At 51.7% G+C, this 256,603-nt stretch overlaps 1 protein-coding gene and 14 non-coding genes across 16 annotated transcripts; all 15 read right to left on the reverse strand.

The window, feature by feature from the left end:
• Positions 1–5,370: 5,370 nt before the first annotated feature.
• TRNAH-GUG (transfer RNA histidin (anticodon GUG)) lies at positions 5,371–5,442 on the reverse strand. Its single transcript has one exon. It is a non-coding gene; the product is annotated as a tRNA-His (tRNA).
• A 551-nt stretch (positions 5,443–5,993) lies between these two features.
• Positions 5,994–6,067, reverse strand: TRNAN-GUU (transfer RNA asparagine (anticodon GUU)). Its single transcript has one exon. It is a non-coding gene; the product is annotated as a tRNA-Asn (tRNA).
• Positions 6,068–17,584: 11,517 nt separating this feature from the next.
• Positions 17,585–17,656, reverse strand: TRNAH-GUG (transfer RNA histidin (anticodon GUG)). The gene has a single exon. It is a non-coding gene; the product is annotated as a tRNA-His (tRNA).
• Positions 17,657–18,207: 551 nt separating this feature from the next.
• TRNAN-GUU (transfer RNA asparagine (anticodon GUU)) lies at positions 18,208–18,281 on the reverse strand. The gene has a single exon. It is a non-coding gene; the product is annotated as a tRNA-Asn (tRNA).
• A 12,146-nt stretch (positions 18,282–30,427) lies between these two features.
• TRNAN-GUU (transfer RNA asparagine (anticodon GUU)) lies at positions 30,428–30,501 on the reverse strand. The gene has a single exon. It is a non-coding gene; the product is annotated as a tRNA-Asn (tRNA).
• Positions 30,502–42,005: 11,504 nt separating this feature from the next.
• Positions 42,006–42,077, reverse strand: TRNAH-GUG (transfer RNA histidin (anticodon GUG)). The gene has a single exon. It is a non-coding gene; the product is annotated as a tRNA-His (tRNA).
• Positions 42,078–42,628: 551 nt separating this feature from the next.
• Positions 42,629–42,702, reverse strand: TRNAN-GUU (transfer RNA asparagine (anticodon GUU)). Its single transcript has one exon. It is a non-coding gene; the product is annotated as a tRNA-Asn (tRNA).
• Positions 42,703–54,495: 11,793 nt separating this feature from the next.
• Positions 54,496–54,569, reverse strand: TRNAN-GUU (transfer RNA asparagine (anticodon GUU)). Its single transcript has one exon. It is a non-coding gene; the product is annotated as a tRNA-Asn (tRNA).
• Positions 54,570–65,776: 11,207 nt separating this feature from the next.
• TRNAN-GUU (transfer RNA asparagine (anticodon GUU)) lies at positions 65,777–65,850 on the reverse strand. Its single transcript has one exon. It is a non-coding gene; the product is annotated as a tRNA-Asn (tRNA).
• A 10,861-nt stretch (positions 65,851–76,711) lies between these two features.
• TRNAH-GUG (transfer RNA histidin (anticodon GUG)) lies at positions 76,712–76,783 on the reverse strand. Its single transcript has one exon. It is a non-coding gene; the product is annotated as a tRNA-His (tRNA).
• A 590-nt stretch (positions 76,784–77,373) lies between these two features.
• On the reverse strand, positions 77,374–77,447 carry TRNAN-GUU (transfer RNA asparagine (anticodon GUU)). Its single transcript has one exon. It is a non-coding gene; the product is annotated as a tRNA-Asn (tRNA).
• Positions 77,448–89,201: 11,754 nt separating this feature from the next.
• On the reverse strand, positions 89,202–89,275 carry TRNAN-GUU (transfer RNA asparagine (anticodon GUU)). The gene has a single exon. It is a non-coding gene; the product is annotated as a tRNA-Asn (tRNA).
• Positions 89,276–100,123: 10,848 nt separating this feature from the next.
• TRNAH-GUG (transfer RNA histidin (anticodon GUG)) lies at positions 100,124–100,195 on the reverse strand. The gene has a single exon. It is a non-coding gene; the product is annotated as a tRNA-His (tRNA).
• A 551-nt stretch (positions 100,196–100,746) lies between these two features.
• TRNAN-GUU (transfer RNA asparagine (anticodon GUU)) lies at positions 100,747–100,820 on the reverse strand. Its single transcript has one exon. It is a non-coding gene; the product is annotated as a tRNA-Asn (tRNA).
• Positions 100,821–107,773: 6,953 nt separating this feature from the next.
• Positions 107,774–211,262, reverse strand: GNAO1 (G protein subunit alpha o1). 2 transcript variants are annotated; one of them, XM_088534591.1, is made up of 8 exons: positions 210,667–211,246; positions 210,484–210,526; positions 179,792–179,933; positions 147,892–148,052; positions 129,827–129,955; positions 128,983–129,112; positions 109,725–109,878; positions 107,774–107,996 (listed from the first exon to the last, which is right to left on the reverse strand). In XM_088534591.1, exons 1-8 carry the CDS (start codon positions 210,782–210,784, stop codon positions 107,809–107,811), a joined length of 1,065 nt encoding a protein of 354 aa, XP_088390717.1. In that variant the 5' UTR covers positions 210,785–211,246; the 3' UTR covers positions 107,774–107,808. The 2 variants fall into 2 exon arrangements, with proteins under 2 accessions (XP_088390717.1, XP_088390718.1); XM_088534592.1 differs by lacking the exons at positions 107,774–107,996; positions 109,725–109,878 and adding exons at positions 118,803–119,153; positions 122,075–122,228 and having other exon boundaries at positions 210,667–211,262.
• Positions 211,263–256,603: the final 45,341 nt, after the last annotated feature.

Genomic DNA, 256,603 nt, shown 5'->3' on the forward strand with positions numbered 1-256,603 from the left:
TGCCCCTTTGCTCAGATCTACCACCCTCCTTCCTGGCTTGCTTTAGAGCTGCTGGAGATCAGTCCCTCCCTGGTTCTCCTGACAAAAGGCCCCTTGGGCCCCTCACTGGAGAGCCGTGTGCGGCCCCGGCCTTCGGAGGGGAAATGCTGCCTGTGCCCTGCACAGCTGCCCAGGATGGCAGCCCCCACAGCCCTCTGCCTCCATTGGCTGTCCCAGCACTGGTGCAGTGGAGCGGAGCAGAGCAGATTTTGCAGAGCAGGGGCTGGAGTAGGTGCCTCTTCCAGGAGCACTGAGGCTACTGAGCCCCTTTGTGAGGTTCTGCGCTGTCTCCGGTCGCTCCTCGCTCTGCTATGCAGGGGAGTGAAACATGCCTGGATTTGAACATCATGAGGAAGGCTCATACTTGGGGAGTTTGCTTTGCAGCTGTAGCAAAAGGGGGCTGAGGAAGAGCCGGGGAGACCTGTGTGATCCGTGCTGCTGCCTGGCTCCCCTGCCCCTTGCTCTGTGCCATCACCGTGCAGGTGAGCAGTTCTGTGGCACAGGTCTTCAAATGTCCCAAAGAAAAGGGTCCTGGATTAAACTACAGCTTCTTCCAGCTGAGGGGGAAAATGTTAATGTGTTTGTTTCTTATGTCCATACCAACTATTTAAGGTCTTCTTATCCTTGGTGAGGGCTTTGGGAGGCGGAAGCTCCCTCCTTGGGAAGTCCAATCTGTGTTCTGGTGCTTTGAAAAAAGCTTAAGGTTTTAAAGGGAGAGGAAGCACTGGAACAGAGTCCTTTTGGCCTCCTTGTCCTTTGTAGTGAGCTAGTGTCAAGGCTCCTTTGCTGAGGTGCCTCCCTGCCATCAGTATGGGACCTTGTAACGTGTGGCACTAAATGCTGAGGTGCAGCTGCCTAGTGGCCCTTCAAGCTACCACTCCTTAACTCCCCAGGGGAAGGCTGTTGTGTGTGTGTTTGTGTGTAGGACTCAAAGGGCATGTCCTGCCTGCCTGGTCCTTGAAGGGGTTAGCATTTGTCCTTGATGAACTGCCTTGTCTTCTCCTGCTTTTCCTGATTGGTGCCTGCGGCCTGCTCCTCGCAAGGGTCCTTCAGTCTGCTCCTGGGCAACACTTTGTTGCCGGGGGCAGGAGGGAGCCTGGGTGGTTGGCTCTCAGCTTCCTGTTAGGCCTGGGAGGGACAAGGGGTGAGGGGAAGCACAGGAAGTGTGGGGTAGGTGGGTAGACTGTGAGGTGGATGGAGGACTGGCTGGATGGCAGAGCTCTGAGGGTTGTGATAAATGGGGCTGAGTGTAGTTGGAGGCCTGTAGCCAGTGGTGTCCCCCAAGGGTCAGTACTGGGCCGGTGCTGTTCAAAGTATTTATCAATGACTTGGATGAGGGGACAGAGGGGCACCCTCAGCAAGTCTGCAGATGACACCAAACTGGGCAGAGTGGCTGACACTGTAGAGGCCTGTGCTGCCCTTCTGAGGGACCTAGACAGGTTGGAGAGTTGGGCAGTGAGGAACCTCATGGGGTTCAACAAAGGCAAGTGCAGCGGGGGAGGCATGACTCCAGGTACCAGGAAGGATTAGGCACAGCAAAAGGGGGCTGAGGAAGAGCCTGGCAGGCCTGTGTGATCCCTGCTGCTGCCTGGCTCTTCTGCATGGGCTGCTCTTGCCTGGCTGCCCTGCCCCTTGCTGTGTGCCATGACCGTGCAGGTGAGCAGTACTGTGGCACGGGTCTTCAAGTGACCCAAAGGGCCCTGGATTAAAATATAGCTTCTTCCAGCTGAGGGGGAAAATGTTAATGTGCGTGTGTTGGTTGTGCCACGAGATCTTCCTCATCAAGTGGAAGGCTTTTTTCCCCTATTTTTTTAGATTGCACTCAATTAAGCAGAAGCCTGTCCTTTCCTCCTAATCTTGATGGTGGAGGGAAGGGCAGCTGCTGTCCAGTACAGGAGGAGGGGCAGAGAGAGCTAAAAGCTGGGACTGCTTTCCTGCCTCATACCCTTCCTCCTCTCCAACACTGTGTCCCCTACTATTAGTCCAGTTTCTCCCAAAAAACGGATGCTCTCGCATCACCTCATGGCCTTTAGTACCTGTGGCAGGAGGTGGCCAATGGACTCTGCAGGCTTGGACAGTTGTAAAGGTGGCCCTGGGTTTCTTGTGGTGCCATCCAGAGCAGGTTCACACCTGGGCACCCGGAGCCTTCCTTTGGGCCTCACGTGAGTGCTACAGCTCCAGGGCTTCTCCCTGCACTGTTCATGTCATCACAGGGACTCAACTGTGCCAATGCTCCCACTGAGATCCCTCTGTTGAGGAGGCCTTCACCCAGCTGCCAGGGAGCAGCACATGGAGAAGAGTCTCCTTCGGAATTCACATCTCACTCGGCTTGTGTCTTTTAGCCTGCTGAAAACAACTGCAGAGAGGTCTGCCAAGGCGGAAGAGGCTGGCGAGCAGGAGGCCCCTCTTCAAACCACCTATCGAGCTGCTCGTCGTGTGTGCAGACACCTGACAAGGGCAGACCAGGTAAGCAGGGGAGCTGGGTTGTGCAGTCTCCCTGCCTGGTGCAGTGGTTCTCATGATGTGGTGTAGGCTCAGCAAGTGGCAAGTGTTCTGGAGGACGCGCAGGCCCTGCACTTGATGGCTTCTCCAGTGCTGAGGGTTGACAGCAACTGAGGGTGGTTAATAGTGGCCTCCAATATGTCCTCTGGTGCCAATGCAGGTGTGGCAGCATCTTAGCTCCCTGCCCGAGCAACACAGGCCACATCCGCCAGTGCCCTCGCCTGGGGAAGAAGGGAGGATGGCTGCCCGCCTGCGCAGAGCGGAGAAGATCCTCAGCAAGCCGCAGAGCAGGCCGCGGCTGCACAAAGAGTAAGTGAGCACCCGCCCTGGCCCTGGCCTGGAAATCTTGACCCCCAGCAGCGGTGTGAGCTGTGAGGAAGCCCAGACTGAGCTCTGGGGCTGGCTATGCCCAATGGTATCCCCCCCATTTACATGGCATGGCAATGACCTGTATGCCAGGCAGCCCCAAGGTGCATGGCAAGTCCGGGGCTCTGGGTACCATTAGGAGCGTGTGCGCAGCGGCTTTTCCTTGCTCTTGCAGGCAGCTCTCTGTACAAGCCACCCACACCCTGCAGCTCCTAGAAACTTACCAGCTGCATCGGGACAAGTGGAAACGCAGGGTAGAGTTGAATCGGTGGCTGAATTCTGAAGAGAAGCACTTCCTCTGGTAAATTGCTTCCCCTTCCCCTCTGCTAGGCTTCCCTCCACACCCAGCAGCACCCACTGGAAGGGGCCTTTGCATGGCAGTCCTCGTGGGAGCGCAACAGCCTGTGGAGGCTGCGGCCTGTGGCCTGGCACGTTCCAGGGCAGGGCTAGTTCTTGGGCACCCTGGGGTAGAGTTTCCACCTGTCCCCAGACCCGTGGAGCTGCCAGAGATGAAAGGACACCGCAGGCTTTTGGCTCTCCCTTTTTTCTGCCAGACACCTCAGCCTTTTCTAACCCAGCCTGCTCACCCATCCCTCTTGCCCTGTGACTCTGTGTCAGTTGGGGCCACAGCCTGCAGCCTTTCTGTGCCCTTCCCCCTATGCCTACAGCCAAGCGGTTCCTTTTTCATGTCCTAGCCATGGGCAGCAGATGACCCTGTGGGCTCAAAGGGAGAGGTACCAGGACTTGCTGGCTGCGCAGAAGAAACGTGAGCTCCATGGCGCAGTCAGGAACGATGACGCTGAGCTGCCTCCCTTGAAGCCACAAACATCTTAAACTGTTTATTAAAATCGATTGAAATGGCTAAATAGTAGTGATGTGTGCTCATAGCCCGAGTAACCATCGTGTGCCTCACGAAAGATGGTGCTGCAGGAAAGAGGAAGGGTGGAGCTGTTAAGCCCCATGTGCTCCACTGCAGATATTCCTAGAGCCAGGAGAGGAAAAGGGCCAGGCACAGACCACAGCACAGGAACATGTGTGCCACAGAGTGGGTGTGCATGCACAGCACCTCCTGACCTGCTGTCAGGCCAGTGCCACTCACACATACACATGCACGTGTCCCTTGGTCATTCCCCTCCATAGGGGGCACTCGCATAAGGGTGAGACACGCTGGCTGCTCTTTTTTGCACAAGGCGAGAGGAAAGCGCTTGAGGGGCCAGGCTCCTGCTGATGAGCCCTGGTGGTCACAGGCCAAGAGGTTTGCTTGTGGGCTCCATGCCACCTGTCCAGGAGTGCTCCAGTGGTGCAGTGGACCTGGGCACACTACATAGAGAGCAGTGAGGAAGCAGGGAAGGGGTGCAGAGTGGGTGAGTTCAAGCCTCAGCTGCAGCAGGGGCTTTGGGACAAACAGGGATTTTCCTACCCTTGGGCAGGGCAGCTTTCTAGTAGTAAGATCTGTTGCCATACAGCCCTGCTGGGAACTGTCAAGCCACATGCCATAGAGTGGAAGCAGCAGCACTCAAGACTGTGGCAGTCTTGAGCTGGGCTCTGCTCCCATAGCACTCAGTTCAGGACCCCAAAGACATAGCTGGACTCTTCTCCCCTCTCTGCAGCAGACACACTGATTCCCCCAGAAGGTCTATAGCTCACTGTGAGCTCAGAAGCTCTCATTTTCCCATTTTCTTGTGGCTTTTCCACGTTTTTCCATCAGGCAGATGCTGCCCGAGCACCACCTGCCCCAGCCTTCCTGGGGCAGATACTTCCTAGACAGCCTTGCCTCCTCCAGGCAGCCCCGCACAAGGCGCTCACCACAGCTGTGCACAGTGGGGCAGCTGCTGGCAAAACCTGCTGCCTCACAGCTCCTCTCACTCTGCAGGCAAGTTGGAAAGGCAGCTTCCCCCTGCCATGGAGCGTGTCCTTCCCACTATGAGCCTACAGCTAGGCCAGAAGAGCAATAAAGAGGTCAAGCGTGGGGCCTCAGGGAAGTCACGTGCTCCCGGTGAAGCAAAGGACATCCTCTTTCTCCCTGCAAAGAGCTGGTGCTCCTGGGTCCCTAGGGAGTGGGATGGCAGTTGCTGTTTGGCTGGGCTCGCAGGGTGCTTTGAGGTGGAGCTGAGAGTCCTCTTCTTGCAACATGGGGAGCAGGGACAAGAGAAAGGGGCTCTGAAAAGCTGGCTGCTTTGCAGGCAGACTCATCAGTATCCAAGCTCTGTCTTGAATGCTTTCCCAGAGCCCGGCACAGCTCCCACAGCAGACCCCCAGGAGACGCCCTGCACAATCATGAGACACCAGGAAGTCATTTGAGGCACGAGCCCCTTGAATGGTAGGAGCAGACAGCGCAGCACAGCTCGTACCTCCTTCCCAGGCCACAGCATTTTGGAAACAGACGGCACTGGCCCATCTCTGCACATGCCTCCCTTGTCTTTTGAAACTCTCCTCTCCTCCCAGTGGCTTGTGCAAAACCTTTGCCGTGACTCGGATTCGAACCGAGGTTGCTGCGGCCACAACGCAGAGTACTAACCACTATACGATCACAGCTGCCCATGTGCTTGCCTTTCCTCCTTGGGTGCCATTTCCTTCCTGACCTTGCAGAAATACCAGTTCCATCATGTTCCCTTGGAACCACCCTCAACTGCCAGGACAGCACCGCATGCCAGGAGAAGGAGCACAACAGGAGTCCTGTCTCTTGGAGGATGCCTCTTACCTAAGGGAGGCTCAAAATCTTATCGCAAGGCACAAAGATGACCAAGAGAAGTGCTTCCTTCTCTGGGAGACTCTTCCTCCCCCTCCTCCACAGCCTGCTCTCAGCATCCTCAGCATCTGGTGGCCCCCACAAGTCCTCGGCAGCAGAGTATCATGTCTCTTGTGGGCAAGTCTAGTCCACACGTGCACAAACTGTAGGCATTGACGTGAACAAGAAAATCACCTTGGGATTAACTGACTAGGGAAATGTTCGGGTAGCAGAGTGGGACTGTACGGGAGGGGTCCAGTTTCAGGTCCTTTAGCACGCAGAGGCAGGCTCACTGCAAAGAGCCCCAAGAGCAGCAGCCCTTTTGTGGCAGAAAGAGAAGGGTCCACGAAAAGCAGGTCGTCCCTGGGTGGGCTCGAACCACCAGCCTCCCGGTTAACAGCCGAGCGCGCTCCCCCATTGCGCCACAGAGACCCCAGCAGTGCTGCCTGCGAGGCCATCCCAGCCCCGGGAGCTGAGGGACAGGCAGTCCCCGTGTTGTGCGGCCCTACCCCGAGAGGCAGGGAAAGGCCGAGCCAGAGCCGCGCTCTCACTGCTGTGCCCCGGGGATCAAATCCCAGCCTTTTCCAGGGCCGAGGGACCACCCTGGGAAGGATGAGACCATGTCGGTCCTGGACACCCTGCTGGCCACAGCTGCCTTGCACAGCTGCTTGGGTCACAGTGGCACATGCCACATCACAGCCACAGATGCCACCTCACAAATGTCATCATCCTGGCCCTTTCATGGGGAGTGCAGCTACAAAGGGCAGGCCAAAGGAATGCTAGCGCTATATTCACATTGATTCTAGGACATTTCTGCAAATGTGGCGCTTTCTTTACCCGCTCCCTGCAGAAGTTACCAACGATCACGGTGAAGGCCACGGGCAGTCAAGCTGCTGGCTGCTGGGTGAAGAGGCAGGGCGCAGGACCGGCTTCCAGCAGGGGCAGCCAGCCAGCGGCCTGCACATCCGGGCGCTTGCAGCCCAGCCCAGTAGCCAGAGCTGCACAGAACCTCTGCTCAGGCACCTCAGCAAGGACCCATTGCAGGGGCCATCTTCTCTCCAAGTTCCCTGCTCTCCCCAGAACTGCAGCCATCCTCACCACCAGGTCCCTAGAGGGGATGCAGCCAACCTCCTGTGCTTAGGAAACCCCTGAGCCCTGGGCCCACACTAACCATAAGGCCCAGCCACACAGCTGAGGACGATCAAACCTCCCAGCTGCTGAGCAGGCTCTCCTACTTAAAGCCCCTTCAACTCAGGCATCCCCATGATTTGTTTCTGGTGCTCTCACTCTGTGCCTTTGCTCAGATCTACCACCCTCCTTCCTGGCTTGCTTTAGAACTGCTGGATCCCCTCCTTCCTTGCTTCTCCTGACAAGAGGCCCCTTGGGCCCCTCACTGGAGAGCTGTGTGCAGCCCTGGCCTTCAGAGGGGAAATGCTGCCTGTGCCCTGCAGAGCTACCCAGGATGGCAGCTCACACAGCCCTCTGCCTCCATTGGCTGTCCCTGCCACAGAGGAGTGGAGCAGAGCAGATTTTATAAAGCAGGGACTGGAGTAGGTGTCTCTTCCGGGAGCACTGAGGCTACTGAGCCCCTTTGTGAGGTTCTGCGCTGTCTCCGGTCTCTCCTCGCCCTGCTATGCAGGGGAGTGAAACATGCCTGGGCTTGAGCATCATGAGGAAGGCTCACACTTGGGGAGTTTGCTTTGCAGCTGTAGCAAAAGGGGGCTGAGGAAGAGCCTGGCAGGCCTGTGTGATCCCTGCTGCTGCCTGGCTCTTCTGCATGGGCTGCTCTTGCCTGGCTGCCGTGGCCCTTGCTGTGTGCCATGACCGTGCAGGTGAGCAGTACTGTGGCACGGGTCTTCAAGTGACCCAAAGGGCCCTGGATTAAAATATAGCTTCTTCCAGCTGAGGGGGAAAATGTTAATGTGCGTGTGTTGGTTGTGTTTTTGTTTGTTTGTTTGTTTGTTTGTTTGTTTTATGTCCACCTCAACTTTTTAAGGTTGTCTCATCCTTGGTGAGGGCTTTGGGGGCCAGAAACTCCCTCCTTGGGAAGTCCAATCTGTGTTCCAGTGGTTGGAAAAAAGCTTGCGGTTTTAAGGGAGAGGAAGCACTGGAACAGAGAGTCCTTTTGGCCTCCTTGTCCTTTGTAGTGAGCTAGTGTCAAGGCTCCTTTGCTGAGGTGCCTCCCTGCCTTCAGTATGGGACCTCGTAGCGGGTGGCACTAAATGCTGAGGTACAGCTGCCTAGTGGCCCTTAAAGCTACCACTCCTTAACTCCCCAGGGGAAGCCTGGTGTGTGTGTTTGTGTGTAGGACTCAGAGGCCATGTACTGCCTGCCTGGTCCTTGAAGGGGTTAGCATCTGCCCCTGATGAACTGCCTTGTCTTCTCCTGCTTTTCCTGATTGGTGCCTGTGGTCTTCCCCTTGCAAGGGTCCTGCAGTCTGCTCCTGGGCCACGCTCTGTTGCTGGAGGCAGGAGGGAGCCTGGGTGGCTGGCTCTCAGCCTTACTGCTAGGCCTGGGAGGGACAAGGGGTGAGGGGAAGCTCAGAAGTGTGGGGTAGGTGGGTAGACTGTGAGGTGGATGGAGGACTGGCTGGATGGCAGAGCTCTGAGGGTTGTGATAAATGGGGCTGAGTGTAGTTGGAGGCCTGTGGCCAGTGGTGTCCCCCAAGGTTCAGTACTGGGCCCAATGCTGTTCAAAGTATTCATCAATGACTTGGATGAGGGGACAGAGGGGCACCCTCAGCAAGTCTGCGGATGATACCAAACTGGGCGGAGTGGCCGACACTTTGGAGGATGCTTTTGCTGCCCTTCTGAGGGACCTGGACAGGTTGGAGAGCTGGGCACATAGGAACCTCATGATGTTCAACAAGGGCAAGCGCAGCTGGAGGAGGAATGACCTCGGGGTAGCAGGACGGTTTAGGGGTCGGCCTGCTGGAAAGCAGCCTTGTGCAAAGGGATTTGGGATTTCTGGTAGGCAACAAGTTAACCATGAGGCAGCAATGTGCCCTTGTGACCAAGAAGGCCAATGGGATTGTGGCCTCCAGGAGGAGGAGTTTTGGCAGCAGGCTGAGGGAAGTGATCTTATTCCTGGCCCTCTCCAGAGCTCTGATGAGGCGGCACCTGGAATATCGTGTGCAGGTCTGGGCTCCCCAGTACAGAGGGATGTGGAATTTGTAGCTGGCTAAGTGCCAGCAACGTATCGTGATGGCCTAGCAGTTCCAGGGTGTCCTTGGATAAGGAATGCTTCCTGTTTTAATGGCCCGCCCAGGTCAGTGAAGTGACCTGCCCCAGTCAGGGTACCTCAGGGCCGTGGCGCTCACCACAGCATAGCGTGACGTGGTAGCAGGAGCCCCAAACAGCCCCTGCACGTGGCCTTGGCTGAGGATGGCAGAGCCTGGCAGGGTGGGTGGCAGGGGTGGCGGGATGCCTGGCAGCCCCTTGGTGACACGGGCTGGGGTCACAGTGGCACATGCTGCATCACAGCTACAGCTGCCACCCTATAAATGCGGCTGCCTCGGCCCCTCCGCGCACTTCCCTGTGAGGCCAGGGCTAGCCCAGCTACTGGGACTGCTCTTGCCACTGCTCTTCTCCAGAGGAGCTGCTTTGCAGTGCAGAGGAGAGGACGAAGGGAGGCTGCGCGACAGCGCTACCGCCTGCCTAGGGGAGTGCGAGGAGGAGGAGGCGGCCACTGAGAGCACCACTTGGCTGCTCACACTCCTGCTCCAGGGCCTCACTGAGCGTGAGGGGCCACCAGCATGGACTTCCTGTGGCCAAGCATGTTTCCAACGCTCCGCAATCTCACCCGACATGGTAAGGCTTGGTCATGGTAATGGCAATTCCAGAAAACTTGAGACCATGTCAGCTGGGAGAGAGTCAGGGAAATGCTGGGATCCGGGGATGGGGTTTGGACAGGGGAAGGTGGGTGCTGTCTGCTCCTCCCTTGCTGGCCCGTGGCACATTGGGCAGCTGGGACTCCTGCAGGGGAGACACCTGCGGCTTCCCTCGGCCTGTCCCACTCCTGTGGGCTGTGCCCCATCCTCTTGCTGCTCTGCAGAGCTATTGCCCATTTCCCCATGGGCTGGCTCAGCCTTGGCCAGCCACACCTCAACCAGGGGGGATAGGAGCCCTGCTTAGAGAGGGCCCAAGCGGTCCTTGTGGTGTCTGCACAGCCCAGCCCTGCGGCTCCCGTGCCATGGAGCACTTGGCCTGTGGTGAACCGGGGTAATGGAATGGTTCATCTCACCTCCTTGGTGAGCAGGGTGCGGACCGCTTGTGAGCCTGCCCACCTGGAGTGTGACACCTCTTTGCCTTGCTTTCCAGAGATTGTCACCATTTGGAGTAGCGTATGCGACTTCATTCAAGAGTACTTGGTACCCAACAAGGTGGGTCTTGTGTCCTCTTTGTCCCCTGAGGAATCCCTCAAGCTTTGCCTTGTCCACACATCTGTGGCTGTGGAGTGGCCGTCCTTGATTCCCTGCCCTGAGAAGAGCAACTGTCCCCTCGCAGGGCACTGCCCTTGACAAGTGTTCCACAGAGCAACGTCTCTGGTACGGGAGCTAACCAGGGAAGTCTCCATAAGGGAGAAAAGTGTGTTCTGCCCTTTCTGGGTCCTCTCTAACCTCCAGGCCCGGCATGGGAGGACTAAGGTGTGGACCCTTGGCCTTTGCATGCGAGGGCTGGGCACGGCACCCCATGACATGTTCTGGCACGTCATGGGTCAGTTTCCTCTTCTCCGGGGTGATGATGCTTGTTCCTTTTCTTCTTCTGCCCTTCCCAGGGTGTCCGGATCCTAGGGGTGGGGACATTCTATGTCCTCGAAGGCTCCCAATGCACTGTGAACGGTGAGGTTTTCACTGTACACCGACCCATGTTTCGGTTCTCTGACGTTTTGGCCAAGGAATGTTATCTCAGCGGTGCTCAGGAAGATATTCCGGGTAAGAAGACAGACTAAAACCTTTGCCTGCCCTTGCGCCGAGCTTGAGGGGCATGCACTTCCCCAAGACCTGCACCTGTTGGCCCCTCTCATCCTGCCCTCTTTGTAAAAAGATCCTTTCAGATGCTTTGTTTCCTCTTTTTGTTCCTTTGCTGGTAAAATAACAGATGCCCTGTGAGCGCCTCCATTTGCTGAGTGCTCTGAGCCTTCCAAGAATGGACTCCATAAGGCGCTCCTAAGAGCACTTTAGCAGATCACTCGACACTGCTGGTCCACAGCAGGCTCTTTTGAGAGAAGGTGCCCTGACCATGTTAGGGGAGCCCTCTGCCACGCTGCAGAGCTGACTTTGTTGCTCTTTTGCTGCTCCCTAGGTGACGTGAGGATCGTATCGCTGAGAAATGACGATCTAGCCGCGTGCATCCGCATGCCTTTTGCAGTGGTGCAAGGGTGCTTGCAGGAGACGGCAGTAGCCTTCTTCCAGGCCATTTGCAAAGGAAAGCCCGTGGACTTTGTCTTTAACACGATTGGCATTCTGTCCATCCGAAACATGGAGGTGATAATGAGATTTTATGATGACTTCCTGCTCAGTGTGGACCGCACCGGAAAGCTGCTGCAAGCTCTTTGTGCAGTAAGTCGCTCACTTCCCGGTGCTACACCATGGTTTCTTGCCCCCTGTCAAAAGATGACTGGGGTGATCTCCGTGGACCTGCCAGGACCTTCCTGGCCAGTGGGACAGTCCTGCTCTCCAGCCAGGCCAGCTGTCTCTGGCATCCTTCTCTCCTACACAGTGGTACAGGAGACGTAGGGGAGCATAGGCAGAGCTGCCCTGGGTTAGGAAAAGGCTCTGCTAGACCAGCAGCTGGTCTTGTTTCTGGGGAAAGAGTCTATGATGCAGGGAGGTGGAGGTGCCATTACCCAAATGTTTGCCCCGAGCAGCCCTTTGCAGAGTCCCTGCAGGTGTGGCAGCAGGAATGGGGCTTTTCAGTCCCTTGCCTGCATCCACGCACTGCTTGGCATGGTCACCTTGTCCCGGCCAGCCTCCTCCTGCCAGCCCAGTCTCCTGCCCCAACTCTCCCGTGGGGCCATGCCTGAGCGCAGCGTGCAGAAACCCTGGCTGGCTGATGCCTTTCCTCTCCCGAGCCCGACTTCTGCAGTAACAAGGAAGGGGTTGCCTCATGGGCTGCCCTGCCCTTGCAAAACACCTGGCAATGTTGCTCCTGGTTCTCAAGTCTGAGCTTTGCAGCTTCTGCATGTTCCGCTGAGGGCTCACCTTCCTCTGTGTCTGTTTCAGAGCCCAGAGACAAGACACCTGGTGGTGCCAGCAAGCGGAGGTGCAGCTTTTCGCCTGGGTACCGACAGTGTCTTCGTGTTGCCACAGTACGTTTGCTTCTTGGCTCCTACTGCCTCTTGCGAGATGGTCTCTGGGGGAGGAGAGGAGGAGGCCAGCAGGAGGCCTCCATGGAGGCCAGGAGGGCACTTCCTCCCCATTAGGATGGGGACCCATTGGCAGCCACTGCTGGGGCTTCTTGTGTGCTCGCAGGCTGTGCACGTGTGCACCGTGTCTCTCTGGTTCCTCACAGGGTTCTCCAGGGAGTTGCGTACTGTGCTTTGGAAAGCTATGGCCTTGACAGGCCTCCCCAAATATCTCTGTGCGCAGACTGGGACTGCAAGTGGCAAAGGGCAAGTGGTGCCTTTTCTCCAGCCCATCTTCCTTTCCTTTCCAGACTGGACTTGAAGCTCCCCTCGGATTATCCAGATATGGACTCTCCCTCCAAGAGATCCCTGGAAGTCCCTGAAGAAGAAGAGAGGGACAGAAAAGGTAATGTCACAGCTGACTTGTGAGAGAGAGCGGGGGTGCACATGGGAGCAGGTGTTCGTGCGGGAGATCCCTTTGTCCTCAGCAGGAGGTGGTTGGTGCCCTGGTCACCACGTGGTGCCTGGGAGAGTAGATGGCCTCTTGTTGCTTCAATGTACCCCTCGCTGCACGTCTCAAGTGACTCTCCCTCTTGATCAAATGCTCACAAAGACACTTGCTGAAGACTCTTCCCTTCTCGCTTCCAGACAGTGCGGATGTCCCTGCTCCAGAAAAGCCTTCACCACCCGCTGGCCAGAAAAAGAAGAAGGGGCGGAAAAGCAAGCGCAGCAAGTCATTGGGCAGGTGAGCCTCTTGGAGAAAAGGCTGAGGTGCCTGGAGTTCTTGGGAGGAGCGCTTTCTTCTGTTCACTCTCAGAATGAAATCTGAAGGGTGGCCAACACGTCTTTGCGTGACTTCATGTCTGCACGCTGGCCGCAAGCACGTGGCCGGCTTCTGCCAGGCTCTTGTGTCAGCTTCTCTCTGGTGCCTTTTTTGTTTCCTGGACTGAGAGGCCAGCCTCTTGGCAGGTCTTGATGATCTTAAAGCTTGGACTGGATAACCTTGGAGGTCTCTTGCAAGCATACTGATTCTATGTATCTATGGTCCTCTTCCTCCAGAGGCTCTCGGAAGGCCCCCAAAGTCCAGGAGGTGAAGGACAGAGGAAAGCAAACTGAGGGAAAAGGTAATGCCACAGCTCAGCGGTGAGGCAGGGGTTTTGCTCTTCCTTTGGGCCTCTGCAGTAGCTGACTGGAGCCAAGCTTAAAATGCAGTCATAGCCTGCATCACTTGTGCCTCTGCACGGGCATGAGAGGAGATCTCAAGGCACTGTTCCTGGAAGCTGCCTCAGGGCAGTCCAGCAGCACCAAGTGCAACTGCCCCTGCTGAGGAGAACTTTGCCTGGGATGTCTGTGCCCAGCTCTAGCTTGCAAGCTGCTGCTTTGTCACAGGAGTGTGTGTGCTGTGTGTGTGCTGTGCAGGGGCAGTATGAATTTAAGGGGATGCCCCAGGAGGCTGCATGGGGTCCAAAGGCTGCCTCGAGCGGCCAGCAGCAGCAGGTTCTACCTTTTACTGGGAACCAGCTGGACAGGATCGCGTGTGAGCAAGGCCCTAAGACTTCCTTGGAGCAGCGCTCTAAGGCCACGGGAACCCTTGAGCCAGCACTGGAACACAGCAACATGTCCTCCTTGTTCATATGCTCCCAAGGATGCTTGCTGAAGGGTCTTCTGCCTTCTTACTTGCAGGGAATGCTCCTGCTGGGCGCCTGCTCTCTCGGCAAAGGGTTCCTTTGCCCATGCTACCTGGGGCCTGCTCGAAGGCAGACAAAGAAGGGAAAGCTTGGGGAAGCAAGACCCCTTCCAGGTGAGGCTCTAGGAGAAAATGACAGGGTGACCTTGTGCTCTTGGGATTCTGTGAGGATGTTGTTTCCATCCTACACGCTGTTGGTGTGAGCTCCCAAAGGTTGTCAGCCTTTGTCCCAAAGACTGAGGTGTATGCCAGAGGGATTCCAGAAGTGGAGGGCATTCTTCTGCTCCCCTCCGGAACTCTGGCAGCAGTGTACATGAGACCAGTTTCCAGAGTCATGTGAAAGCCAGGAGATCTTCCTCATCAAGTGGAAGGCTTTTTTCCCCTATTTTTTTAGGTTGCACTTAATTAAGCAGAAGCCTGTCCTTTCCTCCTAATCTTGATGGTGGAGGGAAGGGCAGCTGCTGTCCAGTACAGGAGGAGGGGCAGAGAGAGCTAAAAGCTGGGACTGCTTTCCTGCCTCATACCCTTCCTCCTCTCCAACACTGTGTCCCCTACTATTAGTCCAGTTTCTCCCAAAAAACGGATGCTCTCGCATCACCTCATGGCCTTTAGTACCTGTGGCAGGAGGTGGCCAATGGACTCTGCAGGCTTGGACAGTTGTAAAGGTGGCCCTGGGTTTCTTGTGGTGCCATCCAGAGCAGGTTCACACCTGGGCACCCGGAGCCTTCCTTTGGGCCTCACGTGAGTGCTACAGCTCCAGGGCTTCTCCCTGCACTGTTCATGTCATCACAGGGACTCAACTGTGCCAATGCTCCCACTGAGATCCCTCTGTTGAGGAGGCCTGGGCTGGGTGAACCAGCTGCCAGGGAGCAGCACATGGAGAAGAGTCTCCTCCGGAACTCACATCTCACTCGGCTTGTGTGTTTTAGCCTGCTGAAAACAACTGCAGAGAGGTCTGCCAAGGCGGAAGAGGCTGGCGAGCAGGAGGCCCCTCTTCAAACCACCTATCGAGCTGCTCGTCGTGTGTGCAGACACCTGACAAGGGCAGACCAGGTAAGCAGGGGAGCTGAGTTGTGCAGTCTCCCTGCCTGGTGCAGTGGTTCTCATGGTGTGGTGTAGGCTCAGCAAGTGGCAAGTGTTCTGGAGGATGCGCAGGCCCTGCACTTGATGGCTTCTCCAGTGCTGAGGGTTGACAGCAACTGAGGGTTGTTAATAGTGGCCTCCAATATGTCCTCTGGTGCCAATGCAGGTGTGGCAGCATCTTAGCTCCCTGCCCGAGCAACACAGGCCACATCCGCCAGTGCCCTCGCCTGGGGAAGAAGGGAGGATGGCTGCCCGCCTGCGCAGAGCGGAGGAGATCCTCAGCAAGCCGCAGAGCAGGCCGCGGCTGCACAAAGAGTAAGTGAGCACCAGCCCTGGCCCTGGCCTGGAAATCTTGACCCCCAGCAGCGGTGTGAGCTGTGAGGAAGCCCAGACTGAGCTCTGGGGCTGGCTATGCCCAATGGTATCCCCCCCATTTACATGGCATGGCAATGACCTGTATGCCAGGCAGCCCCAAGGTGCATGGCAAGTCCGGGGCTCTGGGTACCATTAGGAGCGTGTGCGCAGCGGCTTTTCCTTGCTCTTGCAGGCAGCTCTCCGTACAAGCCACCCACACCCTGCAGCTCCTAGAAACTTACCAGCTGCATCGGGACAAGTGGAAACGCAGGGTAGAGTTGAATCGGTGGCTGAATTCTGAAGAGAAGCACTTCCTCTGGTAAATTGCTTCCCCTTCCCCTCTGCTAGGCTTCCCTCCACACCCGGCAGCACCCACCGGAAGGGGCCTTTGCATGGCAGTCCTCGTGGGAGCGCAACAGCCTGTGGAGGCTGCGGCCTGTGGCCTGGCACGTTCCAGCGCAAGGCCAGTTCTTGGGCACCCCGGGGTAGAGTTTCCACCTGTCCCCAGACCCGTGGAGCTGCCAGAGATGAAAGGACACCGCAGGCTTTTGGCTCTCCCTTTTTCTGCCAGACACCTCAGCCTTTTCTAACCCAGCCTGCTCACCCATCCCTCTTGCCCTATGAGTCTGTGTCAGTTGGGGCCACAGCCTGCAGCCTTTCTGTGCCCTTCCCCCTATGCCTACAGCCAAGCGGTTCCTTTTTCATGTCCTAGCCATGGGCAGCAGATGACCCTGCGGGCTCAAAGGGAGAGGTACCAGGACTTGCTGGCTGCGCAGAAGAAACGTGAGCTCCATGGCGCAGTCAGGAACGATGACGCTGAGCTGCCTCCCTTGAAGCCACAAATATCTTAAACTGTTTATTAAAATCGATTGAAATGGTTAAATAGTAGTGATGTGTGCTCATAGCCCAAGTAACCATCGTGTGCCTCACGAAAGATCGTGCTGCAGGAAAGAGGAAGGGTGGAGCTGTTAAGCCCCATGTGCTCCACTGCAGATATTCCTAGAGCCAGGAGAGGAAAAGGGCCAGGCACGGACCACAGCACAGGAACATGTGTGCCACAGAGTGGGTGTGCATGCAGAGCACCTCCTGACCTGCTGTCAGGTCAGTGCCACTCAAAAATACACATGTACATGTCCCTTGGTCATTCCCCTCCATAGGGGGCACTCGTATAAGGGTGACACATGCTGGCTGCTCTTTTTTGCACAAGGCGAGAGGAAGGTGCTTGAGGGGCCAGGCTCCTGCTGATGAGCCCTGGTGGTCACAGGCCAAGAGGTTTGCTTGTGGGCTCCATGCCACCTGTCCAGGAGTGCTCCAGTGGTGCAGTGGATCTGGGCACACTACATAGAGAGCAGTGAGGAAGCAGGGAAGGGGTGCAGAGTGGGTGAGTTCAAGCCTCAGCTGCAGCAGGGGCTTTGGGACAAACAGGGATTTTCCTACCCTTGGGCAGGGCAGCTTTCTAGTAGCAAGATCTGTTGCCATACAGCCCTGCTGGGAACTGTCAAGCCACATGCCATAGAGTGGAAGCAGCAGCACTCAAGACTGTGGCAGTCTTGAGCTGGGCTCTGCTCCCATAGCACTCAGTTCAGGCCCCCAAAGACATAGCTGGACTCTTCTGCCCTCTGTGCAGCAGACACACTGATTCCCCCAGAAGGTCTACAGCTCACTGTGAGCTCAGAAGCTCTCATTTTCCCATTTTCTTGTGGCTTTTCCATGTTTTTCCATCAGGCAGATGCTGCCCGAGCACCAGCTGCCCCAGCCTTCCTGGGGCAGATACTTCCTAGACAGCCTTGCCTCCTCCAGGCAGTCCCGCACAAGGCGCTCACCACAGCTGTGCACAGTGGGGCAGCTGCTGGCAAAACCTGCTGCCTCACAGCTCCTCTCACTCTGCAGGCAAGTTGGAAAGGCAGCTTCCCCCTGCCATGGAGCGTGTCCTTCCCACTATGAGCCTACAGCTAGGCCAGAAGAGCAATAAAGAGGTCAAGCGTGGGGCCTCAGGGAAGTCACGTGCTCCCGGTGAAGCAAAGGACATCCTCTTTCTCCCTGCAAAGAGCTGGTGCTCCTGGGTCCCTAGGGAGTGGGATGGCAGTTGCTGTTTGGCTGGGCTCGCAGGGTGCTTTGAGGTGGAGCTGAGAGTCCTCTTCTTGCAACATGGGGAGCAGGGACAAGAGAAAGGGGCTCTGAAAAGCTGGCTGCTTTGCAGGCAGACTCATCAGTATTCAAGCTTTGTCTTGAATGCTTTCCCAGAGCCCGGCACAGCTCCCACAGCAGACCCCCAGGAGACGCCCTGCACAATCATGAGACACCAGGAAGTCATTTGAGGCACGAGCCCCTTGAATGGTAGGAGCAGACAGCGCAGCACAGCTCGTACCTCCTTCCCAGGCCACAGCATTTTGGAAACAGACGGCACTGGCCCATCTCTGCACATGCCTCCCTTGTCTTTTGAAACTCTCCTCTCCTCCCAGTGGCTTGTGCAAAACCTTTGCCGTGACTCGGATTCGAACCGAGGTTGCTGCGGCCACAACGCAGAGTACTAACCACTATACGATCACAGCTGCCCATGTGCTTGCCTTTCCTCCTTGGGTGCCATTTCCTTCCTGACCTTGCAGAAATACCAGTTCCATCATGTTCCCTTGGAACCACCCTCAACTGCCAGGACAGCACCGCATGCCAGGAGAAGGAGCACAACAGGAGTCCTGTCTCTTGGAGGATGCCTCTTACCTAAGGGAGGCTCAAAATCTTATCGCAAGGCACAAAGATGACCAAGAGAAGTGCTTCCTTCTCTGGGAGACTCTTCCTCCCCCTCCTCCACAGCCTGCTCTCAGCATCCTCAGCATCTGGTGGCCCCCACAAGTCCTCGGCAGCAGAGTATCATGTCTCTTGTGGGCAAGTCTAGTCCACACGTGCACAAACTGTAGGCATTGACGTGAACAAGAAAATCACCTTGGGATTAACTGACTAGGGAAATGTTCGGGTAGCAGAGTGGGACTGTACGGGAGGGGTCCAGTTTCAGGTCCTTTAGCACGCAGAGGCAGGCTCACTGCAAAGAGCCCCAAGAGCAGCAGCCCTTTTGTGGCAGAAAGAGAAGGGTCCACGAAAAGCAGGTCGTCCCTGGGTGGGCTCGAACCACCAGCCTCCCGGTTAACAGCCGAGCGCGCTCCCCCATTGCGCCACAGAGACCCCAGCAGTGCTGCCTGCGAGGCCATCCCAGCCCCGGGAGCTGAGGGACAGGCAGTCCCCGTGTTGTGCGGCCCTACCCCGAGAGGCAGGGAAAGGCCGAGCCAGAGCCGCACTCTCACTGCTGTGCCCCGGGGATCAAATCCCAGCCTTTTCCAGGGCCGAGGGACCACCCTGGGAAGGATGAGACCATGTCGGTCCTGGACACCCTGCTGGCCACAGCTGCCTTGCACAGCTGCTTGGGTCACAGTGGCACATGCCACATCACAGCCACAGATGCCACCTCACAAATGTCATCATCCTGGCCCTTTCATGGGGAGTGCAGCTACAAAGGGCAGGCCAAAGGAATGCTAGCGCTATATTCACATTGATTCTAGGACATTTCTGCAAATGTGGCGCTTTCTTTACCCGCTCCCTGCAGAAGTTACCAACGATCACGGTGAAGGCCACGGGCAGTCAAGCTGCTGGCTGCTGGGTGAAGAGGCAGGGCGCAGGACCGGCTTCCAGCAGGGGCAGCCAGCCAGCGGCCTGCACATCCGGGCGCTTGCAGCCCAGCCCAGTAGCCAGAGCTGCACAGAACCTCTGCTCAGGCACCTCAGCAAGGACCCATTGCAGGGGCCATCTTCTCTCCAAGTTCCCTGCTCTCCCCAGAACTGCAGCCATCCTCACCACCAGGTCCCTAGAGGGGATGCAGCCAACCTCCTGTGCTTAGGAAACCCCTGAGCCCTGGGCCCACACTAACCATAAGGCCCAGCCACACAGCTGAGGACGATCAAACCTCCCAGCTGCTGAGCAGGCTCTCCTACTTAAAGCCCCTTCAACTCAGGCATCCCCATGATTTGTTTCTGGTGCTCTCACTCTGTGCCTTTGCTCAGATCTACCACCCTCCTTCCTGGCTTGCTTTAGAACTGCTGGATCCCCTCCTTCCTTGCTTCTCCTGACAAGAGGCCCCTTGGGCCCCTCACTGGAGAGCTGTGTGCAGCCCTGGCCTTCAGAGGGGAAATGCTGCCTGTGCCCTGCAGAGCTACCCAGGATGGCAGCTCACACAGCCCTCTGCCTCCATTGGCTGTCCCTGCCACAGAGGAGTGGAGCAGAGCAGATTTTATAAAGCAGGGACTGGAGTAGGTGTCTCTTCCGGGAGCACTGAGGCTACTGAGCCCCTTTGTGAGGTTCTGCGCTGTCTCCGGTCTCTCCTCGCCCTGCTATGCAGGGGAGTGAAACATGCCTGGGCTTGAGCATCATGAGGAAGGCTCACACTTGGGGAGTTTGCTTTGCAGCTGTAGCAAAAGGGGGCTGAGGAAGAGCCTGGCAGGCCTGTGTGATCCCTGCTGCTGCCTGGCTCTTCTGCATGGGCTGCTCTTGCCTGGCTGCCGCGGCCCTTGCTGTGTGCCATGACCGTGCAGGTGAGCAGTACTGTGGCACGGGTCTTCAAGTGACCCAAAGGGCCCTGGATTAAAATATAGCTTCTTCCAGCTGAGGGGGAAAATGTTAATGTGCGTGTGTTGGTTGTGTGTTTTTTGTTTGTTTGTTTGTTTGTTTGTTTTATGTCCACCTCAACTTTTTAAAGTCTTCTCATCCTTGGTGAGGGTTTTGGGAGCCAGAAACTCCCTCCTTGGGAAGTCTGATCTGTGTTCCAGTGCTTTGAAAAAGCTCAAGGTTTTAAAGGGAGAGGAAGCACTGGAACAGAGAGTCCTTTTGGCCTCCTTGTCCTTTGTAGCGAGCTAGTGTCAAGGCTCCTTTGCTGAGGTGCCTCCCTGCCTTCAGTATGGGACCTCGTAGCGGGTGGCACTAAATGCTGAGGTGCAGCTGCCTGGTGGCCCTTAAAGCTACCACTCCTTAACTCCCCAGGGGAAGCCTGGTGTGTGTGTTTGTGTGTAGGACTCAGAGGCCATGTACTGCCTGCCTGGTCCTTGAAGGGGTTAGCATCTGCCCCTGATGAACTGCCTTGTCTTCTCCTGCTTTTCCTGATTGGTGCCTGCGGTCTTCCCCTTGCAAGGGTCCTGCAGTGTGCTCCTGGGCCACGCTCTGTTGCTGGGGACAGGAGGGAGCCTGGGTGGTTGGCTCTCAGCCTTACCGCTAGGCCTGGGAGGGACAAGGGGTGAGGGGAAGCACAGGAAGTGTGGGATAGGTGGGTAGACTGTGAGGTGGATGGAGGACTGGCTGGATGGCAGAGCTCTGAGGGTTGTGATAAATGGGGCTGAGTGTAGTTGGAGGCCTGTGACCAGTGGTGTCCCCCAAGGGTCAGTACTGGGCCCGGTGCTGTTCAAAGTATTCATCAATGACTTAGATGAGGGGACAGAGGGGCACTCTCAGCAAGTCTGCGGATGACACCAAACTGGGCGGAGTGGCCGACACTTTGGAGGCCTGTGCTGCCCTTCTGAGGGACCTGGACAGGTTGGAGAGCTGAGCACATAGGAACCTCATGATGTTCAACAAGGGCAAGTGCAGCTGCAGGAGGAATGACCTCGGGGTAGCAGGACGGTTTAGGGGTCGGCCTGCTGGAAAGCAGCCCTGTGCAAAGGGATTTGGGATTTCTGGTAGGCAACAAGTTTACCATGAGGCAGCAATGTGCCCCTGTGACCAAGAAGGCCAATGGGATTGTGGCCTCCAGGAGGAGGAGTTTTGGCAGCAGGCTGAGGGAAGTGATCCTATTCCTGGCCCTCTCCAGAGCTCTGATGAGGCGGCACCTGCAATATCGTGTGCAGGTCTGGGCTCCCCAGTACAGAGGGATGTGGAATTTGTAGCTGGCTAAGTGCCAGCAACGTATTGTGATGGCCTAGCAGTTCCAGGGTGTCCTTGGATAAGGAATGCTTCCTGTTTTAATGGCCCGCCCAGGTCAGTGAAGTGACCTGCCCCAGTCAGGGTACCTCAGGGCCATGGCGCTCGCCGCAGCATAGCGTGACGTGGTAGCAGAAGCCTCAAACAGCCCCTGCGTGTGGCCTTGGCCGAGGATGGCAGAGCCTGGCAGGGTGGGTGGCAGGGGTGGCGGGATGCCTGGCAGCCCCTTGGTGACACGGGCTGGGGTCACAGTGGCACATGCTGCATCACAGCCACAGCTGCCACCCTATAAATGCAGCTTCCTCGGCCCCTCCGTGCACTTCCCTGTGAGGCCAGGGCTAGCCCAGCTACTGGGACTGCTCTTGCCACTGCTCTTCTCCAGAGGAGCTGCTTTGCAGTGCAGAGGAGAGGACGAAGGGAGGCTGCGCGACAGCGCTACCGCCTGCCTAGGGGAGTGCGAGGAGGAGGAGGAGGCGGCCACTGAGAGCACCACTTGGCTGCTCACCCTCCTGCTCCAGGGCCTCACTGAGTGTGAGGGGCCACCAGCATGGACTTCCTGTGGCCAAGCATGTTTCCAACGCTCCGCAATCTCACCCGACATGGTAAGGCTTGGTCATGGTAATGGCAATTCCAGAAAACTTGAGACCATGTCAGCTGGGAGAGAGTCAGGGAAATGCTGGGATCCGGGGATGGGGTTTGGACAGGGGAAGGTGGGTGCTGTCTGCTCCTCCCTTGCTGGCCTGTGGCACATTGGGCAGCCGGGACTCCTGCAGGGGAGACACCTGCGGCTTCCCTCGGCCTGTCCCACTCCTGTGGGCTGTGCCCCATCCTCTTGCTGCTCTGCAGAGCTATTGCCCATTTCCCCATGGGCTGGCTCAGCCTTGGCCAGCCACACTTCAACCAGGGGGGATAGGAGCCCTGCTTAGAAAGGGCCCAAGCGGTCCTTGTGGTGTCTGCGCAGCCCAGCCCTGCGGCTCCCGTGCCGTGGAGCACTTGTCCTGTGGTGAACCGGGGTAATGGAATGGTTCATCTCACCTCCTTGGTGAGCAGGGTGCGGACCGCTTGTGAGCCTGCCCACCTGGAGTGTGACACCTCTTTGCCTTGCTTTCCAGAGATTGTCACCATTTGGAGTAGCGTATGCGACTTCATTCAAGAGTACTTGGTACCCAACAAGGTGGGTCTTGTGTCCTCTTTGTCCCCTGAGGAATCCCTCAAGCTTTGCCTTGTCCACACATCTGTGGCCGTGGAGTGGCTGTCCTTGATTCCCTGCCATGAGAAGAGCAACTGTCCCCTCGCAGGGCACTGCCCTTGACAAGTGTTCCACAGAGCAATGTCTCTGGTATGGGAGCTAACCAGGGAAGTCTCCATAAGGGAGAAAATTGTGTTCTGCCCTTTCTGGGTCCTCTCTAACCTCCAGGCCCGGCATGGAAGGACTAAGGTCTGGGACCCTTGGCCTTTGCATGCGAAGGCTGGGCACGGCACCCTGTGACATGTTCTGGCACGTCATGGGTCAGTTTCCTCTTCTCTGGGGTGCTGATGCTTGTTCCTTTTCTTCTTCTGCCCTTCCCAGGGTGTCCGGCTGCTAGGAGTGGGGACATTCTATGTCCTCGAAGGCTCCCAATGCACTGTGAACGGCGAGGTTTTCACTGTACACCGACCCATGTTTCGGTTCTCTGATGTTTTGGCCAAGGAATGTTATCTCAGCGGTGCTCAGGAAGATATTCCGAGTAAGAAGACAGACTAAAACCTTTGCCTGCTCTTGCACCGAGCTTGAGGGGCATGCACTTCCCCAAGACCTGCACCTGTTGGCCCCTCTCTTTCTGCCCTCTTTGTAAAGAGATCCTTTCAGATGCTTCGTTTCCTCTTTTTGTTCCTATGCTGGCAAAATCACAGATGCCCTGTGAGCACCTCCATTTGCTGAGTGCTCTGAGCCTTCCAAGAATGGACTCCATAAGGCGCTCCTAAGAGCACTTTAGCAGATCACTCGACACTGCTGGTCCACAGCAGGCTCTTTTGAGAGAAGGTGCCCTGACCATGTTAGGGGAGCCTTCCACCGTGCTGCAGAGCTGACTTTGTTGCTCTTTTGCTGCTCCCTAGGTGACGTGAGGATCGTATCGCTGAGAAATGACGATCTAGCCGCGTGCATCCGCATGCCTTTTGCAGTGGTGCAAGGGTGCTTGCAGGAGACGGCAGTAGCCTTCTTCCAGGCCATTTGCAAAGGAAAGCCCGTGGACTTTGTCTTTAACACGATTGGCATTCTGTCCATCCGAAACATGGAGGTGATAATGAGATTTTATGATGACTTCCTGCTCAGTGTGGACCGCACCGGAAAGCTGCTGCAAGCTCTTTGTGCAGTAAGTCGCTCACTTCCCGGTGCTACACGACGGTTTCTTGCCCCCTGTCAAAAGATGACTGGGGTGATCTCTGTGGACCTGCCAGGACCTTCCTGGCCAATGGGACATTCCTGCTCTCCAGCCAGGCCAGCTGTCTCTGGCATCCTTCTCTCATACACAGTGGTGCTGGAGACGTAGGGGAGCATAGACAGAGCTGCCCTGGGTTAGGAAAAGGCTCTGCTAGACCAGCAGCTGGTCTTGTTTCTGGGGAAAGAGTCTATGATGCAGGGAGGTGGAGGTGCCATTACCCAAATGTTTGCCCCGAGCAGCCCTTTGCAGAGTCCCTGCAGGTGTGGCAGCAGGAATGGGGCTTTTCAGTCCCTTGCCTGCATCCATGCACTGCTTGGCATGGTCACCTTGTCCCGGCCAGCCTCCTCCTGCCAGCCCAGTCTCCTGCCCCAGCTCTCCCGTGGGGCCGTGCCTGAGCGCAGCGTGCAGAAACCCTGTCTGGCTGATGCCTTTCCTCTCCCGAGCCTGACTTCTGCAGTAACAAAGAAGGGGCTGCCTCATGGGCTGCCCTGCCCTTGCAAAACACCTGGCAATGTTGCTCCTGGTTCTCAAGTCTGAGCTTTGCAGCTTCTGCTTGTCCCGCTGAGGGCTCACCTACCTCTGTGTCTGTTTCAGAGCCCAGAGACAAGACACCTGGTGGTGCCAGCAAGCGGAGGTGCGGCTTTTCGCCTGGGTACCGACAGTGTCTTCGTGTTGCCACAGTACGTTTGCTTCTTGGCTCCTACTGCCTCTTGCGAGATGGTCTCCGGGGGAGGAGAGGAGGAGGCCAGCAGGAGGCCTCCATGGAGGCCAGGCGGGCACTTCCTCCCCATTAGGATGGGGACCCCTTGGCAGCCACTGCTGGGGCCTCTTGTGTGCTCGCAGGCTGTGCACGTCTGCACCGTGTCTCTCTGGTTCCTCACAGGGTTCTCCAGGGAGTTGCGTACTGTGCTTTGGAAAGCTATGGCCTTGACAGGCCTCCCCAAATATCTCTGTGCGCAGACTGGGACTGCAAGTGGCAAAGGGCAAGTGGTGCCTTTTCTCCAGCCCATCTTCCTTTCCTTTCCAGACTGGACTTGAAGCTTCCCTCGGATTATCCAGACATGGACTCTCCCTCCAAGAGATCCCTGGAAGTCCCTGAAGAAGAGAGGGACAGAAAAGGTCATGTCACAGCTGACTTGTGAGAGAGAGCGGGGGTGCACATGGGAGCAGGTGTTCGTGCGGGAGATCCCTTTGTCCTCAGCAGGAGGTGGTTGGTGCCCTGGTCACAATGTGGTGCCTGGGGGAGTAGATGGCCTCTTGGTGCTTCAATGTACCCCTTGCTGCACATCTCAAGTGACTCTCCCTCTTGATCAAATGCTCACAAAGACACTTGCTGAAAGACTCTTCCCTTCTTGCTTCCAGACAGTGCTTCACTTGCGGATGTCCCTGCTCCGGAAAAGCCTTCACCACCCGCTGGCCGGAAAAAGAAGAAGGGGCGGAAAAGCAAGCGGAGCAAGTCATTGGGCAGGTGAGCCTCTTGGAGAAAAGGCTGAGGTGCCTGGAGTTCTTGGGAGGAGCGCTTTCTTCTGTTCACTCTCAGAATGAAATCTGAAGGGTGGCCAACACGTCTTTGCGTGACTTCATCTCTGCCCGCTGGCCGCAAGCACGTGGCCGGCTTCTGCCAGGCTCTTGTGTCAGCTTCTCTCTGGTGCCTTTTTGGTTTCCCGGACTGAGAGGCCAGCCTCTTGGCAGGTCTTGATGATGTTAAAGCTTGGACTTGTTGAACTTGGAGGTCTCTTGCAAGCATACTGATTCTATGTATCTATGGTCCTCTTCCTCCAGAGGCTCTCGGAAGGCCCCCAAAGTCCAGGAGGTGAAGGACAGAGGAAAGCAAACTGAGGGAAAAGGTAATGCCACAGCTCAGCGGTGAGGCAGGGGTGTTGCTCTTCCTTTGGGCCTCCGCAGTAGCTGACTGGAGCCAAGCTTAAAATGCAGTCGTAGCCTGCATCACTTGTGCCTCTGTGTGGGCATGAGAGGAGAACTCAGGGTAGTCTAGCAGCGCCAAGTGCAACTGCCCCTGCTGAGGAGAACTTTGCCTGGGATGTCTGTGCCCAGCTCTAGCTTGCAAGCTGCTGCTTTGCCACAGGAGTGTGTGTGCTGTGTGTGTGCTGTGCAGGGGCAGTACGAATTCAGGGGAATGCCCCAGGAGGCTGCATGGGGTCCAAAGGCTGCCTCGAGCGGCCAGCAGCAGCAGGTACTACCTTTTCCTGGGAACCAGTCGGACAGGATCGCGTGTGAGCAAGGCCCTAAGACTTCCTTGGAGCAGAGCTCTAAGGCCACGGGAACCCTTGAGCCAGCACTGGAACACAGTAACATGTCCTCCTTGTTCATACGAACCCAAGGATGCTTGCTGAAGGGTCTTCTGCCTTCCTACTTGCAGGGAATGCTCCTGCTGGGCGCCTGCTCTCTCGGCAAAGGGTTCCTTTGCCCATGCTACCTGGGGCCTGCTCGAAGGCAGACAAAGAAGGGAAAGCTTGGGGAAGCAAGACCCCTTCCAGGTGAGGCTCTAGGAGAAAATGACAGGGTGACCTTTTGCTCTTGGGATTCTGTGAGGATGTTGTTTCCATCCTACACGCTGTTGGTGTGAGCTCCCAAAGGTTGTCAGCCTTTGTCCCAAAGACTGAGGTGTATGCCAGAGGGATTCCAGAAGTGGAGGGCATTCTTCTGCTCCTCTCCGGAACTCTGGCAGCAGTGTACATGAGACCAGTTTCCAGAGTCATGTGAAAGCCAGGAGATCTTCCTCATCAAGTGGAAGGCTTTTTTTCCCCTATTTTTTCAGGTTGCACTTAATTAAGCAGAAGCCTGTCCTTTCCTCCTAATCTTGATGGTGGAGGGAAGGGCAGCTGCTGTCCAGTACAGGAGGAGGGGCAGAGAGAGCTAAAAGCTGGGACTGCTTTCCTGCCTCATACCCTTCCTCCTCTCCAACACTGTGTCCCCTACTATTAGTCCAGTTTCTCCCAAAAAACAGATGCTCTTGCACCACCTCATGGCCTTTAGTACCTGTGGCAGGAGGTGGCCAATGGACTCTGCAGGCTTGGACAGTTGTAAAGGTGGCCCTGGGTTTCTTGTGGTGCCATCCAGAGCAGGTTCACACCTGGGCACCCGGAGCCTTCCTTTGGGCCTCACGTGAGTGCTACAGCTCCAGGGCTTCTCCCTGCACTGTTCATGTCATCACAGGGACTCAACTGTGCCAATGCTCCCACTGAGATCCCTCTGTTGAGGAGGCCTTCACCCAGCTGCCAGGGAGCAGCACATGGAGAAGAGTCGCCTCCGGAACTCGCATCTCACTCGGCTTGTGTGTTTTAGCCTGCTGAAAACAACTGCAGAGAGGTCTGCCAAGGCGGAAGAGGCTGGCGAGCAGGAGGCCCCTCTTCAAACCACCTATCGAGCTGCTCGTCGTGTGTGCAGACACCTGACAAGGGCAGACCAGGTAAGCAGGGGAGCTGAGTTGTGCAGTCTCCCTGCCTGGTGCAGTGGTTCTCATGATGTGGTGTAGGCTCAGCAAGTGGCAAGTGTTCTGGAGGACGCGCAGGCCCTGCACTTGATGGCTTCTCCAGTGCTGAGGGTTGACAGCAACTGAGGGTGGTTAATAGTGGCCTCCAATATGTCCTCTGGTACCAATGCAGGTGTGGCAGCATCTTAGCTCCCTGCCCGAGCAACACAGGCCACATCCGCCAGTGCCCTCGCCTGGGGAAGAAGGGAGGATGGCTGCCCGCCTGCGCAGAGCGGAGGAGATCCTCAGCAAGCCGCAGAGCAGGCCGCGGCTGCACAAAGAGTAAGTGAGCACCAGCCCTGGCCCCGGCCTGGAAATATTGACCCAGCAGCGGTGTGAGCTGTGAGGAAGCCCAGACTGAGCTCTGGGGCTGGCTGTGCCCAATAGTATCCCCCCCATTTACATGGCATGGCAATGACCTGTATGCCAGGCAGCCCCAAGGTGCATGGCAAGTCCGGGGCTCTGGGTACCATTAGGAGCGTGTGCGCAGCGGCTTTTCCATGCTCTTGCAGGCAGCTCTCCGTACAAGCCACCCACACCCTGCAGCTCCTAGAAACTTACCAGCTGCATCGGGACAAGTGGAAACGCAGGGTAGAGTTGAATCGGTGGCTGAATTCTGAAGAGAAGCACTTCCTCTGGTAAGTTGCTTCCCCTTCCCCTCTGCCAGGCTTCCCTCCACACCCGGGGCACCCAAGGGAAGGGGCCTTTGCATGGCAGCCCTTGTGGCAGCGCAACAGCCTGTGGAGGCTGCGGCCTGTGGCCTGGCACGTTCCAGGGCAGGGCCAGTTCTTGGGCACCCTGGGGTAGAGTTTCCACCTGTCCCCAGACCCATGTGGCTGCCAGAGATGAAAGGACACCGCAGGCTTTTGGCTCTCCCTTTTTCTGCCAGACACCCCAGCCTTTTCTAACCCAGCCTGCTCACCCATCCCTCTTGCCCTGTGACTCTGTGTCAGTTGGGGCCACAGCCTGCAGCCTTTCTGTGCCCTTCCCCCTATGCCTACAGCCAAGCGGTTCCTTTTTCATGTCCTAGCCATGGGCAGCAGATGACCCTGTGGGCTCAAAGGGAGAGGTACCAGGACTTGCTGGCTGCGCAGAAGAAACGTGAGCTCCATGGCGCAGTCAGGAACGATGACGCTGAGCTGCCTCCCTTGAAGCCACAAACATCTTAAACTGTTTATTAAAATCGATTGAAATGGTTAAATAGTAGTGATGTGTGCTCATAGCCCAAGTAACCATCGTGTGCCTCACGAAAGATGGTGCTGCAGGAAAGAGGAAGGGTGGAGCTGTTAAGCCCCATGTGCTCCACTGCAGATATTCCTAGAGCCAGGAGAGGAAAAGGGCCAGGCACAGACTACAGCACAGGAACATGTGTGCCACAGAGTGGGTGTGCATGCAGAGCACCTCCTGACCTGCTGTCAGGTCAGTGCCACTCAAAAATACACATGTACATGTCCCTTGGTCATTCCCCTCCATAGGGGGCACTCGTATAAGGGTGACACATGCTGGCTGCTCTTTTTTGCACAAGGCGAGAGGAAAGCGCTTGAGGGGCCAGGCTCCTGCTGATGAGCCCTGGTGGTCACAGGCCAAGAGGTTTGCTTGTGGGCTCCATGCCACGTGTCCAGGAGTGCTCCAGTGGTGCAGTGGACCTGGGCACACTACATAGAGAGCAGTGAGGAAGCAGGGAAGGGGTGCAGAGTGGGTGAGTTCAAGCCTCAGCTGCAGCAGGGGCTTTGGGACAAACAGGGATTTTCCTACCCTTGGGCAGGGCAGCTTTCTAGTAGTAAGATCTGTTGCAATACAGCCCTACTGGGAACTGTCAAGCCACATGCCATAGAGTGGAAGCAGAAGCACTCAAGGCTGTGCCAGTCTTGAGCTGGGCTCTGCTCCCATAGCACTCAGTTCAGGCCCCCAAAGACATAGCTGGACTCTTCTCCCCTCTCTGCAGCAGACACACTGATTCCCCCAGAAGGTCTATAGCTCACTGTGAGCTCAGAAGCTCTCATTTTCCCATTTTCCTTTGGCTTTTCCACGTTTTTCCATCAGGCAGATGCTGCCCGAGCACCAGCTGCCCCAGCCTTCCTGGAGCAGATACTTCCTAGACAGCCTTGCCTCCTCCAGGCAGCCCCGCACAAGGCGCTCACCACAGCTGTGCACAGTGGGGCAGCTGCTGGCAAAACCTGCTGCCTCACAGCTCCTCTCACTCTGCAGGCAAGTTGGAAAGGCAGCTTCCCCCTGCCATGGAGCGTGTCCTTCCCACTATGAGCCTACAGCTAGGCCAGAAGAGCAATAAAGAGGTCAAGCGTGGGGCCTCAGGGAAGTCACGTGCTCCCGGTGAAGCAAAGGACATCCTCTTTCTCCCTGCAAAGAGCTGGTGCTCCTGGGTCCCTAGGGAGTGGGATGGCAGTTGCTGTTTGGCTGGGCTCGCAGGGTGCTTTGAGGTGGAGCTGAGAGTCCTCCTCTTGCAACATGGGGAGCAGGGACAAGAGAAAGGGGATCTGAAAAGCTGGCTGCTTTGCAGGCAGACTCATCAGTATTCAAGCTTTGTCTTGAATGCTTTCCCAGAGCCCGGCACAGCTCCCACAGCAGACCCCCAGGAGACGCCCCTGCACAATCATGAGACACCAGGAAGTCATTTGAGGCATGAGCCCCTTGAATGGTAGGAGCAGACAGCGCAGCACAGCTCGTACCTCCTTCCCAGGCCACAGCTTTTTTGAAACAGACGGCACTGGCCCATCTCTGCACATGCCTCCCTTGTCTTTTGAAACTCTCCTCTCCTCCCAGTGGCTTGTGCAAAACCTTTGCCGTGACTCAGATTCGAACCGAGGTTGCTGCGGCCACAACGCAGAGTACTAACCACTATACGATCACAGCTGCCCATGTGCTTGCCTTTCCTCCTTGGGCGCCATTTCCTTCCTGACCTTGCAGAAATACCAGTTCCATCATGTTCCCTTGGAACCACCCTCAACTGCCAGGACAGCACCGCATGCCAGGAGAAGGAGCACAACAGGAGTCCTGTCTCTTGGAGGATGCCTCTTACCTAAGAGAGGCTCAAAATCTTATCGCAAGGCACAAAGATGACCAAGTGCTTCCTTCTCTGGGAAACTCCTCCTCCTCCACAGCCTGCTCTCAGCATCCTCAGCATCTGGTGGCCCCCACAAGTCCTCAGCAGCAGAGTATCATGTCTCTTGTGGGCAAGTCTAGTCCACTCAGACAACATCAGTTCTCGGGACCTCTCTCTCTTGTGTCCAGCACATGCACAAACTGTAGGCATTGACGTGGACAAGGATATCACGTTTTGATTAACTGACTAGGGAAATGTTCCGGAAGCAGAGTGGGACTGTACGGGAGGGGTCCAGTTTCAGGTCCTTTAGCATGCAGAGGCAGGCTCACTGCAAAGTGCCCCAAGAGCAGCAGCCCTTTTGTGGCAGAAAGAGAAGGGTCCACGAAAAGCAGGTCGTCCCTGGGTGGGCTCGAACCACCAGCCTCCCGGTTAACAGCCGAGCGCGCTCTCCCATTGCGCCACAGAGACCCCAGCAGTGCTGTCTGCGAGGCCATCCCAGCCCCGGGAGCTGAGGGACAGGCAGTGCCCGTGATGTGCGACCCTACCCCGAGAGGCAGGGAAAGGCCGAGCCAGAGCCGCACTCTCACTGCTGTGCCCCGGGGATCAAATCCCAGCCTTTTCCAGGGTCGAGGGACCACCCTGGGAAGGATGAGACCATGTCGGTCCTGGACACCCTGCTGGCCACAGCTGCCTTGCACAGCTGCTTGGGTCACAGTGGCACATGCCACATCACAGCCACAGATGCCACTTCACAAATGTCATCGCCCTTGCCCTTTCATGGGGAGCGCAGCTACAAAGGGCAGGCCAAAGGAATGCTAGCCCTATATTCACATTGATTCTAGGACCTTTCTGCCAATGTGGCGCTTTCTTTACCCGCTCCCTGCAGAAGTTACCAATGATCACAGGCCAGGCCATGGGCAGTCAAGCTGCTGGCTGCTGGGTGAAGAGGCAGGGCGCAGGACCGCTTCCAGCAGGAGTAGCCAGCTAGCGGCCTGCACGTCCGGGCGCTTGCAGCCCAGCCCGGTAGCCAGAGCTGCACAGAACCTCTGCTAGGCACCTCAGCAAGGACATCTACATGGACCCATGGCAGGGGCCATCTTCTCTCCAAGTTCCCTGCTCTCCCCAGAACTGCAGCCATCCTCACCACCAGGTCCCTAGAGGGGATGCAGCCAACCTCCTGTGCTTAGGAAACCCCTGAGCCCTGGGTGCACACTAACCACAAGGCCCAGCCACACAGCTGAGGACAATCAAACCTCCCAGCTGCTGAGCAGGCTCTCCTACTTAAAGCCCCTTCAAGCTCAGGCATCCCCATGATTTGTCTCTGGTGTCCTGGCTCTGCCCCTTGCTCAGAGATGCCACCCTTCTTCCTGACTTGTTTTAGAGCTGCTGGATCCCCTCCTTCCTTGCTTCTCCTGACAAAAGGCCCCTTGGGCCCCTCACTGGAGAGCTGCGCGCAGCCCTGGCCTTCAGAGGGGAAATGCTGCCTGTTCCCTGCACAGCTGCCCACGATGGCAGCCCTCGCAGCCGTGTGCCTCTATGGGCTGTCCCAGCACTGGTGCAGTGGAGTGGACCAGAGCGGGTTTTGTAGATCAAGGGCTGGGGGAGCTGCCTCTTTCACGAGCACTGAGGCTGCTGCGTCCCTTTGAGAGGTTCTGCGCTGTCTTCTGTTGCTCCTCACCCTGCTTTGTCAGGGAGTGAAACTTGCCTAGGCTTGAGCATCATGAGGAAGGCTCACACTTGGGGAGTTTGCTTTGCAGCTGTAGCAAAAGGGGGCTGAGGAAGAGCCTGGCAGGCCTGTGTGACCCCTGCTGCTGCCTGGCTCTTCTGCATGGGCTGCTCTTGCCTGGCTGCCGTGGCCCTTGCTGTGTGCCATGGCCGTGCAGGTGAGGAGCTCTGTGGCACGGGTCTTCAAGTGGCCCAAAGAAAAGGGTCCTGGATTAAACTACAGCTTCTTCCAGCTGAGGGGGAAAATGTTAATGTGTTTTCTTTTTATGTTCCACCCCCCCCCCCACAACTTTTTAAATTCTTCTCATCCTTGGTGAGGGTTTTGGGAGCCAGAAACTCACTCCTTGGGAAGTCTGATCTGTGTTCCAGTGCTTTGAAAAAGCTCAAGGTTTTAAAAGGAGAGCAAGCACTGGAACAGAGAGTCCTTTTGGCCTCCTTGTCCTTTGCAGCGAGCTAGTGTCAAGGCTCCTTTGCTGAGGTGCCTCCCTGCCTTCAGTATGGGACCTCGTAGCGGGTGGCGCTAAATGCTGAGGTACAGCTGCCTAGTGGCCCTTAAAGCTACCACTCCTTAACTCCCCAGGGGAAGCCTGGTGTGTGTGTTTGTGTGTAGGACTCAGAGGCCATGTACTGCCTGCCTGGTCCTTGAAGGGGTTAGCATCTGCCCCTGATGAACTGCCTTGTCTTCTCCTGCTTTTCCTGATTGGTGCCTGCGGTCTTCCCCTCGCAAGGGTCCTGCAGTGTGTTCCTGGGCCACGCTCTGTTGCTGGGGGCAGGAGGGAGCCTGGGTGGTTGGCTCTCAGCCTTACCGCTAGGCCTGGGAGGGACAAGGGGTGAGGGGAAGCACAGGAAGTGTGGGATAGGTGGGTAGACTGTGAGGTGGATGGAGGACTGGCTGGATGGCAGAGCTCTGAGGGTTGTGATAAATGGGGCTGAGTGTAGTTGGAGGCCTGTGGCCAGTGGTGTCCCCCAAGGGTCAGTACTGGGCCCGGTGCTGTTCAAAGTATTCATCAATGACTTGGATGAGGGGACAGAGGGGCACCCTCAGCAAGTCTGCGGATGATACCAAACTGGGCGGAGTGGCTGACACTGTAGAGGCCTGTGCTGCCCTTCTGAGGGACCTGGACAGGTTGGAGAGCTGGGCACATAGGAACCTCATGATGTTCAACAAGGGCAAGCGCAGCTGCAGGAGGAATGACCTCGGGGTAGCAGGACGGTTTAGGGGTCGGCCTGCTGGAAAGCAGCCCTGTGCAAAGGGATTTGGGATTTCTGGTAGGCAAAAAGTTAACCATGAGGCAGCAATGTGCCCTTGTGACCAAGAAGGCCAATGGGATTGTGGCCTCCAGGAGGAGGAGTTTTGGCAGCAGGCTGAGGGAAGTGATCCTATTCCTGGCCCTCTCCAGAGCTCTGATGAGGCGGCACCTGCAATATCGTGTGCAGGTCTGGGTTCCCCAGTACAGAGGGATGTGGAATTTGTAGCTGGCTAAGTGCCAGCAACGTATCGTGATGGCCTAGCAGTTCCAGGGTGTCCTTGGATAAGGAATGCTTCCTGTTTTAATGGCCCGCCCAGGTCAGTGAAGTGACCTGCCCCAGTCAGGGTACCTCAGGGCCATGGCGCTCGCCGCAGCATAGCGTGACGTGGTAGCAGGAGCCCCAAACAGCCCCTGCACGTGGCCTTGGCCGAGGATGGCAGAGCCTGGCAGGGTGGGTGGCAGGGGTGGCGGGATGCCTGGCAGCCCCTTGGTGACACGGGCTGGGGTCACAGTGGCACATGCTGCATCACAGCCACAGCTGCCACCCTATAAATGCGGCTGCCTCGGCCCCTCCGCGCACTTCCCTGTGAGGCCAGGGCTAGCCCAGCTACTGGGACTGCTCTTGCCACTGCTCTTCTCCAGAGGAGCTGCTTTGCAGTGCAGAGGAGAGGACGAAGGGAGGCTGCGCGACAGCGCTACCGCCTGCCTAGGGGAGTGCGAGGAGGAGGAGGCGGCCACTGAGAGCACCACTTGGCTGCTCACACTCCTGCTCCAGGGCCTCACTGAGCGTGAGGGGCCACCAGCATGGACTTCCTGTGGCCAAGCATGTTTCCAACGCTCCGCAATCTCACCCGACATGGTAAGGCTTGGTCATGGTAATGGCAATTCCAGAAAACTTGAGACCATGTCAGCTGGGAGAGAGTCAGGGAAATGCTGGCATCCGGGGATGGGGTTTGGACAGGGGAAGGTGGGTGCTGTCTGCTCCTCCCTTGCTGGCCCGTGGCACATTGGGCAGCCGGGACTCCTGCAGGGGAGACACCTGCGGCTTCCCTCGGCCTGTCCCACTCCTGTGGGCTGTGCCCCATCCTCTTGCTGCTCTGCAGAGCTATTGCCCGTTTCCCCATGGGCTGGCTCAGCCTTGGCCAGCCACACTTCAACCAGGGGGGATAGGAGCCCTGCTTAGAAAGGGCCCAAGCGGTCCTTGTGGTGTCTGCGCAGCCCAGCCCTGCGGCTCCCGTGCCGTGGAGCACTTGTCCTGTGGTGAACCGGGGTAATGGAATGGTTCATCTCACCTCCTTGGTGAGCAGGGTGCGGACCGCTTGTGAGCCTGCCCACCTGGAGTGTGACACCTCTTTGCCTTGCTTTCCAGAGATTGTCACCATTTGGAGTAGCGTATGCGACTTCATTCAAGAGTACTTGGTACCCAACAAGGTGGGTCTTGTGTCCTCTTTGTCCCCTGAGGAATCCCGCAAGCTTTGCCTTGTCCACACATCTGTGGCCGTGGAGTGGCCATCCTTGATTCCCTGCCCTGAGAAGAGCAACTGTCCCCTCGCAGGGCACTGCCCTTGACAAGTGTTCCACAGAGCAACGTCTCTGGTATGGGAGCTAACCAGGGAAGTCTCCATAAGGGAGAAAAGTGTGTTTCTGCCCTTTCTGGGTCCTCTCTAACCTCCAGGCCCGGCATGGAAGGACTAAGGTCTGAGACCCTTGGCCTTTGCATGCGAAGGCTGGGCACGGCACCCCGTGACATGTTCTGGCACGTCATGGGTCAGTTTCCTCTTCTCCGGGTTGCTGATGCTTGTTCCTTTTCTTCTGCACTTCCCAGGGTGTCCGGCTGCTAGGAGTGGGGACATTCTATGTCCTCGAAGGCTCCCAATGCACTGTGAATGGCGAGGTTTTCACTGTACACCGACCCATGTTTCGGTTCTCTGACGTTTTGGCCAAGGAATGTTATCTCAGCGGTGCTCAGGAAGATATTCCGAGTAAGAAGACAAACTAAAACCTTTGCCTGCCCTTGCGCCGAGCTTGAGGAGCATGCACTTCCCCAAGACCTGCACCTGTTGGCCCCTGTCTTTCTGCCCTCTTTGTAAAGAGATCCTTTCAGATGCTTCGTTTCCTCTTTTTGTTCCTGTGCTGGCAAAATCACAGATGCCCTGTGAGCACCTCCATTTGCTAAGTGCTCTGAGCCTTCCAAGAATGGACTCCATAAGGCGCTCCTAAGAGCACTTTAGCAGATCACTCGACACTGCTGGTCCACAGCAGGCTCTTTTGAGAGAAGGTGCCCTGACCATGTTAGGGGAGCCTTCCACCACGCTGCAGAGCTGACTTTGTTGCTCTTTTGCTGCTCCCTAGGTGATGTGAGGATCGTATCTCTGAGAAATGACGATCTAGCCGCGTGCATCCGCATGCCTTTTGCAGTGGTGCAAGGGTGCTTGCAGGAGACGGCAATAGCCTTCTTCCAGGCCATTTGCAAAGGAAAGCCCGTGGACTTTGTCTTTAGCACGATTGGCATTCTGTCCATCCGAAACATGGAGGTGATAATGAGATTTTATGATGACTTCCTGCTCAGTGTGGACCGCACCGGAAAGCTGCTGCAAGCTCTTTGTGCAGTAAGTCGCTCACTTCCCGGTGCTACACCATGGTTTCTTGCCCCCTGTCAAAAGATGACTGGGGTGATCTCTGTGGACCTGCCAGGACCTTCCTGGCCAGTGGGACAGTCCTGCTCTCCAGCCAGGCCAGCTGTCTCTGGCATCCTTCTCTCCTACACAGTGGTACAGGAGACGTAGGGGAGCATAGGCAGAGCTGCCCTGGGTTAGGAAAAGGCTCTGCTAGACCAGCAGCTGGTCTCGTTTCTGGGGAAAGAGTCTATGATGCAGGGAGGTGGAGGTGCCATTACCCAAATGTTTGCCCCGAGCAGCCCTTTGCAGAGTCCTTGCAGGTGTGGCAGCAGGAATGGGGCTTTTCAGTCCCTTGCCTGCATCCACGCACTGCTTGGCGTGGTCACCTTGTCCCGGCCAGCCTCCTCCTGCCAGCCCAGTCTCCTGCCCCAGCTCTCCCGTGGGGCCGTGCCTGAGCGCAGCGTGCAGAAACCCTGGCTGGCTGATGCCTTTCCTCTCCCGAGCCCGACTTCTGCAGTAACAAAGAAGGGGCTGCCTCATGGGCTGCCCTGCCCTTGCAAAACACCTGGCAATGTTGCTCCTGGTTCTCAAGTCTGAGCTTTGCAGCTTCTGCTTGTCCCGCTGAGGGCTCACCTTCCTCTGTGTCTGTTTCAGAGCCCAGAGACAAGACACCTGGTGGTGCCAGCAAGCGGAGGTGCGGCTTTTCGCCTGGGTACCAACAGTGTCTTCGTGTTGCCACAGTACGTTTGCTTCTCAGCTCCTACTGCCTCTTGCGAGATGGTCTCCGGGGGAGGAGAGGAGGAGGCCAGCAGGAGGCCTCCATGCAGGCCAGGAGGGCACTTCCTCCCGATTAGGATGGGGACCCCTTGGCAGCCACTGCTGGGGCTTCTTGTGTGCTCGCAGGCTGTGCACGTGTGCACCGTGTCTCTCTGGTTCCTCACAGGGTTCTCCAGGGAGTTGCGTACTGTGCTTTGGAAAGCTATGGCCTTGACAGGCCTCCCCAAATATCTCTGTGCACAGACTGGGAATGCAAGTGGCAAAGGGCAAGTGGTGCCTTTTCTCCAGCCCATCTTCCTTTCCTTTCCAGACTGGACTTGAAGCTTCCATCGGATTATCCAGATATGGACTCTCCCTCCAAGAGATCCCTGGAAGTCCCTGAAGAAGAAGAGAGGGACAGAAAAGGTAATGTCACAGCTGACTTGAGAGAGAGCGGGGGTGCACATGGGAGCAGGTGTTCGTGCGGGAGATCCCTTTGTCCTCAGCAGGAGGTGGTTGGTGCCCTGGTCACCACGTGGTGCCTGGGAGAGTAGATGGCCTCTTGTTGCTTCAATGTACCCCTCGCTGCACGTCTCAAGTGACTCTCCCTCTTGATCAAATGCTCACAAAGACACTTGCTGAAGACTCTTCCCTTCTCGCTTCCAGACAGTGCGGATGTCCCTGCTCCAGAAAAGCCTTCACCACCCGCTGGCCGGAAAAAGAAGAAGGGGCGGAAAAGCAAGCGCAGCAAGTCATTGGGCAGGTGAGCCTCTTGGAGAAAAGGCTGAGGTGCCTGGAGTTCTTGGGAGGAGCGCTTTCTTCTGTTCACTCTCAGAATGAAATCTGAAGGGTGGCCAACACGTCTTTGCGTGACTTCATGTCTGCACGCTGGCCGCAAGCACGTGGCCGGCTTCTGCCAGGCTCTTGTGTCAGCTTCTCTCTGGTGCCTTTTTTGTTTCCTGGACTGAGAGGCCAGCCTCTTGGCAGGTCTTGATGATCTTAAAGCTTGGACTGGATAACCTTGGAGGTCTCTTGCAAGCATACTGATTCTATGTATCTATGGTCCTCTTCCTCCAGAGGCTCTCGGAAGGCCCCCAAAGTCCAGGAGGTGAAGGACAGAGGAAAGCAAACTGAGGGAAAAGGTAATGCCACAGCTCAGCGGTGAGGCAGGGGTGTTGCTCTTCCTTTGGGCCTCCGCAGTAGCTGACTGGAGCCAAGCTTAAAATGCAGTCGTAGCCTGCATCACTTGTGCCTCTGCACGGGCATGAGAGGAGATCTCAAGGCACTGTTCCTGGAAGCTGCCTCAGGGCAGTCCAGCAGCACCAAGTGCAACTGCCCCTGCTGAGGAGAACTTTGCCTGGGATGTCTGTGCCCAGCTCTAGCTTGCAAGCTGCTGCTTTGTCACAGGAGTGTGTGTGCTGTGTGTGTGCTGTGCAGGGGCAGTATGAATTCAGGGGGATGCCCCAGGAGGCTGCATGGGGTCCAAAGGCTGCCTCGAGCGGCCAGCAGCAGCAGGTTCTACCTTTTACTGGGAACCAGCTGGACAGGATCGCGTGTGAGCAAGGCCCTAAGACTTCCTTGGAGCAGAGCTCTAAGGCCACGGGAACACTTGAGCCAGCACTGGAACACAGCAACATGTCCTCCTTGTTCATATGCTCCCAAGGATGCTTGCTGAAGGGTCTTCTGCCTTCCTACTTGCAGGGAATGCTCCTGCTGGGCGCCTGCTCTCTCGGCAAAGGGTTCCTTTGCCCGTGCTACCTGGGGCCTGCTCGAAGGCAGACAAAGAAGGGAAAGCTTGGGGAAGCAAGACCCCTTCCAGGTGAGGCTCTAGGAGAAAATGACAGGGTGACCTTGTGCTCTTGGGATTCTGTGAGGATGTTGTTTCCATCCTACACGCTGTTGGTGTGAGCTCCCAAAGGTTGTCAGCCTGTGTCCCAAAGACTGAGGTATATTCCAGAGGGATTCCAGAAGTGGAGGGCATTCTTCTGCTCCTCTCCGGAACTCTGGCAGCAGTGTTATATGAAAGAGTTTCCAGAGTTATGTGAAAGCCAGGAGATCTTCCTCATCAAGTGGAAGGCTTTTTTCCCCTATTTTTTTAGATTGCACTCAATTAAGCAGAAGCCTGTCCTTTCCTCCTAATCTTGATGGTGGAGGGAAGGGCAGCTGCTGTCCAGTACAGGAGGAGGGGCAGAGAGAGCTAAAAGCTGGGACTGCTTTCCTGCCTCATACCCTTCCTCCTCTCCAACACTGTGTCCCCTACTATTAGTCCAGTTTCTCCCAAAAAACGGATGCTCTCGCATCACCTCATGGCCTTTAGTACCTGTGGCAGGAGGTGGCCAATGGACTCTGCAGGGTTGGACAGTTGTAAAGGTGGCCCTGGGTTTCTTGTGGTGCCATCCAGAGCAGGTTCACACCTGGGCACCCGGAGCCTTCCTTTGGGCCTCACGTGAGTGCTACAGCTCCAGGGCTTCTCCCTGCACTGTTCATGTCATCACAGGGACTCAACTGTGCCAATGCTCCCACTGAGATCCCTCTGTTGAGGAGGCCTGGGCTGGGTGAACCAGCTGCCAGGGAGCAGCACATGGAGAAGAGTCTCCTCCGGAACTCACATCTCACTCGGCTTGTGTGTTTTAGCCTGCTGAAAACAACTGCAGAGAGGTCTGCCAAGGCGGAAGAGGCTGGCGAGCAGGAGGCCCCTCTTCAAACCACCTATCGAGCTGCTCGTCGTGTGTGCAGACACCTGACAAGGGCAGACCAGGTAAGCAGGGGAGCTGAGTTGTGCAGTCTCCCTGCCTGGTGCAGTGGTTCTCATGGTGTGGTGTAGGCTCAGCAAGTGGCAAGTGTTCTGGAGGACACGCAGGCCCTGCACTTGATGGCTTCTCCAGTGCTGAGGGTTGACAGCAACTGAGGGTGGTTAATAGTGGCCTCCAATATGTCCTCTGGTGCCAATGCAGGTGTGGCAGCATCTTAGCTCCCTGCCCGAGCAACACAAGCCACATCCGCCAGTGCCCTCGCCTGGGGAAGAAGGGAGGATGGCTGCCCGCCTGCGCAGAGCGGAGAAGATCCTCAGCAAGCCGCAGAGCAGGCCGCGGCTGCACAAAGAGTAAGTGAGCACCCGCCCTGGCCCTGGCCTGGAAATCTTGACCCCCAGCAGCGGTGTGAGCTGTGAGGAAGCCCAGACTGAGCTCTGGGGCTGGCTATGCCCAATGGTATCCCCCCCATTTACATGGCATGGCAATGACCTGTATGCCAGGCATCCCCAAGGTGCATGGCAAGTCCGGGGCTCTGGGTACCATTAGGAGCGTGTGCGCAGCGGCTTTTCCTTGCTCTTGCAGGCAGCTCTCTGTACAAGCCACCCACACCCTGCAGCTCCTAGAAACTTACCAGCTGCATCGGGACAAGTGGAAACGCAGGGTAGAGTTGAATCGGTGGCTGAATTCTGAAGAGAAGCACTTCCTCTGGTAAATTGCTTCCCCTTCCCCTCTGCTAGGCTTCCCTCCACACCCAGCAGCACCCACCGGAAGGGGCCTTTGCATGGCAGTCCTCGTGGGAGCGCAACAGCCTGTGGAGGCTGCGGCCTGTGGCCTGGCACGTTCCAGGGCAGGGCTAGTTCTTGGGCACCCCGGGGTAGAGTTTCCACCTGTCCCCAGACCCATGTGGCTGCCAGAGATGAAAGGACACCGCAGGCTTTTGGCTCTCCCTTTTTTCTGCCAGACACCTCAGCCTTTTCTAACCCAGCCTGCTCACCCATCCCTCTTGCCCTGTGACTCTGTGTCAGTTGGGGCCACAGCCTGCAGCCTTTCTGTGCCCTTCCCCCTATGCCTACAGCCAAGCGGTTCCTTTTTCATGTCCTAGCCATGGGCAGCAGATGACCCTGTGGGCTCAAAGGGAGAGGTACCAGGACTTGCTGGCTGCGCAGAAGAAACGTGAGCTCCATGGCGCAGTCAGGAACGATGACGCTGAGCTGCCTCCCTTGAAGCCACAAACATCTTAAACTGTTTATTAAAATCGATTGAAATGGTTAAATAGTAGTGATGTGTGCTCATAGCCCGAGTAACCATCGTGTGCCTCACGAAAGATGGTGCTGCAGGAAAGAGGAAGGGTGGAGCTGTTAAGCCCCATGTGCTCCACTGCAGATATTCCTAGAGCCAGGAGAGGAAAAGGGCCAGGCACAGACCACAGCACAGGAACATGTGTGCCACAGAGTGGGTGTGCATGCACAGCACCTCCTGACCTGCTGTCAGGCCAGTGCCACTCACACATACACATGCACGTGTCCCTTGGTCATTCCCCTCCATAGGGGGCACTCGCATAAGGGTGAGACACGCTGGCTGCTCTTTTTTGCACAAGGCGAGAGGAAAGCGCTTGAGGGGCCAGGCTCCTGCTGATGAGCCCTGGTGGTCACAGGCCAAGAGGTTTGCTTGTGGGCTCCATGCCACCTGTCCAGGAGTGCTCCAGTGGTGCAGTGGACCTGGGCACACTACATAGAGAGCAGTGAGGAAGCAGGGAAGGGGTGCAGAGTGGGTGAGTTCAAGCCTCAGCTGCAGCAGGGGCTTTGGGACAAACAGGGATTTTCCTACCCTTGGGCAGGGCAGCTTTCTAGTAGTAAGATCTGTTGCCATACAGCCCTGCTGGGAACTGTCAAGCCACATGCCATAGAGTGGAAGCAGCAGCACTCAAGACTGTGGCAGTCTTGAGCTGGGCTCTGCTCCCATAGCACTCAGTTCAGGACCCCAAAGACATAGCTGGACTCTTCTCCCCTCTCTGCAGCAGACACACTGATTCCCCCAGAAGGTCTATAGCTCACTGTGAGCTCAGAAGCTCTCATTTTCCCATTTTCTTGTGGCTTTTCCACGTTTTTCCATCAGGCAGATGCTGCCCGAGCACCACCTGCCCCAGCCTTCCTGGGGCAGATACTTCCTAGACAGCCTTGCCTCCTCCAGGCAGCCCCGCACAAGGCGCTCACCACAGCTGTGCACAGTGGGGCAGCTGCTGGCAAAACCTGCTGCCTCACAGCTCCTCTCACTCTGCAGGCAAGTTGGAAAGGCAGCTTCCCCCTGCCATGGAGCGTGTCCTTCCCACTATGAGCCTACAGCTAGGCCAGAAGAGCAATAAAGAGGTCAAGCGTGGGGCCTCAGGGAAGTCACGTGCTCCCGGTGAAGCAAAGGACATCCTCTTTCTCCCTGCAAAGAGCTGGTGCTCCTGGGTCCCTAGGGAGTGGGATGGCAGTTGCTGTTTGGCTGGGCTCGCAGGGTGCTTTGAGGTGGAGCTGAGAGTCCTCCTCTTGCAACATGGGGAGCAGGGACAAGAGAAAGGGGATCTGAAAAGCTGGCTGCTTTGCAGGCAGACTCATCAGTATTCAAGCTTTGTCTTGAATGCTTTCCCAGAGCCCGGCACAGCTCCCACAGCAGACCCCCAGGAGACGCCCTGCACAATCATGAGACACCAGGAAGTCATTTGAGGCATGAGCCCCTTGAATGGTAGGAGCAGACAGCGCAGCACAGCTCGTACCTCCTTCCCAGGCCACAGCATTTTGGAAACAGACGGCACTGGCCCATCTCTGCACATGCCTCCCTTGTCTTTTGAAACTCTCCTCTCCTCCCAGTGGCTTGTGCAAAACCTTTGCCGTGACTCGGATTCGAACCGAGGTTGCTGCGGCCACAACGCAGAGTACTAACCACTATACGATCACAGCTGCCCATGTGCTTGCCTTTCCTCCTTGGGCGCCATTTCCTTCCTGACCTTGCAGAAATACCAGTTCCATCATGTTCCCTTGGAACCACCCTCAACTGCCAGGACAGCACCGCATGCCAGGAGAAGGAGCACAACAGGAGTCCTGTCTCTTGGAGGATGCCTCTTACCTAAGGGAGGCTCAAAATCTTATCGCAAGGCACAAAGATGACCAAGAGAAGTGCTTCCTTCTCTGGGAGACTCTTCCTCCCCCTCCTCCACAGCCTGCTCTCAGCATCCTCAGCATCTGGTGGCCCCCACAAGTCCTCGGCAGCAGAGTATCATGTCTCTTGTGGGCAAGTCTAGTCCACACGTGCACAAACTGTAGGCATTGACGTGAACAAGAAAATCACCTTGGGATTAACTGACTAGGGAAATGTTCGGGTAGCAGAGTGGGACTGTACGGGAGGGGTCCAGTTTCAGGTCCTTTAGCACGCAGAGGCAGGCTCACTGCAAAGAGCCCCAAGAGCAGCAACCCTTTTGTGGCAGAAAGAGAAGGGTCCACGAAAAGCAGGTCGTCCCTGGGTGGGCTCGAACCACCAGCCTCCCGGTTAACAGCCGAGCGCGCTCTCCCATTGCGCCACAGAGACCCCAGCAGTGCTGCCTGCGAGGCCATCCCAGCCCCGGGAGCTGAGGGACAGGCAGTGCCCGTGATGTGCGGCCCTACCCCGAGAGGCAGGGAAAGGCCGAGCCAGAGCCGCACTCTCACTGCTGTGCCCCGGGGATCAAATCCCAGCCTTTTCCAGGGCCGAGGGACCACCCTGGGAAGGATGAGACCATGTCGGTCCTGGACACCCTGCTGGCCACAGCTGCCTTGCACAGCTGCTTGGGTCACAGTGGCACATGCCACATCACAGCCACAGATGCCACCTCACAAATGTCATCATCCTGGCCCTTTCATGGGGAGTGCAGCTACAAAGGGCAGGCCAAAGGAATGCTAGCGCTATATTCACATTGATTCTAGGACATTTCTGCAAATGTGGCGCTTTCTTTACCCGCTCCCTGCAGAAGTTACCAACGATCACGGTGAAGGCCACGGGCAGTCAGGCTGCTGGCTGCTGGGTGAAGAGGCAGGGCGCAGGACCGGCTTCCAGCAGGGGCAGCCAGCCAGCGGCCTGCACATCCGGGCGCTTGCAGCCCAGCCCAGTAGCCAGAGCTGCACAGAACCTCTGCTCAGGCACCTCAGCAAGGACCCATTGCAGGGGCCATCTTCTCTCCAAGTTCCCTGCTCTCCCCAGAACTGCAGCCATCCTCACCACCAGGTCCCTAGAGGGGATGCAGCCAACCTCCTGTGCTTAGGAAACCCCTGAGCCCTGGGCCCACACTAACCATAAGGCCCAGCCACACAGCTGAGGACGATCAAACCTCCCAGCTGCTGAGCAGGCTCTCCTACTTAAAGCCCCTTCAACTCAGGCATCCCCATGATTTGTTTCTGGTGCTCTCACTCTGCGCCTTTGCTCAGATCTACCACCCTCCTTCCTGGCTTGCTTTAGAACTGCTGGATCCCCTCCTTCCTTGCTTCTCCTGACAAGAGGCCCCTTGGGCCCCTCACTGGAGAGCTGTGTGCAGCCCTGGCCTTCAGAGGGGAAATGCTGCCTGTGCCCTGCAGAGCTACCCAGGATGGCAGCTCACACAGCCCTCTGCCTCCATTAGCTGTCCCTGCCACAGAGGAGTGGAGCAGAGCAGATTTTATAAAGCAGGGACTGGAGTAGGTGTCTCTTCCGGGAGCACTGAGGCTACTGAGCCCCTTTGTGAGGTTCTGCGCTGTCTCTGGTCTCTCCTCGCCCTGCTATGCAGGGGAGTGAAACATGCCTGGGCTTGAGCATCATGAGGAAGGCTCACACTTGGGGAGTTTGCTTTGCAGCTGTAGCAAAAGGGGGCTGAGGAAGAGCCTGGCAGGCCTGTGTGATCCCTGCTGCTGCCTGGCTCTTCTGCATGGGCTGCTCTTGCCTGGCTGCCGTGGCCCTTGCTGTGTGCCATGACCGTGCAGGTGAGCAGTACTGTGGCATGGGTCTTCAAGTGACCCAAAGGGCCCTGGATTAAAATATAGCTTCTTCCAGCTGAGGGGGAAAATGTTAATGTGCGTGTGTTGGTTGTGTTTTTTTTTGTTTGTGTGTTTGTTTGTTTGTTTGTTTTATGTCCACCTCAACTTTTTAAGGTTGTCTCATCCTTGGTGAGGGCTTTGGGGGCCAGAAACTCCCTCCTTGGGAAGTCCAATCTGTGTTCCAGTGGTTGGAAAAAAGCTTGCGGTTTTAAGGGAGAGGAAGCACTGGAACAGAGAGTCCTTTTGACCTCCTTGTCCTTTGTAGTGAGCTAGTGTCAAGGCTCCTTTGCTGAGGTGCCTCCCTGCCTTCAGTATGGGACCTCGTAGCGGGTGGCACTAAATGCTGAGGTACAGCTGCCTAGTGGCCCTTAAAGCTACCACTCCTTAACTCCCCAGGGGAAGCCTGGTGTGTGTGTTTGTGTGTAGGACTCAGAGGCCATGTACTGCCTGCCTGGTCCTTGAAGGGGTTAGCATCTGCCCCTGATGAACTGCCTTGTCTTCTCCTGCTTTTCCTGATTGGTGCCTGTGGTCTTCCCCTCGCAAGGGTCCTGCAGTGTGCTCCTGGGCCACGCTCTGTTGCTGGGGGCAGGAGGGAGCCTGGGTGGCTGGCTCTCAGCCTTACCGCTAGGCCTGGGAGGGACAAGGGGTGAGGGGAAGCTCAGAAGTGTGGGGTAGGTGGGTAGACTGTGAGGTGGATGGAGGACTGGCTGGATGGCAGAGCTCTGAGGGTTGTGATAAATGGGGCTGAGTGTAGTTGGAGGCCTGTGGCCAGTGGTGTCCCCCAAGGTTCAGTACTGGGCCCAATGCTGTTCAAAGTATTCATCAATGACTTGGATGAGGGGACAGAGGGGCACCCTCAGCAAGTCTGCGGATGATACCAAACTGGGCGGAGTGGCCGACACTTTGGAGGATGCTTTTGCTGCCCTTCTGAGGGACCTGGACAGGTTGGAGAGCTGGGCACATAGGAACCTCATGATGTTCAACAAGGGCAAGCGCAGCTGGAGGAGGAATGACCTCGGGGTAGCAGGACGGTTTAGGGGTCGGCCTGCTGGAAAGCAGCCTTGTGCAAAGGGATTTGGGATTTCTGGTAGGCAACAAGTTAACCATGAGGCAGCAATGTGCCCTTGTGACCAAGAAGGCCAATGGGATTGTGGCCTCCAGGAGGAGGAGTTTTGGCAGCAGGCTGAGGGAAGTGATCTTATTCCTGGCCCTCTCCAGAGCTCTGATGAGGCGGCACCTGGAATATCATGTGCAGGTCTGGGCTCCCCAGTACAGAGGGATGTGGAATTTGTAGCTGGCTAAGTGCCAGCAACGTATCGTGATGGCCTAGCAGTTCCAGGGTGTCCTTGGATAAGGAATGCTTCCTGTTTTAATGGCCCGCCCAGGTCAGTGAAGTGACCTGCCCCAGTCAGGGTACCTCAGGGCCGTGGCGCTCACCACAGCATAGCGTGACGTGGTAGCAGGAGCCCCAAACAGCCCCTGCACGTGGCCTTGGCTGAGGATGGCAGAGCCTGGCAGGGTGGGTGGCAGGGGTGGCGGGATGCCTGGCAGCCCCTTGGTGACACGGGCTGGGGTTACAGTGGCACATGCTGCATCACAGCTACAGCTGCCACCCTATAAATGCGGCTGCCTCGGCCCCTCCGCGCACTTCCCTGTGAGGCCAGGGCTAGCCCAGCTACTGGGACTGCTCTTGCCACTGCTCTTCTCCAGAGGAGCTGCTTTGCAGTGCAGAGGAGAGGACGAAGGGAGGCTGCGCGACAGCGCTACCGCCTGCCTAGGGGAGTGCGAGGAGGAGGAGGCGGCCACTGAGAGCACCACTTGGCTGCTCACACTCCTGCTCCAGGGCCTCACTGAGCGTGAGGGGCCACCAGCATGGACTTCCTGTGGCCAAGCATGTTTCCAACGCTCCGCAATCTCACCCGACATGGTAAGGCTTGGTCATGGTAATGGCAATTCCAGAAAACTTGAGACCATGTCAGCTGGGAGAGAGTCAGGGAAATGCTGGGATCCGGGGATGGGGTTTGGACAGGGGAAGGTGGGTGCTGTCTGCTCCTCCCTTGCTGGCCCGTGGCACATTGGGCAGCTGGGACTCCTGCAGGGGAGACACCTGCGGCTTCCCTCGGCCTGTCCCACTCCTGTGGGCTGTGCCCCATCCTCTTGCTGCTCTGCAGAGCTATTGCCCATTTCCCCATGGGCTGGCTCAGCCTTGGCCAGCCACACCTCAACCAGGGGGGATAGGAGCCCTGCTTAGAGAGGGCCCAAGCGGTCCTTGTGGTGTCTGCACAGCCCAGCCCTGCGGCTCCCGTGCCGTGGAGCACTTGGCCTGTGGTGAACCGGGGTAATGGAATGGTTCATCTCACCTCCTTGGTGAGCAGGGTGCGGACCGCTTGTGAGCCTGCCCACCTGGAGTGTGACACCTCTTTGCCTTGCTTTCCAGAGATTGTCACCATTTGGAGTAGCGTATGTGACTTCATTCAAGAGTACTTGGTACCCAACAAGGTGGGTCTTGTGTCCTCTTTGTCCCCTGAGGAATCCCTCAAGCTTTGCCTTGTCCACACATCTGTGGCTGTGGAGTGGCCGTCCTTGATTCCCTGCCCTGAGAAGAGCAACTGTCCCCTCGCAGGGCACTGCCCTTGACAAGTGTTCCACAGAGCAACGTCTCTGGTACGGGAGCTAACCAGGGAAGTCTCCATAAGGGAGAAAAGTGTGTTCTGCCCTTTCTGGGTCCTCTCTAACCTCCAGGCCCGGCATGGAAGGACTAAGGTGTGGACCCTTGGCCTTTGCATGCGAGGGCTGGGCACGGCACCCCATGACATGTTCTGGCACGTCATGGGTCAGTTTCCTCTTCTCCGGGGTGCTGATGCTTGTTCCTTTTCTTCTTCTGCCCTTCCCAGGGTGTCCGGATCCTAGGGGTGGGGACATTCTATGTCCTCGAAGGCTCCCAATGCACTGTGAACGGTGAGGTTTTCACTGTACACCGACCCATGTTTCGGTTCTCTGACGTTTTGGCCAAGGAATGTTATCTCAGCGGTGCTCAGGAAGATATTCCGGGTAAGAAGACAGACTAAAACCTTTGCCTGCCCTTGCGCCGAGCTTGAGGGGCATGCACTTCCCCAAGACCTGCACCTGTTGGCCCCTCTCATTCTGCCCTCTTTGTAAAAAGATCCTTTCAGATGCTTCGTTTCCTCTTTTTGTTCCTTTGCTGGTAAAATAACAGATGCCCTGTGAGCGCCTCCATTTGCTGAGTGCTCTGAGCCTTCCAAGAATGGACTCCATAAGGCGCTCCTAAGAGCACTTTAGCAGATCACTCGACACTGCTGGTCCACAGCAGGCTCTTTTGAGAGAAGGTGCCCTGACCATGTTAGGGGAGCCCTCTGCCACGCTGCAGAGCTGACTTTGTTGCTCTTTTGCTGCTCCCTAGGTGATGTGAGGATCGTATCGCTGAGAAATGACGATCTAGCCGCGTGCATCCGCATGCCTTTTGCAGTGGTGCAAGGGTGCTTGCAGGAGACGGCAATAGCCTTCTTCCAGGCCATTTGCAAAGGAAAGCCCGTGGACTTTGTCTTTAACACGATTGGCATTCTGTCCATCCGAAACATGGAGGTGATAATGAGATTTTATGATGACTTCCTGCTCAGTGTGGACCGCACCGGAAAGCTGCTGCAAGCTCTTTGTGCAGTAAGTCGCTCACTTCCCGGTGCTACACCATGGTTTCTTGCCCCCTGTCAAAAGATGACTGGGGTGATCTCTGTGGACCTGCCAGGACCTTCCTGGCCAGTGGGACAGTCCTGCTCTCCAGCCAGGCCAGCTGTCTCTGGCATCCTTCTCTCCTACACAGTGGTACAGGAGACGTAGGGGAGCATAGGCAGAGCTGCCCTGGGTTAGGAAAAGGCTCTGCTAGACCAGCAGCTGGTCTTGTTTCTGGGGAAAGAGTCTATGATGCAGGGAGGTGGAGGTGCCATTACCCAAATGTTTGCCCCGAGCAGCCCTTTGCAGAGTCCCTGCAGGTGTGGCAGCAGGAATGGGGCTTTTCAGTCCCTTGCCTGCATCCACGCACTGCTTGGCATGGTCACCTTGTCCCGGCCAGCCTCCTCCTGCCAGCCCAGTCTCCTGCCCCAGCTCTCCCGTGGGGCCGTGCCTGAGCGCAGCGTGCAGAAACCCTGGCTGGCTGATGCCTTTCCTCTCCCGAGCCCGACTTCTGCAGTAACAAGGAAGGGGTTGCCTCATGGGCTGCCCTGCCCTTGCAAAACACCTGGCAATGTTGCTCCTGGTTCTCAAGTCTGAGCTTTGCAGCTTCTGCATGTTCCGCTGAGGGCTCACCTTCCTCTGTGTCTGTTTCAGAGCCCAGAGACAAGACACCTGGTGGTGCCAGCAAGCGGAGGTGCAGCTTTTCGCCTGGGTACCGACAGTGTCTTCGTGTTGCCACAGTACGTTTGCTTCTTGGCTCCTACTGCCTCTTGCGAGATGGTCTCTGGGGGAGGAGAGGAGGAGGCCAGCAGGAGGCCTCCATGGAGGCCAGGAGGGCACTTCCTCCCCATTAGGATGGGGACCCATTGGCAGCCACTGCTGGGGCTTCTTGTGTGCTCGCAGGCTGTGCACGTGTGCACCGTGTCTCTCTGGTTCCTCACAGGGTTCTCCAGGGAGTTGCGTACTGTGCTTTGGAAAGCTATGGCCTTGACAGGCCTCCCCAAATATCTCTGTGCGCAGACTGGGACTGCAAGTGGCAAAGGGCAAGTGGTGCCTTTTCTCCAGCCCATCTTCCTTTCCTTTCCAGACTGGACTTGAAGCTTCCATCGGATTATCCAGATATGGACTCTCCCTCCAAGAGATCCCTGGAAGTCCCTGAAGAAGAAGAGAGGGACAGAAAAGGTAATGTCACAGCTGACTTGAGAGAGAGCGGGGGTGCACATGGGAGCAGGTGTTCGTGCGGGAGATCCCTTTGTCCTCAGCAGGAGGTGGTTGGTGCCCTGGTCACCACGTGGTGCCTGGGAGAGTAGATGGCCTCTTGTTGCTTCAATGTACCCCTCGCTGCACGTCTCAAGTGACTCTCCCTCTTGATCAAATGCTCACAAAGACACTTGCTGAAGACTCTTCCCTTCTCGCTTCCAGACAGTGCGGATGTCCCTGCTCCAGAAAAGCCTTCACCACCCGCTGGCCGGAAAAAGAAGAAGGGGCGGAAAAGCAAGCGCAGCAAGTCATTGGGCAGGTGAGCCTCTTGGAGAAAAGGCTGAGGTGCCTGGAGTTCTTGGGAGGAGCGCTTTCTTCTGTTCACTCTCAGAATGAAATCTGAAGGGTGGCCAACACGTCTTTGCGTGACTTCATGTCTGCACGCTGGCCGCAAGCACGTGGCCGGCTTCTGCCAGGCTCTTGTGTCAGCTTCTCTCTGGTGCCTTTTTTGTTTCCTGGACTGAGAGGCCAGCCTCTTGGCAGGTCTTGATGATCTTAAAGCTTGGACTGGATAACCTTGGAGGTCTCTTGCAAGCATACTGATTCTATGTATCTATGGTCCTCTTCCTCCAGAGGCTCTCGGAAGGCCCCCAAAGTCCAGGAGGTGAAGGACAGAGGAAAGCAAACTGAGGGAAAAGGTAATGCCACAGCTCAGCGGTGAGGCAGGGGTGTTGCTCTTCCTTTGGGCCTCCGCAGTAGCTGACTGGAGCCAAGCTTAAAATGCAGTCGTAGCCTGCATCACTTGTGCCTCTGCACGGGCATGAGAGGAGATCTCAAGGCACTGTTCCTGGAAGCTGCCTCAGGGCAGTCCAGCAGCACCAAGTGCAACTGCCCCTGCTGAGGAGAACTTTGCCTGGGATGTCTGTGCCCAGCTCTAGCTTGCAAGCTGCTGCTTTGTCACAGGAGTGTGTGTGCTGTGTGTGTGCTGTGCAGGGGCAGTATGAATTTAAGGGGATGCCCCAGGAGGCTGCATGGGGTCCAAAGGCTGCCTCGAGCGGCCAGCAGCAGCAGGTTCTACCTTTTACTGGGAACCAGCTGGACAGGATCGCGTGTGAGCAAGGCCCTAAGACTTCCTTGGAGCAGCGCTCTAAGGCCACGGGAACCCTTGAGCCAGCACTGGAACACAGCAACATGTCCTCCTTGTTCATATGCTCCCAAGGATGCTTGCTGAAGGGTCTTCTGCCTTCCTACTTGCAGGGAATGCTCCTGCTGGGCGCCTGCTCTCTCGGCAAAGGGTTCCTTTGCCCATGCTACCTGGGGCCTGCTCAAAGGCAGACAAAGAAGGGAAAGCTTGGGGAAGCAAGACCCCTTCCAGGTGAGGCTCTAGGAGAAAATGACAGGGTGACCTTGTGCTCTTGGGATTCTGTGAGGATGTTGTTTCCATCCTACACGCTGTTGGTGTGAGCTCCCAAAGGTTGTCAGCCTTTGTCCCAAAGACTGAGGTGTATGCCAGAGGGATTCCAGAAGTGGAGGGCATTCTTCTGCTCCCCTCCGGAACTCTGGCAGCAGTGTACATGAGACCAGTTTCCAGAGTCATGTGAAAGCCAGGAGATCTTCCTCATCAAGTGGAAGGCTTTTTTCCCCTATTTTTTTAGGTTGCACTTAATTAAGCAGAAGCCTGTCCTTTCCTCCTAATCTTGATGGTGGAGGGAAGGGCAGCTGCTGTCCAGTACAGGAGGAGGGGCAGAGAGAGCTAAAAGCTGGGACTGCTTTCCTGCCTCATACCCTTCCTCCTCTCCAACACTGTGTCCCCTACTATTAGTCCAGTTTCTCCCAAAAAACGGATGCTCTCGCATCACCTCATGGCCTTTAGTACCTGTGGCAGGAGGTGGCCAATGGACTCTGCAGGCTTGGACAGTTGTAAAGGTGGCCCTGGGTTTCTTGTGGTGCCATCCAGAGCAGGTTCACACCTGGGCACCCGGAGCCTTCCTTTGGGCCTCACGTGAGTGCTACAGCTCCAGGGCTTCTCCCTGCACTGTTCATGTCATCACAGGGACTCAACTGTGCCAATGCTCCCACTGAGATCCCTCTGTTGAGGAGGCCTGGGCTGGGTGAACCAGCTGCCAGGGAGCAGCACATGGAGAAGAGTCTCCTCCGGAACTCGCATCTCACTCGGCTTGTGTGTTTTAGCCTGCTGAAAACAACTGCAGAGAGGTCTGCCAAGGCGGAAGAGGCTGGCGAGCAGGAGGCCCCTCTTCAAACCACCTATCGAGCTGCTCGTCGTGTGTGCAGACACCTGACAAGGGCAGACCAGGTAAGCAGGGGAGCTGAGTTGTGCAGTCTCCCTGCCTGGTGCAGTGGTTCTCATGGTGTGGTGTAGGCTCAGCAAGTGGCAAGTGTTCTGGAGGATGCGCAGGCCCTGCACTTGATGGCTTCTCCAGTGCTGAGGGTTGACAGCAACTGAGGGTTGTTAATAGTGGCCTCCAATATGTCCTCTGGTGCCAATGCAGGTGTGGCAGCATCTTAGCTCCCTGCCCGAGCAACACAGGCCACATCCTCCGGTGCCCTCGCCTGGGGAAGAAGGGAGGATGGCTGCCCGCCTGCGCAGAGCGGAGAAGATCCTCAGCAAGCCGCAGAGCAGGCCGCGGCTGCACAAAGAGTAAGTGAGCACCAGCCCTGGCCCTGGCCTGGAAATCTTGACCCCCAGCAGCGGTGTGAGCTGTGAGGAAGCCCAGACTGAGCTCTGGGGCTGGCTATGCCCAATGGTATCCCCCCCATTTACATGGCATGGCAATGACCTGTATGCCAGGCAGCCCCAAGGTGCATGGCAAGTCCGGGGCTCTGGGTACCATTAGGAGCGTGTGCGCAGCGGCTTTTCCTTGCTCTTGCAGGCAGCTCTCCGTACAAGCCACCCACACCCTGCAGCTCCTAGAAACTTACCAGCTGCATCGGGACAAGTGGAAACGCAGGGTAGAGTTGAATCGGTGGCTGAATTCTGAAGAGAAGCACTTCCTCTGGTAAATTGCTTCCCCTTCCCCTCTGCCAGGCTTCCCTCCACACCCGGCAGCACCCACCGGAAGGGGCCTTTGCATGGCAGTCCTCGTGGGAGCGCAACAGCCTGTGGAGGCTGCGGCCTGTGGCCTGGCACGTTCCAGCGCAAGGCCAGTTCTTGGGCACCCCGGGGTAGAGATTCCACCTGTCCCCAGACCCGTGGAGCTGCCAGAGATGAAAGGACACCGCAGGCTTTTGGCTCTCCCTTTTTCTGCCAGACACCTCAGCCTTTTCTAACCCAGCCTGCTCACCCATCCCTCTTGCCCTATGAGTCTGTGTCAGTTGGGGCCACAGCCTGCAGCCTTTCTGTGCCCTTCCCCCTATGCCTACAGCCAAGCGGTTCCTTTTTCATGTCCTAGCCATGGGCAGCAGATGACCCTGCGGGCTCAAAGGGAGAGGTACCAGGACTTGCTGGCTGCGCAGAAGAAACGTGAGCTCCATGGCGCAGTCAGGAACGATGACGCTGAGCTGCCTCCCTTGAAGCCACAAATATCTTAAACTGTTTATTAAAATCGATTGAAATGGTTAAATAGTAGTGATGTGTGCTCATAGCCCAAGTAACCATCGTGTGCCTCACGAAAGATGGTGCTGCAGGAAAGAGGAAGGGTGGAGCTGTTAAGCCCCATGTGCTCCACTGCAGATATTCCTAGAGCCAGGAGAGGAAAAGGGCCAGGCACGGACCACAGCACAGGAACATGTGTGCCACAGAGTGGGTGTGCATGCAGAGCACCTCCTGACCTGCTGTCAGGTCAGTGCCACTCAAAAATACACATGTACATGTCCCTTGGTCATTCCCCTCCATAGGGGGCACTCGTATAAGGGTGACACACGCTGGCTGCTCTTTTTTGCACAAGGCGAGAGGAAGGTGCTTGAGGGGCCAGGCTCCTGCTGATGAGCCCTGGTGGTCACAGGCCAAGAGGTTTGCTTGTGGGCTCCATGCCACCTGTCCAGGAGTGCTCCAGTGGTGCAGTGGACCTGGGCACACTACATAGAGAGCAGTGAGGAAGCAGGGAAGGGGTGCAGAGTGGGTGAGTTCAAGCCTCAGCTGCAGCAGGGGCTTTGGGACAAACAGGGATTTTCCTACCCTTGGGCAGGGCAGCTTTCTAGTAGCAAGATCTGTTGCCATACAGCCCTGCTGGGAACTGTCAAGCCACATGCCATAGAGTGGAAGCAGCAGCACTCAAGACTGTGGCAGTCTTGAGCTGGGCTCTGCTCCCATAGCACTCAGTTCAGGCCCACAAAGACATAGCTGGACTCTTCTCCCCTCTCTGCAGCAGACACACTGATTCCCCCAGAAGGTCTACAGCTCACTGTGAGCTCAGAAGCTCTCATTTTCCCCTTTTCTTGTGGCTTTTCCATGTTTTTCCATCAGGCAGATGCTGCCCGAGCACCAGCTGCCCCAGCCTTCCTGGGGCAGATACTTCCTAGACAGCCTTGCCTCCTCCAGGCAGCCCCGCACAAGGCGCTCACCACAGCTGTGCACAGTGGGGCAGCTGCTGGCAAAACCTGCCTCCAAAGCTTTGTCTTGAATGCTTTCCCAGAGCCCGGCACAGCTCCCACAGCAGCCCCCCAGGAGAAGCCCCTGCACAATCACGAAACACCAGGAAATCATTTGAGGCACGAGCCCCTTGAATGGTAGGAGCAGACAGCGCAGAACAGCTCGTACCTCCTTCCCAGGCCACAGCATTTTGAAAACAGACGGCACTGGCCCATCTCTGCACATGCCTCCCTTGTCTGTTGAAACTCTCCACTCCTCCCAGTGGCTTGTGCAAAACCTTTGCCGTGACTCGGATTCGAACCGAGGTTGTTGCGGCCACAACACAGAGTACTAACCACTATACGATCACAGCTGCCCATGTGCTTGCCTTTCCTCCTTGGGTGCCATTTCCCTCCTGACCTTGCAGAAATACCAGCTCCATCATGTTCCCTTGGAACCACCCTCAACTGCCAGGACAGCACCGCATGCCAGGAGAAGGAGCACAACAGGAGTCCTGTCTCTTGGAGGATGCCTCTTACCTAAGGGAGGCTCAAAATCTTATCGCAAGGCACAAAGATGACCAAGAGAAGTGCTTCCTTCTCTGGGAGACTCTTCCTCCCCCTCCTCCACAGCCTGCTCTCAGCATCCTCAGCATCTGGTGGCCCCCACAAGTCCTCGGCAGCAGAGTATCATGTCTCTTGTGGGCAAGTCTAGTCCACACGTGCACAAACTGTAGGCATTGACGTGAACAAGAAAATCACCTTGGGATTAACTGACTAGGGAAATGTTCGGGAAGCAGAGTTGGGCTGTATGGGAGGGGTCCAGTTTCAGGTCCTTTAGCACGCAGAGGCAGGCTCACTGCAAAGAGCCCCAAGAGCAGCAGCCCTTTTGTGGCAGAAAGAGAAGGGTCCACGAAAAGCAGGTCGTCCCTGGGTGGGCTTTAACCACCAGCCTCCCGGTTAACAGCCGAGCGCGCTCTCCCACTGCGCCACAGAGACCCCAGCAGTGCTGTCTGCGAGGCCATCCCAGCCCCGGGAGCTGAGGGACAGGCAGTGCCCGTGATGTGCGACCCTACCCCGAGAGGCAGGGAAAGGCCGAGCCAGAGCCGCACTCTCACTGCTGTGCCCCGGGGATCAAATCCCAGCCTTTTCCAGGGCCGAGGGACCACCCTGGGAAGGATGAGACCATGTCGGTCCTGGACACCCTGCTGGCCACAGCTGCCTTGCACAGCTGCTTGGGTCACAGTGGCACATGCCACATCACAGCCACAGATGCCACCTCACAAATGTCATCATCCTGGCCCTTTCATGGGGAGTGCAGCTACAAAGGGCAGGCCAAAGGAATGCTAGCGCTATATTCACATTGATTCTAGGACATTTCTGCAAATGTGGCGCTTTCTTTACCCGCTCCCTGCAGAAGTTACCAACGATCACGGTGAAGGCCACGGGCAGTCAAGCTGCTGGCTGCGGGGTGAAGAGGCAGGGCGCAGGACCGGCTTCCAGCAGGGGCAGCCAGCCAGCGGCCTGCACATCCGGGCGCTTGCAGCCCAGCCCAGTAGCCAGAGCTGCACAGAACCTCTGCTCAGGCACCTCAGCAAGGACCCATTGCAGGGGCCATCTTCTCTCCAAGTTCCCTGCTCTCCCCAGAACTGCAGCCATCCTCACCACCAGGTCCCTAGAGGGGATGCAGCCAACCTCCTGTGCTTAGGAAACCCCTGAGCCCTGGGCCCACACTAACCATAAGGCCCAGCCACACAGCTGAGGACGATCAAACCTCCCAGCTGCTGAGCAGGCTCTCCTACTTAAAGCCCCTTCAACTCAGGCATCCCCATGATTTGTTTCTGGTGCTCTCACTCTGCGCCTTTGCTCAGATCTACCACCCTCCTTCCTGGCTTGCTTTAGAACTGCTGGATCCCCTCCTTCCTTGCTTCTCCTGACAAGAGGCCCCTTGGGCCCCTCACTGGAGAGCTGTGTGCAGCCCTGGCCTTCAGAGGGGAAATGCTGCCTGTGCCCTGCAGAGCTACCCAGGATGGCAGCTCACACAGCCCTCTGACTCCATTGGCTGTCCCTGCCACAGAGGAGTGGAGCAGAGCAGATTTTATAAAGCAGGGACTGGAGTAGGTGTCTCTTCCGGGAGCACTGAGGCTACTGAGCCCCTTTGTGAGGTTCTGCGCTGTCTCCGGTCTCTCCTCGCCCTGCTATGCAGGGGAGTGAAACATGCCTGGGCTTGAGCATCATGAGGAAGGCTCACACTTGGGGAGTTTGCTTTGCAGCTGTAGCAAAAGGGGGCTGAGGAAGAGCCTGGCAGGCCTGTGTGATCCCTGCTGCTGCCTGGCTCTTCTGCATGGGCTGCTCTTGCCTGGCTGCCGTGGCCCTTGCTGTGTGCCATGACCGTGCAGGTGAGCAGTACTGTGGCACGGGTCTTCAAGTGACCCAAAGGGCCCTGGATTAAAATATAGCTTCTTCCAGCTGAGGGGGAAAATGTTAATGTGCGTGTGTTGGTTGTGTTTTTGTTTGTTTGTTTGTTTGTTTTATGTCCACCTCAACTTTTTAAGGTTGTCTCATCCTTGGTGAGGGCTTTGGGGGCCAGAAACTCCCTCCTTGGGAAGTCCAATCTGTGTTCCAGTGGTTGGAAAAAAGCTTGCGGTTTTAAGGGAGAGGAAGCACTGGAACAGAGAGTCCTTTTGGCCTCCTTGTCCTTTGTAGTGAGCTAGTGTCAAGGCTCCTTTGCTGAGGTGCCTCCCTGCCTTCAGTATGGGACCTCGTAGCGGGTGGCACTAAATGCTGAGGTACAGCTGCCTAGTGGCCCTTAAAGCTACCACTCCTTAACTCCCCAGGGGAAGCCTGGTGTGTGTGTTTGTGTGTAGGACTCAGAGGCCATGTACTGCCTGCCTGGTCCTTGAAGGGGTTAGCATCTGCCCCTGATGAACTGCCTTGTCTTCTCCTGCTTTTCCTGATTGGTGCCTGTGGTCTTCCCCTTGCAAGGGTCCTGCAGTCTGCTCCTGGGCCACGCTCTGTTGCTGGGGGCAGGAGGGAGCCTGGGTGGCTGGCTCTCAGCCTTACCGCTAGGCCTGGGAGGGACAAGGGGTGAGGGGAAGCTCAGAAGTGTGGGGTAGGTGGGTAGACTGTGAGGTGGATGGAGGACTGGCTGGATGGCAGAGCTCTGAGGGTTGTGATAAATGGGGCTGAGTGTAGTTGGAGGCCTGTGGCCAGTGGTGTCCCCCAAGGTTCAGTACTGGGCCCAATGCTGTTCAAAGTATTCATCAATGACTTGGATGAGGGGACAGAGGGGCACCCTCAGCAAGTCTGCGGATGATACCAAACTGGGCGGAGTGGCCGACACTTTGGAGGATGCTTTTGCTGCCCTTCTGAGGGACCTGGACAGGTTGGAGAGCTGGGCACATAGGAACCTCATGATGTTCAACAAGGGCAAGCGCAGCTGGAGGAGGAATGACCTCGGGGTAGCAGGACGGTTTAGGGGTCGGCCTGCTGGAAAGCAGCCTTGTGCAAAGGGATTTGGGATTTCTGGTAGGCAACAAGTTAACCATGAGGCAGCAATGTGCCCTTGTGACCAAGAAGGCCAATGGGATTGTGGCCTCCAGGAGGAGGAGTTTTGGCAGCAGGCTGAGGGAAGTGATCTTATTCCTGGCCCTCTCCAGAGCTCTGATGAGGCGGCACCTGGAATATCATGTGCAGGTCTGGGCTCCCCAGTACAGAGGGATGTGGAATTTGTAGCTGGCTAAGTGCCAGCAACGTATCGTTATGGCCTAGCAGTTCCAGGGTGTCCTTGGATAAGGAATGCTTCCTGTTTTAATGGCCCGCCCAGGTCAGTGAAGTGACCTGCCCCAGTCAGGGTACCTCAGGGCCGTGGCGCTCACCACAGCATAGCGTGACGTGGTAGCAGGAGCCCCAAACAGCCCCTGCACGTGGCCTTGGCTGAGGATGGCAGAGCCTGGCAGGGTGGGTGGCAGGGGTGGCGGGATGCCTGGCAGCCCCTTGGTGACACGGGCTGGGGTCACAGTGGCACATGCTGCATCACAGCTACAGCTGCCACCCTATAAATGCGGCTGCCTCGGCCCCTCCGCGCACTTCCCTGTGAGGCCAGGGCTAGCCCAGCTACTGGGACTGCTCTTGCCACTGCTCTTCTCCAGAGGAGCTGCTTTGCAGTGCAGAGGAGAGGACGAAGGGAGGCTGCGCGACAGCGCTACCGCCTGCCTAGGGGAGTGCGAGGAGGAGGAGGCGGCCACTGAGAGCACCACTTGGCTGCTCACACTCCTGCTCCAGGGCCTCACTGAGCGTGAGGGGCCACCAGCATGGACTTCCTGTGGCCAAGCATGTTTCCAACGCTCCGCAATCTCACCCGACATGGTAAGGCTTGGTCATGGTAATGGCAATTCCAGAAAACTTGAGACCATGTCAGCTGGGAGAGAGTCAGGGAAATGCTGGCATCCGGGGATGGGGTTTGGACAGGGGAAGGTGGGTGCTGTCTGCTCCTCCCTTGCTGGCCCGTGGCACATTGGGCAGCTGGGACTCCTGCAGGGGAGACACCTGCGGCTTCCCTCGGCCTGTCCCACTCCTGTGGGCTGTGCCCCATCCTCTTGCTGCTCTGCAGAGCTATTGCCCGTTTCCCCATGGGCTGGCTCAGCCTTGGCCAGCCACACCTCAACCAGGGGGGATAGGAGCCCTGCTTAGAGAGGGCCCAAGCGGTCCTTGTGGTGTCTGCACAGCCCAGCCCTGCGGCTCCCGTGCCGTGGAGCACTTGGCCTGTGGTGAACCGGGGTAATGGAATGGTTCATCTCACCTCCTTGGTGAGCAGGGTGCGGACCGCTTGTGAGCCTGCCCACCTGGAGTGTGACACCTCTTTGCCTTGCTTTCCAGAGATTGTCACCATTTGGAGTAGCGTATGCGACTTCATTCAAGAGTACTTGGTACCCAACAAGGTGGGTCTTGTGTCCTCTTTGTCCCCTGAGGAATCCCTCAAGCTTTGCCTTGTCCACACATCTGTGGCTGTGGAGTGGCCGTCCTTGATTCCCTGCCCTGAGAAGAGCAACTGTCCCCTCGCAGGGCACTGCCCTTGACAAGTGTTCCACAGAGCAACGTCTCTGGTACGGGAGCTAACCAGGGAAGTCTCCATAAGGGAGAAAAGTGTGTTCTGCCCTTTCTGGGTCCTCTCTAACCTCCAGGCCCGGCATGGAAGGACTAAGGTGTGGACCCTTGGCCTTTGCATGCGAGGGCTGGGCACGGCACCCCATGACATGTTCTGGCACGTCATGGGTCAGTTTCCTCTTCTCCGGGGTGCTGATGCTTGTTCCTTTTCTTCTTCTGCCCTTCCCAGGGTGTCCGGATCCTAGGGGTGGGGACATTCTATGTCCTCGAAGGCTCCCAATGCACTGTGAACGGTGAGGTTTTCACTGTACACCGACCCATGTTTCGGTTCTCTGACGTTTTGGCCAAGGAATGTTATCTCAGCGGTGCTCAGGAAGATATTCCGGGTAAGAAGACAGACTAAAACCTTTGCCTGCCCTTGCGCCGAGCTTGAGGGGCATGCACTTCCCCAAGACCTGCACCTGTTGGCCCCTCTCATTCTGCCCTCTTTGTAAAAAGATCCTTTCAGATGCTTCGTTTCCTCTTTTTGTTCCTTTGCTGGTAAAATAACAGATGCCCTGTGAGCGCCTCCATTTGCTGAGTGCTCTGAGCCTTCCAAGAATGGACTCCATAAGGCGCTCCTAAGAGCACTTTAGCAGATCACTCGACACTGCTGGTCCACAGCAGGCTCTCTTGAGAGAAGGTGCCCTGACCATGTTAGGGGAGCCCTCTGCCACGCTGCAGAGCTGACTTTGTTGCTCTTTTGCTGCTCCCTAGGTGATGTGAGGATCGTATCGCTGAGAAATGACGATCTAGCCGCGTGCATCCGCATGCCTTTTGCAGTGGTGCAAGGGTGCTTGCAGGAGACGGCAATAGCCTTCTTCCAGGCCATTTGCAAAGGAAAGCCCGTGGACTTTGTCTTTAACACGATTGGCATTCTGTCCATCCGAAACATGGAGGTGATAATGAGATTTTATGATGACTTCCTGCTCAGTGTGGACCGCACCGGAAAGCTGCTGCAAGCTCTTTGTGCAGTAAGTCGCTCACTTCCCGGTGCTACACCATGGTTTCTTGCCCCCTGTCAAAAGATGACTGGGGTGATCTCCGTGGACCTGCCAGGACCTTCCTGGCCAGTGGGACAGTCCTGCTCTCCAGCCAGGCCAGCTGTCTCTGGCATCCTTCTCTCCTACACAGTGGTACAGGAGATGTAGGGGAGCATAGGCAGAGCTGCCCTGGGTTAGGAAAAGGCTCTGCTAGACCAGCAGCTGGTCTTGTTTCTGGGGAAAGAGTCTATGATGCAGGGAGGTGGAGGTGCCATTACCCAAATGTTTGCCCCGAGCAGCCCTTTGCAGAGTCCCTGCAGGTGTGGCAGCAGGAATGGGGCTTTTCAGTCCCTTGCCTGCATCCACACACTGCTTGGCATGGTCACCTTGTCCCGGCCAGCCTCCTCCTGCCAGCCCAGTCTCCTGCCCCAGCTCTCCCGTGGGGCCGTGCCTGAGCGCAGCGTGCAGAAACCCTGGCTGGCTGATGCCTTTCCTCTCCCGAGCCCGACTTCTGCAGTAACAAGGAAGGGGTTGCCTCATGGGCTGCCCTGCCCTTGCAAAACACCTGGCAATGTTGCTCCTGGTTCTCAAGTCTGAGCTTTGCAGCTTCTGCATGTTCCGCTGAGGGCTCACCTTCCTCTGTGTCTGTTTCAGAGCCCAGAGACAAGACACCTGGTGGTGCCAGCAAGCGGAGGTGCAGCTTTTCGCCTGGGTACCGACAGTGTCTTCGTGTTGCCACAGTACGTTTGCTTCTTGGCTCCTACTGCCTCTTGCGAGATGGTCTCCGGGGGAGGAGAGGAGGAGGCCAGCAGGAGGCCTCCATGGAGGCCAGGAGGGCACTTCCTCCCCATTAGGATGGGGACCCATTGGCAGCCACTGCTGGGGCTTCTTGTGTGCTCGCAGGCTGTGCACGTGTGCACCGTGTCTCTCTGGTTCCTCACAGGGTTCTCCAGGGAGTTGCGTACTGTGCTTTGGAAAGCTATGGCCTTGACAGGCCTCCCCAAATATCTCTGTGCGCAGACTGGGACTGCAAGTGGCAAAGGGCAAGTGGTGCCTTTTCTCCAGCCCATCTTCCTTTCCTTTCCAGACTGGACTTGAAGCTCCCCTCGGATTATCCAGATATGGACTCTCCCTCCAAGAGATCCCTGGAAGTCCCTGAAGAAGAAGAGAGGGACAGAAAAGGTCATGTCACAGCTGACTTGTGAGAGAGAGCGGGGGTGCACATGGGAGCAGGTGTTCGTGCGGGAGATCCCTTTGTCCTCAGCAGGAGGTGGTTGGTGCCCTGGTCACCACGTGGTGCCTGGGAGAGTAGATGGCCTCTTGTTGCTTCAATGTACCCCTCGCTGCACGTCTCAAGTGACTCTCCCTCTTGATCAAATGCTCACAAAGACACTTGCTGAAGACTCTTCCCTTCTCGCTTCCAGACAGTGCGGATGTCCCTGCTCCAGAAAAGCCTTCACCACCCGCTGGCCAGAAAAAGAAGAAGGGGCGGAAAAGCAAGCGCAGCAAGTCATTGGGCAGGTGAGCCTCTTGGAGAAAAGGCTGAGGTGCCTGGAGTTCTTGGGAGGAGCGCTTTCTTCTGTTCACTCTCAGAATGAAATCTGAAGGGTGGCCAACACGTCTTTGCGTGACTTCATGTCTGCACACTGGCCGCAAGCACGTGGCCGGCTTCTGCCAGGCTCTTGTGTCAGCTTCTCTCTGGTGCCTTTTTTGTTTCCTGGACTGAGAGGCCAGCCTCTTGGCAGGTCTTGATGATCTTAAAGCTTGGACTGGATAACCTTGGAGGTCTCTTGCAAGCATACTGATTCTATGTATCTATGGTCCTCTTCCTCCAGAGGCTCTCGGAAGGCCCCCAAAGTCCAGGAGGTGAAGGACAGAGGAAAGCAAACTGAGGGAAAAGGTAATGCCACAGCTCAGCGGTGAGGCAGGGGTTTTGCTCTTCCTTTGGGCCTCTGCAGTAGCTGACTGGAGCCAAGCTTAAAATGCAGTCATAGCCTGCATCACTTGTGCCTCTGCACGGGCATGAGAGGAGATCTCAAGGCACTGTTCCTGGAAGCTGCCTCAGGGCAGTCCAGCAGCACCAAGTGCAACTGCCCCTGCTGAGGAGAACTTTGCCTGGGATGTCTGTGCCCAGCTCTAGCTTGCAAGCTGCTGCTTTGTCACAGGAGTGTGTGTGCTGTGCAGGGGCAGTATGAATTCAGGGGGATGCCCCAGGAGGCTGCATGGGGTCCAAAGGCTGCCTCGAGCGGCCAGCAGCAGCAGGTTCTACCTTTTACTGGGAACCAGCTGGACAGGATCGCGTGTGAGCAAGGCCCTAAGACTTCCTTGGAGCAGCGCTCTAAGGCCACGGGAACCCTTGAGCCAGCACTGGAACACAGCAACATGTCCTCCTTGTTCATATGCTCCCAAGGATGCTTGCTGAAGGGTCTTCTGCCTTCCTACTTGCAGGGAATGCTCCTGCTGGGCGCCTGCTCTCTCGGCAAAGGGTTCCTTTGCCCATGCTACCTGGGGCCTGCTCGAAGGCAGACAAAGAAGGGAAAGCTTGGGGAAGCAAGACCCCTTCCAGGTGAGGCTCTAGGAGAAAATGACAGGGTGACCTTTTGCTCTTGGGATTCTGTGAGGATGTTGTTTCCATCCTACACGCTGTTGGTGTGAGCTCCCAAAGGTTGTCAGCCTTTGTCCCAAAGACTGAGGTGTATGCCAGAGGGATTCCAGAAGTGGAGGGCATTCTTCTGCTCCTCTCCGGAATTCTGGCAGCAGTGTACATGAGACCAGTTTCCAGAGTCATGTGAAAGCCAGGAGATCTTCCTCATCAAGTGGAAGGCTTTTTTCCCCTATTTTTTTAGGTTGCACTTAATTAAGCAGAAGCCTGTCCTTTCCTCCTAATCTTGATGGTGGAGGGAAGGGCAGCTGCTGTCCAGTACAGGAGGAGGGGCAGAGAGAGCTAAAAGCTGGGACTGCTTTCCTGCCTCATACCCTTCCTCCTCTCCAACACTGTGTCCCCTACTATTAGTCCAGTTTCTCCCAAAAAACGGATGCTCTCGCATCACCTCATGGCCTTTAGTACCTGTGGCAGGAGGTGGCCAATGGACTCTGCAGGGTTGGACAGTTGTAAAGGTGGCCCTGGGTTTCTTGTGGTGCCATCCAGAGCAGGTTCACACCTGGGCACCCGGAGCCTTCCTTTGGGCCTCACGTGAGTGCTACAGCTCCAGGGCTTCTCCCTGCACTGTTCATGTCATCACAGGGACTCAACTGTGCCAATGCTCCCACTGAGATCCCTCTGTTGAGGAGGCCTTCACCCAGCTGCCAGGGAGCAGCACATGGAGAAGAGTCTCCTCCGGAACGCACATCTCACTCGGCTTGTGTGTTTTAGCCTGCTGAAAACAACTGCAGAGAGGTCTGCCAAGGCGGAAGAGGCTGGCGAGCAGGAGGCCCCTCTTCAAACCACCTATCGAGCTGCTCGTCGTGTGTGCAGACACCTGACAAGGGCAGACCAGGTAAGCAGGGGAGCTGAGTTGTGCAGTCTCCCTGCCTGGTGCAGTGGTTCTCATGGTGTGGTGTAGGCTCAGCAAGTGGCAAGTGTTCTGGAGGATGCGCAGGCCCTGCACTTGATGGCTTCTCCAGTGCTGAGGGTTGACAGCAACTGAGGGTTGTTAATAGTGGCCTCCAATATGTCCTCTGGTGCCAATGCAGGTGTGGCAGCATCTTAGCTCCCTGCCCGAGCAACACAGGCCACATCCGCCAGTGCCCTCGCCTGGGGAAGAAGGGAGGATGGCTGCCCGCCTGCGCAGAGCGGAGGAGATCCTCAGCAAGCCGCAGAGCAGGCCGCGGCTGCACAAAGAGTAAGTGAGCACCAGCCCTGGCCCTGGCCTGGAAATCTTGACCCCCAGCAGCGGTGTGAGCTGTGAGGAAGCCCAGACTGAGCTCTGGGGCTGGCTATGCCCAATGGTATCCCCCCCATTTACATGGCATGGCAATGACCTGTATGCCAGGCAGCCCCAAGGTGCATGGCAAGTCCGGGGCTCTGGGTACCATTAGGAGCGTGTGTGCAGCGGCTTTTCCTTGCTCTTGCAGGCAGCTCTCCGTACAAGCCACCCACACCCTGCAGCTCCTAGAAACTTACCAGCTGCATCGGGACAAGTGGAAACGCAGGGTAGAGTTGAATCGGTGGCTGAATTCTGAAGAGAAGCACTTCCTCTGGTAAATTGCTTCCCCTTCCCCTCTGCCAGGCTTCCCTCCACACCCGGCAGCACCCACCGGAAGGGGCCTTTGCATGGCAGTCCTCGTGGGAGCGCAACAGCCTGTGGAGGCTGTGGCCTGTGGCCTGGCACGTTCCAGCGCAAGGCCAGTTCTTGGGCACCCCGGGGTAGAGTTTCCACCTGTCCCCAGACCCGTGGAGCTGCCAGAGATGAAAGGACACCGCAGGCTTTTGGCTCTCCCTTTTTCTGCCAGACACCTCAGCCTTTTCTAACCCAGCCTGCTCACCCATCCCTCTTGCCCTATGAGTCTGTGTCAGTTGGGGCCACAGCCTGCAGCCTTTCTGTGCCCTTCCCCCTATGCCTACAGCCAAGCGGTTCCTTTTTCATGTCCTAGCCATGGGCAGCAGATGACCCTGCGGGCTCAAAGGGAGAGGTACCAGGACTTGCTGGCTGCGCAGAAGAAACGTGAGCTCCATGGCGCAGTCAGGAACGATGACGCTGAGCTGCCTCCCTTGAAGCCACAAATATCTTAAACTGTTTATTAAAATCGATTGAAATGGTTAAATAGTAGTGATGTGTGCTCATAGCCCAAGTAACCATCGTGTGCCTCACGAAAGATGGTGCTGCAGGAAAGAGGAAGGGTGGAGCTGTTAAGCCCCATGTGCTCCACTGCAGATATTCCTAGAGCCAGGAGAGGAAAAGGGCCAGGCACGGACCACAGCACAGGAACATGTGTGCCACAGAGTGGGTGTGCATGCAGAGCACCTCCTGACCTGCTGTCAGGTCAGTGCCACTCAAAAATACACATGTACATGTCCCTTGGTCATTCCCCTCCATAGGGGGCACTCGTATAAGGGTGACACATGCTGGCTGCTCTTTTTTGCACAAGGCGAGAGGAAGGTGCTTGAGGGGCCAGGCTCCTGCTGATGAGCCCTGGTGGTCACAGGCCAAGAGGTTTGCTTGTGGGCTCCATGCCACGTGTCCAGGAGTGCTCCAGTGGTGCAGTGGACCTGGGCACACTACATAGAGAGCAGTGAGGAAGCAGGGAAGGGGTGCAGAGTGGGTGAGTTCAAGCCTCAGCTGCAGCAGGGGCTTTGGGACAAGCAGGGATTTTCCTACCCTTGGGCAGGGCAGCTTTCTAGTAGCAAGATCTGTTGCCATACAGCCCTGCTGGGAACTGTCAAGCCACATGTCATAGAGTGGAAGCAGCAGCACTCAAGACTGTGGCAGTCTTGAGCTGGGCTCTGCTCCCATAGCACTCAGTTCAGGCCCCCAAAGACATAGCTGGACTCTTCTCCCCTCTCTGCAGCAGACACACTGATTCCCCCAGAAGGTCTACAGCTCACTGTGAGCTCAGAAGCTCTCATTTTCCCATTTTCTTGTGGCTTTTCCACGTTTTTCCATCAGGCAGATGCTGCCCGAGCACCAGGACAGCACCGCATGCCAGGAGAAGGAGCACAACAGGAGTCCTGTCTCTTGGAGGATGCCTCTTACCTAAGGGAGGCTCAAAATCTTATCGCAAGGCACAAAGATGACCAAGAGAAGTGCTTCCTTCTCTGGGAGACTCTTCCTCCCCCTCCTCCACAGCCTGCTCTCAGCATCCTCAGCATCTGGTGGCCCCCACAAGTCCTCGGCAGCAGAGTATCATGTCTCTTGTGGGCAAGTCTAGTCCACACGTGCACAAACTGTAGGCATTGACGTGAACAAGAAAATCACCTTGGGATTAACTGACTAGGGAAATGTTCGGGAAGCAGAGTTGGGCTGTACGGGAGGGGTCCAGTTTCAGGTCCTTTAGCACGCAGAGGCAGGCTCACTGCAAAGAGCCCCAAGAGCAGCAGCCCTTTTGTGGCAGAAAGAGAAGGGTCCACGAAAAGCAGGTCGTCCCTGGGTGGGCTCGAACCACCAGCCTCCCGGTTAACAGCCGAGCGCGCTCTCCCATTGCGCCACAGAGACCCCAGCAGTGCTGTCTGCGAGGCCATCCCAGCCCCGGGAGCTGAGGGACAGGCAGTGCCCGTGATGTGCGGCCCTACCCCGAGAGGCAGGGAAAGGCCGAGCCAGAGCCGCACTCTCACTGCTGTGCCCCGGGGATCAAATCCCAGCCTTTTCCAGGGCCGAGGGACCACCCTGGGAAGGATGAGACCATGTCGGTCCTGGACACCCTGCTGGCCACAGCTGCCTTGCACAGCTGCTTGGGTCACAGTGGCACATGCCACATCACAGCCACAGATGCCACCTCACAAATGTCATCATCCTGGCCCTTTCATGGGGAGTGCAGCTACAAAGGGCAGGCCAAAGGAATGCTAGCGCTATATTCACATTGATTCTAGGACATTTCTGCAAATGTGGCGCTTTCTTTACCCGCTCCCTGCAGAAGTTACCAACGATCACGGTGAAGGCCACGGGCAGTCAAGCTGCTGGCTGCGGGGTGAAGAGGCAGGGCGCAGGACCGGCTTCCAGCAGGGGCAGCCAGCCAGCGGCCTGCACATCCGGGCGCTTGCAGCCCAGCCCAGTAGCCAGAGCTGCACAGAACCTCTGCTCAGGCACCTCAGCAAGGACCCATTGCAGGGGCCATCTTCTCTCCAAGTTCCCTGCTCTCCCCAGAACTGCAGCCATCCTCACCACCAGGTCCCTAGAGGGGATGCAGCCAACCTCCTGTGCTTAGGAAACCCCTGAGCCCTGGGCCCACACTAACCATAAGGCCCAGCCACACAGCTGAGGACGATCAAACCTCCCAGCTGCTGAGCAGGCTCTCCTACTTAAAGCCCCTTCAACTCAGGCATCCCCATGATTTGTTTCTGGTGCTCTCACTCTGCGCCTTTGCTCAGATCTACCACCCTCCTTCCTGGCTTGCTTTAGAACTGCTGGATCCCCTCCTTCCTTGCTTCTCCTGACAAGAGGCCCCTTGGGCCCCTCACTGGAGAGCTGTGTGCAGCCCTGGCCTTCAGAGGGGAAATGCTGCCTGTGCCCTGCAGAGCTACCCAGGATGGCAGCTCACACAGCCCTCTGCCTCCATTAGCTGTCCCTGCCACAGAGGAGTGGAGCAGAGCAGATTTTATAAAGCAGGGACTGGAGTAGGTGTCTCTTCCGGGAGCACTGAGGCTACTGAGCCCCTTTGTGAGGTTCTGCGCTGTCTCCGGTCTCTCCTCGCCCTGCTATGCAGGGGAGTGAAACATGCCTGGGCTTGAGCATCATGAGGAAGGCTCACACTTGGGGAGTTTGCTTTGCAGCTGTAGCAAAAGGGGGCTGAGGAAGAGCCTGGCAGGCCTGTGTGATCCCTGCTGCTGCCTGGCTCTTCTGCATGGGCTGCTCTTGCCTGGCTGCCGTGGCCCTTGCTGTGTGCCATGACCGTGCAGGTGAGCAGTACTGTGGCACGGGTCTTCAAGTGACCCAAAGGGCCCTGGATTAAAATATAGCTTCTTTCAGCTGAGGGGGAAAATGTTAATGTGCGTGTGTTGGTTGTGTTTTTTGTTTGTTTGTTTGTTTGTTTGTTTTATGTCCACCTCAACTTTTTAAGGTTGTCTCATCCTTGGTGAGGGCTTTGGGGGCCAGAAACTCCCTCCTTGGGAAGTCCAATCTGTGTTCCAGTGGTTGGAAAAAAGCTTGCGGTTTTAAGGGAGAGGAAGCACTGGAACAGAGAGTCCTTTTGGCCTCCTTGTCCTTTGTAGTGAGCTAGTGTCAAGGCTCCTTTGCTGAGGTGCCTCCCTGCCTTCAGTATGGGACCTCGTAGCGGGTGGCACTAAATGCTGAGGTACAGCTGCCTAGTGGCCCTTAAAGCTACCACTCCTTAACTCCCCAGGGGAAGCCTGGTGTGTGTGTTTGTGTGTAGGACTCAGAGGCCATGTACTGCCTGCCTGGTCCTTGAAGGGGTTAGCATCTGCCCCTGATGAACTGCCTTGTCTTCTCCTGCTTTTCCTGATTGGTGCCTGTGGTCTTCCCCTTGCAAGGGTCCTGCAGTCTGCTCCTGGGCCACGCTCTGTTGCTGGAGGCAGGAGGGAGCCTGGGTGGCTGGCTCTCAGCCTTACCGCTAGGCCTGGGAGGGACAAGGGGTGAGGGGAAGCTCAGAAGTGTGGGGTAGGTGGGTAGACTGTGAGGTGGATGGAGGACTGGCTGGATGGCAGAGCTCTGAGGGTTGTGATAAATGGGGCTGAGTGTAGTTGGAGGCCTGTGGCCAGTGGTGTCCCCCAAGGTTCAGTACTGGGCCCAATGCTGTTCAAAGTATTCATCAATGACTTGGATGAGGGGACAGAGGGGCACCCTCAGCAAGTCTGCGGATGATACCAAACTGGGCGGAGTGGCCGACACTTTGGAGGATGCTTTTGCTGCCCTTCTGAGGGACCTGGACAGGTTGGAGAGCTGGGCACATAGGAACCTCATGATGTTCAACAAGGGCAAGCGCAGCTGCAGGAGGAATGACCTCGGGGTAGCAGGACGGTTTAGGGGTCGGCCTGCTGGAAAGCAGCCTTGTGCAAAGGGATTTGGGATTTCTGGTAGGCAACAAGTTAACCATGAGGCAGCAATGTGCCCTTGTGACCAAGAAGGCCAATGGGATTGTGGCCTCCAGGAGGAGGAGTTTTGGCAGCAGGCTGAGGGAAGTGATCTTATTCCTGGCCCTCTCCAGAGCTCTGATGAGGCGGCACCTGGAATATCATGTGCAGGTCTGGGCTCCCCAGTACAGAGGGATGTGGAATTTGTAGCTGGCTAAGTGCCAGCAACGTATCGTGATGGCCTAGCAGTTCCAGGGTGTCCTTGGATAAGGAATGCTTCCTGTTTTAATGGCCCGCCCAGGTCAGTGAAGTGACCTGCCCCAGTCAGGGTACCTCAGGGCCGTGGCGCTCACCACAGCATAGCGTGACGTGGTAGCAGGAGCCCCAAACAGCCCCTGCACGTGGCCTTGGCTGAGGATGGCAGAGCCTGGCAGGGTGGGTGGCAGGGGTGGCGGGATGCCTGGCAGCCCCTTGGTGACACGGGCTGGGGTTACAGTGGCACATGCTGCATCACAGCTACAGCTGCCACCCTATAAATGCGGCTGCCTCGGCCCCTCCGCGCACTTCCCTGTGAGGCCAGGGCTAGCCCAGCTACTGGGACTGCTCTTGCCACTGCTCTTCTCCAGAGGAGCTGCTTTGCAGTGCAGAGGAGAGGACGAAGGGAGGCTGCGCGACAGCGCTACCGCCTGCCTAGGGGAGTGCGAGGAGGAGGAGGCGGCCACTGAGAGCACCACTTGGCTGCTCACACTCCTGCTCCAGGGCCTCACTGAGCGTGAGGGGCCACCAGCATGGACTTCCTGTGGCCAAGCATGTTTCCAACGCTCCGCAATCTCACCCGACATGGTAAGGCTTGGTCATGGTAATGGCAATTCCAGAAAACTTGAGACCATGTCAGCTGGGAGAGAGTCAGGGAAATGCTGGGATCCGGGGATGGGGTTTGGACAGGGGAAGGTGGGTGCTGTCTGCTCCTCCCTTGCTGGCCCGTGGCACATTGGGCAGCTGGGACTCCTGCAGGGGAGACACCTGCGGCTTCCCTCGGCCTGTCCCACTCCTGTGGGCTGTGCCCCATCCTCTTGCTGCTCTGCAGAGCTATTGCCCATTTCCCCATGGGCTGGCTCAGCCTTGGCCAGCCACACCTCAACCAGGGGGGATAGGAGCCCTGCTTAGAGAGGGCCCAAGCGGTCCTTGTGGTGTCTGCACAGCCCAGCCCTGCGGCTCCCGTGCCGTGGAGCACTTGGCCTGTGGTGAACCGGGGTAATGGAATGGTTCATCTCACCTCCTTGGTGAGCAGGGTGCGGACCGCTTGTGAGCCTGCCCACCTGGAGTGTGACACCTCTTTGCCTTGCTTTCCAGAGATTGTCACCATTTGGAGTAGCGTATGCGACTTCATTCAAGAGTACTTGGTACCCAACAAGGTGGGTCTTGTGTCCTCTTTGTCCCCTGAGGAATCCCTCAAGCTTTGCCTTGTCCACACATCTGTGGCTGTGGAGTGGCCGTCCTTGATTCCCTGCCCTGAGAAGAGCAACTGTCCCCTCGCAGGGCACTGCCCTTGACAAGTGTTCCACAGAGCAACGTCTCTGGTATGGGAGCTAACCAGGGAAGTCTCCATAAGGGAGAAAAGTGTGTTCTGCCCTTTCTGGGTCCTCTCTAACCTCCAGGCCCGGCATGGAAGGACTAAGGTGTGGACCCTTGGCCTTTGCATGCGAGGGCTGGGCACGGCACCCCATGACATGTTCTGGCACGTCATGGGTCAGTTTCCTCTTCTCCGGGGTGCTGATGCTTGTTCCTTTTCTTCTTCTGCCCTTCCCAGGGTGTCCGGATCCTAGGGGTGGGGACATTCTATGTCCTCGAAGGCTCCCAATGCACTGTGAACGGTGAGGTTTTCACTGTACACCGACCCATGTTTCGGTTCTCTGACGTTTTGGCCAAGGAATGTTATCTCAGCGGTGCTCAGGAAGATATTCCGGGTAAGAAGACAGACTAAAACCTTTGCCTGCCCTTGCGCCGAGCTTGAGGGGCATGCACTTCCCCAAGACCTGCACCTGTTGGCCCCTCTCATCCTGCCCTCTTTGTAAAAAGATCCTTTCAGATGCTTCGTTTCCTCTTTTTGTTCCTTTGCTGGTAAAATAACAGATGCCCTGTGAGCGCCTCCATTTGCTGAGTGCTCTGAGCCTTCCAAGAATGGACTCCATAAGGCGCTCCTAAGAGCACTTTAGCAGATCACTCGACACTGCTGGTCCACAGCAGGCTCTTTTGAGAGAAGGTGCCCTGACCATGTTAGGGGAGCCCTCTGCCACGCTGCAGAGCTGACTTTGTTGCTCTTTTGCTGCTCCCTAGGTGATGTGAGGATCGTATCGCTGAGAAATGACGATCTAGCCGCGTGCATCCGCATGCCTTTTGCAGTGGTGCAAGGGTGCTTGCAGGAGACGGCAATAGCCTTCTTCCAGGCCATTTGCAAAGGAAAGCCCGTGGACTTTGTCTTTAGCACGATTGGCATTCTGTCCATCCGAAACATGGAGGTGATAATGAGATTTTATGATGACTTCCTGCTCAGTGTGGACCGCACCGGAAAGCTGCTGCAAGCTCTTTGTGCAGTAAGTCGCTCACTTCCCGGTGCTACACCATGGTTTCTTGCCCCCTGTCAAAAGATGACTGGGGTGATCTCCGTGGACCTGCCAGGACCTTCCTGGCCAGTGGGACAGTCCTGCTCTCCAGCCAGGCCAGCTGTCTCTGGCATCCTTCTCTCCTACACAGTGGTACAGGAGACGTAGGGGAGCATAGGCAGAGCTGCCCTGGGTTAGGAAAAGGCTCTGCTAGACCAGCAGCTGGTCTTGTTTCTGGGGAAAGAGTCTATGATGCAGGGAGGTGGAGGTGCCATTACCCAAATGTTTGCCCCGAGCAGCCCTTTGCAGAGTCCCTGCAGGTGTGGCAGCAGGAATGGGGCTTTTCAGTCCCTTGCCTGCATCCACGCACTGCTTGGCATGGTCACCTTGTCCCGGCCAGCCTCCTCCTGCCAGCCCAGTCTCCTGCCCCAGCTCTCCCGTGGGGCCGTGCCTGAGCGCAGCGTGCAGAAACCCTGGCTGGCTGATGCCTTTCCTCTCCCGAGCCCGACTTCTGCAGTAACAAGGAAGGGGTTGCCTCATGGGCTGCCCTGCCCTTGCAAAACACCTGGCAATGTTGCTCCTGGTTCTCAAGTCTGAGCTTTGCAGCTTCTGCTTGTCCCGCTGAGGGCTCACCTTCCTCTGTGTCTGTTTCAGAGCCCAGAGACAAGACACCTGGTGGTGCCAGCAAGCGGAGGTGCAGCTTTTCGCCTGGGTACCGACAGTGTCTTCGTGTTGCCACAGTACGTTTGCTTCTTGGCTCCTACTGCCTCTTGCGAGATGGTCTCCGGGGGAGGAGAGGAGGAGGCCAGCAGGAGGCCTCCATGGAGGCCAGGAGGGCACTTCCTCCCCATTAGGATGGGGACCCATTGGCAGCCACTGCTGGGGCTTCTTGTGTGCTCGCAGGCTGTGCACGTGTGCACCGTGTCTCTCTGGTTCCTCACAGGGTTCTCCAGGGAGTTGCGTACTGTGCTTTGGAAAGCTATGGCCTTGACAGGCCTCCCCAAATATCTCTGTGCGCAGACTGGGACTGCAAGTGGCAAAGGGCAAGTGGTGCCTTTTCTCCAGCCCATCTTCCTTTCCTTTCCAGACTGGACTTGAAGCTCCCCTCGGATTATCCAGATATGGACTCTCCCTCCAAGAGATCCCTGGAAGTCCCTGAAGAAGAAGAGAGGGACAGAAAAGGTCATGTCACAGCTGACTTGTGAGAGAGAGCGGGGGTGCACATGGGAGCAGGTGTTCGTGCGGGAGATCCCTTTGTCCTCAGCAGGAGGTGGTTGGTGCCCTGGTCACCACGTGGTGCCTGGGAGAGTAGATGGCCTCTTGTTGCTTCAATGTACCCCTCGCTGCACGTCTCAAGTGACTCTCCCTCTTGATCAAATGCTCACAAAGACACTTGCTGAAGACTCTTCCCTTCTCGCTTCCAGACAGTGCGGATGTCCCTGCTCCAGAAAAGCCTTCACCACCCGCTGGCCAGAAAAAGAAGAAGGGGCGGAAAAGCAAGCGCAGCAAGTCATTGGGCAGGTGAGCCTCTTGGAGAAAAGGCTGAGGTGCCTGGAGTTCTTGGGAGGAGCGCTTTCTTCTGTTCACTCTCAGAATGAAATCTGAAGGGTGGCCAACACGTCTTTGCGTGACTTCATGTCTGCACACTGGCCGCAAGCACGTGGCCGGCTTCTGCCAGGCTCTTGTGTCAGCTTCTCTCTGGTGCCTTTTTTGTTTCCTGGACTGAGAGGCCAGCCTCTTGGCAGGTCTTGATGATCTTAAAGCTTGGACTGGATAACCTTGGAGGTCTCTTGCAAGCATACTGATTCTATGTATCTATGGTCCTCTTCCTCCAGAGGCTCTCGGAAGGCCCCCAAAGTCCAGGAGGTGAAGGACAGAGGAAAGCAAACTGAGGGAAAAGGTAATGCCACAGCTCAGCGGTGAGGCAGGGGTTTTGCTCTTCCTTTGGGCCTCTGCAGTAGCTGACTGGAGCCAAGCTTAAAATGCAGTCATAGCCTGCATCACTTGTGCCTCTGCACGGGCATGAGAGGAGATCTCAAGGCACTGTTCCTGGAAGCTGCCTCAGGGCAGTCCAGCAGCACCAAGTGCAACTGCCCCTGCTGAGGAGAACTTTGCCTGGGATGTCTGTGCCCAGCTCTAGCTTGCAAGCTGCTGCTTTGTCACAGGAGTGTGTGTGCTGTGTGTGTGCTGTGCAGGGGCAGTATGAATTTAGGGGGATGCCCCAGGAGGCTGCATGGGGTCCAAAGGCTGCCTCGAGCGGCCAGCAGCAGCAGGTTCTACCTTTTCCTGGGAACCAGCTGGACAGGATCGCGTGTGAGCAAGGCCCTAAGACTTCCTTGGAGCAGCGCTCTAAGGCCACGGGAACCCTTGAGCCAGCACTGGAACACAGCAACATGTCCTCCTTGTTCATATGCTCCCAAGGATGCTTGCTGAAGGGTCTTCTGCCTTCCTACTTGCAGGGAATGCTCCTGCTGGGCGCCTGCTCTCTCGGCAAAGGGTTCCTTTGCCCATGCTACCTGGGGCCTGCTCAAAGGCAGACAAAGAAGGGAAAGCTTGGGGAAGCAAGACCCCTTCCAGGTGAGGCTCTAGGAGAAAATGACAGGGTGACCTTGTGCTCTTGGGATTCTGTGAGGATGTTGTTTCCATCCTACACGCTGTTGGTGTGAGCTCCCAAAGGTTGTCAGCCTTTGTCCCAAAGACTGAGGTGTATGCCAGAGGGATTCCAGAAGTGGAGGGCATTCTTCTGCTCCTCTCCGGAACTCTGGCAGCAGTGTACATGAGACCAGTTTCCAGAGTCATGTGAAAGCCAGGAGATCTTCCTCATCAAGTGGAAGGCTTTTTTCCCCTATTTTTTTAGGTTGCACTTAATTAAGCAGAAGCCTGTCCTTTCCTCCTAATCTTGATGGTGGAGGGAAGGGCAGCTGCTGTCCAGTACAGGAGGAGGGGCAGAGAGAGCTAAAAGCTGGGACTGCTTTCCTGCCTCATACCCTTCCTCCTCTCCAACACTGTGTCCCCTACTATTAGTCCAGTTTCTCCCAAAAAACGGATGCTCTCGCATCACCTCATGGCCTTTAGTACCTGTGGCAGGAGGTGGCCAATGGACTCTGCAGGCTTGGACAGTTGTAAAGGTGGCCCTGGGTTTCTTGTGGTGCCATCCAGAGCAGGTTCACACCTGGGCACCCGGAGCCTTCCTTTGGGCCTCACGTGAGTGCTACAGCTCCAGGGCTTCTCCCTGCACTGTTCATGTCATCACAGGGACTCAACTGTGCCAATGCTCCCACTGAGATCCCTCTGTTGAGGAGGCCTGGGCTGGGTGAACCAGCTGCCAGGGAGCAGCACATGGAGAAGAGTCTCCTCCGGAACTCACATCTCACTCGGCTTGTGTGTTTTAGCCTGCTGAAAACAACTGCAGAGAGGTCTGCCAAGGCGGAAGAGGCTGGCGAGCAGGAGGCCCCTCTTCAAACCACCTATAGAGCTGCTCGTCGTGTGTGCAGACACCTGACAAGGGCAGACCAGGTAAGCAGGGGAGCTGAGTTGTGCAGTCTCCCTGCCTGGTGCAGTGGTTCTCATGGTGTGGTGTAGGCTCAGCAAGTGGCAAGTGTTCTGGAGGACGCGCAGGCCCTGCACTTGATGGCTTCTCCAGTGCTGAGGGTTGACAGCAACTGAGGGTGGTTAATAGTGGCCTCCAATATGTCCTCTGGTGCCAATGCAGGTGTGGCAGCATCTTAGCTCCCTGCCCGAGCAACACAGGCCACATCCGCCAGTGCCCTCGCCTGGGGAAGAAGGGAGGATGGCTGCCCGCCTGCGCAGAGCGGAGGAGATCCTCAGCAAGCCGCAGAGCAGGCCGCGGCTGCACAAAGAGTAAGTGAGCACCAGCCCTGGCCCTGGCCTGGAAATCTTGACCCCCAGCAGCGGTGTGAGCTGTGAGGAAGCCCAGACTGAGCTCTGGGGCTGGCTATGCCCAATGGTATCCCCCCATTTTCATGGCATGGCAATGACCTGTATGCCCGGCAGCCCCAAGGTGCATGGCAAGTCCGGGGCTCTGGGTACCATTAGGAGCGTGTGCGCAGCGGCTTTTCCTTGCTCTTGCAGGCAGCTCTCCGTACAAGCCACCCACACCCTGCAGCACCTAGAAACTTACCAGCTGCATCGGGACAAGTGGAAACGCAGGGTAGAGTTGAATCGGTGGCTGAATTCTGAAGAGAAGCACTTCCTCTGGTAAATTGCTTCCCCTTCCCCTCTGCCAGGCTTCCCTCCACACCCGGCAGCACCCACCGGAAGGGGCCTTTGCATGGCAGTCCTCGTGGGAGCGCAACAGCCTGTGGAGGCTGCGGCCTGTGGCCTGGCACGTTCCAGCGCAGGGCCAGTTCTTGGGCACCCTGGGGTAGAGTTTCCACCTGTCCCCAGACCCGTGGAGCTACCAGAGATGAAAGGACACCACAGGCTTTTGGCTCTCCCTTTTTCTGCCAGACACCCCAGCCTTGTCTAACCCAGCCTGCTCACCCCTGTGACTCTATGTCAGTTGGGGCCACAGCCTGCAGCCTTTCTGTGCCCTTCCCCCTATGCCTACAGCCAAGCGGTTCCTTTTTCATGTCCTAGCCATGGGCAGCAGATGACCCTGCGAGATCAAAGGGAGAAGCACCAGGACTTGCTGGCTGCGCAGAAGAAACGTGAGCTCCGTGGTGCAGTCAGGAACGATGACGCTGAGCTGCCTCCCTTGAAGCCACAAATATCTTAAACTGTTTATTAAAATCGATTGAAATGGTTAAATAGTAGTGATGTGTGCTCATAGCCCGAGTAACCATCGTGTGCCTCACGAAAGATGGTGCTGCAGGAAAGAGGAAGGGTGGAGCTGTTAAGCTCCATGTGCCCCACTGCAGATATTCCTAGAGCCAGGAGAGGAAAAGGGCCAGGCACGGACCACAGCACAGGAACATGTGTGCCACAGAGTGGGTGTGCATGCACAGCACCTCCTGACCTGCTGTCAGGTCAGTGCCACTCAAAAATACACATGTATGTGTCCCTTGGTCATTCCCCTCCATAGGGGGCACTCGTATAAGGGTGACACACGCTGGCTGCTATTTTTTGCACAAGGCGAGAGGAAGGTGCTTGAGGGGCCAGGCTCCTGCTGATGAGCCCTGGTGGTCACAGGCCAAGAGGTTTGCTTGTGGGCTCCATGCCACCTGTCCAGGAGTGCTCCAGTGGTGCTGTGGACCTGGGCACACTACATAGAGAGCAGTGAGGAAGCAGGGAAGGGGTGCAGAGTGGGTGAGTTCAAGCCTCAGCTGCAGCAGGGGCTTTGGTACACGTTTTTCCATCAGGCAGATGCTGCCCGAGCACCAGCTGCCCCAGCCTTCCTGGGGCAGATACTTCCTAGACAGCCTTGCCTCCTCCAGGCAGCCCCGCACAAGGCGCTCACCACAGCTGTGCACAGTGGGGCAGCTGCTGGCAAAACCTGCCTCCAAAGCTTTGTCTTGAATGCTTTCCCAGAGCCCGGCACAGCTCCCACAGCAGCCCCCCAGGAGAAGCCCCTGCACAATCACGAAACACCAGGAAATCATTTGAGGTACGAGCCCCTTGAATGGTAGGAGCAGACAGCGCAGCACAGCTCGTACCTCCTTCCCAGGCCACAGCATTTTGGAAACAGATGGCACTGGCCCATCTCTGCACATGCCTCCCTTGTCTTTTGAAACTCTCCTCTCCTCCCAGTGGCTTGTGCAAAACCTTTGCCGTGACTCGGATTCGAACCGAGGTTGCTGCGGCCACAACGCAGAGTACTAACCACTATACGATCACAGCTGCCCATGTGCTTGCCTTTCCTCCTTGGGCGCCATTTCCTTCCTGACCTTGCAGAAATACCAGTTCCATCATGTTCCCTTGGAACCACCCTCAACTGCCAGGACAGCACCGCATGCCAGGAGAAGGAGCACAACAGGAGTCCTGTCTCTTGGAGGATGCCTCTTACCTAAGGGAGGCTCAAAATCTTATCGCAAGGCACAAAGATGACCAAGTGCTTCCTTCTCTGGGAAACTCCTCCTCCTCCTCCTCCACAGCCTGCTCTCAGCATCCTCAGCATCTGGTGGCCCCCACAAGTCCTCAGCAGCAGAGTATCATGTCTCTTGTGGGCAAGTCTAGTCCACTCAGACAACATCAGTTCTCGGGACCTCTCTCTCTTGTGTCCAGCACATGCACAAACTGTAGGCATTGACGTGGACAAGGATATCACGTTTTGATTAACTGACTAGGGAAATGTTCCGGAAGCAGAGTGGGACTGTACGGGAGGGGTCCAGTTTCAGGTCCTTTAGCATGCAGAGGCAGGCTCACTGCAAAGTGCCCCAAGAGCAGCAGCCCTTTTGTGGCAGAAAGAGAAGGGTCCACGAAAAGCAGGTCGTCCCTGGGTGGGCTCGAACCACCAGCCTCCCGGTTAACAGCCGAGCGCGCTCTCCCATTGCGCCACAGAGACCCCAGCAGTGCTGCCTGCGAGGCCATCCCAGCCCCGGGAGCTGAGGGACAGGCAGTGCCCGTGATGTGCGACCCTACCCCGAGAGGCAGGGAAAGGCCGAGCCAGAGCCGCACTCTCACTGCTGTGCCCCGGGGATCAAATCCCAGCCTTTTCCAGGGCCGAGGGACCACCCTGGGAAGGATGAGACCATGTCGGTCCTGGACACCCTGCTGGCCACAGCTGCCTTGCACAGCTGCTTGGGTCACAGTGGCACATGCCACATCACAGCCACAGATGCCACTTTCATGGGGAGCGCAGCTACAAAGGGCAGGCCAAAGGAATGCTAGCCCTATATTCACATTGATTCTAGGACCTTTCTGCCAATGTGGCGCTTTCTTTACCCGCTCCCTGCAGAAGTTACCAATGATCACAGGCCAGGCCATGGGCAGTCAAGCTGCTGGCTGCTGGGTGAAGAGGCAGGGCGCAGGACCGCTTGCAGCAGGAGTAGCCAGCTAGCGGCCTGCACGTCCGGGCGCTTGCAGCCCAGCCCGGTAGCCAGAGCTGCACAGAACCTCTGCTCAGGCACCTCAGCAAGGACATCTACATGGACCCATGGCAGGGGCCATCTTCTCTCCAAGTTCCCTGCTCTCCCCAGAACTGCAGCCATCCTCACCACCAGGTCCCTAGAGGGGATGCAGCCAACCTCCTGTGCTTAGGAAACCCCTGAGCCCTGGGTGCACACTAACCACAAGGCCCAGCCACACAGCTGAGGACAATCAAACCTCCCAGCTGCTGAGCAGGCTCTCCTACTTAAAGCCCCTTCAAGCTCAGGCATCCCCATGATTTGTCTCTGGTGTCCTGGCTCTGCCCCTTGCTCAGAGATGCCACCCTTCTTCCTGACTTGTTTTAGAGCTGCTGGATCCCCTCCTTCCTTGCTTCTCCTGACAAAAGGCCCCTTGGGCCCCTCACTGGAGAGCTGCGCGCAGCCATGGCCTTCAGAGGGGAAATGCTGCCTGTTCCCTGCACAGCTGCCCACGATGGCAGCCCTCACAGCCGTGTGCCTCTATGGGCTGTCCCAGCACTGGTGCAGTGGAGTGGACCAGAGCGGGTTTTGTAGATCAAGGGCTGGGGGAGCTGCCTCTTTCACGAGCACTGAGGCTGCTGCGTCCCTTTGAGAGGTTCTGCGCTGTCTTCTGTTGCTCCTCACCCTGCTTTGTCAGGGAGTGAAACTTGCCTAGGCTTGAGCATCATGAGGAAGGCTCACACTTGGGGAGTTTGCTTTGCAGCTGTAGCAAAAGGGGGCTGAGGAAGAGCCTGGCAGGCCTGTGTGACCCCTGCTGCTGCCTGGCTCTTCTGCATGGGCTGCTCTTGCCTGGCTGCCGTGGCCCTTGCTGTGTGCCATGGCCGTGCAGGTGAGGAGCTCTGTGGCACGGGTCTTCAAGTGGCCCAAAGAAAAGGGTCCTGGATTAAACTACAGCTTCTTCCAGCTGAGGGGGAAAATGTTAATGTGTTTTCTTTTTATGTCCCCCCCCCCCCCACAACTTTTTAAATTCTTCTCATCCTTGGTGAGGGTTTTGGGAGCCAGAAACTCCCTCCTTGGGAAGTCTGATCTGTGTTCCAGTGCTTTGAAAAAGCTCAAGGTTTTAAAAGGAGAGCAAGCACTGGAACAGAGAGTCCTTTTGGCCTCCTTGTCCTTTGCAGCGAGCTAGTGTCAAGGCTCCTTTGCTGAGGTGCCTCCCTGCCTTCAGTATGGGACCTCGTAGCGGGTGGCGCTAAATGCTGAGGTACAGCTGCCTAGTGGCCCTTAAAGCTACCACTCCTTAACTCCCCAGGGGAAGCCTGGTGTGTGTGTTTGTGTGTAGGACTCAGAGGCCATGTACTGCCTGCCTGGTCCTTGAAGGGGTTAGCATCTGCCCCTGATGAACTGCCTTGTCTTCTCCTGCTTTTCCTGATTGGTGCCTGCGGTCTTCCCCTCGCAAGGGTCCTGCAGTGTGTTCCTGGGCCACGCTCTGTTGCTGGGGGCAGGAAGGAGCCTGGGTGGTTGGCTCTCAGCCTTACCGCTAGGCCTGGGAGGGACAAGGGGTGAGGGGAAGCACAGGAAGTGTGGGATAGGTGGGTAGACTGTGAGGTGGATGGAGGACTGGCTGGATGGCAGAGCTCTGAGGGTTGTGATAAATGGGGCTGAGTGTAGTTGGAGGCCTGTGGCCAGTGGTGTCCCCCAAGGTTCAGTACTGGGCCCAATGCTGTTCAAAGTATTCATCAATGACTTGGATGAGGGGACAGAGGGGCACCCTCAGCAAGTCTGCGGATGATACCAAACTGGGCGGAGTGGCCGACACTTTGGAGGATGCTTTTGCTGCCCTTCTGAGGGACCTGGACAGGTTGGAGAGCTGGGCACATAGGAACCTCATGATGTTCAACAAGGGCAAGCGCAGCTGCAGGAGGAATGACCTCGGGGTAGCAGGACGGTTTAGGGGTCGGCCTGCTGGAAAGCAGCCTTGTGCAAAGGGATTTGGGATTTCTGGTAGGCAACAAGTTAACCATGAGGCAGCAATGTGCCCTTGTGACCAAGAAGGCCAATGGGATTGTGGCCTCCAGGAGGAGGAGTTTTGGCAGCAGGCTGAGGGAAGTGATCTTATTCCTGGCCCTCTCCAGAGCTCTGATGAGGCGGCACCTGGAATATCGTGTGCAGGTCTGGGCTCCCCAGTACAGAGGGATGTGGAATTTGTAGCTGGCTAAGTGCCAGCAACGTATCGTGATGGCCTAGCAGTTCCAGGGTGTCCTTGGATAAGGAATGCTTCCTGTTTTAATGGCCCGCCCAGGTCAGTGAAGTGACCTGCCCCAGTCAGGGTACCTCAGGGCCGTGGCGCTCACCACAGCATAGCGTGACGTGGTAGCAGGAGCCCCAAACAGCCCCTGCACGTGGCCTTGGCTGAGGATGGCAGAGCCTGGCAGGGTGGGTGGCAGGGGTGGCGGGATGCCTGGCAGCCCCTTGGTGACACGGGCTGGGGTCACAGTGGCACATGCTGCATCACAGCTACAGCTGCCACCCTATAAATGCGGCTGCCTCGGCCCCTCCGCGCACTTCCCTGTGAGGCCAGGGCTAGCCCAGCTACTGGGACTGCTCTTGCCACTGCTCTTCTCCAGAGGAGCTGCTTTGCAGTGCAGAGGAGAGGACGAAGGGAGGCTGCGCGACAGCGCTACCGCCTGCCTAGGGGAGTGCGAGGAGGAGGAGGCGGCCACTGAGAGCACCACTTGGCTGCTCACACTCCTGCTCCAGGGCCTCACTGAGCGTGAGGGGCCACCAGCATGGACTTCCTGTGGCCAAGCATGTTTCCAACGCTCCGCAATCTCACCCGACATGGTAAGGCTTGGTCATGGTAATGGCAATTCCAGAAAACTTGAGACCATGTCAGCTGGGAGAGAGTCAGGGAAATGCTGGGATCCGGGGATGGGGTTTGGACAGGGGAAGGTGGGTGCTGTCTGCTCCTCCCTTGCTGGCCCGTGGCACATTGGGCAGCTGGGACTCCTGCAGGGGAGACACCTGCGGCTTCCCTCGGCCTGTCCCACTCCTGTGGGCTGTGCCCCATCCTCTTGCTGCTCTGCAGAGCTATTGCCCATTTCCCCATGGGCTGGCTCAGCCTTGGCCAGCCACACCTCAACCAGGGGGGATAGGAGCCCTGCTTAGAGAGGGCCCAAGCGGTCCTTGTGGTGTCTGCACAGCCCAGCCCTGCGGCTCCCGTGCCGTGGAGCACTTGGCCTGTGGTGAACCGGGGTAATGGAATGGTTCATCTCACCTCCTTGGTGAGCAGGGTGCGGACCGCTTGTGAGCCTGCCCACCTGGAGTGTGACACCTCTTTGCCTTGCTTTCCAGAGATTGTCACCATTTGGAGTAGCGTATGCGACTTCATTCAAGAGTACTTGGTACCCAACAAGGTGGGTCTTGTGTCCTCTTTGTCCCCTGAGGAATCCCTCAAGCTTTGCCTTGTCCACACATCTGTGGCTGTGGAGTGGCCGTCCTTGATTCCCTGCCCTGAGAAGAGCAACTGTCCCCTCGCAGGGCACTGCCCTTGACAAGTGTTCCACAGAGCAACGTCTCTGGTACGGGAGCTAACCAGGGAAGTCTCCATAAGGGAGAAAAGTGTGTTCTGCCCTTTCTGGGTCCTCTCTAACCTCCAGGCCCGGCATGGAAGGACTAAGGTGTGGACCCTTGGCCTTTGCATGCGAGGGCTGGGCACGGCACCCCATGACATGTTCTGGCACGTCATGGGTCAGTTTCCTCTTCTCCGGGGTGCTGATGCTTGTTCCTTTTCTTCTTCTGCCCTTCCCAGGGTGTCCGGATCCTAGGGGTGGGGACATTCTATGTCCTCGAAGGCTCCCAATGCACTGTGAACGGTGAGGTTTTCACTGTACACCGACCCATGTTTCGGTTCTCTGACGTTTTGGCCAAGGAATGTTATCTCAGCGGTGCTCAGGAAGATATTCCGGGTAAGAAGACAGACTAAAACCTTTGCCTGCCCTTGCGCCGAGCTTGAGGGGCATGCACTTCCCAAGACCTGCACCTGTTGGCCCCTCTCATTCTGCCCTCTTTGTAAAAAGATCCTTTCAGATGCTTCGTTTCCTCTTTTTGTTCCTTTGCTGGTAAAATAACAGATGCCCTGTGAGCGCCTCCATTTGCTGAGTGCTCTGAGCCTTCCAAGAATGGACTCCATAAGGCGCTCCTAAGAGCACTTTAGCAGATCACTCGACACTGCTGGTCCACAGCAGGCTCTTTTGAGAGAAGGTGCCCTGACCATGTTAGGGGAGCCCTCTGCCACGCTGCAGAGCTGACTTTGTTGCTCTTTTGCTGCTCCCTAGGTGATGTGAGGATCGTATCGCTGAGAAATGACGATCTAGCCGCGTGCATCCGCATGCCTTTTGCAGTGGTGCAAGGGTGCTTGCAGGAGACGGCAATAGCCTTCTTCCAGGCCATTTGCAAAGGAAAGCCCGTGGACTTTGTCTTTAACACGATTGGCATTCTGTCCATCCGAAACATGGAGGTGATAATGAGATTTTATGATGACTTCCTGCTCAGTGTGGACCGCACCGGAAAGCTGCTGCAAGCTCTTTGTGCAGTAAGTCGCTCACTTCCCGGTGCTACACCATGGTTTCTTGCCCCCTGTCAAAAGATGACTGGGGTGATCTCTGTGGACCTGCCAGGACCTTCCTGGCCAGTGGGACAGTCCTGCTCTCCAGCCAGGCCAGCTGTCTCTGGCATCCTTCTCTCCTACACAGTGGTACAGGAGACGTAGGGGAGCATAGGCAGAGCTGCCCTGGGTTAGGAAAAGGCTCTGCTAGACCAGCAGCTGGTCTCGTTTCTGGGGAAAGAGTCTATGATGCAGGGAGGTGGAGGTGCCATTACCCAAATGTTTGCCCCGAGCAGCCCTTTGCAGAGTCCTTGCAGGTGTGGCAGCAGGAATGGGGCTTTTCAGTCCCTTGCCTGCATCCACGCACTGCTTGGCGTGGTCACCTTGTCCCGGCCAGCCTCCTCCTGCCAGCCCAGTCTCCTGCCCCAGCTCTCCCGTGGGGCCGTGCCTGAGCGCAGCGTGCAGAAACCCTGGCTGGCTGATGCCTTTCCTCTCCCGAGCCCGACTTCTGCAGTAACAAAGAAGGGGCTGCCTCATGGGCTGCCCTGCCCTTGCAAAACACCTGGCAATGTTGCTCCTGGTTCTCAAGTCTGAGCTTTGCAGCTTCTGCTTGTCCCGCTGAGGGCTCACCTTCCTCTGTGTCTGTTTCAGAGCCCAGAGACAAGACACCTGGTGGTGCCAGCAAGCGGAGGTGCGGCTTTTCGCCTGGGTACCAACAGTGTCTTCGTGTTGCCACAGTACGTTTGCTTCTCAGCTCCTACTGCCTCTTGCGAGATGGTCTCCGGGGGAGGAGAGGAGGAGGCCAGCAGGAGGCCTCCATGCAGGCCAGGAGGGCACTTCCTCCCTATTAGGATGGGGACCCCTTGGCAGCCACTGCTGGGGCTTCTTGTGTGCTCGCAGGCTGTGCACGTGTGCACCGTGTCTCTCTGGTTCCTCACAGGGTTCTCCAGGGAGTTGCGTACTGTGCTTTGGAAAGCTATGGCCTTGACAGGCCTCCCCAAATATCTCTGTGCACAGACTGGGAATGCAAGTGGCAAAGGGCAAGTGGTGCCTTTTCTCCAGCCCATCTTCCTTTCCTTTCCAGACTGGACTTGAAGCTTCCATCGGATTATCCAGATATGGACTCTCCCTCCAAGAGATCCCTGGAAGTCCCTGAAGAAGAAGAGAGGGACAGAAAAGGTAATGTCACAGCTGACTTGAGAGAGAGCGGGGGTGCACATGGGAGCAGGTGTTCGTGCGGGAGATCCCTTTGTCCTCAGCAGGAGGTGGTTGGTGCCCTGGTCACCACGTGGTGCCTGGGAGAGTAGATGGCCTCTTGTTGCTTCAATGTACCCCTCGCTGCACGTCTCAAGTGACTCTCCCTCTTGATCAAATGCTCACAAAGACACTTGCTGAAGACTCTTCCCTTCTCGCTTCCAGACAGTGCGGATGTCCCTGCTCCAGAAAAGCCTTCACCACCCGCTGGCCGGAAAAAGAAGAAGGGGCGGAAAAGCAAGCGCAGCAAGTCATTGGGCAGGTGAGCCTCTTGGAGAAAAGGCTGAGGTGCCTGGAGTTCTTGGGAGGAGCGCTTTCTTCTGTTCACTCTCAGAATGAAATCTGAAGGGTGGCCAACACGTCTTTGCGTGACTTCATGTCTGCACGCTGGCCGCAAGCACGTGGCCGGCTTCTGCCAGGCTCTTGTGTCAGCTTCTCTCTGGTGCCTTTTTTGTTTCCTGGACTGAGAGGCCAGCCTCTTGGCAGGTCTTGATGATCTTAAAGCTTGGACTGGATAACCTTGGAGGTCTCTTGCAAGCATACTGATTCTATGTATCTATGGTCCTCTTCCTCCAGAGGCTCTCGGAAGGCCCCCAAAGTCCAGGAGGTGAAGGACAGAGGAAAGCAAACTGAGGGAAAAGGTAATGCCACAGCTCAGCGGTGAGGCAGGGGTGTTGCTCTTCCTTTGGGCCTCCGCAGTAGCTGACTGGAGCCAAGCTTAAAATGCAGTCGTAGCCTGCATCACTTGTGCCTCTGCACGGGCATGAGAGGAGATCTCAAGGCACTGTTCCTGGAAGCTGCCTCAGGGCAGTCCAGCAGCACCAAGTGCAACTGCCCCTGCTGAGGAGAACTTTGCCTGGGATGTCTGTGCCCAGCTCTAGCTTGCAAGCTGCTGCTTTGTCACAGGAGTGTGTGTGCTGTGTGTGTGCTGTGCAGGGGCAGTATGAATTCAGGGGGATGCCCCAGGAGGCTGCATGGGGTCCAAAGGCTGCCTCGAGCGGCCAGCAGCAGCAGGTTCTACCTTTTACTGGGAACCAGCTGGACAGGATCGCGTGTGAGCAAGGCCCTAAGACTTCCTTGGAGCAGAGCTCTAAGGCCACGGGAACCCTTGAGCCAGCACTGGAACACAGCAACATGTCCTCCTTGTTCATATGCTCCCAAGGATGCTTGCTGAAGGGTCTTCTGCCTTCCTACTTGCAGGGAATGCTCCTGCTGGGCGCCTGCTCTCTCGGCAAAGGGTTCCTTTGCCCATGCTACCTGGGGCCTGCTCAAAGGCAGACAAAGAAGGGAAAGCTTGGGGAAGCAAGACCCCTTCCAGGTGAGGCTCTAGGAGAAAATGACAGGGTGACCTTGTGCTCTTGGGATTCTGTGAGGATGTTGTTTCCATCCTACACGCTGTTGGTGTGAGCTCCCAAAGGTTGTCAGCCTTTGTCCCAAAGACTGAGGTGTATGCCAGAGGGATTCCAGAAGTGGAGGGCATTCTTCTGCTCCCCTCCGGAACTCTGGCAGCAGTGTACATGAGACCAGTTTCCAGAGTCATGTGAAAGCCAGGAGATCTTCCTCATCAAGTGGAAGGCTTTTTTCCCCTATTTTTTTAGGTTGCACTTAATTAAGCAGAAGCCTGTCCTTTCCTCCTAATCTTGATGGTGGAGGGAAGGGCAGCTGCTGTCCAGTACAGGAGGAGGGGCAGAGAGAGCTAAAAGCTGGGACTGCTTTCCTGCCTCATACCCTTCCTCCTCTCCAACACTGTGTCCCCTACTATTAGTCCAGTTTCTCCCAAAAAACGGATGCTCTCGCATCACCTCATGGCCTTTAGTACCTGTGGCAGGAGGTGGCCAATGGACTCTGCAGGCTTGGACAGTTGTAAAGGTGGCCCTGGGTTTCTTGTGGTGCCATCCAGAGCAGGTTCACACCTGGGCACCCGGAGCCTTCCTTTGGGCCTCACGTGAGTGCTACAGCTCCAGGGCTTCTCCCTGCACTGTTCATGTCATCACAGGGACTCAACTGTGCCAATGCTCCCACTGAGATCCCTCTGTTGAGGAGGCCTGGGCTGGGTGAACCAGCTGCCAGGGAGCAGCACATGGAGAAGAGTCTCCTCCGGAACTCACATCTCACTCGGCTTGTGTGTTTTAGCCTGCTGAAAACAACTGCAGAGAGGTCTGCCAAGGCGGAAGAGGCTGGCGAGCAGGAGGCCCCTCTTCAAACCACCTATCGAGCTGCTCGTCGTGTGTGCAGACACCTGACAAGGGCAGACCAGGTAAGCAGGGGAGCTGAGTTGTGCAGTCTCCCTGCCTGGTGCAGTGGTTCTCATGGTGTGGTGTAGGCTCAGCAAGTGGCAAGTGTTCTGGAGGATGCGCAGGCCCTGCACTTGATGGCTTCTCCAGTGCTGAGGGTTGACAGCAACTGAGGGTTGTTAATAGTGGCCTCCAATATGTCCTCTGGTGCCAATGCAGGTGTGGCAGCATCTTAGCTCCCTGCCCGAGCAACACAGGCCACATCCGCCAGTGCCCTCGCCTGGGGAAGAAGGGAGGATGGCTGCCCGCCTGCGCAGAGCGGAGGAGATCCTCAGCAAGCCGCAGAGCAGGCCGCGGCTGCACAAAGAGTAAGTGAGCACCCGCCCTGGCCCTGGCCTGGAAATCTTGACCCCCAGCAGCGGTGTGAGCTGTGAGGAAGCCCAGACTGAGCTCTGGGGCTGGCTATGCCCAATGGTATCCCCCCCATTTACATGGCATGGCAATGACCTGTATGCCAGGCAGCCCCAAGGTGCATGGCAAGTCCGGGGCTCTGGGTACCATTAGGAGCGTGTGCGCAGCGGCTTTTCCTTGCTCTTGCAGGCAGCTCTCCGTACAAGCCACCCACACCCTGCAGCTCCTAGAAACTTACCAGCTGCATCGGGACAAGTGGAAACGCAGGGTAGAGTTGAATCGGTGGCTGAATTCTGAAGAGAAGCACTTCCTCTGGTAAATTGCTTCCCCTTCCCCTCTGCCAGGCTTCCCTCCACACCCGGCAGCACCCACCGGAAGGGGCCTTTGCATGGCAGTCCTCGTGGGAGCGCAACAGCCTGTGGAGGCTGTGGCCTGTGGCCTGGCACGTTCCAGCGCAAGGCCAGTTCTTGGGCACCCCGGGGTAGAGTTTCCACCTGTCCCCAGATCCGTGGAGCTGCCAGAGATGAAAGGACACCGCAGGCTTTTGGCTCTCCCTTTTTCTGCCAGACACCTCAGCCTTTTCTAACCCAGCCTGCTCACCCATCCCTCTTGCCCTATGAGTCTGTGTCAGTTGGGGCCACAGCCTGCAGCCTTTCTGTGCCCTTCCCCCTATGCCTACAGCCAAGCGGTTCCTTTTTCATGTCCTAGCCATGGGCAGCAGATGACCCTGCGGGCTCAAAGGGAGAGGTACCAGGACTTGCTGGCTGCGCAGAAGAAACGTGAGCTCCATGGCGCAGTCAGGAACGATGACGCTGAGCTGCCTCCCTTGAAGCCACAAATATCTTAAACTGTTTATTAAAATCGATTGAAATGGTTAAATAGTAGTGATGTGTGCTCATAGCCCAAGTAACCATCGTGTGCCTCACGAAAGATGGTGCTGCAGGAAAGAGGAAGGGTGGAGCTGTTAAGCCCCATGTGCTCCACTGCAGATATTCCTAGAGCCAGGAGAGGAAAAGGGCCAGGCACGGACCACAGCACAGGAACATGTGTGCCACAGAGTGGGTGTGCATGCAGAGCACCTCCTGACCTGCTGTCAGGTCAGTGCCACTCAAAAATACACATGTACATGTCCCTTGGTCATTCCCCTCCATAGGGGGCACTCGTATAAGGGTGACACATGCTGGCTGCTCTTTTTTGCACAAGGCGAGAGGAAGGTGCTTGAGGGGCCAGGCTCCTGCTGATGAGCCCTGGTGGTCACAGGCCAAGAGGTTTGCTTGTGGGCTCCATGCCACCTGTCCAGGAGTGCTCCAGTGGTGCAGTGGACCTGGGCACACTACATAGAGAGCAGTGAGGAAGCAGGGAAGGGGTGCAGAGTGGGTGAGTTCAAGCCTCAGCTGCAGCAGGGGCTTTGGGACAAGCAGGGATTTTCCTACCCTTGGGCAGGGCAGCTTTCTAGTAGCAAGATCTGTTGCCATACAGCCCTGCTGGGAACTGTCAAGCCACATGCCATAGAGTGGAAGCAGCAGCACTCAAGACTGTGGCAGTCTTGAGCTGGGCTCTGCTTCCATAGCACTCAGTTCAGGCCCACAAAGACATAGCTGGACTCTTCTCCCCTCTCTGCAGCAGACACACTGATTCCCCCAGAAGGTCTACAGCTCACTGTGAGCTCAGAAGCTCTCATTTTCCCATTTTCTTGTGGCTTTTCCATGTTTTTCCATCAGGCAGATGCTGCCCGAGCACCAGCTGCCCCAGCCTTCCTGGGGCAGATACTTCCTAGACAGCCTTGCCTCCTCCAGGCAGCCCCGCACAAGGCGCTCACCACAGCTGTGCACAGTGGGGCAGCTGCTGGCAAAACCTGCCTCCAAAGCTTTGTCTTGAATGCTTTCCCAGAGCCCGGCACAGCTCCCACAGCAGCCCCCCAGGAGAAGCCCCTGCACAATCACGAAACACCAGGAAATCATTTGAGGCACGAGCCCCTTGAATGGTAGGAGCAGACAGCGCAGAACAGCTCGTACCTCCTTCCCAGGCCACAGCATTTTGAAAACAGACGGCACTGGCCCATCTCTGCACATGCCTCCCTTGTCTGTTGAAACTCTCCACTCCTCCCAGTGGCTTGTGCAAAACCTTTGCCGTGACTCGGATTCGAATCGAGGTTGCTGCGGCCACAACACAGAGTACTAACCACTATACGATCACAGCTGCCCATGTGCTTGCCTTTCCTCCTTGGGTGCCATTTCCCTCCTGACCTTGCAGAAATACCAGCTCCATCATGTTCCCTTGGAACCACCCTCAACTGCCAGGACAGCACCGCATGCCAGGAGAAGGAGCACAACAGGAGTCCTGTCTCTTGGAGGATGCCTCTTACCTAAGGGAGGCTCAAAATCTTATCGCAAGGCACAAAGATGACCAAGAGAAGTGCTTCCTTCTCTGGGAGACTCTTCCTCCCCCTCCTCCACAGCCTGCTCTCAGCATCCTCAGCATCTGGTGGCCCCCACAAGTCCTCGGCAGCAGAGTATCATGTCTCTTGTGGGCAAGTCTAGTCCACACGTGCACAAACTGTAGGCATTGACGTGAACAAGAAAATCACCTTGGGATTAACTGACTAGGGAAATGTTCGGGAAGCAGAGTTGGGCTGTATGGGAGGGGTCCAGTTTCAGGTCCTTTAGCACGCAGAGGTAGGCTCACTGCAAAGAGCCCCAAGAGCAGCAGCCCTTTTGTGGCAGAAAGAGAAGGGTCCACGAAAAGCAGGTCGTCCCTGGGTGGGCTCGAACCACCAGCCTCCCGGTTAACAGCCGAGCGCGCTCTCCCATTGCGCCACAGAGACCCCAGCAGTGCTGTCTGCGAGGCCATCCCAGCCCCGGGAGCTGAGGGACAGGCAGTGCCCGTGATGTGCGGCCCTACCCCGAGAGGCAGGGAAAGGCCGAGCCAGAGCCGCACTCTCACTGCTGTGCCCCGGGGATCAAATCCCAGCCTTTTCCAGGGCCGAGGGACCACCCTGGGAAGGATGAGACCATGTCGGTCCTGGACACCCTGCTGGCCACAGCTGCCTTGCACAGCTGCTTGGATCACAGTGGCACATGCCACATCACAGCCACAGATGCCACCTCACAAATGTCATCATCCTGGCCCTTTCATGGGGAGTGCAGCTACAAAGGGCAGGCCAAAGGAATGCTAGCGCTATATTCACATTGATTCTAGGACATTTCTGCAAATGTGGCGCTTTCTTTACCCGCTCCCTGCAGAAGTTACCAACGATCATGGTGAAGGCCACGGGCAGTCAAGCTGCTGGCTGCTGGGTGAAGAGGCAGGGCGCAGGACCGGCTTCCAGCAGGGGCAGCCAGCCAGCGGCCTGCACATCCGGGCGCTTGCAGCCCAGCCCAGTAGCCAGAGCTGCACAGTAACTCTGCTCAGGCACCTCAGCAAGGACCCATTGCAGGGGCCATCTTCTCTCCAAGTTCCCTGCTCTCCCCAGAACTGCAGCCATCCTCACCACCAGGTCCCTAGAGGGGATGCAGCCAACCTCCTGTGCTTAGGAAACCCCTGAGCCCTGGGCCCACACTAACCATAAGGCCCAGCCACACAGCTGAGGACGATCAAACCTCCCAGCTGCTGAGCAGGCTCTCCTACTTAAAGCCCCTTCAACTCAGGCATCCCCATGATTTGTTTCTGGTGCTCTCACTCTGCGCCTTTGCTCAGATCTACCACCCTCCTTCCTGGCTTGCTTTAGAACTGCTGGATCCCCTCCTTCCTTGCTTCTCCTGACAAGAGGCCCCTTGGGCCCCTCACTGGAGAGCTGTGTGCAGCCCTGGCCTTCAGAGGGGAAATGCTGCCTGTGCCCTGCAGAGCTACCCAGGATGGCAGCTCACACAGCCCTCTGACTCCATTGGCTGTCCCTGCCACAGAGGAGTGGAGCAGAGCAGATTTTATAAAGCAGGGACTGGAGTAGGTGTCTCTTCCGGGAGCACTGAGGCTACTGAGCCCCTTTGTGAGGTTCTGCGCTGTCTCCGGTCTCTCCTCGCCCTGCTATGCAGGGGAGTGAAACATGCCTGGGCTTGAGCATCATGAGGAAGGCTCACACTTGGGGAGTTTGCTTTGCAGCTGTAGCAAAAGGGGGCTGAGGAAGAGCCTGGCAGGCCTGTGTGATCCCTGCTGCTGCCTGGCTCTTCTGCATGGGCTGCTCTTGCCTGGCTGCCGTGGCCCTTGCTGTGTGCCATGACCGTGCAGGTGAGCAGTACTGTGGCACGGGTCTTCAAGTGACCCAAAGGGCCCTGGATTAAAATATAGCTTCTTCCAGCTGAGGGGGAAAATGTTAATGTGCGTGTGTTGGTTGTGTTTTTGTTTGTTTGTTTGTTTGTTTTATGTCCACCTCAACTTTTTAAGGTTGTCTCATCCTTGGTGAGGGCTTTGGGGGCCAGAAACTCCCTCCTTGGGAAGTCCAATCTGTGTTCCAGTGGTTGGAAAAAAGCTTGCGGTTTTAAGGGAGAGGAAGCACTGGAACAGAGAGTCCTTTTGACCTCCTTGTCCTTTGTAGTGAGCTAGTGTCAAGGCTCCTTTGCTGAGGTGCCTCCCTGCCTTCAGTATGGGACCTCGTAGCGGGTGGCACTAAATGCTGAGGTACAGCTGCCTAGTGGCCCTTAAAGCTACCACTCCTTAACTCCCCAGGGGAAGCCTGGTGTGTGTGTTTGTGTGTAGGACTCAGAGGCCATGTACTGCCTGCCTGGTCCTTGAAGGGGTTAGCATCTGCCCCTGATGAACTGCCTTGTCTTCTCCTGCTTTTCCTGATTGGTGCCTGTGGTCTTCCCCTTGCAAGGGTCCTGCAGTCTGCTCCTGGGCCACGCTCTGTTGCTGGGGGCAGGAGGGAGCCTGGGTGGCTGGCTCTCAGCCTTACCGCTAGGCCTGGGAGGGACAAGGGGTGAGGGGAAGCTCAGAAGTGTGGGGTAGGTGGGTAGACTGTGAGGTGGATGGAGGACTGGCTGGATGGCAGAGCTCTGAGGGTTGTGATAAATGGGGCTGAGTGTAGTTGGAGGCCTGTGGCCAGTGGTGTCCCCCAAGGTTCAGTACTGGGCCCAATGCTGTTCAAAGTATTCATCAATGACTTGGATGAGGGGACAGAGGGGCACCCTCAGCAAGTCTGCGGATGATACCAAACTGGGCGGAGTGGCCGACACTTTGGAGGATGCTTTTGCTGCCCTTCTGAGGGACCTGGACAGGTTGGAGAGCTGGGCACATAGGAACCTCATGATGTTCAACAAGGGCAAGCGCAGCTGCAGGAGGAATGACCTCGGGGTAGCAGGACGGTTTAGGGGTCGGCCTGCTGGAAAGCAGCCTTGTGCAAAGGGATTTGGGATTTCTGGTAGGCAACAAGTTAACCATGAGGCAACAATGTGCCCTTGTGACCAAGAAGGCCAATGGGATTGTGGCCTCCAGGAGGAGGAGTTTTGGCAGCAGGCTGAGGGAAGTGATCCTATTCCTGGCCCTCTCCAGAGCTCTGATGAGGCGGCACCTGGAATATCGTGTGCAGGTCTGGGCTCCCCAGTACAGAGGGATGTGGAATTTGTAGCTGGCTAAGTGCCAGCAACGTATCGTGATGGCCTAGCAGTTCCAGGGTGTCCTTGGATAAGGAATGCTTCCTGTTTTAATGGCCCGCCCAGGTCAGTGAAGTGACCTGCCCCAGTCAGGGTACCTCAGGGCCGTGGCGCTCACCACAGCATAGCGTGACGTGGTAGCAGGAGCCCCAAACAGCCCCTGCACGTGGCCTTGGCTGAGGATGGCAGAGCCTGGCAGGGTGGGTGGCAGGGGTGGCGGGATGCCTGGCAGCCCCTTGGTGACACGGGCTGGGGTCACAGTGGCACATGCTGCATCACAGCTACAGCTGCCACCCTATAAATGCGGCTGCCTCGGCCCCTCCGCGCACTTCCCTGTGAGGCCAGGGCTAGCCCAGCTACTGGGACTGCTCTTGCCACTGCTCTTCTCCAGAGGAGCTGCTTTGCAGTGCAGAGGAGAGGACGAAGGGAGGCTGCGCGACAGCGCTACCGCCTGCCTAGGGGAGTGCGAGGAGGAGGAGGCGGCCACTGAGAGCACCACTTGGCTGCTCACACTCCTGCTCCAGGGCCTCACTGAGCGTGAGGGGCCACCAGCATGGACTTCCTGTGGCCAAGCATGTTTCCAACGCTCCGCAATCTCACCCGACATGGTAAGGCTTGGTCATGGTAATGGCAATTCCAGAAAACTTGAGACCATGTCAGCTGGGAGAGAGTCAGGGAAATGCTGGGATCCGGGGATGGGGTTTGGACAGGGGAAGGTGGGTGCTGTCTGCTCCTCCCTTGCTGGCCCGTGGCACATTGGGCAGCTGGGACTCCTGCAGGGGAGACACCTGCGGCTTCCCTCGGCCTGTCCCACTCCTGTGGGCTGTGCCCCATCCTCTTGCTGCTCTGCAGAGCTATTGCCCATTTCCCCATGGGCTGGCTCAGCCTTGGCCAGCCACACCTCAACCAGGGGGGATAGGAGCCCTGCTTAGAGAGGGCCCAAGCGGTCCTTGTGGTGTCTGCACAGCCCAGCCCTGCGGCTCCCGTGCCGTGGAGCACTTGGCCTGTGGTGAACCGGGGTAATGGAATGGTTCATCTCACCTCCTTGGTGAGCAGGGTGCGGACCGCTTGTGAGCCTGCCCACCTGGAGTGTGACACCTCTTTGCCTTGCTTTCCAGAGATTGTCACCATTTGGAGTAGCGTATGCGACTTCATTCAAGAGTACTTGGTACCCAACAAGGTGGGTCTTGTGTCCTCTTTGTCCCCTGAGGAATCCCTCAAGCTTTGCCTTGTCCACACATCTGTGGCTGTGGAGTGGCCGTCCTTGATTCCCTGCCCTGAGAAGAGCAACTGTCCCCTCGCAGGGCACTGCCCTTGACAAGTGTTCCACAGAGCAACGTCTCTGGTACGGGAGCTAACCAGGGAAGTCTCCATAAGGGAGAAAAGTGTGTTCTGCCCTTTCTGGGTCCTCTCTAACCTCCAGGCCCGGCATGGAAGGACTAAGGTGTGGACCCTTGGCCTTTGCATGCGAGGGCTGGGCACGGCACCCCATGACATGTTCTGGCACGTCATGGGTCAGTTTCCTCTTCTCCGGGGTGCTGATGCTTGTTCCTTTTCTTCTTCTGCCCTTCCCAGGGTGTCCGGATCCTAGGGGTGGGGACATTCTATGTCCTCGAAGGCTCCCAATGCACTGTGAACGGTGAGGTTTTCACTGTACACCGACCCATGTTTCGGTTCTCTGACGTTTTGGCCAAGGAATGTTATCTCAGCGGTGCTCAGGAAGATATTCCGGGTAAGAAGACAGACTAAAACCTTTGCCTGCCCTTGCGCCGAGCTTGAGGGGCATGCACTTCCCCAAGACCTGCACCTGTTGGCCCCTCTCATCCTGCCCTCTTTGTAAAAAGATCCTTTCAGATGCTTCGTTTCCTCTTTTTGTTCCTTTGCTGGTAAAATAACAGATGCCCTGTGAGCGCCTCCATTTGCTGAGTGCTCTGAGCCTTCCAAGAATGGACTCCATAAGGCGCTCCTAAGAGCACTTTAGCAGATCACTCGACACTGCTGGTCCACAGCAGGCTCTTTTGAGAGAAGGTGCCCTGACCATGTTAGGGGAGCCCTCTGCCACGCTGCAGAGCTGACTTTGTTGCTCTTTTGCTGCTCCCTAGGTGATGTGAGGATCGTATCGCTGAGAAATGACGATCTAGCCGCGTGCATCCGCATGCCTTTTGCAGTGGTGCAAGGGTGCTTGCAGGAGACGGCAATAGCCTTCTTCCAGGCCATTTGCAAAGGAAAGCCCGTGGACTTTGTCTTTAACACGATTGGCATTCTGTCCATCCGAAACATGGAGGTGATAATGAGATTTTATGATGACTTCCTGCTCAGTGTGGACCGCACCGGAAAGCTGCTGCAAGCTCTTTGTGCAGTAAGTCGCTCACTTCCTGGTGCTACACCATGGTTTCTTGCCCCCTGTCAAAAGATGACTGGGGTGATCTCCGTGGACCTGCCAGGACCTTCCTGGCCAGTGGGACAGTCCTGCTCTCCAGCCAGGCCAGCTGTCTCTGGCATCCTTCTCTCCTACACAGTGGTACAGGAGACGTAGGGGAGCATAGGCAGAGCTGCCCTGGGTTAGGAAAAGGCTCTGCTAGACCAGCAGCTGGTCTTCTTTCTGGGGAAAGAGTCTATGATGCAGGGAGGTGGAGGTGCCATTACCCAAATGTTTGCCCCGAGCAGCCCTTTGCAGAGTCCCTGCAGGTGTGGCAGCAGGAATGGGGCTTTTCAGTCCCTTGCCTGCATCCACGCACTGCTTGGCATGGTCACCTTGTCCCGGCCAGCCTCCTCCTGCCAGCCCAGTCTCCTGCCCCAGCTCTCCCGTGGGGCCGTGCCTGAGCGCAGCGTGCAGAAACCCTGGCTGGCTGATGCCTTTCCTCTCCCGAGCCCGACTTCTGCAGTAACAAGGAAGGGGTTGCCTCATGGGCTGCCCTGCCCTTGCAAAACACCTGGCAATGTTGCTCCTGGTTCTCAAGTCTGAGCTTTGCAGCTTCTGCTTGTTCCGCTGAGGGCTCACCTTCCTCTGTGTCTGTTTCAGAGCCCAGAGACAAGACACCTGGTGGTGCCAGCAAGCGGAGGTGCAGCTTTTCGCCTGGGTACCGACAGTGTCTTCGTGTTGCCACAGTACGTTTGCTTCTTGGCTCCTACTGCCTCTTGCGAGATGGTCTCTGGGGGAGGAGAGGAGGAGGCCAGCAGGAGGCCTCCATGGAGGCCAGGAGGGCACTTCCTCCCCATTAGGATGGGGACCCATTGGCAGCCACTGCTGGGGCTTCTTGTGTGCTCGCAGGCTGTGCACGTGTGCACCGTGTCTCTCTGGTTCCTCACAGGGTTCTCCAGGGAGTTGCGTACTGTGCTTTGGAAAGCTATGGCCTTGACAGGCCTCCCCAAATATCTCTGTGCGCAGACTGGGACTGCAAGTGGCAAAGGGCAAGTGGTGCCTTTTCTCCAGCCCATCTTCCTTTCCTTTCCAGACTGGACTTGAAGCTCCCCTCGGATTATCCAGATATGGACTCTCCCTCCAAGAGATCCCTGGAAGTCCCTGAAGAAGAAGAGAGGGACAGAAAAGGTCATGTCACAGCTGACTTGTGAGAGAGAGCGGGGGTGCACATGGGAGCAGGTGTTCGTGCGGGAGATCCCTTTGTCCTCAGCAGGAGGTGGTTGGTGCCCTGGTCACCACGTGGTGCCTGGGAGAGTAGATGGCCTCTTGGTGCTTCAATGTACCCCTCGCTGCACGTCTCAAGTGACTCTCCCTCTTGATCAAATGCTCACAAAGACACTTGCTGAAGACTCTTCCCTTCTCGCTTCCAGACAGTGTGGATGTCCCTGCTCCAGAAAAGCCTTCACCACCCGCTGGCCGGAAAAAGAAGAAGGGGCGGAAAAGCAAGCGCAGCAAGTCATTGGGCAGGTGAGCCTCTTGGAGAAAAGGCTGAGGTGCCTGGAGTTCTTGGGAGGAGCGCTTTCTTCTGTTCACTCTCAGAATGAAATCTGAAGGGTGGCCAACACGTCTTTGCGTGACTTCATGTCTGCACGCTGGCCGCAAGCACGTGGCCGGCTTCTGCCAGGCTCTTGTGTCAGCTTCTCTCTGGTGCCTTTTTTGTTTCCTGGACTGAGAGGCCAGCCTCTTGGCAGGTCTTGATGATCTTAAAGCTTGGACTGGATAACCTTGGAGGTCTCTTGCAAGCATACTGATTCTATGTATCTATGGTCCTCTTCCTCCAGAGGCTCTCGGAAGGCCCCCAAAGTCCAGGAGGTGAAGGACAGAGGAAAGCAAACTGAGGGAAAAGGTAATGCCACAGCTCAGCGGTGAGGCAGGGGTTTTGCTCTTCCTTTGGGCCTCTGCAGTAGCTGACTGGAGCCAAGCTTAAAATGCAGTCATAGCCTGCATCACTTGTGCCTCTGCACGGGCATGAGAGGAGATCTCAAGGCACTGTTCCTGGAAGCTGCCTCAGGGCAGTCCAGCAGCACCAAGTGCAACTGCCCCTGCTGAGGAGAACTTTGCCTGGGATGTCTGTGCCCAGCTCTAGCTTGCAAGCTGCTGCTTTGTCACAGGAGTGTGTGTGCTGTGTGTGTGCTGTGCAGGGGCAGTATGAATTTAGGGGGATGCCCCAGGAGGCTGCATGGGGTCCAAAGGCTGCCTCGAGCGGCCAGCAGCAGCAGGTTCTACCTTTTCCTGGGAACCAGTCGGACAGGATCGCGTGTGAGCAAGGCCCTAAGACTTCCTTGGAGCAGCGCTCTAAGGCCACGGGAACCCTTGAGCCAGCACTGGAACACAGCAACATGTCCTCCTTGTTCATATGCTCCCAAGGATGCTTGCTGAAGGGTCTTCTGCCTTCCTACTTGCAGGGAATGCTCCTGCTGGGCGCCTGCTCTCTCGGCAAAGGGTTCCTTTGCCCATGCTACCTGGGGCCTGCTCAAAGGCAGACAAAGAAGGGAAAGCTTGGGGAAGCAAGACCCCTTCCAGGTGAGGCTCTAGGAGAAAATGACAGGGTGACCTTGTGCTCTTGGGATTCTGTGAGGATGTTGTTTCCATCCTACACGCTGTTGGTGTGAGCTCCCAAAGGTTGTCAGCCTTTGTCCCAAAGACTGAGGTGTATGCCAGAGGGATTCCAGAAGTGGAGGGCATTCTTCTGCTCCTCTCCGGAACTCTGGCAGCAGTGTACATGAGACCAGTTTCCAGAGTCATGTGAAAGCCAGGAGATCTTCCTCATCAAGTGGAAGGCTTTTTTCCCCTATTTTTTTAGGTTGCACTTAATTAAGCAGAAGCCTGTCCTTTCCTCCTAATCTTGATGGTGGAGGGAAGGGCAGCTGCTGTCCAGTACAGGAGGAGGGGCAGAGAGAGCTAAAAGCTGGGACTGCTTTCCTGCCTCATACCCTTCCTCCTCTCCAACACTGTGTCCCCTACTATTAGTCCAGTTTCTCCCAAAAAACGGATGCTCTCGCATCACCTCATGGCCTTTAGTACCTGTGGCAGGAGGTGGCCAATGGACTCTGCAGGCTTGGACAGTTGTAAAGGTGGCCCTGGGTTTCTTGTGGTGCCATCCAGAGCAGGTTCACACCTGGGCACCCGGAGCCTTCCTTTGGGCCTCACGTGAGTGCTACAGCTCCAGGGCTTCTCCCTGCACTGTTCATGTCATCACAGGGACTCAACTGTGCCAATGCTCCCACTGAGATCCCTCTGTTGAGGAGGCCTTCACCCAGCTGCCAGGGAGCAGCACATGGAGAAGAGTCTCCTCCGGAACTCACATCTCACTCGGCTTGTGTGTTTTAGCCTGCTGAAAACAACTGCAGAGAGGTCTGCCAAGGCGGAAGAGGCTGGCGAGCAGGAGGCCCCTCTTCAAACCACCTATAGAGCTGCTCGTCGTGTGTGCAGACACCTGACAAGGGCAGACCAGGTAAGCAGGGGAGCTGAGTTGTGCAGTCTCCCTGCCTGGTGCAGTGGTTCTCATGGTGTGGTGTAGGCTCAGCAAGTGGCAAGTGTTCTGGAGGACGCGCAGGCCCTGCACTTGATGACTTCTCCAGTGCTGAGGGTTGACAGCAACTGAGGGTGGTTAACAGTGGCCTCCAATATGTCCTCTGGTGCCAATGCAGGTGTGGCAGCATCTTAGCTCCCTGCCCGAGCAACACAGGCCACATCCGCCAGTGCCCTCGCCTGGGGAAGAAGGGAGGATGGCTGCCCGCCTGCGCAGAGCGGAGGAGATCCTCAGCAAGCCGCAGAGCAGGCCGCGGCTGCACAAAGAGTAAGTGAGCACCCGCCCTGGCCCTGGCCTGGAAATCTTGACCCCCAGCAGCGGTGTGAGCTGTGAGGAAGCCCAGACTGAGCTCTGGGGCTGGCTATGCCCAATGGTATCCCCCCATTTACATGGCATGGCAATGACCTGTATGCCCGGCAGCCCCAAGGTGCATGGCAAGTCCGGGGCTCTGGGTACCATTAGGAGCGTGTGCGCAGCGGCTTTTCCTTGCTCTTGCAGGCAGCTCTCCGTACAAGCCACCCACACCCTGCAGCTCCTAGAAACTTACCAGCTGCATCGGGACAAGTGGAAACGCAGGGTAGAGTTGAATCGGTGGCTGAATTCTGAAGAGAAGCACTTCCTCTGGTAAATTGCTTCCCCTTCCCCTCTGCCAGGCTTCCCTCCACACCCGGCAGCACCCACCGGAAGGGGCCTTTGCATGGCAGCCCTTGTGGGAGCGCAACAGCCTGTGGAGGCTGCGGCCTGTGGCCTGGCACGTTCCAGCGCAGGGCCAGTTCTTGGGCACCCTGGGGTAGAGTTTCCACCTGTCCCCAGACCCGTGGAGCTACCAGAGATGAAAGGACACCACAGGCTTTTGGCTCTCCCTTTTTCTGCCAGACACCCCAGCCTTGTCTAACCCAGCCTGCTCACCCCTGTGACTCTATGTCAGTTGGGGCCACAGCCTGCAGCCTTTCTGTGCCCTTCCCCCTATGCCTACAGCCAAGCGGTTCCTTTTTCATGTCCTAGCCATGGGCAGCAGATGACCCTGCGAGATCAAAGGGAGAAGCACCAGGACTTGCTGGCTGCGCAGAAGAAACGTGAGCTCTGTGGTGCAGTCAGGAACGATGACGCTGAGCTGCCTCCCTTGAAGCCACAAACATCTTAAACTGTTTATTAAAATCGATTGAAATGGTTAAATAGTAGTGATGTGTGCTCATAGCCCGAGTAACCATCGTGTGCCTCACGAAAGATGGTGCTGCAGGAAAGAGGAAGGGTGGAGCTGTTAAGCTCCATGTGCCCCACTGCAGATATTCCTAGAGCCAGGAGAGGAAAAGGGCCAGGCACGGACCACAGCACAGGAACATGTGTGCCACAGAGTGGGTGTGCATGCACAGCACCTCCTGACCTGCTGTCAGGTCAGTGCCACTCAAAAATACACATGTATGTGTCCCTTGGTCATTCCCCTCCATAGGGGGCACTCGTATAAGGGTGACACACGCTGGCTGCTATTTTTTGCACAAGGCGAGAGGAAGGTGCTTGAGGGGCCAGGCTCCTGCTGATGAGCCCTGGTGGTCACAGGCCAAGAGGTTTGCTTGTGGGCTCCATGCCACCTGTCCAGGAGTGCTCCAGTGGTGCTGTGGACCTGGGCACACTACATAGAGAGCAGTGAGGAAGCAGGGAAGGGGTGCAGAGTGGGTGAGTTCAAGCCTCAGCTGCAGCAGGGGCTTTGGTACACGTTTTTCCATCAGGCAGATGCTGCCCGAGCACCAGCTGCCCCACCCTTCCTGGGGCAGATACTTCCTAGACAGCCTTGCCTCCTCCAGGCAGCCCCGCACAAGGCGCTCACCACAGCTGTGCACAGTGGGGCAGCTGCTGGCAAAACCTGCCTCCAAAGCTTTGTCTTGAATGCTTTCCCAGAGCCCGGCACAGCTCCCACAGCAGCCCCCCAGGAGAAGCCCCTGCACAATCAGGAAACACCAGGAAATCATTTGAGGCACGAGCCCCTTGAATGGTAGGAGCAGACAGCGCAGAACAGCTCGTACCTCCTTCCCAGGCCACAGCATTTTGGAAACAGACGGCACTGGCCCATCTCTGCACATGCCTCCCTTGTCTGTTGAAACTCTCCACTCCTCCCAGTGGCTTGTGCAAAACCTTTGCCGTGACTCGGATTCGAACCGAGGTTGCTGCGGCCACAACGCAGAGTACTAACCACTATACGATCACAGCTGCCCATGTGCTTGCCTTTCCTCCTTGGGTGCCATTTCCCTCCTGACCTTGCAGAAATACCAGCTCCATCATGTTCCCTTGGAACCACCCTCAACTGCCAGGACAGCACCGCATGCCAGGAGAAGGAGCACAACAGGAGTCCTGTCTCTTGGAGGATGCCTCTTACCTAAGGGAGGCTCAAAATCTTATCGCAAGGCACAAAGATGACCAAGAGAAGTGCTTCCTTCTCTGGGAAACTCCTCCTCCCCCTCCTCCACAGCCTGCTCTCAGCATCCTCAGCATCTGGTGGCCCCCACAAGTCCTCGGCAGCAGAGTATCATGTCTCTTGTGGGCAAGTCTAGTCCACACGTGCACAAACTGTAGGCATTGACGTGGACAAGAAAATCACGTTGGGATTAACTGACTAGGGAAATGTTCCAGAAGCAGAGTGGGGCTGTACGGGAGGGGTCCAGTTTCAGGTCCTTTAGCACGCAGAGGCAGGCTCACTGCAAAGTGCCCCAAGAGCAGCAGCCCTTTTGTGGCAGAAAGAGAAGGGTCCACGAAAAGCAGGTCATCCCTGGGTGGGCTTTAACCACCAGCCTCCCGGTTAACAGCCGAGCGCGCTCTCCCATTGCGCCACAGAGACCCCAGCAGTGCTGTCTGCGAGGCCATCCCAGCCCCGGGAGCTGAGGGACAGGCAGTGCCCGTGATGTGCGACCCTACCCCGAGAGGCAGGGAAAGGCCGAGCCAGAGCCGCACTCTCACTGCTGTGCCCCGGGGATCAAATCCCAGCCTTTTCCAGGGCCGAGGGACCACCCTGGGAAGGATGAGACCATGTCGGTCCTGGACACCCTGCTGGCCACAGCTGCCTTGCACAGCTGCTTGGGTCACAGTGGCACATGCCACATCACAGCCACAGATGCCACCTCACAAATGTCATCATCCTGGCCCTTTCATGGCGAGTGGAGCTACAAAGGGCAGGCCAAAGGAATCCTAGCCCTATATTCACATTGATTCTAGGACATTTCTGCCAATGTGGCGCTTTCTTTACCCGCTCCCTGCAGAAGTTACCAACGATCACGGTGAAGGCCACAGGCAGTCAAGCTGCTGGCTGCTGGGTGAAGAGGCAGGGCGCAGGACCGGCTTCCAGCAGGGGCAGCCAGCCAGCGGCCTGCACATCCGGGCGCTTGCAGCCCAGCCCAGTAGCCAGAGCTGCACAGAACCTCTGCTAGGCACCTCAGCAAGGACATCTACATGGACCCATGGCAGGGGCCATATTCTCTCCAAGTTCCCTGCTCTCCCCAGAACTGCAGCCATCCTCACCACAAGGTCCCTAGAGGGGATGCAGCCAACCTCCTGTGCTTAGGAAACCCCTGAGCCCTGGCTGCACACTAACCACAAGGCCCAGCCACACAGCTGAGGACGATCAAACCTCCCAGCTGCTGAGCAGGCTCTCCTACTTAAAGCCCCTTCAACTCAGGCATCCCCATGTTTTGTCTCTGGTGTCCTGGCTCTGCCCCTTGCTCAGAGATGCCACCCTTCTTCCTGACTTGTTTTAGAGCTGCTGGGTCCCCTCCTTCCTTGCTTCTCCTGACAACAGGCTCCTTGGGCCCCTCACAGGAGAGCGGCGCGCAGCCGTGGCCTTCAGAGGGGAAATGCTGCCTGTTCCCTGCACAGCTGCCCACGATGGCAACCCTCGCAGCCGTGTGCCTCTATGGGCTGTCCCAGCACTGGTGCAGTGGATTGGACCAGAGCGGGTTTTGTAGAGCTAGGGCTGGAGTAGGTGTGTCTTCTGGGAGCACTGAGGCTACTGAGCCCCTTTGTGAGGTTCTGCGCTGTCTCCGGTCTCTCCTCGCCCTGCTATGCAGGGGAGTGAAACATGCCTGGATTTGAACATCATGAGGAAGGCTCACACTTGGGGAGTTTGCTTTGCAGCTGTAGCAAAAGGGGGCTGAGGAAGAGCCTGGCAGGCCTGTGTCACCCCTGCTGCTGCCTGGCTCCTCTGCATGGGCTGCTCTTGCCTGGCTGCCGTGGCCCTTGCTGTGTGCCATGGCCGTGCAGGTGAGGAGCTCTGTGGCACGGGTCTTCAAGTGGCCCAAAGAAAAGGGTCCTGGATTAAACTACAGCTTCTTCCAGCTGAGGGGGAAAATGTTATTTTTTAGTTTTTATTTTTTTTATGTCCACCTCAACTCAAACTGCTCAAGTTGCATGGTGGGGAAGGCCCAGAAACACAGGTCTTAGAGGTGGAGTCAAGATCTTGTAATTTGAGGGTCTAAAAAGGAGAGCCAGGGAGTGTTCTGGGTCTCAGGGGAAGGAGCCTGAGCTCCCAAGCAGCCCCAAGCCCCTCTTTGAGCTCCCAAAACCCAGGATTTGGTTTCCTTTCCCAAGCCCCCAAATGCAGGACTGAGCATCCTTTGCTGAGCCCCCAAGGGCTGTTATGGAGCCCTCAAACAGCTCTGGGGGCTGGCGAGGGCTCAGAAAGGAGCCCAAGCTCCAAAACTCCAGAATTTCACTGCCCCAAGCCCCAGACAAGACCCTTTTCCCAAGCCTGTGGCCGAGCACCAGAAGGCCAGGACTGAGCCCTCTTTCTGGCCCCTAATACAGCCCCTGGAGCCCATTCGGGACCCCAGACATGCACGACTTGGGCATGGAGGCAAAGCCCTCCCAAAACCGCCCTTTCATCTCCGTTCCCACCCACCAAGAGCTGCCCCGGCCGCCTCCCGGAGCCCCCCGCCCCAGCCTTCCCCAAGCCTGTGGGCGGTGCTGAGGGACGGGAAGGAGATCGGAGCATCCTCCGTGCAGTGCGGACGCCGCGCTCCGACCCTTCACGGGGCCGCGGCTATGGAGGCTGCAGCTTCCGCGCAGGCGCCGGGAAGGAGCCGCCCCCGTCCCGCCCCCTCTTAGCCCCGCCCATCTCTAGGGGTGTGGCCCCGCCCCTTATCCATTTGCCCCCGCCCCCTCAGTCGCTCCCTGCTCCTCATTTCCATGACATAATCACACGCACGCTTCATTACATTGAATGAGTAATGATATGATAATGATATGCTAATTGTCTCATCACCCCACCCCCTCCCGCGAGGCACTCTGTAATAATTAACCAAGCGCGAAAACCGGTACGTGCTGGGGGCGTGGCCGGGGCATCGGGGGGCATGGCGGCCTCTTCCCGCCTGCGCGGCGACTCCAGCCGTCCGGGCGTGAGTGGTGGTGGGAGCGGACTCTTGTATCTGCTCCAGTTTGCGGCTTTTTCTGGCAATTTTACTTCTCTGGAGAGATTCTCCGGTGCGAGCCTCCGTTCCAGGGCCTTTCCCTTCAAGGTCGGCGTGTGGCCCGTTTCCATGAGCCACACGCTGGGGGAGCAGCCGAGGTGCCCGGGTTGTGTCCCGCAGGAATGGCGGAGATGCACGAAGAGCAGCCGGGGTGCGCAGGTTGCACCGTGGAGGAGCGGCTGAGATCTGCAGATCTGCAGCGTTGTTGCTGGAGCAATGAGGAAGGAGCATGGATCCTCTCTGTGCTAGCGTCTGCACGAGCTATCCCCAAGGGAACTCCAAGAAATTCTGCGGTTAGCAACTGCAGGACAAATCTCCCCCCTGGAAAATTTCTTTCTAACTCGTTGCCCTTGTTGGTAGTGTTTGCATTGCTCAAAACCTAAATATGGATGTGTTTGTTAAATAGCCATAATGTTCTTGTCAAAATAAATAGAAATGACTGTGTTTCCCAGCGCTCTGTACTAGGCGTTTCTTTTTTATTTCTTGTTTGGGAAGGTTTTATGGGGGGGTTGTTGGTGGTGGTTTTTCTACAACTAAATCTCCAAAGCAATTTGAGTTGTCTGCAAGATTTTTATTGTGTATTAAACACAATAACTTAAACTTGGGAGCTGGCTTTTCAGATAGTGAGCGTCCTCTTGGTCTCACTGTTTGTATTTCGGCGTGCAGCAGCACCAGGGGCTACAATGCTCAGGCCCACAGCTGTCATTGCGAGAAACTCAGGATTTTGAAGCATAGATAAAGCAGATAATCTTGTCCTCCATGAATTTTCCCCCAGTCGAGATCAGTTATTCAGGACGCTCCAGTGTTCGCAGGCTACAAGAGCTTTATGCGCACAGTGCTCTGCAAAACACCCCAAGCACTTCTAACTATATGGTATTTATGGAAAAATTACGTTTTGCCAGCATGGCAACCTCGAGTGGCTCTGTCCACACTGGGAATTAATTTGATGTTTCACGAGGATGAAATGCATCCTCGTGAAACATCCTGGGAAATGCAAATGTGAGCATGGATATATTGCTGTGTCTTTTGCTGTTTGAAACAAAATCTGTAGTGACCGGTGACAAAACCGGTGTCACAGATGTGCTGCTTAGTAGCTGATCTCTCCTCAAGGCAATATCCACATTTGGGGATGAGAGAAGTGCCTACGTGGTCCGTCCTCCCGTGGAAACGTCCAGCATAGCTGGACAACAGGCTCCTGGAGACGGGCACGAGTAGCAGATCACGGTGAGTGGATCCTGAGGGAGTCTGAAGCAGCTTGTCCATTAGATGGCAAGCACAGTGCATGGAAACATGCCTCTTTTTTCTACGGGTTTCTGTTTACAGAATTTCTGCAGGGATCATAAATGTCACAGCTGCAAGAATTCTTCCATAAATGCTTAGTGTTCAGTCTTCTCAGTTCTTCAGCTGTACCTGGGTGCTTTAATGTAGTATTTGAGCTCTGCTCATCAGCTTTCATGAGATATAAAGGTCTTGTGCTTCTTTCTTGAATGATGTGAGTCTTGGAACTTAGTGCATATAGGAGCTTTATTTGTTCAGAATTAGTTTTCTGCAAATATCACCTGAAATGCGCTTCTGATTTTATTAGACAAGCCTTCTGATGGTTCATTAGGCAGAACATTTACGGAAAGTGAGTGGGAGGGATCCAAAAGTGTTCTTCAAAATCAATTCTGCTTTTTCGAAGTAGCATCCGTCGAACATTTTTCACTGGACTTATTGCCTAGCCAGACTATCCCATGTTCCAGTCTCGCTTTAGCCTGTTCTGCTACGCTTCTCTAACTGTGATATTAAATGCTGGAGGCAGGAGTGGCTTTGCTGCTCTCAGGGTTTATATTTCTTTCCTTAAAACTCTTGCCATTCAGCTCTTTTTACCAGTTATGCATGCAAGTTATTGCAGTGAGATGAAACTGTCGCTGGCCTCTTATTGTGTGCATGGGCAAGAGTCACTCAGGAATCTGCCTTTCTGCTCAGCCAGGATGTGGGTGAGCAAATGCGCAGAGCGATGCAATCAGACTAAGGGGCTGGGGAGGAATTTAAGGTCAAACACATTTGACTTGGGATGGGGAATGGGTTGCCCCACTTAGAGCCTTCTGAATATGACTCAAGGGCCCAAGACCTCGAGTGGCAGTATGGGCCCCTTGGACTCTGTGGGGAAGCAATGCCGTATAAATACAGTGGAGCATCCTGCAGTGCCAAATCCTGCCTAGCAGAAAAGTGATTTTTCTGGAGAATCCCACACGAAACATCTTCCATATGGATTTTTTTTTTCAGCAGCACAAGCCAGTTATTTTGTTTTTTTTGTTTGTTTGTTTGTTTTTTGCTTGGCAAAGAAAACGAATCAAGAAACACAGCAAAAGAATTAGATGGAAAACCAGGAGGTGAGAGACCAGGCATACAGACAAACATTCTCTTTATTGAGCTACACATGAATTTTCCATTAGTCAGAGAAAGATTGGCAGTGTGTAATATATCACAGAAACCTCACTGATTGGTAATAGAAAGGCTTAGAAAGACCTGGCGCTTTATATATATATATAATATTTTAGTTTCCTCTTTATTTATTCATTTTATTTTAAACAGGTGCGACTGCTTTTCTTCAGCAAAGGTAACTCTTAAAAGTGAAACTGTGAAGACATCTGGTTACTAATCAAAGTAGAAATGATGAAGGATTGGTCATGAAAACTGTGGCTTTAATGTAAACACTACATTCAATTTCATTTTTTCTTTTTTTTGTGTTTTTGTGTGTGTTTTTTAAAATTTTTAGATTATTTTCATTCTTGCTTTTTTCCTTTTTTGTTTTTTTTTTGTGTTTTTAAATTTTTTTGTGTGTATTTTTTTTTCTTTTTTTTGCAGCACAAACATCCCCACATGTGAGAGAAAAAACACCATTCACTAAAAGGGAGGACTGGAGGAAGAAAAAAGCAGCACAAAAAAGCATTCACGGGAAAGAGTTAAAAATTAATAAAAACAAAACAAAAATCCTAAACCAAAAAAAATATATATTTATATGTATGTATAGAACCCTCCCGGAAATGCCCAAACAAACCCCAAACAATAAAATAAAGAGGAGGAAGCCTATCCAGTATGCAATACACAGTATTTTTCAGAGCAAAAAGAAGGGAAATCTCTGGATAAATAGGCCACTGCTGGCCACTGACGGCTGTGCTTTTTTTTGATACAAACCTGGAGAGTGAGAGATGATTTGCAGGAAAGAGCTGCTAAACTAGAGAGGAATGGAAGAAGAAGGAGGAGGTGGGAAAAGGATGGAGACGGACACGGTGGTTGGAATTGCTGGACACGCCAGGGTGCCGCAGGGTGGCCTCGTTATTTCAGGCTAATGAAGACCTTCCCTTTAGGGGAAGGAAAAGAAGGGAAAAAGAAGCAAATGCCAAACCCCAGGAGCAGAGCCGAGCTCCTTCCTGCCCCAAGAAGGAGGTGGGAGGACATGAAGAGCCCTGGGGTGGATGGGAGCTCCGTAGGGCACCAGCTGGGAAAAAGGAAGCGGGAAAAGGGTTTTTCCTTCTTGTTTCCCTTTTCAGTAACACAGGGCAAGGGGGGATTTTTCCTCTTTCTTTTTCCCCCTTTCCCCCTATTTTTGTTTAAGTATTTTAGCTTCTAAATGCAAAGAGTCACTGGGGCCCGTGGGCATGGCTGGGCCGGGGCGTGTGGCTGAGTTGGGAGCCCGGCTTTCAGAGCATGAGAAATAAAAATGAGAATTGTAAAACTGATCAATAATGATATATATAAAAAAAAGTCAAAGAAATCATGGAAGGAGAAGCATCCCACAGGAGCGGTGAGTGTGAGAGCAGGAAAGCCGGGGAAATCCCTCTTTCCCACCTCCTGCCGGTCAGCGTAACCCGTGCCACAATCGGGTCTAAGGAAAAGGCTCCTCTGGGCAGAAAAGCTGGGCAGCTTCCTGTGAACCCAGGGGGATTTGTCTTTTTCTTGGCTTATTTAACTCATCTTTTAAAATTTTGGTGGCTTAACTAGAAAGGGCTGAAATCTGCCTGGGAAACCAGTCCTGCCCCCAGCTCTCTGTGACAAACTAAAAAGGTGGTTGTGGATTTTCCTTTTTTCTTTATATATATATATATACTTATATATATAATTTTTCACAATGCCTTTTTATTTACCAACTTGCATGATTATGATTAAGATTTTTTTTATTTTTCTCTTTTTCCTCTCGTTCGGTTTGGTTGCCGTTGTACTTTTTTTGTTAGTTTTGCCTTGCCTCTGTGTGTGTGTGTGCGTGTGTGCGTGCGTGCGTGCGTGTGTGGTCGGGTGGCTGATTTCTGCTTGTTTCTCCTCGCGCGGGGACCGTTTAGCCGAGGGGCCGCGTGGCCGCGGCGGGCGGGCGCCCCGGCCCGCGGGTCAGTACAAGCCGCAGCCCCGCAGGTTGTTGGCAATGATGATGTCGGTGACGGCATCGAACACCACCTGGATGTTGTTCGTGTCCGTGGCGCAGGTCATGTGGCAGTAGATCTCCTTGTTGGGCGAGCGGTTCTTGCTCTCGAACTGTGCTTGGATGTAGGCCGCCGCGTCCTCGTAGGTGTTGGGGCCTGTGGGCACAGAGGCGGGAGGGGGGACACAGCAGAGGCATCAGGGGCCAACCCCCCTGTCACCCCCACCTTTTTTTTTTTTTTTTTTTTTAGGAAAACCCACATAAAAGCAGTGTTTTTGCTAAGGAGGTACTATCCCATACCCAGGTGCTGCTATCTGGGGCCTCCCACCTGCTCTACATTTCCCCCTTTACAAAAGGCAATGGCCTCCACCTGCCCCTGCTTGGTCATCCTGCTGCTGATGTAGGGGATGTGGCCACTGCTGCATGTGCTGGTAAGTCTTGGATCTTTGTGGGGCTGAGTGAGCGCATGTGATGGGAGAGGAGCCAGCAGAATCCTCGTGTGGCTGCACTGGGGATGTCCCCGCGTTTGGGTCAGTTGTGCTGTGGGCAACGTGCATCAGAGAAATGCGGCAACCACAGGAGGTGCAGCTCTAGGCTTGAGTGGTTGCTGTTTTTTTTTATTTTGTTTTGTTTTGTTTTTTTTTCCTCAAGAAAATTTGTGATTGGTGCCTGTTTTCCTTTTCCTTTTCTTGGATTTTTGCGATTCTTTTCTCTAAGTCAAGCTGGTTTTGCTTTTTAGGAGGAAAAAAATATGTTTTTTCCATGATTTCACAGACTTGTGCTTTTAAAAGGTCTTTTAAAAGGTCTCCTCTATAAAGAATTATCTGAGGTGGTAAAAACGCAGGAGAAAAGCGTTGGAGGGCATTGTCCCCTGCTCCTGCTGGGGCCGTGTGGGGAAGGCTCGTGGGATGGAGATGTGTTGGTGGGTGCGAGCCAGCGGCGTTGGTGTTGAGGCTATGGGAGGAAGGACGTGAGTCTGCGGTGTCCACTTGCTACAGCAGCAGCTGCTGGTTTGGGGCTCGTTCTTCCCACTTCTGTGGCTTCATGCAGTATGTCCTGGTTGGTGTCCGCTGCATGAGGAGCTCTGGGGGAGTGCAGCTGTGAGGCATTGGCAGAAGGTGACATGTCCTTCTTGTGCTGGCGTGTGTGCTACCTGTTAGGCCAGACCGAAGTTATCAGCACCCAAGCTGTGTGTAGCACTTAGGCGAAATGGCAGAGCCTGGGTTGGGTGGCTGCAAGAGCAGCTTCCCTGGAGGTTGGACCTGCCATGCAGACCAGGCAGCCTCTGCTCCATTTTGCCTGAAGCGGTTCTGCCTTCATTCCTCTGACAGCAAACACCAGTAGGTCCCAGGCAGGAGGTCACGGACTGCCTGCAAGCTCCTGCCTGTATGTGCATTGCCCTGCTCCTGTGGTGGACTGCAGGGGACTAATGTTGCCTGCACAGACCACCTGGTTCTAGGCCTTTTTCTGACATCCCTGACTCTGGCGCTGGCACGAACAGAAGATGATAGTTTGCTTCAGCTAAATACCTTTGTGATGCTTTGCCTCGTATATAAGAAGCCTCCCAGGCAGAGCAGCAGTAATTCTGACTCCCCAGAGGTAGTGCCATGTGGTGTACCCAACTGAGAGGGATTACAATTTTGGGCAGGGCGAGAAGCCTGGAACCAACCCATCGATGCATCTGCTTCTCTGTTTTGCAATTCAGTGCAGTCCAACTTTTAAAAAAGTACTCTCTATTTACATTGTAAAGAATGCTTACCCCAGCCACAAGCAACCTGAGATGCTGAGGGTCATGAATTTCCCTTAAAAAATGAGTAATTGCTGAAACTGTTGTTTGTGTGTGTCACTCCTCCTGCCCTGGGCAGCTGCCCGCCGCAGCACATACCTGTATATTCAGGGAAGCAGATGGTCAGAGGTGATTTCTTGATCTTCTCAGCAAATAGGTCTTTCTTGTTGAGGAAGAGAATGATGGAGGTATCAATGAAGAATTTGTTGTTACAGATGGAGTCGAAGAGCATGAGAGATTCGTGCATGCGGTTCTGCAACAGGGAGCATGTAGGGAGGAAAAAGGAGAGAGAAAGGCAAAGAGAAAGAGAGAGTTAGAGGAGAGGAGAACTCTTTTTAAACTGAAATGGTTAGGAAGCAAAACTTCTACGATAAGAGTGATAAATATGAGATGGTTACAGAGGCTGAGGAGAAGGTGGGGAACTCTGGCCAGGACAAAGCAGGCTGGAGGAGCAGAGAGGATCTTCTCCTGGCCAAGGCTCCTACCTGGAGCTCCAAAGAGACATGGCCGTTTGCTCATCACCTGCCTAGATGGAAAGCACAGGGGCAGGGCAGCAGCTGTGGGCTGCTGCATCTTCAGGGGCTGGGAACCCTGGGCACAGGGATGTAGGTGGATTTTGGACAGCAGGGTGCTTGCTGTGCTGTAGAACCAGTGCTGGTCTAGCGAGGCTGATGCCAAGCACGTCCTGAGATTCCTCCAGGGGCTGGGGGAGGTCATATCCTATCTAGACCCTCAACTCCTCTGAGGAATCTTTATCTTTGGAAACAGAAATGCCACAGTGACAACTGGGTCATTGCTATGAAATCCCAGCACTGCTGTGTGAGTAAACACAGGTCTTCTCCATTACCCAGCCCACCTCGCTGCTCTCCTGAGCATGATTTTGAGCATGGAAGAGGCTTGGCAGGAACATGGACAGATGTGGTGGCTACAGCTCCCAGCTTCCCAGCATGCTGTCCTTGGGCACGTGGGCAACACCGTGTCTCCACTGTGCCCCAGGAGTTGTTATGGGAAGCAGAGGAGAGCAGACAGGAGAGAGGAAAAGACAGTGACAGCAGCAGATGATACCAGCCTATTCCAAGTTAGTTGCCACAGGAATTTTTAAAGCTTTGTTTAAATTGCAGCGAGATGCCTCTCTGTAGGTGCCCACGCGAGATGTTAGTACAAGGGTGGGAGTGCAGCAGTGCCACTGGGTAGAAGAGGTGGTTGTGCAGGTGCTCTCAAGAACTCTTTTCTCCATTATTAAGTTGTTCTTAAAATAAGCAAAGACATTTTCTCTTGTTCCACTGAAGGTTCGGGGAGAAATGTGGGCAGTCCAAAGTCAGCTTTATCAGTGTATATGTTCACCCACTTGATTACTGGTACCAAACTAGCTATGCAAAACAAGAAACTAGTGAAGTCTGAGGGAAAAGCTTTGCTGCCCCTTGCCGTGCCTGTGGAATGCTTTAGACACTGAAGAGTCAGGAGAACATGAGTGTTTCCTACCGAAATGATGACCCAATTCCACATTTTGGAGTTTACCATGAATATTTTATTAGTGAATCATTCTGTTAGCTACGGCTCGCCTGTAGACGCTGCATGCAAAATTCAGCAGATGTCTGATCCTCTCTTAACAGGCTGTTAGCTTGAGACTGAACTGTCTTGTGCTAGACAAAGAGTAGCTCTGGATGCTGAGCAGTTGTTTTCTGATGCTTCTGGACTTTACTTGATCCTTTAAAAAACTTATTCACAGAGACAAAGAGAAACTGCCACAAATGGATGTGGTTTTTCTTCATGGAACTTGCTCAAATGGCCTTTGCAAAAAGGCTCGGTCTTGAGAATTTCATGACTGGGGATCTGAGTGATGTTTTCTTCCTTGTTCATCCCCTAAATTGTCTCATATTAGAAAAATATTAATGATAAATTATTATAATGACAAATTATTTGAAATTGACAGGAAGGTTCTCCAAGTATTGTGTTAGTGTAATAATAAAAAAGTGTGATTTATTAGAATGGAGCAAAAATAGCTCTTTTTCTTAGATGTGTGCAAGGCTCATGCTAAAAGCTGGTTGAAAGGAAATGAGCAGCTTCCTACTTGTAATAGGTTTGCAACCAAAATATTGGAGGAGAAATTGGAACAGCAGCAGAACTACTCTAAGTAAGCAGTGCAGGAATTCCCAAGATATTGGGGCAATACTCACTGCAGCCAGATGTGCTGCCTGCTTGGAAAAATCACTGTATTTTTTCAATGATGCACATAAATGATTTTCATGCAGGTGTTCTTGTATTAGATTAAGCCCTGATCATGCCAAAAGGTCAAATCTTTAAACTAGGTGCTGACCCCGCTGGGAACTGCTGCTTCCTCACAACGGAGGAACGTGCAGATCGCTGCCCTGTTTAAGTTGTGCTGTAGCTGGACGTGGGGGATTGACGCCAAAGTGCAGCCTGGCGGTGCGGGAGGCCCGGCCGTGATGCTGCCCGGGGATGGTCCTGCTGAACGTAATGTGACATCCAAGACATACTGAGGGCCAAGGCCCAGAGCTGGCTGTGATCACATTGAGGAAGATGTGGTTTCTCTGCAGGGCTTGGGTGCCAAAAACCTCCTCGTTTGGGCTCAGCCCAGCGCAGAGGCCGTGGGTCGGCCTGGTTTCTCACGCTGCGCTGAGCGGCTGCGGCTCTCCGGAGCGCTCTGGGGGCAGGATGCCCACATGCACCCAGGGCTTCGAGTAATCATTCCTGAATTCCAGGCTTGCTGGTATAAAAATGAGGCTGAGCAATTTCAGAAGGAAAAGTAATTTCAAGCAGCTGAGGAACAAGCACAAAACTCAGTAAAGTTGTCTTTCACGGTAAAGAGCAAAACTAAATGCTGGCATAAAATAAATACCTTTTGAGTATATCCTTTTCAAGTTTCTTACCTGCTGGAGAAGGAATACATGACAGATAACCCATGTCTGTCAGACAGGCAACCGCTCTGATGCTTGCCGGCATCTTTGCAGGAGCTGGGAGAGGACGTGCTGCCCATGTGAGTGCTTGGAGACACTTAACACACTCGAGGAGACGCAATAAAAACCCTCTAACACTAGAAAAGAGCTGGCACTTTATTAACATTTTTTAACTAATAAATACATTACTGACAGCCAATAAATTATTACAATAACTAATGTTCTATTAAACCAATGGACAGTCACTCTTCGTACAAAATTACAGTTAATACAGATTGGGCCATCAAACATGCAGGGGGAAATGATTCACAGTGGGGAAACTGGCACAAGAAAAAAGGGTGGTGGTTGCCGGTGTTCCTTGGAAAAGCGCTCGTTGGGGGAGAGCAGGGGCGGGAGGAGGGACAGCAGCTCCTGGGAGCTGCCTGTGCTGTGTGCCTGTTCCCGCATGGAGCTGCAGGGTGAAACGGAGCTGGGGATTGTGGCTGGGTGCAGGTTGCCTGTGGCCTTGTAGTGCGAGCGGGAGAGCAAAGTGTAGAGGTGGATGGGGAATGGGTTTTTTTTTTTTTCAATGTCTTAGTGGCCAGTCTGTGCCCCGGAGAGGGCTGGAGGTTGGTGGAAGGGACGGAGCTTCAGGGTGCAGCAGCTGCCTGCTGGGTTGGAGCAGCGACAGGAGAAGCCACGTGTGCTTTGCAGGCTGCTCCAGCACCCAGGAGGCTGGTTACTTCTGGGCAGGTGTGAAAATCATCCTGTTGCCTCCCTGTGATGGACTCTCCCACCTGCAGCAGTGGGGTTGTGTCACTTTCTGGGAGCTGCCAGGTTGTCCAGGGTGTCTGCAGGTCCTGGCTCTTGGGGGGCATTTTCAGGGCACTGGTGCAAAGCACAGCCCTGTCCCGCCGCAACAGGCGGGCCGAGGGATGCCCGGCCCTCCTGCTCCCGCGGGTGCCGAGTCCCTCCCTGCCCTCTGACTGCTGCGTGTCTGCAAGGAGGTTTCCCTTCCTTGTAATCCTTGCCCTGGCTTTCACAGGAGTGGTGCCTTCCATAGCTTGCCTGTGCTTGTTTTGCAGCATGAACTGAGACCCCTCCAGGGAGTTTGCAGGCTGGTTTGGGCACAGACATTCCTATGAGGAGTCTAGTTTCCTCGCTACGCTCTCAGCGCAGTGTCTTATATAGGTCATGTACCTATATCTGTCAACATCAATTACAGCGTATCACTGCAGGAGCTCAGAAACTCTAATGTACACTCGTGTCTTGGGCAAGTGCCTCTGTCTGCCCTTTCCTCAGGGGGAACGAAATAGCAGCCAGAACACGGCCCATGCTTTTGAGTAGAGGGACATGTTTCTGCTTTCTTGCTGGGAAATGTGTGAGAGGTGCACTTGTGGGGTGGTGATGCGAGTACATGGTGGGTTTGGGTCTCTCTTGAAGCTTGGTGCAGGGTGATGCTGAGTAGTATCTCTACTGACCTTAATGCATCCAGTGCCTTCTGTTTAAATAGTGTTTTAGAAAATTTGGAAATAGCTGTAGAAATATTGGTTGTAACCCTGAAGCCGCTCCTGGCTTTCCTATGGATGCAGACCTACTAGTGCTGAACTTGGCCAGCCTTGCTCCCCAGAAATCAGTGACAAATTTCTCCCCGACTTCAGTGAGAGATTCTTTGGCCCTGGGATGCTCTGCCTCATCTCCCAGGCTGGGTTGCAGGGCTGCCCTGTCTAATAGCACCTGCTGCAGAGGTCCCAGATGGTGAATTCTGCCCTCCTGTGCCCTACCCGGGCAGAGCTGCAAGGAGCTCCACTTGTGGGGGCTGCCTTGTGCTTCCCATCATGCTGCAGAGTTTGGAAAAAATAGGATTTGTTGTCAAAAGGATGTTTTACACATCCAGTTCCAAGCTCTGTTACATGGAGACTGTATTCTTGACCTGAAAATGATCTGTTAACTTGCAGGCATGCAATGCATTTATACTATAATAGGTTAAAAATGCCAGGTGGACTTTAGTGTACACAACACTTTACTAACGTGTTGAACTGATTCTCTGTAGCATTCTGCAGCTCTCTGCTTGCCTGGGTTTTTCGTAAGACATTGAATTCCACCCTGCTGCCCTTGCCCAACCTGAGGCAACTCAGAAAACTGCAAACTCACTCCCAAGGGATGTACATGAGGAAAGGCACCTTCTCAGAATCTGGAGGGTGATTTGGCTTCTAAGTTATTAACCTGAGCGAGTAACAGGCTCTGTGTGTTCTGGGTGTCCATTAAAACAAAATCATCTCAACTGACAAGCCTTCTGTATCACCCTCTCTCCCGAGGGAGTCCTCCTCTGGTGGAGGTCCTACATGGTCAGCAGGGTGATAAGCCCAGCTGAGCTTGGTCCTGCCTGGAAAGGCTGATGATGTTATTGAGCCTGAACCAAAGGTGACCACTGCTTGAACCTATCCAAGAGAGATGATGGGAGGAAAGTTGGGAAAAAGAGTAGTTATCGTGCAAAACTCCAGAGAAATTTGGAAGAGTCTTGAGGAGGTGGTAGGAAGCTATCTGGACTGTTTGCTGAAGCGTTATTGAGAAGGGGACTTTTTAACGGGTGAGGTGTGTTTCAAGGCTGTCTTTGGAGGCCAGTCCTGCAGTGATTGCCACTATTTGGGAATAAGAAAAAGCACAGGGCAAAATAGAGTCCACAAAAGACACAGCTGGGAGGAATGCAGATTCCCAAAGATGAGCAATACCTGGCAGCCTTTCTGGAGACAAAAAAAAATCTATATTAGGCCATCAAGTGGGGAAAATAGCAGTGCTTAATGCTCCAGCATTGCATCTTTCAAACACTGTCTCAACCCTCTGTCAGTTAATCCTCATGACACTTGTGTGCGGGAGGGGATGTCAGCAGCTGAAATAAAGTTTTAGACATGCAATATGCCAAAGAAAATGAAAGAAAAGACTCAATATGTCAACATCTCCTCTTTTCTCCCTTTTCTCCCTGGGGAGCACCAGGCATCAATTATAACCAATTTCTCCCTGGGATGCTGAAGCAGAGGGGCTGGGGAATTTGCCAGAGCTGCAGGAGGGGAGGGAGAGGGGCTCAGACCTCCCAGCCGTGTCTCTGAGCTCAAGTTGAACCCAGCTCGGTGGATGCGCCCAGTGCTGGGGCAGCTGGGACGGCTGCATTTAGAGGAGTTTGCATTTGAGCTGGTTTAAATTATCTTCACCAGAAGATTCCTGTGTGCTCTTTACTGGAAAATCCTTGAGTCTTGGCTCAGTGCCACCTTTGCTGGGAACAGTGTCTATTGCTACTTAAATAGAATATAATTTCCCCCACAGCAGAGGGTGGAAATAAACATAATAACATAAAAACTCTGAAATCTTTCAGTGCCTGGTGCTACCAATCAACCTTTTCTGGTAGCATTTAGTAAAGACCTGCCAGAGGGCATCGCTAGTGCTCAACAGCATGCAAGTTTTGTTTTTCATTTGAGGTCCAGTGGCTATGTGTGGATTGTGTCTCAAGTAGCATTCAGGTTTGTAGCCCAATCAATGTAAATTTACATCACCCTGAAGCTACATGTCATGGGTGACACCAGTTTCCCAGCACCTGCACAAGGCTGGACTCCAGGACACTCTCTTTTGTTGTTCTGCATCACTCCAGTGAATGCCCTGCCTCTCTGGGGCAAAGCACCATCCAATTGCCATTTTTTAGTATCTGAATAGCAAAGAAATTAATTGTTTGGCAATTAATTAATCAAATTAATTAGCTAGCTTCAGACAGCAGCAGAACTTTCATCTGGAGTAAAACAACCTCTGAAGTCAGCAAAGGACATCCAGAAAGAAAGCTGGGTTTGGGATTGTGTGGAAACTGGGGGAGAAGGTCTGAGTCATTTCTCTTCTTGTATCACCTATATATGCAAACTCCTAAAGGCCTTTTCCTGCAAGAAAACCCAACTGATTGTTGCATTTTACTGTCATTCCTTTGACTTTTGCCTTGGCATGCATATAAATCTCTTCAAAGTAGGGGCACATGGTGGTATTTTCTACAGAACCAAAGCGAATGAGGCACCTGCTTCCTACAGACTTGGAAAATCCTATACTAAAACCAAGCCACTCATAAGCAGAAACCTTGTGCTTATTATTCCCTTGGTTTAGGGTTGTGCAGCGATGGTGCTAAGAGAAGCTCAGAGAGGGGCTGGGAGCATGCGGGAACCTGCAGTGTCGGGAGCAGCAAGGAGCTGTGGAAGCTGCGGGTGGGAGGTTTTTTTAAGGCTGAGATGGTGAAGGGAGAGGTGGTTCCTTGTCTTCTGCCAGAGCAGAGTGAGGCAGAGACTTGGTGTTGTTGCTGTTGGTGTTCAGCAGAGCAGTAGGGAGTCCTGGCTGTGTGATACTAAAACTGTTGAATAATTTAAGGCTATTCAGGGGATTATTAACATGGCTATAAACTGCGTTGGGTGGTCAGCAGGTCTGGTGGGTAACAGCCACCCTGGCTTTCTCTGATGGCCGTGTCCTGTGTGTCCCGGCTGCTCTTGGCTCACGTCACTGGGTTGTCCCAGATCTCCTGCAAGTGCTTTCCCTGGCAGACCAAGCCCTCGATGGAGAGGCTCTTCTGGCCTCCCACAGGTCCTTCTCTTCCCATTCCCTCTTCTGCTGCCTCAACCTGACTTGTCTCCTTTCTGCAATTTCTGTCCCAAACTGGCCCAACTTCCCCCACTGCTCCTCTCCACCCTGTCCTCTCCCTTTCGCTGACTCTCACCCACTGAAGCTCACCTGGCCTCTTTTCTTTGCACAGCGTTGCTTTGGTTTCCTCTTGTGTTATCTTTCCCTCATGAGCACAGTAAGAAAGCAGAGATGGTAACCTTCCTGGAGGTGCCGCTGAGGAAAACTTTGCTTTTGGGAGATCTAAACCAAATTCCCCTCCTGGGCTCCCAAGAACAGACAGATCTGCTTGTGATGCTCTTGGGGACAGGGGGCTGTTGGCACCCAACCTATTCTGACCCGGCCTGGTTTGTCCTTCCTCCTTGCCTATGTGTTCGCTTCAGCACCTTTCCCTCTTACCATTTCTTCCTTTCCTTTTCTTTCTTGCACTCTTCCTTCCTATTCCTATGTTACTTGGATCAAATGGGTTCCCTGAGCCTTCCCCATCCATTGAATAGCCAGAGTACAAACTACCCCTCTCATTTTAAATCTTGGTAAAGAAATGACCTGTCTGGGGACACTAAACCCCATGTTGTCCCCTCTGACCACACACCAAGGCACAATGCGGGCAGGCAGCAGGTCTCTGCTGGGGCTGGCAGTGCAAGGTCAGGTTCGTGTGAGTGTTTAGATGGCCACGGTGCAGGTAAGAGCCACGTGTCTCCCAAGTGCTCTGCTGTCACCCAAGCTTGGCTAGGCTTCCAAAACCACCTGTTTGTGTTTTCAGTAACAAAACATCCAACTTTGGCAGAGACCAAGGCTAAGTGTTTCTGGTGGACCCAGCTGCCTTAAGGGCTGCAGTTTGGAAAGAAACACTATGTGTCTGTAGGACTTTGACCCCCAGGGTACTGTGGTCACTCTCGGGGCATCGTGGCCGCGCGTGGGTTTGCCCTGCTGCCCAGGTCTCACACTGGAGGGGCTAAAACGAAGCTCTCGCGACCGCCCTGCTCAGTGCAGCAGGTCCAAGGGGTCGGGTGAAGCATGGAAAGGCAGGCTGGAGTGAGAAATGGGTTACTGCACTTGCTAGACACATTTTAACATTAATTTTGGAAACTTGAGGTAAAATTGTTATCGGTAGTGAATGCTTTTAGACCATGCTTAGTAGGTTTTGTTACTGTGTCTGTTTTAGAGACACCTGCAGGACTCCATATGGCTGTTGTACTTGTTCAAAAAGCTGTCTGAAATAGAAAGGATAATGTACAAACCCTAGCTGCTGTGGCTGTGCTCAACACTGGCCTCCCAGCTTCGGGATAGGAACTGGAGCCATACGGTACCCTCAAAGTGATTATGTTTGCCTAGCACTTCCATAAGAAGTGGAATTACTACTAGAGTAGTAATTAAAGATAAATAATAGGATTTAAAAATATCCCCTAATTTTAGGAAGGAAAAGGCTTCTTTTCCAAACTAGGTTGTTGCTGATGGATATTTTAAGGCTTTGAATTTCTCTTTCATAAGTGATTTTTTTTTGTTTGTTTTTTGGCAACTGAAATGCAATTGTGGGAGCAGCATTTGCTCCTACAGCACTGTGACTTGGCTGCCTTCCAGGGATGGGGCAGCAGGAAGAGACAGTGCAGGAATGGGCCAAACCCATAATAATAAAAGAAACAGGGTCGGGAGCAAGCAGAACTTTCTGCAAAGGCTTCTGGGGCAGAAAGGGGGGTTTGTGCCTTTCTTCATCTTCTGAGGAGGAAAAAAGAGAAAGAGAGAACCTGTCCGGGGACTGGAGGGTGTTCCTGGAGTGTGCGAGGAGAGGAGCCGAGTGGGGCTCAGTAGAGTCCGCAGCCCCGCAGGTTGTTGGCAATGATGACGTCCGTGACGGCGTCGAAGACAAACTGGATGTTGTTGGTGTCGGTGGCGCAGGTGATGTGCGTGTAGATCTCCTTGTTGGGCGACTTGTTCTTGCTCTCATACTGAGCCTGGATGTAAGCCACTGCCTCCGTGAAAGAGTTTGGGCCTGCAAGAGAGCCAAGGGGAAAGCACAAAGAGCCTGTTAAAGTGGTCCCGTCCGTACAGTGCAAAGTGGCACCTACCACAGCCAGCTCTGGTCTTGGTGAACTTAAGATCAAAGTTCAGCTTCTGATGGGGAAGCTGAACTAAAATGGCCAGGAATTCAGCACTGTAGTTAGTTACTGGGCCCTCCCTTCCCTGAATTGCTATGAGAATAGGACACAAAAGGATCAAGCTTGTGCAACAAAGAGAAGAGGTTGTTCAGTGGGACCAAAACGTCTCTTGGATGAACTGACATTGCGGTACCCTCTGCTAGAGCTGTGGCTAAGGTGTTCTTGGGTTTGAAGTCTATAAATGTCTGGGCTAAACCTTCTGTCTTGCACATGTTGTGGGGTGTGTGTGTGTGTGTGTTTTTTTTGGGGGGGGGGGGTAGGGGTCTGTGTGTTTAAAGTCTAGTGCTCTGGGATCAAGTTGCCATTGAGATTTGCTGTAGTTGAAGCTGTTGATTTGGCCAAGCACTCATGCTCACTTGTGCATCCGTTCTTGTTTGAAAAACACAAGTCTGTAAAGGCCATGCAACTTAGGAACATACTTGAAAGCAGTCAAAGCAGCCCTGTGTTTGCTGTGGGCTGGCCATGGTACTAGGAGCCGTGCAAAGGGCATGGGAATAGATCCACTCACTGTGCATAACGGAAATTTTACAAAAAGAAAAAACTTGGTCATTTCGACACAAGAATTTAGAGTCTAGATCCTCTCTGAGGGATAGGGGATCAGTAATTCCAGCTCTGCTTAAAATGTGCCCTGGATTCTGCCACTGCTTTGCTGAGTATTGTGGATTAGCTAAAAGCACAAGAGAATTAAGGAGATGGAAACAGTGGGTGCTGCAGCACAGAGAGCATGTTTGTGGAGGCAGTCCTCTAATAATTCTCTGTCAGTGGACAAAACCAACAGACATCCAAAACTTCATTATATTAAAAGCATTTTGTGTGACCAGCATTTGATGTTAAGAGTCTCCTGTTTGATTTATAGGCTTCCATCAAATATTTCTTTTCAACTCCAGGGCAACTTTAATGCTGCTTTTTAGCAAGGCTGACTATCGGTGTTTCCTTGGTGCTTGCTTTTCATGATATTTGCAAGGCAAAGTGAGGGCTTGATCCTATGAGCTTTTTCCTCCTTTGCCTTTACATTGTCACAGGGCAGCTACATCCAGCAAAGTGTGGGTGAGCAAGCTTGGGCATGAGCTAGGGTCTAAAGCCTGGGCTTAAAGCAGCACGTGTTAACTTTGTGCTTTACTGGTGCTGCTGATTGCCTGTCTTTGAGGTGCTCAGCTGCATCCTTCGCTTTTGATCCAATCATGATTAAATCAGCAGAGAGACTTTCTTGGTCTGGGATAGCTTGGGAATGACAAGTTATAACCTAAAACTCAATTCCCTGTCTTTCTAATCTCTGTGCTGTCAGCATCGCATGGGGTATTGCTTCAGTGGGGTTCTTGGAGGACCTCTGGGAAGATGAGCAACCTCAGGTCTACAAAATGTGATCTGTGAGGAAACAGTGGAAGATGCATGTTTCTTTCCTGAAGAAGAGGAAAGAAGGAAGAGGTATGATAGGGATCTTCCAGGAGATAAAACCACTGCTATGGAAAGGATGGTGCTGAGCTGCTCTGGAAGCCTTCCAAAAGAGGGCAAGCAGCAATTGAATTTGCAAGCAGGAAAAAAAGAGGGGCAACGTTACTTCCTACTATAAGGACTGTGAAATTTCCGTTATTAAATATTTTTAGGCAACTTGTCAGGAATATGTATTTGCACCATGGGGAGGAGTAGATGGCCACAATGTGCTGGAAGGGACCAACATCCCAACCTTCCCAGAAAGAAGGCCTGCAGATTGTTCTGCTGAATTCGGCCAGTGTCGCTCAGCTCCATGTGCATTTATCATTCGGCCTGAAGGAGCATGATGGATCGCTCCTGCCTATTCACAGTGAAAAGCAAGTGCTTGGAGATAGGAGGCTCTGGTTAATAATTTGTTGGTCTGCCCAGAGATGTGACACTCTTGGTACTCCCAGTTCACAACTATGTTTCCTGACAAAGAGATCTGCTTCTCTGTCTGTCAGCTTGATTCATCTGGATGTCTCTGGTGAGCTTAAATAATTAATGGCGATAAAAGTTTATTTTTGTGTAGCCTCTGAATGGTAATGAGGGTTTGTGGAAGGCGGTGAGGTACGGCAGGAAGCAGCAGGGTGCAGCTGCAGACTTTGCATGGGTGATATATTGCCATCATTAGCAGGTCAGATGCCAGGCAAGCAGCACGCACAAGGCCTTCTGGAGCACAGCCCTGTCGCAGAGCCTCGGCTCTGGTCTTCAAGCGTCATCAAAGCTGTGGTCACCGCTCCCCAGTGAAATTCAGGGCTTGGCTGGGCCTGCATGGGGCAGGTGTCAGTGCAGGACCCACTTGTTGGCTTGGAGAATGAGAGCAGTTGGAATTCGGTTGGAGAATGGATGCGAAGAACGTTCTGCAGCTTGAGGCGCGTGGGACCTGCGCACGTGGCCACTTGTCACGTGGCAGACGCGCGAGGGGATGGCCGTGTTGTGCTTGGGGAAGGCAAGGCCTTGCGAGACAGTAAAGCCTCCTGTCTGCCCGTGGGCACCCTAACAGAGCCATTGCCCTCAAATGGTACTGGCCATTTGTGGGCAAAGAACTTGCTTTTAAGTCAACCACGTGCTTTGTGGGCCACTAAACAGCCACCAGGAGGTGGTTGGGTTCATCTTATAGTATTTGTTGAAAAGGAAAGCATGCAGTGAAGCCAAGGGGGGCTCTAACTATGCCTCTGGACATCTTTAGCCTCTTCGTGTGCAATATTTGACTGTAACAGCCTGGCCAGATGCACTGTGCAGCCCTTGCTGTGCAGTCCTGCGCCCATGGCATTCTCATTACCTGTATACTCAGGAAAGCAGATAGTCAGTGGTGATTTCTTAATTTTCTCCTCAAATATGTCCTTCTTGTTTAGAAAGAGGATGATGGATGTATCTGTGAACCATTTGTTGTTGCAGATGCTGTCAAACAGTTTCAGTGATTCATGCATGCGGTTCTGCAATAGAAAGGAAATGACATGTCAGGCCAGAGAGAGCAACTCTGGGATGTTCAACACGTAGGGGGATCTAAGCTAAATTAAGAAGGAAAATGGCAAAAAAAGAAAAGCGACAATATACATAATTTATGTATACATACAGCTGAACGTATATGCACACAGATGCAATCCTTAAGACATCTGACATACAGTTAGTAATTTAAGGGCACTTAGCAGTACAGAGCTGTTTTGACTTTGCATCATATAATTTACAGAGTCCCAGCTCATATAAATCATCATGCACCATGCATGGATGGGAAGTTACTTTGCCCTTTGCTCACAACGAGTGTCAGGGTTGTTCATGCAGATTTTCTAAAAAGTTCTCTTAAATTCTTATTTTTATTTATATATGCTTTACTTTCTTGAGTGCATGTGGCACATAATCAATGGGATACATTAACCAAGGACTGGTAGATCCTTGAATTAATCCAGAGTTGGAAGCAGACATCAAGGTGACATAATTTTGGAAATGACCTTGCTGTGAGCTTTGCGTGGTTTTGTTATTTTGTTTAGTGCTGTTGTCTGCTAGTGGGTTTTGAATTTCTTTAACTTTTTTTTAGTGTGGTTGTCTTTGATGCTTATGCTGCATCATGATACATCATGATGTTGGTGGCTCAACAAAGTATCTGGCAGAAAAGGGGAAAAAAAAGTGAAGAAGGAGAAGGAAAAACTGTTTAAGAAGATAGATTGGAAAAAAAAAAAACTGTAACAGAGGATATCTAAGAACAACCACAGGTCAGCCAGCTACCATTGATGTTAGCTCATGCCTCGCTAAGAACATTAGCTACTCGCTAGGAGAAGAGCCATAAGTCCAAACACACACGCAGCAAGAAGGCAGCTCTTTGGTTACAGATCATGCAAAAAAGGACACAGGAGAAGAAAGAGATAAAAGGCATGAGAATGGGACCGGTTAGAAAGTTGTGAAATCCGCCACATGGTTTCATGGTGGTGGAAAGAGCTCACGGCAAAGTCAACCAATTGTCATGTTCCCTGCTGCTTTCAACTCTTAACTTGGGTTTTTTTTTTTTTTTTTTTTCTCAGTTCAAGAGAAGCTTCATACCTGCCAAATTTGGTGGGTCTCTCAAATGCTCATTTTTTGGCCTTTGTTTGGCTAGATAAGGTGAGACGGCCGAGGCAAAGTTGTGAAGGTGCTGAAGCTTGGTGGTGGTCGGCGCGAGAGGCCGAAGCCGGAGGGCGCGCACCGGTCGCGTGGCCACGTCCTGACCAGGAACGGGATAGCAGAGAGCAGGCGTAGCGAGGACGAAGCACACCCAGGAGGCACGGGGTTATCAAAGGCAAATCGGGTTACACACCAGACTGCTTCCTTGGCTTTTCCCCATGGTATCTCCTTGGGGCGGCGCTCCCCAGCCCGCTAATGCGCGTATGGGGCTAGTGGATGTTACAAGGAGTGTGGGAGATGTGCTAGAGAGCAGGGCTGCTGAAGTCCTCGGTGGGGTGGGCACGACGCAGCCCACCCGCGTTCGCAAAGTCGGAGCGACGCAGGGTGGGCGGCAGCGGGGGCTCCTTTGGCCGCTTCCACCCCTCTCCCGCTCCGTTGTGTGCACCGATAGCACCGCCGAGCCCCACATTTTATTCCTTAACGCTTTCCTTTGCATCAACACATGTTAGTTGCAGCTGAACATTTTGCTTAGATAAAAGTAGCTCCATGGGTGAAGGCCACTTCCAATCAACCTAGAGTGAAGGAGGACGCGGACCCTCTGCCGCACTGTACAGCCCGCGCGTGGCCAGTGTGAAGCGAAGGAGCTTCCCTCCACCACGTATTGCAACGATACATGGGGAAGATGTGGTTAGGCACAAATATAAAAATGCATTTATTGTCCCAGCTTTACCCTGCAAGGAGAAGTCGGTGCGTGTTTCGGTGTCTGTCAGAATTGCCTGCCTGCAGTGGCAGGGCTATTGCCCACGGGCCATGGCATGGAGCAAGCTGCCGGCTTGTAGGGAAGCCCCATATTTGCACATTGTTTTTCTGCTAACTTGTTTAATACTGGGTGTTGCAGAAACCGCGGAGTAACGCTCCTCTGCTGCCTGTGGCATCAAACTGGTTACCATATGGGCACATGAAAAGATCTTTAGCTGCCCAAAGCCCTTTGGGAGGAGAAGAGAAGCAAGTGGAGGATGGTCGGGGAACAGAAAGCAACTATAACTAGGTTTAGGCAGAGTCCCTCACAGGCCATTTTTGGCACATCTCTATTATCTTTATTGACGATTTAAACCCAAAGCACAGAGAAAGGCACAAATGGTGCTCGTGGCTTACTCTGATGCCTCGGGATGTGCCCCCTGCCAGCGCTGTAAGGCAGCCCAGCAGATCGCGCAGCGCAGGCAGCAGTGTGACACAGTTAGGCCACGTTCTCTTCCCAAGACAACCTAAGGAGCCTACAGAAGTCCTTCAACTTACCTTATAGCACAGTGTTGCCTAGGAAAGACTGGTTTTAACCCACCTCTTCCTTCCCTTTTGCTAAGGACAAACAGACACTATTCAGCAGCAAGGACCCTCTTCCCTAACAAAGATGCAAAATTAAATCCAGGGTAGTGAGAAACCTGCAGTGGTAAAATGCAGTGAACAGCTGAGCGCAAGCAGTGCTGGCACCAGCTAAAGCAGCAAGTCCTCCCTGTCTCCTCTCTTCCTTTCCCTTCCTGAGAGCTGCTTGTTCAACAAATGTTGGTAGAGATCTCCAACAGTTCAGAGAGGTCCTGCCTGAGACAGGAGGGCACTTGCCCACTCTGCAGGAGCAGCAACAGGCATGAAATGCAGCTCCATTTTATACTTTTCCCACATAAATCTCTTCATCTACTTTTGGACCCACTGTACTGCTTTTGTCCAACTTGATTTTGCATCTGTCAGTATTTCACTAAAACAAGGACTCTTGAATCACCGGACTCTTAATGTCACCTCCTATTTTAAAACTGTTATTTTGAACCCATGCACCTGCAAATGCTTTAGACTCCAACAGGGAAAGCAGCCACACCAGGTATGTTTGAGGGATAACCACTCTTGCCCATAAAAATTAAAGTCTACATTTCTTTTCCTACACAAGCCACACAGAATTGCTTATAGGTTTTTTTAAAAAAAAATCTAACATAAAAATCTTTTTTTTTTTTTCTTTACCAGAGTCCATGATAAGACCTGGTTATTTCTGCCTCATACAATTGGTGCAATCTTTTTTGTTTTCCTTGGTAATTAAGTGCTAACTGTCATGCAAGCTCTGAGAACATGGAGCATTATTGTAACCACAGAAACTCTGTATTCTCCCTCTGGTTATGCTTCCTAGGATGCCAAAGCTACTTGCCCTGACTTTGTCACTCTGATGGAAATTTCTGAGTGCTGCAATTCAATTTTCATTGCCCAGTGGTATATGAGAGATCACACTAACCAGGTCATGCAATGAAAAACGAACTAACAGTTCAACACTAATGCATATCAAGAGTCACCAGCATGATGCCTTTGGCCTGCTGCATGCTCAGGAATAAGGGCATGAACACTACAACCGTATCCTGGCTAGCTACGGATGACTTAAATCTCTTCGTTTCAGAGGCAGCAAAATGCATCATAAACATCTGCCTTTCTTGGCCTGACTCCTTTGCGCTTGTGAGGAAAAACCAAAGAGGATGGTCTCGGTTCCCATGGTAGGTCCCATGCTCTTGATGTCTTGAAACGCTTAGAGGGAGCAATGCAAATCTGGCTTTTATGTAGCCTCTTCTCCAGTTTTCTTCAGTAATGACTGAGGTCCTTCTCTCCTCTCTAGAGATAGGAAAAGATCCTGGGTTTTCCACTGGTAAACTCGTCTTATGAAATATAAAAATAAGCCATAAAAGTGGCACTGTAAGCAAAATAGCCTCATTAGGCAAATAGGCCTATTGAGTTTGGTCTGAGTTAAAGCAGGACATTTCCACCCTGTGCAAATCTCTGCACTGCTGCCCAGCAAGGTGCCCTGCGAGTCCCTGTGATGGACTAGGCAGAGGTGGATGCTCAGGCATCATTGCATCTACTTGACCTGTCGCACCTTGGAGGCAGCATCTCCTGTCTTGTACGTGATGGGCAGAGTGTGATTTTTGCCTTGTGAGCTCTGGCTGTGCTGTGCCTGGCAGCAGTGGCAATGCTGAGGGCAGTGCTCGAGATCCTCTCTGTTTTTTCCCCTTCCCCAGAGAGCTGGGAATGCAGTGCCCTCAGCCAGGCCTTGGGGCACAAGGAGTGAGGTGTCAGATCCCCTGGGAGCCTTGGAAGGGGGTGTCTGGGGCAATGTGACCCTGCTGCTCTACTGTCCCTAACGCCTTGGCATTAACGAGCTGAGCAAGGAGAGCCGCTGTGTTTGAACTGCTGTTTCATCCTCCTTGAGTGCAGTTTGCCTTAGAAAAGCATCAAATGCTGTTGTGAAATCCTGTGATTATTGTCAGCAGGGTGCTGAAGTCATGAGGAAAAGCTCTTCTTGCCAAACAGCAGCTTTGCAAGAGTTTCTTGGGAATCCGGCACGTAGCGAGGCTCTTCCAATCTCAGGGATCCATGCCAGCAAGAAAGGCTCTGTGAGCCTTTTCATACCCACAGACATCTGCGCAGCCCCCAAACCTCCAGCAGCTTAATAAAGCTGGAAGCGCCTGCGTCGTAGTAAGTGTTTCTATGGAAAATGAAGCTGGAGAACCAGAATTGCTTAGTTGCCTCGGCTTTGTGCTTCCTAAGTGAGAAGCAATAAAAGCTGATTTACGTCATTAGAGCCAGCAGCTGTGGCTGATACACACAGACAGCAAATCAGCCAACTAGAGAGATGCTGCTTTTACCGCTAGTTATTTTGTGGAGGGACCATGTTATTGGAGAGGGTGCTGAATGACAGGGGGTTAGGTTGGCAGAGGACTGACAGCACATGGGTGCTGTTTTGCACCTACCATCCCTGTTGTGGCTACAACTGGGTGGGCGAGCTCTGGTACTACTGTTTCTCTTACTTTGCTCTGGCCTCACGCGGGGCAGTTTATTTGGGTTAGGTGGGGGCGTCTTGCGGACCTGGTGGTGCTTGTGCCGAGTCCTCTCCTCTCCCCATGCGATGCTGGAACGTGTAAATGAACAGCATCTGCCTCTGCCCTCCTGTTGCTCAGCATCCCCCGAAAGGCGTTGCAAAAAGGGATGGAAATAGCAGTCAAACGTCAGCGCTGCGTCAGGAGGGGCGAGCCTGCCTTCCTGATGCAAAAGCGAAGGTGGAGCTGTGCGGAGCTGGGTTTCTGTAGCAGAGCATGTCAGAGCGCAGTCTCCCTGTCTGTAATGTGGCTGCAACATGGTGGTACTGGCTGTCACTGTAGTACCAGCTGATGGACTTCATGGTTTCATGATTTGGGTAAGTGTCGCTGCTCAAGCTCTGTGTAAAGTGTCCTCTGCTCAGAGCCCTGGACTCTGCCTCACTTGCAGCCCCTGCGCCTGTGCACTCCCTGCATAGGCTTCTTTGTCTTGGGTATTTCTCCCCTATCCAGATGCAGAAATTTTACAGCACTGAGTTAACAACTGGGTTTTTCAAATCACTTCAGGAGATTTTGGTTCCTCACCAGGGAATCCTACAGGTCTGAACATGCTTGAATAGATGAGGGTCAGGGTTATGGGGAGATGAAAACTTGGGAATTATAGCTAAATACATAAAGATGAGAGGGCAGAAGGTGTCTCAGTCTCTTTAGCTGTCTGGAGGGATATTAAGAACACCCTGAATTCTGGCATCAGTATGATCTGAGGTGACTTCCTCAAGCTGTCAGCCAGAGTGCAGAAGCCTAGGCTGGGAGATGCAAGAAGCCACGGCCCCACCATGTTCCCTCAATGCCTTCCTTATGGGCAGCTCTGCACCTATGGCATGTTTACAAGCAGGGCAGAAAGGACAAGAGCCCCACATAGAATCAGGGGGCAGGAGAAGTCCTTTGTGCTGTCATACATGGGGTACAGGTAAAGTAATTACTGAAGTCTGAGAAGAGCTTTTGATTCCTTTCTGCTAGACAAATGCAACTGTGTTCTTGCCTCAGTTATTCTTAACCCATCTTCCCAAAGTTCACATTCCTGTCACACTGAATGACACACGGGGTGGGAGAAATGTAGCAGGGAGCCTTCTTGCATCTTTTTTGTGTATTCAGTTAATTTGCATTAATTGCGCTCCCTCTGATAGCAGGGAGTGCATGGGTCCTCACTAACTTTATTCCAGATGGTATTTTGAGCCTCCTGTCACAGTAGGAGTTGCAGAAGCTCTTGTAGAGTGAATTACCTAAGGAATCAAATGGTTCCAGCACCACACATGAAAATGAATTTATTTTGCCTGAAGAAATAGGTTATGCTCCTAGCCTGAGCCTAACTCAGGGATCTGTGGCCTCCCCCCACCTCCCTGCAGCATGCTGTGACCGTTTCCTTATGCTCGTTTTAAAAGCCCACCTACCCACATCTACTCTCGATATAGAGTCTCTTTAGCACCCTTTGACAAAATGCAGGTCGGCTAAAAAGGAGAAGAAAAAAAAACACTGTAACTTCATCAAGGAACTGTTACCTGGAAGTGCAGGCGTTGATTTTTTGAAAGGCATGGAGGAGGACAAATCTCCCCAGGCCTTGAGTCGAAGGGGGACTGATTGACCAACGTGCATCGCTCTAGCACCACAGTGAGGCTCAGCGGAGCTCCAAGCAGTGCTGGCTCTGCAGCACCACATAAAGAAGTTTTGGGGCCTCTGAGACCCAGCTGCCACTCACCGTGGTTTCGTCTTCATGGAGCACCTGGTCGTAGCCGCTCAATGCGACGCAGAAAATGATCGCCGTGACGTCCTCAAAGCAGTGGATCCACTTCTTGCGTTCTGACCGCTGCCCTCCGACATCAAAGAGCCTAGGGCACAGGAGAGGAGCCGTCAGCGCTTGTTCAAGAAGAACCTTTGACAGCATCTCAATGTTTCTAAACATGCTATCCTTGGAAGGCTCCAAATAGAGAGTGTTGGGCCCTTAACCACTGGCTCAGTCTCCCCCTCCAAGATCTGGAGCCTGAAGAGGAGGAGCAGCAACAACTAGATGTGTGTTGTTTATGGGAGAACCCTCAGCAGGGCCAAAGGATCTGGGGAGGTTGAGTTCAGTTTTACATACTCTAAATATGACGCCTGTAGCTTTCTGTCTCCTCAGCATCTCTCTAATGGCTGACTTTGTGAGTGTCAATATGTGGTGTTAACAATGTGACTGACCCATGCTGGAGAAGTGAAGAAGTTTGGCCAAATATTTTTGGCCACACTTCAGAAGCTTCATCAGTTGTGGGATGGATTTCCTATTGTGCCTTCAAATAGGAAGGTGGTGTTTGGTGTAGAAGAAGGTACGGTGAAGGACTTGACAGACTTATTAGATACAGTTATTTTCAGGATAGGATTGCAAAACATCTCATATTGTTGATCCCCCTGAAAGGCAGCAGCCTCTGCAGTGGAAACTGTAAATGACCAGGAGTTCACTGAATGTCAAAAACAGGAGCTTTACTATTTTGCCTTTGTGAATTATGGAGAAACACTGTGATAAATTGGTGTTGTGAAAATTTGCCATGGCATTGCCCTTTTAGACTAACCTGAAGTGGAGATTTTTGAATGTGAAATGGGTTTCTACGATGCCAGTTGTTTTGACCCTGGTCCGAAGGATATCCTGCTCCGTGGGCTGGTAGTCTGCAGCTCCAATTCGATCTAAGCTGTCTAGGTAGCTACAAGAGAAAGAAAACAAAACAAACAAACAAAACAGATAAGATGCACATTAATCTTTGTCAATCTCAGAAGAATCCCTCAGCTTCTTATTAATCATTTTCAATCTCATTTGTCGTGGCTGAATGTACTTGGTTAAGGAAAAAACAATCCTGTTCTGGGGAAAAAGAAACCTTAGCAAACCCTGCTAACCTAAGTACAAAATCTTCTAGTGAACCAAAAGCAGGAAATTAAGTGTTTGTGTGTTGTAAGTCCTGATGCCTATCTGTGAAAATATCTAGTTTAATATTTCTTATTATTTTTATTCCCTGAGGGAACTCAGCTCCCTCTTGATATGTTGTGCTAGATGCTCTGCAATCCCTGTTTTTCTGTAAGGACTTATTCAAAACCTTGCAGCCTTTCTAGATAAGAGACCTGAGCATGTAGGTCTCATTCCTGGACCGTCCAGGTAGCATCACCCTGGGAGATGCTTCTCTTTCCCACTGACTGTGACAGGAGTTTGGGTGATGGGCTCAGTTGGGATGGTGTGTTTTCAGTTCATGTTAGGCGACATGGATCTTCACATACAAGTTTGAAGCCACATGCAAGTCTGTGATTGCAGGAGATACAATCTGGGGACAAAATCCAGGGGCCAGATTAGATGCTGGTCAATGGCTGTAATCTAGGTGTATAAAACAGATGTTTTTGAGGGGAAACAAAGATTTAGCTTTCTAAAATGCTTGGATACCTTTGAAACATTTGTTTTATTCGGTTTTAAGCTTAAAATTTATGAATATGGGCAACTCCCCTATAGGCTGGATCTTTGGGTATGAGGTTGCATGTTCTGGTGTGAAATTCTTAAGAAGAATGCTACTGCTGCATATATATCACCTCAATGCATTTTTTTCATCCAAATTCAGAATAAACTTTCAAAATAACTCAGCCTAACTAAGTATAACTTATAGGGAAAAGAGGAACTTAATTTCAATTACAGTTTAATATGAATTATAAACATGGAGTTGCACCATTCAGCAAAGTCTTTCCTATTGCTGGAGAGTTGCACACAGACATGATGGTTCCTTTTAAGGGAGGCATGATGTGCGGTGCTGGGAAAAAAGATCTAAACACATATTTCTAGCTTGAGGAACATCAATCTAATGCATGGGAGATGCATTTGATGTATTGAATATAACAATGTAGATGTGTGTGGGATCAGTGGTTCTGGTCCCTTTGGATTTCTGTGTTTCTTGCCACTGGGCTTGTTGCCCAAAGAGGCAGTGGGGCAGGCAATAACATCATGGGGCAGGAGGGAAGGATACCTAATAAAGCCTTAGCGGGTATCTTCCCAGTTTCAGCCAGTGGAGCTGTGCAAGATAACTGATGCTAAGAGAAGTTGTGGAGGTGCATGCAAGGAAAGGACGTTGTTAACTCAAATGAGCGTGAGTTTGCCAGTGAGTGGAAAAAAAGTATGGGGTGGAACCATTCACATAACATGGCTGTGATATTTAGCTTTATGTTTAGAATAAGTTGAAAGAAAAAATTATATATATTTTCTTTTAAAGTTGGAGTGTGGGTTTGGTGCTGATGAGTGAACGAGCCGCGCTGGCCTTGTAGCGAGTACGTTTCCCTGCGCGCCTTGCCAAAGCACATCGCCCGTGGCCCAACGTCCAGCCACGCTCGTGGTGCTGGGAGCTCGCGGGGCTTGGGCACGTCGCTCACCCTGACCGTCAGCGCGTCCCCCGCGAGCTTGGAGCACTGCCAGGCACATCTGGGCCGGCTGTGTCCCATCCCCAGCAAAGGCATCCTGGTTTGTAGGTGTGTCTGCACACAAATGAGCGCTATGCTAAGATGAAAACAAACCTCAGCCTACTCGAGTCATGGATTTTGGCCACCTGTTACTTTCATTATTCTTTTTTATGGAAGAATTGCAAGAATCCCGTGTCTTGAAGTGAAGTATGGGAGCTAAGTAGACTTATTTCTATCATGTCCTTCTTCAAGTATTTAAAAAAATCATGGTTTTATGACAGATGCTCCCTCAATAGCTTCATGAAGGGTTGTGGATAGCTCAATGGGCCTTCACTGGCCCATCCTTGAAATAAGTTCCTTTGCCACGATGGCTGCAGCCACCATCGCTCATCTATTCACAACTGGTTGTCAACTGCTGTTATTTAAGAGGCAGCTGCATTTCCTCACATGTCCTCAGAGACATAAATGGCTTTGCAGTGTTTTTGTTTAGAGACCCAGGCTTTTCTCTGTCCTCAGGAACAAGATCTGGAGTCATTTAAGGTGACAGTAAAAAGCAGATGTGTAAGGCAGTCTTGGCAGTACCCTGGAGACCTTTACCTATTTCTCCATTTTCTCTTCACTTCACCTGTTCCCTCTAATTATTCTTGCCTTTGAGATACTCTTAATGCTGGAGTGCTGTGAATGTCCTGTAAACCAGCCCAAGAATGTCGGAAAAGGTGCCCAGACCCACCCCATTGCCACCACTCTCTTTGCTGCCAGGTTTCTGGGAGAGCAAGCAGCACGTCAGCCTCTAGAGGGGGCAGGAACATAGCAGTAGAGGGAAAAGAGCAGAGCAGGATCCATCCCAGCAGACTGCTTGTCTCTTAGAGCAGCCAGCTTCCAGTCCCAGTTTGGGCTCTCTGTGGGGAACTGGACTGCAGGGAGTGTTTTCTCTTACACCTATCAAGGTATGGAGCAGCTGTGTCCATGGCTGTCCTCTCCTTATCACTCATTTACAGCTTTTCCAATTCTTTCTGTCATTCCTTGCGTGGTTTTTCAATATTTTAAATTATTTCTGTGACCCAGTCCAGTCTAGTTTTTGGTTTTTGTCCAGTCTAGTGGTCTTAGTGAGGATTGGCCATCAATTAGTATGAGTCTTTACTGTGCTTTCTATGCTAGTTTTGGCATCTCATTCCAGACCCATTCACTCTCTTGGCTGCTCTCACCTAGAATTTCTCCTGTCTATGGCTGCAACAGATTTTTTTTTTTTTTTTTTCCTCCCCCAAAGCCTTGGTCACAGGCAGGCCCTGGTGGTATGGGACCGCCAGCTTGGTGGTTTGTGTAGAGCTTGGCAGGAGGACAGTGCTGCTGCTGCAAGACTGCCATGCTTGTATCCAGCTGCAGGCACAGGAAACTCAGCGCCCCAGGAAGAGTCCTGCTGGAATTTGGGGATGATCTTAGCGTCTTGATGGAGGTTTCCCTAAGGTGAACCATTTATTTGGGATGAGGGAAGTTGAGGCAGAGTGCAAGTGGTCCGCAAGGCACTGGATGACAGCTCTCCTGATAGACACTTTGAACCACAAATCCAAAGGCCAAACTGTTGCTGGAGAGACAATTGTTGTCGCAGCGAAGAGTCTTGATGACACGTAATCTCCCCAGAGCCAGCGCCTGGTTAATTAGCAGCAACAAAAGCCCTTTGGAGGATGCGGAGTGAGCGTGCCGCTCTCCCTGCTCCACATCGCTCTGGCTGCTCTGTGCTGGTACCAGAGCTCCTTCTGCCTTATGGGCTCCAGGATTTTATAGACCAGAGCGGGTGCATATCGGAAGTGACACGCTGGCTCCTGGTTACACTTGGGGCTTGCAGTGGTTAAACAGAAAATAAGCTGGAGAAAGGTTAAAGGTTTTTGAGTATATGAGTAACCCTCTAGCATTTATGCTCCTGAGCTGAGTAGCTCCATTACTGCTTATGTCTTTTCTCTTAAATGCTTTGTTTTGAAGTAGATTGCAGGTTTCTGAGTCATTCGGTTTCTCAGGCTCAGGGAGGTGAAACCCAGCTACACCGTGCTGCTAAAAGCAAAATGCATGGGAAGGGGCATCTTCTGAACACAGGGAGAGGAGCAGACTGAACTGCAGCTACAAAACACACATGCTCTATAAGGCCTAGTTGATCTGCACATCTTCACACAGTGGCATTCAAAATAAGGAGTAAATAGTCTGTTGCACCTCCATTTGCTGTGTTCAACACCACATGAGAGCAGCTGATGTTAGATGCAGTGCGTGCGGAAAGGACCGGTGTATGAATTGCCCTACAGGAACAGGCTGCTCGTAGCCTCTGCTGTGGAGGCTAATGCTGCCTACACATGTTGTGGGGAGGGCACTCTGCTGCCACAGGAAACTTCCTCACAGATCAAGGTGAAGAGAACAAGCCTCCAAGATGCTCCTTCAGCTCCCAGCCTTGGCCTCAGCCTGTGTCTTCTCCATGAGCAGGGACCCGTGTGGGATACTCTGGCATTCAGTTTTGTTGGCTTGTGTTGGACTGAAAAAGCAGATTATGGTTTGTCAACAGAAGCAGCTGAGTCACCACCGGGTTATTTCATGCACAGAGACACTCGATGGTTATCTCCAGCGTTGTGTTGTGGTGACTACTGGCAAGGGCTGACTTCTTAATCAAGGTCGTCACCTTGCCTAGCTTCAGGTGCTTACGGGCAGCTGTCACCAGGCGAGCTGGCTTTACTGTGCTCCTTTACAGGTCATGGGCAGAAATGGGTGCTTTTAAGGGCCGTTGCTTACAGCACAAGCTAGTATCAGATGTAAAGGTTTCCCTTTCTCGCCTGCTGAACAGCGAGCTGTGTTCAGTGCTCACTAACAGCAGTGAGGAAGCAGATGAAGAGTAGGGGGCCAAAAACATGTCAGCAGTGACTATAAAAGCATATAGGAAACTCTTAGAGTATCTTCCACCAGAAGAGGAAAAAATGCGTGGGTGCTGCTTGCAGGAGGTGTGATACAGTGCTTGGCCCTGTTATTCCAGGCAAATACCAGGATGTTGTGGCACGATACCATTTTCCTGCCCGCACCATTCCCGGCCACATCCAATCTATTATGTTAGGGCAAGGGGGAAAACAGCCCGCTATTGAGCACAGCTCTTGCCCCACACGTGCAGTTATGGGATAACACGTGTCTTAATCGTTAATTATAAAATGCGTGAAACATGGCTGAGCCATCAGGTCATGGCCTTTTCCAAACCAATGACTGCATGTAGGAAATGCTGCCTTTCTGTCCTCCTAGTGACTGCTAGAAAGTGGGGAATGCTGCTTATCGGGTGCTTCCAGGTTGGTTAGCACAGGCAGGAAAGAAAAACTGCAGGGGTTAAATAATTCAGCAGAGAGGGAGAGAGGATCATCTGGTGTTTTCTTAGCCTAATGTGGAGGAAGAAGGGCTTGGGACTTCTCTGCTGGACTCTAGACATCCGCTGCAGGCTCCTGGATGCAGTCTCCGCTCTGACAGCCTTATCTCTATGGGAATCCCATGAAACCACCTGCTATCCTGCCGCAGCTCCAATGCTAAATCCTTGTCTTGTGCCTGACCAGATAAGATGCCAGCATGGATCACCTGGAGCAGCCGCTGCCTCCTCCCCCCAGCTTCCCTCCCTAAAATCCAATCCTAAACTGATGCTGTTTTTAGCAGGGGAATCGCAGGTAGGGACAAACCAAAGCAGCTTTGCAGTTTGGCTGTCCTACTTAGGCTTGCAGTTTTGCAAGGCACGATTGGATCCAGACTAATTTTTAGCATAGCATGTGGGTGGGCAGCGTCACTAAAAAGCAAGTGTCTAACAAAGATATGTCAAGGTATAAAGGGAGTCGGAGCTCTCGGTCTTCAGGCATGCGCTGCTTTCTTTGCCTGCTGGTGGTGGGTCAGCAATGCACGGAGGTTTCCTTACTGCAGAAAGGGAAAAGCACTGGATGATGTGGGACAGTGTGAGCTTGTGATCAAAGAGCGCCGCTGGGGGGAAGTGGACTTTGGAGGAAGCCAGCACTTCCAACCAGTTCAGAAATGTCTTTGTGACAGACCTCGGAAAGAGGGTTTCTGAATTGAAGTTGGAAAACTGAAAGGCACATAAAGGGGCAGAGGGATGAGAGACTTTTTATAGAGCCTTTACCAAAGAGAAAAAACATGGCTTTGGATCAGATCAAAGACCCATCCAGCGTAAGAGTGTCCAAGAGCAGATGCTGAGAGAAGAGTACCAATACCAAGCAAATGTGCACTGGTCAGACTATTTCCTGAGCCTCCAAGCTCTGTGGATAATGGAATTCCTGAAAGCATGGTGCTATTTTTATACTTATTAGTCCTCAATTTTCTTCCATAAATTTGTCTGGGTGCTTTCTGAGCATATGTGAACTTCAAAGAGCTGTATCTGCAGCAAGAAAGCTTCCCTACCCTGTGAGTGTGGCAAAACTGCCTCTTTTAGTGTTTAAATAGCAATGTCAGAGTTTAATTCTGTTGATTAATGTATGGCAACAGCTATTCTTTTCCCTATTCCCAAGGTGTTGCTCTGAAAGCCTCTACCTACCCCCTTGGAACACCTCTGCTCCAGCTGGGAGAGGCTTCTTCTCCCAATGAAGGCTCTTCTGAGCCTCTGAATGTGCCAGAAGGGCTTCTCCAGGTTTCCTAAATCCTCTCTGAGATGGAGAAAGGAGGCAGCCAGAACTGCTTTGTTCCATGTGTTACACTTTGCTTTATGGCCACTTTGGACCATGTTACTCTGAGCAGCCATGGGGGTGACCGCGTCCCTGTTTGTGGTTACCCAGGGCCGGGGGATGTGACTGGCTGCTCATAGTGGTGCAATCCTTAGGAGCTTGTTTATACAGCAATGCAGTTTATATAAATGCCTCTGTGATTTAAATTGCTGTTCAGTGCAAAGCTGCTGGCCGCAGGACATGCTTGCTTTTGTTTTCCATAAATTAAGAATTTTTATGGGGGTGAGTGTATCGTTCCAGCGGTGCTCCGTAAATCCCAGCGTGCCAGGATGACGCAGAGCTCAAGCTCCACAAGCTCTTTGGGAGCCTTTTCCTTCTCCGTGGCCCTGTGTGCAGGTGCCCTTTCCATGCTGGGAGGGACACAGACTCCACATAAGCTCCAGCTGAAATGGCTGAAGGCCTCACAGCCCCAGCCTGGCTCTGCTTCTGTGTAAGCATCTACGTATTTCCTCTGCTCAGCTCTGAGGGACACAGTTGAGGTAGAGTAGGGATGGAGCATGGTGGGACAGAGCACCCTGGCAGGGCACAGGGTCTATGTCTAAACGTTTAAGCAATGGGACAAGTGGTGGCTTTGGTGCTTTCTTTCACAAAGGGGTTGTTATGAACCTGCTGGGGCTGATGGCTTTCTATATTGAAGAAGGGAAAAGGAGAAGAAAGAGGAGGGCTAAAAATAAGTCAAAAGGAGTTTGGGATCATGAAGGGCTTATTCTGGTAAGGATCCTCATGGGGGGATGGTGCCTCTGTGCTGCTGCAGCCAGTCTTGCAAAGCAATTGCTTGGACCCTGGAAAGCAAACAACCATGACCACCCATGAAGCCAGAAGATGCTTAAGGCAAAACTCCCAGAAAAAAAGTTTCTCCTCCCCGGCTGAATAAATGTTGGGAGAAGAGTCGTGTTTGCCACATTTGGAATACCTCATTCTTTCCCACTAGAAGCAAGTTCATCACCAGGGCCAGGTTGGGCTAACTGGGTATCTTGTAATTTGTAGCCACTTGTCATCATTTAAAAAACCCTGAAAGATGAGACTTCTGCAACCCACCTCATATCAGTTTGGGTTGCTCCTGTGGCTGCCTAGTCACTGTATTTAGAGTTTCCAAAGAGCTGCTTAAGACAAGGGAGTCCCGTGTCTCTATGCCATCCCTCAGGGAGGGAAATCCTCCACCGATAAGTACCCTCTCTTAACAATAGTGATATAATGTAATAATAATAACAAGATAATGCCTTCTTCCGGCTGCTGCTGAGCGAGGGAACTGAAATGCCATCAGAATGTGTATGGCAATTCAGATTACACAAGCAATCGGTTAGTGGAGAATTTTCCCCTTCATATTTTTTTCTATTAATCTCCCCCAAAGCAACGTATTGGGAATTATGAACTAGTAATCCACTGACTCGCAAAGCTCTTAGCTCCCTGCCCCAGTTTATGTACATGACCCTGGTGCATCTGAACAGCCTGGGCTTGCAATGCCCAGCGTGGGCTTGCAGAGAGCAGAGGACCCTGCTTCGCGGCATGTCCTTCTGCAGGGCTGAGGACAGTGCCCGTGTCAGCGCTCGGGCTGTGCAGAAGCTCTTGTACGTGCCCGAGGACGCGTGCCTACCAAAACAGGCTTTGTAACGATTAAAACTGGCACGGTCCTGACTGCCTGCCCGCAGATGGCCTGTGCTCGTGGCTCTGGCGAGGGACCGTGGGCCGGGTAACGCAGCCGGCTAAGCAAGGTCTGTGCCTGCTTGGTGGAGATATGTTTAAACTGAGGGATACTTCCTTTCCAGTGGGAGAATGGAGCTGGCCTGAAGCAGCGTCAGGACTGGAAAACATCAGGAATCCTTCCAGATGCTCTGGGCTTTATTACCAGTAAAAAGCTTTGGTTGAGCTTCCTCTTGGCTGCAGAACGGAAGGAGAGCATCTAGGACAGATGGCCGGTGAGCACAAACATCTTCATTGCCTGGCCCTGAGCTGCTGCGGCCGCTGCCACTGTCCTGCCCAAAATCTCTGCTGCCCGTTTGTCCCCCCAGCCTCCTGCTGGAGTTGGGAAATGCAGTTTATCACCCTTCCTTCACGAGGAACGTAGCTACTGAAGGGATGGACAGTGAGGAGGACACAAGAGAGCCTGTAGCAGAGCTTGGAAGTCAATTTGGGTTTCCTAAGTCATAGGAGCTCTGTCAAGGCCATCTTTCTGCATTACAGTCTATAACCCTTAAGCAATATTCTTCACTGCTTGTAATAGTAGTTTGCCTGTGTAGGGGTAGGCCCTGCAGAGCTGGTAGAAATCTGTTTGCCTTTTGTAAGGAGGAAACATATTGTCTTACATAAAGAGCAGCCCATAAAATTGTGTTACAGCTGATGATTGAATTTTAAGTTAGCTCAAGAATTTGAATAGAGAGAATGTATTTTTTTTTTCTTAGTAAATGGAGATGGCTGCAAATGGATGCTGTCAGATACTTTGCTTCACCCAGTATAATTTCATGCATTTCTTTGTGGATTTTGATGTGTTCTGCAGATCAATGACACTGCATTTAAACACAAGCTAAGCAGTAATTACAGTTGCATGCACGATTTATTCATCTGGTGGCACTGCACCAGCTGATGGAAGGATCGGCTGTATCCAATCGATGTTTGAAGCTGCATGAAATAAAGAGCCTTTTTGCTCCCACTTGCGATTGAAAGCAGAAACAACCCCTGCATGTCAGGAAAGCCCCTCTCCTGCCTGCACTGGGATGCTGCAGGCGGCTTGGGGCTGCTCCTGCCTCTGCTGTTACCCGGGCTCCACTTCGCACGCTGGTGGCTGTTGGTCTCGTCGCGTCTCCTTCGTGCTTTGGCTGCTCCTTGCTGAGACCCACATGTCCTTAGGGCAGAGGAGCGCGGAGATGGGAGAACAGAGAGGGATGAGCAGCGGGGAGGAGGCAGGTGGGCAGTGGACAGCCAGGCTGCCCCCGCATCGCCAGGCGCCCAGGTGAGGTGCGTGGGGATGAACAGACCAAACAAGGCAGAGCCAGAGCTTTGGGCAGCTCTTCCAGTGCAGGCCTGGGCTGTTTTGGGCTCATTACCAGTTTCCAGCTCTCAACCTGTGGGCCTCCTGGTCCTGGAGCTTTGCTCTTCTGCCTCCCTGCTGAAGATCTGGCCTCCCTGTTGAGCGCACACCCCAGTTCCATGCTTTTAATCCTTTCTGTTTAGCTGGAAATGTTTAAACTTGATATTGAGCCTCTATGGTAGAGTGCAATTGCTTGTATTTTTGTGAATGGTTTTGGCATTACAGTAAAATACCAAGGGAACAGGAAACATTGATCTGTGACGTGAAAAGGCTGTTGGGGTCTCAGAGCTACCACATTTTGTGGTCCAAGTTTGCCATTTGGGAGCCCTGAAATTTTGTTCCAACCCCAGCTGTTTGGCCCAGCAGAGAAGGGGTTACAGCCAAGCAAAGAGCCTCACGAATCCCCAGCAAAAGGGAGGCTTGGACAAAGTGCCAAAATCCGCCCTGACATTTCCTTGGCTCCACTCCCTGGCGCGGTTTGTGCCTGGTTTCTTTCTCCCTCCTCTCTCTTTGCTCCTTCTCACACAGAGCAGGTCCTGCCTCACCCCAGCTCCGAAGCATTGCTCTCCTCCTGGCTCCCCCAGCCCCAGAATGGGTTTGGGAACTGCTTTTCCCATGCACTTTGCCTGCAATCCAAGCACTGCCAGTTGGGAAGGGAGTGCTTTGGCAGCGGGTGCTCTGTTCATCCACAGATGTCTGCGCAGACAGGAATTTGCCCCTTTGGGGGAGATTTTCACCTCTGCAGGGCTGAACGGCAGGGAATGGGGTTGCAAAACCCTCCTGGTTCAAGCAGGGAAGGCAAGCGACTGGCCAGGTGTCTCGGGGAAAACGCCTCCAGCCCTGCTCACTGTATTCAGAAGGAAACCCCCATTTCCTTCTTCCTCACCTAGAGCGTAGTAGGAAATCAATAGGTGCAGGTTGAGTATTGGCTCAGAGCTTGCCCTGGATAAGCGGGAAACAAAGTGGTGTTTGCTTCGGGGATAATTAGAGCTATTATATCAATTAGGCTGTGAAATGAGCCTGGGGCTCTGCGAGGCAAAGCTGGACTTCAGCGTGACCAGCTTGGCAGCCAGCTGGGACTCTCCTCCCTGGGAGCCGGACCTGGAACCAGCCTCTTTTCCCCCGACCTGGGAACAGTTTTCCAATAGTTGTCTTAATAAATATTAAAAAAAAAAAAAAAACATTTTTTTTAGTGCAGCTTCTGATTGGGCTTGGATGTAGCTCATAAATCTTTTAGATGTTTCAGCTTAAATATACACGAATGCTCTGGCAAAAAAAAAAAAAATCAAGTGTGTCTGCACCAAATCTGTCACCCTTTGCAGGAAGAGAAGAAATCTGTTGGTTGTCGGTGGGAGTGGGTTATCCTGGGACTTGGGCTGTGGTGTGGCAGATTTCCCCAGGATAAATCTAGGGGATGAGTTTGGGGCTTGTTGGTGCTGACTGTTCCTGCTCTCTAAGCAAAATGGGAAGGGAGAAGGGATCATTTCCAAACTCTGGCACAGTCCCCTCTCCTTGGACAGCGCTGGCACATAGGAACTCAGTGCATTTCCTGCTATGTTACAGCAGCCTTGCACTGTGGACAACTCATTGTGCTTCGTCTACGTATTTTTCGAGGCCAAAAAAAATTGAAACTTTTGGGGATTTTTAGGTTCTTTTTTGGTCACAATCTAATTCCTGCACAAATTAGTTTGAGCTGCCAGCTTGAGTAGCCAAGTAGTGGCACCACAAGTAGCCTATTTATGTCGCCTTAAAAAAAAGGTGGCAGATCCAGGCACTCAGAATGCATCTGCTTGGAGGCTGGCACTCCAACCACTGCGTGACATGAATAAAACCATCGCTTGGGGAAGGGGAAATGGCAGGATATTTTCTGCTCCTAACGCTCCTAACCTGTATCCTATCCTGGATACAGGTGCTGCTGCGCTGCTCCCCTTGCCCTCGTGTTCCATCCGACGAGGACAGTGGGAATGCTGCCCCCCGTCCTGTTGAGCTCCATCAAACACCCCTAGCCCTGATGGATGCTGTGGGCATTAACTACCATTATATTTAGTCCAATCAGGCAGTTTGATTCCCAGCCAGACACTGTGCTGTAAGGATGCTACGTGGCAGTGAAAAGTGGCACAGGGGTCTTTACCCTTCAGAAAGGGATCCACCTACGCAGCCTTTCTGCTTCTGCTTGCTGCGAGGTCTGTGCTACCCCCGGGTCTCTTCAGACAGATCTCAGAGCTCTGAAAGACCCACAGCTAAGGATGAACTGAATTTTCTGTGGAGCACCATTTGCTATTTTGCAGAAAAAGGCAGCAAATGAGGCAGCAGAGCCTTCTTTCAGCTGATGAAACCTCAGCTCTGTAGCTCCTGCTCCTCAGGGATGTAGTTCAGAAGGGGTGGACCTACCTCCTCATCCCACAGATGGGGAAAAGAGAGGCCTAGAGAGGCCTAGAAGGTGCCTGTGTTGCTTCCCCAGAATGGCTCTTGGTCAGCCCAGGCACTGCCAGGCTTTGCAGGGCTGCTCCTCCCGGGAGACCTTGTGTCCTGGTTGTGGGAGCGAAGCAACATGAGTGATTCCAGGGAACTGACCCTGGGCTTCAGGCGCTATTTGTTTTTTCTCATCACCGAAGGGAACTTAATTATTCAAAGCTAGCGGCCATATTTACTTGCAGGAGCAAATTAAACCATAAATTCAGACAAATGGTGCCTACATCTCTGCCTTGACTATCATGATGTATTTTCTCTTTCTGCTTTATTGGTGCTTGAGCTGCGAGACTCAAAGGTAGAGCAGTCAATAAGCAGCGCAACGGCGTCATCCCAATTAATTGGATTGCTCCATTTATACTGCTGCTCCCTCTGATTAAACACAAGCGAGCTCGAGCGACAGGGGCAAATACAGAGCGCTCCCAGAAAAACATCTTCTAATGCAAAAGCTGTGATGAGAAAAATGGAAGCTCTGCACCTGATGGGAATATTAATGCAAAACCTTGACCTATAATTTTTCTTTCTTCAGTCTGAGGGAGGCGGCAATAACTGGAGCTCGTTAAAATGGAACAAGTGTCCTGCACGCTACATGATGTAAAGGGTTATGTGGCTGCTGAAACTCATTTCATAGAGATCTGAAGCACAGAGTGCTTGTTTAAGGTAGGAAGGCTTGGACTTATTACTTGCACAAGCACTAGATTAGCCTTGATGGTCTAAACAGGGTTGAATAGCTGTTGCCTGGCTGAGTGTCACCTCTTCTGCAGTCCCTGGTAGTTCTGCATAGCCTGTGCGTGTCGGGTTCATTCCTTCTGCCTTAGTCCATGGGCCACAGAGAACTGGCTAAAAACCGGAGCCTTCAGCCATCAGGGAGGTGGAAAGAGGCAATTTTGTGAAGAGGACACAATGAACACAGGAGCTAACAGAGCCTTATTGCTATGGGGTTGTATTTCAATGGGGTGAGGAAGGGAGGGACATAGTCATGGTATTTTCTAGAGTTTGGCTGCAACCATCCCAGGCAGGGACTCACCTCCCTTCAGAGGCTCTATGGCAGCCTCAGTCACCTCCTGCTGAAGACTTGCTTCCTGACAGCCAGCTCTAGGATTTCTGTCCCTGCCATATATATTGTCTCAGTGACAAAGTGACACCAGCGCACACGATGTCTCTGTCCTCACAGCTCTGCTGCTGCCAGCCCCATCTGCAGCATGGAAAGGGCTGGCACCCGTTACAGTGAGCGCACAGCTCGTGCTCTTCTACCATGGGGTGCCAGCCAAAGCCTTGGGGACCTCTGTCTTCTTCTCCCTTTACAACCCAGCATCATTGGATAAAGGCTGAGGGGAGAAACAAAAGACAGAACCAAAAGTGCCAGTATGTGATGGTTCTCTGGAGGGCGTCTGCTTCAAATGCACTATTCAAAGCAAGGCCAACTGCAAACTTAAATCCAACTTCAGAGTTAGATCAGGTCGCTCAGTTTTGAGTCTTTCCAAGGATGGAGACTTTTCCGCCTTTCTGGGAAGCCTGTTTGAATGCGGGCTGGTTGGGGCTCAGTCCAGGAAGCAGTTTGCTGTATCACAAGAACATCTGGCTCTAATTTCTTGACTTTTCTCCACGTAAAGTGGGTGTTGGCATGTGAGATGTAATAGCATTAGTAAGAAAGAATATATCATGAGGCAAATGCAATTCTTTTGCCAAGAAGAGACCAGAAAACAGTCCTGGGTGGGAGGGAAGGTACCAGTGTTATATTCCAAGTTTGGTGCAACACTTCTATCAGTCACTGCCAAAGGAAGAGACCGAGGTGTTGTTCAGTTTGGGGGCATGTTTTGGCCACAACTGAGACACGAGGGCTGCAGTTAGATATGTTAGGGCTGTAGATATGATTTTCTCTCCTCAGTGAGCAGAGACCTGTATCTCTCTTTGGAGGCATCTCACCCTCCCTTGGCTCCCTACAGAGAAAGCCAAAGGCAACAAGCTTCCTAGCCCTGACACCTCAGATATGTGTGAAGATGGATGGGTTGAATGCAGGCCTAAAACATTTTGCAGTTTCACTGAAGTTTCACAGCCCTGGCATTATCAAATGATCTTTCAATGTGCTTGGAAGCAAGGAGAGAATAACTTGAATTTTGACATCTACTTGATACAGATTCTGGCTTTTCTTGTGTTCGTGTGCTTGCAAACTGTCTCTGTCTATGCATCTCACGGGGCCTGTGCCCACTGGGCTAGGTACAGGAAAATGAGTGCTCATGTGGAGGCCCTGCCTGCTCCATTCCCCTATGGAAGTTTGGAGGCTTCTCCCCACCTCCAGGTGCCTAAGATGCCACTTGTCCTAAGCGCCGTGCTCTAGTGACCAGCCTCAAGTTGGGAACTCAGCGATAGGAAACACAAGGCAAGTTTTGAATCTGAACAAAAGAGATTAAGGAAAGCAGCTGGAAACCCCCGTTTTGCTGATTTTGAATGCGAATGTGGGCCACAGATATGGTCCCACTGACAAACACTGGCTGGACAAGAAAAAGACGTCAGGAGTGCTCAGACTTCTTGATGATCAGAGGTAGATTTAGTTGTTAGGCATTGAGACAAGAAAGAAAGGAGATGAAGTAGGAATGAAAACATAATCAAGAGATTAGGAAAGTAGAACTCAATCCACCCATAAATTTGCCTTAGGGAGGGATGAAAAAAATGTAATAGCACCAAACGACAAAGCCAACTGCTGCATCTAACTATCTCCCCTTCCCTTCCCTTCCTCCTTACTTACTCCCTTGTTCCTTACTCCTTCTCTTCCAGAGTCTCCCCTCTTCCTTCATGACACCTTTTTCTTTGCAAACGGCACTGTTCTCCCTTCTCATTTCCTTCACAGTATGTAACAAATCCTTGCTAAAGACAGACTGACTTTAGAGCCTAAGCAAAACGGCAACTGGGTGGGAAAGTCGATGCCGTTAAGCAAGGGTGCATGGGAGTGCAGGAAGCAATGTGCTTCTGCCCATCATCGCTGGGAGAGAAGAGCTGTTACTTACTTATGTTTAGGCTAACATGAAATATTAAATCTATTTTCCGTGAAATTAATGACGGACTAAGAACCATGCTGCTAGCTCTTAAATGCCATTGATTAGCCTGTGACTTAGTCTCCCAGGGGACACAGCAGAAGGCCTGTTGTTTGAGGCATTGAAAATAAATGTGAAGCCCTTCACAGACAAAGTGCTGCACTGGCCAGGAGGAGGGAGCACTGTCGACAGGGCAGGCCTGGTTTTCATCCTGTTGCACCATCTCTTTGCAAGTTGTTACTGGGGACACTGCAGGGGACGGTCGCTGTGTCTGGCCTATGTCCCTACATTTAATAAAGGAGATCACAGTGCTCACTCCCCATCGCTACTTACAAACTTGGGTGAACGTTTTGCTTGGAATTAACTTTTCTCAGTCTTAAAGAAATACCTTTTGTACCTGCTAGTGTTTTAAATCCATTATCAGTGTTTATAAAAATAAGTCTTTTCCTACGGAAAAAAATAAAAAGTCTCAAATCTTTCACTCATGCAGAAGAAAACAACCCCAAAGCATTCAAGGATTAAATGAAAAATATGCCGCTTTTCACTGGGGATCCACTGGGCGTGAGTAAGTGCCAACTGAGTTCTCACTTGCATCGCCATCTGCTACAGTGCAGCAAGGCCTAGAGGTGCAGCAGGACGTGTTAGTGTCCCAGCCTCTGACAGCATCTTTGCTCAGGGTGATTGAACCACCAGAGGCTCCTAAATGGCTGCAGATTTGCAAACGCGAAGAGTTTTGTTATCTTTAGCTGAACTAACACCAAGAAACCAACTGTCCAGCCACAACAAAACTCACAGCTTGCACATGGAGAGAGGCGGCTCTGACTTCCTCTGGCTGCAGATGCATCCACCAGCTAGGAGAAAGGGAGGCTTTCAGGATGCAAGGGCTGGGGCTTCATCTCTGCCTCACTGCCACAGCTCTGAATGGTGCTTTGATGGTGATTGGTGAGTTGATCCCCAGTTGTGAGAGGTAGAAACTGCCCCAAAAGGTCTTAAATCCTGCTAGCTTGTTTATAGGGCACATGGCAAATCAGGCTCTGGCTCGAGTGCATCTGAGAGCCAAGCAGGTGAACAAGAGCATGCCCAGCACCAGCTCCCTGGTACAGGTGTCTGGCTGCTCCATTCTTCACTTAGGGCCAGGTAAGTCCGATGACTAACCAAAAAAATGGGTAAGTTCAATGTGTAGCCAAATAACGTGTTTCTACTTATTCTAGCAGCAGGAGTGCATAAGGCAAAGGGCTTTATTTCCTCTTCTATCATCCCTTCCATCATCATCTCTTTTTTTGGTGTTGGTTAGTTTGAGAATTTCAATGCAGTGCAAGAGATTTTGCCAAATATACTGAAATTAATCTTGCTGGGATGCAACTATCCATTGATATTGCTGTGAACAGCACAACACAGAGCCCCGTGAGTTATGTCTAGAGACTGCTTGTGGTTTCAGAGCTCTTGCTGAGGAATTGCCCAGCATCTGGTCACACTGTGAGGGTTACGCTTATTATTCTCAACTGCTATATTGCATGGAAGGAAAATCAAAATAGTTTCCTCAATGTAAATGGCTCTAAAACCAGTTAAAGAATTTTCCACAAGGTTGTAATGCAAATGACTGGGCTTTTGTGTAATTTATATCTCTAAGGATATGTTTTTGCCATCAGATTCTTCTTTTGTGAGAAAAAAAAAAGAGTAAAAAAAAACTTTTCTGGCAAGAAAGGCAGATTTCACTGTTACAGGCAATGAAATACAGATTGAACATGACTTTCCACTCAGCAGTGATTAAAAGTTTGCATAATGTCAGGACCATCACTTCGATGTAGCTGTTCCCGGTGTGAGCTAGTTGGGTAGGACGCTGTGACACATCTGCAAGCCTCCTGCTTGGTGTTTGGCCCGTGCCAAGGGATGCGTCAGCGCAGCATCCGCAGCAGCAGCAGCAGCCGAGCTCACTGGGGACAAGCTGGGACCTACTTGTGGAGATCAGGACCCTTGTGCCCAACAAAACCGTCTCCCAGTGCATGGCACCATGTTTTGCTGCACACTATGCAGTCTATATGGAGGAAAAATATTTCCCTGTCACCATGCTGGGGAACCTCTATGCTTCTGATTGCCAAAAGGCGCATGGGTATAGCCGGAAAAGGGAGCAGTCTGTTCTTGCTTGCTCCATATACTTTTACTTAACCATTTTTTGCTGACTGCTGTCCAAGTGCGGAGTCAGGGGAGCTTCTCCCTGAACATAAAAGTTGCTCTCATGCTGTGGTGGAAATTATGAGATGAAATGTTGTAGTCTCCTTGCCTGGGTCGAGGCATGTGGATTGGAGGAATTATCATAGGACGGGGCCTACACTGAAAGTGGGGAAACACTCGCTGTTTCTTTAGGGCCAGAGCAACTGTTTATGGGTAAAAGTCTTGTCTTTATAAAGGGATGAACCAAAGATGTGGATTCAGACAGTCATGATCAAAAAGAAATCTTAATTTGGTCCCTACTGGTACAGATGTCACTGGCTGTATTGTGGGAATAGTACAAAATACCAAAGGCAAAGAGTCCCCCTGGCCTTGGTATGAGTAAGAGTGTCAGGAAACAGAAGCCATGAGCTGTACTGCCTTACAAAGCAAAGTGTCACCTCCTTTTACTGTCTCTCAGCAAACAAACCCTTGGTCATGTCCCAGGAGTGCTCTGCCTTTGCTCCTGAGATCTGTGTTTGCAGAAACCTGCGCGGACTCTCTGGGGGCAGTGTGGGAGCCTGGGTTGTTGGGTCGTGAACCAGCCCAGACAGGCAAGGGGCAAAGGGAAAGCCCTGCCTGGCTCTCAGCAGCCGGCAGGCCCCACACAGCCCGTTCTGCAGCACAGCTCTGTCCCCATCCCCGACTGCAAAGATGCTCAGCATTCTAGGAGTCGCTATGGTTAACACTTGAGCAAGCCCAAATGCAACCTGTTAATGCAAAAGCCAGTGGACAGAGATACTCACTATTGGGCTGAGTCATTAAGCTGATATTCCCGGGACCGGTTGAAGCATTCTTGGATACCAGAGTCTGCCCAGAGTCTCATCATAGCTGACAGCAGCTCTGGAGAGAAGGGCTCTGTGTCCTCCATCCGACTTACAACGTCGCAGACCATCTTGGCATCAGCCTGCAGAGAGAAGAAACCAGAGGTCAGGGGGATGCAGGAGGCAGAGGTCTCACAGACAGGCCCCCAAAGCATCAGCCTGTGTTTGTTGGGCTGGGACCCCAGGATCCAGACCGTATGACCTAGCAGAAAGGGGGAGAGGAGGTTGCAGCAAGGAAGTGAAAAGGAAATATTTCCTTGTGCAATGTGTAGCGTGTGAAAAACAATTTCTGTTCAGCAGATGAATCAGTCTGCTATGTTTGTCCTGAGCCTCTTGGTAAGCAAAGGAAATTCATACGTGTACAAGAGCTTTTGGACTTGTTAGTAGTGATGGATGTCTTGCAGGGATTCCTGTTTTACACTCTATTTAACCTTACGGAAGTTGGGATCATTTGTATCAGGAGTAGCAGAAGCGCTTCCGAAACAATTCTTTTCTGATGCTGGTTCATTGCTTTTTCTGATTCCCGGTTATTTCTCGCAAGCCCGTGTCTCTGCTGCAGGGGCTAGCTCATGTTAATACATAACACCTTGGCTGTCTGCAGCGCTTTGTGATTCAGATGAGGAGGAATCTCCTGTGGTTACAGAGTATGGCAACCAGGCAGGACCAGCTGGTGATTTTTGGATGGAATCTTTCTGTTCGTTTTTGGGGTCAGAAAAATCCGATTCACTTGGAACAGAAACTTTTTATTCTGACACAACTTGGGTCTGGGAGATGTCTCAGACTTGGGATGGGAGCGTCTAGACAGACTTGGAATAGGAATTGCTGAGTCCAGCCTCACACTAATGGTCACAAGTGGCTGAGATGCTCATTTGGAAGTGGTAGACCCAAATTCCTGACGCTCCTCTGCTTAGAATGCAGAAAGTGGATCTCCCACCCCTTCCTAGACTCCTGGAGCCCCAGGATGCTCTTTATTTTGCAGAGTTTTTCTTTCATGGCTTTGATAATGGAAAGATTTGGAAAAGTTTCACGTTTCTACTAGCTGAAAAAAAAATGACTTATTATATTTAACTGACAAAAGGGAGCTCTTGACCTGTACGTGCACCTACAGCAACCACAGGCTGCTGGGGGAAACGTGGTTCAGCAGAGCCGCTTTAGGGGCTGCACTGATGTTCATGGACATCTGTCTCACCAGAAATGCGAGTCTTGCAAACAGAGGCATGGACAGAGCTCTGGTCTCGCTGTCATCGTCCCACAGGCAATGATCTCCCATCACAGCAATCTCCCACGAGCACAAAGTCCCCACAAGTTTGGTGCCTGGTTCCTGGTGAGCCTGCTCCTCACCTCCTGGAGAAGGGCCTCTCCCAAATGGCTCTCCCAGGACTATGGGCTGCAACATGATTTATCCCGTTACTCTTCCCTGCCAGGTGCTGTTGCTGCTCCTGTCTGATGTTCAGTTAATTTAGCAGCTGGGTTGGGAATGGCCCAGCTATGAGCAGGCCTCTCCCTAGGATCCTCTGCAGACAAGGTGCTATAGGTTTTGCAGCCGATTATTTCTTCAGACACAGGAATTATGATAGGGGAGGATGGTCAATGTTGAAAAGCACATGATCTAAGCGTGTGTTTGGGAAGACCATCATGTGTGACGCAGATTGCGTGGCCAGGGGCAAAACTCTTTTGCAGCACCTATTTGTCGGCTACTGGAATTGCTGAAAAACTGCCAAGCACCAAACTGCTACTGCTGGAGTCTGAGGCTGCTGGAGATTTCAGCACTCCACGAAAGAGCTTGAAGTCCCCATCACATTAAGTCTTTATGGGCCGAAAAAGTCTCAGTACTGTATGGAGACATAAAACTTAATGGGGTGGAGTCTCTACATGTTGAAGACTTTATGAACCTGAAGTCTTTATCACAACATACATAACTTTATATTTTACAGCCCAGAAATCTCCTAGCTCTCTGCACAGACTCGATATTGAGAAATAGGGCTGGTGACTCACCCCTCAGGGCCAAGGCAAAGGCGGGACCATGCAGAGTGCAGTTCATTTCTGCTCTGGAGAGCTGCTTCCTCTCCATGGACATTCATAAATCCTCAGTGGTGTTTTCCTACAACGCTCACTCTTCCTGCCTTTCCACACATGTCAGATAATACAAAGCCTGCTGGTGGCCGCTCTGCCCAGCACAGGAGGGCATCTGAGGGGTGACTAATGCCACCCTTCACTTGCGTCCTTTGTAAAAACGGGATCCTGGGCGTTCCCTGCGCAATGCGCGCTGCACCACAGCTCTTAATTTTACCCCCAATTTATAATTTTATACCCCAACTCGTAATTTTATTGTCCCAGAAAAAGCAGGGGAAATGAGCATTTGAAGCCACACTGTTCTCCCTGGCGAGGATAAAGCCCCTCTGCCAAGGAGCGTGGGGCTAGGTGTGAGGTGCTGACTGTGCTCAATGATCTAACGAGCAATTAAGGCTCCAAGGAGAGAAGATGCCCCTTTCTTTTCTCCCTCTCCAGGCTGCATCTCTTGCTGGGAATGACATTAAAATCGCCAGCCCCCTCCAGGCCCAGCAGGTAGATTTTTAAAGCCTGCCTGGTTGACTTTCCTCTCGCCTCCTCCTGGCTCCGGCGCTCGCCCTGCTCCCGAGGTGAGCGGAGCTGAGCCCCCTGCCACGCTTGGCCGCTGCGCCCGAGCAATTAAACAGCAGAGCAAACGAGGCCAGCCGCCTCACTCTTCCCACCCCACCGAGGCATGAAGATCACTGCGGTATGTCAGCTACCTCGGGAGCTAAAAATAGGTGGCCGCCTGCCCCGGGGCTGCTGGAGCAAGGAGCTGCAGACGGAGCGGTGCTTGGCTCTTGCACGGGGCCAGACCCTCGGGAGCTGCAGGGCTTTGTGTTGCTCCCTGCGGGAGCTGCATCTGCTCGTCTCTGTGTCACTCCTGACCGCTGAGTGCATCCGTCTGCAGTGTGAGCTACGGAGCTGGCCCTTGCCTTGGAGAAAAGCAGAGTTTGGGCACTGTGGGAGGGTGAATTACCCTCTGGTCTGTAGCGATGGAGCTGCCGGGCCCGGCAGGGAGGCACACGGCCGTGAGCTGAGGCGATTCCTTATGGCCGGGCAAGCTGGGTTCCATAGGAGAGCGGAATCCATGGCTGGATGCAAACAGGGAGCTTGCGAGCTCACCAGGAAGCGAGTTTGTGTTTTCCTAGCACTGTGCTACGTGTGTATATTTGTCTCGGAGCCATGATAGGAAGTCAGTCTCTCTGCTAACCTGGCCATAACAGCTCTTATTTAATTGTCTCCCGTATGTCATTTTCCCCAAGAAGCCTGAGCATGATCAGCAAGCAACCCGAGACTTTGCAATGGCCACTGGCCTGTTATCTTGCTGGAAGGAAGAGGGGCTGCTCGTAGCCATCAGACAACGTTGGCAGTGATGCTTGTCTCGCCGAGCTGTTATTTTTCATCATACAAATGCACCCATTTACAGCTCAGACTTTTCAACAAAGATAATGGTGAGATCGAATAATATTGGCTGGTTCTGTAGCTATAAACCTCCTTTGCCTTTCTGCAACACATATTCCATAATATTCCCTGCTTGCTTGGGCACTGCCCCAGCTACCTCACTTGTAAAAGTGCAAGTTCTGCAGGAAGCAGCACTTCCCTCACCAGAGAGGAGGAGCTCCCCTACTGCCCATCACCGCAGAGTCAGGCCTGAAGCCCCAAGAGGGGGAGAGTGAATCCGATTTTTCCAAACAGGGATGGGAAAGCTAGAAAGCATGTGCTGCAGAGTCCCCAAATGGGGAAGTGCTCTGGCATGGGGGTGAGGGGAGGCTGGAAACACATATGGGCCTGTGAACAAAATCCTTGCAGGACAGGGCAGAGGGACGCTTATTCCGTCCCACAAGCAGTGGGGAAGCCCTGGCAAATGTCCCTGCGGCAGGAGGATTCAAAGCCGAGGGTTTTCACATCCCTGGCTAAATGCTGCCAGCGTGGGATTAGGAATAGGGCAGTGTCCCTGCCGGGAAGGCCCGTGGTGCTCCAATCAGTCATTAGCTCAGGGCTCCGCGCTTGGGGCCAAGCGGAGGGCACTCCAACCCGCTCTGCAATTAACAGAACAGCTTCATCCACCCGTCGTGGGATGAAGGACCAAGTCCGTGTGTTCCTGCCACCTGCCCGTGGGAAAGCGTGGAAGCTTCCATCAGAAATGTCCTGGTTTCACTGCATGGGCCTTTTTTGCTTGGTGATCTGGGACAAAAGTGTCTCCTTCGAGGACAAGGTGGATGGAAAAGATCTTTTCCCCCATAATCCCACAAGGTTTCAGCTCCCTTTAGCATCCTGAAAGGCTTTGTTTACATTAAAAAATGTTTTATTTTAAATGTAGGTCAGTTTTCAAACAAAGATTCTCTTTTCAAATGTCAGGTTGGAAAAAAATAAATAGAAACAAATCACTTCGGCCTTGCAGGAGTGAAAAATTGTTTTGAAAGAGCCTCCAAATTTGCAAATAATTTTTTCTTGGCCATGACTATCTACAAGTTTTGTCTTGATTACAAAAATGTTTGCAGTTGTATATATATATATATATATATATATATTAGTAGGTTTACTATTCCTCAGGCATTTCTGTCCAGGTCTCATCATAAACCTCATAGGAGCTTGCAACTTTGGTCTGGGAAGAGGAGCCCCGGCAAGATAGCAGTGCTTTGCGGTACGAAGCTTTCCCTACCAAACGTCAGCATTTACGTAGTGCCTCGGCCGACCGAGGTTGCATAACCCAGTCGTTTCTGGTCCCCAGGTGCCTCAGGGCAGCGCTGTAGCCCCAGGCGACCCTGGGGGCCTTGACAGCCGTCGTGACAGCACAGGGGAAGGGACGAAACGAGACGTCAGCAGAGCCTTTGGCCACCAGGGCTTATGGAGACCTGTCCTTGGGGTTCCCCCGTAGCAGACCCAAGGCTTTTGCTTATGTATTGCTGGGCACAGTGGCAGTTGTGGGTGTCAGTGCAGTCTCTTTGCGGGGCCGTTGGCAAGAACCTGCTCCTGTTTCGCGCTCTCCGCAGTGAGGATGGGACTGCAGGGGCGGCACTAGGTGCCAGGCTGGTCCCTGAAGGGAGGCCCAGGCAGGGAGGTGTCTTTCCGACGGCGTAGGAAGCGCAGGCACAAACAGGCTGGGAGCCCTGCAGAAATCTTTGAAGCTTCTCTCTGTATGTATTATTTATTCTCCTGGCACAAATATAGCATCAAAGGATGCTGGGCGCAGGAAGCCCGTATCCCGCTGGATTAGCCCGGCTCCGTCCCCACAGCATCGCGCAGCACTGACAGGCACGGGCAGAGAGCAAGAGCCCGGCCCGTGACGCCCGTCCACTTCCTCGCGCTGCGGCGGGAGCAGCAGGTCCGCGAGCACCAGGAGCGCCGGAGCCAACAGGCTCCCGCCGGCCTCCGCTCCCGCGGGGAGGCTTCCTGCGCTGGCAGCGCGCCGGCTGCCTCTTTGTGCGGCTCGTGAAAATACCCGCCAAGGGCTGGGGAGCAGCCGGAGCAGTGCCAGGGACGCGGAGCATCCGAGGGGCTCCGTCTCCCAGGCAACGCCCCGTCTCCTGGCTGCCTACGGAATGGAGCGGCCTGCGGGAATGAATAGCGTGGAGAGCGGAGTGGGAAGGGGGCTGCAAGGGGTGTCGTGGAGGGCAGCGGCGGCGCCAAGACGGAGCCGGCGAAGGCGGCCCTTGTGTGCAAGGCAGGGTCTTGCCGGGGCCGCAGCTCGGCTGCAACGTGCCGTGGGTTTGAGCAGCGCCGCGGCCCTTCCTCTCCTCTTCCCCGGAGACTCGTTCTGCTGATGAGCCGCTTGGCCATCGGCATCCTGGTGTTGGAACATTTCATTTCGCCAGTGCGTTCTCTCTGCGCTGCCCCGTGATCGATGCCCCGCAAGCAGGCAGAGGAGACGGGGGTGGCTGCTGCTCACACGCGTCTGGCCACCGCGGTGCTCCGTGCAGAGAGCTCTGCTGCTCGCTCCCTCTCCTCACAAGGGTTGTCATTAGTTTCTCTCCTGGGAATTCTTCTGACATCCCCCCAGTGGAGCCTGACCGGAATCTGGCCCTCGCTTCCGAGGCTTGGGCGCCGCGATTCGGGGCCGCCTCTGCCTCTGGCCACGAGAGATTGCCCTGCAAAGGGACAGCAGGCCTGGAGGCAGCAGCGGCCGCCTGGCCTTTCCTGGCGGGAGCGACACGGGAGATTCCCATCCCCGCGCCCCATCCCGCGTGAGGCTGCTCGCTGCACCCCTCGCCGGCCTCCTTTCCCACCAAGGAGAAAAGCCTCCCGTGGCGCTTTCCCTGCCCCCGGCCGCGGCGGCAGCACCTTTGAAGTGCCCTTTTCTTGCCTCCGGTTCAAGCTCTGGCAGACTCACTGGCGGTTTTCGGCATAAGCGTTTAAAGCAGTGCCCGGCGGCTCCTGCCACAGTGTCACCCTGCTGGGGACACGGCTGGGACTACGGTCCTGGTGACCTGCTACTGAGTGACACCGACTTGCACCGGGTCTGGGTCAGCCTCGTTTCTGGCTGCATCTCGGCCGTTTCTCGAGGCCACCCTCCCATCCTTTCATTTTTACCACTGACATTAAGCATTTAGAGCATAAAAATGACTAGTTTGTGTCTCTGCAGCTGCCACGTTTTGAGGCTGCTTGGGAACTGCTGCAGTTATTTGCCACCAACAGCCTAGGGAGTTTCATAAGGAGATCCTACATTTCTGGAGTGCTTCTTATCCCAAATAACTCAGTACAAACTGCTCATTTCCCGCGGAGCTGTCGCTGCGCAGCCGCCCAGGAGGCTGGGATTAACTGCAGGGGCTGTTCCGCGGCGCCGGGTACCGTGTTCAGCAGATTAGGAGGGGAAGTGGAGAGGCTGGTTTGCCAAACGAGTAACACCGACTTATCTGTTTCAGCTGGAGCTGCTCCAGGGCTTTAGGCATTTCTAGAGCCCGTGGACACCGCGAGGAATATTTAAGGAGGCAAGAAGTAATCGGCACGCTTTGGAGCTGCGCCAAGGCCCGGCTGTCAACGCGTCTCTGCTCTCACACGAAAGGGTCACGAGCCCCGTAGAGCCGCGGGTGCCCGGACGTACATCTTGGCTGGTGGCACCTAACGCTCTGCTGAAGCCCTGTGAGACACGGTCCACCTGCCCAGCTCCAATCTCAGGCCACGCATGCCGCTGTTTGCACTGTGTTTGGGTGATGTTTTCTCGCTGTCCCACCCTCAAGGCACCTCAGCCTTTTTTTCCCCCTCCTTCTCACTGTATTTCTGTGAAAAGCTGCACAAAACCCCTCTAAACATTGCCACGTTAGGAGCTTGTCATGCAACCAGATGGGAAAAGGTGCCCGACAAAATCTAACAAACTCTCCTTTCCACCCTGCCCTGCCAACCTGATGCACTAAGAATTTAATAAGCTCCTTCATTTCACTGTGAATCTTCACCCCCCGCTGGGGCAGTGAGCAGGAATTTTCTGGCCTCATAAATATTTCCCTGCTTCTGCAAACGGGCTGTTTTCCCCTTTCTCGTGCCCGTGTTAAGATGGCTGCTTTGCCCGCTCGCCATGTAAATTTAATAGCGCTCTGGAACCGCTGTCCTACATAAACGCGAGCGCGTTTCAGGAGGAACCTGCTAGTGGAGGAGCCATGCTGGTAAATCACTCCGAGCTGCTGCTCAAGGGGCTCGCGGTCAACAGCGCCTCGGCTAAAACAGCTCAAAAAAGTGAACGGAGGGAGGGAGGCAGGGAAAAATGAGCAGGGATCTTGGAGACCTCTGGAAGTGAAAGCTCTGGTGTGCTGTGCTCGGCTGTGCAGGGCACTGAGCGGCGGGTCTGGCCCCGCGAGGCCAGGCCAGCTGCAAGCAGCTCTGCAAGTCATTCACCAGCAACCGCTGTCTTGCTGCTGTCCCCACTTACACCCCAGAGGGTTTGGGCAGCGTGGCTATTTAGGGGAGGTGAATCCAGAGGCTGCGGAAGGGGAGTGGAGCTTTTGGAAGGTGCCTGGTCCCCGTCCCGATCCAACACCCATTGACCCCTCCAAGCCCTCAGAGATGAAATTGGGGGAATTAAAGCTCCAGGACCCAGGCACTGATTGCCACAAGTGCAAAAGGAAAGAGTTTCCCGAAGGATGTGTGTGTCCCTGGCATCTATTCCAGCACTGTGCACTAGCATCTCGTGCTAAACTCAAGCATCTCAATCCCCTTTTAGAAAATCCTCTACTTTCTCAGTTCTGGGCAATCAGTACATGGAAGCACCTGAATTCCCATCTCCAGACCTATTAAGAAATGAGCTACAACTCGAAGAGCCACAGGGATTTGAGAGAAGGCACAAGATCCAAACAGCGGTCCAGCACAGACCCTTTGCTTCCTCACCAAGCTCGGGAAGCAGGAGCTGACAGAGCTCTTGGGTTTCTGGGCTGCTTTCAGTCATTTAACTGGTGATGTGACTGCATATATCTACATCACTGTCCTTCACCCTGCTCTTTACTGATTCATCTGTTCCTCCAGCAAATATTTAAAACGAATTTGCTGCTTCTGCACCTGCAGAAGCAAACGAACCGCATGCGCAAGCGCTGTATTTTGAGATGTCAGTCCAATCTTTGGGAGGGCGTAATTAGGCAGATGTTTATCTGCCCATAATTAGCTGGGTTGATACTTCGCTTAGCTACACGGGATGACGGGGAGCCTTGTGAAAGTATCTTCTAGGTGTATATTCCAGATGTATGTAGTATATTCTACTCAGCCACGTGTGACAGTCACAAACCCCGCTCGCTCTGCCCGCTTTGCCCACGTTGGAGCTGCCCAGGCCTCGGGGATGACCGTCCCACATCATTTTGCTCAGCAATGGGTGAAATTATGTCTTTCACCAATCAATCTTCAGAGTTCTGGGGTTTTGATTTTTTTCACAGCAGGTTTTAAACCGCAGACGCTTTTCATGCGTTGCAACATGGCAAAGCAATTAAAATGCAATTTAATTTTGGTCTCATTGCTGATCAGTCAAGTGGGAATTCTGACTTAATCAAACTTTAATGTTTTCCTTGTAAAATCCAGCAAATCAGCCATGGGCCTGATAATTGAATTTTCAGATCCTGTATCAAAGGAGCAGTGCCATGCCTGGGACGAGCAGCAGTCTGCCTCGGGAAGAGCAAACGTGTGAAATGGAAAATTCTACATAATTCAGATCAAGATTTCAATACGCAGCTCCAGAGCTAAGAATAGACCGTGTTATTTACATCGCCAAAGGACAGGGCTGAAACTGCAGCGATCTTCTGAGAGCGAAGATGCTCAGCCCGCCACTCACCAGCGCTGTGTGCGCGGAGCCAAGGCGGAAAGCTGCCGAAAATTTAAAATATCCCTTAATTAAAAATAATACAAAATAGAGCCGCAGTGCTTCCCATGGCATTAGTGAAACTGCTCCTGTTTGCTCTAACATACAACGGAGTGAACCAGGCCATCCCAGCGATGTCCCCAGGCTTCGATGGGCCGCGGTCCCCAAAGCCACCAGGATGCTCCTGTTCGCCCTCGGTGGCAGGACAAGCAGAAGTCGCTCTCGTTTTCGCAAAACAAATGTGCCGACAGATTTAGGCTGCTCGGTTGTCTCCATGCCTCATTTAGAGAGTATTAAATCCTCTCACTTAAGTAATACCAAATGTTTTCATTACTGTAATGACAAAATATCCTCTCTGAATTTTTTTTCCTCTTGGTTTAATTTTCCTCTCACATCCACACACCAGACAGCACCGATACTTGGTACGTAGCAAAAATGAAGACGTTCTGCTCAGCTTTTCACTGTCAGAAATTGCAGCAGAATCCATTTCCCTGCAAATCACGGAATTTTGAGAAAGCTGCATTTTTAGACAGAAAATTACTTCCAGTGAAATAAATAACCTGGATTCAGCGCATGTGCTGGCATTAGCTCAGCTCCTTCCATCCAGGGGAAGGGGAGTAGGTTTTAAATTCATTCACTTGGATGTGCAGGCAGAAAAAAAAAACGGCCCTGATTTGTTTTGATGATGAAAACCTCCCAAAATACCAGTTGCTGATATTTCCTGTCCATCATTCAGAACGTGTTCTTGTAAAAGAGCAACAAGAGGAAATGTTTATCCTTGAACGGTGCTGGAAGCGCGTCTGCCTGCAGCTGCAAGTGCAGCTTTGCCACGGCTCGGCCTTGGAGACTGCAGAGACCTGTGCACACCTGCATCTGCAGAGCCACAAATGTCCCCATTTCTCCATTTCACCAGGGAGGTAGAAGGGTATTTGTGTAGATCTGAGGAATATGTGGGGTAACGGAGAGGTTGGCAGCCCTTTCTTCCTGAAAGCATTGATACAAATCTAGCCTAAGGGACAATTTCAAAGGGGAGCTGCAGATGAAGCTATCGAGAAGAGGGTGGTTTGGAGGCGATGATGAAGACGTGGTAGAGGGAAAGGTGCTCTCAGTAGCACATGACTTTCTAGTGTGTTATGTGTCGCATCACACTCTGGGCAAGAGCAGGGCTCTGTCTGTACCAGAGCCAGCTCTTCCCCCGTGCACTTCACACAGCAGTGATGCTTTTCCAGGAAAATGTCAGGGGAATGTCCTGCTGCGGTGGCCTACGGTGTAGCTGTTCCTCCTGCGCCTGCCTGATAAAGACACATTCTCCTAAGCGATGGGTAGCTGGGATTTGGGAACCTCTGCTGGGTCTGTCTCCCCAGGACAGAGCTGCTTGGGAACCACGGGGTACCCGTGCGGCACATCCCATAGAAAGAAAGTGCCAACCGCACTCTCCAGCACCCTGTAGCCTTATAGAATAGCATATTTTGCAGTGGAGAAGGTAGATGAACAAGGATTAACAAGTCGACAAGGCAGTTTCCTCTTCCAGCATTGACAGGTCAGACAGAGAGGGTGAGATTTAGGAGCAGCATCTTTGGGCAAGTCCACACCAGGGTCACTTCAGTTACAGCAGCGACCCTTGCCCTCAGTAACAGCTGCAGATAGTTTCTGCCTAAAGACAACCCACAACTACCTGCCCAGGTTCACCAGCAAACTCTTCCTCAGGTGCCAGTGGAGCCAGTGCTACTCACGTGCTAATGATGTGCAGCTGTGAGCATTTAGCAGGGCCACATAAATGGATAGAAAGGGGCACCAGGAGGGTTTTTGCTCTGGGAAGACAGGATGCTGGAGAGCTGAGTGTGTGCTGGGCAGGCCTGGTGTAAGTACCTCTCTCTTGCTGTCCCTGTCAGCCCAAGGGTGCTACGTGCTTGAGGTGATGGGTCATGTTCAGCTGTAGCTGTTAGGGCTTCTACTAGAAAGCCCAGGCTCCCTTTAAGGCACGCCTGACAAGTGATAATGTGAGATGGGCTGACTGCAGCAGGGCTCTGATGCTACTGACAGGTGAATTTTATCTTTAAGGTGGAGTTATTAATATGCAACCAAGTTAAAGGTGGTAGGGCTATGGCTGATGTTTTTCTTGATGTTTTTCTTTGCTCTCATCCTTTTATTTAAACTTTGTATCTGTATGTGGTAGACTTTCAAAATAATCATATGTGCAACTTGCGGAGGAAAAAAAAAAAAAGCCTAACCCTTTTTAATGGCTAGAGGAGCTATCTGCTACCAGTCAATTCTCTCTACAACCTGACTACTCTTTTCCAGCCAGCTGATTGCCTGGAGGCACCGAGCACCTGCCTCACCTCAGAAGGAGCTCTGGCAGCTCCCCGATTTGTGTCTGGAGGCAGCAAATTATGGAGCAGACAGACCTCCCCTCAAGAGGAAAAGCTGTGGCTGCCTCCTGATACCCAGACAATGCTTCACACACGTGAGTGACTGCTTAATTTTCTCCTTGTTGATGGCTTGTCCCCTGGTTGGATAGTGGCGTCTTTGGTGTCCACTGTCACCCAAGGGCTGCTACATGTCTTGCTTTCCCTGTAGTTGATGCTGAAAGGGCTGGTCCAGGACATGGTGTGATCAGCTGTGCTGGGCTCTGTGTTGCCCTGGGAGCAGAGCAAGGTCATGGCTTTGAGGCTAACAAATCTTAATGTTGGGTGTTTTTCCTTTAGAAAGAAGCAATTTCTGTTGCCTTTGCAGTAAAGGTATTTTTGGACGTCTAACTCAGCTGTTCAGATGCTGCTGTGATGTGGGGAGTACTTTTGAATTTAGAGCTTCTGTTACTGAGAGTAAATATGGGAGAGGGGAATTCAGGAAGGGTTAACTCTGGGCCCCAGTGCTACTGTTTCTAAAAATCCTAAAGAGGAAAACGGCAAGTGCTGCTGTATGCTGGAGATGGGACCATTGTGAATTCCTCCAGAGTGGACTTCTGAGCACCTTCAATCTCCCTTTGAGGCTAGTTTTTGCTCTTGGTTATGCTGTTGAACTCTTGCCTTGGATGTCTGCTGTTTCTCTGTTCACCTCAAGAAAGCTGCAGCTGCTGGGCCCTGTTGTAAGGTGCTACTGATTTGATCTAAAGCTGTTCATCAAATTGTTAGCAAAAAATTCCAATCCAATACCCCAGTTGGGTGTCCAGAGGTGGCCAGTGACAGATGCTTAGGGACGTGGTTAAGTTGTGCTGTCTTTAAGGCTTTGCTACTAAGTGCAACCCCTTTTTATCTCACTTAAGCTTAATTGTACAAAACACTTGGAGCTGCCCCTGAGCAAGGGCAAAAGCTTTAATACTGATTGATTCAAACCTAAGTGCTGCCCAGCCCTTTCAGTGCGGGGAAAGTGGGAGGGCTGGAGTTTGCAGAGCAGAAGCTTCCAGCTGGCTGCTTGGTGTGTGTGTGACTGCTCACATCTGCGAGGGCCCTTCTGGTGGCTGTGCATCCCCAGTGCAAGGCTGCAAGACTTGTTAGGTTCAAGTTACTGGAAGGCAGGAGTTGTTTTGAAACACAGAGAAAGTTCACAGCTCCAGCGTGATCTGAATTATGGCTGTGCGTAAGCACTACATAAAAAAGACTTTAAGGTCAAGCTCAAAGATGGAAAATTCCTGTATTATGAGAAATGAATGGCAAGAGTTTAGAAAGAAACTGGAATGAGAGAGTTAGCTAAAAGATTCCCCACACTTCAAAAGTGGGGGAGTCTCAGAATGGGCAAAAAGGGGCATTGCTCTCAGGTGTTTTGAGTGATATGAAGGGGAATATTCACAGGTGGTTACCCAAGGTGGGCAGTGTCCACTATTACAGACTGCCTTTCTTGTCACATAATGATCCCCAAATGATGGGCTGCCCTGGTCTGGACCACAAGCAAAATCTTCTATTGTACTACTGAGGCTTCCAACATGTCATCCCAGGATTTGGTCTTTCAAATAGCTTTTCATTTTCCAAGTTAGTATGGTAAAAATGAAAGAGAGAGAGTAAAACTCATAAGCTGTGGAATGACTTAAGGCAGGATGAGGGGTACAAACACAGGGCAGATTTGAGCTCAGTGCTGTCTTGCTTTAGATCTGCCTTCAGTGTGAGGAGCACACTTAGCTGCAGTCTTGCTCTGTCACCCTGGCGTAAGCTTATATGAAAGCTATGGGAGACTTTTTGCAGTGCAGTTTTCATGTCCTGTAGAACATCACTGGTATTGGCCATGGATAGTTAATATAGTCAAGAGTATAAATGCTCAGATGAAGGTTGGGGTAAAGGAACCAAAAGTGATCCATGGGAATGGCCCCTTGCTGCTTGGAATGGGAAGAAAGCAGCTGAGGAACCTGGAAGAGCAGTTATAGGGCAGCTGGGGAAAGAAATAGCAAAGGAGGCTTATTGTCTGCTTGCACACATGCCTGGTATTAGGTGAAAACACAGAATTAGACCCCATAACTCACTAATGATAATGGGAGAGGTTGTCACCTCATGTAGAGCATCTTATTCAACATAGAAGATCTCTCTGGGTAACTGTTCACAAAATGCTTAGTTTTCCTTTTTATAATTTTTTTGCTAGAAAAGTTGCTTTCCACAAGAGCAAAAGCTGGTGCTTACAACTTGAAAATGTGAGAGTTCTCTAACAATCAAAACAGACCCATGTTTTCCTGACAAGTATACTATTTTTAAAAATCTTTTGGAAGAAAAAAAAAATCCATGATTAGGCAAGAATATATTTAAACAGCGGTTTGCTTGACAACATTATCACAAATATGAAAATATTTTGGGGACTACTTTTATGTGCTAAATATTTAATTCAGTCCTTCAGTACAGTGACTCCCTAAACCTTTAGTGATCTGAGCTCTGCTTTTGAGGCTTTAATTTGCTGTTGCCATGACATTGTTAATGTCTGAATTGCTTTTTTTAAACATTCAACTTGTTTCTTTTTTCCAATCTCTTGCAGAGGCATTCTGAAATAGTGGGCATGAGCTGATCTCATGGAACAGCCTGTGTGTCCTCAGAAATAACAGGACAGCATTTATCTTAAGAGCTCTCATCCATCAGAGCTTGCTTGTAAAACTAGAGAAACCACAGTGAAATTATCTGATCCAGCTGAAATAATTTTGGCAGTGGTGTGTGTATGTTTGGCGGGGGTTCTACGTAGTTCTCATGGTTTTGTTTAACTGTGAGATTCAGGAACAAATGTGGACTAACTAAGCAAGACTCATTGTTCTTGCACCTAGTTGGGCTTCCGGAGTGAACCAAGTGTACAGAATAACATTGAATTGCTTAGCAGTGAGTTTATTAACACACACATTTCCCAGACTGGGAATGGAGAAATCTGTCAAGAACAACCTAAGCAGAATAGTGCTGCTTCCTTAGGAGGAACTTTTTGCAGGAGGTGAATGTCATTTTGTGGGATGATACCTTTAACTGCCTTGCTCAATAGTACAACAGCCATATTGCTCATGGCTTTAGAGAGGAATTTTTTGGTCCCTCTAAGGAATAGCTTGGATCATCTTCTCTGGGGTTGGATTCCTTCCCCTTCTCAGCCAGCCTGCATGTGCCCCTCCTGCAATACTGCTCCTTGGAGGCTGGCACAGCAGCAAGCTCCTCTCATCTTGTGTAGCTGCAATTCCTCCAAGCTGGTAAATGCTGTTTCCAGGGCAGGTAGGAGATGAGAGCAGCAAGACTGGCTCTATGTCCTGTTCCTGCTGAGCTCCAAGTGCTTTCCACTCCCAAACCTTGAGGGATTTATCTGAGGTCACCCACCAGTGGTGGTGGGATGACCACAGCTGATTCAAGATGGCAGTGATCAGCCTGGAGCTGTGTAGCTTCTCTTGGCAAATGTGTCCAATAACAGTTCTAGCTCCTTTCCACTATAGACCTGAGTTGCACTGCAAAAGTATTTTGATATTGATATTGTTCCTGCCATTGAGATGTGTTTCCTATTGAGGGATATAATTGAGACATTGAGATATCTTCTGGTTACCAAAGTTGGAGATGTTTAACAAGCCTCAAAGCTTGAGGGATGGGGGAAAGCTTGACAATGAGCAAAGTGGTCTCTGAAGAGACTGTCATGATCATAGGTGACACCTGAGCAGCTGTCACAGGACAGAGGTCCTGCTGTGTTTTCTGAAAATGAGGGGGCACTGGCTTTGGGTATTGCATTGTAATGCTCCTGCTCTGCTGGCACCCTGGGATGGGCAGATCCTGCAGCGCTGGTGGCTCCCACGCTTGTGAGCAAAGCTGCTGGGTGGCAATGCAGTGGGATGTGTGACTGGCACTGCTTTATCTTCTGACACACCAAGCAGAGGCTGGGATGGGCTGCTGCCAAATGCTTGCTCTTACAAGAGGCAGGTTTCCTTGCTGCCTTGGGGTCTTACATTGGCTCTCTGCTGCAGGCTGCCACCCTGATCATGTTCAACTGCTGGGGCAAAGGCTCTTCTGTGACCAGGGCTGGTCAGGTCTGTGAGGCAGGTCTTAGTGAATGGCATAAGAACAGGACTACAAGTGTTACTCTTTTGGGGCCATGCAGAGTGCTACTTTAAACTTAATAACCCATAATAGCTCTGAATATTCCTTGCTTCAGCTCAGTTTTTATGGGTATATTTGAAAATAAATAGCACTTGGAGTGTGCTAATGATGGCATCTGAGTGTTTCCAGGAACTGACACTGTAAAAATGCCTGTCTATGGCTGCAAGGAGCAGAGGTTGACATCTCAGATAACAAACAAATGCTTTTGATTCTCTCTGTGCCAAGGAGCTGATACTGTCTCCATCTCCTGGGCATTCTTTGATGTACCTCGTTAGGCATTGTGAAATGTTGCTGTATTTGCTCTGCTGTAGAGCAGCAAAACAAGTGTCGGGGCCAGGAAGACTTGGGCAGGCGGAGGATCTGACACCCGCGTGTAAGGGCTGCAGGGGCTCTGGGGGAGCTTTGTGCTGGGCTGCCCATGTGAGAGGACGGGGAAAGGTGACTCCCTTGCAATGTCTAACAGCTCAGGAAGGTCCTAACTTGGGGCTTAATTCTTCTTATTATAAAAAAATGGCAAGGCAAATTCTGCTGTGCTAACACAGATCTGCAGCATTGGAAAGGTTTAAGACTTGAAAATGGAGAAGGAGGCAAAGCATGTTTTTAGAAACAGTTTTTTTTCTAAATTGGAATTCTTAAATGAAACAGTTAATTCAGCTCCTTCAAATTCGCAGGGATACTGTGGGTTTTTATTCTAAGAGAATATCAAGAATATTTTTAATAATAAACACTTTGTAAAGAGCATACCAGGACACCAAAGTTAAAAGATACATAGGAAAACTTTCTGCAGTTAACTTCGGTGCATTTAGCAATCCTTTGGCTCTCAAGGACTTGCTAGCTGGTCTGCACAGGTGTGGTGAGCAGCTTGTGCACCTGCTTAGGAAAGGTGCAAAATCTGCCCCCACCTTTCCTGCAGTTACACATGCCAGTATGTTAACAGGCAATGCCTAATCCAGGTCTCAGCACATCTTGATCTTTCCCTCTATAATGAACAGTCTTCAAGCGATGAAACCCCATTTCCATTTTTAGAGAATTGACTGTCAGCCCCAAATTTGGATGTAGATTGTGCTGGAGATCTACCAAATATGGACTCTTGAAAAGTCAACTCTTTAGAAAGGTCAGAAATGACTGAGAATCCAAAAGATCTTTTAGCCTGACCAGCTTGCAGTGAGTTGCCATGCTTGGAATAAGTGAATCCTGGCTTTTGATAGATGCTTAGCAGTGACTTTTAGTCCTGGATGTGTAGAGATGTTACCACGTGAACTTGCATCAGTTTTAATGGCAGATCACAGCAAGGTAATAGCAGGCTTCTAACTCTTCAAACTTCCTCCATGACATAGTTAATGTGGAAGTTTAAAATACTGTGGAGCCAATTAGTGGAGTGAAATAGAGTAATTACTGCCTCTAATTAGGAAGTATTATGAATTATGTAATTTTTGAGGTGTAGACAGAAGAGCTGAACAGACAACAAAGTTGCTGCTTGGGATATGGTGATGTAAAGAAGTATTTTAATATTGAGTTTGTCAGTGGAAACCAGAGCTTTTTGAGGCCTTCCCCCCTCAACCTGGAAGGCTGTTTGCAGGAGAGCAGAGACCAGAGCTCCTCTAGTTGTGCATGTAAGAATCAAGTCTTTCAGCTACTCTGTTCTCTTCTAGCATAGATTAGGGCTTGTTGATTTTTTTTTTTTTAAAGATTATGGTTGAAAATGAGCTGATTTCACTGAGAGCATCTCCTGGTCTACATCACATCCTGGCAGACAGGAATCCTTTGCAGAGAGCGTCTAAATTAGGGTGGATCATGGGTCAGGTGCTCTGCTCATCATGAGCATGGTGGCTTGCCCTCTTGTGCTGCTGGATAAGTGGGTACTTTCCATCTGAGGCAAATGGGAGGTGGTGGCAGCAGGAGGACATCACTATGTAGGCAGCAGAGGTTTAGCATGTTCTGCAAATGTGTCTGCTCTCTTCCAGTTAGATGGGCATGCAGGAATGGCTGTAGTGGGATGGTAACCTCAGGGCTGGGCTGGCTGCAGCTTTTGAGGGAATGCAGTGAAAACACCCTCTTTCAGCTCTACTGTCTGCTCAAGAAGTCCTGCTTTTCAATGAATTTCCTGGGTGTCTCTGTGCTCCCATCCAGGAGCCTGAGGGCAATTCTGGAGACACTGATTTTTTGTCTGGCATTTAATTAACTGCTTTTTGGGTTTAATTGTGTTATTTATTTGCTGATTAAAGCACCTTGTTATTGGAAGGGGAATCATAGACAAATGTGCCCAACATGGTAACGTGGCTATTTCCCTCTAGACACTGGGGTGGGAAAAACACCAGGGTGTCTTTCAGCCCTTGGCTGCAGAGCAGCTCTGATGTCCATTTATGCCCCAGGGGCTGCAGGACCTTTTTCTCTTGTGTTAGTATCAGCATCCACACAGTGTTGCTGGCGTTTCTTCCCTGACATCACCTCACCTTAGGAGGTGCTACTTTTATTCTTCCATTATTTGATATCCTATTTAGCATTTGGCTAAAACCTCCGTCCCTTTTTTTCTTCAAAGAGATGGAAATAGCCATCTCAGCAGCTTTGGAGGTCCTGCGTGTAAAATCAGATCTCCCTTCTGCTCATCGAGTGCTTTGCTTCTGGCTGCTTCTAGAAGCACCTCTGCAGATTTAGGTCCTGAGCATCCAGATGCCCTGGATTTACAGCTCTAGTTATGTGTGCACCAAGGTGCTGGCAGCTCAGATAATTGCTTCATGGGATGTCCTCATGTTTGGTTCAAGTCTAGCTGAGCATTGTTGTAAACCCCATGGAGGTCATGGACTGGGTTTCTTGCAGCAAAGCAGCTCTTCAGCTCTGCTAAGGAAGGAGCAGAGAAAAGTTAGCATCACCCCCACAGAGCTGAGCAGGCAGCAGTCTTCACCACAGGAGTGATGTGGTCTCTTTTGCCCTGTCCATGTTCTCCTTCCCTAGAAGAGCCAAGGAGGCACTGAATTCAGTATTGGGTGAGTTGAAGTAGTTCACTGGAAACTGTGCTGGTTCTGTGAAGCCTTCTGAGGTTGGAGCAGCAACCTGATAACCCTGGACACCTGAGATGGGCTGAACCAGGGACTGCATGAAGAGCAGAAAGGAAATCTGACTTTTCTGGTTCAAGGGACTTGCTGGACTCCCTGATCTCAGACAAGACCTTGTAGCTTCTCCAAGCGGGAAAACAGGACTTGTGATAAGGGCTGCTGGGGAGAACCTCAGTTGACATCTGCAAGCTAATTGTGAAGTTGTTTTGCAGTGGACCAGCCTGTGACTTTGGCTCTATTCTCAAAGAGTCTCTGAAGACTCATTAGCACTGGAGCAAACTCCTGGGGTTTCCTGAAGGATTTCAGGGCAATCTAGATGGTGTGAAGCGATAGCCTTCCCTTCCCCATCTGCCCTTGCTGTTTGTTTGCTGCTCCCTCTTCCTGGGCAAGGTTGAGGGCAAAGGAGAAAAGGGTTTTGGTTGGAATAGCCCTCAATCCTGCATGCTCTGTGTTGGGCAAATGAAGCTGAAAATGCATGTTGACAAGAAGCATGACCTCAGAACTGGGGTCTTGCCTGGCTAGGGTTTTAGGGAGCTGAAGATTAGTGGTGGAAAGGCTGCTTGCAGCACAGAGCTGCTGCCTGGGTGAATTTGCAGCTCTAACTCATTCTTGTTTTTCTTGATCAATGTATGGGCTGACTGGGTGTTCTGGTGTGAAATGCCCAGGGCAGGGCTTGCTTCTTGGCCTGGCTGAGCAGCAGTGCCAAGGACAGGGACACCCAAGGAAGTGTGTGGGCAGCACCACTGGGTTGTGGGTCTGCCCTGCCTGGGGACGCTGAATATGGCAACCCCTGAGCAAGGCTGGACTCGTGCACCCTGCAGCACCTCCCCAATGGGAAGAGGGGGACCTGGAAAAGAGGTACCTGCTATGATTGGGCCTAGAGGCTGCCCAAAGGTTTTCTTGGAGAGGAAGAATCAAGGATTTTTGCCTACTCACTCTTCACAAGACCAGACTGAATTTGGCTCAGGATCCACTGCAATGCTAGACTTTTCAGTCTAGGCATGTTTTTGTCTCTGAAGTAAATCACGCAAACCTGTGATGTGGCATGCACCCCTGCACATCAGTTTGACACAGCTGCAGCTTCCAGCTAAAGAGTCTCACTGGAGAAGAGCAAGGGAAGACACCTGTGTGAAAGTAATGGAGAAGCTCAACTTGAACCTGCTACCACAGACCTGTGTAGCTGGCAGGGTTGGCTGTAATGGGCATTAAGTGAAGCTGTAGCAGAACAAAAGCCTGTTTAAAAACTAAGGCTCAAGAAAGGACAGCATAAATATGAGCATGTAGAAAACTTTGCATGCCTCATAAATATCCCAGTGGTGCTTGGCAAGAGAAAACCTTTCCAAAGCTTATGCTACCAATAACATTAATTAAGGAGAATAAAGGCTGGAAGAAAAATGACTTAAAGATCCTTGGGTAAGATGCTAATGCCCTGCAAGCTAGGGACAGAGGGAGGTCACTGCCTTGCCAGAGGAAGAACACTGTGTAGCAGCTATTTGACAACATGATACAGATGAGACTGGAAGCAAACAGCACAACCCAACAATGCCTGGGGAGAATCCAGTGCATGAACAGCAATTATTAAAGCTGAATTTTAGAAAGGAAAGCTTAGCTAAAACTCCCTTATCTCTGTGCATAAAAATGTGCCACTGCCTCTCCAGATGGGTTGTGTTGCCAAAATCAGTATTGCAGTAAAATGGAAGTACAGTGATGCAGTGAGATGAAGAAAGACCTACCTGGTTCTCACTTGGAAGAATCTAATTCATAACTTTCACATACAGAGCAAAATCACAGTGACTGCTGGGATCTTACTCATTTTTTTCCCATTATTGCCTAGGATCTCATCTATAGCACTGAATGAAAGATCTCAATTTTAAACAGAACAACATAAAAATGACAAGTGAAATTATTCCTCTGATCTCAGAAAGCGCTTGCTATGTCTCTATCGCTGCTTCCTATTGCTGATGTCCTTGGATGGGAAATCAGGTTGGAATTCCTCTGGAGGACACAAACCAGAGTTTTGCTGTGACCCCCAACTAAAATCTAACTGGTTGTGTTCAACAGGCAACATGACAGCCTAGAGCCTGACCATCACATAAAACTTTCCTGTACATCCAGCAAACAATCAGACTAGCAAAGCCCTTCCAAGCCCAGCTCTTCAGAGGGACAAGCGTATTTCACATTTTGGGGATAGCTTCCAAGTGCAAGGAGGTGACATGCTGATGGGCTGGGCTGTCTGAGGAACACCTGTGGTGAAGGGGGAAGTGGAGTCTGCAGTAGGAGCTCCTGTTTCCAGCCTTGGGCCTGTGTGGCATGACTTTCCTGTTGCTGCTGCTGGTGTAAATGGGGAGTGATCCCCCTGTGGCAGGCTGTATGGGAAAGGGAAGGGTTAAGTATAAACAGCTGACCTAGGGGAATGATTTCCTATGGGGAAGTATCTAGCAGTGGTCATGCCATCAATACAGATATTAAGCATTCTATGATAATATGCTGCAAACCAGAAACTGGAAACTGAAGAGCACAGCAGAAAGGAGGAAATTTGCTGAAATCCTGCGGGTGAGACTTGCTCTGGCTGCAGTGCTCCCGGCCCTGGCTCCTGTGTGGGGTTTGACACATTGGAGGGATGCGCTGCGCTGCCTGCGGTGCTTCTGGGCAGATGTGCTGAAGCTGCGGCGCTCTGCTAGTCCCTGGGGAGCATCCATCAAAAGAACTCAACAGCATTCATGTTTTCTGTGCTTTCTTCTGCTTGGTCTCTATCCTGTCTTTGACCACAAGGTTAAGTGTTGCCATGTTGCAAAATGATAGGGCTTCACAGCAGCTTTTGGGGATTCGTTGTTTCTAATCTTCATTTTGAGTTGCAGTCTCTGCCTTCTTAGACTTACTGCTGGGGGCTCAGTGGGGTGGGTCTGCTCCAGCTTCCTCTCCCTCACTGCACAGAGGTGAAACCAGGTGAACAGCAACCTCGTAGGCACCTGCGAGATGAGGGTTGCTTGGTCTCCTGGTGGCAGTGCTGGTGTTCACCATCTCCAAGCGAAGGGCCCTGGAGCCTGGCAGGGGCTCGGTGCTGCCTTGCCCTGTGTTGCCTGCCCTCGTGCCAGAGGGCTGGGCCCTCTGGAGCAGGCTGGACACAGCTGCTCTGGATGAGGCTGTTCCCTTCTCTAAGGTCAGAAACCTTCATGCTTTGGTGGGTAGATGAGGCTTGTGTCAAAGCTGTAATAGCTGCTAAGTGAGTTCCCATATGGTATCTTTAATCAGGTATTACCAAGGTACACAATGCTGATTAATAGCCTTGGTAAAACTCGTGTTCAGGTAATAAACTTCTCATGGGTGGCAGATCCTCTGCTTCCTGTCATCGACTATCCCCATGATTAATGTGGTACGAGGAAAACATTCTATGCTGCACCTCTTCTGCAGGGAAAGGGGGCATCTCAGCCTCTTCCCCTGCTGTTACTGGAGCTACAAGCAGCAGCTGCTCACTTTGGAAGGACATGTTTTCCCTCAAGGAGGAAGAGGGTGGCATGCGGTTGGGATGCAGCATAATTTTAATTTTCTGCATGCTCCAGGGCAAAGTATTGGCTGGCAAATTGCAGGGATGTGAGAAGCATTGTCCCCTTGGGGACCCATTGTTTGGTGTGTGTTTTTTTTTTTTTTTTTTTTTTTTTTTTTGGCAACCTGTTTTTTTTGTTGAAATGAGGAGAGGGCATGTGCTGAAGGGAGGAGGTGGTGCAAGGAGAGATCAGTCAAGAAGGGTGCAGTATCCAGGCTCTAGATCTACAACATGCAGATGTGGGATTTGGTGAAACTTTGTGATTTTAGAAAGGCTCTACCTGGGAGAATGTCATCATGGGGGTCAGGCTTGCTTGGCATCTGGTGCTCTTGCAAGGGCACCTGATGTCTTGTTGGGCACCATGTCTTGGGGCTCTGGAGTTGAATTGTGTTATGGTCTGGTGAGACTGGAGCAGTACATGAGTATATTGTGTCCATGCACAGACTAGGCTTATCAGTGCTGGAGGATGCTGTTGAGGAGCCTCAAGCTGTCTGAGCAGAGCCTCAGTGCCACCTTGATTTGAATGATCATTGAATGACAAAGCCAGGTGAGAGGTCCCTTCCCAAGATGTGTTATGCCCTTATGTGAGTTACACCAGAAATTTGTTAAAGGCCAGGGATGCCCTGTATAAATGTTTTTATTTTACATCTGGAGACATTCAAATAATAGGAACATCATAGAAGGCAGTTGGGAAACAAATATTTTAAGTGGCTCTCTTAAAAGCAGTGAGTAAGCGGTGTGAGTCAGCAGCACTTCCCAATGCTCCCCAGAAGAGATGGAAATAAATCCCCTTAACTGGCATGTATCTGAAATGTGCTGAGTAGTTTGTAGTTATGTGAAATTACTGCTGGGAGAGCTGCCTTGTAGACATACCTGGAGACAGCACCTGGCTTGGGTGGGAGGTGCTCTAGCTAGATGCAATCTGAGCCTCAAAGGTTGCCTTTCTAGAAGGATTTTAGCCAGGGTGCCATCCTCCATACGGTTGTAAACATTGATAGGCATCTTTGAAGCTTCTACTGTGCTGTCTTTAACCTTTCTGCCTCAGTTGCCCTGTTCATAAACAGCTAGCTGTTCTTATTCAGGCTGACGTGCCCCTCAATCCTACTCTGGACCCTTCTCCTAGGGAAGGACAAAGGTGCCGACTGTGTTCAGACACGAGTGGGAGCCCAGCTGCTCCCTGCAGAGAGGCTGCTGCTGCTGGCTGTGCCCAGGGTGGCTGCACGGAGCCTGCGTGCCTGGGGCTGTGGGACAAAATCCGCCTCGGTGGCCTGGGGCAGCTGTCATGCTTTCTGTCATTCTCCCATATTTTTTAGGATGATTCATCCCTTTGTGTTGTCCTGTTCTGGCCCTTTCCAGAGGGGCTTCCTCTCCCAGCAGTATCTTGCAGTGCTGGAAAGCAGCCCCACAGCTCCCACTAACCTGACGCTAATGTCACCATCCTGGGGCTGCTCTGCACTGTCACCAGTGTGTGTGCCCCTTCTGCAAAACTTCTGTGGCAGCACTAGCTGCAGCTGCATTTGAACAACAAATCTCACAAGGGGAGGCAGGCAGCCCTTCTTCCAAGGGAACAGCTTTTTTTTTTTTTTTTTTCCTCCCTTTTCAGACTAAAAATACTCCCTGTACCATCCAAAAAAAAGGCATCAAATGCAAAGCTTGTGGAGGAAAAAATCATCATGCTGTCAGTGCAAAGAGCTTGTAAGAAAGAAAAAGGAAGGAGCACCTCTCTTTAGCAAGGGGTCTGCCTTTCACAGGGAAAGGGGGATGTTGTGTAGCTTTGGGCGCTGTAGCTTTGGGCGCTGTGGAGATTCTTTTCAAATGCACCCTTTAGAGGACGTGTACTTTGTGCTATGCCAAAAGCAAGCCTGAAATTTGGCATGGGAAAGCAGGCACACTAGAAAGAGCTAAAGATGGATTTGCACTTGAAGAGGTGGTGCTTTCCACCAGCCAGGAAGCAAGTGATGCCAGGTGACTATCTGGCAATGTTCTTGCTGGTGGTAAAAAACTATCTTGGGGGACATTTCATATTTTCCCTGTGTCCTCCCCCACAAACCTCCAGGTTGCTCTTCTCCCTCCACACTTTTAATGCCCAGTTATTTGTTCTTCAAAACCTCTGCCTGGTTGCTCCTAATCTGCAATGGCCTGGTCCCAATCCCTGCTAAAGGTTTTTCACTGATTTCGAATAAGAAGAATGAGAAGAGCGCGTTTTGCTGTGAGCTGAGGTTGAGAGGCTTCAAGGTCCTGGTGTACTGCAGGCAAATGAATTCCTGAGCCAAGGAACTCTCCTAGAAACCATCCTCACAGCAACTGCTCTTGACTCATTAAAGTTGCTGGGTGAGGGAGCACTCCAAGGTGAATCGGGGCAGGAAGGTTTTAGGGCTTCACATATGTGATGGGAGCCTGCAGTCAGTTCAAAAGCCTTACAGAGTTAAACCAGCACTGTGAGTTCTACCAGGAAAAGGATCTGAAACCAGTTCAGTTTGCAGTGCTTGACACTTCTGAGGATCTGGCCCATGGCACCACTGCAGTTTAAAGTGTTTGGTCAAGGAACATTTCTATAAGGACCCTGGCTGTCCAGCAGAAGACTGCACAAAAGCCTGTAGGAGATGGTGGCTGAGCTGCATATGGGGTTTGTGCTCAGCTGGCGCTCAGATGTTGCTGTCACCATTTTTTCCATTAGTCCTTGAACCTGGCCTCTTATGTTCAGCCTGTCCTGGTTTTCCCTGTGTTGCCTCCCCACTTTTCCCTCCGGATGTAGAGGCCATGGGCTGGGCTGCTGCCTCGATGGTCTTGCAGGATGTCAGTGTGGGGCAAAGGGGTCTGTTCAGGGGATGGAGGGCAGGCTGTTCCTGTGCTGTGCAAGGATGATGTGTGGAGAGTGCTGCCCGGCTTCTGGGCTAGCTTTCACTGATGGCATCTGGTCTGGCTACTTGTTTTACTGTAGCAGCCATAAACCTCATCTCAGAACTGGGAAGGGAGCACGGAAAACAAGTGTCACCAAGGCAGAGTTCCTGGCTGGTGCCATATCCTTGCCAAAGAAGTGGATCTGAATGGCATTTTGAGGTGTGATTGCATCTCTTTCTCATCTGGCTCACTTTGGAATGATGTTGGGCATCAAAACTGTTTTTTCTACCCTAGAGATGTGTTTTTAAAGACAGGGTTTCTGACTGCAGAGGAGATGGTAAAAAGTGATTCTCTGTTGCACTGCCCGTTTCCTGCCTGCTGCCCATTCACCACTACTCTGTGCCAGCCAACAGGTTCAGGCAGACTCCAAAAAGCTGGCCCAGTGTTTACTTTAAGTGAAGATTAAAATGTTGCCATGACAGCATGATAGATATCGTGAAGCAAGCCCAACTTGAAAAACATCACACTGGCACATCAAGCGCTCAACAAGGTGGCATTTTGCGGAGAGCGCCGTTCCAAACGATACACACTTCTAACTTGCTACGTTGCTGCCACCCACGCTCCCTCATTTCCTTCCTAGCTCCATTTCACAAGTCCTTTTCCCCCCTCTTTGAGGATTTTGACTGAAGATGGATATGTTGGGCCACCTGTGGGAAGTAAAGTTTGTTTTTTAGGTCTGGTCATTGGTCACCTTCTGTCAGAAAAAGGGTTATTTGATACTGCTTCTGGCTGAAATGTTTTCTGTGGCATTTGATTGCTTGTCTAGAGCACTACAGCATCTACCTGTTGTCATTACTATTAAATTTTCTAGGCTATTTCTACTTGGGTCTGACTCAAGTAGAAGATCCTTTCTCACAGAGCTGATATAATCTCTTTCCTTCATGAACTCGGAACTTCTTCCTCCTCCTTGTGAGCACCATTACATGTTTGTGCAAGACTGGGGTTCTGACCACTGCTTATTGCCACTGTTTGTGTCCTACAGTAGTTGTAATCCATGGGATGCTAGCTCTAAGATCAGATCTTAGTCCTAAATGAACTGCTCATTTTCTTTCGTAAACACTGAGGCCTGAAAGGAGGACGGACTAACCAACTTAGACTAAGTAAAGCTCTTAATGATTAAGACTTGGTAGTCTCCATCCACAACCCGCTTATTTAATTGGATGTCTCTTTCAGGCCCAATTTTGTCTGCAAGAGCACTCTGTGATGTGTTTACAGCCATGATATGAACTTATCTTGTCTCCCTTCTAAATGCCTCCTTTATTAGCTGCGTGACTACATAGCAACAGGCCCTGGTACTGGGGAGATTCTTTTTGCTAAAGAAAAATCATTCTATGCTATTGACTTGATGACAGCAATTCCAGCCTTGTCAGCGATGCGGAGCCAAGATGTGTGGCTGCTGCTGCAGCAAAGGAGGCTCTCCTGGGTCTCAACTGACCTGGCTGGGATGTCCCCTGGTGACGTGTGGTGACTCGGCCACCACAGGAGGTGGAATGAAGGCATTGAGCTCCATTGCTTCAGTCTCTTCACACTCTGCTATTTCTGTACTGAGATTATTTACCAAGGAAAGATGTTGCATTTTCAGGGACTCAGGGTGGCGAACGGGGGGATACAACAGTGTGATGTGGAAGTTAGAGCTGTTGGGATAGTGAGACTCTAGAAGGGGCACAGCGGGGCACCAGGGTTGTGCACCACTTGAGCAGGGTCCTTTCTAGGCTGTCCTTGTTTTTCATGCTTGTTTTCTCCCCCACCCTTGTTTTGCAGCAGTAATTCCCTGAGCATTGGCCATCTCACCAGCAACAAGTCTTTCTTGAATGAGCCAACCATCTCCCAGGCAACGAGGCAGGCTGTGAAAATAACAAGTGCTTTCCTGGTTGTTTGATTTCTCCCACCTCCCAAGAAATGCCCGGCCTTTTATCTGTCTCCATTGGTCAAAACCACTGGCTGGCAGTAATGCAGATGCATCTCCTCAGGTCAGAATGGAGGGAGGAAGGGGCTGAGCAAGAGAGGACTCTGGCTTTAATGGAAAAATTTGACAGATCTTTTCATCTTGGTGAAAGATGAGCTCAAATACTTGTCTGGGTATGAACCCAGCCAAGCCAGCCTAGCGGGGATGGCTGTACACAGCCTGTGGCATCACGCAGGCTTCTGCTGGACACGCAGACAAGTGCAGCCCAGCTGCTAAATGATTGAGTGGCTAAAGCACTGTTCCACTGTTTCCCCTTTTTCCCTGCTCCTGTGCAGCAGCAGCAGCAGCCCTTGGTTATGTGGCAGGTGGGTTCAGCAGATGGGTATTGCAAGGATTGGCCATGTTCTTGCTGCAGTGGCAATGAGGTATCCTGTGCCCATTCCCTGGGTCACCCTGTTAGCTTCCTTTGGCAAAAGGCTCCTTCCAGCCCATGGTACCTGGTTCCCCTGAGCCCTTCTGCTGCTCTGTATCTGCCCAAAGGCATTGGCAGCTTTTCTGCATCTCCCAGAGAACACTTCATTTAGCCAAATGCAGGAAGAGACAGCTGGTCTGAGCAGGCATCTACCTGACACGAAGCAAAATCCACAAATATCTTGAGCTGACAAGTAGGAAAAGCCACTTGAATGTGAGCAGCTCTTATGACAGTGGCCTCTGCCCCACGCTGCTCTGTTTAAATGGCAGGGACATGACGTGCGGGAGTGGCCCTGTCCCGTGGTCCTAACCAGTATTTTAAAATGTTGCCAAGGTGCCCTTGCCTATGTCACTGCACTGGCACATGTGCTTTGGCACATGTGCTTTGCCACAAAGCCTGTAAATGGATATCAAACACTTTTAGTGCCTTAACCACTACTTAGCATTGGCTTTTGTAGTGGAAAGGGAGACATTTTCAAACTCCTGCTGGAAGCTTTAATGATATTCCCTAGAAATCACACCCTGGAGCTGTGACCCTCCCATCTCAGGTATTTCTGCTCCATGCCACCTGTCCTGGCATGCTCTGTCAGATAATCAATGAAAAGTTTTCAGCCACCCAATCTCTACCTGTTTTGAGCTGTTCTTGCTCTACAGCTGCTTTTATTCCCTCATTTTCCTTGCCTGAAAAACCAGTGAGGAACAGGACCCCTAAATGAGCAAAGGACGGATTTAAACTTTGCATGGGTATCGGTGTGAGGGCCAGCATGGCAGGGCCAGCCTGGGTCTTGGCATGGGCAGGTTCCTAGCAGCTCGGCTGCACTCTGAGCATTTGGCTCTTCTCCCTTCAGCAGGGCTCTACAGGCTGGTTTTATTACCAGTTTTGGGGGTCAGCACTGACCTTCTGCGGCAGGAAGACTAGTATGTGCCTTAGAGCTGGGATTTCTAAAGCTGGGCTTCAGGCCTGTCTCTACCCAGATGGAAATCGACCCCTTTACTACCTGTTCGTGGATTGAGGTGCTTGTGCTGAGTTGTTGCTTCCTAGCTCTAAGCTTCCATGTCCCCTTTGCTCTACTTGGACGCATGGAGAGGCTACCAGCGAGGAGTCGTTTTTTATTTTAATAATAAATTGCACTACAGAGACTTTTATAATATGGAGGCTGTATGTTGTGGCCTGACTTTTCTGTGTGCTAATCTATTTAGAAAGGTCAGGACTAAACAGTGAGCTATAGACTGGTTAGAGGGTGTGAAATGAGGGAGTTACTGCCCCGCTTCTGTGTGATCTGCTGCTCTTTGCCAGTTGGGGAGCCTCAGCTTGGTGCTGAGAGCCCTGATGGTGAGGAAGGTCTCCTGGTAACACTCTTCCTCCATCCGGACTCCTGTCTCCTCTGTGGCCCATCTTTTTCCTCCTGTTATACTTTGCACTATGTTGAGGGATCATGGCACTGCTTTTGAACTTTTTTTTGGTTTTAAATGGCCTTTCTGGGCTGTGCTCTGGTGTTGATGTGACACTGGATGGCAGGATGTGTTCCCCTCTCACTGCATGGATGGAGAGGAAGTGAAGATGTGGGTGCTGCTTGCAGCCATGAACCTGTCATGAGCCAAGCACAGAAGAGCCCAGAGGAACCTGTTTCCCTGAACAGGGAGGCTATATAAAAGTGAAATCCTATACTGGTTTGTCCTTAAACTCGAGAGAGGTCCTTATCAGCAGAGACGGTCAGGGAGACCTGGAACATCTCCTTTTTGTGACTTAGTGATTTATTTTGTCTCTTTGGTTCATATTTCCTATGTTGATGTCACTTTGACTGACAAAAACTGGGAGATTTTGTTAGGACTCTAACCTTTTCCTTCCATTAGACTAAATGCTGGAGGGATGATAACTGGCAGGAGGAAAATGAGACAAATGAGAGAGGATTTGTTTTTTATCTCAATAGCAAAAGCACAAATAGTCTCATTCATGTTTGTTAGAGGAGCTTTCTTTTCCTTGTGCCTCGGATGCCATCAGGCTCCTGTTTGGAAGATGCAATGGGGGAGATGCATCTGCTGCAAAGTCTTGGGGGGAATTGAATTTGGAGCAGTCACTTTCCTGAGGCTTCTTCTCTTGAGGGCTTAAGTAAGGAGTAGGGGAAAATCCCCCCACCAAAAGATTTGCGGTGGAAACACTTGGCTGAGAATGACTTTTAAAATAGAAAAGCTTTGCCTGAAAAGGGATGAAGTGTGTACTGTAATACTCAAATCACCAGTCTAATGGCTTCTCTTTATAGCAGCTGGGTATTAATAATAGCAGAGACCATACAATTCTTTGTAAGATTAAAATAAATACTGTTACGTGTTAATACCAGCAACTTCCTGGGGGAGGGCAGCCCAGAGAAAGGACCAAATGGAAGACCAAGGCCTGAGATTTAGGTCCTTCCCTTCTTTTTTTGCTGTTAGATGATGGAATTGCATTGCTAACATCTGTAAAGGGAGATGTTCTGAATCATCCCCTCCCCAGACCGTTGTTTGATTTTAGTGGTTTATAGCAGCCTTGTGAGCTTGCCTGTCTGCACAGTCAGCACTGTGCAAGACAGGAGTTGTTCCTCTGAGAGCAAATACCTTGGGGAGGAAACTAGATTGGTGAGAACTAAATGCAACCTGTTTCTCACTTGTAAAGGCAACTGAGGATCCCTACTGCCCTAAGGTATCTGTTGAAATGAGTGGTGTGTACTGGATGTAAGGAGAAATCTTTTCATTATGAGGACACCAAAGCAGTGCATCAGCTGTGCAGAGACACTGTGCAGTCTCCATCCTTGGAGATTTTCAAGACCAGGCTGGATAAAGCCCTGGGCAACCAAGTCTGGTTTGTTTCAAGCAGCAGGGTGAGCTAGAGCCCTCCTGAGATCTTTCTGACTTGAATTATCCTATGATCCCAGGAAAGTTTGATATCTTTTCCATAGAGATATGAACGGGTGTAACATTTTGGGCAGACCAGGACTCCATCTCACGCCTGGCGGTCGTGATTACAGCTCTCCCCGACGCTGGTACTTTGCCAGGCCTGGCACTAAACCAGTCCTGAGATTCCCTCCCATAACTAGGACTTCAGGTGTCAAAAGAAAAGGAAATTTTACATTTTAAAGCTGTCTGCTGCAGACTATCAGACATGGAGAATGATTTGTTTCTGTTTTCCTGGGCATAGATTTTTAACTGAGACAAGATATGTTGCCTTGCTAAGAGCTGAGTCACTGAGTAATCAACAGATTAATGTATTCAGCTCTAAAGCCATCAGCATTAGTTCTCGGCAAGCTCACAAGAACTCCATTATTGTATCATCTCTGCATTTGGGATAGAAATGTTTCCATGATTTAGAGTTCCTGTGGGAAAAATCCCTAGACTCAAAGAAATCAAAATACTCCTTTGTGACTGGGAGAAGCGAGCTACCTCTTTATGCAGCAGCACCACGGCAGCGCTTTGGCATCCTTTCCCCTGAATGCTTTCATTATCAGCTGTTAGATAAGGAGTTTGGGGTATGTTGTACATCTGTCATTTAATAGCTGCCTAAAAATAGTTATGATAAACCCACTGGCTATAGGACTTGGCCTTCATCAGGGCTTTAATCTAAAATTATTTCACTGCCTGTAAAACAAGGTACTTTTATATTTCCTTCTGTATGGGAATATGCAAAAAGAGGATTTGACTGCTCTAGGCTGGTGGAATGAATCTGAACAGCAGCACCACTTTTCCTCAAGACACTTTTTTGCAGCCTGTGTCTCCAGCACAGGCACAAGATATGAGATGTTCTCACCTTTTCCCCAGGTCTGTCAGTACCTCTGTCTAGGCTGTCCTTAAGTGAACAGGAAACTCGTTCCCTGCACAGGAGGTCGATGCCAGAGCGGGGAGATTGTGGCTTTTGTCTCAGAGACTCCAGGTTTACATTTTAAGAGTATAAATCACACATCTGCACTGGTGCCTCGACACCACCTTGTTGTGCCGACCGCATTGCGACAGACATTGCACAGGGAGGCACATCTTCCCCCTCGCTCTGCCTCCCAGATATTTGGACTGTGCAAACACCCTCTCTGTGCTATCTTTGAACTCGAGCAGTGGCATTCATTGAATTCAACTTACCCGTCGCTCCTTATCGCCGTATTCGATGCCCAAGGTATCCATGGCACGTACGATAGCTGCCAGAGACTGAATAGTGTTGCTGTAGACCACTGGCTTGTACTGCTTCACATCTTCTCCAGAGAAGCCATCTTCATGAATGATCCTGAGGGAAAGAAAGGACAAAAACCCAATGAGAATGTCATTTCAAAGGCAGAAGCCTATAAAAAAAAGCTGTGCTCTTGAGGAGCAGGATTGCTGACTTGATTCACTTCATGTAGTCAGGCTGGTTGCTCACCACAAGTGTACCTGAGTGAACATGGAGTTAGCATCCTTTCTGCTCTCTCACAGGGATATCCTGGATAGGGTTGGCATGTATGGTCCCTGGCCCCTGACCCAGCTGTAAATGCTGAAGCCTGGACAGCTTCATGTTCACATGTTTCTGGGTCTCAGGGAGGTTTCCAGGCCCTCCCTTCTCTCTCCTGTCTATAGAAATATATCCACTGCTCACAGTGACACTCAGGTCTTAACCTGAAACACTTGTTAGACACACTTCTGGCCTAGTGCTTTTCACCAAAACTCTTGAAGTACCTTACAAAAATAATGAGAGTTGACATCTCTTGTACCCCTGGGGAAAGAGGAAGAGAGGAGAAGCAATTTAGCCATGTAGCACTTAAAGTGCTTACAAGCCCTTAAGCCCCCTCCCTCCTCTAAAAGTATAGTTCTAGGAGTTCTGCTGCCCCAAGGGGTGTTATGGTATCTTTTCCTGAGACACTGTGGGAATTAGACTACAGTCCTTTCAGTTCTGTGCATTGGATACTTGAGTCTCTATAATAGTTGGTGCTCTTAGTCTTTATTAAACGCCACAAAGGAACTATTTTCTGGAGTTCTCGCAATCCCGTATTCAGATCTTCCCTGGTAACCCCTGGACAGTCCTTTGCAATAACTGCCCACATGGGCTCCCACCTGCTGCATGAGCTGCTAGCGCTTCCTCAAGTCACTGAGCACCCTCCTCACCACAGCCCTTCGCTTACTGCTGAGGAAGAAATAGCCCTTTCCAGGGCTGGGCTGATTTTTGGAGCACTGGGGCAGGGAATAAGGTGACCCAGATGATCTTGGCAGCCCTGTTCTCATGCTGATACCTGCAGCTGCTCCCTAAGCAAGAGCCCTGTTTTGTAGTGGAGCATTGCTGCTGCCTAAGGGGATGGTTATCTGTAATTCCTTCATGCCTAACTCAAGATGTAAACCTGGGAGTCTCTAGAAAACAGCCAGGATTTGCAGAGTTAATTGTGCTTAGCAATAATTCTTCCCAATGAAGACATAATGATTACGATCCTGTCTCTTTACTACTAGTAGAGAGGAACAGCTGCTTAGCCAAAATAAAGCCTTCGATTGTTCATCTTCAAATCTCAACCGGTAAGGGAGATGGGTCATGGATAAAACCTTAGCATCTTGTCCAGTGATGTTTTTCTAAACCAGATATGCACCAGCAAAGGTCCTGACGGGTGCTGGCACCCCCAGGCTGGGGAGAGCTGCTGAGGAGCACACGTGAGCTGGTGCTGGGGTGGCAGTGGGAAAGGCCAGTTGGGTCTTACCCACAGATTATTCTGGAAGGAACAGGGCTGATATAAAGGTGCTTGCAAAGTCGGGTATCTACTTCCTTTCAGCATGAAGCTTGTGGAAAGGTTTTGTAGCACGAGGGACCAACTACCTGTTCTCCCATCCTCACTGTGTCTTGTTCACCCCTCAACATTGACCTCCAGGGAGGAATTATCCCACCACAGCCTTTGAATGCTGAAAAATTGGGCTAGAAGCAGAGACAGCCTGAGGTGAAGCAGTAGTTCAAGCTGATAGATCCTGTAGGGGAAATTTTCAAGCCCCTTGACCCAAGGAACTGGGCAGAGCACCCCTTGAGGAAGGGGAGGTGGTGCTGATGCTGAGAAGGGTGTAGGTTGCTGAAAGCTTTTCTTACTTGGTCCAGACTTACTGATCTGTCATGCTTTTTTTCCAGAGTTTTGATTTTGATGAAGGCTTACAGACAGTAGCAGAATTCTGCTTTGTACCTTTTATTTTTTTAGGAATTCAGAGCTCGCATTGAGATTTAGAACAGCTTGAGTAATGGGGAGGGAGAGGGCACCAGGCCACATGTCGGTGCTTGATCTCACAGGTCACTTTTTGCTACTCAGACAAGTTGCTCAACTTGTGGAAAAATGTTCTCTTTGCCAAAGGCTGCAGTCAAACCTGAGGAATTGCGAGCGGCACAGAGCAGGGTCTGCATCCGTCCCACCTTAGGCCAAGGGAGAAGGTGCAAGTGGCTCTACCAGGAGCAGGAGAGCAATAAATCCCTCAGAGCAGGAATCTGCTCTGGGAGGCAGGTGAGTGTTTAGCAAAAGCCTCACCAGAAATAATTCATGCTTTTTGTTGCTTTGGTTCATTTTGGAGGCCAGATGCTAATTCTGGGGCAACTAAGGAAAAGAATGAGAAGGACTATAAAAAGGCAAAGAACAGGATACATTTGTAGAGGGCATTGATACTCATCCTTATTAATGGATGCAACAGGAAAAAAGTGATTTATTTGCTTGAATTCCTTGACCTCAACTTAAGCATGGGAATTGCAAGCACGGAAGTGTGACAGAGGAGGTGCAAGGGGACCTCATCTGCAGCTACCTGGGGCAGGAGAGAGGAGCTGTGGCCTCACGCTGGAACACACAGTGCTGGGCACGGACTGGATAGTAAGAACTTATCTTTCATGGTGAGAGTGGTCAAACCCCAGAACAAGGACTGTTGAACTGGGGAAATGCCCATGCAGGAGCTGTCTGAAACCTGGGCAGACAAGGCTGGAACAACCTGATCTGAGATGGCCCTGCTTTGAGCGAGGGTGTACCACATCTTCCAGAGGTTCCTTCCAACTGGAATTATTCTGTGAGTTGGTGTTTCTAAACACTCCAACCCTCTAAACCCCCTATGAAATAACAGGGCGCCTTGTGTTGAGGAGGGAGAGCGAAGTGATGGAGACTGGTTCTGGCGTCTCCCGGTGCACATTTTGCTGACGGGGCAGCGCGTTGACATCACTCAAAGAGCAGACATAAAAGCATTACTTTTAAATGAGGCATAAAAGCGAGTGGAGGAAAAACATGATTGTTGGTCTGTGAATTTTGCTGGGAAGGCAGCCACAAGGCCTGAAAGCAGCGCTGCAGATGGCCAGGATTAAAGTTTTGCTGTAGGAAGTACCTACTGATTAATCAATCATGCATTTAGCACACTGCTTAATATTTGAGTGAGCAAACCCCCACTGACTAGTCCTGTTCCAGAGACTGCTAGGACACCATGAACTAATTTATCCTATATGTTTTTAGCCAACATTTCTCCTCTTGCTTGCCTTGGTGATGTGATTGCTGAGCTCCTGTGGCAGTTTTTTCCATAGTTCTTGGAAATATCCTTGCTATCACTCATGCTTTTGGGATCCATCTGTCTTCTGGGCTGCAGAAGGGCTAGTGTGCTCTATTGTCTAGAGGACAGACCTGCCTGACGTTATGTCTAAAGCACCAACAACGCTCTTGAGAGGTGTATTTGGAGGGGAGAGCTGGAGCTGGCTTGTCTGAGAGAACTGAAACACCCTAATGCACCTACTACCGTCTTGGCACCAGCTCCTGATACCAACACCTCTGTGTCCACGCGTTATTACTGTCTGTCTTGTTTTAGGATGGCAGTAAGAGAGAGAGATTTGCTAGGGAAAATTGGCCACTGCAGGTCATATCTTCAGGATTAGCGACTCACTGGGAGATGGCAGAAGTGCCCAGAGCCTTATGGTTGTATTATAAAAGAAATGACAGTTGGAAACAGGGTTTGTGTAGCTTGCTTTGGCTTTTCCTCAACAAAGCACTTGCACACCTTCTGCCTTTCACTAAAAGAATAAATGTATTAAAAAAGTAAAGCTAAAGATAACTGTCCTGTGTCCCTGTTGACATGTGCCGCCTTGTCATGAGGCGGCAGCTCTCAAGCAAAGTACGCAGGGACTCTAGCTGGCAGTAGGGCTGGATCTCAACGGGATGTTAATCCAAGCAAGGATCTCCTGCCTAGGTTGCTCTTGGTGGCAGCTTGTCCATCTGTCCTAATAACTTCCTAGAGCAGATGCTCCCTGTCCTACTCCATCTCTAGCCAAGTTATTCTGGTGTTTTCCTGCCAGCCCTCCCAGTCCTTCACCTGAGTCATGTTCCAGAGCTGTAATGACTCTTTAGTTCTCCTCCAACTTGGTGGTCCTCTTCCTTGAGGCACAGTGCCTTGGACTAGGTGCAGTCCTGCAGTGGAAGCCTTGTCCTATGTACAGCCCAAGTCCTGTTTCATTTGTTATGTTATCTCCCTCCTGTTTATATATCCTCCAATGGATTTTGCCCCACAACAGGGTACTAGCTCATGCTCTCCACGAAATCTGCATCCTCTTCTTGCAGAACTGCTACCAAGCGATCAGTCTTCCTGCTGTAGCTTGTGCTGCTGGCTAAATCCCCCCAAACACCAAATTTATTAGTTACCTTAATGGGTTGGCATCCCCACTCTTTCAGATCACTTCTCCAACTTAAGATCATCTTAAACTTTCAAATCTACCCCCTAATGTGCTGAAGGACTTCTCCCAGCTCCCAAACACTGACAGTATGATGAAGATATACATTTCACCCTGGTCATTGATGACAATTCTGACCAAAATCAGCCCTTGCCAGGTCCCCGCAGAGTCCTGCTTCATACAGTGTCTGTCTGACCAGGAGCTGTTGGGTAGCTCTGTGCTCTGGGGCAGAGTTTTGCTGGCTGACTCTTGTTGTGGAGCAGTTATCTTGGCTGATGCTCAAGCTCACTTTGACAAGCAAGTGTGACTGAGTTAAATCCTCTCTAAAATCTAGATGAAACATCAACCATTTCTTTTCTACTTCCTGTCATGAAAGGAAATTGGCTTAACATGCCTCATTTTCAAATAATCCACGCCTGATGTTACTCATCTCCCATTTATCTCCTAGGTGCTTGCAAATTTTTTGATTGATAGTTTGATTCCTTTTGAAAGCATCTGAAGTTAAGGTGCCTGGACTCTAACTATTTTGCTCTTCTGTGTTAAAAGATATTGTTTACATTTTTCCCTGTCTTTTGGTACATCATCTGTCCTCCAAGAGCTCTCAAGGAGAAGTGGTAAAGTTTGCGATTGCCTAAGCCAACTCTGTAAATATGAAGCAAGAATTTCCTTAAATGTGCCTGGCCTGGAAACACGGACTCTTGCAAAACTTGCTTTCTCTGCACTAGCTATCTATATCATAGCTATCGGTTCTAGCCATACAAAGATCGATATTCAAAAGTAGGGGAGTGTGCAAATTCCCAGGATCTTCTAGCTGACTTGAAAATTCTTCCCTCTTTTTCTTTCAAAAATACCTTATGCTTCATATCAGAATAAACCATATTATTCTAGTAAGACATGTTGTTCTAGTAAGGTAGAGCGTGAATCAAAGGAAAAGCAATTTTGGAGAAAATTCTATAACCATTTTTTGCAGATAGGGGAAATAATACTAAAATTTTACTTTAATAAAGGCAAAGGGAGGGTTGATTGAATTTTGTTGAAATGTCTTCTGCAAGAGGCAATCAGCTATTTTTGATTTTATTTTCATCTTGATACGAAACTAGAAAGTTTGTTTACAGCAGAGCTATGTAGCTAAATTCCAGTGATTCTGTTCTCACTCATTTAATAACCCAAAATGCGATTAAAAACTCCCGGATTATGTTAAATTAAATCAACGCAGATGCCCGCGACCTTGTGTTTCAGAGACTGCAAAGGCACAGTTCAGAGCTCCGCAACAGGATGGAAATCTCTCAGAAAGCTCATTCTTAAATTCTGCCTGGGCCTGAATGACATTTCGTACATCCTATTCCTGTGAGAACTTCTCAGGGATGGAGATTAAGATGACTGTTGCCTGCCTGCTTTTTGAAAGGCAGAGCAGCTTCCTCAGGGTCACCTAGAAATCACAAAGTGAACCCATTAAAAATGTATAATTTTTCAAGCCTGCATTCTTAGCAGGAGACCAAGAAATAGTGATGGTGCCCTGTGATAGGCTCTCAGCTGGGGCAAGTCTCGTACAGAGGAAATGCTTTTGGGGTCAGTCAAAACTGAATTCTTACCACCAAAGTACTTCTCGCATGCAGCAATGCTATCATAACTAACCAGCTGGTTCATGCTCAAAAAAATAAGTGAATCCACCAGAGGACTGAAAGATGCTGCCAAAATCTGCAGCCCTGGAAGTGTTTGAGCCTCTTCCTATTCAGGTTAATTGCAAGAATGTCTTGGACGTATACAGGGCAGAAATATTCTTTCTCTTGTAAGGGAGCTAAATTCCTGTTTAGTATCAAAGCATTTAAGTAGCACAGATGCTTTCATAAGTCTAGTCAAAGTTAGACCTACTTTAACTGCAGGCCAAAAACCAACCAGCTAATTTTTGCCTATAGATGGGGAACTGCTCTCCTAATGATTATGTTTTTAATGTGAATTAACTGTTAGAGGGGTAAGGGCTGGGCACTGCATCAACCTGAAGACCTTTGGCTGTTGCTTGTTCTCACATGGATAAAATCTAAGGGAGTTGTTCTTTGTTTCCACTCTGACACCAGCCCTACCGCTCCTCCCGATGTGTCCCTGCAGTCCTGTGGCCTCATTGAAGGCCTCCTCAGGCTTTTTTAGCTGGGGGGAGATTGCTTCCTGTGCAGGATTCTTGTTGCCCTCCTGCGCATCTCTTAAGGTTTTAGATTTAGTCTCTGCCCCTCTTTCCACCCTAGGTACTCGGGATGTGCCAAGGACCCTTTGTTTGCCCCATGACTCCTGTTTTAGGATGAACATTTCCTAACAGGAAGCCCCGGGGATAAATCCTGTTTTTAAGCTAATGTACAAATATGTTTGAGAGCGTAAACAACCTCCTGAATCCTGAAAGCAGTTAGTTATGGGTGGGAAATGAGAGTCCTCATGATGTCTGAGAAGGTGGCCAGGCCTGTCCCTTTGCTGTTAACAGTCCCTTCTCCAAGATAAGGGAGTGCTGATACAAGGGCACAGACAGGAAGAAAAATCCCCCAGGCTTCTTGCTATAGAAGAACCGTAACAATCTCTTTTTGGCTCCCAAAGCAGTGTGCTGTTCTGCTCAGGTTGGTCCCAAGTGAGACCACGGGCTGGGGCTGATGCTCATCCCGGGAAGCAGGATGGGGAAGGGGCCCCTCGGCAGCCCTGCTCTTGGCCCCTGCCTTTTTATGTCACGTCAGGCCACTGACATGCTTCCATTTTTACTAGAATTTGGACTTGTATAACTTTAATACTGTGCCCTCTCCCGGGCCCTTAGCATGAAGGTGAAATAGCGAATACCCTGCGTGCACCTAATTAGCACTGATTACGCACCCGACGTGAGGCCTGCTCTGCTCAGCAAGCACAGCGAAGCTACAGGCAGAAGCAATTAGACTGGGATTTTCATCCCTTAGAAAAAAAGGCAAAAAAAAAAAAAAAAAAAAAAGGCAACTGGCCTGCACATATTCCTGCAACAGCTTTTGCTGTAGATGAAATTGCTTTTTTTCCTGTGGAAAATGCCTTGGGTCTGAAAGGATTTCAAGTAGCACCAGCGGAGGCTGACAGCTGTGTTCTTCTTTGTGCGTTCCCAAATGATAATGCAGTGAAGCAAAAAGGGTTCCTGCTCTGAGTGACTTATTTTCTGATCCCATGCAACGTGCTACAGCGTCAATCTACTTTGTCCACGCTCGCTCTGAGAGCAATGAGAGCCCCCGGGGGGAAAAATCCACCGGGCCTGTGATGACCCACATGAGAGAATTCTCATTAATTCCTTGGTGATGTTACATAAGGTCATTTTGTTGAATTAAAATTATTGGGATTAATCCTCTTAAATGTTCTCTTAGATGCAAGGGGCATCCAACTGCAGTTGGATCATCAAGCAGCTGGTTCTCGAAACGCAAAACAGTGTTTTAAAGCCCCCTAATGGTTTTGTTAAATTCATCCCCTGAACAAGGGCATAAAGCAGCTTTTTATGGCTTTTTGAGATCACTTACAACTTCTGTAAGCTGTCATTAACTGTCATCAAAGCCTGAAAAAAATGAGGCAAATGGCTTCCAGTTTTTCTGCCCAAACCTAAGTAATATTTTTGGTATCCCATCTGCCTCATCTGCAGTGGTTTGATAGCCAGAAGGTGACTTTGTCTTTCAAAACCTTCCCAGGTTTTGCTGTCCATAACCAAATATTCTGTAGAGAGCAGACACCGAGATATAGCAAGGGATGTTTGCTGCCTACTTATCTACCTCAGTATTTCATCTTTACAGTCGAGTAGTATCACCAAACCCCACCACAAATATAGAGCAACTTGGAGTATTTTGCCCTGGTGCGTTACCCAGGCGTGACTCTTGGGAAGGCTTGGTAGGATGCTAGTGATTCCTTGCTTTGTGGGAAAAGCCAGGATTCCCAAAGCTCCACATTCTCCTGAAATTCTTTGGGATTCAGGCTTGCTTCCTGTGTCTCTAGAGCTGATCTTTGCCAACAGCACAAAGCCAAGATGTCAAGCGGCGATGTGGCAGCTTGGGTGGTTGAGCTTTCTGCCTGCCCCTTAACAAGGTTTCTCAGCAGTACAGAGGTGTGTTGCATTTGTGACTGATTGCAGGTGTTTGGATATATTTACATCTGTTTTTTACACACTTGTACTCAGAGAGCAGGTTATTGGGTGGGGAGGCTGACGAGCAGCTTTTCCCCAACACCTGCCATGAGCATTCAGTCAAATAACATTAACCTCTTAGGAATTTTCAAATGCATCTGAGGTTTGGAATATACCAGTGGGAATGATCTCTTGCCTGGTCTAGCTTGGCACATGCAGCCAGAGTCACCGGGAAAGGGTTTCCCAGTAACAACTGTCCTGAAAGAGAAGGTCTGTTGTCCCACAGTTCTCCAAGCCCTTGGGCCAAGTTATCCAAGGGAAATAAGGTTTCTAAAGGAGCTTGAAGACCTAGGGCACATTCGGCATCTTGCGATACTTCCCTGCATTGCCAGGACATGTGGGCCCCTCAGTGGTTGAGCTCCCCAGGTCTCCGTGAGGTTCCTGGGCACTTGCTGGAGCCAGAGGGCAAGGTACCACTGAAGCGGCGAGGGTGCGGAGTTCCCGTGCGAGGAGGGGGCTGGCAGAGCCCCGTGTCCTGGGAGCAGCGGGTGCCGCTGACCCCAGGGCGCTGCGGGCTGAGACGCAGGGCCTGGCGCTTTCCTCGAGCTTCGCGTCCGCTCTTGGCTTGGCCTGTGGAGAAGGGTGCGTTCAAGAGCCAAGCGTCTGGGGCGCCCTGGCTAGGCTCTTGTATTAAAAAGCTTGGCCTATGGCCAGGCTGGCACTTAAGTTCTCCTTGCCTGGCCCGTAATGGGAGTCCCAAGAGCTCTGTGCTACCAAGAAATAACACGGAGAGTGCTGGGAAGTGAGTCTCGGAGCAGCTATCAGAGCGCCCGGCACCTCTCTCCTGCTCTTTTGCTGTCTTGCTGGCCGCTACACCCCGCAGGAGTGGGCGATGCCGTGGGACAAGCGGCTGTCCCCAGGTGTCCCGTTCAGCCGGTAGGGCATCACCACGGGCTTCTGCAATTGCAACTGGCAGCAGCACTGCATTGAAATGGAGTGCAGGAGGGCTGAGGAGCAGCCTCTGTGACAAACATCTCCAAAAGATTATGTTCCTCCTCCTACTTTCATCAGTCTCTGCCATACCCACCACATGCCCATGTTCAGTTCAGATATTCCTTATTTATCTTATGTGCAAATGCCTGTAAGTCTCTCCTGAAAGATGAGAACAAGATGCATTACAGTTCAAAGTGACTTTCTGAGCTGCATTATAAAGCATTCAACCAGATTTGGCATCTCAGGCTTGTAATAAATTTACTCCACATCTGATAGAGTTTAAGCACATCTCCCGAATTATTTAACTGTCCCTGGTGTAAAACATTCCTGGCTTCTGGAGAGGTTTGATTGGATTCATAGAGGCTGAGGTTTAATTAGCTTAGACTCCGACTCTCTCTTCCCACCCACATAGTAAGTGCAATGCTAGCAGTTGGGTGATGCAATGTCTTGATGGGGAAGGCTTTTATTTTTTACGGAAAGTATCTTGGAGAGTCTGTGGATTCCCTCTCCTCACCTGTGTTTTCATGACGGGGAACAGCTTGGAGCATCTCCTGCTTTGTTACTGCAAGGTTGTCCGGAGCTGCGGCTGCTGGGAGCAGCTCTCCCCTTGGTAGGGGAAGAAACGTATACGGAGAATGACCCGCGCTTTGGAAATCGAGATAAGGGAGCTCTGATTTAGAACTTAATAGCGTTGCCAGCATCCCCTTTAAACAGTGATGATTGTAGATTACTAATATCTATATAATAGATTTACAACCTACAGCATACAGGGAAACGTGTGATAAAAAGCAGCATCTAATCTATAAGCAGAGGCAATAGTGATGAGTAACCTAAGGCAAACAAGTGGCTCATTAACCAATCAATTGATAAACTTAAAAGGAATAAGCGATGCTAAGCGCTGAAGGGCTGACCTAGCGGGTGCAGACAGGGCTCGAGCCCGCCGGGCAGAGGAGGGCAGGTGGTGGGAGCCCAGGAACCCGCTGCTTGTTGCCCAGGCTCTGATGGTGGGAGCCCAGCTGTTCCTTCCACTGGTGACCTGGCCCTCCTGAGGTTTCTGCACATGGTAAAATCACTCCCGCGTGTTCTCCAGGGGCCCCTTCAGAGCTTGGGAGGAATTCTGAAAGATTCAGGATGGAAAGCATGATAACACTTCCTTGTAGCTGAGATAAGGGTGAGGAAACGAGGATTTAAATGAATCCAAATGCTGCAGGGGCATAAGCTGATACAGGGCCAGGAACAGCAATACTGGCGCAGCTCTGGTGACCAGAACTTAAAGCGGTAAAACTCAGTGCCGCCCTTTGTGAACTAATGAATTAAAGGGATGAGAGAACAGCAACCTGGAAGAGCTGCTCCTTGCAATAGTAACGGGAGAATAACCCATGGTTTGGGTTAAAGATGAGTCTCCTGCTTCGCGGTCTCCTTTTTGATGAAACCAAGGCTGGGTCCTTACAGCCCAACATCTTGGCCCCAATGCACTCAGCCATGAGCACAGGGGCTCTGAGGGCTGCCGCTGGACTGCACTGGAACAGGGAGGATTCCCATTTGCTTCCCAAGAGCTGGACTGGGCCCTGGGCCCACATGTGTGTGTTTTCCCCTTGAGCTACGTGGGGCTGGGAGCTGTAATCCGTTCAGCAAGGGCCTGTTTATCTGGGAGAGCGGCAGCCGCAGTGCTGCTGTAAGAGGGAAGAGTGGGAGGGTGCTTCGGGCAGGGAGGTGCAGATTACAGCCCCGCCAGCAATGAAGCCAGCACAGAAATAAAGCAACGCAGAATGTTCTAATTTTCTGAATAGATTTAATTCCATTTTGTTCTCTGTGAGTCCCTTTGCTGACAATTGTCTGAGTAGAGGGAGGGAAAAAGGGTTCCAAGCAAAACACTTGTCCATGAAGGATGTTATTAAAATGTCCTACTTGAGCACTGGTGCTCTGCAGACTGCGCTAGCGCCTCAGCATTCCCCCTTGCTCCCCTCAACCAGCTCTGTCTGGATGCAAAATGTTTGTCAATTATTTTTTCCAAAAGCGCAATTGCTGCCGTTGGCATTGGAGCTGGCTTGCCTTGGCCTGCCTGATTTAGCACCCACTTGAACAGGGGGGGTTCAAAAGTTCAACGAGAGCTTGAGTGCTGTTGGATTTGCAGCGGGCTTAGAAACTGCTCGGAGAAGACAGGGGTGGAGGGGGAAAGAACAGATGGGGAATGAGTGTAAAATGGGGCAGAAAAAGAGTGGTCAGAGAAATGAGCAGAGGGTGTGCGAGTAATATCACCCTGGAGAAACCCCAGCTGGGTAAGGGTCTGTCCTTTGGCTTCTGGAGAACCCTGCTCATTTACACCTGCATGAAGACTCTGTTCTGTATCTTTGCTAAGGAGGTGGTGGCTCTAGCAAGGATGCCGGGCCAGTACGGGGCATGAATTTTGGCCCGAGGGGCCTCCTGTGGGACCTGTTTCTCTTAAAAGGCCAGTCTGTGCAAGAGCAAGGAGCTCATCAATTCGAGCAGAGCTTCGCCCTGCATGGGGATGAGCTCAGAGTCACCGGTCACAGCGGTGCCGTGGTGTGAGCCTGGTGTGAATTGCCACTTGCAGCAGGTTTACGAGACCCAAAACTGTTTCACCAGCTTTTGCTGTGGTGAAAAGGGGGTAAACGCACCAGTGACATCAAGAATCTAAATAGGTGTTTAAAGATGCGAAGCTCTTAGGTATTTTCAGCATCTATTATTCATGGCGTGCTTTAGGGTTGCCCACATTGTGCACCAAAGCACATAAATATTTTAAGAGGCTAGAAAATCCCTTCCTGGCGCGGCCAGTCCCACTAGGCTCTATGTGGGTGGCTGCTCCGGGCACGGTGATGGTGCCGGGGTGCTACCCTGGGCACTCGCACACAGAGCCCGTCACCCGCCTTCCCGGGCGTGTGGCCCCCTCCCTGACACCGTGTCCTTGCTGCCCCCAACCCTTGTTCTTCATCTATCAGCCGGGAGCCATCATCTAAGCAGGCCAAAGCATCCAGCTCATTAGCACTGCCTTTTAATTGAGCTAAATGCCCTTCCTTGTTCTGAAGGAGGTAGCACCCATCTCCTGGCTGTTTGGTGTTACTGGTCGCTTCTCCTCCTCCCTGGCCTCAGCTTCCTTAATCCTCAACCCACTGTTAAGACTGTGAGATCTGTAGCTCATTCGACTGTGTCTGGTTGACCCCAGATCACGCGGTACAAGTTAGGTCTTTCCCCACAACGTGAAAATGCCCCTCTGCGTTTCCCGGTGCGGAGCAGACTGCGGATGTGCAGCTCCGGCTTGAGCGCTGCCTCCTTTTAGCTGTGCTTTGTGTTGCCGTTTTCAGCAGGGTTACAATTAATTAAAAATCTCGGTTAATTAAAATGTTTTGCAGCAACAACAACAGCAAAAATTGCTCAGGGAAAAAAAAAAAAAAAAAGCCTCCGTTGAGTGCAAGCAGAGCCTGGCTAGGATGAATATGCAGGGATCCCGCTGTGCCCTGTGCAGCCTGTCCCCGAAGCAACCCCTGCAGCGGAGCTGGGGGAATGAGAGGCCTGCGGATGGTGACCGAGGGTGGAAGCTCTGTGTTGCTCCTCTCGGTACTTCCCCCTTGCCCGCCATGCACCAGCGAAGCGCGGTGGCTGTTGGTACAGTCGGGCGAACGCACGGATGTGCCAGGGCAGTGGGACCCTGTTTCTGCTCCTTATTCTGGCTTTCCCCGACAGGGAGAGTTTTACAGACTGCTTTCCCCTCTGCCAAGGCAGCGACAGCACGAGGTGCTGGGGTCGAGCTCTCCTTCTTTTGGCCTTCGTGCAGTCTGTGCTGCGGCGGAGCGCGCCCCCAACTCCGGGCACGGGCACAGCCAAGCCGGGTCAGGATTGTTTCCGCAGCGCCGTGAGACAAATGCCGCCTTGTTGCACTGAGTGCGCGTTGGGCCCGGGCTGCCCCAGGCTGGCCGTGTCCTGTCCCTGCTCTCCAGGCCCCACCAGAGCACAGGCTCTGCTGGGCCTTAGGAAATGGCAGCAGTGGGAATGATGCTTCTTCTCCCTCTTTTTTAGATTTATCTGTTTGTTTATTTTTGGCAGGCATCACTCATGCTTTAGCAATGTAAATGCTATAGGGAAGAAATTCTCTGATGGAAGCGTGATTTCAGAAAATGGTGCATGGTTCTGCTATGGCTCTGCTTGGGGCAAACAAGCTCTGGTCTGCTGGGTTTTGGCCCAAAAGTAAAATTTTACAGCTTGAGTATGCAAGAAAAGAAACAGTAGGAAAGAGACATCTCTGTCTGGAGTAAGATCCCCAAACACAGTCCTGTTCCTCAGCACCTGGTCTACTTCCAGGTAAAAGACTTTTCAGGGAGGGATCGGAAACATAGGTCATACCTGTTTAAAGCAGTAACAGGTATGAAATTGCTGCCCTGAAGCACACAGAAGCACCTCTTTTAACCTCTTGAAGCAGAATGCACATGCTGACACCCTTTTGGCAGTATCTGGGTTTTCAAGGTCCAGCCTGCATGCTGCAGACACTGAGATGTGTGAGCCTCTCAAATTCACATGTCTCTAGGGCCTTTAAGAAAAATCCAGGAGATACCCTGAGAGAGCAGCAGAAATGGGGGCACTGCTGTGGCTTCTGAGCACAGAAATGATCACGCTGCAGCCACAGAATCCTATCACTACTATGGATTTTCTAAAGAAAAAAAAAGTCAATTTGAGCTTGGTGACTATTCCACACTATTATGCTTGGTGACTATTCCACACTATTATTTATTATGGTAAAGTTCCCTACCAGCTGCAAAATTTCAGATGTGCAAGTGAAATTCGTAATACCTCACGTCTGCTTTAAACATGCCCAGCGCCGCTTCTTCCCCTCTCCAGGTTAGACTGTGTTCAAAAAGGGACCGGGGGGGTTGTGACTTAAAATCCAGCAGCTCATCAGCCAAGGGGCTTGCGAGGCAGCCCCGGCTACACCCTAGTGAGCAATGTGAGTGCTCAGGGAATCGTATTCATTTCCTCCAAGGCCCAAAGGTAGCAGAAAGTCATGTTGAATCCTTCCTGAGAAAATAAGTGGCGGTAACGTGGAGTCTTCCTAACCCTGAGAGGCCCCAGCCTGCACCTCCAAATGCTACAGACATCTCTGGCACTTTTGTACTTTGGGTCCACCAAGCTGCTTGAAGCTGAGCGTCCTGCTCCCTTCCTTAGGTTCAGCTCTGCAAGCAGGTCTGCTTTCCCATGGGAGGTACGGGAGAGAAGGGGTAGCCCCCAGGATCTAGCTTGACCGACACTCTGGCCAAGGCACCTGCTGACCAAACGTCACCACACGCCCTTGTCCCAACCTGGGGAACAGAGAGCTGGCAATGATCGTGTCATGCGAAAAGCTCTGGGATTTGCTCACGAAAATGCTGCAGAGGGGTATTTTTCACATGCGTTCGTCCAGTCTTGCCACACTGGAGCTGAGTTGATCCTGGGGGAGCACAAAGAGCTACTGTCCAGTGGCACCAGTAGCCAAAGGGAGATTCGGGCTCCAAACGGGCTTTGCCGATGTCTCAGCCTCGCTCTGCAGGACACCCGTACAAACATCAGGCGCTGCTTTTACCCAAATAAGCAGCAATTTGCCTGTGTTCAAGCACAGGGCACAAAGGATTCTGATTGTGCAAACACAAACAGCCCATTCTGGTTTCTGACTAGTCCTGTTGGTTTGAATGGGACTGTGCACGTGAGTGAAAGCACACGCAGGGCGAAATGTTTCACGTAAAAAGGGCAAAATTCTTACATTATATGTAAAATAATTATAAATGCCAACTATGTGGGCACCCAAAATATGCTGAACTGCAGAACAGACTTGCTCTCTGCCAGAAGGTGTGTGAGCATTGGATCTAATTTATTACTTTTGCAGACTACATGGGGGAAGAAGGGCTGGGAGCCGGGCTTTCAGGTCGTGTTTCCTAGGTCTCCAGCTAGGTTAGAGAAGGCCATTCGAAAGTGGTTCTGTGTTGCTGTTATTCTATTTATTGAGAGTGGTTAATAAGCCAGGAGACAGTTTTCCTTGTCAAAGAAATGGTCCAATGGGGAGTGCTTTTGGACGACTGGTTTTAGGATGCCTGTTTGCCTAGAAGTAATTAGGTTAAATGTTTGTCAAGTGGTTTGGGAAGCTGGAGCAATCGAGCACGGTCCTCAGCTTAGAGACACGGGCTGCTGCTCTGTGCTGGGGGACACCATGGGATCTGGATCAAGTTGCAGCTGACACAAGTTAGAGCCAAACCCCATGTCATGTTGCCTCAGGTGAGATGCATTTCCAGGGGTATTTGCTTTGCTCATCAGCAGCTAAAAAGCCCCCCTCGGTGAGGTGCACAGAAGCACTCGAAATCAGCAAAATGAGAACAAATGCACCCAATGTGCAGGAAATGTTGGTATCCTGACACAGTCTCCAATGGGGCCAAGCAGCGTGCAGTTGTGCTCAAATCCCACTGATGTTTATTTACTAGGACAAATATAGCTGAGGGCAGCAACTTATCACCGCTCGCTTTATTTCAGGAGCAAATTGCTACCCTGGAACCAGATATTTGATGTTTCCCTGCTATGGGCCGACAAAGAAAGCTCGTGCCCTGCTCAGCTAATGACCGGAGAAACTGCCTCGTGTGGCTTACAGAAATGAAAAGGACAAAAGGTTCTAGATGAAAAATAACAATTTCCCTGGCTTGCTTTTGAGATCAGCCAGCGGGAAATTTGTAGTAGAAAACTCAGCTTTGAAATGCAAGAGTAACAGCAACGGTGAAAATAAATGACAAGAAGTTCTTGGTTCTGGGGAGTTTTACTGAGGCCAAAACCCGCCAAGTTTTGCTGCTGGAGAGTATATGAGGATTCATTCAAAAGTCAATAAGTGGCAGAGAGGGATTAGTGCCTTCCAGTGACTGCTGTAAGTGCAGCCCTTGGAGAGGCTCATGCAACATTCATAGTGGCCTCCCTCTCGGCTGGCATGTGGCCCTGGGTTTCGCGCACACCCTGTTTACTATGATGGCACCGAGACAAATTTGATCTGAGCAGCGCCAGCACAAAACCCAAAAGCACCTTTGGATAAAATCTTAACGCTTAATGGCTTTTGGGAGATGGTAGAAGGCAAGCTGGCTCTTCTGGAATGCGGAATACCTTCTTCGCTGCATGATCTGACCAATTCTGCAAGCAGGGCTGGGCACTAGGATGCTTCCAGGCTTAAGGACAGATGTCCTTTCCGGTCCTGGACAGACAAAACTGGAGCCCATTGCCCCTCAAGCAGGGCAGACAGGTCCAAGGTGCTTTCAGTTCCTTCTGTAGAGGCACTAAAAAGCCTCTCTCTGCTGTGGTAAGGCTCTTTCCCCATGTGCTACAGATCAGAAGTGCTTGGAAGACTTGTAAGAAGCTGGAAAATTAGAGCTGGAAAATTCAGTATCAAATGAAACTGGGATATCTATGAGCTGGCATATTTAATTAAAAGCTCCAAAATATTTCAAATGTGGTGTCAGTTATCTTAACACAGCTCTGAAGATCCTAATTTTTCCAATTTTGATTTGGAAGTCCCTCCTCCAAACAGATCAGTAAATAGAATTAGGCTGCTATTTTCTATGGCCCAAAGCGCCCTTCTGCTTTCCTGCTCAAACTTCCAACAGGATGAGCAAAATAAAAAAGAGCAATCTGCATGTTTTTGTATTCTCCCTGCCTTCCTTACAAGAAGTTATTTATAGGAGAAAATCTGAGGAATTCAAAGCTCTTTCTGAGCAGGTTTGTGAATCAAGTGTTAACTTAGCAGTCCAGGTAAAAAGACCATGACTGAGGCCTAGACATGAATAACACAGGGGCAGAGCCCTGCTCTGGAGCACGGGACAGGCCTCCACTTCCCTGCCAGGTGCTGTGGGGCCTGCAGAGCCTGTTGGGTCTGGAAAAGGTTGGTTCTGGGGCCAGCGGTACCTGCGAGCGCAGCAAGGGCAGACCTGCGTGTCCCCAAATCCTTGGAGGAACCTTCAGAGAGGGTTGGTCTTGCAGCTTTGCCTTCCATTTGTTTTGGCAGGCAAAAACGGATCTCGCTTTTCTGATGTGTGTCTTGGAGGAACTGCTCCGTAAGCTACAGCTTGAGAAACGTGAGCGCCTCTGGTTATATCCCTGTGTTTTTTTGCTGGAAAAACAGGGGTCGGGAAAGACAGGGGAAGCCTAGATCCACCTTGCCCACAGCAGGAGAGATGCAGGAAAAGAGATGAGGCTGAGAAAGGCGCTTTGGGAAGAGCATCTCTTTCAACAAGCACCAGCTCCTACAGTGCAGTGGCTGCGCCCGGTGCCTCCTTGTGCAAGAGGGGCCGATCCTCCTCCCTGCCGGAAAACAAAGCGTCCCACAGCCGGGAATAATGCGGCCCCTCTGCCAGGCCCGGCAGTGCCAGCGGGCGCCAGGCTCTGCGCGCGGGGAGAACAAAAGCACCAGCCCAGCTCCCTTCGGCCTCTCGGGCCGGCCCTGCCAGCCTCAATGGAATTTTTTCTCTGAGTGGGAATGAAGAAGCCCCGGCGCGGACAACCCTGCGTTGTCATGGCTGGACGTTCAGGACTGGGGCCAAAGAGCATGAAGAAGGAGCCTAATCTCTCTCGCTTAAAGCCTGGTCTGAATGTAATAATGTAATGATAGGGCTGGATGCTTTGAGTGCTGCTTGTTGTGATTGATTCAGCCTATATATGACATCAGATAACTAAGAAGCAGGAATTAAACAGCCTCAGCCAACTCTCCTTCCCAGCAAAGCCAGTATCCCTGTGCAAGTGGCTAGGGCTAAACATGAGCTTGTCCAGGCCATCCCTGGCTTCTGTTCCCCTTCTGCTTAGGCCAAAGCTTTGGCTGCAAAAGCCAAGTATCCTCTTGACAAAGTAAAATTCCTCATTTATTTTGTGCCTAACCTCTTTCTGACCACTGCTCACCATGCTGTGCATCCAGAACCTGACCAACAAGCCCACTGAAGTCATTGAGAAGACCTCAGTTAAGTTCAGTGGGTCTGGATCAAACCTACACAGTGCGAGCTGCTTCCAGCAACATGGATTTCTAAAAGTGCAGTAACCCTGGCTGCTGTTTACTTTCCTAGTATCTGTAATAGCCAACTATTATTTCCATTTTACAGAAATAAAATCCAGATCAATTCCTGATGCTACATTGCAAGTTTAAAATGGCTTTCAACTACTATTAGCAGGCCTTTAAATGTGATAGTGGTGACATCCCAATAAAAGCAAAATACTTATGGGAGGAATTAAGCTATTGGAATGACCAGAGTTATGCTGAACATGCTCCTTGCGCAGCTGGCAAAGCAAAAAAAAACAAGCAGGAACAACCTGATGATAACCATTTTCTGGAGAAAGGAAAGCTCATCTCGGCAGAGGAGCTTCTCTGTGACAACCCCAAGCATTCAAAAGCCTCTTCCACGACATGGGAAACCAGCAGAGACCAGAAGTATGAACCAAGCCAGACCATTTTTCTTACACCAGTGTAACTGAGGGCAGGAGGTAAAATGAGTGCAAAATGCCACCGTTCTGACTTTAGTAATAGCCACTTGGCAGCATTTTGATGGCTGCAGAGGAAGGAAAACAACAGCAAATTATGTTCATTGTCCATTTTAAGTCTTCCAGATGGCAAATAAATTCAGTTCTTTAGGAAGAAAAATTCCCTTGCATTGGACAAGTTTTGGAACAGTTACAAACACAAGATCTATTGTTCTGGCTGCATTTGTTGGAGCCCTAGGCATATCATAAAAAAAGAGTCTTATTTGAAGGCTTTTATCTTCCTGGTCATCTAATTTAGCTCCTTCCAGGGTGGTCATTTCTTTTCTTCTGTTGTCGTCTTCGTTAGATTGAGAGATGAAACCAAGACTCGTTAGCAGCCTTGAGCAGGGCATCAATGCTGGTTTGGATTTTCCCTGTCTTCTGTTTAATTGAATTTTCATTTGTATCTCTTCAGCTGTTTCCCCTCCAAGGCCTTTCCTCCCCCTGCTCCTTTTCTCCACTCATCCATATATATCATACGAGTGTTTCTGGCAAGCACCAGCTGCAGATACAAGTTCATGCAAGTTCTTGGGCATCTTCTACTTTTAGAAAACCCACCAACAGGCCAAATATCACCAGTGACTGTTCTGTGAATCTTGAAGCCTGATTTTTTTTGGAAAGACCAGTCTCTCTACTAATTTACTACTCTTTGAAACGTGTGGTAAGACTTGGAGGACTGCAGGGCCCTCACTTGTTGATGCAGTGCACGAAGGAAGTCCTGCGTGGGCTTAAAGGCTCGCTTCCTGGTGGGTTAGCTCTGAAATAATACTGATGGTCCAAATACAGTTTAATGAAAACTGGGGGGGAACAAGTACAAAGACAACCTTCCTCCTCCTGGTGGTGCTGCTTCTTGCCGGAGTTATTTGCTCAGCCAGAACAAATAGCTCTGTGATGGAGATAATTTTTATGCCTTGGACCCACGTGGTTTGTTTGGGTTTAAGCTCCAAAGGGAATCTAAGGGTCTGGTAGACAGGCCTGCTCTGGGATTCCTGTGGTTGGGAACATGCTGCGTTGGTGTATGATGCCTTCAAATCCAGTAAATGATATTTGGACTTTACAGGATGGACAGAATGAGAAACAGATGCATGTAAAGGTTTCTCCGAGCACCCCATCTCCAGGCAGGGCAGCACATGCTGAACGGAGGTGTATCAAAAAGCAGGGTGGGCTCTGGATTTCTTATCCATGTCCTCAAGTCCACAAAATGCAGAGACTCAACTCAAAACATAGCCTAGCCAAGTGTTGCCTACGTAAGACCCCCTTCCTCTCACAACAGCATTTCTTTTGGCTTTCAGTTTGTTTGCTTGGACATGGGTCATTACAAATTCAAATTCACATAGAGGGAGCCAGGACACAAGATCTTTCCTTTCTACCTTGAACTGGCATCACTTCCTCCAGCTACTTCCTACCATTATGGGGCCTGAACAATTCACATTTGTGCTTGAAGACAATCCCTCTTTCACTGGAGATGTTCAGCAGGGGGAAGGTAAAGCCCCCGCTAGCTTCTCTAGCCAATCTTCGGGAAAAAGGCTAAGGATGTAACTCAGCTCAGAGCTTCACCCGTTCGTTTTTCTGCAGCCTGATGTTCAAAGCTCATCTGAGCTGGGAGCTGATGAGAAGTGGAAATTTCCGAGAAAAAAATCAACCTATTGGGAAAATCTATAGACACTTAAACACTATAGTTGAGTGATATACAACTGTGAAAATTTCTGTGTCTTTAAGTCTTTTAAAACTAAATCATATGAAACACTGAGGAATATGTGACATAGAAGAGTTGTACATTGGGACAGGGCTGGACAAAATGACCTTTCCATGATCTATTCCATCACTGACCTGCACTGTTTTTGCTTGTAACCCATTACTCTGAAGCTGTTCACCATTTTGCTGTGACAAGGGCAGCTTACGTCAATCAACTCGTGACTTGGAATTTCTGTCTTTTTAACCCAGGAGCTTTCAGAGGAAACCTAGATTCTCATTTGAATATTCACCTTTCTTGCTCCTGCACAGGGCACTGAGAAGTTGACATTGCCTTTGACTGTGACGCTCGGTCAACATGACACAACCTGAGAGATACCAAGGTATGTTTTGCTATTAAGTGAAAGACTGCAGCACTGCCCGCCATTAATAATTCAGCATGACTCTCCTACTGAATATAAGGTCTGATTTTGCTTCTGCAAATGTTTGCATTTATTTTTATGCTCATTCAACTCCTGATGGAGAAAGATAAATATATATATATACACTGCATGAATTTTGGGCAAATGGTCCAGTGTCTCTTTGCTTCCAGTACTGCTGTAACTTATGTGCAGTAACTTATATCAAAGAGGTCTTCTAGGAGGGAGTCAATGTGAGATAGGAGAGGACTAGATTTTAAAAGTGAAGCTGAACTGAGACAGTTTCTCTCCCTTTCTACATCGCTTTAGTGTTGGCTACAGAAGTCTTGCAGCTAATAAAGATGTGGGTCTTGCTCCTGCAGCCTCCTCCTGCCTCATGTATGCTTTTCACCATCTGCACTGAGTTTTCCATCTTTTCCTTGTCTTCACTGGGGGAGCCAAACCTCTGCTAGGCTGGTCCTTTCTCTCCTGCTTGTTTTTATGTGATGTTACAAGTCAGGAAATTAAATGTGTTTCCATTCCCGCTGGGGACAATGCAGGACCTTAGTTGAAGCTTACAGGTCATGGGTGTAAAAGGCAGTGGGAGAGGTGGTTCGTTCAAATTTTGGGCTCCAGAAAACAGTAGCTTGTGAGTTTTCTTGTTATTTCCCAAATGACTTAATGCATAGCATCATCTTGGGGAAAAGGCTCATTGCATAAATGCCTCCTTCAAAGAAAAGAGGAAATAGAAGACTTAACGAGAAAAAATGACTTAATGATGGTGAGGGTAAACTCTCTTTGAAGCTCTTAAGAGGCTAGGAATGTGATAAATATCTTTCATGAAGGACTTTCTAGTCTGATTTACTTACAGCAAAGGTGTCCACAAAGGTGTCTTACTGAAGCTGTGAATTGGGGAGTCCTTGGAAAGCAGAGAGCATGGGAATAGCTCACCAGTTTGGATGGGAAACTCAGAGAAGCTGGTGATTTCTGTGCACATCACTCTCCTCTTTAAAGGGCTGCAAAGAGAGCAGACTTGTGCAAAATCAGCTTGGGTACTGCTCTGAGGCTAACTAGGGTAACAAGAGGCTTTTAATGCAGGCTGCAAAACTTGCACACAACAAGATGGAATGTGAAAATACCATTTGTTGCTTGTATATAATCAAGATTGTGCAGCATTTGGGCAGCTCAGGGGAGGAAAGCTACCATATAACTTATCCAAGGCTGAGGGTAAATGAAATCTCCAAAGCCCAGGACAACTAAGGCGTGTTATAAAACCAGAGAGATCATTCTAGTGTGAAGCAAACCTGAGCTCTGCATTAAAAATGCAAATGTGATTGAAATAGCATACCCAGGTAAAATGGATTTGACCTCTGTTAGCGTAAGGGATGTGCTAACTACGATGAAACGGCAGCAAAAATGTGGAAAGGACACTTTCTTCTTCACTGCACTGTGGGTCACAGGAAATTTATTTAAAACAATGCAGATGTTTCAAGCTAGTGGAAGATTTTGCACTTCTTTTACAGGTACTAATGCGAGAAAATAAGGCCTGTTTAAAAAAAAATCATTTAAATGACTGAAGGTACATACAGATTTTGAAAAAACTATTTTCAAAGATTTAGGATGTAACTGATTTACCTTCAACAAATCAATCCCTAACTTGGAGAACTAACAAGGAGTTAGTGAATCTGTCAACAGTCTTTCCTCTCAGCCTTCAGTACTGTAGGAGAGTATTTGTGGAGTGCTTCTTTCTGCCTTTTCTGAGCTATGTTAACTCAGCTCAGTGCCAGTGAGTTAACCAGCTCAGAGCCTAGTTCCCTGCGTCTCCACATGAGCAGGGACAGCCAGCAATATATGAAACCCACATCATTAACGAACAGCGATGTTAATCAAACCGCAGCTGAAGATTTCAGAGGGCTGCCTGCAAAACGCTGCACAGAGTAAATCTAGGGAAATGACATCTAAAAGCACAGAATCCAACCCAAGTAGTCTGGAGGGGAATTAAAAGCAGTAACCAAATATTTAAGGCTGAGCCTAGTGTTTTGTGCCTTCTAAAAGAGAACTGTGCTAACTGCCCAAGTTGACCTTGACTGGTTTCCCCATAGAGATGTAGTTGCCTAGTTAAAAAAAAGTTAAAAACTTTGAATAAGGAGACTTATTTAGGTTTTCTTGTCACAGGATCTGTGAGTAACTTAGAGGTCCTGAGTGCAATCTCCTGCCCAGAGCAGAGCCCTGACCGCTCCGAGGCCGAAGGGCCAGCGCGGTGCAGTTGCCTGGCTAGATCTAGCCCCAAACAGTTTCAGGCAGTCTCATTTCTTAAAGTCATTAAATGCACCTATAAAATACTGCACTTAAATGTGCACTTTCTAAAATCAGACAGTTTTATCTCTTGCTACTGGTATCCCAAAAAATGGCTGTAACAAACAAATTTGAGATCTGGTACCTGAGAGCCCTCGAGGCAAAATTGGAAGCAAAGTAGCATGGAAAGGCCATAACAAAAGAATCCTCCCCTCCTCAGAGGCATAAAAAGGCTCTGCATGAGCATTTGGGCAAAGGTTGGATGCAGAAGATGACACTAAAACTGGGTGGTAATCAGCATAAGCAGAGATGAACCTGCTGTGGTCTCCAGCATGTGTGAAAAGTGGCAGCAGAGGGACAGGCTCAGAGCGGCACTTTGGGAAGATCAACACAACCGTTTTGCTGGGTGAGGAGACGCGAGATGCGCTGGGCAGCTTCAGGCAGGCTCTGTGCTGACTGGGTTTGTGCCCAGGTTAACGAGGGAGCCACTAGAACTCTTACGATCTTGCTTTTCAGAGGATGCTCTAAGAAATAAATGTGGCAAAAATCAGAAAATCTGCAATTGAACTCCTGCTCTGGGTCACTTCAAAGTAGGAAATGTATCTGAAACTTTCCATCAGGCTGGATTTAGTCTCATTAGGTAGGGTGAAGGCAGAGCCTTTTGGCACAGCTGTCTCACCCAAAGCAGGGCTTAGTTTCCAATTATTTTTCTGTGTAAGTCTCTGATCCTCTGTGCTTATCTATGTCCATATGAATGAATTTGCACAGCTAGCAAATTCTGCCTGGGACATGGTGAAAAACCTGAGGACTTAATTTGTTTTCAAGTTAAAATGCTCACTTTATACTGAGCTTTGTTTCAGCTGGAATTGGGTTTTTCTCACCTGAAATGTGTAAAGCTTAAATGCTCATCCCAAATTCAGTTCTGGGGAGAGGGGGAACCTTCGCTCTCAGAATTGATTTTAAAATCAAGGTATATTTATCCAATTATTATGAAACCTAAATACATCATTTTGGAGGGCTTTATCTCACTGTTCTAGACCCCTTGTGAGAAGCTTTTTCACAGACAAGAAACTCTGAAAATTTATTTCAAAGTCCTATGCAGGAGCGTTTACAAAAATCAGAATGAAATTTTCATCCCGAGTATCTGCTTGTGTCAGAAGGCCTCACCTATTCATTTGACCGCAGATGGGAAGAAGACAGCGCAATTTGATCTCCCCAATTAGAACTAAAAGTACCAGTGTAATAATTAAAGTTTCATGCCCTCTCATGTAGTAAAAACACTGCAAAGAGGAATTAACAATAAACTTACTTCTTGAAATAATCTGTAACAGAAGTAGGAGATTCAGCCCTAATACTGAGTTAGTTACTGATGCATAGGACAGATTACTAATTTATAATTATAATCTCTTCCTCCTTACGCTGTCTTGTGAGGGCTTAGTGCACGCAGCACAGATGCAGGTAGCAAATCAAGGAGCATCAGCTCAAATGTCTAATGTTCACTTTGGATGCTGCAGATGTTTGTTAATTTACAGAATCGTGTTTCCTGCTCGAGAACTGGCCAGGCAGCAACCACCTTGAAAGTAACAAGTTGATGCGGCACTTTGAGATTTTTGCTGAGCTGTAAATCAGGACCATGACAATTTATCCCATAACTAAACAGCAGAAAACAAGGACATGCTGCTAGGAGCTCACTGCTTTATTCAATAAGGCTTTTCCCATTCATATGGAAAAATGACTTGAAAAATCTCACTGCTCATTTTGAAGAGACCCAGCAGTGGTTGATATCAGCCCAATACAAAATTCTTCCAAAAATTCAGAGAGCCTGGTGGCCAGTCCCTGCTCTGCTGAGGCCAGCGGGACAGGGCTGTATTGAGTCACTGGCGCTGTACGGAAAGCAAGGAAATACCATCACGCCCCTGCTCCCACAGACCCCCGGCTACAAAACCATTTTTTTCTAGATTATTATGCCTACCATCCATTTTGTGTGCTCAGCCTTCCCTTTTCTGTCATACCTAGTCCTTTAAAAACAGACAGAGTATAAATCCCAGCGTTCTGCTAGGGGATAGGGTACATTTTTATCATTTAGGTTATATTTTTCTCGGTGCAGGTCTGCTCTATCTGGGTTTTCTCCTGGGGAGTGCTTGAGCTCATCGGTCCTGCTGGTGCCAAGAGGACTGAAAACCCAGGTCCAATGTAGACACAGAAGGATATGACTGCCCTGGCTTTCTTTACATAAAGCTATTAAGATATTTTCAAATAAAATTTACCTCCTCAGTATGGGATAAATAACTTAATCAAACCAATATCAGGAAACAGCTGGAACCCGACGGGAGAGAGAGAGATACAGAGCGGTGCTTTTTAATGTCTCCTTGGGTGCATTTGACCATCAAAATAGTCCTGAGCCCGGACACACAGACGGTGGAAGTTCTGCTGAGGAGCTGATATTGTTCTGGTGACCAAGCAGAGCGAGTCACGCTCAAGATGAAAGGAAAATGAAGCACTTTCTAGCCCTTCCTATGCTCCTCTTTCAGGGTCAAAAATATTATTGATTGGCAATTGGAAAACAGATGTGATGTCAACTTCGTCCATGATTCCCTGGGCCTCTATCTGAGCAAGTGGTCCCTGATTCTTTCTCAATTAACTTGAAAGCTGGGAAAGCATTTTTATTGGTAAGCTAAGAAATGCCTCCATCCAGGGTTTTATTTTATTACCACAATAAGCAGGCAGTGAGAGAGCTCTGGATTAAGGGGCTTTTTCTTCCTTTTGCTCAGCGCTACACAACTGTCACTTTCTCTGTTTTGTGATATCCAGTAGCATTTTCCAGCCTTATGCATTTTCTGATATTAAACAGAATCTAAGCAGCTTCTTGTAATCAGGACTGTAATTCTCAGACATCCCTACATCTGCTATTTGTGTGAATGGTCTTAGAAATAAAATGAGAATGATTCAATTAACAATTTAAGGGGATTTTTATATTAGGCAGAGCATCTCATTAACATTAGGAAAATCAGGGCAAAAATTGTTAATATTTCCCTCTAAGAACGTAATTAAAATGAACTTTTAAGGAAAGGAAAATGGTCTTCATTTGTGAATGAAGCTTAGTCATTTCCAGGATCCTAACTGCCCCACAAAGATTTGAAATACATTGGATCTCATAAAAACTGTACACTGGGCGGGTATCATCTTTGATATGGGAAGAATTTGGCCCAAAGTCCAGTGAGGTCAAGGGGAAGCTCTGGGGTGACAGCATTCTATGTGACCCTAAATAAGTGAGACCACTGGTGTCTTGCTAAGGATAAAAAAACAGGAGTCAGGCTTCAAAAATGAGCAAGCAATTGAGATCTGTTTTATTCCATTTGGGCTGTTTTCATTTTGCTCCCAAATCTTGCATATTTAGGCTAGAATTAGGGCATAAAAAAAATCTCTAAAGTGAGGAGAGGTGGATGATTTATTTTAAAAGCAACAACAAAGAAATAAGGAAAGAATGCCCTAAAAACAGAGCTTGCTGCCCACTCATTATGCAATTCCAGGCCAAATGGAAGCAATTTCAAGCTCTAAAGCAACCATAAATCTCATGAGATTTGTAAAGGCACCAGAAAGGGTGGCAAAACTCTTCAAATCCCCTGGCCCTGTGATTCTGAATGTCTCTGAGAAATGTTGACGGTTCTCTTTTGCCAGACCCTCTCCTCTTTTAGTCTTTCTTAAGAATCCAGGATCAAATTCTGTCTTCTGCACCCAGTCACACTCACAGTTTAACCGTGGATTTTGGAGCCTATAGGATAGATTATTCTTTCCCCATCTGTGCTGTAAATTGCCGTTGTAAGAAAAACTTTTGACCTTTCTCGTGACTTGAGCAGGAGGTGAAGGAGTTCAGAAATCTGCAAAACCAAACTCTGTGCTTGCGTTGGGCTTTCTGGGGTGTCAAACCAGCAGCTCCAATGGACTCATGATTTTGTCTCCTGCAAACGCAGCAGTTACTGGGAAGCTTGACTGCTTGCAGGACAGGCTTTAACTCTGCAAAGGGGCTGGATGAAACTCACTTGATCACAGGTAACTAATCACGACCCTGTAAGACTTTATTTACTGCCTGGTTCTTCCTCTCTGAGTGACCATCAACCTGCTGTTGCCTTGGCTCATGCTGAATCAGTTCTTTATTTCACTCTTCCTCCTGCCCAGATCAAGTAGAAGAGCCAAGAAAGTGCCTTTGCCTCCCTCACTTTCCCTCTTTTCCCCCCCATTTCCATGGGCAGTCGTCCCTGGATAAGGGTTCATGCTCAGGTGTGAGCTGTCTCCTGGCCAGACTGAAGAGGAGAACCACAACCTTTTATATTCATTTGTCATGACTCAGTCTAATGCCTCTTACAACTGCTTGGTTAGCCAAGCCAAACAGAAAACAAAGCAGATCCCTGGCTGCATTTGGGGAGCAGATTTGCCTCTTTCTTCGGAGCTCATTAAAAGAACCACTTTCATCTTGTTAGATTGCTAAGACATCTCCAGCAGGACGAGATGTGTCATGTCAGAATATGACAGGCAAATTTCTTTTAAGATTTTAAAACTAGGTTGGAAGAGGAGAAGCTTTGCAGTTCAGTGTTGTCACTGGGAGATATTTTTACTATTATGAGTTCCTAAAACAAGAAGCAAATTAAGATCTGTCAAAGAAAAAAAAAAAACAAACCCAAGATGTATTTTGTCTTGCCCACTAACACTGCTACTGCAAAATCTCTTTCAGTTAACAAGTATTTTGAGTATAGATTAATGCAGCAGGGCTGTTAATATTCCTGTCCTCTACCCCCCAGCAGCCACAGCCACTGGCCTGCAATGCTTCCCCCTTGCTTGTACAGACCCAGCTCTGCTGCGGACTGGCACAGCCCTGCTCTGGGTCACGGCCACCAAGCGTGTGAGCAGCACAGGACAAGCCACAAGGGCTGCACGGCCACCTTGTCAACCCCCACAGCATGGGATATTCCCTGGTCTGGGAAAGGGGCTGCTGGCACGAAACCACTAAATACTGCAACGTGGGCGCATAGAAAGAAGAAGAAGGCCTCAAGTGAGTGTTCACAACCCCTCGTTACGTTTTGGTGGTGTTTACCATAAAATTGCCAAGATGGGCTGTAAAGGCAGAGGGTGGGGACTGCTTCTCACTCCAGAGAACTTCATTAGATTACCCGTAATTCAGTTACTTAGAGAGCGAGTAGAGCCCGGGGCTGTTTTGAGGGGCTTTTTGGAAAAGGTCAAGGCAATATATCAGCTGGCTATTGGGACTGATGGCTTTTGGGGAAGATGATAGTAGATGTTTAAAGATAAGAAGCTGGAGCATTGCACGTATTTCAGTGTTCTGCTGAGTAGCAGTAGTGAGACACGCTTGGTGTCTTCCTAGGCTGGGGCCCGCTGATGAACAAACATCTTCGCTAGCATTAGTTACAAGCCCCCATAAAAATATCCCAGAATAACCACTGCGGTCTTAACTCTGTGTTACAACCCAGAAAACAGGATTGCACATTGCAGTCTTCTCACATCCTCCACATTTATTTCAAGATGTAAGTTACAAAAAATGATGGTGTCCATTGCAGACCTACATTAAAGAGAATTTACAGAGGTGGGGTGATGTGAGTGGAGGATGAATTTCTCCAGTACAGTAACTCCTTTTCCCGTGGCTGCATGGAAGAGCAACCAGCCCCGGCGGGCGCAGATCCAAGGGTGTGGGACACGCGACCAAGCACCCTGAGCACGAAGGGGAGGGTTGTTCCTGGGCCTGCGCTGCCTCAGCTGGGGCATGTGCCAACCTCCTGCTCCACCTCTGCCCATCCCCAGCACCTCTGTGGGCTGGTTAACTCCCCATGCCATAGCTAGAGGATACTTCCAAATCTTTCAGCCTTGATTAATTTTACAAATCTTAATCTCCACCCTGGCCACGCTCTCTGGTTACTGTAGTTTTCACCTGTCCCTTCCTTTACCCAATATCTCAAGATTTACTGTGTAACCTCCTAGCCCTCCATTACCAATATCTATTCCCTATTCCTTTGTCTTAGTATTTTGTTGGAGATTCTCATGCCGCTTTTCAGGGCAACAGCCACAAGTGAAACTGCTACAGCCATCCCCGAAGACGACATTTATTATCTAAAAGGACTCTGATACCACAGTATTCAAACAATACAACAAAATAGCTGTCTCTTTCCCCAATATCTAATGACATCTGCGCCCGCAGCGGGTGCGGGAGAGCGGGGGGGTGTCCAGCCTTGGAGGCCTCGCCCGGACCCGCCATTCCAGGTCTCTCTGTCGGTAACGGGTGGGAGCTGCTCTGCAACCCCCCTCTTCCCCCGCGCCCCCCCGAGTGGCTCCGAGCCCCTTCGGCTCCTTCCGAGCCCGCTCGGCCGCTCCCCGAGCTCTTCCGAGCGGCGGCCGAAGGGAGCCGAGCGCGGCGCTCGGGCTCCGCCGGGAGGAGCCGAACGGCGCCGAGGCGGCGGGTTCGAGGCCCCGCTGGGCGCTGTCCACCACGGGAAGCGCCTGAACGCGGCCGCCGGGGCCCGGGGAGCCCTCGCGGGCGCGGAGCCCTCCGCAGGCAGCGGCGCGACGAGCGCGCCGCCTTCCCCGCCGCACGGGGCGAGGCGCGGGGTGGCTCCGTGATGGCGCCGCCTTGAAGCTGCCCGTCACGGCCGCGCCCGGGCACGGCGAGGGCCGCGGCCCCCGCGCCACGGGGGCGGCCGCCGGGGGGATGCGCCGCGCGGCTCCCGCCCGCGCTGTCAGCGTCGCCGGCGCCCGGCAGCCGAGCGCCTCTCGAGCGATTAAAGGCTGTGGTGAAGGGGCACCCAACCCGCCGCACCGACAGCGGTTATTCATTTGCATGTTTATTATTTTAACGTTATTTTTGTCCTTTTTTTTTTTTTTGGTGAAATAAGCTCCGCAGCGGCGGGCGCGGCCGCGGCGCCGCTTCAGCACCACGGCGGCGCCGAACAGCAGCGGGGCGCCGCCCGCCGCAGGTAACATGGCGGCCGCGGGCACCTCGGCGGCCGCCGCCCCGCCGCGCCCCGCCCCGCCGCGCGGCCGTTATGATCGCGACCCCCCCACACACACACTCCCTCCTCCGCGCGCGGAGCGGCCGTTACGGCCGTTATTCGCCCCCCCATCCCCCGGCTCCCGCTCCCCGCAACGCGGCGGCGGCGGCACCTACTTCATCTGCTTCACGATGGTGCTTTTGCCCGACTCTCCGGCCCCTGTGGAGAGAGCAGAGGGCGGTGAGCGCGGCGGTGGGGAAGGAAGGAAGGGATGGAAGGGAAAGGATGGAAGGGAGGGAAAGGATGCACGGAAGGGATGGAAGGAAGATAAAGGATGGAAGAAAGGGACTCGCTCTCACCTAGCAGCAGCAGCTTCACGTCTTTGGCGGCGCTGATGCCGTCCTCCTTGAGGTTCTTCTCGATGGCCTTGCTGCGCTCCAGGGCGGCCCGCTCCTCGGCGCTCAGGGTACATCCCATGGCGGCCCCGAAAATGCAAAAATTAAAATAATAAAAAAAAATGGAAAAAAAAAAAAAAAAACGGGCGGGGGGCCCCCACCGCCGCCTCGGCTGGCTCCTCCGCGGGCAGGGGAGCAGGCAGGGGCAGCCCCGGTCCAGCGGCGAAAAAAAATAAGATAATAATAATAAAAGAGCCTCGACACGGAAAGGAGGAAAAAATAGAAAAAAAATAACAGGTTGGTAAATCTCAGGGCGGCGCGGCGAGTCCTCGGCGGGCGGCGGCTCCCTGCTGCCCGCTCCCTGGTGATCAGCGCATCCGAGTGGGCACCGGGCGGAGCGGGGCTGCGGGCACCGCGAGCGCTTCCCGGCGGCGAGGCGGGGGCGGAGGAGGAGGAGGGCGAGGAGGGCTCGTGGCGGGGGGTGGGCCGGGCCCGTCCTTCCCTTCCCTTCGCTTCCCGCCCCTCCGCGGCGCGGGCGGCGGCGGAGCCTAATGGAGGCGGCGGGGGGGGCTCGCGGCGCCGCCGGCCGCGCCCGTGACGCGCGCGCCCCGCGCATGCTCGCGGCGGGCCCGGCCCGCGGCCACTAGGCCCGGGGTGCCCGGCCCGTGGGGCTGGAAGCGGCCACCCCTCATCAAGTCTCCCCACCATTTTGGATGTGTTTTCCCTCAGCCTGATTAACAGGTGGGTTTTTTCCTTCCCCCCTTTCCCCCCCGCCTTCTTTTTCCATGCTGCAGCGCAATCACAGATGCCTTTTCGCCACAGAAGCTGCCTGGTTTTCAGAAGCCCTCCGCCGCATCCAGCAGCTCTTCAGGAGCGATAGTTAAAATACTGCAATTTTCCTGTCTGGTTTCACTATTTCATAAGGCTAGAAATAGGGACGGAACAGAAGATGTCAATAGGGAAAATACACAAGACTGTCTATGAAATGCGTTCCCAGTGCCCTACACAAGTGACAATATATTCAGCTCTGATCCATAACATTGACTGATATGTGACAGTTTGACTATAAAAAAAATAGGAAGGAAAGGATGAAATGTTGAGGGCAGCAAGCTAAAAGACACCAGCCCTACAGATGAGCAGTGTCGTGCACGGCAGATTTTTCCGCTTTGGGCCTCTGCTCACTGTCTCTTCTGAGCACTTATTACATCCTGCTATTGAGTTCTGCGGTCACTGCATCTACACATCCTTCCTTTAGGGTAGAAATACCATTTCTAATAGCACTTCCAGTATGTTAAGCACTGCTTCTCTGGCACTTTCCTTCCTTCATCTCCTCCCAGCGCTGTTTCCATCACATTCCCCTTTCAGAATCTGTGATTCCACACCTGTGAAAGGATGAGAAAAAAGACCTGGTGCTTAATGCGGTAAAAAGAGAGATGGAAGGAAGAAATGGGTGAAAAGAAAAACCAAAAGGTAGCTCATAAATAATGTTAGTACATTCAAGGAGCAGTGATATTTACTGCACCTGTGAGAGCTAACAGGTACCATATATCTGAATTTGGGGCAATTTGTATGTGGAAGCTCCTAGGAATGAAATGATTCATGCACAGAAAAGCAAGCTGGCCACATGTCTTCAGTTGGGAATAAATGGAGACGTGACTGATTACAGAGTGGTTCCTGTTCTTTCATACCCATGCAAATCCTTTGTGTAAAATCAATGGGATCAGAATTTCAATCAATAAGTTTCATTTCAGCAGTACTAGCCAGAGGGCGTCAGGAGAGGTGCAGTAAAAGAAAAGCACAAACAAAACTGCAGAGACAGCGGCCTCCTGAGATGGCTGCATTTCACTTGCCATCTTCTCCAGAAATCTGCCAGCCTCAGAGTCATATTGGGAGATTCTCCAAGGAGTTCTCGAGGAGATTTCGTCTTCCATATCAGCCTCTGGCTACTCATTCTGTGACAAATTTGTAGCCTCTGCCTCCTGCCACAGAGAGAATGATTCACTTCTGCATAGCTGGTAGAGGGTCTGCACGAGGCCTTTCCCCTCTGCGGGGTCCTGCTCTCTCTATGTGTCCGCTAATCCCTTTTAGAAGGGATAATGAACAAGTCTTCTCCTCCGTGTCTCCAGTCTCAGATTCAGAGGAGCAGCTGTGCAATGGAGATGTTTCTGAGCCAAGTTTTGCAGGTTTTGTGTCACTGCTAATCGAGTGGGGCTGCTGGGAAGGTTTCCTTTGAGCTTTTCTTAGAAAGGAATTTCATTCTTTTACAAATTGTCTTCATATAGCAGATGAATTTCAAGAGGTACCTGCCTCACCTACCAAGTGATGAAAATACATAGCAGTCTACTTGGCTTTTGAGTTTAATATAGTGGATTTTGTGGACAAAAATAGTATTCTCACTTTTCAGTAATGGGAGTCCTTGATATGTATGTATACATATATATATACACATGCACTAAAAAGCAGTTGATTTCAGTAAGAACTTCAGAGAAAATTGTTTTCTTAAATATGTGAGATATTTTTCACGACAGGTGTGAGGTAGAGGACTTTTTTTCTGGCCAGTCCTGCAGTTAAACTATTTCAGTCAAAGCGCATGAAGGATAGTGCTTACTTCTTGGACTATTATCTTTATAAACATAACAGTGGTCAGTGTATTTTAAACCAAAACCCTCATTCTCCTCTATCTCTCATCAGCACCTTATTAAGAGCATGCTTCTCTTCACAATCTGTTTTCAACTGTTTTACTAGAAAGAAGATTAATTAGATAGGCATTTCTTTAAGACGTGAACGAAGGGAGAATGTTAACACCGCTGATGGATGCCTTTGAAATCTATGGTGATGTTATGAGGTATATTGTCATGTTGTCATCTCCAGGGTGTTGTGTCCTTAGGGGTGGCCAGGTGTCTCCGTCTACATGGTGGAGGAGATGTGTTCTCCAGCAAGCCTCGCTATTACCAGCTCAAGGGTTTACAGAATGCTCTGGCTTCCTTTAACCTAGACACCTTGTTTCCTTTCTAATAGACACATTGTAGGCAGTGCTACGGAGGTGAAGCCACGGAGCGCATCCAGAGGCAGTATTCAGGAAGCCCTTGTGGGTGTCACAGTCTGCACGCAGCCTTGGGAAGCAGTTGCAAAAGCCTGAGCAGATGTGGCCATGAAGGCAACACGTGTTCACGGGTTGTAGCCAGCCTGTGCCTCCCAGCTTCCTGGGAGTTAGTAAAACCAGCTGGGAAAACTGTCCTGAGTGAAAATGAATGGAGTATCTCTGGCGTAAACTCCCACAGCACTCCCACCAGCAGAGCTGAAGCAGCAGTAATGTTGGGAGGCAGCATCACGCTGGATGTCGCCCCCGGAGTTAGTTGTTGTTCATTCTTGGTGAGCTGTTGGTCGGTGTGAAGAGAAAGAGAGGTCAGTCAGGGATGCCGTGACCATAGGAGCTACAGTCCCTTTCAACTTGTCTTTCCCCTCCTACGTCAGGACTCTTCTCTCCAGTCTGAGATTTTATACCTCTTCAGTATGGTTTTAATGCACACGTTAATGGAACTGCCACCAATCCCACACAGAGATAGCAATGCATTCTAGCACATCGCACCATTAGGAAGTTTTCTCCGGATATTCAGCCTAATTTTTCAATCTTTAAATTGATGTCAATTACCCCCCAGCTAAACCTAGTTATACGGTGGAAGACAGGTTTAAAATACTGCATGATCTCACTAAATTGGAGAAATGGACTGAAATCAATACAATGAGAGGCAATAAGAACGCCCAGAAAGGTTAAGTGGTCGATGGAGGAAGGATTAATGAAATGCTCAGATACTAGGTCAAATTGCAAATATCTTACTCACTCCGTCCTACACACATATGTTCTACACAGGCAAACCCAATGAGGAGTTGCCTCAGGATTTGGCCCATGACAGAGAAAGTACAGAACAATATTAGGGGTTGAGATGGATGTAAATTATGTTGCAGTCAAAGTGGAAGAGATACCACAAAACTCAGTGTAGCTGTTGTTATTGTCTGTTATCTCCCTTTTGGGGATGCTGGTAGAAAAAGTCTTTGTGCTGAGGGAGGAGAACAGAGAGTGACTGGGATATGTTCAAAGGAAAGAGAGCAAATGACAGAAGATCTCCTGAGGAAGCCAGAAGGTGGACATAGGTGTCCTGGGGGAGCCCTCGGGGGACAGGAAAGGTCTGTCCACCAGGCCCTCGAAAATCCATGCAGAATGAAGCCATTGCTGAGAACTGTGGCTCACACCACTGACTTCCCAAGGAATTAAATCCGTTTCTGCAGAGTTGAGCTTTTCATATAAAAATAAAGATTTCTGCTACTTGTTATTGTGAAAAGAAACTTTAGGTGTTGCCTGAGATCTGATGTTATCCAAGTATATAGAGAACAACCCGCCCCCCCTTACAGAGTCTCGAAGTGAGAAAGAACTTGTCAATAAGCCTTAATGAGGTGTGAACTTCTCTCCTTTTTCTGCAGTGACTATTCCCAACCTCAAGAAAATTCTTCTGAGTCAATGTTTTCCTTTTTCTAGTAATTTAGGGACACGTGGCAGATAAAGAAGGCTCAGAAGCCTAAAAAAATCAGAAGCCGAGTGAATAATTTACTGTTTTACTGCTGATCACTGGGTTATTTTCACTGTTGGGGACAAGTTTGCATAAAGTCTCATTCTTTTCTGCTCCTTTCTGCAATCCAGCTCCTGTTTGTATGGCACCAGGGAGAGAATAAGAGTGAAACATTCTTTATGATCAAAGCGTTCGTGCTGCCGTGGTGATGTGATAACCGAAATGGGACAGAGCTACAAGTGGGAAGAAGCTTATTTACATCGACTTTCTGCAGTAAGAAATGTATAATGTTCCTGTGCCACATGCTCTAGGTGACCCTGCGCGTGCAGGGGGGTTGGACTAGATGACCTCTAGAGGTCCCTTCCAACCTTAAGCATTCTATGATTCTATAATAACACAAGCGATTCAGCAGGTGGACTGGCAACCTTGAAGAGCAGTGACGCTGAAGCGACACAATGTGGTTCTTAAGGCCACCGTGAAAGTGCCAGGCAGTGTGGCCAGCCTTGGTCCGGACAGAAAGTAGACAAGGGCCATAGTAGTCCTCTGTCGTTCCTATTTTCTTGTTAGCAAGGATGATGATTTATTGGGACTAGCAAAAAAATCTGCCATGAGCCAGGGAGGCCGGTTAGAGCCATAGTCATGAGTAGAAAAATCAGCCATTGCTTGGATTTGATCAAAACGAGTGTAACCTTCCGCATCAAACATCCACACTCAAACAAGCATCTGATTGTGCAGAAGTGTCATTTCATTCAGCTTCTGTCATCAGATGCAAGATCTGGGCATACAATTTAAGCAGCTACATTTACAGCACTTCAGGAGCATTCCTGCTTTTATATAAATGCTATCCAGAAACCTCACAGCTCTCATTCACACAAGTAGTCTTGATGAGTGATTTTACTGAGGAATGCTAATTTAGTCCCTAAAAATATGAGTGTATATTTGCTTTATAGCTCACAGAAACTCATTCCAAGTACAAATCAGTTAAATTCAATTCCTACCTTTTTTTCCTCCCTTCACAAAGCCCCTTCTCTGCATTTTGTGTGGAATCACCACATAGTTCTTCTATTAGAAATATATAAGCATCTCCTTTCCAAGTTGTATTTCAATGTTATGAGATACTTCCTGATGGTAAGTACTGATGTGATTCATGAAGGCTGGTTAGCTGATGGAGGCTATAATCAGGGAGGAAAAAGAGAGGTACTCTTCCAGCTGAGGATGAGCAGAGGAATTATCTCTCACCTTTGATTGTGAAGAGAGCCTATAGAAACTGCCTGTCCTTGGCTGAAGGTAGCGCTCATGAGCATCCCCACAGCCCCCTAAGCCAAGGACTTGCTTTGACTGGAAGGGAATGGAGAATGACTTATACACACAACAAACAGGCAGGGTTCTTCTTCTGAGAAGGTCAGATTGGGGGAAGCTTCATTTCAGTCAAGGATAAAAGCAAGTAAATAGCACTTTTGGAGCATCAGTACAAATGGTTTACATCAAAATATTGGCTGGATGCTAAAACTGATCCAGGCTCACAAAGCAGTAAGAAAAAATTGTGGAAAAAAAAAAAAGAGAAAAAAACATCCATCAAAGGTTATTAAGTACTCAAAAATCCTGCCTCTGGCGTCAAGTATCTCCAGGTCACAGGCTGCCAGGACCTGTGAGTGCGAGCGGGGAGGATTGCTCTACACAGCCCCTGCTCATACATGCTCCTGCCTGCAGCCTCCATGGGCCACCATGAGGTCTAGGCAGACCTTCCCTCTGGCCTGGCGTAGCCATTTTTGCATCTGGAGTTTGACTATATCCAGGAAAAGCTGTAAAACCTACAAAGAGGATCACGTTTCACTGTCTGAGTACAGTTGGGAGCCTCTCTGCCAAAGTTGGCAGTGGAACGTCCCTTCATGCCAGTGTCAGCAGCGACTTAGTGCCTGGTCCGCGGGGTTCTGCGTTCGAGACTTGAGAGCGCAACAAGCCCAGACCATTCTGTGTGCCCAGGAGAGCCAGGGGTCTGGCGACCAGATTGCAGCCCGGCGTGGCTGCGCTGTGCCGGCAGCTCACAGGAGAGAGGATACAGCCGTTACTCCCCCATTGAACCTGCCCTGTTACAATCAGTCGTCTCCGTGCACCTTCTTTGGGGAATGAACGTCCTCGTTGGTTGCTGGGCGATGTCAGCACCGCCTGTGATAAAAACATGTGCTTACGTAGCTGTGCTGGTGGAGGGAGAGGCTGGTGAGCGGGAGTCTCTGCCTGGAGTCTCTCTGTCCTTGTGTGAACTCCAGTCTTTTCTCGTATTCTTGACTCCCGGCATCTCCTGAGCCACAGGGAAGTTGTTGTGTGTCTTCTTACAAAACAGAAGACATGACAGAGAGCCTAACAGGGCATGTATGAGGTTAAATTAGCAAACAGGACAGCTGTTGGTTTGTTTGGAGGTCTATCCAGCCTGGTTTGAAATGGGTCTCAGTAATTCTCTCTCTCTGCTCCTGACTCTTCATCCCTCTGCTTATTGCACTGGCTTCTGGGGGAGGCTGCATCCTGGGGTGGTGCCATCACTGCCCCTTCTCTGTGGGATCAGAGGTGGAGCGGGGAGCACAGCTCTGGCTGGGCCTTGTGCTGTAAGTTACTGCCAGGAGGGCTGTGACAAGAACCCCAAATGCTGGGGGCAGCCTCGAAGGGGGCTGTTCTGCTCCCTAGAAATTAACTTCGGAAATTCTCCTTCAGTGCTACAGAGAAATTCCCACTGACTCCTAAAAGCAGAACTTGCTAAGGATGCAGAGATACAAGTGCAGTACAGGAAAGAGCAGAGCAGGTCACTGAATTGTTAAATGTAGGACATGTAGATCCCTGTAGGCTCCCTCAAAAATCCTTGTGGTTCCCTCAGATATGCGAGAAGGATTGAGGTTGCTCCTAGTGCCTGTATTGGGCAAATGAAGTTGTGTCCTTGTCTCCTAACTGCCCTCCCTTGTTTCACCTCACGCTGCCATTTCCAGGTCTGCTTCCAGGTCACATTCCCGCTTCCCTTTCGAGAGCCCAAGGACAACGTTCTCCGTGTGAAATCTGCCCCATGGGTTATACCCATCCCCGGACCAAGCTGAGGCATCTGTGACCCACAGATAAAAAATCTCCGCTGCTTGATGGCGCTGCAGCTGCCGGCAAACCCTCCTCTGGGAGGGCTGCAACCTGCAACTTTTATCCGCCTTGATCTACCTTTAAACCGACACCTCAGCCAGAGGTTCCTGCTTCAACGTGCGGCTCGGTCGCCGCTGGCAGCGATGCCCGGGCAGGTGCCGGTGTCCCGCTCTCTGCTTGCTTTCTGCGCTGCCAGTGAGTCCTCTGCGCGGGGTTACACACGTCCTGTTCACACAAGGCTCCGTGCTGCAGGAATCACAGGCACCGGCCTTGGAGGCAGCCTGAGGCACGGCAAACCCTGGTGGAGCAGACACAGCCCCAGCCCTTGTCCACAGGGGAAATTCCCAAGGGAACCTTCAAGTGTCATTTATCTGGGTAATATTGTCATACGCAGGGTCATGTCCTGAAGGGTGGCAGCTCCTGGACACACTCCACGCTCTCCCCTTGGGAACATGACTAGGCACACGAGATGGCAGAGAGAGAAGGAACCAAGGGGCAGCAGTTAGCTGAAATTCCCATTCAGCCACCTAGGACATTGCTTCTTGTGCAGAATATTTTACTTTCAGGCCATGGAGGCCGCATCAAGCCTCACCAGCCGACGCAGAGCATTTCTGAAGTTTCAGTTGCTGCTTCCTTGCCCTGAGCTGGAGCTAGTGTTTTTATTGCTTTGGTTGCTCAGGCAGGGAAAGGGAAAGATGAACAAGTCAGTACAGCCCTCTTGAATCAGGACTGATTTTCACAAATTCATCTTCTTGATTTCAAAACACAATTGTTTCTAAAACATTTAATTGGTTCCATTTTTTTTTCTTCTTCTTCCTTTTCAGCAACACTTCTCCTCAGCCATTTGCCACTGCTGGGAGAAGAGAAGCAAAAAAAAAAGAAAAAGAAAATAAGCTCTGTGTGAGATCAAGATTTCGACGCATTACACACCAAAACATTTGTTGCTATTTACTTTTAAAAGTGCCCTTCTGAGGCAGCATGTCTTGAGCTGCCATCTGTTCAGGATTATGCTTTGGAACTCCTGGTTTCCCTGCAAACCTCCTCTGCCTCATGCGCGGCTCTGTCTGCCCAGGAGAGAGAAGGAGCAGGGAACATCGGGCTGCAGCAAGAGGAAATGAAACTTTACAACTGGATCTGAAGTTCTGACCTGGTTGTCAAGGAACTGCAGACATGAGAGGTGGATAAAAGTCCTTGCTAGCAAAGTCGACTCTGCAGGGCATATTCTGAGGTTCAGTAGGGTGTTCCATGCTGGTTAAAATACAAAAGGGTCTAGGCAGGAGTGCTGCTATTCATCTCCTCGCTTTGTGAAGGCAACATGGTGATTTGGCCCACAGCCTTTCAGTGCAGTAAATCCACCCATTAAGTTGTCACCCTGCTTTTTTCCTGCCCGTCCGTGGTTCCTCCAGGGTTGATTTGGGGTGATGAGGGAAGAGAAGTCTTTGGTTTTTTGAAGTCAGAGTGGAACCAGTTAAATAATATATAGTAGAGGACAGAAGGGTAGGGTAGAAGTCCTCTCAGTGCTCCCTCCACCCCATAGCTGGAAGGGCTCCCCTTGCCCTTCCTAGCAGACAGGTTTTCCAGGCCCCATGACCCTGTCAGCCCGTTTCGATCTGATCGCCCTCCTGGGAGACAGCAGGGATCCTTTCCTAGCACGGCAGGAATAGAGAGCGCTGGCCTGCTTAGCTCCCAGGTGTGTCCACTGCACCTGGCAAAGCCCCTGAGCTGCTGGAGCCTTCTCAGCTGCAAGGAGTTGTGGGGATTGAGATCTTTTTTTAAAGCGCAGGTGGAAAACATGCAGTTGCTGATGTGGCAGGAGCATAAATACACCCTCAAGTGGCCTGCTGGGGTAGGAGTGTTGTGTGTTTCAAGGTTGGGTGTTTTGGGTGTGGACTAAGCAGCTGTGGGTGACTGAAGAGCTTTGGTGAGTAGCCACAACCCTCCAGGAGGTGCTGACTCCACAGAGAGTGTTTATGTCCATCCTTGGAGACTCTGAAGGCAACGGATGCCAAGTGTGAACATGGCAGTCATTGCCTTTTTGGCCCTAGCTTTCCTCTAACACTCTCCCTCAGCCCAGCCTGGCTCCAGTGACAGTGACCTGTGAAACAGTAAAGCTCTGCAGTGGCTCTGTCAGCCTGAGGTGGGTCTTTATTTACCAGCTTTCCAAGTCCATGCACTGAGGTGCAGAGCAAATGGAGCCTGGAGCCAGCCCTTGCTGCAGGCTCTGGCAGATGGACGTTACCCTGAGTGTGTGTCAGGGAGCCTGAGAGCAGGTTCCTGCCTGGTTCAAAGGCTCCTGTTTTCTTCCAAAGCAATCTTTTGGGCCTAGATGTATATATTTGCTTGGAGATGTAAAAAAATAAGTAGTGTTTTTTACAAGTGTTCAACAAATAAGAGCTCTTGTTCTGCTGATGCAGATGCAGAAAATTAGCTCCTTTGGGCCTGATTTTTAGGAGCTTCTGTGTATCTTTAGACATCTGGGCTTGGTGACCTAGGGAAGCTGACAAATGCTTCATGCATTTTGTGCCCACGATGTGCTGTGGGTCCCCAGCATGCTTCCAGTGGGGAGGGAAAATGGGTCTGATTTTCTAGTTAGCCTCTTACCTCTTTGTAAATATGATCAGATATAAGACTGTTAAGAGACAATGGAATTTAAGATCACAAGTGCTTAAGTGGTTCTTTAAAAGGGCTCAGATGCTTCTCAGTTACAGGGATAAATTAGAGGAACACAGTGTCCTATATGTTTCCTATCACTATCCTTGTTTCCCCTCCACAGAAATATTTGCCTGGTTAGCCAAGGGCTAACTGTGCATTAATATCTTAATGGCACCATCACTGTTTATAGCTGCGCTGCTGCTTAGGGATCTGATCAGGCCATGAATAACCCTTGCAGTTTTCCATCTCTCTTGGAGCAGCTTGGTGGGTTTTATCATGCTCCACCCCAGGCCTTGGTTCTCAGCAGCTAGTCCAGGAGGGAGGTTTGGATCCAGGAGGAAATGAATCTTCCTCCTGCTTGGATCCTTGGCTTTCAGCCATGGGAAGCTGCTGTGTGCAGTACAGCTGCTCTGCTGGAGCTGCTGTGATGGCCTCATCCAGCTATTCTGCTTCATCCACACACCAGATTTTTGTCGGTTTATCGCTAATCACTTTATATAAGCATGATGGAAGCATATGCAAGGTTGTGCATATATAAAGGTTTTGCACTCGTTTAACCATGTTGACTCGGAAATGAGTTTCTATTAACCCAATGCAGGAGTTGTGAGAAGATGAGGGTGGTGAGGAAGTACTTTGCTCTCCTAGCAGTGAAGGAGGTTATGCTGCAAAGTGCAATAATCTAACAGATCTATTCTGGAACAGAAATGCCTGTTAGAGCTTTTCCTCTGGGAAGAAGATTTTCCCTGGTGTGTGTCTTGATAAGATCTGGACTGAATGTGCCTTGCTGCTCCTTCACATAGTGCTGCTGAAGAAGCAGAAGCCTCAAAGAATCTTAAATTCATCTTTGCAGCAGCACAACCGGCTTCTGGAGCCCTGAACATCTTCTCCTTGAGTGTTGGCAACTTTCTGCACAGAAACCTTGCTGGGGTGCAGGAAGGGACTAGGTGCAGTGCAGGGGCTGGAAAGGGCTGAACTAGCAGCAAATGGAGATGAAATAAATAATGAATTGCTGCTCTTCCAGCATATATATTCAGCAGTTCACAAGCCCTCCTAATGGCCACAAGGATGTTGACTGTATGTGGAATTTAAGAGTCACCTTGTCAGTGCTGGTCTGGGAAGGCACTGGCCAATATTTTCCTCAGATTAATCGCATCAGGCAATGGAGCCAGTAGCAAACTAGGTCACAAGGAATGTAAAATATTGGCAGCTTCCCAGCCCATTCAGTTAGGGTTGGATTTCCCATCTCTTTTCCCTCCTTCCCCAAGCCCGTGTTACTGCTGCTCTTTTTTAAGAATTAAAGTATGTCAGATTCTGGCTTCTGTCGCGCTGTGGTGGTGTCAGACCTGGCTTCCTGGCGAGATGCTGTGCCGGGGCCCAGGAGAGTTTCAGGGAATCTGCTTTCTAAGGTTATGAAAGCAAGGCTCAGATTGTAAGAGAGAATTAATCTTTTCAAATTGCCCTTTAGCCTGTACAGTTCTGACCAGTGTGGTATTAATATTTTAAGTGGATTTTATAAGCTCGCTTGAAAAAGCAGGGGTAGAAGGGGGAGAGGTGGCCTTCTTGGTGGATGACACTGATGTTCAAACCTTCAGGCCCAGCACATGGGCATGGATGCAGCGGTACTGGCTTCTTGTTGAAGACTGATCTTGCCCTTCAGGGGCATGTGGGAAAGGGACATGAGCCTGGTCATTCCTGTGCCATGTTCTCACCGATGGTCCTGCCTTTGACACCACTGCCTCACTGAGCTCCAATCCAGAAACTCCCTGGGCAGAAATCATAAAAGAGCTGCTGTTACTTACACTTGGCCCCTACTCAAAAAGCCCCAAACCTGTCAGCGAGAGCTGTTGATGGATGGCCAAGGTGACAAATCTCTTCCTATTTATTGCCGGTGAGGTGCAGGAGGTATCTTTGATTTTCTTAGATGCACAATTGTGTTCCTCAGTTGTCAGGCAGTGTTTAATTATTTAATTAGTCATGCAAATCTAGCCTGAATTTTTGTACATCTAAATAATTACTCCAGCAATTAAAGCTTGCTTTGATTAGCTCTCATTACAGCATGCGGCACCATGAAGCTCCTCACCTTTCCTCTGACAATGCAGCGGGTGGATGGGCTGTCAGCAAAGTGACAATGTGGCTTCTGTTTCCAGCTTGCTCTAGAAGTACTGAAGATCTGGAGAGGAGAGTTTCCATCCTGGCAATGGAAGAGCCACAGAAATTTGCTTGCTGGTGACTTATCAACACTTGGGAACCTGAAGGTGAGAAGCAATAGCTGTTTTTCTCTGGGAGTAAAATGATGGCCTGAAGCATTGCACTGAGCCTGCCACTTACAACATCACTGATGCTTGTGGAGTAATAGGGAGCCCTGCTTTGGATGTGCCACCAGCCATCAGAATAAGCAGAGATCTTCCAGCTTCACCCTTGCCTGGGCCTCTTTGTGATCAATGTCAGCAGATTTTCATGGGCGACACTGAGCTTTTCCTGAGCAAAATAGAACAGTGGATTGGTCTAGCAGTGATGAGAGAATTATCAAGAAGTGAGGGGAGAGATGTTTGCTAGAGATGAGGAGAGGCAGGGAAGAGAAGATGCAGAAGGCCTTTGGGATATGATTAGTACACAGGGGAGGTGGGAATGGAGGAAAGAAAAGGCAGGGAAGGGAGAGATCATAGCGGGTAAAGGCAGAAAAGGGTGGGGGAGAAGAGGAAAGAATAAGGATCTGCAAAGAGAAGGGAGGTGGAGAAACATGCAGGAAGGGGGAGAGGAGGAGGTGATGAGGTTGTTATTGGTTATGGGCTTTTGGGGACAAAAAAAAAAGCTGTTTTCTGTGCAAGCCCCTGGCTGATTCCAACAGCATGGCTCTTTTCCACCTAACAGAGCTGTAAGTGCCCTCCAACAAGGGCATCCAAGGCTGCTTTGAACACGTGCCTTCAGACCAAAGTCTGTTTTGTCCCCAAGGCCAGACTGAACCAGAAAAAAAAGCTGACAAAAATGGAGGCACTGGAGGCCTTAGGCTTGTATAATGGAGGATTTATTTTCTTAGGAGTATGTGGATGTAGCTGGATATCCTGGATATCCAGGCCATGAAGGAACATTCCTAAGGACTGCTGGGTTAAAAGCAAGCAGAATGAAAAGCCCTATTATCAGACCCTTGGAAGAAATATCTTCTCCTGAACCAGGATATTGTAAAGAACTTGACTGACTGTGTAGGGAAATACAAAGTCATAGAGAAGCAAGCCTGTCATCCTATGTTTTTTAGCAGAGCAGACTGGGCCTGGTAGTGGCAATAGGATGGGAAACCAATTTGAACCCATTCTGCAAGAGGAACTAGTGAGAAAAGGTGATAGTTTCCCGTGGCTCACGCAACTACTGCATTTCTTCTTAGGCCAACAGAAGATGCAATTTTTGGCCTTCATCCATGGGCATGAAGTGAACTCCAAAGCTTCAATTTGCAGTTCTTTGGAAATCAGCTTTTGTGTACAACCCCATTTTAAATTAGGTTCAGCTTCTCAACCCTCAGTCACTTCATTGGATGCGGTTTGGTGGGAAATGAGTCTCAGGGGTTTGCTATTGCTTTTCCAAGGAAGCAAGGTTTTTGTTATTGCTTTTCCCTCTCTCCATCTTATTCTATTAATATTTATTGCACTGGCAGGTAGGATCCTGAATTAAAGTAGCTGTTATTTCCCTGTCTCCCTGATGCTTCCTTGTACTTTTGATCAATGTTCAAGGTGTTTTCACTCTATGCATTTCCTGCCCTAGATTTTCTGTTGCAGCCTCCAAGCTGCAGCTGTGTTTTGCTAGCAGGTCTGTTGAATCCACTTCTCTGTAGAGCTGTCATCTTCTGCTCTGCCTTCGACTCTTTCAGATCCCGCTGTGAAGCAGCAGCTGCTTAGGACCTGGTCATCCTCTGTCTGCTCTGTTCTAGTCAGTGTTGTATTTGAGCCATACATCTGTCAACACTGGACACTAGTTGGGAATGCATTTCATGTCCGAAGGTGGTAAAGAAGTTCTCTATGGGGAAGGCATTAGCCTGAGACACCTTCCTGCCCAGAACAGAAACAGTCTCATGCATGTGATACATTTTGGCATGAATGACTGCAGTGCAAATTCCTGCACTTCTGTCCCACTGTTAATAAGCTATAATAGTTCTAATAAGCTATAAGAACTAAAGCTAGCCTGGAGTTTCCCTGCTATGTTAACTCTTCTTTTCTGGAAAGTTACAATTTCTGTATGGTGAGCGGGCTGAATGCTGCTCTTGGGTGGCAAACAGTGGCTTTCCATGTGTGGCTTTGCTGTCTGTTTCCCCATCTACCCCAAAGGAGCAGGACAAATCCTGGCTTTGAAAGGCTTGCAGCTTGCCTTTCAGCAGAGCAGCAATCATGACTATTACTGGACTTGGCTGTTGTGGTGGTGATGCACTGCAAAAGCCAGGCTGTTGCATCTGTGCTGTGCTCAGACATCTCATACCAAATAGCTTAAAATGGCTGAGGGGCATTTGGCAGGGGAGGCATCTCCCTGCTCATGTGGGATGGATGTGTTGCTCTGGCTTGGCAATGCTGGGGTGGCTGCTTTGTTCCTTTGCCTGCAACAGGCCTCATTATTCTCCCTGGGAATGAGACTTCCTTCCTCAGTGCAAATCCCTGCCTTGGGCTGGGAAAGATGTGGAATGGGTTAGGCAAATCCACTGGGGAAAATGCACTGAAGAGAAAAATACTATTTGTGCCTTCTGGAGCTGAACAATTTGGGGGCTCAGCTGGGGGCATCGGAGCATCCGCTTCGCCAGGATGGGCTCTGCTGCTGCGGAGCAGGACACAGCTGCTGTACAGCGTGGTGTGGGCTGCCTCCAGATCTGTGCTCTGGAACCAACGGGCCCTCTGGGGATGTGGCACTGGGAAGGATGGTGGAGAGGGACTGGGTGTTAACACGGCCAAGGGCTGCTCTCAGCTGCTGTCTTGGAGCTGACTTCCTCCTCCAGGTCTTTTCCCCTGCTCTGCTCCAGGGCTAGCCTGAGCCTGGTGCCTGGGAATGAGACTTCCCTCTTCCCCTGGCAAAGGGGATAGGGACTGTGCCCTGTGGACCCCAGGCCGGTGCCCTGGCTTGCTGGAGCTCCCTGTTGGGCTGGCGTTTGCTGCTTGCGCTACTGAACCGGGCGCTCGCTCAGGGCCCAAGGCAGCGGCTGCTGCTTCCTGCAGCTCATTGTTCAGCTGCGTTTCCTTCCTCTGCACCCGCTCAGCCCGTGCCCCATGCTGGGAAGGGCACAGGATGAGACCCACAATGTGGGCTGGGAAACTCAGGGGGACAACAGTGATGATCAGGCTCGTGGTTGGCTTAGTCCTCCCCACGCCCTGCTACAGCGGTCACGTCTGAGGGAAGCACTGGCTCTCAGCAGGTGGCAAGCCCTTTGCAGGAAGGCCTTGCTGGCTCCTTAGAGCAAGCAGAGAGGTTTCCACCCCTCTTTAAAGATTTGGTCCTAAAGCTATGAAAAACAGATGCCAGAGGCCCAATGGAGCCTCTTGACCTCTGCCAGGCTTCAGGGAGGGGTGTTTTTGAAGAGATGATATGGGTTTATTTTAAGAGCTGTGGCTGCTAAGAAGTTCGGGGGATTGTATTGGGCTTCGGCCAGACTAGAAAGGTTTCTGGAAACTGGTCTGCCTGCTGTGGGGAAAAATTCCCAAACCTGGAGCCTTGGAGCCCTGTGTAGATTTTCCTGTAGCTATAGATCCAGCTACAGCTCGAGGCTTCTGAGCTGACACCCTGTGGGAGACAAGTGAGGGGTCAAGTGTGGGACTCATCTCAGAGCACGGAAGGCCTGCGTAATCCTTGGACACCTTGATATCCTCGCTCTTCTTTTGATCTTTTTGATCTTTCCAATAATCTCTTCTTTTCCAGACATATTTAAGCACCCTCATAACTAAAGCTTTCATGTGCAGAGGCATCAAAAGCTTTTCTGAAGTCCAGGGTGAGCTGTGTCTGCTCCTTCTTCCTCTCTGTATCCCTGTTTCCTCAAGGACCATCTCCCAGTTTCCTACCTCAGCACAGAGCATCTCCAAACAGCCCCAGCCCCATCTTCACCTTGCTCTGCTGTAAATTGTGAACCTAATGTGTAACCTAATGTCTCCTATGTCTTTTTTTTTTATTATTATTCAGAAAAAACTGTTGGATGGGAGCTGGGCCAGTGCTGTGGGATCTCATTGCCCTTGTGGGCAGCTACTTGGCGGTCATGAAAGAGCCAAGGAAGCCAATGCACCAATGTCTGAGCCCCTCGGGGAATTTCCTGGAGTCTGATGATCGGAAAAGGTAGCAAAGCGCCGCAGCAGGCAGGTAACGGGGAGCTGCTGGGACTTGCTGCCTGTAAAGAGTCGAGGAAAAAGGAATATATATATTTTTTTAATGGTCATCTCCTGAATTAGTTTTAGATCCTCCTGCATGAATGGGAATTGTGGGCTTAGCCACACCAAGTGTCCTTTTTATTTTTACCTTATTATTGCAGCGTGCTGAGTTTTACTTGCAGGGATGTGGTCCATAGCTGGCCTTGCGGGCAGCAGAAATGAGGGCAAACCTGCAGTGCAGCCCTGCGAGCGCGCAGGGCACACGGATGGGACGCTGCATCCCCCTTTGGCCGTGTTCTTACTGTGCGCTGCTGCTTGCTGTGCACGGCATGTGGCTTTGGTTTTACATAGCACAGAAGATACACCAAAAAGTGCTATGAATGCTTTAGGTCTGTTTGCTTTTGTTGTTGTTTTAAACTATATCTTAAAACTACCAGCCCTAGCTCTCTGGCCCATCTCTTGGCTTGTCCCGTGCCTGTCACATCCCTGACTCCGCTTGTGTTAGCCTCAACGTTGCAAACTGCAGAGAGCTCTGGGTTTGGGCAGGTTGTAGGAGGGATAGAGGGAATGGGGAACTTGTGCTCGACTCTGGTCGCTCCTTGGACAGTTTAATTTGGTGCCGTTTATGCCCCTTTGATGTGGCTAGTGCTTTGGGTCTGTGATGCTGCCAGATTTTCATTAGCATGTCCCCAAATGTCATTCCATTTGGAGCACTATGCATGGCCTTATTTTTATTTCCTGTGGTTCAAGAATAGGAAATAATAGCAATAATAATAAAATGGGATTTTATCCTTTGTCTTTAATTCATCTCCAGCCTGTGCTTTTGGCAGTCGGGCTCCCATGTGTGCCAGGTAGCAAAGCCTGGAGGGGCAGCGTGTGAAGGTGAATGTCCCCTGGGGCAATAGTGCCTTGAGGTGGCCTTAGGGTCACCTCCGGACGGCTGCTCTTGGCCCAGCTGGGTGGGTCCCTGGGGAGAGAGGCTGGCGGGATGTGTTTGCTGAGCCAGGAAGGCTGAAGCAGCTGCTCCAGAGGATGCAAAACATGAGCTCGCCGCCCTGTCCTGGGCAGGAGCGCACCGAGCTCCCCAGATAAGGATGCAAAGCTGCTGCCCGCTACCCGCCGCTGGCGGCTGCGGGGATGTCGCGGTGGCTGTGGGGATGTCACTTCCCCTGGCTTCCATCGCGCTAATGGGGCAAGCAGGGGGGCGAGGGTGGCAGCGGCCTCCGGGGCCAGGCCGCTGGGATTTCGCGCTCCCTCTCCGGCACGTCGCCGTAATAGAAAGCGCCGGTGCTTGTCGGGGCATCAGGCGGGCCCATTTAGGAGATTACCATATTCCCAATCTCATTTCCCAGGAAAGAGGATTGGCGCCCGCTGCCTGCGCGCCGCTGTGTCTGCCTGCGCACGGAGCCGCGAGCGGGACAGTTCCTTGCCCTTCCTGCGTCACTGTGGGAAGGATCTTTCCAGGAACAGGCATGTGGCTGCAAATGAGCAGCCTCTGGCGTCTTGCTGGTGTCACAAACAGATATTTGCCCACATGGAGATATGTAATGTTTGCCTGTTCCTCTTTCCTGGCCTTGCCAGGAAGCTTTTGGCTGTATTCACCTGACCCCAATGTGCACCCAGGAAAAGGGAACCAGGTTTCTAATCCTGTAGGGCACTCTTCTCCCGGCGCTCTTGGAAGTGAAGCAGTTTGCACCACGTAGTGATTTCCAGGAGATGAAAGCAGAGTGCAGTGCTTGCGGGGACAAGGCTGCGGTGAAGCAACAAGGATGCTCTGAATTCCAGCATTTAAAAACCTGAATTTATGCTCATGTCTTTATACGCAGAGTATTTCTGACTTTTAGCTGCCGTTTGTGGGAGTTTGTGCCCTGGTTTTCCAGGCTCTCCTCTCCACCATGTGTTGTGTTGCAGACAAAATCATCCCCTAAAATCTCCCTTCTCTGCTTCTCCTGGACACCTGCACTATCTAAGCTCAACAGAAACCTGACCAGGTTGCTGGAAATAACTGGAAATGAGATCTCCTCTTTGAATATTATATATGTGTGTGTGTATATATTTATATTTTTATGCTGCTTCAGTTTGGAAGTCTGCTTTTGCTTTTCCTCCTGGAGCTAACCCTTACCCAGGGGTCACCCATGGGGTTTTAGAGAGGTAGACAGTGCAAAAAGAGCTGAGAACTTGTGATTTTTAAAACACTCTGTGCCCGAATCCTTTTCAATAGATAAATAATATTATGAATATTATTTATGCACTGAAATCTAATGCAAGGAATGGCCCCGCGGGCTACTTCCACAGCCCTCGCCTCAGCTTTGATACCAATCCCCACTCCAACCCTGGAGCAATTAATGATTAACACAGTGTCCAGAAGATCTCCAGAAATCCATGGCTTTGCTGCTGCTGCAGGGAGTGCCTGGTGGCTTTCTGGGCTATCTCTAGCTTTATACAAAGCAACTACTTGTGGATCAGGCTGAAATAAGTGCTGTGTTGTGTTGTTCTTTAGGTCATGAAACATTGTTTTTTCTTCCCCGTGTGAAAGAAGAGCTGATCTTCTCCTTGATATCCTCATGGAATCTTTCCTCAGGTGCCACAGGGGCACCTGGGGTTGTCCCAGCATGGATGGTGGCCCTGCTCAGGGGTAGAGGAGGTGTCAGGGAGCTCCTCCAGTAACAAATTCCGATTGGGATCGGACAGGAAGAAGTCACTAAAGAGCCCAGTGAAGCTGCAGGCATTTTTTTTTTTTTTCCTGGATTTCCCAGCTAATCCAGTGTCATCCCTGGTAATGCCCCTTGGATACAGGGCAAGGACTCCAGCCCCCGCACAGAGCAGCGGCAGGCGGAGGCTGAACGTGGGATGAGGAGGGGGTGCTTGGATGCAAGTGGAGGGACATCCATGGTAGGGGGGCACTGCGCTGTCCTGCCCACTCCCAGGCACCCGCTGCGGCCCAAGGACATCACCCGGGCAGCGAGTTGGTGCTCGGAACAACTCGAGTTACAAATGTTCAGGTGTCAGAAGTGGCTCTATACATTCCTGGGATATTAATTGCATCTAAAATGTCTTTTTTTCCTGTCAAGTGGGTACTTTAGGCAACTGGATATACTGCATGGTAGAGAAGGTGTCCATCAGCGGGCATGGGTGTCCCCTTGTGCTCTTCTGTCCCCACATGCTCCCTGCACTGGGGCCTTGGGGGGTCTTGACCAGGTGATATTCAGGTCTCTGGCTGCCTCTCTCTTGGCCTATGGGCTCCTTTTCCCTCTTTTCTCTCCCGAACAGCTCGCACGTATTCCCTGGGGCTGGGATTCTCTGTCCTGGGGGCCCTTCCTGGGCTTTTTCACATTTTGCTTCAGCTTTTCACCTGAACTGGGCAGGCAGCGTGGCCGGCCAGGTCAGCTCAGGCTAAATCTGATCGAGCAAGCTGGCCCGCAAAGAGATTTAGAGCAGCAAATCCCATTCTGACCCTGAAGATGGATATTCATATTTCACTCAATGGGGGATATTTACATACTTAGAACCAAAAAAATAAAGCAGCACTAAGTGCTTTCTTCTGCGCGGGTGTTTTTGCCTGCCAGCGTGGGTAATCCTAATCCGCCGGCATTGCGGAGCCAGGGGCCGAGCTGCCGCTGCCCAGGAAGGCTGCGAGTGTCGGGCCTTGGCAGAGACAGGAGCGGAGCTCAGGGATGCTTCCCATGTCTCCCTGTCCCTCAGCTAGGACGCACCAAGGTCTGGATTTGGCTCCTAAATCCAGCTCTAAATCCATAATATTAGCCCAGCCTTTGTGTCTAATGTGGGGAAGGGATGCTGAAGGAAGAGAGGGAACTACTCTATCTGTTTTCCTGAAGAAAATCCCATTCCCTGGCGCTCTCCCTCAGCCAAGTGGGATTATGCTGCAATGCTGGGTCTGTACAAACATCTCCTTGTTTTCCCACGGCTGAGCTGGCTCCAGGGCTTACAGGTCACTGCTGGAGTTGGGGCTGGTTTCGTAGCAAGAGGGTGACTCAGGGAACAAGTTCAGGTTATGTTATCATAGGATTATGTGGAGTTGGAGAGGAAAATCTTCTTTAATGTCCTTGGGTTGCAGCCAGACGTCAAATTCCACTCAGAGCATCTACCCAAAGGAGGCCAGCTGTGATAAGGCACAACTGGGACCAAACGCAGGCAAATAAAGTGGATCTCTTCATACCAGAAAAGTGCTGAGGGATCCAGCCCATCCGTTGGCATTATCGAGGTTGAAGGGCAGCAATTTGGCCCCTAAATTGCTAAAGGATGTTAAAAAGATACAATTCCTCCCCAGTAGCCCATGCAAAGTGTTAATTTCCCCAGGCAAGAAATGGGGAGGTTTGGAGTTACTTGGAGGATTGTGATCCAGTAGCACTAGGGCGTTTAGGGGGACAAAACCCAGATCCAGAAGATGCTGATGGCTTTGAGAACTAAAGAGTCACTTTTAGATATGGATTCAGTATAAATCCTGCAGTTCTGTCCCAGAGGGAAAACAACTCTGGAGCTCTTGAGTTTAAAGAAAGTTTCAGAGTATATAAAAAAAAAATCTTACCAAAACCAGGAAAATTCTAGCTGCTCCACAAAATATTCCTGTTACTAAACTACAGAAAGCTGGAGACGCATTAAGCAGGGCACTAGGAAGCACTGAGGGAGTCTCCCTTGGCTGGAAACTCAGGGATGCTGACACAAAGCAACGTGAAAATAGACGATGAGTCTGTGCAAAGTCTTGACTATTTTGGTTGTTGGAAAATGAGATGGCTCCTCAGCCCACTGGGAAGATGGAAATAGCATTCTGTGGTGCTTCACTTTGGAAAATATTTGCAATATTTTTAGAAAAAAAAAAGAGGGAAGTCAGAGTTATGTTTAGTAACTGTAGTCCATCAGCTCTCCCAAGCTGGACTACAAAGTGGACAAAATAGTGCTGGAGCTCCAAGATTATCCAGGGCGCCTCGATATGGTTCGGGCCCAAGTTGGGTGCACGTTTAATGCCACCAACTTCTCGTGCTAGTAATGGGCCGGGGCGGCTGCTCCTTCAGCCCCAGAGTGCCAGCCTGGCACCCACGTCCACCCAGACAGGGCAGTGACCTCCAATCCCCCCTGTTCCAGGTGCTCAGGAAAGTGAAGGGGAGGTTTCTAAAGCCCTGAAGAGGGACGGGCTGTGCGGTGGACTCAGCCCTTATGAGACACCAGAGCCATCCCGGCAAGACCCGGCTCTTTTATATGCTCCATCTCTTGCATGTACAGAAAGATATTTCTCATCTAATCTTTTTTGTTGTTGTTATATATTTATTTTATTGCATATTAGTAGGAAAATATAACTGACAGGTGTTGGTATATCTACTGCACAGTGAATCTGTGCATGGCAAAAGCCACCCCGGGTGCTTCTGATTAACATCATTCATATTTTATACCTTTCCCAGGCCTGATGATGCGGGAATGCTGTTGGCTCATAAATAATGTGCAGCAGCGCAAGGCGACATTAAACCTTAATGAACTTCCTCCCGGTCGCGCGCCAAGCTACCTGCAGCAGTTGTTGGCCGCTACCTGCAGCGGTCATTGGCTGCTACCTGCAGCCTTCCCCGCTCCCATTCCTGCTGATTAGGTCCTGGAAGCCCAGGAATATCCACCCCTAGGGTGCCGGCTCCTGGGAGAGGAGACTCGTGCGGTGCTGCCCGATGGCTCTGGGCATGTGACCGGGAATCTCAGGGATTTCTCTTCTACTCGGTTAGGGGAAAAATGAGTCTGGTGCCGATCTGTGGTTCCCTAGCAACACCGTTTGCTCTGGTTTCTTTTATTCCTCTGTCTTTGGGGGCAATATTGGCATGTTAAGCTTCAAGCCACGGAAATGCATAGTCCTCCGCAATGAGTAGGCCCAGACAAAACTCTGGGAGCAAATTGGGTGGCAAGAGAAAGGAAAAATCTTTTCTGAGCCTTTGGCAGAGGGGGAGCCGGGAGCCATGGGTGGCATCACACTGCTCTGAAGTGAAAATTGATGGAAAAGTGAATTTCAAAAAGAAGGAAATGAGTCCAACAACATGGGAGAAAAGGGGGAAAGGGAGATCCTTCCTTGCTCAAGATCAATCCCTTGGCCTCTTGGCTTTGAGAGTCTGGGGTGGGGTTTGGAGGTGAGGGGTGGTTCAGTAGGGATCAAGAAACACAGTCTTCCTTTTGCAACACTATCATTTGGATCAGTTTGGGAAACAAGTGACACTGGTGAGGATGCCCCAGCCCAAGAGACGCCTCTTGAATCTGGTCCTCGCTTGTGCCGAAGCCTTTCTAAACCCACTTAGTCTTTCAGGGGATGTGAAGCCAAGGAGGCTCCTCTCTGAGAAGCCTTCCCTGATCCTCTGGCTGCAGCTTGCCCAAATCCGCATGGCAAAGTCCTGAGGAAGCCACATTGAGGAGCTCTACAGCAATGCTGGTCATTCTCCCCCTCTGGGGGAGCCCTGGCAGTCGACAGGGGCCTTGGCTGGGGTAAATGCTGGAAGGAGGATCCTCGAGAAGGTTCCTTCCTCCTGCTCCCTGCGGGCAGGTTTCTCCTGCCAGGGTGATGCTCGCCAAGTGAAAATACAGGGGAAATGATCCTGGCTAATGGAGCACCAGCAATCCAGGACCAACGGGTGGTTTTAAATGCACAGGAGGTTTTCCTTAACAAGCCAGCCATGAACATATAAGAGGAAATTACTGCAAGTTAAAGCAATTAGGTCCTTAAACAAGAAGGGGAAGAATTCTAAGGGCATATTTAAAGGTATTTGCGAGTGTTTAAATACGGGATTCTGGGAGGTTAGTGGAAAGATTAGTTTCAGCAAATTGCTCATCAAGTCAAGTCTGAAAAATATTTGGCAGTGTGCAGAGAGGCTCTGGCAAAGCTCTGCACGTCAGAGCCGGCAGCGGAGTCCCATGGCTTGGCTGGTGCCTTGAGGGTCCCACCCCAGGAGTAGATACTTGCTTCTATTTTCACTTCCAGGTAAAACCAGGATGTAAAATTCTGCTATTTACTTTCAAAGCAAGGGTTAAAATAGCACCTGGTGTGGGTCCTTGACAGAGGAGGTTGGAATAACTCGGTCAGTTTAGGGCACTTTTCATGAGGTATCAGGTTTACAGCTACACAGAAGGGTGATCCTTAGGGAAGTTCCTGCCGAGGTTTGCAGCAATTGGCAGCTCCTTCTTTTTGTTTTTTAGGAGCATAACAGAATTTAATGCAAAGCCACAGACACACTCTAAACTTCTCCCTCACGTTGCCTTTCAAAGCCTGCCAAAAGTGGACAATTTAGTGCTTTTATTTTTATGAGTATATATTTGCATTCAAATTCATGACAAAATTATAAAATTCAATGTGCTTTTCCCCTTTCGTGCTGGTAGGAGTATTCTCCTTAAGCCGGACACGTTATTCCAGCTGCTAGACTACCACACGTAAGGAAGTCCTTGCCTACAGCATGAGCAGCCTGGCTATTTAACACCCAGTGAAAGGAAGATTTCTGTGTTGTTCCCTTGGCTTGTTTCTATACCAAAGTGCCTCATTTCTGATCATCTTCGTGCCTTGCCCAAGGCTGGTACAGGCAGCACCATCTCCAGGCCGGAGCTCAACAGGCCCGCGTGGGCCGGGCTCAGCGGCCGCTCTCCATGATTTAGCTTTAATCCCGCGATTCCCCCGTTCTCTTGGCTCTGCTGCAGGCTTCCTAAGCTAAGCACGTGAGCATAGGCTCAGATCCGCATGGGCCGCCCCGTCCCCTCCTTGTGTCCGCTCCATGTAGCACTGCCAGCACCGGCCTTCTCCCACTTCCTCAAGGGTCTCCCCATGAGCTGAGGCACAGGGTTGACCTGATGGCTGGTCCAAATGCTTCCTGACCCACAGTGCTCCTGCTTAATCCCTGCTATCCATGACAGCAAGATGGTGGTGGTTGAACGCTTTTATGCCCAGTTCCGCTGACATTTCTCCATCCCTTGCTGCCTCATGGCTGTGAGCCTGGCTGCTCTTCACCCTGGTGTGGGCTGCTGGGGACGACCTGGACTTTTCCTGGACTTCGCTTGCCCCAGCCTTGCTCATCTCCCCACATGACGCATTTCACCCGGGTCTTTATCTCGCAGACCTTGCAAGCGGTGGCGCGGGGTCTTATTTACATTTTTTGAAGGCGTGGGCAGTGGTTTCCAGCAGCCCCAGCTTCTAATAGCAACTGGGCAGCATGAGCAGGACAACCCTTCATGACAACATCTTTTTTTTTTTTTTTTTTTTTTGAACAAGCCAACTTCGTCTCTGTGGGTTGCAGGAGGAGCGAGCGGCATCTGATTATGAAAACGCTGCTGGCAACCAGCCTGCAACCTACTTTGCGCATTAATCTCCACCAGCAGCTGCCACCGCAGAAGCGTGGTGGCCAGGGGACAGTGTCAGGCCACCTCGTCACCCCGCTCAGCCCTGTCGCCGCCAGCCTACGCAACCTGGGGAGACAAATAGGCAAATGCAGAGGCGGTTCTGAAATTATTTCATGTTCTTTGGGTATCAACATTTTCCCATCCAATATACTTCACTGGGGTTCAGAGAGGTAATTCAGAAGACAAAATTAAATATTTTGCCTGGTTCAGCTGGCTCTTTTATAGTACTGAGAAAAAAAATGATTTTTTTTTTTTAATTTTCATCCCCTCTGAAAGAAGCTTCATTCTTGATAGTTTATCCATAGGTTGTTTGTAGGGGAGGGGAATCTGCTCAGATTGCTGCTCTTCCAGCCGCCGGCCACACATGCAGCACACCTATCGCAGGGACAGATCTGATATATAAGGGACTGAGTAATGATCTGGATACAATAAAAAAATATTTTATATAGTATTGGCGGCACCATATGACTGCCAATCCCCCACTCAGGAACTTATTGAATATTTGCACTCACTCGGTACTTTAACAAGACCCTGGAGCACATGCAGGAAAACCTGGGCTCTCAAATGCATTTTTCCCAAGTCACCCCAGCCTGGGAACAGCAGAGACTTCTTTAGCAACAAGTAGCATTAGCTTAGAGGACACCAAGGCCGGACCTGCAAGATTTTGAACTTCTTGTCTTTGCAGGGGTGCGATGACGTGGGAGCCCCCAGCTGGGGCCCATTCAAGGCTCCGCTCCCAGCAATCAGCCCCTTCCCAGCACCTGTGTATTGGGGTGAAGAGGAGCAGCTGCTTTGCTGGGGAGGGGGGTCTCAAGAGGGAGATGCTACAGTCTAGTGAGGTCTGCTGGGTTCATCACTCCTGCAAAACCCTCTTTTTTGGGGTAAATTCTGCCATTAGCGATGATTCCTCTTCCTTTCGTGGAGCTAGGTACAGTGGCTGGTTGGCTCTCCCAGCGTGCCAGGTACACAGGGCGCATGAGCCGCTGCCTGGGCTCAGCCCTCCCTTCCCTTGAGCGCGGTGCCCCGGCCAAGCCCAGAGCAGCTCTGGAGCTGACGGGTCTCACTGAACATTATTTTTCCAGAGAAAATCCGCAAATAAGTTGCGGTGTACTGCCGCGCTGGGGTAAAACCCGGAAGGGGAATCACTGTCCCTCCTCCGGTAGGACGCTGTAAATCCTCAGGCCCTTCCTTAGGGAGACCTTCGGGTACCTCAGAGCAGTCCTGGTGCTGCTGCCACCAACTGGAGCATGTTATTTGCTTGGAAAGAAGCCCCCTTTAGCAACCATGTTTTGATAACTATGGGTCTATGTGAAAAATAACTCTGCTTCCACCAAAACATATATATGTGCACATATATCTCTATATCTAAGGGTCTGAATGGCTGGGGATATTGAGCTTCTAGTTCACTTATTTTTGCCACTGGTCTTTAACAAGAAAAACATATAAGCTCTTGAATTTTGCTTAGCGGGACAGGAGAGGAAGTTTCCTGCCCAGCTGCGCCAAGGCTGAAGGCTTCGGTTTTGCCAGTAAATGCTGCCATCTGCTGCATCTTTATAGGAGGAGCTGGTGCCCATGTGCAGAAGTGTCACCCTCACTGTTTTTCTCCTACAGCTGCCGAAATAGGCTCGTCCCTTCCTCTGGACCCTCTTCTCTTCCCAGCTTCATCCATGGGAAGCAGCAGCTCTGCCAGGTGGGAGATCCCTTCTGCATGGAGGTCTTGGGTGGACTCTCCCTGGATGGGACCCTCCCCTGGGTGGCTCTAACTTGATCTCCCACAAATGGCTCCTCTCTCCCATCTTTGGCTCTGGGTGACATGTAGATTTTCCCCAAAGGAGGCTGACCATGAGCTAGAGAAGCAGGCTGAAGGTACAGGTGGAGATCCATTCTTGATGCAGTGATCCAAGACACCAAGCCTGGGACTGGGTTTTTGTGACCCTAGGAAATGAAAGCCAGTGGAGCAGGTGTGTCTAGAGCATCCTACAGCTGGAGGTGCCTTGAGATTTCTGCCTCCTGGGACAGCTAAAATGCAGACTTGGAAAACAGCAGAAAGGCTGCAAAAGTGTATGTGAGATGTGCTTGTCACGGCCTGCCTGGTTGAGTGCCTCACATGGTCAAAATGCGTTAAAACTGTCGTGGGGAAAAGCTGCATGGTGTCACCTCAAACAACACTTTAGTTTTCTTCATCTCATGCCAGGATTTTCAAAAGCAGCGTCTACTTCCTCAAATGCTTAACACTCCACAAGAGGTGGCTCTTAATAGAGCTTAATATAGCTGTTTCTGTTTTGCCGAAACAAGATTAATTGCAGACAAGAACGCGCTCTGGGAGGAAAGCTGCTCACTCCTGGGCATGAAAGCTGCATGTTTGCACAGAGATCGCCCATAAACTCATGGGGGCTTGAGGTTTGTTTGGCTTCATTTTCTTCCCTTCTCCCTATTCTTCATATTCGAGCACTAAATCAACACCAGATGATGTCTGGTTCGTTTTCTCATCACAACAGCTCCCTTAACTATGTCATTTCCCAGCTTCAGCTCAGTTCCTGGAGCCAGGCAGTGTGCAGGGAAACCCCCAACTTCTCCTCCTGGGTTTCTCCAAGTGACAGGTTTGAGCACCCACCATTCCCAAGCCCTTTGGCAGTCTGTGGACATCGGGTTATTCTGATGGCTTATCTAGCTGTTCATCTGTCCCACCTTGAGACTTTATCGCTTTTACTGTCCATCATCGTAGCTGGATTTTCAGGTCTCCAGCCTTGCTTTGGTCAACACCAACGAGTTGGGTTGGGTCCTACTCATTTCTAACCCTTTCCCTGCCCTAATTCCCAGCTCCAATTACTCTTCCCATGAGAAAGTCATCTTGAAGCAGTTGCCATCCAGCCATGCCTTGTGGATGGAGCCTTCTTCCAAGGAGCAAGAGGATGATGGAGTTTAAGATTACTTCAGGCAGCTTCGAGATCCAGGAATCAAAATTTGAGAAAAAATGTTTTCTTGCCACAAAAGGTGGTATAAAAAAGGCAAAAAGCACCCTGAAATACAAACTTGCTGATGACTTCCAGCACGTTTTGCCTCCCAGGATGGAACTTATGGTGTAGGAAAGAAATTATGAGGTAGCTTCGAGCTCAGAGCCCTGACAGCAAGGCCCGAAGGGAGGGGGCTGTCGCAGGGACCTGCCTTGATGGTGCTGCTAGATGTGCCCTGCTCTGGCCTGGCATTTGCTTGTCCTGTTTTCCAGGGCCGGGTGTGATGGAGGCGCCTGTGACACCTGGGGACCCTCCGCGTTTAGCGGAGCCTCCCGGGCCCGCGCCGGCGGCAGCAGCGCCCCGCGGAGCCGCCAGGGGGAGCCGCGCAGCGCCCCCCGCGCTAGTATTTATTTTATTTTATTTTATTTTATTTTATTTTATTTTATTTTATTTTATTTTATTTTATTTTATTTTATTTTATTTTATTTTATTTTATTTTATTTTATTTTATTTTATTTTATTTTATTTTGTTTAAATTCGTTTAAATTCGTTTTTAAATTTATTTTTTACTGGTGGAAAAAATGTGTTTTTACGTGGCTGGGGAAGCCTGAGTGATGGGAGTGAAGCTGGACCGGCACCAGGGCAGAGGGAGTGTGTAGCCACCCCTGTGCCCAGGTCCCTGTTCTCTCCTGCTTGGCCCCATCTGCACCTCACGTCCCATCCTGAGGGAGAAAGAACCAGCCCCCCCTGCTTTGGGGACGCAGTTTCCATCGGCCGCAATGGGCCGTGTCTTCTGTGCCCATCACTGCAGCATCGGGCCCTTTTCCACTGCAAACGCTGGTGGGGAAGCACCAAGTGGAGCGAAAGTTGGGGAGGAAGAATAAAATAATACTAGAAAAGGCGTAGCACTTTAATGGCAAAGCTAAATGTGGTTTAGACCCCCCGGCTTGGCTTACGCCACAGGAATTTGCCGGCCTGGCGTAGCCCTGATTCAGCAAAGGGGCGGCCGGGAGCACTGGTTTCTATAGACATAAGCAGTTAAAAAAGAAAAATAAGGCGGGGGGGAACTTCAGCGCGGTATCCAGTTATCCCTCTCCATGAGTCATGCCGAGGGCCAGTAATTTCTTTTCCGCGGCTCAAGATTCCCAGAAAGGCGGTGGCCAGGCAGGGCCACGCTGGGCACTGCGGGTCCGGCGGCGGTTCCCAGCCCCAGGGCCCGCGGGGATGGAGGCGGCCCCGGCACTGCAGGGAGGGTTATGCGAGGACGGGCAGGCGCAGCGGCTTCACCCCGGGCGCGGGCTCCGCGCGTGGGAACGCGGCTGCTTTGATCTGCCCCGGTGGAGGCGCAGGGGGAGCCTGCAAGCCCCGGCCTCGGCGCTTTCCAGCTCCATTACTCCTCCAGATGAAAGGGGTGAGGAGGGAAAAAACGGGGAAACCCCCCTGCTGTCCCGATCGCTGCAGGCACCAGGGTCACCCCCAGCACTGCGCGCGCCCTAATGAAGCCCTTCCCCCACCCTTCCTAATTATTTCCCATTTCGAGATCGCCAGGGGGTGACTGAATTGTGGCCGCAGTGATAGGTCGGCATTAAGGAGTGCGGGGTGTGCGGGCAGTCACGGAGCTCACGGCGAGCACGTGGCCACCGAGTGTGCGACTAGAGCCGAGCAGGGCCTCCCTCCTCCTGTCCTCCAAAGCCCCTTCTTCCAAGGTGCTTCCATGGCTGAAAGAGCAACTGTGGGCCCAGGGCTTGTGTGTTTCCTATTTTAAGAGGAAATATGATGATTTTATATATTATTTATATATTATTTATATATTTTTATGACTATTATTTCTGTGCGTGTGCACTCTGAGGAGCACCGGGCGCACAACACCCAGGCATCCCTGCGCTCCTCTTGCTCTCGCCCTCTGTGGAAGGTCTCACCGCGGCAGCGGGAGCCAGCGCAGCCGTGCGAATCGCGGGCACCCTCCTGGTTTGCAGCCAGGTCCTTACTCCCCACCTGGATTCCAGCTCCTTTCCAGCCGCAGCCGCTGTCTGCCTTGTGGTTCGCTCTCAAAGGCTGCCTCAAAACCCAGATAAAGCGTGGCCGACAGGCTGGCGTTCCCGGGCCGGCACGTAAGCACTGCGGCCGCACTGAGGTAGCAGCACGCGTGTCTTCCCCACACTGAACACTTGCTCATGCAAGAGCAAACGCCATGTGCAACAGCACCACCAGTGCTCCTAGCAACATGGTCAGACATAGGGACAACATGGGTATCCAGGACATAAATTCCTCGTAGATGGATGACGCATGAGGTTCTTGGAGCTGGAATATATTTTGGCAGTTGTTGGGCAGGAGCTGGCCAGGACCTGGAACCGTCTTCCAGCCAGAAAGGCCCAGACGTTATGATTTGTTATTATTATTATTGCTGTTATTGTGTATTATATGGTGGCACGGCAGCCCAGACACTGCTCGGCCTCCGCTTTGCCCCCACGACTTGACGGGCCGTGTTTCGAGCCGCCCACCTCGGGGATGCCAAAGGGCGGGTGAGGAAGCACAGCATGGCCGGCACTAATCGCATGAAAATTTAATGAGCACTTGCGAGAATCGCTGGGGAGAGGCAGCGATCGATGCAGACGCGTTTCCCGCTCTCTGCAGACGCGGGGCTCGCTGGAGGGGCTGCTTGGAGCGGCCGGCGCACTAGGGCCTGTGCAAAGGCAGCACGGCCTCGTCGGCATGTGGAGCTCGGCTCGGGCCAAGCGCCCGGGGCAGAGCTGTTTCCTAAAGGCCACCAGAGCCCAAAAGGCTGCAGAAAGCGTCCATGGAGGCCGAGCGCTCCGTGGGACTCGCGGGAGGCTCGGGGCCGAGCGGAGGTGCAGCCTCCTGCGCTGGGGGAGGCCGCCGGGCGCTCTCCATTTATTTCTCCCTCCCCACAAGATACACAGGCGCCTGGCGGGCCAAACCACGGTGGCTGCGTCCTGGCCAGCGTCGGCGTCGCGAGGAGGCGTCGCGAGGTGCCCTGCAGCAAACGCCGCCGGAGGAGAAGCGTCGCAGAGCTGGGAGACAAGCATCTCATTCACTGACTCTCCTGGAAGGCTTGCCCGGATGAGCGCCCCTGCCAAACGCGTCCCTCTCCCACTGCCTCCGCGTTGTCCGGGCTTCTGGCTGCTTTAAGCCAGAGGGCTGGGCCGAGGCTTTGGGAAGGGGGTGGTTCAGGCTCCCCCGCCTCCCACCAGAGGGTTTTGGCCACCCCACAGGGTACAAGGTGTCACAGAGGAGGTTTTCAGCCCCGGACCAGGCTCCGGCTTGCGGGAGCAGGGTGTTTTGCACCACTTTTTCCTCGGGGAGATCATGATGAGCGTTTTATAATGTGCTGAGTGGCTGGTCCACGCTGCGAGCAGATCAAGAGGTGGTTGCTGAGTCCTCAAAGCTCTTGCCCGAGAGCATCCTCGTCGGCACGGGCTTCTTGTTCCCTCCCTCCGTGGCACCCGTTGCACAGACGGGGCGGCACCGCGAGTGTAGGAATGGGCTCCCTCGTGCCTGCAGGCAGCAAATTTGAAAGCAAAATTGGGTTTTTAGGGCCCCGGGAAAGTCACCGGACCTGCCAGCCCGGGCATGCTGGCACGGATGCCGCCGCGTTCCCCAAAATCCTCCGGCTTGGGGCTGGAGGCTCCGGGGACAGCTGCAGTGAGCGAGGCTGCGGAGCCGGGAGCTCGGAGCAGCCGGTTAAACCTGTTCCCAGCGGAGCAGCGGGAAGCACCAACGCCTTAGGAGCAGCAGGAACGCCAGGACTGCTCTGTGGCTTTACCTCCCAGCTCTATATACTTTTTTTCCTGAAAAAAGAGTGGGAACGCATTGCCACGGTTGTCCACCTTGTTCCCAGTCCAGATCCAGCAATGGTTTCACGCAAGCTGGGAGCAGGAGTGAGCAGGGGAGCGCACAGTGTGCAAGCAAAGCACGTTGCACCAGGTAAACAACTGGATTGGAGCATTTGGGCAGAAAACATGTTCTTTTTGCTGTTGCTGCGCGGAGTCTGAAAGATGAGGGATGAGTCATCTCCCCTCTTGCCTTCACGAGAGAGCCGAAGCATTTTTTATTAAAAAAAAAAAAAAAGACAACCCAAAACACGTCTGCTGCTTTAATTGCTGCTGCGCTTCACAAGACGCAGCCAGTCTGGCCGATGATGATGATGATGATGCAACTGGCTGCCTTTCTCCAAGTCTCACACACACACACACAGGCAGAGCTCCCGACACAGGGATTCGCTGCCCAGCTGGCGCCCAGCACTGCTTGGCAGCTACATCCGCCACAAAGATTCTTTTTCCACTTCCATTTAACGTAAAAACAAAGCTCACAATTTGTTTTTAAGCAGAAAGGGATTTTTTTTAATTGTTATTATTTTTCATTTTTGCAGCCGTAGCACTGTAAGAACAAACCAGTGCTAGCGGCTCCTCTGCTACGTGCTTGAGGTCGGAGTGCCCGAATCCAGCCCCGGAGCCTTCCGACAGCTGCCGCCCCGGAGAAGCGGGAGCAGCCTCATTAGCTCACTCAGGCGGTAACTCTGAAGCCTAATGGGAACGGCAGGAAGGGCAGCGCTGTTAACACTCTCCCTCCACCCCGGGGATGGCCTTAACTTGTTATTCCGCAGCAGCCCTCACATTTTTCTTGGGAAAGTGTGAGTTCTCCACACGTGGCAGGTCAGCTCGCAAAATCTGCATGTCTGCAACGCCTGGGAAAATAAGGCTCTATCAGGAGAAATGTGCAACACAAAAAACACGTTGTATACCTCCCAAAACGCATATTTGCTGAAAAACTGTTTTCCTTTAAACACGACGTGCAGGGAAAAGGCCACAGGCGCAGTGACATGGGGCTCCCGGAGGGAACATCTCTGTTTTACAGTGATGAAACTGCAGCTGGGGCAAGTGAGGAGGGAAGGACGGACGTAGCAAGAGGGCTGCAGCCCTTTGGGACAGGAAGGTGCCCAGCAAATGGGCAGCCCTTTGCGTTTGGTTCCCAGCACAGTGGGATCCAATTAGTGGTCCTGACAAAGCAGTCTGGCCCACACCTTGGGCTCCTCAAGCTTAACTGAGCATGGTAGAAAAGGCTGCAGCCCAGGTTAGGGGGAAGGGGGGGACCTTTCTGTGGGGTATGGCAGAAATGGCAGGGGGAGAGGATGAATCTCCCCAAAATTGGAGCCTCCTCTAGCTGCCTGGGGTGCTCCTGCTTTCAGACTGGTGTCTGCTGCCTATGGAAAGGCCAGAAATACTGCAAAACAGGTAAGCTTAAAGCAATGGACTTTGGGGTGGATAAAGCAAAAGAAAAGCTTTTTTTTTTTTAGGGGAAAAATGATGAGATAAGAAAGGAAATTGGACTCCTGCCTGGAAAGCCAATAATTTTACCAAAAATCCTCTGCTGAGCTGAGGTCTAGGCCAGCAGTGATAGAGCTGACTGGGGGTCTCTGTGCTGTGACCTGGCTGTGAATTAGGGACACCCCTGTCCTGTGTCTGCTTAGCAATGTGCTGTTTGCCTGCGGGCTGGGATTGGCCTTGGGAAGGCAGGTAGGAAAGAAGGAGGAAACCTCTGTGTGACCCTGGCAGGTATGTTGAGGGCAAACTGGGTTTGAAGCCCATGGTGGTCCTGGACCATAGTGTCTCCATGAGGATGGCTGTGAGAGCAGCCGGTGGTTGCCTCACTTGGGATGGATCCGTTGCTGACTCCAAACATCAGTGGGTGCTTTGGGAAGGGGCACAGGAATGAGGCAGGAGCTGCCAGATGCTCACAGAAGATGCACCGACTTGTCCTCATTCTCCAGCTTGGTCCCACTGGCTCTTGGCTGCTCCCATCCCTGAGGGTGACACTCGCCTGTCCCTGCACCCGGGGAGTGACTTGTTGAGCAGCTTTGCCTGAAAACAGGGACCGTTCAGCAGCGGTGGGAGAGCAGGATCTGTCCGTCGGTGCCTCCTCCAGCAAGGCTGGATAACGAAGCGGCCCTTTGTGCGCCGCGGGAATGGAAACAGCAGCCTTGGAGCCTGACCCCAGCCAATTGTTCTCTGCAGAGAGGAGCGGGGAGGCAATTAATAATGTTTAAGTGAAAGAAATAAAATAGCAATGCTGTATCTAGAGATTCTTCTGAGGGCTGGAGGCATGACAGAAAGATATATGTGGTAGCGTTTCTGCTGGAATAAATGACCCTCCAGAGAGAAGTGTTTTTTTGAGACTCTTTATGCCCCACTGGACATAATTTAAGAAATGCATTACCACTAAAAAACAGCTAATTTTAGCCATAGATGAGTTACAAAGGGTCATATTTTTCCTCCCGCAATTGAAGGACAGCGGATATGTTATTCGAGACCCATAACGCAAACGGTAGTTTCTGATTAGAAGAGAACATCATCAGCGCTTCCCCAATTAGGTGGGAGAATCAAGTTCCCTGGCGCATGTAGGGGCTGTGAGCGAAACTCAGTCTCCCAAGCCGGGAGCGGAGCGATGGGTGGCAGGAACACGGCCTGCCGGGTCGGAGCGGCTGCGACCAACTCCTCAGCCCTGCTGTGACGGGCCCACTACTAAGCATAAGAAAAGAGGGTGTTTGTCATGTCCCCTTGGTGGCTGTGCCCTCACGGAGATGCAGGGCACTGCCAATTGTCCATGACGTGACACCGGTCCCTTGAGAAATGAGCCAAGACCACCGCGTTTGTTTTGTGGAGACCACCAAATGGCCCCGGGGGACCGGTTAGCTTGTCATTACTCATCCTCATCAGCCCTGAGCCAGTGACCAGCAAGCGAAAGTCTCCAGGTTGGGCTCCTGACAAGGTGCACACCAGTGCAACGAGCAATGGGAAGAGCATCCTTATAAAACCAGCATATTCAGTCCTCCTCTGTCAGCCACTGGCTCTTACTAACCCAAACCCAAGGGCCAAGTTCAGCCAAGCTTGGAAAAAGAGGTAGGAGCCTCCGAGCTGCTCAGCTCCGTGATAATGGGCTGCTGACTGAAGGAGAATGGCTCCTGTTAGTGACAATTTAAAACTATTTTATAACTTGAAATGCTGTTTTAACTTTGCATTTGAATAACCAATGTCTGGTTGCTTTGTTATTTTAAATTGCTATTCATAACGAGTTAGTAGCTGAAATCATAGCTTTATTTATTGAAGATACTGAATATGCAATCCCGAGGCCATATTTATTGGCCTGCGTGTATTGAAAGTTCATTATTTAGATGAGGATATTTAACATAGAAAAAGATACAGCCTTTTAATTAAAGGAGCATGGCCTTGACGGGTGAATTTGCTGCCTGCAAAGTCAGTAATTGCTCCACATGATTCAATTCTTAAGCTTAAATCTGGAAGATCCATGACTCCTTTTCTCAGCCAGATTTATGTGCTCTTGCACAACCATTTTGGGGCAGTGTGCAGGGAACAATGGGATTCATTGTGGGTCGGAAAAGCGGATTATTTCAAGATGGCTGGGACGCCCGGGCAGGTCTCGCGCGCCTTGGGAGAGCTGCTTTAGGAGCACATGCTGATGTTGACCTTCAGGGCATTGCAGTGGTGGGTACGTGGGGCTGGGAGCTGCTTGGGGTGTCTCAGGACAGCAGCTGCTGTTGGCAGGACCTTGGCATCACCCCGTGTCCATGGCCTCCTTCCCCAGAGCGTGCCACGGAGACGTGCGCCCCATGTTTACTACTGTTTAGTTTTTCCAGCCTAAATATAGACCAATTGTTTCTCCCCCTGGAGCGCTGGAGACCTCGACTGCTGCCTCTTCCAAAACCTTCTCGAGAGGGTAATATTTATCACTGAAACAAGCTCTTGTTCCAGCGGCTGTTTTTGTTTCAAGCTTCCTCGTTTCAGTACGGGTGGCATCTAACGTCGGCCCCTTTATGACTGTTTTAATTAGGACGACCCGATGCCAAAAGGCTGCACAGCAGCCGAGCCTACTTGGCTGCTAATAGTTTTGCACAGTAGAAACCTGAAGACGGCTATTCTGGGTTTTCAAAACCACGTGGCCCAGCCTACACTGTGTTGACATAAGGGGAAAGCTCTTGGAAATTGCTCCAGCTTGGAAAATAGTTGGTCTTTAAAAAAAAATCCTGGAGTTAATATAAAAACAATATTCTTTCTGATTAAAACTCTTTAAATGTTTACTTTAGTGCACTTTTAATTTCCAAATAAATCAGTGCCTCTATGGAATTATTCAATTGACACAAATTTGTTCCACCTAAAATGAATAGCAAGCCTGAGAAAGCAATGGGAAATTGTGAATTCATCATTGCATGACTTCCACAGTATATATTTCCCCTAATCAAAATGCAACGAGATATTCAATCCAAGGAAAACATTTCAAAGAGTTCATCATACGCTACAAGCTTCCAAATCTTTGCTAAATCCGATAGCAAGAAAATATCATATGTCTTAGTCATTCCTAAATGCTGTGGAAAGATAAATGTAATGTTCAGCTTCTACCACAGTTGCGCCAACCTGCAACTGGGGTCCTTTGCACAAGATTCATGAGCTGATGGAGCAGTGGTAGAGGGACATTTCAATAGACTGTGTTACAGTTTTGGGTTTCTGTGTTTAAACAAGCAGAAAAAAATGCCCAACCTTTCAGGTCTCACTTCAGGAGAATTTTTTTTTTTTTTTTTTTTTTTAAGTGCAAGTTTTGACTCTCCTTCAGGTCAATGGGTTTTGGGCATATGCTGAGTAAAAATCTTCTCAAGTGAGGCCACACTTGTGAGCTAAATACAGTGGGAGCCCCAGTCACTGGAAACATATTGACAGTTTAAAGAAAGCAGCTGCTCTTGATCTATTATTTTGGACTCTAGCAGTCGGGATAGAGCCATGCTTGACAAGGCAGCCCCTCGGGGCAAGGACAGTACATCTTGCAAGAAAACCCCACAAGAGTAATGATACCTAGGAAGAAAAATTAGGCTGAGGCTTATGTTTCCCTGCTGTTATCAAGTACCTTTGGGCTCTGGGCAAAGCATGTGGTGTTCTGCTCAGCGGAGCACAGGAGTTTTTTGGGCTAACACCCCTGTAATCACGAGGAGCGTTAACGTCCTATGGCTTCCTTGGTGGCATCTCCTCCTCGTGGGGAGGGAGATCTGCTCCCTGCAAGAGTTCAAGAACTGCTGGGGTCCTGGTCGAAATGAGGAGAGCTAAGTGCTGAGCTGCTGCCATGGAGCTGCAGGCTAAGCTTTAGGTGGTGGGGGTATAACTGGCTGCTGTAGGAGACGGGCTGGAGGCTCAAGAGCTTTGGCTTGCAGTTGCTGCTTTGTTTCAGCTGATTTTAGACAGCCGAGCAGGAGCATAAGCTGCGCCTCAGTTTCCCCACCTCTGCCTTCAGGATGTGGGGTTTCTTTCTTTCTTTTCTCTTTTTTTTCTTTTTCTTTGTTTCGTTTCCTTTCTCTAAAGTGTTTTCTGAAGTCTTGGAGAAGACAGCAGAATGAAAATACAGGCAAGTGCTTTTTGGAGCTGCTAATGAAGACGAAGTGCTGCTTTTTAGTCTCCTTTTAATCTTTCAGCAGTCATATGCTCTCCGGCTCCATATGTTTTTGCACCGAGAAGAGCGTAATCAGCTTTGCATCCTGCATTGCCACGAGCACTTCCTCCTCAGTTCAAAGGCGTCTCAGAGGAGCAGAGACTCGGAGACCCATCTTCATGTCCATATTCATGCGCACCTCTCCTTTGACTGTGCTTCCAGCCCGGCTGCCTAATGACCCGGGGCTGGGGATCTTGTTTTCTCACCCGTGTGTTGTGGCTGTGTTGGTCCCTCGCTTGTCATCAAACAGCATCACTGGGGAAAGGCGGTGGAGGTGGCTGGTGCACGGAGCAAGCGGCGCGTTCAGCCTCTCCACTTGGGCCTCTGCAACTCCTCATCCCAGCTCCAGTTTTGCCTATGTAAGCACAAAAAGACGGATTCCAAGTGCTTCAGAGCAGAACGTGCAGCATTGGCTTTCAAAGCAGCTAACACGCTCTTTATGCGACGCGGTGTGAAAGTCAGCACATGGCAGGAGCAGGGTGCCCGTGGGCAGGGCTCGGTCACAGCTTGGTGCCCCTGGGCTGTTGCGAGACCTTCACCAATGAGTTCATTAGTCCTAAACACAGCGTTTCTCATAAAGGCCGGTAAATGAGTCCTTCTGGGCCTGGGTGGGGAGCGTAATGATGTGCGGCTCTGACACGGAGCTCGGGTTACCTAAAGACCAGGCTGACCCAACCAGCTTTGATTTCATCTTGCTCCAAAGTAATTGCCGAGCATTTTAGGGACTGTAATTAATTGAAATTAAGATGAATGGGTCTTCTTTCAGCAGATGGAAAGTGGAAGCTTCTCCCAGCTTGATGGTCTTGTGGGAATGTGTTTCCTGGAGATGCTTTCAGGAGCCTCTGGTGTCTCCAGCAGGAGATCAGCTCAGGCCGTACACCACATAACCCCACTTCTGCAGGCTCTGAGGGACACCAAGAATGAGATCTGGTCTCCAGGCTGCTGGTTTGGAGAGGCAGGGGTTTGTTTCGCAAGGGCCGTTGCTACAAATGACTACTTGTGCTGACTTTGCACAGCCAGCAGGTCATTAATCCTCCTGCAGTTCCTTCAGCATGGTGATCTTGGGGTGCCATTATAGGCTGTCCTTGGGACACGTGAATCTGGATCACCAGCCAAGGCAACAATGTGAGTCTTCTGGATCCCGATTGGGCCTTTACTGCAAGCAGGAGCTCCAACACCTGGTTTTCATCCTCAGAAATAAATGTTACTTGGGTTTCCTGCTGGATAAAGTCATATGAAAGGGGCAGGACTCGGAAAAAGCTCTTTTCTGCTCTTGTGAGGAGTCTACTGCCATTAGAACACCATGGTGGAAAATGAGAGCAGATTTGATGGAGGCTAGGATCAACTCTAGAACATCTGAGCTTGTGGAGCACAAAATGAGAACAGAACCTGACTTAATGATAATGATCGATGATGAAGCACATCTAGAGGCAAACCAAAGAAACAAAAGTGAACAGTTTGGTGCTACCAAGAAAATTACCATCAGTATTAAGGACATGAAAACCAAGTCTACAAGATAATCTTGTTTGAGGGAAGGGCAGAAGGGGAGACCATTTATGGATCTCCAGGTCTCCAAAGCTTCAAAGGAAGCTTAAAACTAGATCAGATTTGCTGGCCCATGAGAAGCTGGGGGAAGCTGTTGCTACCAGAGCAGAAGAGAAGTGATGGGAGATGCCCTGCTCGTGGGGTAGTGAGCTGCCTCCCTGGGAGTGTTAGCAGGGCAGGGATAGGATGTTCTGGTCCATCTTTTGATGCTGTCAAGCAGTTCTCATTGATTCCAAAAGGATTTCTGTTCGAGTTCCTGCAATCAAAGTGTGATCTTGAAAGAGAAGGAACAGGAAGAGCAAATCTCAGTTCCATGAAATAGTCGGACATCTGGTGAAGACCTGCTGGGTTGGAAAGGGGAGGAAAGAGGAGGAGAGAGTTGAAAAGGAAATCTGGAGAGGAGAAACTTGGAATCCAGGCTTTTTTTTTTCTCAGAAGACAGTGCAGCAAATTGCTAGGTAAAGGGATGTATGTAGTGTTGGAGCAATGAACAGCGTGGAAATCCCCTGGCTGGAGAAAAGAAGAGAGAGGATGAGGTAGATTCTAGGGTACTGTGCTCAGGTGAACCCTAGAGCAGAAGGAAAAAAGGACCTGCATCAATCAGTGGTTGTGAAAAATATGTGTGAACTTTTCTGGAATTCCCAAGGGAGAAGAATGACTTGGGCTGAGAAGGCAGTAATGAAGAACTCCAAATACCGGTGTCATCAGCACAACGCAGACTAACTCTCTGCAACCATGGATAAAACACCCAACCTCCCTTTGTCCCTCCCTGCGACTTAGACCTGTTGCTGTTCATCCTGTCTGCCGTGGAGCACAGAGCTTTTAGGAACAAGGTTCCTGAGTTTTTATGAGGGATTTTGCATCCACTGAGTGTGCCTGGTGGTTCTCATTGTAAGAAGCAGTTTTTTGCTTACGACCTTGCCAATTTTTAACTATTCAGACCAAAGATTTTTCTACACCAGGCACTTCTCTTAAACTGCTTACCTCTCGCACACACTTTTTTTTCCTTCCGCTTGCTTCTTTATTTTATAATTCAGCCAAAACTCTCAGCTGTTGGAGAGGGAGCGTGGGGAACGCCACCGCTACTACAGCTGGATAGGGAACGTGGACAACGGGATGTGTGAGAGGTGCCCGCTGCAGCTGGCAATGTGGAGGCAAGGCCTGGGACACAGGGAAATTCCCCCGCTGGCGCTCGGCATGCCTTAGCAAGGTACGCCCGGCAACCTGAAATACAGCCTTTGCGTCCAAAAAGTTTTGCTCGGCCACAAACTCATTTTGGTGCTCGATGTTGGCAAAACAAGAAATGCGAGATAACTATGCTTTTTTTTTTGTTTTTCCCCCATTTTTCCCCCCTTCTTGCACTACAAATCTTTGAATCTGCAGGTCGGCTTCAAGCAAATTTGCAAGGGGGAGGGAAAGAGGCTTTTGGAGAAGGGCTGGGGGTTCTTTGTAGCTCAGTGGTGGCTGTGACCTTCGTTCCCGCTTGCTTTGTGGGTCAGTCTTGAGTGTTGCTAGATGTCTGCGAGCGCTGTGGTGGCCACAGGAGACCGCAGGGGTGGCCGTGGACTGAGGAGAAACCTTGGCTTCGTGGAACTCCCCCGTGGGGGAAGCAAAGCCCAAAAACATAGAGAATAAATTGCAATTTTAATGACTTAAAGGGAGGGAAAAATCCCTGTGTAATAGGAAAATCCTATGGTAGAGCACGCTGAGGAATCTGGCTTGGGACACCACCAAGGAAAAGGGGATAACTAAACACATCCTTCAACCTGGAACGTGCAATCAAAGGCATGTGGGCAAATTCTTGTGCTCTTATGAAGTCAGACCGAGGCCTGAGACTGTGTTTTGACCTGGGGTGTGCCTGCCTGGATGGGCCTGGAGGATCGGAGCCATCCTGATTTCTTAGGCAGCAAGCACAAATAGCTGAAGCAACAGGGGAGATGCACGAAAACAAGGCTACTATCAACACCCTGCCTCTTTGAAACGCCTTCCAAATTCTCCACGGATAAGATCAACGCACACCAAAACAATAACAGCAGTGTATTAAAAGAAGGTGAAAAGGCAGCTCCCTCTGCAGCACACACCCCGCGCCGGGCTCGGCTCTCCTGGAGCGCACACGAAGCAGGTGGAGTTTGGCAAAGGGCCGCAAAGCAGCAGCTGAATTCTTTTTTAAAAAAACCTTTTTTTAAAAAGCAGTATTTCCGTGTGGACTTGATTTCAGAGGCAAATGGAAATATTGCTGCTTTCCAGGGTGAGCCCGAGCCAGTGACTCAGCCTCTCGCTGCTCCAGCTCTTGCATGGTGGCCGCTCTTCCCATCTCTTCGTGTCCAATCACACAACAGGCTTCGTGTGGAGCCGGCTGTCTCTGAAGCCATAATAAAATGGCCAGGCATTCACTTGGTTGCTTGGTATGTTAGGTGTACAGAAATACAAACTTTTAGGATGCATTTAATATGTAATACTAGAGCAGAACTTCATTCTGAAATGCTGGAGATGGTAGCTTTCCTGTAAGATTTTAAAATAATCTGTTGCTTTGAAAGTTGACTTTTTTGCTGATTTTTATAAGACAAATCTGAAGTCCAAGAGGACTCAAGGGCAGTGGGAAAATTTTAATTTCTAACTTCAGGAAACCTTCCTAGGAAGAGAGCAGGGTGTTTAATTACCACTAACATTAAGTTAAGTTGTGCTGGTAAAAACTCTGGAGTTGTCTCCAAATCTTCTGACAAAACATGGAAGTTGGGAAGAGGAATTTTTTGTGCTCAGATTTCTTTGTTTCCTTATGCTCTCTGTGTGGGAGCACTCAGTCACTGTTTCCTTCAGCATGAAGGAAGCAATCAGCAGTCAATGTGCTCCCTGCTATAGCTGGGCTGTACCAGGTCTGAGGAAGCGAACCTGTTCCTACCATCCCTTCTTGTGACACCTGGAGGAAGCCCTTTGGATCTAAAAGTCTGCAGGGACTCCGCAAAGGGCTACAAGATTGTAGATATTGTCTGGCCCTTTTTGTGTCTTGTTGTAAGACACAATATTCTTTGCAACATGTAAAACATGCTCTACTAGAGCATCCTTCCCCCCAAAAGTGGGTATATCTTTAAAGGAATTTTTAATAGCTTAGGAAATATGATGTAATGATACAGTGTTGCTGATACTGGAACAGTACATAAGACATAAGAAAAGCTGTACTTGACCAGCATGCACAATTTTGTGCCGTTCATGTTGTATGCGTGTGGGAAAATAGCCCAACAGCATCTTCAGAACTAATTCCGTAGCGACAGTTTTTTAAACACTTCCTTTTATGTATGTAGCCTTGGGTGAGTCATGTCTTGTGCTCAGTTAAACTTTCTCCCCATTGCTCAACATTGCGGGCAATGACAGTGGCTGGTGGGGAGTCAAGGCATGGGAGGGGAAGGAAATGTCCGGAATGATCAAAGGCAAAGCTGGAAGAGGTACCTCGTCCTCTGCTCGCTAGGTGATGGAGATTGAGTCTAATAATATTTTTTTCCCCAGTTCATATTGCATTAAGTAAAATGAAAAAGGGTTTCAACATGAAAATTGCCTAACTCCATTGCCAAAAAAGGTTGGCAAAGAATCCTTGAAATATATACCTATTTCACTCACTGATGTTTCTAATAATAAATCTGTATGAAAATCAAGGAGTCTTCTGCAATCATGTTTTAGTTCTCTAACAAATTGCATAGTTGAGCCCCAGATGCATCATCAGAGGAATGACTGGTTCTCATGTTCTCCAGTTTGTATTTCATGTTGGTTTCTAGAAACATCTCCATTTCACTGCCTCATTGAGCTTAAACAGATTTTCAGGTCATTATGATGTGGTGTTTTCCTAAGATGTAGGAAAAAAAAAAAGTCCTCTGAGCATCAGACTCATTTACCTGGTATCACATTGCCCTTCTGCAGTTTCACATGTCCCTGATCTTTCTATATCCTTGTCTTTCCTATGGAAGTGTCAGCAGCACATGTTCAGGTGGGTGCTATAGGCTGTACAGGCCATGCTTTTTGGGGAGTGTGCAGTACATTTATATTATTAAAACAAACTTCTTTTTGTGAACTGTACTATTAAATTGTTGTTGCTCAAAAACAGAAATAGTCCTAGGTGCAGAGCTTGACACTAGAGAGTGTTCAGATCATTGGGCTGCAGGAGGGTTGCTTTGGCTAACAGTCCATCTAGGCCCACCCGTGAGGTCTAGGCCTCTTGCTGCACTGTGGTAGTAACCCGGGCTCTGGCAGAGCCCTGCTCTGGTGACGAGGGTGCTCCCGGGAGAGGCTGGGAATCTGGCAAGGGTCTGCTGTGCTCTGCCGGGTACCCCAAGCCCTTGGGAACAGCCTCGAGGGGCAGGATTCATGTTCTAGTACGAATGAGGCCTGTTCTGTTATTTTTGCCTTGGGCACCTTCCTTTGGGAGAGGGGTTCCAGTTGTGGTATCTGGAGTGGATGGGTGCATCTCCTGCAGGCTCCTGTAGGCTCTTGTAGGTGCTGCTTCCTCCCTCATACCTTCCATGCTTAGCATTTTTTAACTAGCAGGCAGCTTCCCACTTGGAATGCAAAATTAGCTTATTTTGTTTAACTGTTGTGGTATAGCTCTTATCTCTCCTTGTGCACTATGGAAGGTGTTCAGGTGTGAACTTTGGACTTGCAAAGCACAACTTCCAGCACTTGGGTGGCATTAAGAGTTACCTGCATCCACCTCTGGATAACATATTCCCACAGGCAGGAATAGCTCATGTCCCTGGGCACAGTGTATCTCCCTCGGGAGTGGTTTTAGGGGTCATGAGATTACAGGACAAATCTTTGGGCCCATTTATACAGGCTGGGCACAAAAGGCTGTTTCGCAGGTGAACTGGAAGGTTTTGAGATGGTTTCTGCCTGTGACTGTCTGTCCCTGAGCTCACTGGCAATAACCCATGTCACCGGTGGGAAGAGGCCAGCGAGGGTATCCCACCTGGAAGCATGAATTGTAGCAGCAGGGAAACAAAAAGTAGTCTGCGGAAAAGAAATTAATCCACTGCTTGCTTTCTCCCTTTTCCCCCAATTCCATGCAACTCCTCGATGGAGACCTTGCACAAGTGGATTGCGTTTCACATTTAATATGCATAATTATATCTTGCAAAGCAGTTTATTAATGGATCTATAATCACAGAGTATAGCTTGTATACACATAACACTGGGGGTTGATTATACTGCAGCTGCCATAGATCAATAGATACACGGGAGTCTTGCTTATTAGTGTCTCCTGGTGTCTGCACAATGTCTAGAGTGCAACACAGCGTTGGTACCACACAGGGATCCTCAGACACTGCTACCTAGGGGAAACCAGAGATTTGAGGATGTGCAGGAGAACGGCTATAGTAACTATAGAGTACATGTAAAACTTGGCATTTGAAGGAAATGCTTTTCTCCTCTGTACATCCTTTAGGGACATCCTTCCTCAGCTATCCCCGCGCCATAAACACCTCACATCTCTCTTTGAAAGGGGCTCTGTTCTGCAAGGCTGCTCGAGAAGCGGCATGCCTACAAGTCTGACCATTTCTATTTTCTGAAGGTGACTCATCCCCAGGCCTGAGGAACAGACCAACTTATCTTGGGGATCAGCTGCAGAAAGACTTTGCATAGCAAGGTATGCCTGCTAGCACTTGTGCAGCCCGAACCGCACGGCAACGTTTGCAGAGATATCAGAGACACTCATTTAGGAAGAGGTTGTGTTTGGTTATGCGCAAGGGAAAAGTTTGTTTTTTTTTTTTTTTTTTTTGCTCATTTTGGCATGTGTATGAGACGTTAAAGGCAAAAAATAGTTCAGGGAACTGCAGGATTCCTATGAATCACAGCTAACCTCAGCTTTCCCTCTCATGTCCCCAGCTACCACCTGTGTTACTGCTCCAGGTCTATGTGTATGTGCCGACTGCCTGGCGAGCGGCCACGACTCTGCCCAAAGAGAGCAAATCACCATTGCAATGTTGCTGCAGCCGTTTTTTTCCAACAAAGATGCCAATTTGCGTTGTCTCCCCTCCGTCTAGCTAGGAACAGAATAAAAAAGGAGGAACTTCCCGAGACCTGAATCGCCTTATTGCGTATTTACAACCAGCAAAGGGTCTCAAGCTTATGGGGGGGCCGCATGCTGGTTTCCATTTCAGCTATCCTGTCTTTGCATCAGATCCACAATGTAAGTGATAATTGCAGATCAACCAACTTGCAATTATTGCTTAATTATTTGAGGACCTCTAAAGGCGACTGATATATTGGGAGAATTTCCTTGAAGTCGGTCCTAGTCTCAGTTTAATCAAGACAGTATGTGACATCAATATATTGACATATATTCAATCGCTTTTTATTTTTCAATCTGTATTTCCAATCTGTACTTTTTTTTTTCAATCTCTGTCCTTTCAGATTCGGGCATTACTGAGGAGACCTTTTTAAGTCGTTCTTCTAGTGCTTTTAGATTCCGAAATACATGTACATCTCCGCTACAGCAAAGTCCTGAAGAGGAGGAGATGCCTTTTGTAAGCTCACCCCGAGCTAACGCTTCGGTCCAGAGTTAACTGTGTTAAACTTCCCGTTGAATATTTCTACATTAAAATGAAAAAAATGTATTTTAAAGAAAAAAAAGAAAAAAAAAAAGATAGGGGAAGGTGGGGCACCCACGGGGGCGTGTGGAGATGCGTTCGGCGGCAGCAGAGGGGGGTCCCGCGGCGGTTGTTGCGTTGGGGGCTGTGAGGAGGAGCGGGCCGGGGGGTCCCGCGGGCAGGTCCGCGGTGGCGGGGGCCGCCCCGGGTCCCCCGCGCCGCCCGGGGCAGGTGCGGGGGCGGCGGCGGCGCCGGGGCGGGCGGAAGCGGCGCAGACGGGGCCGGGGCGCCGCGCTCCCCGCGGCCGC

Source organism: Tinamus guttatus, unplaced genomic scaffold (genome assembly GCF_059628265.1).
Source record: "Tinamus guttatus ecotype Peru unplaced genomic scaffold, ASM5962826v1 Tinamus_guttatus_pri_ptg000576l, whole genome shotgun sequence".
Classification (NCBI taxonomy): Eukaryota; Metazoa; Chordata; class Aves; order Tinamiformes; family Tinamidae; genus Tinamus; species Tinamus guttatus.

Coding starts and splice junctions, on each gene's coding strand:
- GNAO1 (XM_088534591.1), bottom strand. CDS start 210,784: ATGGGATGTACCCTGAGCGCCGAGGAGCGGGCCGCCCTGGAGCGCAGC. Junction 210,527..210,666: donor CGTGAAGCTGCTGCTGCTAG/GTGAGAGCGAGT, acceptor CTCTCTCCACAG/GGGCCGGAGAGTCGGGCAAA. Junction 179,934..210,483: donor ACCATCGTGAAGCAGATGAA/GTAGGTGCCGCC, acceptor TCTTTCCCTCAG/GATCATTCATGAAGATGGCT.